The 288,358-nt window shown below is 41.9% G+C and overlaps 1 protein-coding gene across 1 annotated transcript; it reads left to right on the top strand.

The window, feature by feature from the left end:
• Positions 1-70,179: 70,179 nt before the first annotated feature.
• Positions 70,180-264,241, top strand: LOC126272977 (odorant receptor 43a-like). Its single transcript, XM_049976317.1, has 7 exons — positions 70,180-70,512; positions 93,858-94,034; positions 119,951-120,324; positions 122,913-123,009; positions 131,841-131,945; positions 243,864-244,022; positions 263,926-264,241. Exons 1-7 carry the CDS (start codon positions 70,180-70,182, stop codon positions 264,016-264,018), a joined length of 1,338 nt encoding a protein of 445 aa, XP_049832274.1. The 3' UTR covers positions 264,019-264,241.
• The last annotated feature ends 24,117 nt before the right edge of the window (positions 264,242-288,358 follow it).

Genomic DNA, 288,358 nt, shown 5'->3' with positions numbered 1-288,358 from the left:
TGCACACTCCAGTTTGACGAACAGTTAACAGTAAGAGTAAATGTGTTGAGTTCTATTTACTTGTCCGGCGAACGTTATGTGAAACTGCCTGTCAGGATGTAGGTCTCATGTCATGTTTCTCACCACTAATCATTATCCTCCCCCCCCCCCACCCATGAACCATGGGCGTTGCCGTTGGTGGGGAGGCTTGCGTGCGTCAGCGATACATATAGCCATACCGTAGATGCAACCACAACGGAGAGGTATCTGTTGTGAGGCCAGATAAACGTGTGGTTTCTGAAGAGGGGCAGCAGCTTTTTCAGTAGTTGTAGGGGCAACAGTCTCGATGATTGACTGATCTGGCCTTGTAACACCAACCAAAACGGCCTTGTTGTTGTGGCATGCAGCTTTACTGTATGGTTAAATGATGATGGAGTCCTCTTGGGTAAAATATTCCGGAGGTAAAATAGTCCCCCATTAGGATCTCCGGGCGGGGACAACTCAAGAGGACGTCGTTATCAGGGGAAAGAAAACTGGTGATCTACGGATCGGAGCGAGGGATGTCATATCCCTTAATCGGGCAGGTAGGTTAGTAGATTTAAAAAGAGAAATTTATAGGTAAAGGTTAGATATAGTGGGAGTTAGGGACGTTCGGTGGCAGGAGGAACGAGACTTTTGGTCAGGTGAATACAGGGTTATAAATACAAAATAAAATTGGGGTACTGCAGGAGTATGTGTAATAATGAATTAAAAAATAGTAGTTCGGGTAAGCTACTACAAACAGCATAGTGAACGCATTATTGTGGCCACGATAGACACGAAGCCCATGCCTAATACAGTAGTACAAGTTTATATGCCAACTAGCTCTGCAGATTATGAAGAAATAGATGAAATGTATGGTGAGATAAAAGAAATTATTCAGGTAGTGTAGGGAGACGAAAATTTAATAGTCATGTGTGACTGGAATTTAAGAGTAGGAAAAGGAAGAGAAGGAAACATAGTAGCTGAATATGGATTGGGGGTAAGGAATCAAAGAGGAAGCCGCCTGGTAGAATGTAGCACACAGCACAACTTAATCATAGCTAACACTTGGTTCAAGCATCATAAAAGATACATCGAAGAATCCTGGAAATACTAGAAGCTATCAGATAGATTATATATTGGTAAGACAGATATTTAGGAACCAGGTTTTAAATTGTAAGACACTTCCAGTGGCAGATGTGGACTCTGACCACAATCTATTGAGTATGAACTGTAGATTAAAACTGAAGAAACAGCAAAAAGGTGGGAATTTAAGGAGATGGGACCTGGACAAACTGACTAAACCAGAGGTTGTACAGAGTTTCAGGGAAAGTATAAGGGAACAATTTCGAGGAATGGGGGAAAGAAATACAGCAGTATTAGAATGGGTAGCTCAGAGGGATGAAGTTGTGAGGACAGCAGTGGATGTAGTTGTTGTTGTTGTGGTCTTCAGTCCTGAGACTGGTTTGAGGCAGCTCTCCATGCTACTCTGTCTTGTGCAAGCTTCTTCGTCTCCCAGTACCTACTGTCACCTACAACCTTTTGAATCTGCTTAGTGTAGTCATCTCCTGATCTCCCTGTACGATTTTTACCCTCCACGCTGCCCTCTAATACTAAATTGGTGATCCCTTGATGCCTCAGAACATGTCGTACCAACAGATCCCTTCTTCTGGTCAAGTTGTGCTGCAAACTTCTCTTCTCCCCAATCCTATTCAATACTTCCTCATTAGTTATGTGATCTACCCATCTAATCTTCAGCATTCTTCTGTAGCAACACATTTGGAAAGCTTCTATTCTCTTCTTGTCCAAACTAGCTATCGTCCATGTTTCACTTCCATACATGTCTATACTCCATACAAATACTTTCAGAAATGACTTCCTGACACTTAAATCTATACTCGATGTCAACACATTTATCTTCTTCAGAAACGCTTTCCTAGCCCTTGCCAGTCTACATTTTATATCCTCTCTACTTCGATCATCATCAGTTGTGTTGCTCCACAAATGGCAAAACTCCTTTACTACTTTAAGTGTCTCATTTCCTAATCTAATTACCTCAGCATCACCCGACTTTATTCGACTACATTCCATTATCAGCAGAGGATCACGTAGGTAAAAAGACGAGGGATAGTATGAATCATTGGATAACAATATTGAATTTAATTGATGAAATGAGAAAATATAAAAACGCAGCAAAATGGAGCAAGCAAAAAGGAATACAACCGTCTTAAAAATGAGATTGACAGGAAGTGCAAAACGGCTAAGCAGGGATGGCTAGAGGGGAAATGTAAGGCTGTAGAGGTTTATCTCATCAGCGGTAACATAGATACTGCCTACAGGAAAGTTAAAGAGACCTTTGGCGGAAAGAGAGCCACTTGTATGAATATCAAGAGCCCTGATGGAGACCCAGTTCTAAGCAAAGAAGGGAAAGCAGAAAGATAGAAGGAGTATACAGAGGGTCTATACAAGGGCGATGTACTTGAGGACAATATTATGGATATGGAAGAGGATGTAGATGAAGATGAAGATGAGATGTGAGATATGATAATGCTTGAAGAGTTTGACAGAGCACTGAAAAGACCTCAGTTGAAACAAAGCCCCGGGAGTAGAAAACTTTCCATTGGAACAACTGATGGCCTTGGGAGAGGCAGTCATGACAAAACTCTATCATCTGGTGAGCAAGATGTATGAGCCAGCCGAAATACCCTGAGGCTTCAAGAAGAATATAATAATCCGAATCCCAAAGAAAACAGGTGTTGACAGATATGATCATTACCGAACTATCAGTATATTAAGTCACAGCTGAAAAATACTAACGCGTATTCTTTACAGACGAAAGGAAAAACTGGTAGAAGCCGACCTCGGAGATGATCAATTTGGATTCCGTAGAAATGTTGAACACGTGAGGCAATACTGACCCTCCGACTTACCTTAGATAATGGATTAAAGAAAATAATAACTATGAGGTTAGCCGATGACATTGTAATTCTGTCAGAGACAGCAAAGGACTTGGAAGAGTAGTTGAATGGAATGGACAGTGTCTTGAAAGGTGGATATAAGATGAACATAAACAAAAGCAAAACGAGGATAATGGAATGTTGTCGAATTAAGTCCGGTTATGCTGAGGTAATTAGATTAGGAAATGAGACACTTAAATTAGTAAAGAAAGTAAGTAGCTGATGATGGTCGAAGTAGAGAGGATATACAATGTAGGCTGGCAATGGTAAGGAAAGCATTTCTGATGAAGAGAAATTTGTTAACAGCGAGTATAGATTTAAGTGTCAGGAAGTCTTTTTTGAAAGTATTTGTATGGAGTGTAGCCATGTATGGAAGTGAAACATGGACGATAAATAGTGTAGACAAGAAGAGAATAGAAGCTTTCTAAATGTGGTGCAACAGAACAATGCTGAAAATTAGATGGATAGATCACGTAACTAATGTGGAAGTATTGAATGGGATTGAGGAGAAGAGGAGTTTGTGGCAGAACTTGACAAGAAGAAGGGATCGGTTGGTAGGACTTGTTCTGAGGCATCAAGTGATCACAAATTTAGCATTGGAGGGCATCGAGGAGGGTAAAAATCGTAGAGGGAGACCAAGAGATGAATACACTAAGCAGATTCAGAAGGATGTAGGTTGCAGTAGGTACTGGGAGATGAAGAAGTTTGCACAGGATAGAGTAGCTTGGAGAGCTCCAGCAAATCTGTCTCGGGACTGAAGACTATAACAACAACAACAACAATCATTATCGGCCAACTCTGTGTCCATTTATTAATGGGTGGGGGACTGGGGGGGGAGGGATTGGGGCAGGAATGGTGTCTAAAAAGTGTAAGATATGTGTTCAAAATGGTTCAAATGCCTCTGAGCACTATGGGACTTAACATCTATGGTCACCACTTCCCTAGGACTTAGAACTACGTACACCTAACTAACTTAAGGACAGCACACAACACCCAGCCATCACGAGGCAGAGAAAATCCCTGACCCCGCCGGGAATCGAACCCGGGAACCCGGGCGTGGGAAGCGGGAACGCTACCACACGACCACGAGAGGAGAGCGATATGTGTTCTACCAAACTCTAACTTATATGTAGCGTAGAATCCAGTATTGTGTACTTCATATTAATGCAATTGTTTACACTCTTTTCATTTTAAGAATAAATAATTTATGGTGTCCACTGTGTGAGTCATTCTCGTTGCAACGAGATATGACTAACTGGTTTGATCTGCTAAACTGAATGAAGTAATGCCACAAAACGATATTCCTTTTCACGGCATTACCTAGATATAGATTATCAATGGTAGGGGGACCTTAATCTTTTGTAGGCGTGAGAAGTCCATATCTGAGACAACATTAGGCATCCACACATAAACTTGCCATATGTTACATGAAGGGGGTTTGCATGAAGACCCAGCGGATTGTTCACAAATTCGGAGCTTTTCTAGGTACTTGAGGACTTACACTTTCAGCAAAATTGTTTTTGACTGAGAGTCCGGTCTAGAGGTAGCGTCTTTGATTCATAATCGTAAACGTCTTCGGCCCCAGGTTCGATCCCCGCCACTGCCTAATTTTTGATAAATAATCAGCATTGGCGGCCGAAGACTTCAGGCATAAGAAGTCATCCTCATTCTGCCAACGGCCTTGTCAAAGAGGGCGGAGGAGAGGATAGAATTTCAGGGCACTCTCTTGTACTAGGGGTGGGAAATTGCCCCTGAAGGCGGAAGAATCAGCAACGATTAACGACATGAGGATGCAGAAAGCAACGGAAACCACTCCATTAAAGACACGTAAAGTGTATCCACAGGACATGTGGCCCGTAGTTGAAGAAGTGTCATGATGATCTCTCCATTGGCAAAAGATTCCGGAATAGTCCCCCATTCGGATCTCCTTGAGGGGACTGCCAAGGAGGAGGTTAATGTGAGAAAAACATTGAATAATCAACGAGAGGATAACGTTCTACGAGTCGGGGCGTGGAATGTCAGAAGCTTGAACGTGGTAGAGAAACTAGAAAATCTGAAAAGGGAAATGCAAAGGCTCAATCTAGATATAGTAGGGGTCAGTGAAGTAAAGTGAAAGGAAGACAAGGATTTCTGGTCAGATGAGTATCGAGTAATATCAACAGCAGCAGAAAATGGTATAACAGGTGTAGGATTCGTTATGAATAGGAAGGTAGGGCAGAGGGTGTGTTACTGTGAACAGTTCAGTGACCGGGTTGTTCTAATCAGAATCGACAGCCGTCCAACACCGACAACGATAGATCAGGTATACATGCCGACGTCGCAAGCTGAAGATGAACAGATAGAGAAAGTGTATGATGATATAGAAAGGGTAATGCAGTATCTAAAGGGGGACGAAAATCTAATAGTCATGGGCGACTGGAATGCAGTTTTAGGGGAAGGAGTAGAAGAAAAGGTTACAGGAGAATATAGGCTTGGGACAAGGAATGAAAGAGGAGAAAGACTAATTGAATTCTGTAACAAGTTTCAGCTAGTTATAGCGAATATCCTGTTCAAGAATCACAAGAGGAGGAGGTATACTTGGAAAAGGCCAGGAGATACGGGAAGATTTCAATTAGATCACACCATGGTGTGATGGCTTGATTAAAGCAGTTAGTGTTTTATAAAATGACACAGTAAAATTAATCATGTATGTTCTGTTGCGTGCTAGTCTTAGTTTTCCTCTCAAAACTTTTTTAGTGTCTTCTAACCACACATTCTTTATTTTTAGCTTTGTATTTTTATCGTCGTTTGGTTTGCGTACTAGGTTATCGTTTCATTACCACAGAATTGTCAGGATGACAAAGTTGAGATGCTGTAATGAGTCGGTGTCAAATAGGCAGCATCAACCACAGTTGTAATCAGAGTAATGAGTGGTACTTTCGTCATTATTTTGATTACTGGTATATAAGTGAAGAAAGTTGGAACCTTTCTCAAAAGTGACATGGAGTATAGTGGGTAACGCAACAGAATAAATGAAGTAACAGCGCCATAACAGCTCGAAAACGAGATGTTTATAATGTAATTTCGAAGATGCAGACAGCCCCAGGAAACGAACTTCAATATACTATACCGGTTAGGATAATTCAATGTGAAGCCACTCAGATTTTATGATATTTTACGAGTTCCAAACTAGAACGGAATTATATATTTACAGCTGTGTAATTTGGTAGTTTAGATTTTGAATCTCTACATGGTAATCAAATTTATTAGGTCTGTTCTTCCGTTTTTGTCAATGTCTATAATAAAGTTTTTTTTCTATGTGTCGACAGTCATTTCTTTGTCTACATAGCGCATTTTTAGTATGCGTAGGGACTGCGGTTGCTGTATGCAGATGCAAGCTGATTGGTGACACTTTGCTCCCTGATATAGGCTGTGCTGCGTTCTGTGACACAGCTTGAGGCCACTGTGGATATGCATCACTGCTCGCACTGAATTTGACCCTTCACCTGTGTCTGAGTGGGGGGTCGCATCACGTACTGTGAGGCTGCAGAAGGCGACCCAGGTGGACGTAACGTAAGGCTTCCCCAATAAGTTTGACAAACAAATTCCAGTTGCTATCTGTGGCTGACAGTGTCCGCCAACCAGATGCAGTCACTTAACCTGTTCCAGAGAAAACATCTCAGCCTACAGGATCCAGGTCATCACAGAGGGCTCAATTATTGATAACTCGGTGCTAAAACGTTAGGCACGGTGTAGGTCCCCTAAGGGATATGGTTGCCATGGAGGGGAAGAACACCAATGTGCACTCTCTGAAGTATATAGCTCCTGTGAGTTAATATGGGTACAAGTCATTCGTGGCAACCACACTAAAATAACGGGATCCTTTGACCGACCATCCAACTGAGATGACACAACCACAGAAAGATTCCTAGATAACTTAAGTCTAATTTCAAACACGTATCCGATACACATAAGCATAGTTTGTGGTGACTTTATTTTAGCCTCGACATGTTGGCGAAAATAAATGTTATGATCAGGGTGTGCACATAAAACACCATCCGAAATTGTGCTAAGCACATTCTCTAAAAATTATTTCGCACAACTACATGATGAGCCTACTCGAATAGTAAATTGTTGTGAAAACACACTTGCTCTCTAAACTAATAACCAACAACAAAACGGAAGGGATTTGTGAGCACAAGGTTGAGCACAACTGAGAAACCAGAATGACTATGGATGGATTTAGAATGGTATGCAACGGAATACGTTTTCAGCGTACCGAGCTTGTGTGCAGTGAGACACAGAAGGTGATTCAGTTATTGGAGGTGCATCCAGAGAACCCTGACCGCACAAGAGATGAAGGATGGCATGCTCAAATGGTACAAATGGCTCTAAGCACTATGGGACTTAACATCTGAGATTATCAGTCCACTAGAACATACAACTACTTAAACCTAGCTAACCTAAGGATATCACACACATCTATGGCCGAGCCAGGATTCGAACCTGCGACCGTAGCGGTGGCCCGGTTCCAGTCTGAAGCGCCTAGAACCGCTCTGCCACACCGGTCGGTGAAGGAGGGCATGTCTGACTTGGAAACACAGACGAGAAAACTGCAGACAGACCTGCAAGAAAAATCAGAAGCATTCGTCTGATAATGGCAGAATATGATATTTCTAAAATGCTAATCGTTGTCATGACTTGTACGCGATTTTGGCGGATGAGAGTAAAGTGGGCAGAGAGCGGCAGTCAGCTGTTCGCCATCTCGAGAGAATTACATGATATCTGTGTTGTGGTTGGCAGGAGAGCCAACACCGTGTTACTAGAGGAGGCCGAAAGCCACGAGATTTAGCGCACGCAGGCTGGCACGATGTCTGGAACAGGACAAGGAAATTAGAATTTAGAAACAACGGAGGTAGCTGTTGTAATACTTAACATTAATCCATTTATATTGAACGTCATTCTTGACGGTACATATTTCACAATATCAATAGTAACTGATAATGGCGCCTTGCTAGGTCGTAGCAAATGACGTAGCTGAAGGCTCCGCTAAACTATATTCTCGGCAAATGAGAACGTATTTAGTCAGTGAAACATCGCTAGCAAAGTCGGTTGTACAACTGGGGCGAGTGCTAGGACGTCTTTCTAGACCTGCCGTGTGGCGGCGCTCGGTCTGCAATCACTGATAGTGGCGACACGCGGGTCCGACGTATACTACCGGACCGCGGCCGATTTAAAGGCTACCACCTAGCAAGTGTGGTGTCTGGCGGTGACACCACATTCCTCCCCCGTAAATCGGCGTACGGTTGTGGCATAAGGCTTCCGCCCGTCTTGGGGAGGACCCCAAGTTGACGTATGCGACGAGGTGTGGAGCCTAACAACAGGCGAGGCTGTGCCACCCGCACTCTGCCATTCGGACCGCGGGGAGCTAGGAATCACCTGAAAACCTGCTCCAGGGTGCACGCAAACATGCGGTGTATGCGCCCGTAGAGAGACAGGAGGGGCCGAAGGGTCGACCTCCATCGGGTCGGGGCATCCGACGGGGGAAGACGACATATTGTACGGAGCGGGCAAGAGTTCCATGTTGGAGGACAACTGGTCACGGGAAGCGATCGGCGGCGCGTGACCCAGGGAGGCGCCCGGCGGTTGCAGCGACGCGTGCACTGTGGGCGTCGCAGGCGGGTGAAGAGGGGGTGGCGGCGGCGGTGACTGCGGCGCGTCGCCATGGGGCAAAATGTAAGGCAGCGTCGGTAACACCTGGGGCTGAGGCGAGCCAGTAGATGGGTCCCCGGGGCGCTGACCGGACGGCAGCGTCGCTGAAAGCAGACGGCGAGCGACAGATCCTGTGCGACGACAGAGGCGCAGCTGATTGAGATGCCGACGCACCTCACCAGATGCCCCCAAAACCAGATACATAGTGCTGCTGAGGCAGAGAAGAATGCGCCCTTCGAGCCAACGCCTTGAACCTCGATAGGTGTGATAGTAGACAACGTCGCCTGGAGCAAAAGCAGGTGTCTGCCGCTGCACAAGATCCTGATGCGGTGGATGTAGCAAAGACATCAAGGTTCGATGATGACGACCGTGGAGCAACTCAGCCGGCGAGCGGCTATCTCGGGGCTGAGAGCGATACGAGGACAAAAAGAGCAATAACGCGTCCTCCCGAGAATGCGACTCTTTCAACTTCAACATCTGTGACTTGAAAGTCCTGACCAATCGTTGAGCGGCACCGTTCGACTGTGGCGAAACGGCGCGGACGTCAGATGCTGAATATCCTTGGCCTTGCAGAATGACTGAAATTCTGCGGACATGAATTGTGGGCCATTATCGGAAACAATTGCCTGTCGAAGACTTTCAATGCAAAACATAGCGGATAACGCTTGGATGGTGGCATATGACATCGTGGAAGACATCCGGACGACAAAAGTAAAATTACTGAATGAATCTACCACAACCAACCATCGAGCAATCTAGAATGGGCCAGCAAAATCGATGTGTAAGCGTTGCCAAGGGGAAGTGGCTTTTGGCCATGCAAAGAATTTCCGCGGTGGTGCTGATTGTTGTTCGGCACACACCATGCAAGAAGATCACATATTCGTAGCCGCGTCATCGATTCCGAACCAAGTACAGTGCTGACGAGCAAGTTGCTTCGTTCTCACTTTACCCCAATGTCCTTGGTGGAGAAGCTGTAGGACAGCGGATTGTAACGAACGTGGTACCACGACCCTGGACTGATCATTATCAGAACGCAACAGCAAAACACCACGTCGTACAAAAAGTCTCTCCTTGTGAGCAAAACATCGGCGAACCAACAGGTACCCGATCCGTGACTTTGACAAAGGCCATTGCGTAGCAACAAAACGCAGAACGGGAGCAAGGACAGCTGTGGCTGTAGCTACACGACGAAAATCAATCGGAAACGATTCGACCACGTCATAGGGGTCTGCATCAAGGAACATGCAAGCAAGTTCGGAGGAATCGAATGCCCTATCCTCAGCAACAGGCAAGCGGGACAACGCATCGGTATTTCCGTGATTAGCAGTGGACCGATACAAGATATCGTAGCGGTACTGCGAGAGGAAAATAGATCAGCGAGTGAATTTCTGCGCTGTACGTGGAGGTACAGGCTTGGTCGGATGAAAAAGCGACGTCAAAGGTTTGTGGTCTGATATTACGGTAAAGTGACGACCATACAAGAAATCATGAAACTTTGTAACATCAATTACGAGAGCCAATGCTTCTTTCTCGATCAATGAATAATTTCTTTGAGCAGACGAGAGCAATTTGGACGCAAAGCCAGTAGGGCGACCGTGAGATCCATCTTTGTGCGCAAGCACAGATCCGATCCCGAAACCCGATGCATCCACCATCAACAAGAGGGACTTCTGGGGATCGAATGGCGTAAGGCAAGTATTGGAGAGCAACGCCGATTTCAACCGGCGAAAGGCGCGTTCGCATTCCGTCGTCCAGACGAACGGAACACCCTTACGGTGTAAGCGATGAAGCGGAGCTGAAATGGAAGAGGCATGTGGCACATAGCGATGGTAATAATTTATTTTTCCCAGCACACTCTGTAGCTGCTTCAAATTCTGCGGCGACGGCAGGTCTTCTATGGAACGAAGGTGCGTGGCACTGGGATGTATGCCTTGGGCATTGAGTACATGTCCCAAGTATGGCAAGTCCCGAGCAAAAAACACACATTTGTCCTTCCGCAAGCGAAGACCCTTTTCTCACAAGACCGGAAATAATGTTCGGAGATTGGCCAAATGTTCTTCTTCCGTCGTTCCGGAGATCACAATATCGTCCAGATAATTTGCTGCAGTAGGGACCGACGCACAAACAGTTTCTAGATATTGCTGAAACAATGCAGGGGCGGATGCACACCCGAATGGCAGTCGTTTGACTTGATACAACCCAAGATGCGTGTTAACCACCAAAACGCGCTGGGATCCTTCGTCCACAGGTATTTACAAGTACGAATCTGCTAGGTCCAACTTCGAAAAATATTTACCCGCGCACGGTTTTTCAAAAAGATCTTCCGGGCGAGGTAAAGGTAAAGTTGCAATCACTAGTTGTGGATACACTGTTGCCTTGAAGTCCACACAAAGTCTCAACTTTCCGGAAGGTTTTGGCAAAATTACTAAGGGTAATGCCCAGAGAGAAGCCTGCACACGTTCAATTACACCTTGTGATTCCAAATTGTGTAATGTTTTTGCGACCTCATCACGCAATGCGTGGGGAACATTGCGCGCTCTGAAAAATTTCAGGTGCGCGTTTACTTTCAATTTTAATTGTGCTTCATAGTTCTTAGCGCAACCGTAGCCCGGTGCAAAAATGTCTGCAAATTCTTCACATAGACGAGAAACACTGTCTGAAGGCAGCGTCTGGTTCACTGATAGGACCTGATTTACTATAGTCAAGTTAAATAACTGAAATAAATCGAAACCAAACAAGTTCACTGCAGAAGAAGAACTAAGAACGTAAAATGACACAAGTTTTGTTTGTCCTCTGTATGTTGCAAGAAGGCTGCTGTGTCCTAACACAGGGATCTCTTGACCTGAATATCTAGTTAAGATTTGCGATACGCATCGGAGGTGTGCCCAGCACTTTGTAAGTGTCTTGGTTGATCAGTGAAACTGCAGCTCTTGTATCGAGCTGGAATTCTATCACTTTTCCGTCAATGTCCAAGTCCACAAAAAGTTTACTCTCCTGCTGACGACAAGAGCGACTGTCCCGTGCAACGTGAACTGACACTGGTACATAATCACTTACGACTTGACGGGAGTTCCTGCGATGTCGACGCACACTATTTTTGGGACGAACACAGTCACTGTTAGAGAGAGTGGCACTGGACGGAGTGGAATGAAGTACGAGAATTTCCATGGGCGAAGTTTCGCGAGCCGGAGTGTCCTTGGTTCGATTCTGATTCCAGCGCGAAGCAAAGGGCGTTGAACTGTTTAGAGCTTCCGATCTGAGCTTTTTCTGTCAAAACACTCTGAACATGTCCCTTTTTATTACAATAAAAGCAAATAGTTTGGCGTGACGGGAAATTCTCACGCGAATGTTTCGTAGCACACCGCAGGCATGATTTCATCACTTCATTTGCTTGCCGGCGCTGTACACGTGACTGAGAGCCTGGCGGCAGCGGCGCGGCCGGGCGCGAGGGCTGTTTACTGCTCCGTGCAGCCCGCCCGGTGGGCCGGTTAACCTGACACACTTCTGGGGAAGTTTCAAATGATTCCTGAGCAGAGTCAAGTGTGTCCTGCCGATCCAATATGTCCATCACTTGTTGAAGGGAGGGATTTACTAGTTCCAAAATATGTTCCCTTATACGAACATCAGAAACGTTCTGTGCAATTGCATCACGTACCATAGTATCTGAATAAGGGAGTCCACATTGACACTCAAAAGCACAATCACTAGTAAGGCCTTGCAGGGTTGCAACCCACTCCCGATTAGTCCGACCTGCCGTACGTTTTGTACGAAAGAAGGTATACCGTTTGGCAACTATATTGACTGATTCTTTGAAATATGCATCTAATGCAGACAAAATTTCTTAGTAGGACAGAGTTGCTACGTCGCGTCGGGGAAATAATTTGACTATCACACGGTACATTTGTACGCCGACCGAAGACAACAAAAATGGCTGCCCCTCGTTACCTTGAATTCTGTAGGCGGCGAGATGGAATCCAAATCGGCGTGACCACTCCGTCCAGCTTTCCAGTGTAGCATCAAAAGGTTGAAAAGTGGGTGCAACAGCGTGTTGTGGCTGCGTTAGCGGTGAAGCGGCTGCTGCCGCATCGTTTTGCATCGCACGTTGACCCTGGACGAGCTCTCCAAGGGTATCCTGTAAGGCCTGCGTCTGCTGATTCTGTAAGCGATAAAATTCGGACAGTAAAACTGGAGATTATGACGAAGCCATTACACAAGGAAATCGGGGCAATATCGATAAGAATGCGGTTTTTCCTCGTCGCCAATGTTGTGGTTGGCAGGAGAGCCAACACCGTATTACTACAGGAGGCCGAAAGGCACGCTATTTATCTCACGCAGGCTGGCGTGAGGTCTGGGACAGGACAAGGAAATTAGAATTTATAAGCAAAGGACGTAGCTGGAGGAATACTTAACTTTAATCCGTTAATGATGAAGGTCGCTCTTGACGGTACATATTTCACAATATCAATAGTAACTGATAATGGCGTCTTGCTAGGTCGTAGCAAATGACGTAGTTGAAGGCTATGCTAAACTATGTTCTCGGCAAATGAGAACGTATTTAGTCAATGAACCATCGCTAGCAAAGTCGGTGGTACAACTGGGGCGAGTGCTAGGAAGTCTCTCTAGACCTGCCGTGTGGCGGCGCTCGGTCTGAGATCAATGACAGTGGCGACACGCGGGTCCGACGTATACTAACGAACCGCGGCCGATTTAAAGGCTACCACCTAGCAAGTGCGGTGCCTGGCGGTGACACCACAATCTGTTCAAAAAACATGAACACATCTGCACAGAAGGTTCAGAAAACCAAACTACGCAGCGCTACATTAATAAATGTACTGAAATCTGTAGGCAAATCATTACTGCAATTTACATGCCAAGTGCCTAGGCTAGAATCACACATCTTAGTGGGACCTAACTTAGTCGCAGGGTTATTACAGAATGGACTTGTTGAACTGAAGAATGCAATAATGGACATGTTAAGTGGACAGGTGACGATAGGGTGAAGAGTGATATCAGTATTCTATATCAGCAGATTGATACGGAAGGATAGATTCCCTCGTGCTGTTTCAATTTGGAGATAGAGAACACTGTTAAAGACTCACTTGACCAACATCCTAGATTTAACGGGCAACAATATACGAGAGACGGAGGCAAGGTGGCTATTTTAGAAATTCAATGTCATATAGAAATGAAATTATCCGGGCTTACAGAGATCACCGAGACAGAGAAGGCTGAAATGGAGATGGTGCTTCGGCGCAACTCTGGCTCTATTAACGACTTCCAGTGCCTGTTTAACGTAAAACCCTATAAACCTTTGCGAGTAACTGCACATACAATTCCACTAGCTTACAGAGAGAAGGCTTTTCTGGAGCTACACAAGACGAAGGATGATGGTGTAATAAAGCTAGCTAAATCTGCCTACAATGCTCCACTCGGAGTAGTAGACAAAAAGAACGGCAGTAGCCAGTTAGTCCTTGACTCTAAAAAAAAATAATGCAATAATTGTTGAGGAAACGGATCTACCAGAAAAGATTGAGGAACTTTTACAAAAATATCTTGCCCAGTCTATCTTCTCCTCCACTGACATCAGACCAAGTTTCTGACAAACGGAAACGGACACGGAGTCTCATAAGTAAATTTCCTTTATTGCTTTCGGCAGGCGATTTAAATTTAAAAAGGCCACTATTCGGCTTTAAAATCTCCCTATTGGCTTCCTTCGAGGTTTAGGTACAGTACTGGACGACAAACTGAAAGAATGAGCAACATATTATTTGAATAAAACGGGAACAGGTAGGAAACAAAAGGCTCTCCTGAAAGCCCACCAGTTATCGTATAAGCGGAAAAAGATTCCTCTTAATTTATTCTCTGCATTTCACGGAGCTCTGAGAATGCATCGCATTCCTCTTCGAAAGAGGTCATGCTTGAGGGGATAAAATCTCGTAAATCACTTGGGAGTCCAACATCTGAGGCTTCTCAGGGCATTCATAGAACAATCCAAGATGTCAGACGATGCATGTAGAAACAGTAAGTAGAGAGAAAGAAATGTTAGTAATGTAGGACAGATTAGTAAATTTGTCAATTTGGAGTGTCATAATAATTCACTGCAATGGAGATGTTGGAGGCACGCCGAACTTTTAAGACACCGTACCATTACATCAGGGGACCTTCCAATCGGGACAAAATGAGGAAGGCTATGTTTCTTTTAAAATGGACGGTCATCAGTAAACTGTAATGTGTCAAACTTTTGAGCGATGCATGTTACTTAGGGAGATGTAATGAAACACCGTAAGTCGAAGGCAAATAAACTTAACAGAACCATCGACACGAGAACAAGTTCCTCGGAAGTTCCATTGTACAGGGAGCTTACGCATTTGGAAGTCATCATACGAGGTTTCAAGGATAATGTAACCGAAGTCTGCAGGAAAAGAATGGGGAAGATTTGTCGTCAGTGCCACATTTAAGTGGTACCCTGGAGCAAAAATTGGGCAAGGGCGAGTAGTATTCACTCAGTGAGTGTTCTGTACAAACTTAATTTCGTATATTTATAGTTCATCCGTCTCGGGAATCTCAGCAATTTCTGTCTGTTATCGACATCGATACTGTTAAGATGTTGGTTCCGGGAATTCCAAGATGGTATCAAAATTTCTACAGTACTTCCACAAACAAACCACGACATAAAAAATGAAGCTAGTAGGGGACTTGTGTATAAAGAGAAAATTTAATAAAACTGTTTCTGTTTACATATTGAAATATGACAAAAACTTACATTTTATGTTTGCATGTACTAGTGCTCGTTAATTTTGCTTACAGCAGATGATGAATGCATTGTATATTCAAGTAGCAAAAAGATATTTTTATGTGATAAAACTACAATTTAACAGGTTTCCGAATTTTCACTTTAATTGTACTGCTGCATCTTGTTGAATTTCATGATACTAATGAAGTACCCGATAGGTTTTGATGAGTGAGCTTGCGGATATAAAAAATGTGACGTATGTGACTGAAAGTTTTGATTGCCTTGACTTGGAAGCTAAATTTTTTTACATCGCTAAGGGATTATATTTAAAATGACATAAATTTCACCTAAACGGTTCCGGAGAGAAATCGGTTTTAACAGGCGAAGAGAAAGTCATAAGGATAAAAAATTACAAATGGTATTTTTCGTGTGATACGAATACAAAACAACATTTTTTGGATTTTTTTTTTCACTTGTAATGTGAATATCTGCTCCTTGTCAAATTTCGTGACGGGCACTACGCTACAGATATGAAGACAGTAACTGTTCTCGAAAGAACAGAATACTGTTGATGACCGTGCAGCTTTTCCCTGGAATAAATGATGACTAACTGAAACCCTAAGCTGCCGATAGGAGTTGTTGATATACCTCGATGTGCACAGCTGAAAAGGTGTGCCGCGACCGGAACTCGACCCCAGGATCTCCTGCTTACATAGCAGACGCTCTATTCATCTGAGCCACCGAGGACACAGATGAACAGCGCGACTATAGGGACTTATCTCTTGCACGCTTCCCGTGAGACTCACATTCCCAACTGTCCACAATTCTACATATGTAATACACCTTATAGACATTAGCCCATTCACTCATTACTCGCGCACGCTTTGGCGATTCCCATAAAAGTTTGGGCAACATGTGCGCGTCGCACAGACGAAGGTCAATGGCTGGGTAGCCTTTAAGCAGGAGATCCCGGGTTTGAGTCCCGGTCGGGGCACACATTTTCAGCTGTCCGCATCGAGGAATATCAACAACACCAGTCGGAAGCTGAGGGTTTCAGTTAGTCAACATTTATTCCACGGAAAAAGCTGCACGGTCATCAACAGTATTCTGTTCTTTCGAGAACAGTTACTGCATTCACATATATAGTTAAACGCTACCCATCCATTGACCTTCGTCTGTGCGAACGCGCACAGGTTGCCCAAATTCTTGCGGGAATCACCAAAGCGTGCGCGAGTAATGAGTGAATTGGCAAATTTCTATAAGGTACATTACATGTGTAGAATTGTGGACAGTTGGGGAAGTGAGCGTGCAAGGGATAAGTCCCTGCAGTCGCGCTATTCATCTGTGTCCTCGGTGGCTCAGATGGGTATAGTGTATGCCATGTAAGCAGGCGATCCCGCGTTCGAGTCCCGGTTGGGGGACACATTTTCAGCTGTCCACATCCAGGTATATCAACAACACCTGTCGGCAGCTGAGGGCTGCAGTTAGTCATCATTTACTACGCTTTAGGTATTGATGAGTGAGTTTTCGACTGTCAAAACTTATTTTATTAACGTCCGTATCTTGTTACTGCGTTTATTTTGAAAATTTGTACACCACCAAGGGACCATCAACTTTAATGTGTGACATAAATTTGAGCTCGACACGTCTATCTGTTTCTGACAAAAAGAGTTCTTAACTGTTCGGCAGATAGACAGGTAGATACAAAGACGGACAAACCGACAACAAAGTAATCCTCTAAGGATTCCGTTTTTACAAACTGAGGTTGTAAATCATAAACAAAACAAAAAAAACTACTGCACAAAACTTCCACTGCTGTAAGACATAAGTCACGTAAGAAATAGAGTAAGCGCCAAGAAGGAAATTGGGAGTGACCATGAAACGAGGAATGGGAAAGAAGGAAGAATAAATGAAACCAAATGATGAAGCACTAACCACATAAGGTACGTAGCACTTTCAGTTTGATTTCCTGAGATATATTAGGTCACCATCTAATCTGTAGAACACGGTGTATGGGAAACGTTATAACCTTGAACTCTATATTCTCTCTTGTTCGCAGACGGTGAAGCTATCCGTAGTGCAACATTGAATGTCGAGAGGCCGCGTCAAATATTGGGGAAAAGGCCTCAACAGTTTCGTAATTAACATTAATAGTGGGCTTACGGTTATGCTGGGTAACAAATACATTAACTGCATGAAATGATACAATGTGCTGACTATCAGAGCACATATTCACCTCTCATGCCCATCTAACGTAAGCTCACCATCCTTCAATCACTATGAAACGCAGTTAGGATATGACTATTTTGAGTTAAATGTAAAGCCAAAATAAAACTCATTTGCGCTAAACATAAAGCCAAACTCAAAAACAAATGGCAAATCAATTATATAAGCAGTATAGTGTTAAAAAATCTTGGCAGGTGATGTCAGATACCGACGTGGAGAGTTCTATGTTAAGCCAACACTGACCTGCGTATCCTGGAGGAGACCGCTGCAATTCAGATGAAATGGGGTGGAGACAGAAGCTGTTAGACAGAGTTCCGTGATTCTACCGTCTTCGACCTAGGTCTTGCAGCCAAATACAGTGGCTTACGACGAAGATAATTTTGTACTTGGGAAGTGATCCTCCACACCTCAAAATGCATTTTACCATTTTTATCACTATGAAAAGTAGAGCCACTTGGAAACAAATTTCGTACCAAAACTTAAAAAGAAGACTCAGAAGAATGCAAGCAAGAAGTTTCAAGACATAAGAAAATAATAAATTTGCGAAAGAAGTCCCAAGACGTAAGAAACAAAGTGCGAAAAAAAATTGAAGACGTTAGAAAATATGAAATAATTGAAAAGCGCAATCCGTATATCTCCTTCTACCACAATATCATGGGGTCTGATCAGCATGTCATCCAAGTGTGAACACTGATTTACATCGTGGCTTTGATGAGAATCTGCAGCGTACTTGTGACAGTGTAATAGCTGTGACATCAGCTCAGCAAGTACCATACCACGGTCTGTGAGAGTCAAAAGGTGCTTAAAATTAGTGCGTTAGCTCCTCTTAGAGTTGAGCGAATGTTTCCACGACAGTTTGGTGGTAGTACGAGTGGTTGTCAAATTCCATACCCTGCCAAACCAAACCTTATTCCGAAATCTTTGTACCTTTGCGAGTGAATGTGAATGTGGAGAGTGACGAAAATAGTTTTTCTATTACCCACATCATCAATAACAAACAATCGTCGTCTGCACATGCTAACTATGCTGTGTATTTATTTCCAATGTTTGTTCAGTTTTTTATTGTGCCTAAATGATCTATTATTTAATACTCATGTGTATTTTGTCCAACTTTATCTGTTAAAGCTGGTAAGTCATGCCCTAATCTATCAGATCAGATATTTGGAAATAATTGGAGTCCAACTGAACAATTTGTAAGATGTAATTTACAGGTAAATGCAGACCACCAGTAGCCTGTAACAGATTAATTGTTATCTGAACACGATCATAGTTTATGTTGTCTACATTGACGTTGTCACATGGTGGGCACGCTTGACTTTTTATAAATATCTCGTTGAATGGCTACAATCCAATGTTTTTCGTACTTTAGTATTTAACGGTGATGTCGTATGAATATTTGGAAATGAATGTGTTAGGTCTCCTGGACTTTACTACTTCCACTCACCCAGGTAATCGACTTCTCCCGTGCAGCCCACATTCCACTTGAGCCGTCTGGTGTTCAGAATCAGTATTTCGCGACCTAGGACACATCTGTATACCAGGTTTGTAATTGTGGTGAAATTGTGAGCCATGGTTGTCCATATTTTAACTGGTCATATTCAAAACAAGAGTGAGCGATTAGACCCTCCAATAAATGGAGGACACACTCCTGTTTACGCCAGACTGGATAGCTCTGGATTGAATGCCCTGGGCGGGCTTCTTCTAAATGCCGTCGTCTGCTGCCATCAGCATAGGCCATTGTTGCAGCCATCCATTTCGCCACCATCCGAGACGTCTTCGTCTTGTCGTCAGGACCGCTGAGTCCACTGGCCAAAATTGTCGCGGGGACTGGCCGTGCGGTTTGAGGCGCCATGTCTCGAAGGTTCGAGTCGTATCTTGGGTATGTGTGTGTGTGTTTGTGTGTTGTTCTTAGCATAAGTTAGTTTTATTAGTGTGTAAGTCTAGCGACCGATTTTCTCATCAGTTTGGTCCCTTAGGAATTCACACACATTTGAACATTTTTGAAAACATCACTGGCGACCGGTCGATTTCCATCGTGCGTTGCCGCCAAACGCCACTTAGAACCAGGGCGTTGCTGCCAAATTGGACTACCAGCCTTGAGTCCTGCGGTGTGTGGCGACGCCACTGTACGACCGCCAGCAGCACAGTCCATCCTAGAGCCTTGCAAGAGTCTGGCCTATCCACGTGGCCTGCATGCGCCTCCAGTGTGTAAGTGAAAGGGCATATATGCTTCGTAAATGTTGGCGGAAGTTGCCAAAGATTATCGATGCCAATTACACCCCTGTGAGCGGAAGTATTGTACACCCCTTACCACTAGACTTGATCGAAATACAGCGTATGACGAATATGGAATAAAAATATCAATTATTGTCAGTTACTCTCGAATAAAAAGAATTATTCGAGCATTATTCACCTACACAAATAAAAACTCCAATTTATCGTCTGTGAATAAAAGTGTTAATAATAATAAATAACTTAGAAATCGAGGGCCATTTATTGCTTCAATTTTTTGTCATTTATTAGGGGAATGTGCTTCTCGTTTCTTTTAAATTAGCTATCTGAACAACTCTTTTTTTTTTTTTCAAATAACTCATCGGAAATTTCGCTTGATATTGGGAGATTTGCTGTTGACACTAAAGCAAACACATGTAATTCACTTTTGAATCCTTCTTTAACCGTGATAACAAAGAGTGAGAAGTCATGAACTCGGCAGTAGTTTTTGGCAATTAGTTTGTTATAATTCCACTCTAAGTTCGGTTGTCGACTGACATTCCATATAAAACCTTTCTACGCCACAATATCATTCGAAACACGTGACCAGATTTCTTTTACATTTCTTTGTCTACTGTATCTCTGTAGGTTGTTGTATGCGTCCCTTGGACATGGAAGGCCATAAAGCTGAATTACAGTTTTTGTTTTAAAATAGTTGGTAGGAGATTTTTGTAATAATCGCAGTTAGAGTAGAAAGGCGAAAACCAACTTCTAATCCTCTCTTGATCTTTCACTATACAAAACATACAAGTGTGCTGCATTATTTAGAACTCTTCTTCTGTACTCAAATCCAGTGTCTCTTGGGAAATTTTAGAATCTCAAAGCTCTACGTACCTGCATACATGCATGTCAAATCGAGATACTATTCCATATTCTAATGGCAAGCTTACTCAGAGTTAACATTACAAGAGTTTCGTGTAATTTGAGTTTCCAACAGCATTCCATAATAGTTTCAGTTGTTAAGTATGATTGAGTTCTTGTTAGTTTCAATAATTTTGTAGGTACAAACATGAGTGAATTGGGAATTATAATAAATAGACACCCATATCCGACAGTGTCAGCGGTCTGACAAAGGTGTTAAAATTTAAGAATTTTTGTCGGGTGCATTCCCATCTTTGGCTTCTTTTGTAAAGTTCTTGTGCACGCTACCAGTGGAAGGGAGAGAAGTAATGGCAGTTGCAGCGACAGCTGAATGGAGCAAGTCCGTAGTGTTACTGGGCTGTAACGCACTCGGCAGCCCATCTGCGACCGGTGGCTGCTGCAGCCAATGAAGCAACGACGGTGTATGGCAGCGCGCGCGATAGGTAGCTACGATTTCCTGGCTGCGGCAGACATCAGAACACGTCGCAGTTCACAGCAGCAGAGTGGTTATTCACAGCCAGTTGTGAGCATGTTGTTTCGTAGAGAACATATGTAACCGTCTTCACCGTCTGTGCACTTGGATCTGCGGCGGAGCGGTGTTAAAATATCCGCTAGCACTGAGTGTAGCAAGCTGCAAGTTAATGTACACCTACCTCAGTACTGCATTCGTTCACAATCGGTTGCTCTACATTCGTAGGTACTATGTAGACGATGTTAAAAGCAACGTTGAAGGAAACTATCGTCCATTCTTATGATTGCATTGTCTGCGGAACTCAGGTAACAAAATAAACCTGTAAATCTCAAGTAATAACGGGCAAAAGTGGATACTTCCTTCCTTCATTGAAAATGTCCGCTTCTCGATGCTAATGTTTTTATTGTCTTTTAGTTAAGGTGTCAAGAAGCCCACATTTACGTCGATAGCACATCTACTACTACCTCAAGCAACTTATATCACTCGCAAGGCAGTCAGAAATGTACTAAGTCCAATCCGAAATATTACGAGATTAACACAGTCAATACTGTGCTACGAAATGAGTTTCACACTCGGTACTTTTCAGTGGATTCTTCAAAGAAAGATGCTCTTCAAAAAATGTTTTATAAGTGCATACTGAATATGCCACTCAGAGTTCTTCACAAAGGTAGATAGTTTTACACCCGGTTTTCTCTACAACAAACACTCCAAAATCTCCCAAACTTCACAAAACCGTCCGTAAATGCATCTGCTTGCACGGCGATATAAACCGAACGCGGAATAACAGTCACTTCTTCATTTGACCAATAACTTTATTGGACACGTCTAAGATGAGCCTCTCGTCATGCAGCTAGTCGATGACTCTCTGAATGCCGTTGCTGTCAGGGCATATAACTCATTCCAATACGCGGAAAGACTTAACTCCGATTGGTTGATCAAAACTAACTGCCAATCAGATCAATCTTTCAAGATCACATTCCCGCTTAAACTGTTTTACTCCAATCAACATTCGCAGATTCATTTACGTCATTTCATACTGGAAATGTTAATAATATGTTCCACCAAACCAAAAGATACGAAAACTAAGAAAAAACTATATACTTGAGTGCTGATTATCCTGTTATTACCTTTCTGGTTGTGTTATTACAAAAGCAAACACTCGTACACATACGTCATCCGCCAGTTAGGGGGATTTACAGTTTTCATGATACCCTAGTGGCGTAACACTTGCTAGTTACCTAAGGTGCAATACAATATAGAATTGAAATTTGACGTATGTCCCACGTACACAAAATATAAACTTTTAAACTGTTATTTTCATTACGAAAGAAACATTAGAGAAAGCTTAGAACTGAAAATATTTACAATATAAATCAGCACAATCAGAGTGATATTACTGTTTTCAAATAGCAAAAGAAATATAAACCGTTATTGTTGGTATCTGAGTTTACTTTCTTAAGTGTCGGTTAAGTACTTTTCTAATGGGTTTTTTATATCTCCGAAACTATTATAGGTAGCGGTATCAGCTTTTGACCCAAAGTTCGTCTGAATAACAAAAGGTCATGTACCAAATTTGGAAACTGATAATATTTAACATAGTTATTTAGTTTCGTAGGTGAGGTGAATAAGTGAATTTAGTACGCGCCACAGTGAGCATTTTCAGGGCCCGCTTTAGCGACAAGTGGTGCTATGACGCATTCGGCAGGCCCCAAGTCGGCCGCCGCCGAATGCTACTATACTCTAGGTTTCCAAAGCAGCTTGGCATAAGGTAACTAAACTTACAGCAGGAAATCTGCAGTCGCGTAATATCTGTGACGATACACATCGTTAAATAAAATCCACTATGACTTTTGACAGCTTGTAGGACCTGGGGGAATTTTCAGTTCCGTAGGAACCTACAATACGACTTCAGATGCATAACCATCTCTTTCTGGCATACAATTTTGTAAAACACTGCATGCTTCTATTATTGCAACTGCAAAAGAACCCAGTGGACAATGAAATGTAGTATATTTTTTTGCCAAAATCCTAACGTTCATTCTATAAACCGTCTATTCCAAGACAATCGATAGTTAAAGATTTTTCATTGTTTTTTAAACCCTTTCTCCACAAGCATGCATTAAATTTTAGGAGTAACCCAATGACTCTCCTCCGGAAATGACGCCCAGAATCAATAGTCCTTTATATGATATGAGACTTTTCTCTGATATTAGTAAATCATTATTAAACGAGTGCTTCATGCAAAATTGATTGTTAGAAATAGATGAGTCATTATATTTTCTATATGCGCCAACGTCTACTTAAAAACAGCAGTGTATAAAGCAAGTGAAAGGATAAAATATAATTTTGATAGTGATAGTACAGTGAGCCTGAATAATGTGGCTTTGCATTAGTTATGAGAAATAAGGCATAGGATATTCGACGTCCATCAGGCTTGGCTGATCAGTCACGAGTGTCCTAGAGCTGGCTGCTCATCGATGTGGATGCTCCTAACAGGCTGTCTAGTGTGTTATGGCTGTAAATGTTAAAGCTTTCCCTGCCCATAAATATTTTTATGTTTCGTTTGTTATACTGTGAACCAAGTAAAGCCTTGTTCAGTTCTACGGCTGTGGTCTGTTATGCATACTTGTGTGCTCTTGACCTCCTCAATTGTCCGAAGGGACTTACACAGCCCGTTAGAAGGGTATATAGATTTGAACAGTCACTCCAAAAAATGGTGCAACTTCACTTGGCGTTATTGTCATTGCTATACTTGAAAGAAAATAGATAGCACCGGAAATTTTAGAACCAATCCGCGATGGAACCCTTAACTTTTAGTTTTGTACTCTGGAATTTAAGCCAAGGAGCCACATCGGCAAATTTCAGTGAAGCCCATTTATAAGTTATTTATCATACAGCAACTGTAGTGAGTAATGGAACAAATACTAATTCTGTATCACTAGTAAACGAAAAATACGGAGTCATTATGTTATTCGTTATTTGAGTTACTCGTTATTATAGTAATTCGTTACTTGAGTTACTCCTTAAGTTTCTCGCTATCTGAATTACTCGCTATTTGAGTTACCCTTCACTTGAGTTACTCGTTACTTGAGTTACTCGTTACTTGACTTATTCTTTACTTGAGTTAATCGTTACGTGAGTAATTCGTTATTTACCTTATCCATTATTTATGTTATTCGTTATTTACGTTACAAATAGTTTAATGAGAAATAAATTTGTTTGAATGATCTAATTATTCCAATAATAATCCAGATAGAATGTTGTTCGAGTAACACCCACCTCATCTCACCACTACGCCTTACGCTTCCTTTCTCTTTTCGTCCATATCAGTGACTGTAACAAGTCCTATTAGTTCATTTGTTCGATTTACTGACGAATGTCGATAGTACTAATGGAATGAAATTATTTTGTTAACTAGAAACACAGTTGAAATTGGAAGTAACAGTCTGTTGTCATAATCTCAACATTGTTTTGTTCAAAATATGTCTCAATTCCAGTGCAATTTTAAACGTTGGCCGACGCTGAACCTTTTTGCATCAGTTATTCTTTCAAGCAAATATAAAGTTCGACAGTTTAAACAATGACCTTCAATAACATTCAATATTTGATTATCAATTTAATTTTCGTAATTATGTAGTCATACTAGGTGAATCTCAGTTATACAGCACACACTTTTACCATAGAAAATTTGGTAAATTGACAGTTGAAATGAAATTATAATTCTAAATTTAATCGTTCGGTTGTCGCTACCATTAGCACGGCTACGATGTGACGAAGCTGTGTCGCCCATTATACAGTGAGTGAGCGCCGCGTGAGTGAACTGCCAGCGCGTGCTTCTGCGTGAACGAATATAGCGATTGAACGCTACTCACGTGGATTCGCCACGCGGATGCATTGTCTAATTAACCTCAGTCTTTACTCGTACCTCTATCGGGGCCTTCGAGTAGCAGTCGTCGAAATCACCGCCCAAGGCACGCGTGTTAGCGTGTGTGTATATATACACTCCTGGAAATGGAAAAAAGAACACATTGACACCGGTATGTCAGACCCGCCATACTTGCTCCGGACACTGCGAGAGGGCTGTACAAGCAATGATCACACGCACGGCACAGCGGACACACCAGGAACAGCGGTGTTGGCCGTCGAACGGCGCTAGCTGCGCAGCATTTGTGCACCGCCGCCGTCAGTGTCCGCCAGTTTGCCGTGGCATACGGAGCTCCATCGCAGTCTTTAACACTGGTAGCATGCCGCGACAGCGTGGACGTGAACCGTATGTGCAGTTGACGGACTTTGAGCGAGGGCGTATAGTGGGCATGCGGGAGGCCGGGTGGACGTATCGCTGAATTGCTCAACACGTGGGGCGTGAGGTCTCCACAGTACATCGATGTAGTCGCCAGTGGTCGGCGGAAGGTGCACGTGCCCGTCGACCTGGGACCGGACCGCAGCGACGCACGGATGCACGCCAAGACCGTAGGATCCTACGCAGTGCCGTAGGGGACCGCACCGCCACTTCCCAGCAAATTAGGGACACTGTTGCTTCTGGGGTATCGCCGAGGACCATTCGCAACCGTCTCCATGAAGCTGGGCTACGGTCCCGCACACCGTTAGGCCGTCTTCCGCTCACGCCCCAACATCGTGCAGCCCGCCTCCAGTGGTGTCGCGACAGGCGTGAATGGAGAGAAGAATGGAGACGTGTCGTCTTCAGCGATGAGAGTCGCTTCTGCCTTGGTGCCAATGATGGTCGTATGCGTGTTTGGCGCCGTGCAGGTGAGCGCCACAATCAGGACTGCATACGACTGAGGCACACAGGGCCAACACCCGGCATCATGGTGTGGGGAGCGATCTCCTACACTGGCCGTACACCTCTGGTGATCGTCGAGGGGACACTGAATAGTGCACGGTACATCCAAACCGTCAACGAATCCATCGTTCTACCATTCCTAGACCGGCAAGGGAACTTGCTGTTCCAACAGGACAATGCACGTCCGCATGTATCCCGTGCCACCCAACGTGCTCTAGAAGGTGTAAGTCAACTACCCTGGCCAGCAAGATCTCCGGATCTGTCCCCCATTGAGCATGTTTGGGACTGGATGAAGCGTCGTCTCACGCAGTCTGCACGTCCAGCACGAACGCTGGTCCAACTGAGGCGCCAGGTGGAAATGGCATGGCAATCTGTTCCACAGGACTACATGCATCATCTCTACGATCGTCTCCATGGGAGAATAGCAGCCTGTATTGCTGCGAAAGGTGGATATACACTCTACTTGTGCCGACATTGTGCATGCTCTGTTGCCTGTGTCTATGTGTCTGTGGTTCTGTCAGTGTGATCATGTGATGTATCTGACCCCAGGAATGTGTCAATAAAGTTTCCCCTTCCTGGGACAATGAATTCACGGTGTTCTTATTTCAATTTCCAGGAGTGTATATAGGTATGTAACTCTATTTAATCACATTTTCTACAGTTATAGCTGTCTTTTTATACCTGTGATTTACAGTCAGGTAGAATTTTATAAAAGACATCCTATATACACCAGTGACTGTAACACTTTCTTTATTTCACGACTGCAATTTCGGCCTTAGGCCATTTTCAAGTGCAGATATTTCCAGGAGTGTATGTGTGTGTGTGTGTGTGTGTGTGTGTGTGTGTGTGTGTGTGTGTGTGTGTGTGTGTATCCTTGTTGGTTGCGAAGGGGCGTAGCTCAACGGCCACACTAAAATTAGGCGAAAATAATCTGATCATACATAAAAAATTAGATTAAAAGCGTAAACAGAAGTCTGAGACAAAATCGCTCCTAGTCTCAACCATGATCACAAGAAAGTTGATGCTAGCTCAAAGCCGGCCGGAAGGACCGAGCGGTTCTAGGCGCTACAGCCTTGAACAGCACGACCGCTATGGCCGCAGGTTCGAATCCACCCTCGGGCATGGATGTGTGTGATGTCCTTAGGGTAGTTAGTTTTGAGTAGTTCTAAGTTCTAGGGGACTGATGACTTCAAATGTTAAGTCCCGCAGTGCTTAGAGCCATTTGAACTATTTGAACTACCTCACATCCTGAATGGTAACTTTAAAATCGTAACGTGTGCTAAGACTTTCAATGAATACACAAGTAAGACAAGAGGAAAAGTAAAATAGATTCTCAGTAGTATGAGGCTGGCTGATCACTTACAAAAAATATGAATGAACCAGTCACACTGATGACACTTTGAAAACGTCGCCCTAAAATTTTTTGGTACACGCCAGACATTTCTCAAAACCTGAAAATACACACCACTTCCGTGTCATTTTCAGTAAAATACAGGGCAAATCTGGCGGTAAATGAGCTTCTTCCCTATTGTCACAATACGAAATACAGTCTACTAAAATGAGACGGACTGTGATCTGTAAGCCGCAAGCACCACACAATGGAAGGTCCTCTCGCAGGATCAAGAAGCCATGCTACAGGTGACTGTATCGTGTGCGAATAACAGTGAGAAGGATCTCATCCGGTCTGCAGGGCTGCAAGCAGGTACGTCATAGCCGAGTTTATTGTCCATCGTTTCCTGACACTCTTCTTAGAATCTACCTATGACTGTTTCTCAGCAACTAAGTTATAGCATGAAGTGGGATGGCACACTGAAAGAAATGAGAGTCGCGATGCCCCTCCTGGGCTGCTACATCTGCTATTTGGTTCCCCTTACCTTTCATGTGTCTTGGTACCCAGGTGAGAGAGACATCCTTCTCTAGTCTCTGTAATTGGAGAAGAGTGTTCTGGCTATGCAGGAATACTTTATGTGCTGGTTGAAAGTGTTGAAGATATGGAAGGGCTCTAGGGGGCCGGGCAGACGAGAGATTGAGCTCGTTTAACATATCTCATCTGCTACAGCGTTCTCAAGTCGCCGCCAACGACACTGAAGCCTTGAGGTAACTGGATACTGAATTTCCAATCAGGAAAACAGCAGAGCAGCCAGCGCAGTTCCCCAGTTGAGACCTGTCAGTGTATACAGCTACCTAGTTTTGGTGCTCATTTAAATACTCGAAAAAAATATCAATAACACATGCAGGAGTGCAAACTCTTTTGTACAGCACTAAATCTTAAATTTCCCTTGGTCTCTGCACTAACCGGAGTGGTTACTGTAGATGTTAAATCGTAGGTTATCTGCCTGTACTTGCGCCACACCAATACTGACCCCAGTTTACGGTTACGCGGATCCCTACATCCTTGTTAGTCATGTACGACTGGAGAAAAGGCGTTCCATAGCTGTACGAGTAAGAGTACGCTGAGAGTGACAGTCTGTAAGGGTGACAGTGCTTGCGTTTAGCCCACAGGAAGCTGGCCCTGAGAAAGACGCTGATACTTGTTACTGCCGACGGCGAAGAGCAGCACCTCAAGCAAAACTTTTATAGCTAGATCTTGTTGTGGGTGCTTTCCAGGTCTGTGGCCAGAGCATTCAAAGACTTCTTTGACAACTGTATTGTTTTGCTGGGGGATAATTTTCAGTTGTTGTTGCCCATGGTATGAAATGTTTCTTCAAGTTATTTCGATACCGATGTAATGTGACCTCCTTGACTATCCGTGTTGGGTCTAATGTTTCCTCATTTTCATACTTTTTGGCATTGCACTCGATTCTGTGTACCTTCTTCCTCTTTTTCTCTACCTTACATGACTACGCATTTCGGAATCAGTGGCAAGTTGTTTGAGAACACACCGACAGACATGTAAGCAGTGAATATTAAAGTAACGTATAGTTACAGCTATGGTGATTTTGTTCACAGGGTTTGCAAGAATTAAGGGCCGCTCTTAGTAAGACTTTCGACGTCTTTGATGTATCGCACGTGTTAGCTACGTAAAACACGCGATACAACACCAGGCATTGGCGAAACAGGAAAACACTGTAGGCTGAGAAATGTTTTGAACTGTGTGAGGAAATTATGTCAAAAACTAGGTGTTTTATGGTTTTGGCGCTGTTTCTTCGTGCACCACAGATGGAAATAGGCGCCCACCCTACGGGCATATTTTCATTTACAGCCGTACTGTTTGTTCGTGCACCACGAATGGGAGTTGGCGTCCACCATAGAGGCATATTCTGAATTACAGACGTGAGAAATGTAAGGATTTCTATACCCCTTTCAGACTCACTTAACAGCGTCGTGTACCAACGCCACAACCGTCAATGTAGAATGAAAGCTTTCACGACCGGGTGACATGGCTGTTGATATACTTTCCGGGATGTGAGGTCGTGGTCCAATAACTTTTTCTGCTCCTTACGTTTCGTCCAGGACTGCGCTGGACTTCCTTAGAGACGCTGCTCCGCTGAGTCTTGCAAACTGACTGTTTGCGTATTTACGCTTCTTTAGGTAGTACCAGTATAAAATTTCCCAAAGGTACATGGAATTTTATACACACCACATGTCGACAGAGGAGGGCGTTTATCCTTCACAGATCGTAGTACATGACTTATTTTCTTTGTTGGTTTAAAGACCGGTGTTATGTCATGTTTTCGTAAAATCTTACCGATCCGATCGGAAAGATTTTACGAAAACATGACAAATCTTTGTCGACTTGGAAAAATAAAAAAATCTGCTGTAGCGGAACATGCTCTTCAACCAGGAAACCACCAAGTGAAGTTATCGGATACCGAAGTTTTATCTACAACGTTAAATTACTATCCACGCCTATACAGAAAAGCTATTCAAATGTATAAACATCACGATAATTTTAATAGGAAAGAAGAGGCTATGAAACTCAGCGATATATGGACAGTGGCTGTACATAATTGCTAACAATTTTTATCTTGACAAGGTGGTAATAGATAGTCAACCCTATCTTTGCTATGGATTATCACTGCTCATCACGTGTCACCAGAACCACGCCCCCCTTTCTCACAATATATAAGTCGCTCTGACACCCGACCAGTCAGTCGGCAAGACTCAGCGGAGCAGCGTCTCTGAGGAAGTCCAGCGCAGTCCTGGACGAAACGTAAGGAGCAGAAAAAGTTCTTGGACCACGACCTCACATCCCGAAAAGTATATCAACAACCAACCGTCAATGTGCCAAAAAGTGACCTTAATGGCGAGAAACTTTTTTGGAAGAGAATTTTCGTTCCGGGGATAAACCAGTAGCAATACGAGTGCCTATGCACTGCAAGAAGTGTCTTATACTTGAGCCAACACGTACAAATAATTTACTTTTAAGTTGCCTTTGAAGGAGTATTCTATGAGTGTGATCTGTGACCTTGTGGCTATAACGATCAATATATTTATTTAACTGTGTGGCTACTACAGCTGCTATGAACATGGATATTAGAGTTTACTCTATTGCAAGTTCTTTTTATGTAGTGTGACAACCTTCTGATTATAAATGTCTTATGCCAGTCACATACAGTAACCACTATCGTGCTTCATTAAACTATGTTCTATTAATGAAGTTAGAAATGTATATATTGCTATTGTGTGCTTTTGGCTGGATTATTTTAAGTCACCTTGTATAGTGGTTATCAGCAATTTTCTAATATCGCTATAGTGTCTTAATTTAAGTTTTTTTTCTTTTTTTTTCTTTTCTGTCCTCAATGAGCCTTGCGCGGCTCATGTTCATACTCTTTCTTGCTTGACAGCATGTCTCTACATAACTGTCGCCTCGTTTCTTATTCGATTTACTGGCGTCACTAAGTTGATGGATTGCCTGCCCGTGAGTAGCAGCAGCTCCGCGAATTGATAAGAGTACTGTCGTATTATCTTTGAAGCGACCGCTAGTATTTCCGGCTCATATTGTGTCGGGAGTTTAGTCGGGGTGGAGCTCCATTGAGGTCTGGACAGCCAGTTCTCGCCCGACCGCTGGCGACACACATGCACTGTCCGACGGAAGGAGACTTGAGCGGCGACGACCGTTGGTAGGTCGGTCGGTCGGTCGGTCAGGCGACGTGTATTTGGTCGCCGACCACTTCGGGTTCTCTGTGTGTGTCAACTTTTCATTCGTCCTTGTTCCACAGTGATTGCTTTTACGATTGTACGAGTTCTTGTGGTAGTGTTTTCGTGGAGCTGTGTCTAGGTTGTGTAATTTAGACTGAGCAGTTAAGTTGATGCTGTCTGCGTACTCGAGTAGGCAGTCTGTCGGTTGGGACAGAGCAGCGAGGAAGTCCCCGTGGCGACGGCATTAGCGTAGTTTTCCGCAGTGTGTTTTTCCTCGCATTGTTGATGCTGTCCGTACCGCGTGTACTTCGACAGCCTTTGGTGTTGTTCATATTTTTGAGTTGTTATTGTGTGTTGACTGTATTTTGACGCCAATTTTAAAGACGTAGTGCTGCTGGTATCTTCATCCTCGCTGATTTTTCCGTTGAGTGCTGTTGGTGGGGCGGAAGGGAATTGATTAGGTTGTTGGTCGGTCCTTTAGTCGTCCCTTTGCCGGGTTGCCATCCCATGATTTAGTTCTAGGTGACTGATAACCTCAGAAGTTAAGTCGATAGTGCTCAGAGCCATTTAAATCTTTTTTTTTTTTTTTTTTTTTTTGAGCCAATGGTCGGGAATGTTTATTTATTGTAGGCGGTCATATGCAGCATACACAGTGGCAAACAGCGTACCTCACAGAAATTATTAAACACGACAACTGACAGTCTTAGTGCCTGTATTGGAATGGCGTATGCATTTCTCCCGAACTGTAGCAAAGATCCCGGAGTCTGTTGTATACTGGAACAAGCATCGTGTGACAAACCGTGTATACCTCTGACCACCAGAGAGACATGCTGCTCACATTGTATCTCATTGCACGTATGTACATGAAGACCTCATGAATCGCACAGGTGCATTAACTGTGCAGCACGCACCATGGGGAGTTGTGTTATTGCGTACAGTGCATGAAGCACAGGCCAAGATGGAAATTTACTAGTCACTAGAGTCGGCAGACATGCATTCAATGTATGCTGCAGAAGGATGTTCCGGGCTTTCAAGTAGAAAATGATGATGAGTGGCCCCTAACTACATACCCTCAGGCTCAGCGATGAAATATTAAGTTTTCAGAATGAAATTTTCACCCAGCAGCGGAGTGTGCGCTCATATGAAACTTCCTGACAGATTAAAACTCTGTGCCGGACCGAGACTCGAACTCGGGACATTAACCTTTTGCGGCAAGTGCTCTTCGTTTTTGGCTGGTTTAATTGTATAAAGATTTTGATATGTATTTGCCGCATTAAAAGCCAAATACTACTGAGTCTACAGTATACAATATGAATATACACATGACTCGAATGGTCGAAGGTTCCTATCACTCGGCAATCGGTAATTTTGAATGTTACATATGAATGAAAGATTGCAATTAAATAAAATCTGCAGGTACTGTTTTAACGGCATTGAATGATTAGTACGATAGCAGAAATACCTTTACGAATGCCCTTTATTAATGTGAAGGATTTATTGGTGTCGGTGGTCCAGAAATTAAGTAAAATATAAGTTGAATAACAGGGAAACAATAGTTTCCTACTTCACGTAATTAGTTACGAACAACAACATATCTCGCGAGATATTCGCTTCTAAACACATACAACGTCCTCACTTCAGAAGCCACGGAAATCTCGTAAGTTCACAAGTCGGCACTACGAAATATTTCTACCTCGCTCGACCACGCCCAAACTGCTCCACTCACCAAGTCTTTCTTCGGCTGCCCGTCGCTGCTTCCCGTCCAGCACTCTCCTCTCTAGCACTTCCATCCAGTCTCCCCATTAACGAGCGCTGAGCGCTGGGATGGGCTAGAGCGCTCCGGCCATGTCTTCAAGCAAACGCAAACTCACAAACATATTGAAACACATACGAAATACTGGATTTACAATTAAATAACTTGAAATTAAATAAATATTCCTAGGGGAGGACCATAAGCACTCTCTAACACATATTATTGAATACATACACAAATCATATAACATATATCAAAGGAATAGAATCAAAAGGTAGGCCAGTAGCCTAATGTCTCTGTGCTTTCTAAAATGCAGTAAATATTTAACCAATTTCTTCATGAATAGTATATACTGGATATAAACAAAAACTTAGACGAAAAAATATATTTTTAAGCATGCTGCTACCGTTTTCTTCGTGTAACTGTGGAGTACTTGTGGCCAGACGTGATCAATAGTAATCGGCCACTTTGACCTCCAATAACACATGTAATATTGAAGTTACAGGCCTGTGATTCATACCAATTTAGTGTTACACTAATAGCTTTCTAAAGACACGTCGATTGACAGAATCGGATGAACCATTTAGATTTTGGAAACTCGTTGCTGGGTGTTACTTGTATAATTTACCGTCTGATACTAAAATTTAAACTAAGAAAGATATGGAAAACTGATTACACCATCAGAATTGTCGTGCAAATATTGTAATGTACATGTTCCTTTTTAAGATATCACGATTTCTCTGGCTATTATTAATTTCTACATGAGCTGTGAGATGTCTGTCATTATTGTTTCACAAAGTCCACCATCTTTGGTACTCCCGGCATGTCTCCTTCATCGACAGAAAGCGCAGTCCTCGACATGGCGTCAACATGGAATTCCCAGCCAATCGGTCAGCCTGGACCACACGCTGGGGCTACCCCTCTTGCTCCGGCTGGTGCAGGCCGCTGACGAGCCGCGGCCTGCCGAGCTGCCCCTGCGCGGTCACGCCAACTCCGAACTTAGAATATTTTCAGGGCGCCTCAGCTCGTCCGTTACCTCACAATGCATCGCCTGTAAAAGAGGAGGAACGTACGGAAAACGCTTTCCCAACTGACGTTATTCTAATTAGAGGAAGTTGATTTTCGTTGATACCAATTTACGAGAGACTGGGTCGTTCACATCACAGAGAGACGGCCAAGCTTCACTCCAAAGACATGCCCCAACATGGGACTTTGAGGAGAAGGTGTCTGATCGTGTGACCGACCACACAGGAGTAATCACCTGTCAGCTTGCGGTGAAACGCACACTATGAAGGATACAGTATGGTGGGTATTGGAACTGCTACTACAGCCCAATTAAAAAACCTGTACAGGCACTGGGGCCAATTGATTTTTAGCTCCGCGTTCACTTCAGTCAATAGATTGTCCACCGCAGTGGTGTAGTGTCGAAACGTCATAGAGTTTGTATTGTTTAGGGATGAGGCCTCAACCTCTCGAAATGGTTTTTCCAATAGCCTCAACAGCCATGTTTACATTGGGAACAGTTCCCACGCCATCCACATGCATGGCCACCAACAATGATACCCTAGAAACTTATGGGCGGGCATTGTCCAAAATTACATAATGCGAACTTATTTGCTGCCTCCTCGTTTGACTGGTCCAAGTACCTAGTGCTCCTGAAAGATGTGCTTGTCGCAGTTCTTGAAGACTGCACCTCTTGTTGTGCGTGAAAGGATGTGATTGCAACAGAAAGGTTTAACAGCACATATTGAAGTTAAAGTCCGCGACCACCTGAACAACTGGTAAATTCATCGTCGGATTGGAAGGGGAGGTCCCGTCCCATGGACAGTGCTATCATCACATCACATTCGTTTGGAATTGTTAAGAGGCTGGTGTATGACACAACTGTAGAAACGGATTGTTCAAAATGGCTCCAAGCACTATAGGACTTGATATCTGATGTCATCAGTCCCTTAGACTTAGAACTACTTAAACCTAACTAACCGAAGGACACACACATCCATGCCCGATGCAGGATGAGAACCTGCGACCGTAGCGGTCGCGTGGTTCTAGACTGAAGCGCCTAGAACCGCTCGGCCAGAACGACCGGCAAACGGATGGTGACCCGCTCGCTATGGTCCAAGCTCAATGTCTTCTGGTGCAACAGACAACAAGGATCCTTGGCACAGTGCTGCAGAACGTGACTGCCATGCATGCACTGAGACTGATGGACTCTCTTTCATTAATTATTAAGAGTTACGTTGCTGTAATGCGGTGTAAACTGTGGTGTCCATAATATAATAAACTGGCATTTCCGATCATTGATTCCTTATCTCAATGTAATCGGTTGTGGACTCACTATCACCTGTATCAGTTTGACCAAAAATGCTTGAGACATTCTGTAGATACCATTCAGATCGTTTATTTTGGTTTGTGCGAGGGTATGAGGCAATTACAGCGTGAAGCGTACTGTACCATCTCTAAACTTCAACAAAATCACGTACCGAGCTAGTGAGCGTCTCTCCTGCAGAGTTTTTCAATTGGAGTTTATCTGTCATCTCCGTAACGCTTTCACAATTACTAAATGATCCTGTAACGAAGCGCGCTGCTCTCCATTGGATCTTCTCTATCTCTTGTATCAACCCTATCTGGCACGGATATCACACTGGTGAGCAATATTCAAGCAGTGGGCGAACAAATGTACTGTAACCTACTTCCTTTGTTTTCGGATTGCATTTCCGTAGGGTTCTTCCAATAAATCTCACTCTCGCATCTGCTTTACCGACGATCAACTTTATATGGTCATTCCATTTTAACTCACTCCTAATGCCAACTCCCAGGTAAATTATGGAATCAGCTGCTGACCTGCTACATTGTAGCTAAATGATGAAGGAAATTTCTTTCTATGTATTCGCAGCACATTACACTCGTCTACAATTGCCATTGCATGCACCAATTCGTTGTAGATCCTGCTGCATTTCAGTACAGTTTTCCATTGTTACAACCTCTCGATATATTACAGCATCTAGTATGACAAAAAATTAGGTTAAATATATTTCAATTCTTTCAATTTAAATCTGTGTTTCATACTAGAATGTCCTTTTCTCAGTCTGGCACAGTTTTGCCAAAGGAGACACGAAAGCAGTCAGTTTAGGCTTTGTATTTGTTCATTCTGAATTAGTTATACCAGTATTTCTTCTTGAGTACTTCTTGCCGTCCAGTACTTTGTTTGACTTTCACTAAATCCACAAAATTAAAATATTAAGCGTTAAATCTTATTCTCAGTACACAATAACTATATTACATTATAATATTTTCCACCAAGGCGTCCTCTCATATTCGTTGTTCTAGAGTTTCGGACGTTGCCCTCCTTAGCCTACAGACCTGCCTTATCAGCAGTCACAGATCTTGAACTCCGAAATAACCAGCCCAGACACTGTAAAAGCCAGAGAATAATATTGTATTTTTTAAATCTTTGTGATTAACTTAAAAGAAGCATTGATAAAACTCCGTTATCGCTTAGTTTGTAACTTCCTCCTTGAATTTCTTCACCCATGTATCATGTGTCTGTTCAGAAGGAGGAATGGTTGTATAATCCGAAATCTGTGTGAACAACCTCAGCTCTCAGTCGTAAATTCTACATTCAGTACACAGCCCACCTAACGCTGCCTCTGTTGTCACTTTTGTCTGCCACTCCCTAGGTGTTCAAAAGGTGTGTGCAATCTTATGGGACTTAACTGCTAAGGTTATCAGTCCCTAAGCTTACACACTACTTAACCTAAACTATCCTAAGGACAAACACAGACACACATGGCCGAAGGAGGACTCGAACCTCCGCCGGGTCCAGCCGCACAGTCCATGACTGTAGCGCCTAAGACCACTCGGCTAATCCCGCGCGGCTTACTCCCTAAGTGCCCGCCTCCTTTCTGAGTGGTTAGCGCTTCTGAATGCCATGCAGTTTACCCGCGTTCCATTCCCGGCCGGATCAGAGATTGTCTTCGCTCGGGGACCGGGCGTTGTGTTGTCTCCGTCCTCGTTTCATCGTCATTGACATACGCCTGACAGGATTGATGGGGCGTCAGCTAAAAAGCCTTGCAATACGGCAGGTGAACTTCCCCAGATGGGAATTCCCGTCCGTCAGTGCCATGTGGTCATTCGTTCACAGTCTCCGTCTCTTTCTATTGTTTCCCTGTCAACCTGAAACGACACTGTTCCTGTTAACATTTTTTTTAAGTTCTGGTGATCCACCCAGCTGCCCAATGTGCTTGGGATACGGGATATTCCGTCTGCAGGATCCTTTGTAACCCATATTCGCTATAGTAGCCGGATATTTTCTTGGACATTGTTATCTTCATTCATACTGAAAATAATTTTCTTTCGTGCCGCCTACATACAACTCGAGGTGTCCTGTACATCTCAAAAGGTTTTGGCGAAATTGATGGCCACAGTAAAGATTGTAAGATCTCAGTGAGGTGCACATAAGTGGTGCTGATTTATCAGGCAAATGTACTAAATTTGCCGAAAAAATAAGATCTCTCATTGTCTGGAGCTTAACTGTTGGAAGTTAGAAGCTTGGAAAGCATGAGATAAAGACGGACTGAAGTAAGACCAAACGAAATCGCTATGGCTCGGGTTGAGGTGGCTGTGAAGATAATAGTAGCTCTGAGGTTTCGGTTCCACATTGATCTCTGCTGACAGAAAACACAGATAAAAATGTACTAAACGAACAAATGGGTCGGAAGTTGACTTTATGAATCGAAAGAGAGACAGAGAGCATTGTGAAAGAGTAGCGAGACCCACAAACTTAATGTGAGAACTAGTGTGAGAAATGCACACTCTTTTAATGTGTAAATCAATTAACACAGTTCAACTCTTCTTTTATTGTGGTGCTCGGTTCTGTAAGGTAAGAAGAAATATATGCAAGTTTCCATTACTTTCACAAGACATTGTATGACTATAAGAAATGGGAACGAATTAGGTTACCATGACCCCAGCCCACTATCTATCAGTTGGAAGCGTGTGTGTGAGGTTAATTTTTAAAGAAAGTGTGAAAGTGAAGAAAAAAAGAGCAGCATGACCATTGTGACTGAAACGTTATCATAACCTGCAGGATAATGAGGAAGAGAAAGTGGAAGATATTGCTACGTGATGGTTAGGTAGGGTGGTATTTCTTTCCAACGCGACTGCAGCGCACACAATGAAATATTTAACGGGCAATCTCTCTGAAACTCCTAGGATTATTTCTTACCTTTTTAACTACGCACAAGACGCTGATTTGAATATCTCATTAACTCGACTCAAAACATACATTTAACACCATAACTCGAATTTCCCAACACTTGGAACATAGGAAGTAAACTGTTTACACTTCCTTGTGTTGTACATACCAGCAGTTAGTTCCTTCAGTCATCTTGAATTTTTCTCATCATTACTTGGTAGTGGAAGAAAGGAAGGTCGGCAGCGGTACTGGAAGTGACATTGTAAGAGTTGTAAGAGAAAGTCCTCCCAAAAAACCGCTATTCCTTCTAGAGATGACAGTTTACTTCCATGCCCCAATAACCACGCATGAACCATCTCACATACTGGCATTTTCTCAAGTGCTAACGGTGCAACGTCAGATACGTGTTGTTTGGTTACGAAAAGATATAGGAATCACTTGTATGCAACGGAAGGCAGCGTTCCGATGTGTAGCGTACGGACACGCCAAGATCACTACCTTTGTAAAGCATAGCTTCACAAGTACGCCGATTTTAGCTCTCATCAGTCTTAGATGACCATACTCATAATCATCAGATTGGTAAAGAGAAAATAATTGTGAATAATGTAAAGCTTTGGACACGTCCGTCTCATTCACCAGCGTACCATAAACAGCTTCTAAACTCTGAAATTCTACCAAGGAGACAGATATTAAGATACGCCTATATAGTGTTGAGATAGAAGTATGCAGATTTGTACAATATCTTCCGAATTAAACTCATCAGTTTACGCAGCAGCTGCAGTGGAATTTAGTTACTTTGCGCTGAACCGTGATTTCTCGGGAAGATGCTCTGGGATCTATTTCCTCTTTGTCATAAAGGGACGGCTGAGGGCCGCATCGGTGCGTTGGGCATCTAGATACTATCAATGATAAGTTAATAGATGAACACCAAATTTGTTGTACAGACGTCTTTCGATGGGTTCGCAGAGACACTGGAATCAGTGATCACAATGAAATCTTAACTTAAATGGGCACTAAGTAACAATGGGCTGTAAAAGTGTGAAGAAAAATCTCCATATACATTAAAATTAATACAGAGGAGATAATCTAATTTTATAGGCTGCAGATAGAATCATTAGATTGCGACAGTGCCCAACGGTTACTACAGACTGTAGGTGCTCTTCATAGTAGCATCCGATATGAGCAAACAAGTTGCATCTTCATCTGTGGTTGCTCGAACTTATGTACTTGAGCTATGCATGACTCAGTTTAAAAAGAATAGCACGATGTAGTCATAGAGCCGAGCCGCGCACGTCTGCTTTCTTACCCCCTCCACCCCTCCCCCCCCCCCCCCCCCCCCAGGTATATCGCTGCATATAATAAACTCTAGCTGAGGTATTGCAGTAAAATAGTACATGCATTGGCTAGACTGCAGGTTAATAAATTACACAGAAACACAAAACAAAAGTTAAATGAATACTTTAATAACAACGGTCCTATTGTAACGTTTGGAAATGATGTGGACGACAGAGAATTATATTTAGTAATGTTTATTCAAGAACCGACATCTTAAATACAAGAAAATTGGTCCACGATGTTTAGCTAATATGTAGACAGAAAATGCTCTGATCAAATGTAGTAAAGATACGATGAGAGCGTTACAAGAACGGTAGCATATAACTTCAGACTTAATAGATATCAAGTATACACAAAAGCTAAGTCCATTTCGTAATCACAATACACGAAGTATTCGCCACCTAAAAATAATTCAGTGTTCAAAATGACGATTCTCAAATAAACACAGGTGATACAAGGAACAGGAACTCATACTCTGTATGTTCCCAGTTTTGTAAATGCAGAATAAATATTCAGTCCTACACTGGAGCACATTCAGACCTCTCGAAGTGTAAAGTTCCTTCAGAATTGAGTACGCTAGTTGCTGTTCACCGCCCACAATCAATCACCTACAAAACAGAATACCAGTCTTACCATACGCAGATCTGCCTCCTTCCAGCACACGACAAACAAAAGTGTAGGAAACTACTAACTAAAATTCGTAATAGAGGAGGGGAAAGAAACATTTCGTCGTAGTGTTGATAAATATAACAGCTCCCCCTTGTGCTCGTTGTTAGCTAAGTTCCTGTACACTTTTTGTATTGGCAGTAGAGGGGATACCTGCAACTCTTAAAGCCTTCTAAAAATTTAAGAAACGGTCTGTAAGACTTCTTACAAAAGCTAAAAATTTAATATTTATGAAAATCCACATATTTGTGTTTCTTTTTATCACACGAAAAGGCCGCTGTCCAGTCACTAGAACGTGGAGCACCTGTGTTTCCCCTTTGTCCGCTTTGATGGTCCGGGACAGCATATTCCATGCTATGTCCCTTACCCCTCAAAATCTACGGCACACAAGCGGATGTTCTACTAAGTCCTCAGAACTAGATTATTCGCAAAGGCTCTCTGGTATTAATGTTACTGCATAGAGCTTCCTATCCGTAGCTATAGTACCATTGGCAACTTTATACCACGCTGGTTTAAGAACTTATAGGAGAAACTCCGTCCTACAGCCTGTCAGCCATGTTGTAGCGGTCGTATTCCCATTTATTTGTAGATAAAGTACTGTGTGGAGCCTGGGAGAAGGCTTTGTGTGAAGCAAGTTGTTATCTAACAGATAACTGCTGTAAAGCCAATATTCCGAAAAAAATCAATTTACACGGATAGGTTAAACGGCGCTCGTTGAAATTGAGGCTGGTGTGTTGTAACAAGGACCATAGTGGGATCATTGGACACCTTTTCTAGTACGAGTTGGTTCTGTGCATTATACACTTGGCACATGCTTGTGGAAATCAATCACTCCTGTATCGTACTTGGATGGGGGAAGCTTAAACGTTTGCAGCGTGTCCTGAAGATTTATTTCATCAGAGCATTTAGTGCGTTGGATAGTGGAAAGCCCTTTCGAGTTCCTTAGCTACAGGAAAAACCTGTGCTAAGTACCACGCTTTCGCTAAAATTTGAGTAATGACCATCGTAGGCCTCTATTTCAACTTAAGATTCCTTTTTGCTTCAGCGAGAGTTGACGATCGAATAGATTGCGGTGCAGAGTGCCTGTTGGAAGCTTCATTCATTAGCACTGCGAGTATTTTGTGCTGGTCTTTGATGTTATACCAGTCATGCAGTAAGTCCCTCTTGTTGCTAATCAGAGGCAGCGCACAGATTTTCCTGGATTAACTGATGACCTGATGCTTTCTCATATTCTAAGGGCAGAAAGCTCGGGAACTTCATGGACAACTGGATGCTATTTTTAAATGAACTGGTAAGGAAGACAGGACTGCACGCTATCTAAGGGTCACTTTGATTTAGCCATCAACATTCTGTTGCGATAAATCAACGAAGACTGTCAACACATAAAAATCGGATCGAACTTATTAATTTGCGTACCATAAGAGGACGACTTAGAGCCAGCCGGTGTGGCGGAGCGGTTCTAGGCGCTTCATTCCGGAACCGCGCTGCTGCTACGGTCGCAGGTTGGAATCCTGCTACGGGCATGGATGTGTGTCATGTCCTTAGGTTAGTTATGTTTAAGTAGTTCTAAGTCTATGGGACTGATCACCTCAGATGTTAAGTCCCTTACTGCTCAGATTTATCTGAACCATTTGAACGACCTAGAAATTATTCTAGAAAAACCGGGAGAAGGGGAAGTCCTCTAGTCCATTATAATGATGGAGCGGAGGACATCTATGTCTGATAGACCAATACCTAGGTCGGCGTCATAGCCTATGCTAGTCAATGTGTTCAAACCGACTGTTGTGTGTTGACAGTCTTTGTAGATTTCTCGCAGTGGCAAGTTGAGGGCTACATCAAAATGGCCCATAGCAAGCACGCTCTTATATTCCATCTAGGAACGGCGCACGTTTGAGTGGGGCAAAAGACACTGTTAAGCGCAGGTTTTAAGCTGTTTACGATCAGTATTTACTAAAGTTATCGGCTGCTAGGTAGCAGTGCTGGCAGTGCTTGGTATCGCTCTCGTTTTTGGAATTAGGACGATAAGACCTTCTAAATGGTCTCCTTCGATAGCTATGTCACAATGGATCTCGTTTTATAAGGCAACCAAACTTCCTTTAAAATAACAAAGAGATTAAAAGTAAAACTGCACAGGAATAACGTCATTACCGGGTGCTTTTCCCTTGGTGTTAGCTTTTACCACATTTTGGATGTCATCTACTGTAAAACGGTCGTTTAAAAGCATTTTACCGAAAGCATTCTACCACTCCTTGTTGCAACATACGAAATTTCTTGAAGGAGAGACAAAGAGGCGTTATTATATATTGGTCTGAACTGAAACAGCTTTGAGAAAAGTCCGTAAATATCAGTTTTAATTTCGCTAATGTTGGTGTTTTTAACGTCAACGTTGCTAATTCTCTTTTTTTATCAGTTCTGTCATTCCGTTGTCGTTCCGTTTTCACACTTATGCCGAAAGAGGTTCGTCTATCGTATTATCCATAGCCTGCTACCTACTATACAGTGTGGCGCACGAAATGTGTTACGAACTGTTTCTTTCACAATTTACGACGAACATAAGATATCCCGCTGGGATCTCTACAGCAGTACCAACAGAGCTTGGAAAAACAAATGGGTTGCGAAATGACGTGTAATTCGCAATACTGCCACTAGGAGGCTAGCAAGCAGCAATGTCTGACAATGGAAGACTGACGACACAGCAACGATCGGCAATTGCGTAACCTCTTCTTGAAACAAAAAGCCTTATGACTCAGAGGCGTTTTCGAAAACAGTTTAACACACGATTGGTCCCTTGCAAGAAGACCGTCCACAGGTTGTACGATGAATTTGTACATGAAGGAACAGTATTGGAAGCGAAGCGACCTCGAGCTAAGCCTGTTTGTCCACCAGAGAATATTGAAGCAGTACGAGTTGCTGTGCAGAGAAGTCCCGGGAAATCGTGTAGAAAGGCAACAGCGCAACTGGGAATATCCAGACGCTCCGTTCAACGCATTCTTAAAAGTGACCTCCATATGTACCCATACAAGATGACAGATACACAGAAGCTCACTGAAGAACACAAGCAGCAGAGACTACTGTTTGCTCAGTGGGCGGACGATAGGGAAGGAACTCTAAACAACGTTTGGTTTTCAGACGAGGCGCATTTTCATTTAGACGGCGTGGTTAACAAATAAAATGTACGCTTTTGGGCCACTGAAAACCCACAAGTGCTTCATGAACGACAACATTATGCTCCGAGGATTACAGCGTAGGCAGCAATTTCAAGTCACGGTCTTATTGGAACCTTTTTCTTTGAAGAAACTTATTACATCGAGCGTTATTTGAGCATCCTTCGAAACAGCTTCATTCCACAGCTTCATGCTGCTGCCTTGCCGTTCAACACGCAGTGGTCCATGCAAGATGGAACAAGGCCACATACTGCAAACAATGTGTTGGAGGTTTTACACGAGCATTTCGACATGCGGATCATTTCACCAAGGTTTCCAGGTAGCTTCACTGATGGACAAAATTGGCCCTCCAATAGTCCAGACCTCAATCCAAGTGAATTTCTTCTTTGGGGGTACCTAAAGGAATTTTTTTTCCGAAACGTCCACTTGATTTAATGGAGATCAGAAGACTTATTCTTCAAGCTTGCAGTGAAATTATGGAAGACATGTGCCGTAGGGTAATCCCTAACTCCAGTGTTCGTTTGAAGGAAGTTAGGAAACGAAATGGTGGAAATATTGAGCATGTGCTGAGTTAGAACAAATCTCCATGGACGGATCTTATTGTAGTATATGTTCCTTTCAGATTGTATTGACAGTAAAGTATATATTCAAAAACAAAATTGTAACAATCTTTTGGTTGTGGCCGAGCGGTTCTAGGCACTACAGTCTGGAACCGCGCGACCGTAACGGTCGCAAGATCGAATCCTGCCTCGGGCATGGGTATGTGTGATGTCCTTCGGTTGGTTAGGTTTAAGTAGTTCGAAGTTCTAATGCACTGATGACCTTAAAAGTTATGTCCCATAGTGGTCAGAGCCATTTGAACCATTTGAAGCAGCCGGGAATCGAACCCGGACCCTTAGGACTGACATTTGTCACACTGAATGTAAAAGTATGTCCGAAGTAGGGAACAGAAAATCGCCGAAATCGGTCATCTATATGAATATATGATTTTACCAACTTTGGCCGGTCGAAATTTATTAATTATTCTTAAAATTTTAAGTTTTTATTTTCTTTCGAAGTAGGAGGAAGTTCAATATGATAAGTGACTCAGTAACACAATGTCTTTTAAGCATTCGTGATGTAAAGATATTGTCATCTTTTTCCTCGAGGCACTTCAGAGACTGTGGTTTATTTAAAGATTCCGGGCAGCCAGTTTGGCTTAGTGTCGTCAACATTCAGTCTCGGTGTTTGCCTGTAAGTGATAAAGAAGTGCTTTTTGCTATTTTAGATAGATTTGTTCTACGAGGGAATCGCCTTCTAAAATGCTTGTGTTCGGCTTTCCAATAGTATATTTGCTCTCCGGGTTGACATAGTATTTTATAATTACGTAAATAACCACTCTGATCTGAGAACAGCGCCCGAATTACTTCTGCATTGAGAAATTGATCTGTTCATTACATATGCACTCCGACCACTGTTTTAAAAATAATTGAAACCTCTGGTATTTGAAATGAAATTGTTCGACATGTCTTCGAGTCGATGTGTGTCTATCAAAACCTGGAGCTCAAAATGTTTGTTCGCTCTCGACTCTTCATCTTTGGGCCGTAGTACGCGACTGAAATCACCTCCAAGTACTTATTTACGACTTCCCCTATATAAGAGCAGACATACATCTTCACAGAAGAAGTTGTTTCACAGACCTTTAATGTCCATGCCTGGAGGGGGGGGGGGGGGGGTAGATATTTACTACGATAATATCCTGTAAAACACAAGCCATCCCATATCCAACTGGCAAGATGTCTACATGTCTACGTCCTTTACATCTCATTTCTGGGTCGCTGTTTACTATGAGATTGTAGGTAAAATTTTTAGCGACAACTTCAGCTGTCATTTACTCGGAAAGTACATCACAATCACAATCTCCTAAGAAACTGGAAGGAAAAAAATATGCTGCAGGTAGTTACTTTATTAACTCTGATGTTTCAATGCGCAACTGGTGGCGTTGATGCGTAAATGTAAGGTGTGTCTGTCCGCATTCTCTTGCGACAGTTTCACTGCTGTCGCAAATGATCTGTTCCACTTCACGTAGACCTTGTCTCCGACAGTCCGCTGTAGTTAGAGAAAACAGGATTCTCAACGATCGTTAGAAACAATGGAGTATGCTTTCTAGATTAGTTCGTACAATCTGACACCGATAAGTACCCAGCCAGCCAGCTGGCTATAACTCATCGAAGTACCGTTCTGTACTCGCCCAGTTTTCTAGCCTTTGCCTCATTAGGGCATTCGACTGGAAGATTATAAATGACCAAACTCCTGACTCCGAATCCTGCTGGCAATATCGTTACATCAGTAGCAGACCACTAAAAGTGTTTCGTTTTCCTGTTGTCGTCAATTTTGTTATTCACTGTCTTCCTAGGGTAAGATTTCTATCGGTAATCCGGCTCCGTCGGTGGGCCTAATTAATTTCTCTGTGGGAAGAGACAACAGGCGCATACGTATACACGGATATTCGGGAAACGCGTGCACTCAAAGATGCACCGTTCTAATAATAGGATGTTCCACGAAGACACAAAGCAGCAATGAAAAATAGTAGCATTAGTAGTGAGTTCTTGTAATTGGCTAATATTAATGATTGGAATGTCGTAGTGATATGGCAATAATGATTAACGTCTTGCACCCATCGTTGGAAAGTACGAGCAATTCACAATATTAAGTGGCGTGCGGAGAACTGAAATTGAGCGTTGTTAAGCGGGGCAGTGCGATTTGCCTTAAATGAGCCAACTCTAATTTGGTCTAACCTTTGGCCTAAATAGGTCACTACGAACAAAACTAAATAATGGACTTCATTGTATGTTTTTCTCCTGGTTTGTGTCTCGATAATCATCCAAATACTTTTCTTCCAGCTTTTCCCTTCTAAGACAGTGTAGTTCTAATGGTCTAAATCTAGATAATCAGTCAATTTTTTTTTCTCCTTTTACCTTCCGAGAAGACATGTCTACTTTCAACTCTCTCGGTTTCGAATACCTGACATTCGGTTTCAAAAAAAAAAAAACCTAGTAAAAATGTAAAATGTATTGACACTTATTTGCAAGTGATATACTGAAACCAAATATCTACAATACATTAAGAGGATTTACCAATACATTTTATTTTTGTGGCACATCGATAGCTATCTTCCAACTTTCTGTGTTTGGCAGTTACAAAAAGGCACAGTTATTAATGTATTCCTATTGAATACAACTCCACCAGATTCTAGGATCTTAACTTCATTAAATATCGTCTCATAACTTTCGTAAGGTGCGCTATTCATTTTATCCCCGTATTTGCTAGCTGAAGTAAGCACAACAAACTAGACAGTAAAGCAGGTATATTTGGATATCGGAATTTCAGTATTTAATCTGTCATTGTTAGAAGACCATGCAACTCAACAATTGTAAACCGAAGAGGGGAAAAACTTGTTATAAAGATAAAATTAGGAACATTTTTCACAGACAACGTCTGCTATATTAGAAGTACGAAACAAAAACTAACCCGCAGGTATACAGGTGTTATTTGTAAGGTTGTCGGCTACCAGGAGTACAATAAGTGAAGTCTTCACTAACAATAGCAGTAAAATACTATCAGAGGCGTTTCCCAATACCACATAACATTTTATTTACTTTTTAATTATCAGTTCCTTGTGGAGTCGAGATTGTGAATATCAGGTCAGTAGGAGACACACTAAAATCTGTCCTCCAATGTTCTTTTACAAAGTAAAATAATAAAAATAATATAGGTCTTCTGCCAACTGTTGCAACTGCAATAAAACACTGACTTAGGCCATGACATTTTATTTCAAATTATAGATATTTCTCACTGTAAGAGTATTGTTTTTCTTACAAAATTTGTCAAGATTGTAAACAGTTCTCATGTTTTAAATTACTAATATTACACACTTTTAAGTAACATTAGTTCCATAAGCGAGTTTGTTTTCGGTATTCCCACTACATGAGAAAGTCATAACACCCAAAATCCGAGCAGAGGTTACCTGCATAACGTTAGTCAGAATTCGGGTACAGATTTCCCGGTACTGTCTTGAAAGCGTGAATTGTGAGTAATCGGTTGACTGACACCTAACCGCAGGTCCTACGGACTTGTATGATGCACAGGCAGAGTCAGCTGGGATACTGAGTGGCTTTCTATGGAAATCAATGATCATCTTCACTTCTGTTTTGGCGGACATATCTATGCTAATAACAGTATATGACTGGGTGAAAGATCCATTATATGGGTGCTATTAGATACCACAATTGGACTAATTAGAAAACTGTTGAAGAATGACGGTATCCTTGAAAGGATTTGGCTAGAATGGTAAACTTGGCTACACTCCTCAAGATCATCGTTCTAAACGACCTATTCCTACTGGAAAATTCAGGACCACACAAGTAAGTTACTGTGTGCATCCAATTGCAGACAAACGTGTAGTATAGGTTCCTCAGATACCTCATATATGAAATAGTAGGAAAATGAAAAAGACAGCAAAATGAAAAGCGTACAAATTCCATAAATATGAAGTGGCAAGAAACTCAAAATAGCCCAGTTGACCTATGAATAAAATGGCAGAAAATTAAAAAGTCCGAGGTGATTCACCCAGTTGAACTGCCGCCCCCCCCCCCCATTTCCCCCCCCCCCCCCCAACTGTATATATGAAATCAAAGATGCCGAACCTGAGGGAAGCCTCTACGTCATCACAATCACAGTGACCTATGCATATGTGCAAAACCCACTGACGTGCGAATTTAAGGCAACTTGAACTGGAAATAAGAGCACAGCCACATGACGTTATAGTCCAAGGTGGCTAACCTGAGGATAGGGTACAGTACTGAAACCATCTACATTAATCATGAGCATTTTTTCTACATTGCTTGAATGCAAGGTGGGACCTCAGTATACTAGCACAAGATGCCAGGTTACTGGTAGAGAATCCAAGATGTCCACTCGGACCTCTCTGGCATCACAGTAATTTTTCACAAATGATGGTAGCCCAGTTTTCCTAAGTTTAAACTATTTTCCCCATTCCTCTGGTGTCACATTTCACTAACACAGCATGCTTGTTTAAAATATTTCAAGCATCGCACGTACCAATGATGAGAGCCCAGTTACGTAATTTTAGAGCTACATGCTGTTTAAACATTTGTGGTAGGAAAGGATAGGAACAACAGCATCTTCACTTAAAGAAGTATCAATACAGGAGGGTCTCTTCACTGCCACCGCATTTACCACCCTCGAGGCACGCTTCATGCCATGCATGCACTAAGTTAAGCAGTGTTGCCAGCGCCTTCAGCTACTGCTAGGAGCCACATAACAGCAACGAGACTCTTCCACCTGCTCCAGCCCTGTAGCTACTGCCATGAACATTGGCGGTCAACTTTAGGCTCATTCTGCGCTCCAGACATGACGTCATCCTCCGACAGACAATGAGCGTTCAGCGGTTTTCTCAGCTCTCTGCTAAGAATGATTTGGCAGGTGCGAGTATTAACAGTGACTGTGTCAGTCTTTTGGTGAATTTGAAATCATTTTGTTGCGATTGTTCACAGCTGACGGTGGTGGTAATCGACAATTTTTTTCACGAACAAGAGAGAGACATAATTTACAGGATAACTCTTCTTCAAGGGCGAAGCATAAAATGGTTGACCTGCCACAGATGGTACCAGATCTCAGGAACGCGCTGCAGAAGGGAGTGACGTCAGAGTGACAACTGTTCACCGGACTGACAGTGAAGGTAAATTATCTGTCAACGCCAGTTTTCAGATCACCAGGGAAACATCACAGTCGTGAGAAGTCTTTCACGAATTATGCCATTTTTGACGAAGTTGTCAGGTGAACTGTGCTCAATATGTTTCGACAGGGTAATTGTCTGTTGTGAAAAGAATTACGTTCACAACACGTGAAACTATAAATTTTAAAAGTAGTGTTGCCTCGATGCGAAAAACACTGTAAAACATTGGGTTCAAGTATGTAAATGCTAATGGTGGAAGAAAAGTTTTAATGCAACGCTTCCAGGGCACCGACCTCAAGAAGTAGTCTTGAAATAAGCAAATCTAGTAACTTAAATATTTTTCACTTGGACGAAAAATAGGGAAAACAGAATTACACGAGCAAATCGTTCTGGGAACTCAGCGGTGGTTCGAATGACATTCAAGTACCAGTGCTATATGCCAGTTCTGCTTCCGGAATAAATCCGAAAAGCAGATTAGCATTGCAGAAAAAATAGCAATTCAGGGGATTACTATTCTAAGATGCAGAGACATTTACATTACGGTTTAGCAGACAATTTCTCCCTTACTTGCCTGCAAACTCAGTCTTTCATATAGACAAGGCGAGTTGTCGTTAACATGGCACCCACAACAAGTACAAAAAAAGCCGATATCATGCTGTGGCTTACAAGTAAAAAGGTACGGCACACTGCCAATCATAAACGCTCTGAATTGTTAAATCTTGTACGCTTTAAAAGCCTCGTGTAAAAGTTTATGAGATCGATTGTATTACGCAGGAACATTGACCCACACTTCGTCACCCTATCATTGTCAGTACAGTCCGATAGAGGTCAAATAGGCACAAGTGAACAGTTATGTCGCACAACAGAACACGACTTTTAAAGTGTGTGGTACAGAGAAGCCTTTGTTCGAAGCACTTGATAGCATAACTTTTTCAGCATGGTTTTTATGTCATCGCCACGCAGAACGGCTATATGAGCACATGGAGCGATAAATTTTAATTGATAATGTGCTTCATCCCACCGACGGCGGAACTGAAAAGCAGCTACAATCGCTGAGTAGTAGAAAGGCGGCAGGACCAGATGCGATACCTATAGGTCTCTATAAAGATAATGTCAAAGAACGTGCTCTCCATCTGCCAGTAATTTATCGTAGATCGCTTGAGCAATTAACGAAACCTAATGACTGAAAAAAGCGCAGGTCAGATCCACCCACTTTTAGACTTATATCGTCATCACTGTAAGACCAGATGAATCAGACATCGATGTGGACTGCTGTGATGTAGATGACGACGATCGCAGGTGCGGTGAAAATGAAGGGTGAGACGCACATACAATATTCATGTTGTCGTTTCTTCTTTATGCAACTTCTTTTCCGCAATCGAAGGTTTACCAGCAGTGCTGAGATACATTCCCTCCTTTGTGACTGTCATAAAAACTTATTTAGAGCAGACACTCTTTGCTTTATTTTGAAACATCTTCAGTGGACGGTATTTTGGCTTCTACATTCCGGAGCCACTAGATTACCTGTCGTAGTTTTGTGGATAGTGGCGGTGGTAAGATCATATTCAAAGATTGTCTCGACTTATCTGTGTTTAGTTCGTAACGGCTATTTGTGCATGACAGACACATTCAAAGATATTAATTTTTTATCACACTGCACTTGCAGGACATACATTATATTTTAACTTTTATGGGTCTACAACACACCTTGCGCACTTTGGCAACTTTGTTTTGGTCGAAGCGCTTTAAAATAAAGTGAAATGCGTCTGGACTAGCTCAGGGTGTCGAAATATGTCTTTTATTACAGACGTAATAGTTTCCAGTATTACATGTAATAATGGTTTGGTATTTTAATTATTCCCTTCAGAAGGTTATATAATATGTAATTTGTGGTCCACTGTGTCCATATTGGCAACAGTTACGCGCTCCACATGAGCAGCGCAGCATCCGCCAACCACGGAACCTTATGAGACAGTGCACAACAATCTAGATGACAATGGAACATGTAAACCAATTGGGTAGCCCTCTGTGGTGTTATCAGAGTGTAAGAGTCACTCATGTTTTGTTGTTTTTTGACGTTTCAGGAAAATATGTTTCTGGAAACACTAGTTGTACCATTGGACCCAAGCATTCGTACTTCCCTGAATGTAGTACCTCAGCAAGAAGCACAAAACGAACCTGACTGGGCCTGTCCATAACGCATATCTTATTCCTTTCGATTCCATCACGTCACGATGGCAGTCGTGTGGTTGTGGTGGCGGCTTAATATCCTTCCCTGCAAGCTGTCCCCAAAAGACAATCTCCTGGAACGCCTGGTGTCTACATCTTTATTCTCGTACTTCATCTTGTATTGCTGTAAAAGCCTCATGTAAAAGTTTATGAGATCGATCCTATGGCACAGGAACATTGACATACAGATTGCCACTCTATCATTGCCTGGTATAATGAATCTAATACTCTTAAAAATCATGAAAACTCGACAGGTATTCATTGAAGATAAGGAAATGTATGGTTAAAAATCTGTGTGAAAAGTTTGTAAGCAAAACAACGAACTGTGTATACAATTCCACAACAGTTTGCAACCAGCAGCGCTGTAACCACTATCTGTGTTCCAGGTTGCGAGGGTGTGCGCGGTCTGCCACTGTTCACGGATTAAACTATAGTATCGTGTCTGAGCAGTACTGTAGTGAGCCACTATAGCACTCCCGGTGCATGACATCACGTCCAACCTCCATCCATCTCACACAGCCGATCACTGGCTGCCTACTGTCTGTTTCACGTCCCTGTATCACGATGGCCGCAACCTAGGTGCAAAGGCCACCTGTGCTGCTATGCAGTGCAGGCACTAGTAACACACGCGCCATCTGCGTGTATCACATAGCGCAGTGCTCACGCGCATCAGTCGACGACATCCCCATCCGCAGTATGTGTGACTCTGCTAGATATTTTCGGTTTCCCTATACTGTTAGCTGCTGGTCTGTTTCCCACATCATGAAAAAGCACTGAGAAGAAGTACTATTTATAGAAAACACAGGGGTTCATATAACAGAGAAAAGGCTAAAGACAGTGTATGTCACATGTTTTCAGGTCCAAAGATCATTTAGTGTGTAACAAAATCTAGACGAAGCATAAACTCATTGAAGTGCGCAGTGCTACCCAAGAGAAACTATGATTTCTGATGTTGGTCATTAGGAAAGAAAGAAATTACTGAGACAGGTGTTAAGGCGTGTTACTGAATCTGATGAATAACTTTCAACTGCAAAAGTCTTTTCTGAAAAAGAATCTACTGGCGATTTCATTAAACATAACAACGTGAATGGAACAAATGGGTTAAACAGAATAACCGTATATGATGGGTTCTTAACCAACAAGTTTCACTAATAATGCAATACAGTTCAGTGTTAGGAACTTGAGAGAACTCTCGGTATAATGAATCTAATATTCTTAAAAACGTGAAAACTCCATAGGTATTCATTGAAGATAAGGAAATTTATGGTCAACCATCGTGTGTGACAGAAGTTTGTTAGGAAGACTACGAACTGTGAATGTAAAGCCACAAGAGTTTGAAGTACAAGAACATTTTTAAACCAACGTTAGGGGCTGAGCCGGCAGCTGCATTATCTATATTCAGAATAAGATAATTAACATCTACTAGAATGACCACAATGAAATAGCTGAACGTTTTAAACTGCTCACAGAGCCAACTGCAGCCATCAGCATGGTTCATCTGAATAAAATTATTCCATTAATATTGCAGCTTTATTGTTATTGAAAACTTATGGATACTTGTTAGAGAGGTGCATAACCCAACACACAAGACCTTCACATGTAGGTGCGCTGTAATTCAAGATTTGAGTGACATACAGATGTGGATCTTCTAGATACGAGACAACGTTAAAGAAACAACGAACATTAAAAATATATTTTAATGATCTTTCCTACATACTGAAAATTTGCCTCTGGTAATAAAGATGGAGAAGGACGCTGAAAATCTGAACTTCAATTGATATAGATGCGAATCAATTACATAGCAAACCAATCTTCAAACGGACCATTGTAGAGAGTTTTATAACATCTACTTTAGGAGGGTAATGGAGCAGAATATCATATATGAACACTCCAATTTCTCCCACATGAGGGCAGTTGTCATTGACCGCTTGAACCGAATGATAAAAGAATGAACAATGATGAACTGTAATAACAATGAATGGACAGGTATTCTCCAGCAAATCACTGACCAGTATAACCAAACCATGCAACAAAACAGAAGAAATGAAAACAACTGATATTTGTTTAATGAACTTTTAAATAGTATTTGAGCCGGCCCTTGTGGCCGAGCGGTTCTTGGCCCTACAGTCTGGAGCCGCGCGACCGCTACGGTCGCAGGTTCGAATCCTGCCTCGGGCATGGCTGTGTGTGATGTCTCTAGGTTACGTAGGTTTAAGTAGTTGTAAGTTCTAGGGGACTAAAAAAAGTAATATTTGAAGTTGTACATGTGATGTCGTATTAAAACGGAAGATCCACAGAAACCAGGACTTGATAATGGGTGATTTAGTACTTATATCCAATTACAAGACTAGTCTCCAACACACAATCAAAAACCCTAGTACTTACATCTTAAGTATAGCAGTGTTCACAAGGTAGCTAGTAGTTTTTATACAGAACAGTACCGAATATCATTGAATTGGACACCTTTTAATTAGAGCATATTGTAAGGAAATGTGGGAATAAGGCACTTGTCAGTAGATTGACTTCCCGTCATCACATAACAGTTCCGTGAATGGCAATGATTTTATAAATATGAAAGCATACAAGACACAAACAACAAAGTAGCTTAACATGCTTGATCTGGAGTACTCAGCAAGAGTAGTGTGGTATCCTCTACCAGTTATCTTTTGGCTTCACATCTGAAAATGCAACTGTTGCTGACCTGGATTCATGTTTGCAAATGACTCGCATGTTGTGACGAGGGAAACAGTCTGTTAGACGACGCCAGCAGTCAACACAATGTTGCATACACGGGAAATAAAGATCTACTAGACAATAATGCTACAGTTCGAACTTTGGTCGACAGAGCTAAGGAAATATGGCCAAGAATTAGTATGATTATTGACAAGGTTTTCACAGCAGTTGTACTTGATGAAACGACACCTGCAACTTATTAGCTTTGGGGTTCAATTTCAGCCAACTTCAAAAATACATTCACTTGTGATTTGCAGCACCTAAATGGCTCTAAAACTGATTAAAACTGTTTAAAATGCCCAGAGACCTACCACTACCTAGTGGATCTTATAGATATGAGATAATATTCAAGCCAGAAGAAAAGTTACAAATACATTTTAATAGCCACTGATACGCATTCAATATTTTCCTGTGCCTTACAAAGAAGGGAAAGGATGCTGGAAAGCTGATTCATCAGTTGATATAGATACAAATCAGTCATGTACCAGACAATCTTCAAACAGACCACTCCAAAAAGCATTGCAATATTAACTTCAGGAGGGTGATGGAACAGTGTCATAAACGAATTCTCATCATGCTCCCAGATTGAGGCAGCTATCTTAGGCCGTTTCAACTAAACGATAAAAGCAGGAATAAAGATGCGTTTTAATTGTTGGATTCATGCATAGGGTCTGGTAATCCATTGACCAGTATTACCAAAACCATACACCAACCAAAAAAAAGTAGCAGATATGAAATCAATTTAGTTTTGTGATAATAAAATCTTAAATAATACATAATGTATTAACACGAGAGGTTCATACAAACATGAATTTTATATACGTGATTTAGTATGTATTTCCAAATAGAAGACCAGTCTTCAACAAGCAGTAAACAAATATTACAACTTATATCACACAGAATAGCAGTGGCAGTGAAACAGCTTTTAGTTTTCATACTGAAGAACTGGATATTTTTTTCACAGAACATGTTGTAAGGCAGTGGGGGAAAAGGTTATTGTTGCTGGCTTGGCTTTCCACCATCGCACAAGATTTTGGTGGATACCAACGTTTAACATATCTGAAATCACGTGAAACTCAAACAGCATTGTAGCTTTACAGGCATAATAGGAAGAACATCAGCAAAACTAATATGGTATCCTAGACAAGTTGTCAGTTCAACTTCACATCCACAAGTATGACTGTTAAGACAAGGACACCAGCTTGAGAAACGACTCGTGTGTAGTGATGACGGAAACCATCTATTAGGTGAGGCCAGCAGATAACACAATGTCGCATATACAGCAAATAAGGATCTCGTAGGAAATGACGCGGTAAATTGAATTTTGGTTGATAACAGTAAGGAAATGTGGGCCAGAATTGATATAATTACTAGCCAGTGTGTTGCAGCAGTTGTCATTGATAAAAAAAATCGTGCAATACTTAAACTGGTTGTGAGGTTAAATTTCAGCCAAGATATGATTGCAGCCCTCACACATTAAAGATAAAGGAGGAGAAGAAGGCCACATCAGAGCATTAAAATCATTCATTCAGTTATGCTTTGCATGAGCTAAAAGTGCCTCAAAATGATAGCAGATTAAAATGCCTAGAATGCTACCACTGACTACAATATTGAGTGTGGCACTTCCACATAACACCAGATGTATATGCACAGAAGGAAATTGATTCTTTACAGCCCATAGGATTCTAGCTAAAGTCACAAACGTGAGGTTGGATATATAAACTGCTTCTCTCTCAAATGCTACGCCTCCTGTTTACAGTTCCCCACCAGTGGCACTTTCGCCTCCAATGTTGTGATTTTGTGCACTCAGAAAGTTTCAATTTGCTTGTACGTGTTGAGGTGCCACAAACGATTTATGCTCGAGCTGAGTGACACAGTTGTGCAGCAGTCTTCCTGTGCAGTAGTTGATGGCTGTTGCGCTCGAAAATTATGGTGGCCGACAAAAGCAGTAACTCAAAGTAAAAAGATTTGCAACCTGCTGCAAAAACTATTCACGTACCCTTTCCACATAGAATAAGCAAAGACAAAAACAAGTCGGAAACCTTGAATTTAAATCCAGTGTAAGTTTTTGCGTGTATTAAAAACCAAATCTTTTATTGAACTTTCCTGTTAGACAGGAATAGTTAGATGATGAAAAGAGATCAAATTTGGAGATAAACTTTATAATTGAAGAAATGTCGTTCTGTCGGTGATGTTAGGAAGCAAGCGGTTGTAGAAACTTCGAAGAATCCAGAAAAATAATTTTCTATTTTTGATTACTGAATGCTGTAAAAATTGGTTCAAATAGCACTGAACACTATGGTACTTAACTTCTGAGGTCATCAGTCCCCTAAAACTTAGAAGTACTTAAACCTAACTAACCTATGGACACCACACACATCCATGCCCGAGGGGGTTCCAGTCTGTAGCGCCTAGAACCGCTCGGTCAATCCGGCTGGCTGAATGCAGTATATAATGTTATTATTACAATGTTTTGTAATCACACCAGTGTCAGTAGGCTGTTTAGGTTTCTTTATTGGTAACGCCGCCGCCACGTAGCGCTCTGTATAAAAATGCAGTATATAATGTTATTATTACAATGTTTTGTAATCACACCAGTGTCAGTAGGCTGTTTAGGTTTCTTTATTGGTAACGCCGCCGCCACGTAGCGCTCTGTATAAAAATCACTGGCTGTGCCGTGTGCAGTCTGTGGCTGGTTTGCATTGTTGTCTGCCATTGTAGTGTTGGGCAGCGGCAGCTGGATGCTAACAGCGCGTAGCGTTGAGCAGTTGGAGGTGAGCCGCCAGCAGTGGTGGACGTGGGGAGAGAGATGGCGGAGTTTTGAAAATTGTAATAATTGGTGTCATGAACTGATACATATATTATGACTATTAAGGTAAATACATTGTTTCTTCTCTATTAAAATCTTTCGTTTGCTAACTGTGCCTCAGTAGTTAGTGACTTCCGTAGTTTGAATCTTTTAGTTAGCTGGCGGTAGTGGCGCTCGCTGTATTGCAGTAGTTCGAGTAACGAAGATTTTTGTGAGGTAAGTGATTTGTGTAACGTATAGGTTAATGTTAGTCAGGGCCATTCTTCCGTAGTGATTTTAGGAAGTCAGATTGCGTTGCGCTAAAAATATTGTGTGTCAGTTTAAGCACATTCGTGTATAATTGTTCAAAGAGGACGTTTCACATAGACCAGTCTTGTATAATTTTTCTAAGGGGACGTTTCACCAGAAATTTATAAGAGAGGAAAAACATTCACAGGCAGCGAATACACAAAAAGTGCATAGAATGATGTATTTTGAGATTTTATGAGCAAAGCTTATATTTTAAAAAAAATTTAAGACATACTATTGTCTGTTAAAGCACTGGCTCATAGAACAATCAATATAACCAAAACCTCATTTTTAATGCTCTATTGCAACTCTTGCCCTGAAGATGGGCATTAAGGACTAGACTTGAAGAGGGTTTAACTAATACTCTGAGGCAGGACAGTTCAGAATGAAAGAAGAGGAAGTGTGACAATAGGAAGAGTAACTGCAATATTATTGTCAATAATTTTAGTGGCTGGTGTTCGTTAAAGACCTAGTGTACAGAACACAATGCCGTCTGAGGTTTTCAATTGATCCCTTGACCAGTTGTGTGTGACCTGTCTAACATTGTCTCCTACAGAGTTATTTCATTATCTGTGTGTTGAGGATATTGTATCTGTTCTTTTTAATTTATTGTACCATATTTTCATTAGGTCTGTTATTTCCCCACGGGTTTCTTCTTAGACCTTCTACATTCCTTCTTAGACCTTCCTATTGATCCAGCACTTGCACAATTGCGTTTACATCTGATTTGGATATTCCTATTAATTTTTCTCGTACCATCGGAGGTAACAACTTCCGCTAATGATTTATATTTTATTTCAGGGTATCATCTAAATACAAGTTCGTTTCGACATAAGTGTGGAAGAACTCTTTGCAAATTCTGAAACCACTATTACTAAAGTTTGTACCTTCAAATTGATTTCTTCGAACGCAATTCTGAGCGCTGCTGGACCAGTACTGGTTCACGAAAGCATGCATAAACCCCTCATATGTTTTCTTTGCGATCCAGTTTTCATACCCTAGGATAGCGCTTTGCCTTCCAACCTACCTATAACACAGCCTATTTTCTTTTTGTCATCCCAATGTTCCAGAAAGACACCCTCAAATTGCCGCTTAAAAAGCTACAGAACGTATCTGTCCTTTTGACAAAAATATGGGGAATTGGCACCCACGCAGATACTGGTCATTTTAAGCTACCTGTTGCTTACTTCTATGTTTAGACTTTTCCTGTTCGACCAACAGTCTCCCTATTATTTCTGCCTCTACCTGAATAGCACATTCAGATACCTTTTTGAAGTCGGTTTCTTGTACCTACTCCCGAATGGTCGAATCATGTCTCATTTAAGGTTGCACAACATTGCCTCCTATGATTTTTTCAATAATAGTACTTGCTAACGCATAATCGTCACATGCACATGTAGCCTGGCTGCTACTGAGCATTCCCGATCACATAAATGTGTGTAATACATGGTCTAAACACGTGAAGGGAATGCACCTATGCATTACAAGGGAGCTTGCCACTTGACACAAGTTTTAGAACTGCCAGCACAGTGCCATTATGAGTGCCACACTTCTTCTGCATATCATGCACCAAGATACTTTACAGTAGTTGGACCATGTGGTACATCTCACATCATGATAAAAAGTGGGTCACTTGTGCTGACATCATAGGAATCCCACTGTATGCTATTTACTTGAGTGATGGTGTACATATGTGTAGTACATATAGTAAAAATATACAGAATAGCGTGATCCACATATCATTGCATGTGTATAGAGGTACAGGTGTGTGTGTGTGTGTGTGTGTGTGTGTGTGTGTGTGTGTGCGCGCGCGCGCGCATGTGTGGTGTCTGTTTGTGTGAAGGATCATATTATTTTTGCAAGGTAGAGGGCAAGCCATGTGTGTTACTGCATAGTGTGTATGCACAATAAGTTGTAATTTGGCCACTCACATATGTGTTACCACCTCCAATGTTATATGTCAATGTGTAATAATCTCTCTCAGGCAGCAGGTGGCAACATAAGGAGTGCTGGATAAGTAAAACATACCAGGGGCTGCAGAAAACTTTGCAGAAGTTGTCATAATGTGGAAATGGAATGATTTGTCTAATGTCAAAAAGGACATAGTCACTGGTTTTCAGGCGAAGGTTGGAAGTATTTCTGAAACGTCTAAGTCTATAAGCTATACATGTACCATGCATGACAAAATGTCACAATCGAAAACCGGCGCTGAATCAACTGTGTACTAACGTGGCCCATTGACGGCAGAGGTGAAAGACGGCTGCAGAGATGTGTGTGGGCGAACAGAGGTGCCACTGTTGAGTAAGTTACCGCTCAGAATACCAGGATGAGCTTACTATACTGACATGGCCACCAAACTTTCTGGATTTAAACCCAGTCAAGAGTCTGTATGGCCACCACGATCGGTCTATTCGCGCCACGAATCCTGAACAGAGAACTGTAGCGCAACTGGTCATGACAGTCGAATCGGCAGGGCTCCACATCCCCGTCGGTAACTTCCAGAATCCAAATGACTCTCTTCCTTCGTGTCTTACAGCAGAAATTCATTGCAAGTAGTGATGATTCAGGCATTTGAAAGGCTGTCACATTAATGAGACTGAGCAGAGTATATTATTTACACAATATATGTGTGAATTACTTTAAATGTTACTCTTGCTTGCCATAGGAAACAAGATGATATCTGTTTGTTGGGTATATCTCAACGACGAACTGTAAGTATTTTACATCATGTGTTACTGGTACAATGTCAGTTGTTTGACAACGCAAAATGTAATTTAAGTATCTTATAAGCTTTAAAAAGTGTTTGCTTCAAGAATGAATCCCAAGGCCAGACAGTTGAGAAGACTTATTTATTCCCGACCCAGCGTGGTGGGGTGACTGTCGGCTGGTTGCCATGACCTGTCATGGACTACGTTATCGCTTTGGTGAATCTACAGCTTAGGTGGCTGTGTTTAGTGAAAACATGTTTCGATGTATGAGCCTGGGACGTCAGTGCTGACAAGAAGTTTGCAACATGGGATTCCTCTACGTAAAGATGCAATTGTTCCCATCCCATCCTCCCATAAATGTTTGAATAGTTTGCAGTTTTAAACAGAGGGAAATTTAGCTTTCACCATAAGTATTTGGACGGTCGAAAATTATATAAACATGCAAGCTATATAAGTGAACTGTGACACTGAGGTGTTGGGGAAATCGTCCATAATTAGGAGAAATAGACTACCACAGTTTTAAATATAGCACAAGTGGCCTGTGATATCAGGGAAAACCGAATAGCGATCTTGGCAGTAATACTTATAACGAGTTACCTGGCGACCATACAGCCTGTCTTCCTATCCTCAGGACACTATATCGTGGACGTGTAACCTAGCAACCAAGCTCATGTCACTGACACATACAGCCTCAAAACTATGTCCACATCCTCTGGTACGCCATCTTGGATTTCGACGTCGTAGGACTGCACCTGCCTATCCAGGTCCGCCATTTCAGGTTCTCACTCCATAGGGCTATGCCTGTACTCCCTGTTCCACAATCTTGGATCGGTATCAGGGTTTATGACGTCATTCGGCTGCACACTTATTCCCAGGTCGTCCATCTTGGGGTTTGGTGTTTTACAGGGTGTCCCAAAATAATGAAACTGAACATCTCTTTAATGAAAGGGGTTATAAAAACAATTTTAATTGTGTTAGGTGCCTCATGGTGCAGCTTAAGGTGGTATATGCTCAAACTGCTGTCGTTCGTCGCAATACACCGTCGACAACGACTTAGCCTGAGCGACATGCCAACTTTATTGTTTCCGAAGGAATCGCATCACAGGCTTGCTCAATTTGCTCTCTAAGATCATCCAGTGTGTGTGGCCTCGCAGAGTAAACTCTATTCTTGAGAGTACCCCACAGAAATAAGTCTAGAGGAGTTAAATCTAGAGACCGAGAGGAAGACTCCACACTCCCTCTTCATCCTCTCCATCTGGCAAGGAAATTCCCTCACATTCTTGTGAAAGTGAGGCGGCGCCGTATCCTGTTGAAATAAATAATCATAATTTACCAACACAACGCTAAAACCAGGAATTATCATTTCCAACATTTCCAAGTACGAGTCGCCGTGGTAGTGTTGTCAATAAAGTACGGCCGGATTAACGCTCTAGAAGCCAGACCACACCAGCCTGTTATTCCTGGCAGATTAATGTGCCTTTTCTGGCTTACGTATGGATTGTCCCAGGCCAAGTACACGCAGCTATGGCGGTTAATTGTTGCATCAAGTTTAAACGTCGCTTCATCAGACCAAAGAATTCGATCTTGGAAACGTTCCTTTTCTTCACATTTGTTAATGAACCACTCACTAAATTCGCTTCGCCTATCTGGATCATCATCGTTAAGAGCTTGGAGGAGTTTTGGAATGTAGGGCTTTAAGTTCTGAGATAGCAAACTTCTATGAACACTGCTTCTGCAGCTCCCAGTCTCAAGAGAATGTTGCATCACAGTTTTCTTCAGGCATCGTGTCTATGCATGGATTACAGCATCAACACTTCCATTTTCTCTTCAACTACTCTTTCGTCCGTTATATCCCTTCTGCATATCGTTCACCGTTCATTCGAATTCAAACGTATCTCTGTTTTTTTGTAATTTTTACTCTTGTCGGTAGTAGTGGTCCAAATTCAACTGTCCAACGTCGGCGTACCGCACTCACATTCTCTGTTTTCCAGTAACACTTTGGCACCCATTTCCTTTGATCAAACGATAACTCCATGTCTGCTATCAATCCTGAAACAAAAGAAAGAATTGTTATGTTTTTCACCGCCTTCTAAATTGTAAGGTGTCAGGCAAATCCAACACCTTCCATGAAAACCGTGACATAATAAGCAAATCTACTAGTATGTCACATAGCTCCGAATAAATCGTTACATTCAATTAACCAAAGTAATACAAGTAACGATTGAGCAAATGGAATGCCACAGACTAACACAAGAATACTTAAATGCATGTCGTACCTTCCCACCGTGAGGCAGATGCAGTTCCAAGGGGAGAAACGAGGACAGAAGCCGAGAGCAGAACCGTGTTAAGCTAGAAGGCCCTACGATAACGGACGGAGTGGATACCCACGTCGCTAGCCTACCGCTAAGTCTACCACCCGCACGTTTTAGCGTGAGGCTTTTACGCGTCTCTGTTACATCAAGGACCACCCCCCCTCCCAGCCCATGTTAAAAGCTAGAGCCTTCCAGAAAAACAGTATAGATCTTACGATAACACAAAAAGGGCCACTACCACCTGCCAGTTCTAGCGTGAGACTTTTTCGTGTCTCAGGTACGTCAAAGACCACCCCAGCCCATGTCAAAATATAGAGCCCTCCAGAAGAACGGTATAGATCCTACGATAAAGCTAAAATGACCACACCACCCACACATTTCAGCGTGAGACTTTTTAGCGTCTCTGTTACGTTGCAAACTTTATAAACATTGCCCCACCACAAAAAGTATAACGTTTCTCATTGGATAGACAGAATTTTTGTAGGCGGAGCTTAAGGTTAACATTGAGGCCCTGATTGGTCAGATTAAAACACAGCCTGATAGTTTTTTTTTAAACCAACTTAGGTGAATTGTAGTAAGGAGAAGTTAGGAGAGAGTTGGTTCCGAGACGGCGAGTTGGATGGCTGCTGCGCCGGCCGCTGCCGCCCTGACGCTGCCTAAACACTGACAAGGTAATGAACGCACGGGATGCCGCATTTTTGAGCGCATAAGACTTCACTCAGAACTGCAGAAGTCTCATCTGTTACACCCCTTTTTTTGCGTAAAACTAGTGTCGATCGTTAATTAAAACTCATGTTGTTCACATTTGCCACTTGAAGTAAAAATCTGAAACGCGATGATTTCTCTGTTCTAACTATTGAGAAGCCACATCAGCCACTGCAATTTACAACAAGTTAGATAAGTAATTAAAGATAATTGAGGGTCACTGTAGACCATTTTTATAGTTTTCTCTTTTGTGAAACTTAATTAAAACCTAGATTATAGATGTAATATGGCATAGGTCATCCTTCGATCCATTGTAGAACTTGGAAACCCATTCAGGGAATATGCGTTCACATTTTTGTTGAACGCAATGGTTTTTACCATCCTGTATTAAAACATTTCCTTTTATCAATAATGTAATTTATAAACGATGTTTTGTGAGTAGAATAAAATTTCCAATGGTAAACTTAACTGCTTTTTCGACGTTATTTTACCAGCTAACTAAAAATAGGAAAGCCATGAACCCTTACCACTAAATTTAGTTAGTATTAAGATTCTATTACAGGGAGTGCAGTTTAGCTGACGCTGAGATCATTAAGTATTTGGTTATATCATCGCTAGTCTCAGTGAACTCTTCTGAATTCTACATGTCATGTGTGGTCTGGCGTCTCCTTACCAGCAACAGATCCCAGGTTCAAACTAGTTAATTCCCTAAAAAACACGCTCAGAGCGTCGTTGCGCGAAAGTGGCAGGGAGACACAATATAGTACAAACAGACACCACCATGAATCTACATCTACATCTACATCTATATCCATACTCCGCAGGCCACCTGACGGTGTGTGGCGGAGGGTACCCTGAGTACCTCTATCGGTTCTCCCTTCTATTTCAGTCTCGTATTGTACGTGGAAAGAAGGATTGTCGGTATGCTTCTGTGTGGGCTCTAATCTCTCTGATTTTATCCTCATGGTCTCTTCGCGAGATATACGTAGGAGGGAGCAATATACTACTTGACTCTTCGGTGAAGGTATGTTCTCGAAACTTTAGCAAAAGCCCGTACCGAGCTACTGAGCGTCTCTCCTGCAGAGTCTTCCACTGGAGTTTATCTATCATCGCCGTAACGCTTTCGTAATTACTAAATGATCCTGTAACGAAGCGCGCTGCTCTCCGTTGGATCTTCTCTATCTCTTCTATCAACCCTACCTGGTGCGGATCCCACACTGCTGAGCAGTATTCAAGCATTGGGCGAACAAGCGTACTGTAACCTACTTCCTTTGTGGTCGGATTGCATTTCCTTAGGATTATTCCAATAAATCTCAGTCTGGCATCTGCTTTACCGACGATCAACTTTATATGATCATTCCATTTTAAATCACTCCTAATGAGTACTCCCAGATAATTTATGGAATTAACTGCTTCCAGTTGCTGACCTGCTATTTTGTAGCTAAATGATAAGGGACCTATCTTTCTATGTATTCGCATCACATTACACTTGTCTACATTGAGATTCAATTGCCATTCCGTGCACCATGCGTCAATTCGCTGCAGATCCTCCTGCATTTCAGTACAATTTTCCATTGTTGCAACCTCTCGATACACCACAGCATCATCTGCAAAAAGCCTCAGTGAACTTCCGATGTCATCCACCAGGTCATTTATGTATATTGTGAATAGCAACGGTCCTATGACACTCCCCTGCGGCACACCTGAAATCACTCTTACTTCGGAAGACTTCTCTCCATTGACAATGACATGCTGCGTTCTGTTATCTAGGAACTCCTCAATCCAATCACACAATTGATCTGATAGTCCGTATGCTATTACTTTGTTCATTAAACGACTGTGGGGAACTGTGTCAAACGCCTTGCGGAAGTCAAGAAACACGGCATCTACCTGTGAACCCGTGTCTAAGGCCCTCTGAGTCTCGTGGACGAATAGCGCGAGCTGGGTTTCACACGACCGTCTTTTTCGAAACCCATGCTGATTTCTGCAGAGTAGATTTCTAGTATCCAGAAAAGACATTATACTCGAACATAATACGTGTTCCAAAATTCTACAACTGATCGACGTTAGAGATATAGGTCTATAGTTCTGCACATATGTTCGACGTCCCTTCTTGAAAACGGGGATGACCGCTTCGCTCTTCTAGAGACCTACGGTACACCGCTGCAAGAAGGGGGGCAAGTTCCTTCGCGTACTCTGTGTAAAATCGAACTGGTATTCCATAAGGACCAGCGGCCTTTCCTCTTTTGAGCGATTTTAATGGTTTCTCTATCCCTCTGTCGTCTATTTCGATATCTACCATTTTGTTAACTGTGCGACAATCTAGAGAAGGAAGCACAGTGCAGTCTTCCTCTGTGAAACAGCTTTGGAAGAAGACATTTAGTAATTCGGCTTTTAGTCTGTCACCCTCTGTTTCAGTACCATTTTGGTCACAGAGTGTCTGGACATTTTGTTTTGACCCACCTACCGCTTTGACATAGGACCAAAATTTCTTAGGATTTTCTGCCAAGTCAGTACATAGAACTTTACTTTCGAATTCATTGAAAGCCTCTCGCATAGCCCTCCTCACACTGCATTTCGCTTCGCGTAATTTTTGTTTGTCTGCAAGGCTTTGGCTATGTTTATGTTTGCTGTGAAGTTCCCTTTGCTTCCGCAGCAGTTTTCTAACTCGGTTGTTGTACCAAGGTGGCTCTTTCCCATCTCTTACGATCTTGCTTGGCACATACTCATCTAACGCATATTGTACCATGGTTTTGAACTTGGTCCACTGATCGTCAACACTGTCTGTACTTGAGACAAAACTTTTGTGTTGAGCCACCAAGTACTCTGAAATCTGCTTTTTGTCACTTTTGATAAACAGAAAAATCTTCCTACCTTTCTTAATATTTCTATTTACGGCTGAAATCATCGATGCAGTAACCGCTTTATGATCGCTGATTCCCTGTTCTGCATTAACTGATTCAAATAGTTCGGGTCTGTTTGTCACCAGAAGGTCTAATATGTTATCGCCACGAGTCGGTTTTCTGTTTAACTGCTCAAGGTAGTTTTCAGATAAAGCACTTAAAAATATTTCACTGGATTCTTTGTCCCTGCCACCTGTTATGAACGTTTGAGTCTCCCAGTCTATATCCGGCAAATTAAAATCTCCACCCAGAACTATAACATGGTGGGGAAATCTACTCGAAATATTTTCCAAATTATTCTTCAGGTGCTGAGCCACAACAGCTGCTGAGCCCGGGGGCCTATAGAGACATCCAATTACCATGTCTGAGCCTTCTTTAACCGTGACCTTCACCCAAATCATTTCACAATTCGAATCTCCGTCAATTTCCTTCGATACTATTGCACTTCTTATCTATAAACACGGATCCCCCTTCACTGTCCAGCCTATCTCTGCGGTATACATTCCAATCCGAGTTTAGGATTTCATTACTGTTTACGTCTGGTTTCAGCCAACTTTCTGTTCCTAGTACTATATGGGCGTTGTGACCGTTTATTAATGAGAGCAGTTCTGGGACCTTTCTATAGACGCTCCTGCAGTTTACTATAAGCACATTAATATTGTTATTCCTTGTTGCATTTTGCCTACTCCTGCCTTGCCGCGTCTCAGGAGGCGTCTTGTCGGGCCTAGGGAGGGAATTCTCTAACCTAAAAAAAACCCATGTGCACTCCACACGTACTCCGCTACCCTCGTAGCCACTTCCGGCGTGTAGTGCACGCCTGACTTATTCAGGGGGACCCTACATTTCTCCACCCGATAGCGGAGGTCGAGAAATTTGCACCCCAGCTCTCCGCAGAATCGTCTGAGCCTCTGGTTTAAGCCTTCCACTCGGCTCCAAATCAGAGGACCGCGATCGGTTCTGGGAACGATACTACAAATAGTTAGCTCTGATTCCACCCCGCGAGCGAGGCTTTCCGCCTTCACCAACTCCGCCAACCGCCTGTACGAACTGAGGATGACCTCTGAACCCAGATGGCAGGAGTCATTGGTGCCGACATGAGCAACAATTTGCAGTCGGGTGCACCCAGTGCTCTCTATCGCCACATCTCGGATGAGACCACCCGGCAAGCAGACAGAGTGAACACTGTACTTCTTCCCCGACCTTTCCGCTATTTCCCTAAGGGGCTCCATCACCCGCCTAACGTTGGAGCTCCCAATAACTAATAAACCCCTCCCCCCATGTGCCTGCTCGTACCTTGCTGAAGGAGCAGCCACATGTCCACTCACAGGCAGAGCGGGCGATGCCACACGGCCAGCCTCCACATTGACCCTCCGCCTCGTGCGCCGCGAACGCCGCTGAACCCGCCACTTCCCTTGGGGAGAGGGTGGCCCAACCGCGCCCGGTACCCGCGAAGATGTCTCGACAGCAGGGACAGTGGGTGAAGCATGTAACACCTGGGGTGTACCTTGCGACGCACCAGACTCCCCACTGCCGCTACACTCCGAGGCAGCAGCCTGAAGACGACTGGCCGCGGCCATCAACACGCTCAGCTGTTCGCGAAGAGTGGCCAGCTCCTCCTGCGTCCGTACACAGCAGCCACACATCCTATCCATCCTAAGAAATCAATTTACTATAGAGTGTTAATAAACTTTTTAATAGATTGCTAATTCACTAAAGACTGTTGATTATTGACTAAACTGTGATTGCTAACCACTTCTTGTAGAAAACAAGGAAAGTAGCACTACCTGTCTCTGGACTGTATTCAAAACAAACACTAGCACTACTAGCACTATGGCTGACTAAAGGGACTCTCTGACTGTATTCTAAACAAACACGAGATCTATGGAACACTTAATAGCACTCGACTATTAAAGCTTCCTAAAAGCAAAAACACGCAGAAGAAGAAGTGACAAGTAAGAAAAATACAGTTAATACTTACTTTAAGGTAACTCGCTGCACAGCAGACGTGAAGCAGAAAATTACCAGACATAAAAATTGTATTTCTGTCTCATTCATTTAAACAGATAATCTGTTTCAAAGAGTATATACATTGTTTTGGGACAACCTGTATATTCCATCCTCTACCTTGGACTTCTTACTTAGCGCAATGTAACTAGTTCATCCATGTTAGAGTTTTGAATTTATGATTTCCCGCCATTATTTTTTCTTATGAGAGAAAAATCTTCTTGACCAAGATCGCAAAAAGAAAAAAAAGCTACATTGTGGATAACCTGTGTCGGTAAACTACACTACAGGCTATTAAAATTGCTACACCAAAAAGAAATGCAGATGATTAACGGGTATTCATTGGACAAATATATTATAATAGCACTGACATGGAATTACATATTCACTCAATTTGGGTGCATAGATCCTGAGAAATCAGTACCCAGAACAATCACCACTGGCCGTAATAACGGCCTTGATACGCCAGGGCAAGAAGTCAAACAGAGGTTGGATGGAGTGTACAGGTCCAGCTGCCCATACTGCTTCAACACAATACCACAGTTCATCAAGAGTAGTGACTGGCGTATTGTGAAGAGATAGTTGGCCACCATTGACCAGACGTTTTCAGTTAGTGAGAGATTTGGACAATGTGCTGGCCAGGGCAGCACAATTTCTGTGTTTAGAAAGGCCCGTACACGAGCTGCAACATGCGGTCGTGCATTATCCTGCTGAAATGTAGGGCTTCGCAGGGATCGAATGCAAGGTAGAGCCACGAGTCGTAACATATCTGAAATGTAACGTCCACTTTTCAAAGTGCAGTCAACGCTAACAAGAGGTGACAGAGATGTGTAACCAATGGCAAACCATAGCATCTCGCCATGTGATACGCGAGTATGGCGATGACGAATACACGTTTCCAATGTGTGTTCACCTCGTTGTCGCCAAACACGGAGGCGACCATCATGATGCTGTAAACAGAACATGGATTCATCCGAAAAAATTACGTTTTGTCATTGGAGTACTTCATCGCAGCCGCTCCTGTCTGTGATGCAGCGTCAAGGGTAACCGCATCCATGGTCTCCGAGCTGATAGTCCATGCTGCTCCACACGTCGTCGAACTGTTCGTGCAGATGGTTGTTGTCTTTCAAACGCCCCTATCTGTTGACTCAGGGATCGAGACGTGGCTGCACGATGCGTTACAGCCATTCTGGTAATATGCCTGTCATCTCGACTACTAGTGATACGAGGCCGTTGGGATCCAGCACGGCGTTCCGTATTACCCTCCTGAACCCACCGACTCCATATTCTGCTGACAGTCATTGAGCCGGCCGGAGTGGCCGAGCGGTTCTAGGCGCTACAGTCTGGAACCGCGCGACCGCTACGGTAGCAGGTTGGAATCCTGCCTCGGGCATGGATGTGATTGATGTCCTTAGGTTAGTTAGGTTTAAGTAATTCTAAGTTCTAGGGGACTGTTGACCAAAGTAGTTAAGTCCCGTAGCGCTCAAAGCCATTTGAACCATTTTGAACAGTCATTGGATCTCGACCAACGCGAGCAGCAACGTCGCGATACGATAAACCGCACTCGCAATAGGCTACAATCCGACATTTACCAAAGACGGAAACGTGATGGTGCGCATTTCGCCTCCTTACACGAGTCATCACAACAACGCCGGGCAACTGCTGTTTGTGTATGAGAAATCCGTTGGAAACTTCTCTCATGTTAGCACGTTGTAGGTGTTGCCACCGGCGCCATCCTTGTGTGAATGCTCTGAAAAGCTAATCATTTGCATATCACAGCATCTTCTTCCTGTCGGTTAAATTTCGCGTCTGTGGCACGTCATTTTTTGGTGTAGCAATTTTAATGGCAAGTAGTGTAATTTACATCATCAGATCCATTTTATGCATAAGTCAATTGGCTGAACCCTATGACATTTGCGACTGTGTTCAGAGGCACTCAGCTACCCTACTCACACACTTCTTTGACACCATAAAACCCCTTAAGGAATCTAAGAATCTTCGACTGATCTCCCAAATCCCACGATGCGTGTCTCATAGAGGTTGTCTGTGTTGTAACGGGAAGATGCAGAGTTCCATTTGGTTGAAATGATATCTTTAGGCTGGTTCGTCTCTGCCGACAATAAATGAAAGCATTTATTCACGTACCATATCTCATATTGAGGTGGGCATGAATTCTGCATGGAAGAAATTTTCGTCAGTTAACACTTGTTACGAAATAAAATCAGGATTTGGCTACTCTATGTAACGGTCTCTACTTCTGCTAGAATATGTCCCTCTTTTGCACAGAGAGTTTGGAATACCCCACAAGATATTCTGCATCTGATGGAATAAAGAAGAGTAGTATTACTTCCACAGTAATTAGCCCTTTCTTTTCCGTTACGCACAGCGGGAAATGAACCGGAAGTAGACGTTTAAAAACTAGACAGCCTACTTCTATACATCCTGAAATGGTGGGACTACCTACCACATCGATAAAATTGAGCTGATTAGGTTCATGCCCTGTGAAGTATTGGTTGGTAACCAGTATTTTCCTGTCATTCAGATGGCACTGCAGGAGAAGCGGTCTCTCGTGCAGTTCGGCCTGAACCGCCGGCTGCTGCGCTGCGTCGGCCTGTGGCCTGAGGAACGGGGCAGCCCGTGGCGGCCGTCCCGGTGGCCGAACGCGCTGCTGCAGCAGGGCAGCCTCGCCGCCATGGTTACCAGCGAGCTGGCGGCGCTGCGACAGTACTGGGGCGGCGAGCTCAGCCACACCACCATCAACGCCTGCATCATCCTGCTGGTGGCCGTCGCCCTCTGCAAGGCCTCCTCCCTGGTCTCGCTGCGCCGGCCCATCATACAGCTCATGCACACGCTTCAGGACACTTCCGTGCCTCAGGTACGGCACCAAAACAAAATATGAGGTTACATTTTATTTCCCGTTGGTAGAGTGCTACCTCTGAAGAAGTTGCAACAGTAAGTTATTTCAGCATGTCAGCAACAGACTGTTACTGGTATGGGTCTCAAAAATCAGTTTCAAAGTAATACAACACTAAGTTGCTCAAAATACAAGAGTGCTTTCGAAACTTCGCCACTTACATTACTGAATGGGTTCGGACATACAGCTACTGTTGCTAGTTGCCTTTCTAACGGCGTCCCGGGACAACAAAAATTGGGCTTTCAGTATTTCATATGTTTACAGACTGAATATATAAATTTCAGAATTGGTCATAATTTGCTCATTAAGAGGTGTAGCTACATTGCAAGTTTGTTTCAGTAACATCAGTATTATGGCCACAAACTGTGTTTACGTGGTGTTTTAAAAAAGCATTCCAATAAGAGGTAGTATTAGTCAAAGCTAGGAGGAAGTTCCTGTAGTTACATGTCTGGGAAACATTGGCTATTCAGACACTTATTTCTGTCGACTAATGTGCTCTAAACCTTCTCTGTTAACAGTTGTTTTTTGTTTCACTGATATAAACTCCAAGTAAATTCTTCGGGATATAATAGCAGCGTTTTAATCAGCGAACATAAAAAAGAGATACATTTATTCGTTCAAAGTAATAGTCATCAATCTATTTTGACAAATATTGTATATTCAAGAAACAAAAAGAAATTTAGATTGGTGTTACACTGACTCCATGTACTCACTGCAAAAGGCCACAAATATATGTTGATGTGTTCTAAATATGAAACTGAACGAAACATCATTAGATAAATTGGAGTAAGAGAGAAGAGGCCATTTATTTTAAAAAAAGTTTTGAAAGCAAGCGAAATACAATTTTCAAGCAAGGTTAGGGGAATATATTGTTCCCTTTGGTACAACAGCTGAGGCAACAAACCAGAACAACAGCTTCAAATACAAGCAAGAAATAATATTGTTCATTGTCGCGTTCTTTCGGATAACATCTATTCGACAAAATATATTCTGTTTAGGTTCAAAATGGTTCAGATGGTTCTGAGCACTATGGGACTTAACATCTGAGGTCATCAGTCCCCTAGAACCTAGAACTACTTAAACCTAACTAGCCTAAGGACATCACACACATCCTTGCCCGAGGCAGGATTCGAACCTGCGACCGTAGCGGTCGCGTGGTTCCAGACTGAACGGCGTAGAAACGCTCGGCCACACCGGCCTGCTCCTCGATTTTCACAAATTTTGCGTTCAAGAAACAAATAAACGATGCTCAGTGCAAAAACCCTGATTAAACTATAATGTACTGTAGATATGAAAAAGATCAAAGCAGCATTGCATGCAATTGACTGAAAGGGGTAAGGTCCCATCCCGCATACGCAAATGTCAAATATGTTTCACACACATTTAACACATTTCACACGTATATGCATAAACGCCAGTGTGTCTAGCGAATGCCACCATGCAGTTTCATTTCATGCAGTTCAATGTTTATGACATCGTATTTCCTGACTATTTTCTGCACAGTGATTTAAGTTTATAGGTGCATCCAGTGTCATAGGCGTCTACGGCATATTTTGTGAATGGAGGTAGTAGCAAAGAAGCAATAAATTAATACGTTAGACATGCTGCTGCAGTTTTTCACATATCAAAGTATTTGACGTCATATCTCCTGAATAATTTGTCAAACAATAATATATTTTTGTAGGTATATTCTACAAAATCTGTGGATACCGTCTGCGAAATGTGTTGTGAATACAGTTAGCAACGAATAAGTAATAAATTAGGACGCCTTGCATAATGCAACAATTTTTCACAAATCTCATTATTTGACGTCGTATCTCTTGAGTTGCGTATCGTACAAGTCTATACAGCAGCAAAAATTGATACTTCCTGCGAAATGGCAAATGGAGTTAGTAGCAAAGGAGTAATTCATTTAATCGTCTTGCATGATACGAAATTTTTTCTCCCATCACAGCGCTTATGATGTCATATCCCCTGATCTAAGTGTCGTAGAGTGATACGATTTTTCTTGTACAGTCAGTGCTGCACGAGAATACTCTTTGAAGAACTTGTCTCGTCTGCGATTAGTAATAAGGAACTAATAAATTAAAACACCACGCTTCATTCGGCACTTTTATTCTATGAAAAGCGGAAATGTAGTGAGAAATAAACCTTTCATAACTATGTGGTTGTCGTCAGCCGTTGAAAGTTTCTTCAAGATTGGTAGTTATGTGTAATGTTTAATGAAAGTTTGGAAATGTTTCCACTCTCAAATACTGTTTGATTGAAGGTATTCTTGAGTCGTTGTCTACACTGCTTTATCAACCACACCTTGACCCCTTTCATAGGTGGGTGATGCTTACTCTTCCTCCCAGCCCCACCCCACTACCCCTGTGATTCTTTCGAAATTGTATGTTATACTTCTATCAAGTTTGGATGGCATGAATCGAGTTGTTTGGAGGACCAAAAAAAAAAAAAGATCAAATGACTGAGCATTATGGGACTTAACATCTGAGGTCATCAGTCGTCAAGAACTTAGAACTACTTAAACCTAACTAACCTAAGGACATCACACACATCAAATCCCGAGGCAGGATTCGAACCTGCGACCGTAGCAGCAGCGCGGTTCCCGACTGAAGCGCCTAGAACAACTCTGCCACACCGGCCTGCTTTGGTGGACAAGTGAAATCATAAATGTATACATATATAGTAACATAAATTTTTATAACTTGTATGGATTACTATTGTCATGATCACGGGAGCATTTGCAGTAACCTAAAGCAGATAGAAAATGCGCAATACCAAGTTTAAAATTAAGTATTTTACTGTCTCGGGTTACTAAACGCTATCACTTATGTATTTCATTATTTCAATAACAAAAAGCATTAAGCATCTTTGAAAATTTTGTTCACTATCATACAACTAGAAATAAAAACACGAAATTTTACTTTTATTTTTTGAAATATTTGAAGAAGTATTTGTTAATTAACACTTCCACTTACGGTGTACTTAATTTCATGAGTACTTTTCATTCTCTTCCGTGCTGAACTACTGAGGAATTCGTGCAGAAATTAGAAATCGGAACGTGGACTTTAAATCCCACTCATATGAAGGAAATCGGAGAGGGCACTCCTTAAGTTTCCCTTGATAGATGTGAAAACGTCTTCGCACCAAAACCAAAATTGCAAATACTGGGGCAAGCGAACATGAAACAGAAACGCAACTATAACTTTCCAAGACAGTTGAATCGAACGAGATAGCTGCAATTATCTGCTGAGACTGTGCGAAACAACTCACTCCACTTCTAGCAGTAATTATCGTAGGTCGCTAGAGCAACGGAAAAATCAAGTGATGGTAAAAGCAGGTGACATCAAGCCCGTCTTCTGGAAGTGTGGATAGATACATGCACGTATTTAGAACCCTGTATCGCTGGTGGCAAAGTGCCGTAGACTTTCGGCCATCATTAGCGCTCATGTATTTTCCTTTGTTTTTGGAGAACGAAAATTCATTTTTGTAAAAGTCAGAGATCTGGCCAATATCACCTTGCATTTTTCGTCCATGAGTGCCGCAGGCAAAGCCGCTCCTGCCCTGTCCTCTGGGTATGAGACAGCGTGGGATTCAGTTCCGCACTGTGTTTAGTGAACAAAATACGAGGTAAGCGAGTACGAGACCAGAGGTTAGACTGGATGTAGGACTTCCTAGAAGAAAGAAACGCTCCTAGCGTAACAAAATCGACAGACGTAGAGATAATTTCGTAAGTTCAAATGGTTGAAATGGCTCTGAGTACTATGGGACTCAATTGCTGTAGTCATTCCCCTAGAACTTAGAACTACTTAAACCTAACTAACCTAAGGACATCCCACACATCCATGCCCGAGGCAGGATTCGAACCGGCGACCGAAGCAGTCGCACGGTTCCGGACTGCGCGCCTAGAACCGCGAGACCACCGCGGCCGGCATTTCGTAAGTATGCCAAAGAAATGTTACTCGGTATTTAATGTTTAAAACTTGTGATTGACCTAGTGAACAGTAGCAGCAGCTTGAGCCTTTTCGTGGATGACGATTTTGTCTTCAGAAAAGTTCCGGCACCAAAAGGGAAGCGAACGGCAGAAAGATCTGCAACGTGTCAAGGGTTGGGGAAAGGACTGGCAGTTGAGCCTAAATGTAATTAGCCCAACTGTTCGATTACCAGGATCATACCAATGGTAAAAAGTCAGTGGAGACTGCAAAAGACGTGAAAATACCTTCGGGTAACCATCTGGTGCGACCCAAAGTGGAATGGCCACATGAAACAGATAGCAGAAATTGTAGCTGGTAGAGTGAGGCTCATTGAGAGAGAACTGTAGCTCGTGCAGGAGAAATGTAGTTTACAAAATCTTTTTTGGGCACTTTATTAAGTATTGTTCACTGTTCTGTGGTCCTTACCAAGTAGGATTAATAGAAGTTACAAGAACGGCGCCATTCCTTACGGGATCCTATACGCGCGATGGCCTTAAGATTATGCTCAAAAAATTCCTGTGGAAGACGATACAAGATAGACATTTGGTAACCTTTAGTTGTTAACTGCTGAAATTTCTAGAATGAACGATCTAAGAAGACTCATGCTACGCCTTACTTCGTTCCACATACTTCTAGCGAAATGAGCACGATCAGGATAGGGAAGACGTTAGAGAATATAGAACTTTAATGACGCATTCTTCGTATGGGAAATTTTCTGATGAAACAGGAGAGAGTGGAAAGTCAGCTGCACCAGAATGACTGAATTCTACAAAAGTTCCAGAGTATAGACCCAGGTGCAGACCTTCTCCTAGTGGGGCTACGTCTTCCAAGATTAGCAAATATCACATATCACTCTATTTAACAAAAGTACTTGTTTAAAAAAGGAGACTGCTCAGCCAACTTGTGTGATAGACGAGTGTAGCAAACAGCAGACGTGAGATATTGTGCTGGACTTATCTCGTGCCCCCTTACATATTGCTCTTGTTTTATTTACACCTATGTCGTTACAAACTGCCCTATACTAAATTAGAAATTTTCCGTGCTAACGCTGCTGAAAACATGTTTTCATACCACTAAAGATATAACGAAGGAACGGGAAACCCAAACGAGGATACTCTGACTGAAATCCAAAGACAAATTTTCTTGAATATATATCCAGTTTCTTATCCGTTTCAAGGCTTGGCTTGGTAGCCTTCACTCACATTTACAAATTTGCTGTTAGTGGGAGATATTAAATGGAACTATACACTTGAGTCTTCTGAAATAAGGCTTCGTTGATATAGTGTATTGTATCACCCGGCTACGATTAGAACACGTGTCCATTACAGTAAAAATGAAACTAGATGTTCCACATGAAATTAAAGCCATTGACGAGCCACTTATGTCTGTTTTTCCAATATTATTTAGTTATGCGGTGGGAATACTTCCAATCGTTATAGACGAACAACGTCAAATAGTGTAAACTAGTTATCGAACATCTAAAAAATGTATAATTTGCTACTTTGGATCCTTTTTCGTTGCACCGAGAAACAATCAGTTGCACTGTGACGGCGATGGCAGCAGCGTATAGCCTTGATGGAGAACCAAAACGTTTGTGGACTCTTGCGTATGGTAGAACAGTGCTAACGTAAAATACCGCAGCATATGCTGAAGAGGTCACTTGATTAAAGAAACTCATTGTAATAATAAACTGCACAGTTCTGAATAATAGTACGGAACTCTAGTACTAGGATTCAGTATAGCTGTAAAACTATTCGTGTTCATCAGTAATGTGTTGTGTGAAGCGATGGGAGATTTGTTTGATTCGAAGTGGACTTTGTCGTATGTGCGATGGGCAGATGAATAAGATTCCTTGTATAGGAACAACCATTAGAGATAATATCCATATATGTTGGAGACAAGCATTTTTCGTTTAATAATGAGTGTGTGTTTCGACAACCCGTTCTGAAGGCAGGCACTGTAATTTTGCAAGCATGCTTTTAATGTGTATTTTGTTTTTGTTTCTGCACTATTTCCATTACAAAAGTGACTTAGTGGGCAGTGCCAGTTTTGCACAAGTAAGTTAGTTATGTGAAATGATCACCGACGTTTGCTGTATTTCTTTTCGCCAAAAAGTAAGATAGACCAGCGGCACAAATTTATATTCCCAGCCAAAATGTCACGATGATTCACGAGTCACTGCAAATGCGGCGTTAGACAGCAATCATAGCAATTTTTTCAATATATTCGTTAATGTGCAGTCTTCGCTGTCGATCAGAGTACGCCAAAGAACTTGCCCCCTTCCAAAACCCGTGTACCGTAAGTCTCTAGAGGCACGGAAGTTTCCAAATGATAGGAAAAGAGCACAGGTAGTCCCAGTCTTCAAGAGGTGTCGTCGTGCAGATGCGCAAAACTGTAGACCTATATCTCTGACGTCGATCTGTTGTAGAATTTGAGAACATGTTTTTTACTCGAGTATCATGTCGTTTCTGGGAATCCAGAATCTACTCTGTAGGAATCAATATGGATTCTGGAAACAGCGATCGTGTAAGACCCAACTCGCTTTATTTGTTCATGAGACCCAGAAAATATTAGATACAGGCTTCCAGGTAGATGCTATTTTCCTTGAATACCGAAAGGCGTTCGATACAGTTCCGCAGTGTCGCCTGATAAACAAAGTAAGAGCCCATGGAATATCAGACCAACTGTGTGGCTGGATTGAAGAGTTTTTAGCAATCAGAACACAGCATGTTGTTATCAATGGAGAAATGTCTACAGATTTTAAAGTAACCTCTGGCGTACCACAGGGGAGTGTTATGGGACCATTGATTTTCACAATATATACACTCCTGGAAATGGAAAAAAGAACACATTGACACCGGTGTGTCAGACCCACCATACTTGCTCCGGACAATGCAAGAGGGCTGTACAAGCAATGATCACACGCACGGCACAGCGGACACACCAGGAACCGCGGTGTTGGCCGTCGAATGGCGCTAGCTGCGCAGAATTTGTGCACCGCCGCCGTCAGTTTCAGCCAGTTTGCCGTGGCATACGGAGCTCCATCGCAATCTTTAACACTGGTAGCATGCCGCGACAGCGAGGACGTGAACCGTATGTGCAGTTGACGGACTTTGAGCGATGGCGTATAGTGGACATGCGGGAGGCCGGGTGGACGTACCGCCGAATTGCTCAACATGTGGGGCGTGAGGTTTCCACAGTACATCGATGTTGTCGCCAGTGGTCGGCGGAAGGTGCACATGCCCGTCGACCTGGGACCGGACCGCAGCGACGCACGGATGCACGCCAAGACCGTAGGATCCTACGCAGTGCCGTAGGGGACCGCACCGCCACTTCCCAGCAAATTAGGGACACTGTTGCTCCTGGGGTATCGGCGAGGACCATTCGCAACCGTCTCCATGAAGCTGGGCTACGGTCCCGCACACCGTAAGGCCGTCTTCCGCTCACGCCCCAACATCGTGCAGCCCGCCTCCAGTGGTGTCACGACAGGCGTGAATGGAGGGACGAATGGAGACGTGTCGTCTTCAGCGACGAGAGTCGCTTCTGCCTTGGTGCCAATGATGGTCGTATGCGTGTTTGGCGCCGTGCAGGTGAGCGCCACAATCAGGACTGCATACGACCGAGGCACACAGGGCCAACACCCGGCATCATGGTGTGGGGAGCGATCTCCTAACTGGCCGTACACCTCTGGTGATCGTCGAGGGGACACTGAATAGTGCATGGTACATCCAAACCGGCATCGAACCCATCGTTCTGCCATTCCTAGACCGGCAAGGAACTTGCTGTTCCAACAGGTCAATGCACGTCCGCATGTATCCCGTGCCACCCAACGTGCTCTAGAAGGTGTAAGTCAACTACCCTGGCCAGCAAGGTCTCCGGATCTGTCCCCCATTGAGCATGTTTGTGACTGGATGAAGCGTCGTCTCACGCGGTCAGCACGTCCAGCACGAACGCTGGTCCAACTGAGGCGCCAGGTGGAAATGGCATGTCAAGCCGTTCCACAGGACTAAATCCAGCATCTCTACGATCGTCTCCATGGGGGAATAGCAGCCTGCATTGCTGCGAAAGGTGGATATACACTGTACTAGTGCCGAAATTGTGCATGCTCTGTTGCCTGTGTCTATGTGCCTGTGGTTCTGTCAGTGTGATCATGTGATGTATCTGACCCCAGGAATATGTCAATAAAGTTTCCCCTTTCTGGGACAATGAATTCACGGTGTTCTTATTTCAATTTCCAGGAGTGTATATATAAATGACCTAGTACATAGTGTCGGAAGTTCCATGCGGCTTTTTGCGGATGAAGCTGTAGTATACAGAGAAGTTGCAGCATTAGAAAATTGTAGCGAAATGCAGGAAGATCTGCAGCGGATAGGCACTTGGTGCAGGGAGTGGCAACTGACCCTTAACATAGACAAATGTAATGTACTGCGAATACATAGAAAGATGGATCCTTTATTGCATTATTATATGATAGTGGAACAAACACTGGTAGCAGTTACTTCTGTAAAATATCTGAGAGTATACTTGGAGAACGATTTAAAGGGCAATGATGATATAAAATTAATTGTTGGTAAGGCGGGTACCAGGTTGAGATTCATTTGGAGAGTCCTTAGAAAATGTAGTCCATCAACAAAAGAGGTGGCTTACAAAACACTCGTTCTACCTATACTTGAGTATTGCTCATCAGTGTGGGATTCGTACCAGATCGGGTTGACGGAGGAGATAGAGAAGATCGAAAGAAGAGCGACGCGTTTCGTCACAGGTTATTTGGTAACCATGATAACGTTACGGAGATGTTTAGCAAACTCAAGTGGCAGACTCTGCAAGAGAGGCGCTCTGCATCGCAGTGTAGCTTGCTCGCCAGGTTTCGAGAGGGTGCGTTTCTTGATGAGGTATCGAATAAATTGCTTCCCCCCACTTATACCTCCCGAGGAGATCACGAATGTTAAATTAGAGAGATTAGAGCGCGCACGGAGGCTTTCAGACAGTCGTTCTTCCCGCTAACCATACGCGACTGGAACAGGAAAGGGAGGTAATGACAGTGGCACGTAAAATGCCCTCCGCCACACACCGTTGGGTGGCTTGCGGAGTATAAATGTAGATGTAGATGTAGATCACACCTCTGGAAATGGAAATGAGCGTAGGGTATTGTTGGCCGGGAGGTTCCATCCGGGGAAGTTTGGCTGCCGAGGGCAAGTCTTGTTTCAGTCGATGCCACATTGGGTGACTTGCGTGTCGTTGATGAGGATGGAGTGATAATGAGGACAACGCAACAGCCAGTCCACGAGCGGGAAAAATCCCCAACACGGCAAGGAATCGAACCAGGGACAGTTGCATGGGAGGAAATCACGTAACCACCCAGCTACGCAGGCGGACGACTTACTTGCATATCTTACGAAAAACACGGGTTTGCATGCACAGTGACTGGTGCTGCTAGCCACGGATTACGAGTTATATGAAACTGACTTCCGAGATTCTAGGCGCAGTTCTTTCAATCATCCGTTCAGACATCCATTCAATCAGATACCTTGTTCTATAAACCCCGTCTTGAAGTAGAGCATGTAGGTATGTGGAAAGACTGCAGCTGTAAATCAAAAGCCAGGATACTGCAGACTACTTCTGCAAAGTATTGTGATCAAGCAATGTACTTATTTAGTTTTGCTTTCTAATATTTTCCATTATATGCACCGAAGATAGCTATTGCTAAGGTGGTCACTGTAAAATATTCTATAGAATAATCAGTCCTGTGTGAAATTCAAGCGAAATTCTTCTTCAAACGGATGTCTACTTCAGCGTGCTCCTATCCATCATGTGAACACCAGTCACACTGTCATAGATATATTTGTAACAAATCTCCAGAGTAATTCTTATCTCTCTAATATGTGCACCTACATTTGCGTAAACGAAATAATTTTAATGACGCAATCTCTAGAACGGCCTACAAATGAGTCGCCAAAGACTACATACCGAGACTGGAAACGTTTCAGTTTATCTGGAACTGCAACTGAGACGGAAAAAAATAGTTAGGAGAACATCTCCTACTCCATTTTCTGACACAAACGAAAATATACATACGAGGTTTGTCCAGAAAGTAAGTTCCGATCGTTTGCGAAATGGAAACCACAGTGGAAACCAGAAATGTTCTATTTGCAACAGTTAGATACACCTTCCACCCACTGCTCTACATTGTCAGCTCTCCAACTTCGAGTTGTGTCGTAGTGTTGTATCAACTTTCCAAAATCCTCGTCTTATAATACAGCGGCCGGTGCTTTCGTTCAGTTATCTGCACTGGTGTGTGGAAAATTTTGTCTTCATAACCATCGGTTATTGAGAGCAGAGATGAAACTCAGGGGGAGCCAATTATGGACTATATTGTGGGTGATCAAACACTTCTCCTCGGAAACGCTGCAGTAAAGTCTTCATTGCCCCTGTAGTGTGCCGCCGAGTATTGGCATGAAGAAGGAACTGCTAGACAGCTGTGTTATGTGGGCTGCGTGATACAGGCGAAATCTCTAACCAGGTCCTCGCACTTGACGGTAGACGCTATTTCCTACCTATGTTTAAGTGCTCACTGTTCGCTCAAAACTGAAAAGAGCGACGCGACACGATCGTCGGGCATACCAGGGACACCGCCCATAACATCTGTGCAAAGCTTTACCAGATTTTCCCAGTGGTTCCCATTTCACAACCGATAGGAACTTACTTTCTGGACAACCCTTGTAGATTTCATAAAAAACCTACTCAAACTTACATTTGACTATTTATTTAAAGAAACTGCGACTCTTTTGACAATAAACAATCGACTAAAAAAAATTATCTATGTCAGCCAGTGCCATCCTAATCACCGGGAAGAAAAGAAGGAAACCTGCATCTCGACTAAATGAAGATCTAAATAAGCTCACGAATCTCAGAGACACTGCATATCGCACGTACAATTTACTCCCCGCACGTGAAAATCATAAGTACAAGGAGAAGAGGAACAGAGCTGATCAATCTGTGAGAAATGTTAGACTCAGGCATGTCTATACATTAATCGACTATAGAAATAGACCAGTTGTCCTGCGGGAAAACCTGCGTTGTCTTGGTATAGGTAGAGTAAAACCTTCAGCTGGTTCCATTGTCACAGCCACACAACTGAAACGATTCTTCAGATTACCTGCAATTACAGTTTAAGCACAAATAGAGAAGAGACTAGTAGTTTATTTAACTGGCCGAGAGGTTCTAGGCGCTACAGTCTAAAACCGCGCGACCGCTACGGTCGTTGGTTCGAATCCTGCCTCGGCCAGGGATGTGTGTGATGCCCTTAGGTTAGTTAGGTATATGTAGTTCTAAGTTCTAGGGGACTGATGACCGCAGCAGTTAAGTCCCATAGTGGTCAGAGCCCTTTAAACCATTTGAGATTATTTAATGCGGGTAAACAACTGTATCCACAAATAATTGCATCTTATGTGTGTGACTTATAACACCGTCAAAAAGCTGTCATATATATCAGATCAGCATCGAAATGATAAAGCGTATTACTAGCCCGCTACTGACCACTATAACAAACGTCTACAATTACTCCTTAATTAGAAGTGTTTTCCTGAGGCCTGGAAAAAAGAGCTAGGCTATTACCTAAATAGGACGCTGCCACAGCGCCCTCCGAATACCGGCCTATTTGCATTCTCCTTTCGCTGTCTAAGGCTTAGCATATATTCCAAGACCAGCTATCAAAATGCCTGGCAGCAAACAACCTAGTACACGAATACCAGTCATGATTCCGTAAACATCCCAGCACAACATCGGCCTCAATGAGGCTAACAGATGACTCGAAGCTTGCTACGGATGTATAAGAGGCAAGTATAACGTCCTTCACAGACTGCAGCAAAGCGTTTGACACTGCCGTCGTCTTCAACACTTGCTTGCCAAACTTAGCCGCCTAAATTTCTCGACAAGTGCAGCACAATGGTTTCTGTCATACCTCATGTATCGCCAGCAGTGCGTCATCTCCGGCACAATAAAGTCTCAATGGACCTAGGCGATATCAAGTGACACCCAGGGTTAGTTATTAGGACCTATACTCTTCTGTATGCTGATGGCAACCCGTTATACCTAAGTGTAAAACCACTAAACCTGAAGACAGTAATCGAGAACATCAGTGCCGAGCTGTGTGTATTATCAAAATGGGCGCATTACATAGGGTTAAAACAAAATGTATCCAAAACCTAAGCGCCACTGGCTGGTGATTCCAGGTTCATTATCCCGAAATATCTGGAACCTCTACCATCTTTAACCCTAAAATGGAAACACGTGCCCACTTCTCCCTCTGAGAAAACAGCCTGGGAATCATATTAGATGAATATTAAAATTGGACTGAGAACGAAACTGCAATGTTGAAGAAGCCGTTAGCTTCGCTCCACGTCCTACACAAGTGTAAAAAGCTCTTCCCTCTTGAAGTGAAAAATAGACTTGTACAAACACTAAACCTTCCACTTACTTACTACAACAATGGTATTGTGCAAGACCTTTCGCAGAGAATCTCACGGTGGCTGGAAATGGTTATGAATGCCTGTGTTCCTTCTGTCTGTAATTGTAAGATGTCAGGCAAATCCAACACCTTCCATAAAAACCCTGACATGATAAGCAAATCCAGTAGTATGTCACATAGATCCGAATGAATCGTGACATTAAATAAACCAAAGTAATACGAATAATGAGTGAGCAAATGGAACACCACAATAATGCTAAAAAGCATGTCATACCTTCCCACCGCGAGACAGACGCAGTTCCGAGGGGAGAAACGAGAACAGAAGCCAAGAGCAGAACCGTGTTAAGGTAGAAGGCCCTACGATAAGGGACAGACACCAACGTCGCCAACTAACTTCCATGACCACCCCCCAGCCCATGTTAAAAGTTAAAAGCTGGAGCACTCCAGATGAACAGTATAGATCTTACGATAACACTAAAAGGGCCACACCAGCTGCAAGTTTTAGACTGAGACTTTTTCACGTCTCTGTTACATTGTAAACCTTAAAAACATTGCCTCACCACGAAAAGCATAACGTTTCTCATTGGATAGACAGAATTTTTGTAGGTGGAGCTTAAGGTTAACATCGAGAGAGTGATTGGTCAGATGTCAACACAACCAGATTTTTTTTTTTAAACCAACTTCGGTAAATTGTAGTAACGAGAACTTAGGAGAAGAGTTGCTTTGGAGACGGCGAGCTGGATGGAGCTGCGCCGGCCGCCGCCCCCTGACGAACACCAACAAGGTAATGAACGCAGGCAATGCCACATTTTTCAGCGCATGAGGCTTCACACAGAACTGCAGAAGTCTCATCTGTTACACCCCCGTTTTACGTAATACTAGTGTCGATCGTCAATTAAAGCTCATTGTATTCACAGTTGCTACGTAAGTTAAAATCTGAAACGCGATGATTTTTCTGTTATATAATTATTGAGAAGCCACATTAGCCACTGTAATTTACGACAAGTTAGATATGTAATTAAAGATAATTGAGGGTCACTGTAGATCATCTTGATAGTATTCTCTTTTGAGAAACGTAATTTAAACTGAGATTATAGATGTCATGTGGCATAGGTCTTCCTTCGATCCATTGTAAAACTTGGAAACCCATTCAGGGAAAATTCGTTCACATTTTTGTTGAATGCAGTTGGTTTTTATCATCCTGTATTAAAACTTATCCTTTTATCAATAGTGCAATTTATAAACAATGTTTTGTGAATAGAATAAAATTTCCAATGGTAAACCTAAGTGCTTTTTCGACGTTATTTTACCTGCTAACTAAAAATAGGAATCCACTAACTTTAGTTAGCATTAAGATACTTTTACAGGGAGTGCAGTGGAGCTGACGCTGAAATTATTCAGTATTTGGTTATATCATCGCTAGTCTCTCTGAACTCCTCTGTACTCTACATGTCATGTTTGGTCTGGCGTCTCCTTACCCGCAACAGGTCCCAGGTTCCAACTAGTCAATTCCCTAAAAAAACCCTCTCAGAGATTCGTTGCGCGAAAGTGGCAGGGAGACACGACTTAGAAAAAACAGAAACCACGGAGAATGTTAGAGAATGGCGATCGAGCTACGATGGTAAAATACCATGATTGAAGATCGACCACATGCCTTACTAGGTCAGAAAAATAAGCTGTTGAAAATTATCGTAAAAAATTTTTTTTATGGCATAAACAGTTGAAAACAGTAGCTGCAGCTATTGATAGTAAGAAAGTATTCAATAGAAAGTGAGACACCCTAGCAGGGACGATAGCATAATTAAGTTATGAATTTTAAAATTGGTTAGAATTATGTTTTCTCCTCAATGCAAGCGCACAGGTGGCGGATACATCGTTGACAAGGTGGTTCTGACCCAACAGGTAAGTGAATGGATTGTTAGTCTTGGGTATAAGAAGTGTCAAGTCGTGTGAACAAAAAGTTTATGAAACGCGTGAGATCATATGAGCGCATGTTGACTCGAAGTAGGGCGCGTGAATTGCTTTTAAAACAGAAAATAAGGGATTCGGAAAGATTAGCAATGGCAGATCGAGACCTTGACCGAATTGAGGTAGAGACCCAGCATGAAAATGAACAGAGAATAAAGGACCGTACAACAGACGATGCAATATCGCGAGAAATAGGACATATAACGCACCATAATGAACGTCAAGGCATAGAAAACGTAATTCAGCATACGACAGAGAAGCAGGAAAGTAGAGACACAGCCGATGAGGATTCTAACATGCGTCTTGAATACGTAGAACCCATAGTACAAGTAATCAGAGCTCCATCACCACAGAGTACAAGGATTGCGAGCAGAAACGTGTCACAGCACAGTTCAATGCAATCGGTTGCGAACCAACACTTGGGCGAAAACACAGAGCGTAGGACGTCGGAAGGAAACGCAATAGGACCCACCAATCTGGCAGAATTATTACAACAAATTACGGACACCATGACAAGGCAAAATAAAGACATAAAGAACCAAATTCAAATTCAGATTGCAGAAACGTCCAGACAAATGCGTGAGATTAAAGAACAAAACAAAAAAATACAATTACACCTAAGTCGTATTGAAGACGAGGCAAAAGAATCTCGAGAACTGACAGGAATTGTAATAACAGGTCACAATCAATTGAGAATAGACATTGACGAGCTACAAGTAGACGTACAAACATTGCGTAATGACATACAGGACGAGATCAACACCTAGGGAGAAATCAAGAAACTAGAGAAACAGATAAACGTAATTACTAGACAAGCAGCAGGTACAGCGCGTGAAATTGTTGAAAACAGTGTGTTACACAAACGTTTCAGAAAACCAGCGCTGAAAAGATATGATAACCGCATAGTCAAAATAGAAGCCCAAACGAAGCGACAATTTCAGAAATTGCGAACAGAGTTGTTGCAAATCATTGAAGAGCGTAGAGAACAGGATCGAACAAGCAGAGTCTGCAACCACATCCGTATCTGTAGCAGCACCAGCAAAACAAGCAATTAACTAAGATATCATGCATTTGCGATTCCAATCACAGGCGGAAAGTAACATTTGCGAAATCAGAGAGTCTGCACCGCGAGTACTCGAAAGTTACAGTGGACAATATCCAATGGATCTACCACAACCGGAAAGAAATGATCAGAAACAAAATAAGAGAAGAATCGCGAATTTCATATGGAGCTCTGACGAAGTACGACAACGATCATTTCCTCACAGTCAGAAAATTTCAAAACTTTCGAGAAGGAAACTCATTATACCCATGAAATTTATTGATCAGTTCCGAGTAGGATTACCAGAACACAGGACCCTAGCACACAAATTAGAATTTATATGTGTACACATGCCAGGAACAGCCGCAGAAACCATGCATAATGTGGCAGCGACATGTCGATCGTACGAAGATTTCAGCGAAGCACAGAACAGAGTGAAGTACGAATTATTACACAACCCATATTTTGAAAATTCAGGAGAGAACAGTCCCGTGAAATTTTTCGAATTAATGGCAGAGAAAAATCAATGCATAGATGTACCATACAGTGACGGAGAGTTGATTAAATTATCCGCGATGAACTTACCATTGAAATATCAGCAATCATTAGTAGGTCGCGGAAGCAATGACGTCGAAGCATTTAAAGGTATTCTAAGGGAACTAGAGTTCATATTTTCGGAAGATGACGCAAGAAAAAGACGAAGCGCACATGAAAACGAAGGCAAAAAGCAGTGGAATCCACAAGATACAGTGCGAAGAAACAATAATTACGAACCACGTGATAACTTCGGACTAAGAAACGACACAAGAACCGGTTATGTATTTAGAAAAGAATATGGCAATAACTATAATACACCCAGGAATGGCCACAACTATTACAGAGGAAATAGCGACAACCGGAACGGGTACTGGAGAACCAATAGACCGACAAATTATCAACAAAGGAACCACTATCAACAAGCTGAACAAGAAAAGAGAATATGGATGGAAGGGGTGGAGGTACGACCACCAAACCCCGAAAAACGTTCGAATTGACAGCTAAGCGCCCATGCCAGAGGGAATGCCGCACCGACCCAGAACAATTGCAGCAACCTGAACAGAGAAGTAAATACCTTATCACGAGAAGAGAAGAAAGAAGAAACAAAACCGCAGGGACCAGATGAAAACGAAGACATGAAAATAACAATATTGTGTTGGGACGAAATTAATTGGGAGAATACTGACGAGGAAGATGAATTACCAGAGGCATGCACAACGAAAATAGGAGAAAAGACGAAGTAATGAGTATTGCAGAGCTATTTGAGATGCAAATCAGGGAAAGCGAATTGAATGAGGATAATGCGCAGTTGACTGAAGTTGAAAATCTAAGGGGCACACAACCAAACGTATATAATGAACGAAGCTATGAAGCGATCATTAGAGCACTTAGATGCGATTATGTGGAACTAGTGATGAAGAAGAAGAAGATAGACGAGGATGAGGAAAAAGTAGAGGATGTTGAGGAAAGCGTAAATGAAGGAAGAAATAGAGAAGAGGAAATAAAAGAGAGAGAAGTAGCAGTCGAAGCTTATCCTACAGAAAGTTCGAATTCACAAGGGATATTCCTGAAAAGACGCATGTATGATTCAGTGGAGGATTCGTTAATGCAAGAAGAAGAAGAACAGAACCAACGCTTTCAAATTCAACCAATTGCGAAGGCCATGGTAAAGCATATCCCAGCCAATATTGTAATTGATAGTGGAAGTGCACTGACAGCGATCTCAGAAAATTTATTCATGCAGTGTAAGACCAATGAGGAATTACCAGTTCTGAAAACACGTAAGATTAAAGTAAGAGGTCCTATTAGAAACAATTCTGCGGAAGTTATGAGACAAACAAGGTTAACTCTTTCGTGTCAAGATCAAAAGGTCGAAGCCAACTTTGTGATTATACCTAAACTAACTGTAGATTTGATTATAAGTGCAGATTTTTAAAATGAGAGACAAGCGATAATAGATATGGGGAAAGGTAGCGTAACATTCGGGCATGTCACACTTCACTTTGACCGAAAGCTAAAATTAGAAGAAATACCAGTTATAAACAGACAATTAAGAATGATGTGAGATAAAGAGGATGAAAAATTAGAATGGTATGCACAAAAGGTGGAATCGCCTCAACTGATGATAGAAGTCCATAAAGAAATCGACGAAAAATTGCAAGAAAGGCAAGGTATTTCGGAACATAGTAAGAGAATTGGAGGGTATTTTACGAGATAAAGCAGAGGCATTTTTACCTAAGGCTGGCTGTTTTAAACACTTTCAATGCACGGTTGAAGATTAATTTTATTACGGGTAAATAATCAGCACAATATTTCAAGATTATGTTGCAGAAAAGATCTCTGGAGAAAGAAGAATGAAGAGAGAGGAAAGGAGGGAAAAAAAAGTAGTTTCAATAAAAACAAAAACAATACCAATAGTACCATAGATTAAGGTGAAGGGATAAAGCGTAGGTAGTCTAACAGTATGAAATACTAAAATGCTATACACCATAACACTACACAAAAATAAAAAACGAATTTGAGTATTCTTGTAGAAGTTAAGTCTCAAAATATCTTAGAATTGTAACATGGAAAGGGCGCCAAAATTTGTAAAACTTTTTAAGAACGTGTAAAACAATGTAGGTACTAGACATATGTTAGATGATTATAAGTAAAACTTGTTGTAAGAACCATTGTAAAAACTCCAGCAAAGACCACATGCAACGACCCACAAGTTGCAGCATGAGAAGTATCAAGAAAGAAGAGGACATAATTAGCAAGACACGATTCCTACTAGGCAGAAGCGTCAAGGCCCTTGTAGGTGAGGTGGACAGTAAATCTGGCCGCTGAGTGGAACCCTGCCGGGACAGAACATGGACCCACACAGTGGTGGAACCCTACAGAGACACAACAGGACACTGAACGCCAGAAGGGTCTCAGAACGCCCTGACTAAGCGGAGCTAGCAAAAAACCACCCGACGAGAAGACCGTTTGGGCAAGCCACCACTGGCAAAAAAAAAAAAGTGTTAAAGTCACACTATTTGCTATTAAACAGTACGCTGATCCCCGAAACTGAAGAAAACTTCCACAAAGTCAAAAATGACACGCCCAAACAATTTATCAAACTGTTACTAAGAGGAAAACTTCAAAGCGACTAGTTATCAATTAATATTGCCATATCCTGCCCAGAGAAGAACCAAGAAGCAAGTAAGAAGCAAAGAAAAGGCAGGGAGAACAGAAGTTGAAGAGTCGCAAGATTGAGACCAAGAAAGAAGATGGGTGAAGAATAGACGACATACCTTCCCAAATCCCTATCTTCTTGATAACTAGTCGTCTGCGAAGTATTACAATGAAAAACGACCGCTTTCAGCGACACATAACTATGACTTTAACGCATACAAAGCCATTAAACCACGAGATTCTGCACTCTCAGCTCCATTCCATTATGGGACCTCCACAACAGCAACAAACTGTTACAAAGCCAACAAGGAATGACGAACAAAGCTGTACATCACATACTTGCCCACATCCATCTCGCTGAAGTCCATCAACTTAGTGCAATAACATTCGCCAACCTCATGTTTAAACAATCATACGATTGGGTGAATGTGTGAAATCAAATTATGTAATGTAGGAATTGTGCAAAAGAAATGTGTGAGAAACTAAACAAGTTAAGCACACCAGACAGTTAATAAACTACAAAATAACAGTCATCAACTATGGACTTAAGGAAAAAATACTGTCGATAAAAATAAGTCATTAGTTCTGAAATGGACAGTATATAAGGAACAAAAGTAAGGCATAATAAACACTAAAACTATATGCCACTCATTTTCTCCTCATAAAAATATAAGAATAATTATATTTTACTTATTTTCCCCTTATAAAAACAAAGAATAAAAAATTATCTTGTTGGGTGTTTTCCCTTTCTTTTAACATCTGTACCATTTGTTAGGATAATATCTCAATACTTGTGTATGTATATTTCTTTGTCAAAGCAATTCTTGGAAATAATTCTTATTTGTTAGTGTAACAATGTTCAAATGAGTGTCTAGAAAGAAAAACATTTTACCTGTACATGATATTTAGAAAATGTGTTAGGAAGAGATTTTACTTAATTACTACATTTCTAAAAAAAATTGTTTCTAAGTAAATCGTTGTGAAAGATTCCTCACTCTCGATAGCAAATTGCTTAAAAACCAAACATCCCACTTAAATAAACAAACAAAATAATTAAAATATAACAATTTTAATAGAATAAAAATATTCTTCTCTTGTCAATATAAACGTATTTTTGAGAATAATGTGGAGAATATAAAAATATAAATTAGTAATAGAAACTAGCATTGAACCAGAATAACGTGGCTGAACAGTAGGCAACAAAATTTAGATAAAGAAGTAATTTTTGACTGACTTAGACAACGATTCAATCATTGCATAACTTCAGTGCAAAAATTCAGTTCGATGGGTGGTGATATGTAAGGTATTAGGCAAATCCACCACCTTCCATAAAAACCATGACATGATAAGCAAATCCAGTAGTTTGAAATATAATTCAGAAAAAATCGTGAATACCGCAGACTAACACAAGAATGCCTAAATCCATGTCATACCTTCCCACCATGAGACAGACACAGTTCTGAGGGGAGAAACGAGAACAGAAGCCAAGAGCAGAACCGTGTTAATCTAAAAGGCCCTACGATAAGGGACAGACACCCACGTCGTCAGCTAACCTCCAAGACCACCCTCCAGCCCATGTTAGAATCTAGAGCCCTCCAGAAGAACAGTATAGATCTTATGATAACACACCAGCTGCAGGTTCTAGCGTGAGACTTTTTTGCTTCTCTGTTACGTTGCAACCATTAAAAACATTGCCCCACCACTAAAAGTAACCGACAGGACCACACCCAGCCTATGTTAAAAGATAGAGCCTTCCAGGAGAACAGTATAGATCTTACGACAACTCTAAAAGAGGCCACAACAGCTGCAAGTTTTAGCGTGAGACCTTTTCGTGCCTCTGTTACATTGAAAACCTTAAAAACATTGCGCCACGACGAAAAGTATAACGTTTCTGGTTGGATAGACAAAATTTTTGTAGGTAGAGCTTAGGGTTAACATTGAGACACTGATTGGTCAGATGAAAACACAGCCAGATAGTTATTTTTTTTACACCAACTTCGGTAATTGTAGTAAGGAGAAGTTAGGAGAAGAGTTGCTTTCGAGACGGTGAGCTCGATGGAGCTGCGCCAGCCACCGCCCCCAGACGAACATCAACAAGGGAATGAATGCACGCGATGCCACATTTTTCAGCGCATAAGGCTTCACTCAGAACTGTAGAAGTCTCATCTGTTACACCCCGTTTTGCGTAATATTAGTGTCGATCGTCAGTTGAAGCTCATGGTATTCACAGTTGCTACGTAAGTTAAAATCTGAAATGCGATGATTTTTCTGTTATATAATTATTGAGAAGCCACATTAGCCACTGTAATTTACGCCAAGTTAGATATGTAATTAAAGATAATTGAGGGTCACTGTAGATCATCTTGATAGTTTTCTCTTTTGTGAAACTTAATTTAAAACTCGATTATAAATGTGATATGGCATAGGTCTTTCTTCGATCCATTGTAGAACTTGGAAACCTATTCAGGGAATATTCGTTCACAGTTTTGTTGAATGCAGTTCGTTTTTATCATCCTATGTTAAAACTTTTCCTTTTATCAATAGTGCAATTTATAAACAATATTTTGTTAGTAGAATAAAATTTCCAGTGGTAAACCTAAGTCCTTTTTTGACGTTATTTTACCAACTAACTAAAAATAGGAAAGCCTTGAACCCCTTCCACAAAATTTAGTTAGCATTAAGATTCTTTTACAGGGAGTGCAGTGGAGCTGACGTTGAAATCAATAAGTATTTGGTTATATCATCACTAGTCTCACTGAACTCTTCTGAACTCTACATGTCATGTGTGATGTGGCGTGTCCTTACCAGTAACAGGTCCCAGGTTCCAACTAGTCAATTCCCTAAAAAACACGCTCAGAGACTCGTTGCGCGAAAGTGGCAGGGAGGCACGACTTAGAAAAAACAGAAACCACAGAGAATGTTAGAGAATGGCGACCGTGCCAGGATGGTAAAATACCATGATTGAAGGTCGACCACATGCCTTACTAGGTGAGAATAATTACCTGTTAAAAACTTTTTTAATAAAAAATTATTTCTGAATGACATAAACAGTTGAAAACAGTAGATGCAGCGATTGATAGTAAGAAAGTATTCAATAGATAGTGAGACACTCTAGCAGAGACACCTATAAATTCTTTTGATCTCTGTCAGGACCAATGTGCTACTATTGTGGGAATGAATGGAGCTGTACAAGGACTGCGATTGTTAGCCTTATTATTTCACAGTCAGTATCATATACTGATACTGCCATTTCAGACATTCAAATCATTTAATAATATTTGTCATAGCACACTTCTTATTTTTTCAGGGAACGACGGTGAAAAGTAAGTACTGTACATGTGAAACCCTGATCCGATGTAAGAGGTGGCCTGACGGCCCTAATCATATCAGTTTACGTAAGTAAATATATATAAATAAACATATATTTTAGACTACAACCACTGATAACGGGAAGATAATCCACAGTAACTTGTTTCAGGAGTCAAGGCCACATCATTCGTCTGTCAAAGTCAATGCTACATGTAACGCACTTCAAAAACTCTCAAGGTCAAAATATGAAAAAGACAATATCAGGTATTGTGCTCCGCTTATCCATGTGTACAGAAAATCGTTTCTTCCATAAGCCCGTAGACACCAGGCGCAGCAGCCCAGAGTGGCCGCGTGGTCTAGGGCGTCATGTCACGGAATGCGCGGCCCCTCCCGCCGGAGGTTCGAGTCCTCCCTCGGGAATGGGTGTGTGTGTGTGTGTGTGTGTGTTGTTCGTAGAATCAGTTAGTTTAAGTAGAGTGTAAGTCTAGGGACCGATGACCTCAGTAGTTTGGTGCCTTAGAAATTCACATACATTTGAACATTTGAACACCAGGCGCATCGCCTGTCTCTCTTCGCACCACTTCTTCGTAAACATGTGTGCAGAGCCGTACACACTGCACTGAACCGTCTGCAGTTCCACAAAATTCCATAGCTCCTACCGTAACAATGGTGTTCCATGCCAAATCGATCACTTCGTCTTAGTAACTCCAACCTTAAAAAAGATCTAAAAAGCCATTGAAGAAGGCAGTACCGTTTTCGTCAGTTTGTATACTAAATACATTATCGAAGCCTGGTGGATGCTGTTTCAAGTTCCTCAAGCAGGTCGAGTTCCTTTCCTTTCTTATCCACGTATGCCGCACCTAAATCCTCTTCTATGCCCTCATGGAGTGACTAGTATCATACACAGGGTGGTAATAATACACGTGCAACTACTGGCGGGTGACCAGTGTGTATGTAATTATTGTGTGGAAGCGAAATACCGTACATGTTCTTGTGCGTTAGTACGGAAACGATTTACACTGGTCCGCAGCTCGTGGTCGTGCGGTAGCGTTCTCGCTTCACACGCTCGGGTTCGATTCCCGGCGGGGTCAGGGATTTTCTCTGCCTCGTAATGACTGGGTGTTGTGTGATGTCCTTAGGTTAGTTATGTTTAAGCAGTTCTAAGTTCTAGGGGACATGACCACAGATGTTAAGTCCCATAGTGCTCAGAGCCATTTGAACCATTTTTTTTTAACGCTGAAAAAAATTAGGTCAATTTTGCCTACTAGGTGCTAAAAAGTCGCTGTGAATTGAAGAAAAATGCACAGAACTATTATCATATGACAAAAAAAGCTCGTTCTGTTGACAGAACGAATGGGAGGAGCGCATCTACTCCGGAGCTGCGAGGCACGCACGCCTTCTCACTCTGGTGCTCTGCGTCGACTACGCTATCGTGGCCTTCATCTGGGACTCTCTTCCGCTCCTCAACTTCATGCAGCAGTCACCGGAAAGTCGCTACAATAACAGCGACGCCATATTCTCACAGGCAAGGAAACGAATATTTAATACATCAGCAAAATCTACTTTTACAGGTTCCTTCTCCTATTTACTTTTCCAATGGATTTTCGTCGGGCTCATGAGGGTAATTTACGAATTGCACCAAATGCGCATGTAAAGTATGCATGCAGGTTGATATTATGTCTCCACAGTTACGTAACATCAGCCATATCACTTATTAACAGATGTATAAAGCCGGTGACAGCTCTCTATTAAATTATAGTAAACAGGATGACTTTTAGAATGAGATTTTCACTATGCAGCGGAGTGTGCGCTAATATGAAACTTCCAGCACATTAAAAGTGAGTGACGGAGCGAGCGTTGCTAAATCACTTGCCCGCGAAAGGCAAAACCCCCGATTTCAAGTCTCGCTCCGGCACACAGCTTTAATGTGCCAAGAAGTTTCAGGCTGACTTTTCTTTCTCCTTCTTTAGAAAGTACAAAGGGCTCTTTTTATTCTTTCTCAGTCCTAGGATTGGTTGACAGCTTTACTTCTCTCTTCGTGTCTTTCCGCACTATGTTTCGTTTCCGTGCAGGAGCTCTAGCTTACATACAATGAAGAGCCAAAGAAATTGGTACAGCTGCCCAATATCGTGGACGGTCCCCGCGGACAAGCAGAAGTACTGCAACACGACGTGGCATGGACTCGCACAATGTCTCAAGTAGTACTGGCTTTCCAAAAATCCGTAAGAGTACGAGGAGGTGGATATGTCTTCTAAACATGACGTTGCAAGGCATCCCAGAAATGATCAATAATGTTAATGTCTGGGGCGTTTGGTGGCCAGCGGAATGTTTAAACTCAGGAAATTGTTTCGGGAACCACTGTGTAGCAGTTCAGTAAGTATGGGGCGTCGCATTGTCTTGCTGGAATTGCCCATGTCCGTCGGGACGCACATTGGACATGAATGGATGCAGGTGATCACACAGGATGCTAACGTACGTGTCACCTGTCAGAGTCGTATCTAGACATATCAGGGGTTCCATATCACTCCAATTGTGAGGCCCCACGCCATTACAGGGCCTCCGCCAGCTTCAACAGTCACCAGCTGACAAGCATGGTCCATGGACTCATGAGGTTGTCCCCAGACCCGTACACGTCCGTCCACTCGATACAATTTGAAACGAGACTCGTCCGACTAGGCAGCATGTGTCCAGTCATCAACAGTCTAATGTTTGTGTCGACGGGTACAGGCGAGGCCGAAAGCTTTGTGTCATGCTGCCATCAAGGGTACACGAGTGGGCCTTCGACTTCGACAGCACATATCAATGGAAAAATGGACGTGAGGGCTTGGTGTCATTGGCCGGGAGGCTCCTTCCGGGCAGCCGCCTTGGTGCAGGTCTTGTTACAATCGACACCACATTGGGCAACCTGCGCGTTGGGTAGGGATGAAAATATGATGTAGACAAGTCCCTGAGCGGAGAAAATCCCCGACCCATACGGGAATCGAACCCGGGCCCGTTGATAGTCAATCCGTCACGCTGACCACTCAGCTATCGGGGCGGACAGTCCACATCGATGATGTTTCGTTAAATGGTTCGCACGCGAACACTTGTTGATGGCCAAGAACTGTGATCTGCCGCAAGTCGCGAAAGGGTTGCTCTTCTGTCACGTTAAACTATTCTCTTAAGTCGTCGTTGGTCCCGTTCTTGTAGGATCTTTTTCCTGCAGCAATAGTTTAAGAGATTTTGGTTTCAAAGGATTCCTGATATTCACGGTACACTCGTGAAACGATCGTACGGGAAAATCACAACTTCATCAATACCTCGTAGATGCTGTGTCCCATCGTTCGCGCGCCGACTATGACACAACATTAAAACTCACTTAAATCTTAATAACCTACTATAACCGACCTAACGACTGCGTCAGACAGTTGTTATCTTATATAGGCGTTATCGACTGCAGCACCGCATTCTGCCCGTTTACATATCTCTGTATTGGAATACACATGCCTATAAGAGTTTCATTGGCGCTTCGGTGTATGTTACAGCTTGATTCATGGTTTTCATTAAAGGTGTTCCTGCACTTATATTCCCACTATCGAACTCCGTAATGCTTCATAATTGATAAATATGTATAGGAATTTGATGTACGTCCATATCTCCTTCTCCTCTCTCCCTGTGTCCACTGTCCCTCTATGTCCACCTCTTCATCTTGCTCCGTCTCTCTTTGCATGTTTTCCTGCTCACCCTCTCTGTCGATCTCCTCCTTCCATCCTCTCTCTTCATCTCCGCCAGCCCATTCTCTATGTCCAGTTTCTCCCCCCCCCCCCCCCCTCTTTCCATCTACTACCCCTCGCTGACCTTGGGCCTTGTTTGCTTTTTTTGAAAATTCAGATTCTGTGGTAGTATTCTACTAATATGCCGATAAGGCATAAATACAGCTTTACTCTTTTCTCTGAAAAGCGTTTCGTGTAAACGATTGAAAGTATATAATGAGAAAGAATATGTATGGAACAAACAATTTGTTTAGTGATTTAAATGCTCTGCTATGTTAGTTCAAACTGGCTGCGAGAAATGAAACGAACCTGCACATTATCATAGCACAGTAACTTGTTTCCGCAGTACGTTTTAATAGAAAAATGGTATCCTGTTGTTATGAAAATATATTGGCTAAATCTGTATGAATTGTAATACAGCATCCTGCAAAAACTGAAGTAAATCGCTGAAGACCTTTTTAAGTTTTGTGGTAGCAACGTTTCCCTAGCATAAATTATTTATACATTTTTATTATATATTAAAAAATTATAGCTTATGTTTGTTGAAATGTAGGTACAGTGCAGTATCGTGTAAACAAAGGAGGTCAATCGTTCAAGTACGTTTCGTTATTTTTGATAACAAAGTTAAACAACGAGTTGTCTTTCTATAAAAGTATAGATGGTCATACGTCTCTCATGAGAATTTTAGGAGCCCCTTATGTCTCAATACATGTCAAAACCAGGAAACTCTTGCTTTTTCAGTGGTGTCCATAATATAGTCTGTCCCTAGTCTTTTAACGATTTCCTTATTTGCAGTCTTATCAGTCAATTTCCTTTTCAGGAACGCTCGTAAAGATATCCCAAAACAGTTCAGCCTTTCTCGTTCCTCTGTCTTCACAGTTAGAATCTCATAACTATACGACACCACGACAACTAGAAAATGTAAAATCATTCCACAAAACTTTGTGAGTCACACATACCTTAAGTTCCCCCGTCTGCTAACTGTATATTCACTTCAGGCGGGACATTCTTGTAGAAAATTACCAAGTATATATCATTCGATTATTCGTCATAGCCAATGCTAGTGTGGGGCGGCGAAGAAGTTGTCGAATGAGTTGTTTGAATGTTCATTTCACGTAACAGACTATTGCCGATGCAACATATGTGGGACGGCGAAGAAGTCGTTGTTTAATGTTGAATGAGAGTTGAACATTGCCACCTTAAATCACGCGAGCCTGGCAACTAATTTGGTGGCCAGTCAGAAAGCGAAGGGAAACTTACTGACCTTAGTTCCCAGTCTGCACGGCCACATTCCTGTACAGCCCAGCTAAACGAAAAATATCCATAGTTCTTCACGGGATTAGGGCTGCTTCAATAAAATTTAAAGTTCCAAACAAGATTTTATTATCTTAAAGGCTCACACAAATTACTCGAAACTTCTGAAAATGCTAAAGACATTAAATATTGTTAATTCAGCCAATCGTTTAATAGTTCAGAGGCGACTTCTACAGCAAGTTCCTCCCGAATAGTTCATTACTCTAACTAACGGTGCTCTATTAATAGTTCGCAATAATGTTAAAAAAAAATTAATGCTCGCCTTAAAAGTGGAGTTAGTCACCACTTGCCACGCGGAATTATACTTCACACGGACGGCACAATAACAGTTTGTTACCGAAGTCTAAACGATCCAGGACGGTGTACAGTCCTCACGATTTTCAATGTCCGTTTACATTGCTAAGTACGCGCATGTCACAGCCCGCTATGACGTCACCCGAGGCGAGGCGCGATCGGACGTTAAGCTCGCGTGGACTAGGCGTTGGTCTAATGCGGAGTGAGCTTGCTACTGCCTCTGCCGCTCTTTTTATATAGCTCCGGCGCGTACCGCCAAGAGAGCATCTGTTCTTTCCGTTCCTATGCAGATGCCTGCAGCCTCCAAATGGTCGCTATCTCAGGCACATAATCTTAAATATCACATTTAATAATAGCTTTACAAACTTCTCAATTTTTGTATACATACATCTGAGCAGTACAGAAGCACGTAGAAAATCTCAGCCCGCTAAAATTAAAACTTTAGTCTCTAGAATTTTTACAATGGAACTAACGGTAGATTGTTACCTCTGAACCATAGCTTTATCAAGACTTGTATCAGCTGTTAATTATGCTACAAGACTAAAACTTGGTGTAGCTTTGTTAATTGTCCTATCTGATCATTGGTCTTAAAGAATTTGTTTTATCATTAAAATTTAAAGTACTTAATCTATAATGCTTATGTACATTTTACTCACAAAAGTAGTTTTTACTAAATTACTAAAAAACTAGAAGAGGTAACTGATTGTGGTATTTCCATTATTATTATTAGGGTGAACTGAAGCATCCTACCAATTTTCAATATTGTAGCTCTATTATTTCGCGCCTCTGATTTTTCCGAAAAATGCGGATTCTGGAGTCAATTTTAGTTTTATGGTTTTGGAAACCAGCACCACTCATTAATGACTTCTTACTGCACCTTCTCACCAAATTTTGGCTTCCTAGCGTCATTATTTAGCGCCTCCTATTTTTCTTTCAAAACGTGAATTTTACGTAAACTACTAATTTTATAACATTAAGATTTGTTACCTGAAACATTATTACATAGAACTATACTTTAACAAAGTTTTACACACAAATCTTAATTTTTACTTTTATGTTAAATGTGGTGCAATACTATATGCAGGCGCGTTACGATGACGTGACGCTACTAGCAGTGAACTAGGGTAAGTCCCGTGCACTCGCTCGCCTCTGTATCTTATACATGATACAGCGCTTGCTTTGCTTCATCACCCCCTTTTTAATTTTCGTGAAAATCTATTTTTGAACAAAATTAAATTTCTAAAAGAACAAACAAGCGATGGATTACTTTAGTATACCTCTTTCAACTTAAGTTGCTTCTTCTTAGGAAATTCCTTATTACTACATACACAAAATAACCATACTCATATACACATAGAAAACCTAGTACAGAAGACATTCACAAATTATTTACATACATTTACATGGAAATATAAATTTTACAATGGTTACAAAATAGTTATTTTTTTTTCTTTAAAATCAGTCTCTTCCTGAAAAAGAAAATACACACGACTTTTATCACTGCAACGCACTCACATTTTTCTTTTACTATAATACTCGGCACTGTGGTGGGTGTCCTATTGTTACACTCATTTAATTTCACTGATTGACAAAATTGTGGGAGGAAATTGTATTCACTGTGGTTTGCGTCTCTACTTCCAATCTCCCTACCGCTTGTTGTCAGTCATTCATGCAGCCTGCATGTCCCTGAGAAACAGACAATACAGTCTAAGTTTCTGTTTTCAACTTATATCTAAGGTAGGACAAAGTACATTTTATAGTTTATATTCTGGCACTATTTTACTAATTGTGAAGTTGTCAGAAAGACATTTAGCACTAAGTCGTATCTGATACAATAGCTCCTACTCTCTTCTTTCATAAATAATCTTTTAGGTTCCTAAATAGTGAAAATTCTTTTAGCAAATTAATATATTAAGATCTTGCTTCAACTTAGAAAATTGAGTAACCTTTTAGTTTTAATGTACTCTGGCTTAATTATCGTATGGATTAGTTCATCAAAGAAGTCATTTGCTGACCAGCACTTTGCTTTATTGTATGAATTACTAAAGAAATTAGTTATTTTCAGTATACCGATTCCAAATTTCTGCATTTTCCAATATTTGTGTGTTTCTGTTGTCTGTTTAACTATTTATTTGCCTCAAGCAAGATTTAGCGTTTTTCACCATTTCACGAGACGTGAGGGAATTATTCTTTAATCCTACATCATTTACTTCAATTTACTTACTTCACTTCTTCACCTTATTCATTTTCTCCCTTTTCTTCCAGATTCAAAATACTTCATTTCTCCACTTCTTTCTCCCTTTTCCTTTTGTCAGCCTATTGACGTCCTGTTTCTATATATTTGGTGCGATCCTCACACCACTTCCACACATCTCCATTTATTTAATTCTAAAACGCCATTGCTTGCCTCTATGAGCATTACCTTCTTACGCTGTTTTCCTTCAGACAACCTTATTTCTAGCAACATACTACCTTCTGCATAATCTCATGGATTATTCATATTCATACCATACTTCGTATACTGCAAAGTGTCTCTCTTAGTTGTAGTTTCTAACCCTTTACAATTACATGAAATATTTTAATTTATTTATTTTAGCCATGTTTGCCTCTTATTGGTACTCAGACTTTTGTTTTGCCATACACTAGGTAGATCCTTACTAAGAATACTTAAAACCTAATAGCATATATACAACATGAAGACATATGTGATTCTTACCTGTTATGATAGACCAGAAGAAGGGAATGAAACTTGAAAAGGAAATATAGTTTCACCCAGCTGGGACTGCACGGTACGCCAAACCGTGTATCCGCCAAAGAGTGGCAGACTCCCTACAGTAATTAATTACTGTTAATTTTAAATTCCTTTAGATCCACAATATTTCTTAGACCTAGTTCTCTCTTACTCTTTGGATATTCCAAACGATAGGCATTTGCATGAGGTTTACTTACTATTCTAAATGGTCCATGATATACATGCATAAACTTTTTAGTTTCTGCAGAAATTTTCTTTGATTTTTCTTTTGTTTTGACCAGCACTAGCTCACCAATTTTAAAACTAGTGGGGGAAGCCCTTGCATCATGCCTCTTTTTCCTATCTAAAGCTCTTTTGCGTATATTTGCCCTGGCCTGTGCTTTCTTCTCATCCAATGTACTCTGACTTAGAACTGGAAAGTCAATCATACTCGGAATGATATTATGTGGTTCCTGATTGAACATCAGCTCACATGGAGCAAAACCTGTGGCATCGTGTTTCAGATTATTAATTATCTCTTCAAAATACTTAATATGATCAGCCCATGTTGAATGCTTCCTAGCACAGTAGGTTCTACATAGTCTATTCAGTTCTCGCATAACCCTTTCACTCATATTTCCTTGCGGAAAGTATGCTGAAATCCTTATATGCCGAGTTCCGCTCCTTTCAAGACACAACTTAAATTTTTCTGATACAAATTGAGGACCATTATCTGACAATAGGTTCTTTGGCTTGCCAATTTTCTCAAAATAATCTTTCTCCAATTTATCTACAAGTGTTTTGGCATTGGCTCTCTTAATCGGATACAGTTTAACATATTTACTAAACCCATCAATCACCACAAAAACATGCGTACATCCTCCTTTAGATGTCGGGAGAGGTCCAAAAAGATCAACTGCACATAACTCTAAGGGTTCACTTGGGTCTACGTGATGCATATCCCCTTGCACTATTTTATTTACTGCTCTTACCTTTAGACAAATAACACAGGATGCTAACCTTTCTGCAACTCTACGATGCATGTTATCAAAGATGACTTTCTCATTTAGTTTAGCAATGCACTTTTTTGTACCATAATGACCATACCTTAGATGTACATAATCTATTAGCAGATCTACGTGCTGTGAAGGAAAACACACTTTCCATTCTGCTAAAGTTACCTTCCTCCTACGGAACAAAATTCCTTTGTGTAGACAGTAATATTGTGCTACCTTTGGATAATTAGGGTCCCCTAAATAGCTTTTAACTAGCTTCAATTGATCATCCTCATTCTGTTCTCGTCTTAAATTCTTAAATACTTTCTTTAAGGCACTCTCCTCTCTGAGCTCATGTACTGTCAACATACTTACCTCATTCCTTTCTGCCAAAGGAAGTTCTGATTCATTCCATAATTCAGCACTTCTTGATAGCCCATCTGCTACCAAATTGCTCTTTCCCTGTATATAATTAATTTCAAGATCAAACTGCTGAAGGTACATGGCCCACCTTGTCTACCTTGGATGCCTTAGTTTACAAGTCTTCAAAAATGTAAGTGCTTTGTGATCACTATAGATAATTACCTTCTGTCCTAACAAATAGTGCTCAAACTTCTGCATACCAAATACTATGGCTAGTGCCTCTAATTCTGAGATAGCATAATTTCGCTCAGCAGATTGTAATGAACGACTTGCAAAAGCAATAGTTTTATGAACCTCCTGGTCGCCTTCTGTTTCTAGCTGAAACAATTCTACAGCAATCCCATAACCACTTGCATCCACTGACATGCAAAAGGGTCTTGTAAAATCGGGATGGTGCAAGAGCGGACTATTAATCAAACAATCTTTTAATCCCTCAAAAGCAGACTGGCATTCTGGAGTCCAAACCCATGGGGTATTCTTTTTTAGCAGGTTGAGTAAACATGGATCATTAAATAAATGATCTTTAACAAAACGTCGGTAGAATCCAAACAAACCGAACATTGACCTGAGTTGCTTTTTATTTCGGGGCGCTTCAAACTTTTCAATACATGATAATTTGGATGGATCAGGTAATATACCCTCTCTGCTAATTTCATGGCCCAGGAATTTTATTCTGTCCTTTACACATTCAGTCTTTTCTAACTTTAATTTCATACCTCCATTTTCAAGAGCTTCTAGTACCCTGTCCAACAGACTGATATGTTCTTCCCATGTGGGAGTTGCCAACAGAATATCGTCTACGTAAATGGTTACTTGATCTAATAATTCCTGTCCTAATACATGAGCCATAACTCTTACAAAGGCACACACTGAAATATTCAATCCGAACGGAACTACTTTATACTGGTAGCATACTCCTTCATACAAAAATGCTGTATACTTACGTGATTCCTTAGCCAGCGGCAAATTCCAGTAACCACATGGTATGTCCATGGAAGTAAAGTACTTAACCCCTCGGAACTTTTGAATTAACTCATCCATATTTTGAGGACGATCACTTTCTCTGATGACAATTTCATTTAACCAGCGTGCATCCAATACTAATCTAACACTTCCATCACGCTTAGGCACTACAACAAGAGGACTATTGTATTCACTAATTGCTTGCTCTATGACCCCCCATGCCAACATACGTTTAATTTCATTTCGCACTGCTTGTTTCCTTGCAACATGTATTGGATAAGGCTTCTTAAAAAATACCTTCCGAGGCTTGATATTCAAATGGCATTCATAACCTTTAACTTCACCAGGTGCGTTTGAGAATACATTACTATGCTTAGTTAACACACTCTTTAACTCTGATCTTTGTTCGTCAGCAATTTGCTTTGTTGATTGTACCTTTTCCTCTATTTCCTTTAGGATGTGTCTCTCTTCAACCTTAGCACTTTCCTCATTCTCACTGAAAACCAAATTTTCCTGCAAGTATCCTTTATTCTTTATTACTCTAATAGGCAGTTCCCAAGTTTCATTACTACCGCCTATATGACTTCCTATAAAAGACTCTCTTATCACTTTAGAGTCAGGTAAAGTTAAAATTAAGTTGTTCTGATCAAAATTGATCTTTCCCTGGTACTTTGATAAGAAATCAGTACCAATCAACATATCAACACTTAAGCCTAGCACAATCAAACAAGGATGATCTATTACTACGTCATTTATACCAATGGGTATCAAAGCTTCGTGTTGAACTGGTCTAGAGACTTTTCCAGTAGCACCTATAATCTTTAAGCCACTTACTTTCATAACTGTTAACTTCTCTTTATTGGGTATGGTGTCAAAAAATGTTTGTGATAAAGCACTTGCTTCACTGCCACTGTCAAGCAGACAACGCACAGTGACTCCTGATATGTTTACTTTGATAACAGGGTGAGTTATTTTACATTGAACAGGTTGCTCACACACCTCGTCTAATAAATCTCGTTCTATGTTCTTCCAGCTAAAGTAATTCTGATCAGTTGCAATTACATTTACATTTACATCCTGGGGCTCATCATGCTCTATAATCTTAGCTGCTTTCTCTAATCTGTCCACTAACTTTAAATCGAAGCATCTGACGACTTTTTCTACTTTTGTTGGCTGCACATCAGCCAAACTATCCTCTACCTCTGAGCAACTGCGTCCCTGCGCAATATTGCTGTTCATAAGAATGTCGTCACCTTCAACCATTTGTGGCACGTTTACACAGCTACTAGATTCTTTCACCTCGTTACTATTTCTACCCCCTTCATTCATCATTTCCTCCTCTCTAAAGTTTTGCAGTACTGATTCTACTTCTGCTACTTCTACTTCAGCTTTTAGATTGCCATTTTCATCGAAGATGTAAGCTTTTACTTCATCATTATTCCCATCAGACTCAAACCCATTATCTATTTCTTCCCCATTATCTACCTTGAGTTCCTGTTCTTCCTTGACCCATTTTTCTAGTGTATCCAAAATACTATCCACTATTTTGTGAGAGTGGCTTAACACATCACTGGTATTATCTGTATTTATTTCGTCATCCATGTTGTCTGTCTGTGTATGTTGGCTGATTGTCTGTGTTTCCGTTACTGGCTGTGTTACTGTTACCGCCTGGTGAGCACCAGTTTCCTCATAGACGGGATTTAGTTTCCCACACGCGGCCTGTTGTGTTCATCTGTGACACCACTAGATATAGTAGCATCATGACTCCCTTCTTGTCTTAATGGCATAGTATTTACTTCTCCACTTTCGTCATAGTAGTTGTTACGAAAGCGTGGTGAGTATCTACCCCCTCTTCCTCTGCCACGGCTTTGGTTTCGATAGTTTGTTTTGGTGTGCCTAACTTCCATATTTCTAACGTTCACGTTTCCATTATTTTGTACGTGATTGTTAGAAGATTTGTTATTCTGCTGCACCTGCTCCTCAGCAGCAGCTACTCTTTCCACTCTTTCCAGATATTCAATAAATTTGTCTATATTATCTCTAGGGGCGGAAATGATCCTCTTCTGCCAGTACCATGGCAGCTTACCTTCTAAACCCATAATGATCATATCTGGCTTCATCTTTTCTGTCAAATGTGACAGTCTTGAAACCCACTTCCTAGCGAAATCCTTTACTGATTCACGCCCTAGGAAAAACTTCTTACCACTCCAGAATTCCCTTAACACATCATTTTGTTTGTTATGTGACCAGTATTCGTTGAGAAATGCAGACTTAAATTCAGATAAAGTTTTACATTTGATCATTACATCCGCTGACCATCGCAAAGCATCACCTGACAAATGACTTCTTATAAATGAAATTTTTTCTCTTTCTGACCAAGTGTTGGGGAGAACATCCTCAAAGTCATTCCAAAATTCAAGAGGGTGAATGTACTTATCAGGATCAAAGCGCAAAAACTGTCGACACCCTATAAAAGCGGCGTCAACTGAAGTCACATGCTGTACAGTAGAATGACTAGAATTAACAGAGGTTACTCTATTTTCTAGGTTAGCAATGTTAGTATTTAATTCCTCTACTTGTGACTCTACTGCTTCTATCCTGGCAGAACATCTTTGTTCCACTGCACCACGAATTTCGGTACAGGTTTCTTTTACTTTCTCAATGTTTTTCTGACAAGTATCTACTTTAATTTGTACCTCTTTAACTTTGTCAGAGCTAAGTTTGGACTCGTTGCTCAATCTTTCGGACAACCTCACTTCCAAAAGTTCATCTGCCTCTTGATAATTTTTTTGAATTTGATCTATTTCACATTTGAAAGTACTATGCATTTTAGTTAACTGTTGCCCTACTTTTACTTGAATGTCATGATGAATAGCATCTATCTTATAATTCAAACTATTCCATTTTGATTGCAGTTCTTCTTTTAGTTCTTTATTACTATCCTCAATTTTAGCCTCAATTTTAGCCTCAATTTTATTTTCCAACCCTTTATTACTAACCTCAATTTTATTCTCCAACTCTTTATTACTATTTTCAATTTTAGCCTCAATTTTATTTTGGTTTGATTCGAGTTTGGCAAACAGTATTTGCATCCAATCCGGAGCTTCTACCTTGATACTTTGTATCTCTTGACTTGACTGAGCTGGAGATATATTGAGCTCAGTTTCACTACCTGACAAAGTTAGCAACTCTACTGGCTCCCTTTTGACTTCTATTTCACTTATTGATTGCATCCCTGCACTCTCATTTAAATTAAAGTCATAATTTACTGGTAACAAATTACGTTCTAGTTCAATATTTGAGGGATTAATGGAACCATCCTCATTAAACTCAATTCCTGATCCTGAGGATTCTTGGTCAGAGACCGGTTCCCTTCTGAAATGTACACTACTTTCCATATCTTTTAGTTTGTTAGCAGCAGTTAATAAATATTTTAAAAGTCTTTGACTTAACTTAAATGCTTGATTTCGACGAATGATGTCGTCGCGGTGTACCAGCAATCGTGATGCGACGCGTCGCGACGTATTGAAGGCAGCAGCAGCAGCTGTAGCGTCGAGTACCGCCACAGGAATCGCCTACTGCAATAGCTCCAGGGGGGGGGGGGGGGGGCAGCAAGGCACCGTTGACCGCTCGGCGCAGCCGGCAGCTGTCTCGCAGATCAGCGCAGCTCCGCGATGACGCACCGTCTTCCTTTAGTCTCAGCGCCGTCGGCAGCCGCGATCCAGCATCGTCGCCTTCCTCACCATCGTCACTAACCAACGTACAGCGGTAGACACTTATTGTTTATACACTACACCCGCCTTTACTGGTAACACTGTTCCCACACTAGTTCAATTCAGTGTCCTGTTATTGCCTACCGAGTTCGTTAATTTATACCAATCGCTTTCACACATCGAGCACTTTTATTTGCTTTTAATTCAGTTTTCCCGGCCGATAAGCACCATATGTGGGGCGGCGAAGAAGTTGTCGAATGAGTTGTTTGAATGTTCATTTCACGTAACAGACTATTGCCGATGCAACATATGTGGGACGGCGAAGAAGTCGTTGTTTAATGTTGAATGAGAGTTGAACATTGCCACCTTAAATCACGCGAGCCTGGCAACTAATTTGGTGGCCAGTCAGAAAGCAAAGGGAAACTTACTGACCTTAGTTCCCAGTCTGCACGGCCACATTCCTGTACAGCCCAGCTAAACGAAAAATATCCATAGTTCTTCACGGGATTAGGGCTGCTTCAATAAAATTTAAAGTTCCAAACAAGATTTTATTATCTTAAAGGCTCACACAAATTACTCGAAACTTCTGAAAATGCTAAAGACATTAAATATTGTTAATTCAGCCAATCGTTTAATAGTTCAGAGGCGACTTCTACAGCAAGTTCCTCCCGAATAGTTCATTACTCTAACTAACGGTGCTCTATTAATAGTTCGCAATAATGTTAAAAAAAAATTAATGCTCGCCTTAAAAGTGGAGTTAGTCACCACTTGCCACGCGGAATTATACTTCACACGGACGGCACAATAACAGTTTGTTACCGAAGTCTAAACGATCCAGGACGGTGTACAGTCCTCGCGATTTTCAATGTCCGTTTACATTGCTAAGTACGCGCATGTCACAGCCCGCTATGACGTCACCCGAGGCGAGGCGCGATCGGACGTTAAGCTCGCGTGGACTAGGCGTTGGTCTAATGCGGAGTGAGCTTGCTACTGCCTCTGCCGCTCTTTTTGTATAGCTCCGGCGCGTACCGCCAAGAGAGCATCTGTTCTTTCTGTTCCTATGCAGATGCCTGCAGCCTCCAAATGGTCGCTATCTCAGGCACATAATCTTAAATATCACATTTAATAATAGCTTTACAAACTTCTCAATTTTTGTATACATACATCTGAGCAGTACAGAAGCACGTAGAAAATCTCAGCCCGCTAAAATTAAAACTTTAGTCTCTAGAATTTTTACAATGGAACCAACGGTAGATTGTTACCTCTGAACCATAGCTTTATCAAGACTTGTATCAGCTGTTAATTATGCTACAAGACTAAAACTTGGTGTAGCTTTGTTAATTGTCCTATCTGATCATTGGTCTTAAAGAATTTGTTTTATCATTAAAATTTAAAGTACTTAATCTATAATGCTTATGTACATTTTACTCACAAAAGTAGTTTTTACTAAATTACTAAAAAACTAGAAGAGGTAACTGATTGTGGTATTTCCATTATTATTATTAGGGTGAACTGAAGCATCCTACCAATTTTCAATATTGTAGCTCTATTATTTCGCGCCTCTGATTTTTCCGAAAAACGCGGATTCTGGAGTCAATTTTAGTTTTATGGTTTTGGAAACCAGCACCACTCATTAATGACTTCTTACTGCACCTTCTCACCAAATTTTGGCTTCCTAGCGTCATTATTTAGCGCCTCCTATTTTTCTTTCAAAACGTGAATTTTACGTAAACTACTAATTTTATAACATTAAGATTTGTTACCTGAAACATTATTACATAGAACTATACTTTAACAAAGTTTTACACACAAATCTTAATTTTTACTTTTATGTTAAATGTGGTGCAATACTATATGCAGGCGCGTTACGATGACGTGACGCTACTAGCAGTGAACTAGGGTAAGTCCCGTGCACTCGCTCGCCTCTGTATCTTATACATGATACAGCGCTTGCTTTGCTTCACTAGTAATGTAATGTGTAAGAATTCGATTCATTTACCTATTATGTAGTTATAATTGAGAAACGAATAGATCTGTCGCATCCATGATTAGAAGTGTGTTGTGTGAAGTACATGTTTAAAATCAAGATGTTTATAATTACGAAGATACACATTCGTTTTCCGTTCTGTCTCCTGATTTCTATTTCTTCTCGGAATGTTTTATGCAGTACTAACTTTTTTCTTTCCTATTTATTTCCCACATACTGAACATCCGACTCGACGTAACAGTATTCATTGAATGCTCTCTCTCTTTCTCTCCCTACCACTGCAGAAGCAAGCTCGAATATCTTCGGGGTACAGACAAACAATTAGTTTTTTTAGTACCTATATTGTAGTTCACGTTAGCTCTTCGTTAAGCTTCAGGCAACTAAATCACAAACAAAGCCTCCTATGCAAGTTTACAGGTTTTCGTGGGTGTTCTCATAGAAGGAAACCTCTTCTAGGATCATAGGCCGCGGCATTTTCCTCTTCAGTTCGTTTTACTCGATCGGCCATTCGACCGGTACGCTGGGATCTTCATCAGGAACTTGTGGTGTTAATGGTCATCTGAACACTATCAAAAAGATCATCGCTTTCACTTATAAAAGGTAATTTTCTCGACCTTTTGCTGAATATGTGGGGTTATTAGATAACATTTCTCCAGATATCTTTCGTCGGACACCATCGTTGGGTATAAAAGATGATTTTTCCGCTCTCAAGCTGAACACGGGTTGTTGGATAAAATTCCTAACGCTGCTGTTGTGGAGCAATTGTCACTGGGTAAAAGCGAAATCGGCAATCCAAGGAAGGGGGAAATATTATCAAAACATTATTTTCTTATTGTCACGCCACGGAGGTGGGTTCCTAGATCTTTTTCTTTTAATTCCTTGTCAACGTCGCAGCAAAATATGTCTATTTAAAGAAGCAGATAAAAATGCACTTGAAATCTTCCTAAGAGACAGTCTCCATTCTTTCCAGTCTCATCAGATGTGGATTAAATTCAAAGTCATAGTAGCGAAAGCAATTGTGAGATGTATACCAAATGAATTAATCATAGATCCCTTATGGTGCACAAAACAGGTCAGAATAATATTGCAGAAGCTGATAAGAAAGCATGCCTGATTTAAGAGGAATCAAAAGACCTTAGATAGGTGACGTTTTACAGAAGCGAAAACAAATTAGCGCGAACTTCAGTGCGAGATGCTTTTAATAGTTTTCACTATGAAACTGTCTCGAACTTCGCAGGAAACACTAAGAGTTTCTGGTAAAATGTAAAGTACACCAGTGGCAATCAATACCTCAATACGCTCGTAGTTCGATAACTATTTCGATGTTATGGATGACAGTGCTACAACAACCATAGTTATTTAACACGGTCAAGCACAGCTGCCAACATGGGTAACTTAGAAGCAGATATCCTTAGTGTAACGAAGCAGCTTAAAACACTCAAGAAAGGCAAAGATTCCGTTCGAGATTGTATACCATTTAGGTCCCTATCGTAGTATGCTCAAACAATGTCTTCATACGTAGCAGTCATATACAACTGTTCGGTCTTAGAAAGATCGTTCACGAAAGATTGGAAATTTACACAAGTCACACCAATACCCACGAAAGGAAACAGGAATAATCCGCAGAATTTTAGAACCATATCACTAAAGTCGATTTGCTTAGGATTTTGAAACATATACTGTATTAGAACATTATGAATCACTTTGAAGAAGACGATTTATTGACAAACAGCCAACACAGATTCAGGAAATATCGTTCTTGTGCAATACATTAGTTCCCTTTTCGCAGGAAGTAATGAGTGCTATCCACAGGGGGCGTCAAATTGATACTATGTTTTTATACTTCCAGCAAGCTTTTGGCACCTTTTCTTATTAAAAGGAAAATAGTCTCAGCTCATTACTGTTATAAAGTCCTGTTGTAAAGGTCACAGTTCGTAATAATTGACGGAAAGTCATTGAATAAACAGAAATAATATTTGGTGTTCGCCACAGAAGTGTTAGACAATTCGTTTTTCCTGTTCTCCATAGGCGGCAACTGTGGCCGAGCAGTTCTAGGCACTTTAGTCCGGAACCGCGCTGCTGCTACGGTCGCAGGTTGGACTCCTGCCTCGGGCATGGTTGTGTGTGATGTCGTGGGGATAGTTAGGTTTAAGTAGTTCTCCGTCTAGGGGACTGATGACCTCAGATGTTAAGTCCCATAGACCTTAGAGCTTTTTGAACCTTTTCTCCGTAAACAGCATGGGATTCAATCTGAGAAGCACTCTTAGATTGTGAAGTTATCTTTTAAAGTTATCATGTCATCAAAACAAATTGCAAAATGATTTAAAGAATTATCTGCTTGGCGCGAAAAATGGAAACTGACGCAAAATAATAAAGAGTGTGAAGTCATCCACTTGAGCAGTAAAAGGAATTCGCTAAATTTCAGTTTCACGATAAAGCACATAAATCTAAAGTCTCTAAATTCATTTGAGTACCTAGGGATTACCGTTAGAATAACTTAAATTGAAGCGTAGGTAATGTTGTGGAAAAAGCAAAGTGTAGACTGCGATTTATTGGCATAACAGAAACGTAACAAGTCTGCTAAAGAGACTACTTACACAACGCTTGGTCTCCCTCTTCTGGAGTATTGCTGTGTGGTACAGGATCCGAAGTAGATGTGATAGACAGATGTCATCGAAAAAGTTCAACGAAAGACAGCTTCTTTTGCAGTTTCACGAAACAAGGGAGAGAGTGTAAAGGACATAATGCATGAATTGAGGTTTCAGTCATTTAAAGAAACGCGTTTTGTGCTGTGGCAGGATATTCTCATGAAATTGAAATCACCAACTTTCTCCTCACAGCGTGAAAATATATTGTTGGCGCCGGCCTACATAGGAAGAAATGGTTATCATAATAAAATAAGAGAAATCAGAGCTCGCACGGAAAGATTAAAGTGTTTGTTTTATCCCCTAGGGCAGTTCGTGAGCGGAACAGTAGAGAAGTAGCTTAAAATTTCTGCGTAGAACCCTCTGCCAGGCTCTTAATTGTGAATTGTTGAGTAATCTAGTAGACGTACACCTATATTCCACAACTGAATGCAGTGAGGAGTATGCTTTGAAGCAGAGAATTAGACAGTACCCTGGTAGAAGTTGTTCTGTACCTGCCGTGGCGCTAAGAGCCCTACAGAACATAGGGGAAACCGACATCTTTCTCCCTCCCACGTCAGAGTGATGTTAGAAGCACTAGTTGCGTGTGGACAGTAGAAACTGATGTTAAGAACCGAGACAAGGGTGATAGTAACAGTTTATGCCCAGCAGAGCCATGAAATAGGGCTTTATGTTCAAGTAAAACGAGGCATAGCAGGCTCCACTGCTAACGGGCCATGAATTATCTGTGCAGACATAAACGCACCCTCCGCGCTGTGGCATGTTATAACAACTGACCTAAGGGGACAAATTACAATTGTCATCATAAACGAATCAAACCTACGTATTAAGGAAAGAGTCACAGCCTCCCTCATATTACTGAAGGGAGTAGGCCACACAAGGAGCACAACAGTGGTCAATTACAGCGACTCGAGATCGACAGTGTGGTGTCACCGCCAGACCTAGCAAGGCGCCATTATCAGTTACGATTGATACTGTGAATCATGTAATGTCAATGAGCGACGTTCGTCATTAATGGATTAAAGTTAAGTATTCCACCAGCTACGTCCGTTTTTCTCAATTCTAATTCCCTTGTCGTGTTCCAGACCTCACGCCTGCCTGCGTGAGCTAAAACGCGTGCATTTCGGCCCCCTATAGTAACCCTGTGTTGGCTCTCCTGCCAACCACAACAGTTCGCAATTTTTACAATATTGTAAGGGCTTACTCAGGGTGCCCACAAAACCATACACACAAAGACTGCAGTTGACAGACACAGAAGAACAGACTGTGTAAGTAGGCTGTCTAGGATTTTATATTGGTAACGCCATGTAGCGCTCTGTATGAAAAGCATTGGATGTGATGTGTGCAGTCTGTGGCTGGTTGGCATTTTTGTAATATTCCCTATTGTAGTGTTGGGCAGTTGGTTGTTAACAGCGCGTAGCGTTGCGCAGTTGGGAGGGGAGCCGAAAGCAGTGGTGGATGTGAGGAGAGAAATGGCGGACTTTTGAGAGCGGATGATCTGGACGTGTGTCCATAAGAGACAGTAAATTTGTAAGATTGGATGTCATAAACTGATATATATATATATATATATATATATATATATATATATATATATATATATATATATATATATATATATATATATATATAACTATGCCTATCACAGTTAGTCCCTTCAGTAGTTTGAATCTTTTATTTAGCTGGCAGTAGTGGCGCTCGCTGTATTGCAGTACTTCGAGTAACGAATACTTTTGTGAGGTAAGTGATTCATGAAAGGTATAGGTTATTGTTAGTGAGCACGATTCATTTGTAGGGATTTTTGAAAGTCTGATAGCGTTGCGCTAAAAATATTGTGTGTCAGTTTAGTGTTGATCAGAATAAGTAAAGAGCGAAATGTCTGAGTACGTTGAAATAACTTAAGGGGTTTACCAGTACAGCAATTCATAAATTATTCGAAGGGGACGTTTCAACTGTATCTGATGAAGGCCGATTTGGCACGACTAAAGAGACCGATAGAGGACGTCCCGTTTCAGACCATACAAGGAAGCACTGACTGAAATCAGCCAGACCATAGAGCTAATTCAAAAAGCAGAGACTAATGCGGTAGCGATGTCCCACATAACATCAGACATGAGGTAACAAAATTAGGAAAACTAACAAGAGACTGCTACGGTCGCAGGTTCGAATCCTGCTCGGGCATCGATGTGTGTGATGTCCTTAGGTTAGTTAGGTTTAAGTAGTTCTAAGTTCTAGGGGACTGATGACCACAGCAATTGAGTCCCATAGTGCTCAGAGCCATTTGAACCATTTTTTTAACAAACAAGAGGGACCGAAAGCAATACCAAACGGCAAAAGTAGGACGAGACAGAGAGGCAAGAGTCAGACATAAACTATCTGATCAAAACTACCCGGACACATGGCTGAAAATGACATACAATTTCGTGGCGCCCTCCATCGGTGATTCTGGAATTCAATATGATGTTGATGACAGCTTCCACTCCCGCAGGCAAACGTTCAATAAGGTGGTGGAAGGTTTCTTGGGGAATGGCAGCCCATTCTTCACGGAGTGCTGCACTGAGGAGAGATATCGATGTCGTTCGGTGAGGCCTGGCACGTAGTCGGCGTTCCGTAGGATACAGGTCAGAACTTTGTGCAGGCCTGTCCATTACAGGGACGTTAATGTCGTGTAACCCCTCCGCCACAGGCAGTGCATTATGAACAGGTGCTCGATCATGATTAAAGATGCAACCGCCATCCCCGAATTCCTCTTCGTCAGTGGGAAGCAAGAACGTGCTTAAAACATCAGTGGAGTCCTGTGCTGTGATAGTGCCACGCAAAACAACATGGGGTGCAAGCCCTCTCCATGAAAAACACGACCACACCATAACACCACCGCCTTTGAATTTTACTGTTGGCACTACACATGCTGGCAGATGACGTTCACCGGGCATTCAGCATACCCACACCCTGACATTGGATCGCCACATTTGTAACGTGATTTGTCACTGCACACAACATTTTTACACTGTTCAATCGTCCAATGTTTACTCTCCTTACAGCAAGTGAGGCGTCATTTGGCATTTACTAGCGTGATGTATGGCTTATATGGCTTATGAGCAGCCGCCCGACCACGAAATCAAAGTTCCCTCACCTCCCACCTAACTGTCATAGTACTTGCAGTGGATCCACAAGCAGTTTGGAATTTCTGTGTGATGGTGTAGACATACGTTTGCCTATTACACATTAGGGCCATCTTTAGCTGTCGGCGGTCTCTGTCAATCAACAGACGATGTCGGTCTGTACGGTTTTGTGCTGTACGTGAGCCTTCACGTTTCCACTTCACTGTCGGATAGGAAACAGTGAAACTAGGCTTGTTCAGGAGTGTGGAAATCTCACGTATAGACGTATGACACAAGTGTCACCGAATCACCTGACCACGTTCAAAGTCCGTGAGTTCCGCGGAGCCCCCATTCTGCCCTCTCACCATGTATAATGACCACTGAGGTCGCTGATAACGAGTTCTGGAATACCTGGCATTAGGTCTCATCACAATGCACCTAATATGAAAAACGTATGTTTTTCGAGTGTTATGATACTTTTGATCACATAGTGTATATACAGAAAACTAAATTCAGATACAAAGTACTATTTCTAGTGCCTAGACGACAACACTGGGACAGCTGAATACAAAAGCTACTCTAAGGCGACACTGGTGGAGTACCGTATAGACTAACAGAAAAAGTGAAGACAGCACTAAGTTTCCCCGCATCGAGGCTATCACACGTTGTGATTCAATTATGGAGAAGCACAGCATAATATCAGCTGCACAAATTCCTCCCAGACGACACGCACGCAGTTAACCGTACATGAGCACAACTTAAAAGGGAAATGAAACAGAAATAAACGTCAAACACCGTCATTTTTTATTTCTTGCGAGAGGATGTCGCTCTTAGGATAGCAATGTTGCATGGGAGGAAAACCCAACGCCCTGATGACATCCTGACAGAAGTAGTATAAGAAATTGCCCCACAAATATAACGATTTCTTGCAGATGTGTTAAACGAGGTACTGCTGTTTGGTAAAATTCCTGCGGTGTGGAAAACTGATAACATGGAAACTGACAGGAAAGGACCCATCACACCAAATGTCATATAGAAAAATATACAGGGTGTTTCAAAAATGACCGGTATATTTGAAACGGCAACAAAAACTAAACGAGCAGCGATAGAAATACACCGTTTGTTGCAATATGCTTGGGACAACAGTACATTTTCAGGTGGATAAACTTTCGAAATTACAGTAGTTACAATTTTCAACAACAGATGGCGCTGCAAGAGATGTGAAAGATATAGAAGACAACGCAGTCTGTGGGTGCGCAATTCTGTACGTCGTCTTTCTGCTGTAAGCGTGTGCTGTTCACAACGTGCAAGTGTGCTGTGGAAAACATGGTTTATTTCTTAGAACAGAGGATTTTTCTGGTGTTGCAATTCCACCGCCTGGAACACAGTGTTGTTGCAACAGGACGAAGTTTTCAACGGAGGTTTAATGTAACCAAAGGACCGAAAAGAAATACAATAAAGGATCAGTTTGAAAAATTTCAATGGACTGGGAACATGACGGATGAACGTGCTGGAAAGATAGGGCGACCACGTACAGAAACCACAGAGGGCAACACGCAGCTAGTGCAGCAGGTGATCCTACAGCGGCCTCGGGTTTCCGTTCGCCGTGTTGCAGCTGCGGTCCAAATGACGCCAACGTCCACGTATCGTCTCATGCGCCAGAGTTTACACCTCTATGTATACAAAATTCGAACGCGGCAACCCCTCAGCGCCGCGACCATTGCTGCACGAGAGACATTCGCTAACGATATAGTGCAAATGATTCATGACGGCGATATGCATGTGGGCAGCATTTGGTTTACTGACGAAGCTTATTTTTACCTGGACGGCGTCGTCAATAAACAGAACTGGCGCATATGGGGAACCGAAAAGCCCCATGTTGCAGTCCCATCGTCCCTGCATCCTCAAAAAGTACTGGTCTGGGCCGCCATTTCTTCCAAAGGAATCATTGGCCCATTTTTCAGATCCGAAACGATTACGGCATCACGCTATCTGGACATTCTTCGTGAATTTGTGGCGGTACAAACTGCCTTAGACGACACTGCGAACACCTCGTGGTTTATACAAGATGGTGCCCGGCCACATCGCACGGCCGACGTCTTTCATTTCCTGAATAAATATTTAGATGATCGTGTGATTGCTTTAGGCTATCCGAAACATACAGGAGGCGGTGTGGATTGGCCTGCCTATTCGCCAGACATGAACCCCTGTGACTTCTTTCTGTGGGAACACTTGAAAGACCAGGTGTACCGCCAGAATCCAGAAACAATTGAACAGCTGGAGCAGTACATCTCATCTGCATGTGAAGCCATTCCGCCAGACACGTTGTCAAAGGTTTAGGGTGATTTCATTCAGAGACTACGCCATATTATTGCTACGCATGGTGGATGTGTGGAAAATATCGTACTATAGAGTTTCCCAGACAGCAGCGCCATCTGTTGTTGACAATTGTAACTACTGTAATTTCGAAAGTTTGTCTGCCTGATAATGTAATGTTCTCCCAAGCATATTGCAACAAACGGTGTATTTCTATCGCTGCTCGTTTAGTTTGTATTGCCGTTTCAAATATACCGGTCATTTTTGAAAGACCCTGTATGTACTGAATGTACTAGCTAATGTCCAAGAGGCTCTCCTGTGCAACTGTCTACAGGCCCCCAAGAGACACAGGGGCGTTGTTAAACATCAGTTTAGCTTTAGGTAAAACAAAAAAAAATGAAATAAAATGGTCAGTAGATGATGCAGTCATGCGTTTTCTTAACTTAGATCAAAACTGGGTACATAAATACTTTGTCGCAAACCTTATTAATATCGCATCTCAAGCTGACAATCAATGGTAGGCAGCGATTATCGCACGTCCAACTGAATTTGAGGCAACTTAGTCGTTCTTATGTCTCCTTCACTACTGCAAAGAGAGAATGGCACAGAGTCCCGCGGGGAATGTCAAAGTTGTAAAAAAAAAAAAAAAGGGATGCCCTCACGGCTTTATAAGTATGGTAATTTTGGGGGTTTTTGCTTTCTGACTCCTACTACAATTGATAGAGAGAATCGAACATAGCAATGGAATCGTTGCTTATACCGACAATTTGCTGGCGATAGCAGCGGGTGACTCGAGGGAACACCTAGAAAGTAATTGAAACAAAGTGATAAAACAGATGAACAGTTGATGTAAAACCAATGAATTGGACATAGCTGCCAACAAAAGAGTCTACATAACGAAAAAAAGGAAAAAAATTCCAAGGAACCCCATGATAATCGCAGACACTATTTTCATAACATACAATATAACAACATACAAGGCGCATACACTGAGATACGACTAATGTTACGTAACCATAAACAAATGGTTTCGAAAAGCGCCGAAAGACTATTAGACAAACAGCCATGGCTAATGATGAAGACTTTACATTATCACACCTCACACAACGCCTGAATCACTGAGTGAAATTTGAATCGATCGTATGCTTTCCGGCCAGCGCATGTTCTCACTGCCTGAATTTTGCTACTAATAGAGCAGCAGTCAAGGCAAGGAAGAAATCTACTCAGGCTCTCGAGGACTTTTATGACCACAACCGTGCTTAGTTTTGGGTATCTATCCGATAGACTGCTCCATCAGATATGGCGTCGCAAGGTATTCGCTTAGGATGGGAATATTGAGCACCATAACCACAACAGTGGAAGAAATGTTGTGACAAACGCCACTTACAGAGCTGGCCGTTGGCTACCTAGCAATAGGAATGGAGTAGCAGTGATAAAGGCCAGAGAGTTTATACCTCACCGACCCAAGCAGAAACATGGTCCACTTCCTGTCTGGACACTATCCTGAACCAACGCAATTACACCAGAAGATTGTAATTGTGGGGAGAAAAGTTCAACAGAACACGTCGTAATTCACTGCATGCTTCTCAGATTAGCCGGACAACTGGCAAACACATTCGATGGCTTGACAACACGATAAGGGACGAAAGAGCGTGGAAAGAAATGGTCCACAAAGGCACTGCACGCTCAATACATAAAAGAAAGCCAAAGTGTACCTGCCATGAGACGCAAGAGGCATACAAACAAATAACATAACTGCCACATGAGAGGAAGAAGGTTAAAGTCACCGAAGCTACAACACAGGCGATAATGACAACTCCGTTGACCAAATCACCTAGTACATAAGCAATGAAGGTTACTGTACCAAATTAGATAAAACCTGTGTAGCGGAAGTAGGCACATAGCTTAGTAACGACAAGAACCAACGGTGGGTGCATTGTTATTATATCATGCGACACGTGTGTGTGTGTCTGTGTGTGTGTGTCTCCGGCCCTCAGTGGATGATACACAGGACCGAGCGGGGACACCTCTGTGTGAATTAAGGAAAGCTTTTGGGAACTTGAGAAGGATCAACGCAAGTAAAATGTTACTAGAACCTCGTTATTTATTCACAATGTTCACGGGACGACCTTTTCTGTAGTAGCCTGAGCTGTTCGTAATTCAGCTGTGTGTTGGATTCTAGCTAACGGCCGTCGAGGTAGCTCAGCATTTGCTCGTCCCGGAGATGACCCAAGCGGCGCGCCGGGTCTCGACGATTGGGGAGGCTGCTTTTGGGGCGAAATGGCTCTCGCGCGGGCTGTGAGATGTACTTAGTCTCTTGCCAGATTCTATGATGACTCTTGATGACCCATCCGCGATGTACCTGGTACCGATAATCGTGTGTCCGGTTGATCTCCTCCCTACGGCTTACAGGTTTCAGCATCCGAATGCGCCTGAGTGTTGAAGAGAAATATGCATCCGAAGGGGCACTGTTGCTGGCTTCACTCTGTGAAGTGGTGTTGTCGGAAGACAGTAAGATTTTCCATCAGTGGGTGCTAGCCAGTGAACAACAATCGGTGAGGGCCATTATGTGGAGTACATCGGTTAATTCAGAGGCTGTGCTGGAGCATCTAGCACATATATTCACTACAGTATCCTAATCATGGAATCGAATGCTGTTACTTTGAATGCCATCGATGTCAACTTAAGACAGAGATGGAGAGCTGGCGTATTTAAATCGAGCTAGCATGAAGCCATGACGCAAAGTTCGGTTCGTGATCACCAAATGTGTCCACCTTATTCCACTACTTTCCCTCAATAAGATGTTAACTGTTCTGTTGGTACCTCGCTAAGTCCTCTAGTGAAACAGATACAGTTTCTTGCAATATGTCTCCCTAGGCAACGACTATCCTGCTACGTTACCTCTCGTTTTCCGTCCTCTGCTATATGCTTATTCCTTACTCGGCAGATAGTGTCGTCGACCTGATACACTCGGCACGTAAAAGCTCTCTTCCTGCCTCTGCCTCTGGAACGATGACAATTTGCCTGAGGCAATGTCAATGGTTTTTAACATTTTTGTTCTAATTACTATACCTTAATATTCTGTGATTATGTAACAATTACTAACTCTCTTACTTAAAGTCCAGCATTTCCTCAAGAAGTCACTAAGTATGTGATATATGCAGTGATTACAAAATGCTTTGCTTACTAGAATTTCGTCTGCCGCAGTACCCGATCATAGCACTGTACCCTTGGGAGGTGCAGACTGGCCCCGCCTACGCGTTCACGTACACGCTGCAAGTGATGTGCGGCGCCATCTTCACCATGACGCACCTGGCGTGCGACACGTTCCTGATGTCGCTCGTCATCTACATCTGCAGCCAGATAGACGTGCTACGCGCCACGCTGCAACAGCTGGGCCGGCGCGCCGACCGCGTGGGGGCGGCGGCGGCGGTAGCGGAGGCGCAGGCTGATGCGGAGCTGTCTGTGGGTCGCCTTGGAGGGGGCAGCGACCGCGGCAAGGCCCTCTGTGGCCAGGGCTCCGAGCAGGAGCTGTACCAAGAGCTCGTGGCCTGTATAAAGCACCACAAGAACATCATAGGGTAAGGCCTCTTTTATTGTTTCCCTTCCCATACAATACCTATTTCCAGTGCCTGTAAACACTGTGCTCTGGAGCTGTATATCCAGATTGTCAAAATAACTAAACTCCGTGTTTCAATGTTGGAAATTACTTATTTATTAATAAAGGTACCTCGGGCCTCCAGCCGCCTCAAGTGGTTCAATTTCAGTTTAAGATGTGTGTATCCCAATTAGTCTGCTGTTCTCTCTCTCTCTCTCTCTCTCTCTCTCTCTCTCACACACACACACACACACACACACACACACACACACACACCCTTCCCCCTCTCTCTCTTGCCCTCACACACACACAAACACACCCTTACACACACTGGCCACAGTTTCCATTAGCTCATTCACCTCCAAAAATAAAAATATCTTCAGATGTGTGTGAAACCTTATGGGACTTAACTGCTAAGGTCATCTGTCCCTAAGATTACAAACTACTAGACCAAAATTATCCTAAGGACAGACACACAGCCATGCCCTAGGGAGGACTCTAATCTCGCCTGGACCAGATTCACTTCCACATACCCTAAACTTTTACTACAATAACAGAGTAATTTATAGCTCATTTGGTTTTCCTTATAGTTGACAGTCGTACGAGTTCGCTTCTATTGCTCTATTCCACCTATCAGAACCCACAGACATCCGTTACTTGAATTTCAAGTTTTCATAAATTCTTTGACTTCACTGCTGCTTCTCGAGATTAAAGATTTTGTTCTGATAGATACACTCTTGTTAGTATAAATTATGCCTACTGTCGTGTTTACTGGTGTAGAATGACTGCACTGTCTCTATACCAGTTTTATAAGTGTACTTCAATATTTTGTGTTTATTCTTTTCTGTTTCGGTACTATTCACTGTACGATCTGAAGGCTATATTAGCAGTTTAGCTCAAGCAGTATTTTTACATATACGTGCTAACTTCCTACATTGAAATTTATTTTCTCTCAACACGTTTCCGTATGCAGTTCTACCATACTAAGTCATTAATTTTCCTAATAAATCTGTTAAGTAACGCAAACTATAGGAAATCCATTCGAAAAACCCTCCCATGACCATTAAATGTGAACGACCTCCCTTCCTAGATGAAACAGGAAGCTGAACTGACACTGTTTGCTGATAATACAAGCTAATCCAATAAAAGAAACTCCAACTGAAAATGGTACAAATAAGGTCTTTGGGTTTGCTCTAATGCACTAAACTCTGAAAAAACACGTTACGTCCAATTTTCTGCTACAAAATGTACAGGTCCTTCAATAAATATAACACACCAACAGAAGTCAGTAGACAGGGTAGAGCATACTAAGTTTTTGGCTGTACAGATAGATGAGCATCTTAATTGGAAAATTCATATTTTGGATCTTCTAAAACGACGAGGTTCAGTAACTTTTGCAATAAGAATAACTGCCTATTTTGAGGATATAGAAATTAGTAATCTAACATAGTTTATTGAGTATAAATAACCCGCCTCGTCTGCAAATGGAAACCGGATGTTGACGTAGGTTTCGGCGGGGATAAACACTCCCTCTTCGGAACGCACTAAAACCACAAACTACCTAAAGAGGCATGGTCCAACATTAATGCAGAACGTCCAAGCTAACATACTTGGCATACTTTCACTCTCTGATGTCATACGGAATAATATTTTGGGGTAACTAACATTTAGGCAAAAAGTATTCACTGTTCAAAAGAAAGTGGTTAGAATAATGTGAGGCGTTAATAGTCGCACATCTTGTAGGCATCTTTTCAAAAGATTGGGGACTCTTACAACAGCCTCACAGTACATTTACTCACCAATGAAATTTGTTCTGTAGAACATGGACCAGTTTAAAAACAACAGTGACATGCATGACTATAATACCAAAGAAAAGAAAGACTTCCACTAATCATTATTCAACCCATATCTGGCACAGAAAGGGGTAAAACATGCTGCTATAAAATTTTTTTTACGAATTACCAGATGAAAAAAGTGTCTGACAGACAGCAGTAATAGCTTCAAAAATAAAGTGAAGTCATATCTCCTTGACAACTTCTTCTATACCATGGATCAATTCTTGAATAGGAATAAATAAATCTATAAATATAGTATATGCATTTTGTGCCATTTAAGGGAATGGGGTAAATAATACAAATATTAATATTTAATTCTGTATTACTAAAAATTTAGTTTCATATGTGCATTTCTTGTGCATTTGGCACGTTCCACATCATAACGGCTATCGTTCCGTGCGATTGATCAATGGAACATCCAAGCAACTAACTAACTAATTAAGTAACTAACTAACTGTCTAATATTTGGTGTATCACACTAGTGTCTGTGGCAGACGCCTACCGGTCATTGCACGTAAACAGTAAAGGACTTCATAATAGAGAAATATTATTACACCATTTTACCAAATCTTCAAACACAGCTACTGCAAGAGCAGCAGAACCAAATCATGGATAAAGAAATATTAAACGTAAATTCACCCTTAAATAAGAAGACATTTAGTGCTAAGTTGTCATCAGAAATAGCGAAAGAAACAAATATTTTATGACTATGTGACATTACTGGTGTATTTTACAGGTACGTCGGCGTGCTGCATCAGGTGTTGAGTCCCGTGGCGCTGGCACAGTTCATGTGCAGCATGGTCATCATATGCCTATCAGGCTTTGGCATAGCGGTAAGTCTTCACGCTGTACGCATACCAGTCTACTCACAGAAGGAAAAAATCTTCAATAGGTGTACGTTTACTCAACTAACTAGTATCGGCCATAAAGTGGTATCCATTAACTAGTGCCCGTAATTGCGCCTGCGACGTATAGTCAACTTTTCATCTTTCCTCCACTAAAGAGTTGAAGCACAATCACCATCACATCCCCAACTTTGCCGGCTCATTTTTTATATCCAACCGTTGTCGTAGTGTGAGAAAGGATGCTAACAATCATAGATACGAACTCATTAGCAATTGAGATTGTTTTCAGCTGCTGATCTGACCGATGGCCTTGACATTTCCCTTTGACTCAGCTTTGAGAAAGTAGAAGAACGAACAAAGAACTGCTTAATGAAAACAGATTCATCACATCATTACAACGGTGTGATGTTCGTAATAACAAAGGTAGATAAAATTCATTGAGGTGTGTTTGTTAGATTACATTAGATGCACTATGATGGTGTGCATGTGTTTGTGTGTGTGTGTGTGTGTGTGTGCGTGCGTGTGTGTGTGTGAGAGAGAGAGAGAGAGAGAGAGAGAGAGAGAGATAGAGATAGATGTGACATATGACCAGTGGCAGATGGTAAACAAGTGTGAAGTGTCGGTTTAAGTAGGATTACTAACTTGTGGTCACGACTCAGTACGCGTTGTTCCCACTCGGTTCAGGTACGTATTATACACTGCCTGACAAATGCTTAGGAACAACTAGCACTTGCTGAGAAACAACTGACAATTGCTACAAAACGACCGACGATTCCTACGGAACAACCGATCAATTAGAGTTAAAGGAGCTATACTGAGCTGGACGGGTTCCTGCAGTGAAGCCTGCTCACGAATGTGAATGCTGTGTGTGGATTTGACAGTTGATGCAGTACAGTGTATTGCGAAGGTTTGTATGAAACCGATTAATGTGAAATTTAGTGTTACACGGCAAGGCATCATTTGAGTGCTTATGATCGTAGATATGCTGTTGAACGGCTCGAAGCCTGTCGAATTGTCACTACCGTGACCAAATAAATGGGTGTGTCCACAAATGTCTTCTCGGCGTTGAAGAAGGTCACTGAAGGTGGAAATGCTTTGCGAAAAAAAAGGTGGTCTCAGACTGACCACCACACTGCAAGAGGCTAAAAACCCACGTAGCCCTAGAGCGAGCAGTAGCCTCTACTGGACAGCTCAATGCAGACCTTGCAATTGCTACCGGGACACGTTTCTCTACCAGAACCAATTTACAGTGTTTAAATTAGGATGTTTTTTTTGCTCCAAAGCCTTTTAAATGCATCAACCATGCACCGTTGGTGTAGGGAGTATGATGGTTGGGATCAGAAACAGTGGTCCAGAGTGATTTTCTCTCACGAATCAAGTGATTCTGGCCACTCAATGCGGAGAGAGAGGGCGACAGAACGTTCCTGTATGTCATCGATATGCCTAGGCGCAATGATGTGGACAGGCATTATGCACAATGACCGAACACCACTGCATATCTTTGGGTGAGTTACCGTCTGAGAGGTATTGCTGGGAGAGTATTCTGAATCATATCCGTCCATTCAGGGGAGCAATAGGTTCCGACTCTCCGTTTACGGACGACAATACCAGCTACCACAGAAGTACTGAGGTGTCGGTCGCACTAAGAAGTAAAGATATTCAAGTTATGGAAAGGCCTGTCTTCTGCCCGGACCTAAATCCAACAGAGCATACCTGTGATGCTTTTCGCAGACGTGCCTCTCAGTCAGCACCTCCTCTCCGAACCATGCCAGAAATGAGAACCACCTTCAGAGGGGAGTCAGAAAATATCCCCCAAGGCCTCCACAACAGTCTGGTAGTTCGCATGAATAACAGATGCAAAGTTTGCATTAGTGCTCGAGGAGGGCATGTTCCTTACGAAAAAGTTCGTTTCGACCTTTATGTTGCAAGTCTGACCTGTGACAAACACAGACAATATTTGTTTGTTTTCCTCCATTCCCATGTTGTGCAATCTGTACAGTGTTTCGCTACAAATATACCACTCCAGCTCTGTTACGTATTTATTGTGTCCCATGTCGTCTGTCATTGCCTGTGATTATTCCTGTCCAGCAAAGCATCTGTTTCTTTGCAGCTGCCTAGGAGTGCATGTTACCCGTTTGCTCCAGTAATTTAAAAAATGGCTCTAAGCACTATGGGAATCAACATCTGAGGTCATCAGTTCCACCTATAACCGGTCGGCTACAGCGGCCGGCTACATTAATTTATATTCATATTTCATGAAGGTGTCGTGATATGCCTATAGCTTGTTTCATAGTGCCTTTGTCATCTTTATCGTCTTCATGCTTTAGGGCTTTTGACCTGTTCCACCTAAGAATTGTTCATGCCATCTCCTCAGTAGTCATTCAACGTCTCTCTTGCCGCTTCTGTTACGTTTCATTACAGCTTTAGTTATCCCATCATAATATATACGTTGGACATGGTGTTTTCAGTTGAGATGGTATTTTTCAATTATATTTGAAATATCTTTAAAATTTAGTTCTTGTCCAAAATTGGTATCTGTTTTATGGTCAGACCATGAGTGTCATGCTACAAAGTAGAGGGACTGCATCTCCGATGATTACATTCGTGGTACATGAGCAGATATTATGGTTGAACATTCTCAACAATACAGCAGCAAAGGCAACGCTATTACTTTGCAGAGATTAATTATTGTTTCTTTCTGTATGTTATGTTTTAATACACGATATATAGTTCCGAAAAACTGCCGGAATCTGGCCAGCTATAGCTCTGCATCATCTAATTTAATGAAACTACGTCCTAAATATACAAATTCCCTTACATGTACAGTAATTAATCCAACTATAAGAATTTTGGCGTTTGTGGTTTACAGTCCTTGAAATGACATAGCTTTGGTTTTACCTGCCCTCATTCTCATTCCATATTTAGCGACAGTTTTATTCTATTTATGTACTGAAATTTGAACTTATTCTTCAGATTCTCCTATTATAATCTGATGAACCGAGGACCTTGCCGCTGGTGGGGAGGCTTTCATGCCTCAGCGATAGAGATAGCCGCAGCTTCGACCACAACGGAGGGGTACCTGTTGAGATGCCAGACAAACGTGTGCTTCTTAAAGAGAGCAGCAGCCTTTTCATTAGTTCCAGGGCAACAGTCTGGACGATTGAATGATCAGGCCTTGTAACACTAATCAAAACGGCCTTGCTGTGCTGGTACTGCGAACGTCTGAAAGCAAGTGGAAACTACAGCCGTAATTTTTCCCAAGGGCATGGAGCGTTACTGAATGGGTAAATGATGATGGCGTCCCCTTGGGTAAAATATTCCGGAGGTAAAATAGTCCCCCATTCGGATCTCCGGGTGGGGGCTACTCAGGAGGACGTTGTTATCAGGAGAAAGAAAACTGGCGTTCTACGGATCGGAGCGTGGAAGTCGGATCCCTTAATCAGGCAGGTGGGTTAGAAAATTTAAAAAGAGAAATAGAAAGGTTAATGTTAGATATAGTGGGATATATTGAAGTTGGGTGGCAGGAGGAACAAGACTTCTGGTGAGGTGAATACAGGGTTACAAATACAAAATCAAATTGGGGTATTGCAGGAGTAGGAATTAAACATAAAAATTGAACAGAAAAATAGGAATGCGGATAAGCTACTACAAACAGCATAGTCAACGCATTATTGTGGCCAAGAGACAAATAAATGGTTCAAATGGCTCTGAGCACTATGGGACTCAACTGCTGTGGTCATTATTCCCCTAGGACTTAGAACTACTTAAACCTAACTAACCTAAGGACATCACACACATCCATGCCCGAGGCAGGATTCGAACCTGCGACCGTAGCAGTCGCACGGTTCCGGACTGCGTGCGTAGAACCGCGAGACCACCGCGGCCGGCGTCCAAGATACATACGAAGCCCAAGCCTACCTCAGTAGTACAAGTTTATATGCCAACTAACTACGCAGATGAAGAGATTGATGATGTGTATGATGAGATAAAAGAAATGATTAAGATAGTGAAGGGAGACGAAAATTTAATAGTCATGGCTGACTGGAATTCGTTAATAGGAAAAGGGATAGAAGGAAACGTAGTAGGTGAATATAGATTGGGGGGAAGAAATGAAAGAGGAAGCTGCCTGCTAGAATTTTGCACAGAGCATAACTTAATCATAGCTAACACTTGGTTCAAGAATGATGAAAGAGGGTTGTATACATGGACGAAGCCGGGAATTACTAGAGGGTATCATATAGATTATATATTGGTAAGAGATTCAGGAACTAAGTTTTAAGTTGTAAGACATTTCAAGGGGCAGATGTGGACTCGGACCACAAATTATTGGTTATCAGCTGTTGATTAAAACTGAAGAAACTGGAAAATGGTGGGAATTTGAGGAGATGTGAACAGGATGAACTGAAAGAACCAGAGGTTGTAGAGAGCTTCATTGAGAGCATTAGGGAACGATTGACAAGAATGGGGAAAGTAATACAGTAGAAGAAGAATGGGTAGCTTTGAGAGACTAAATAGTGAAGGTAGCAGAGAATCAAGTAGGTAAATAGACGAGAACTAATAGAAATCCTTGGTGGAACAGAAGACACATTGAATTTAACTGATGAAAGGGGAAAATATAAAAATTCAGTAAATAAAGCAGGCAAAAGGAATACAATCGTCTCACAATTGAGATCAACAGGAAGTGCAAAATGGCTAAGCAGGGATGGTTAGAGGACAAATGTAACGGTGTAGAGGCACATATCACTAGGGGTAAGATAGATACTGCCTACAGGAAAATTAAAGAGACCTTTCGAGAAAAGAGAACCACTTGTATGAATATCAAGAGCTCAGGTGGAAACCTGTTCTAAGCAAAGAAGGGAAAAGCAGAAAGTAGGAAGGAGTATATAGAGGGTCTATACAAGGGCGATGTTCTTGAGGACAATATTACTGAAATGGAAGAGAATGTAGATGAAGACGAAATAGGAGATATGATACTGCGTGAAAAGTTTGACACAGCACTGAAATACCTAAGTCGAAGAAAGCCACTGGGAGTAGACAACATTCCATTAGAACTATTGACAGCCTTGGGAGAGCCATGGTTAACAAAACTCTTCCATCTGGTGAGCAAGATGTATGAAAAAGGCGAAATACCCTCAGACTTCAAGAGGAATATAATAATTCCAATCCCAAAGAAAGCAGGTGTTCACAGGTGTGAAAATTACCGGACTATCAGTTTAATAAGCCACTGCTCCATAATACTAACACTAATTCTTTACAGACGAATGGAGAATCTGGTAGAAGCCGACCTTGGGAAGGATCAATTTGGATTCCGTAGAAATGTTGGAACACGTGAGGCAATATTGACCTTAAGACTTATTTTAGAGAATAGATTAAGGAAAGTAAGACCTACATTTCAAGCATTTGTAGACTTAGAGATAGCTTTTGACAATATTGACTGGAATCCTCTCTTCAAAATTTTGATGCTGGCAGGGTAATATACATGGAGTGAAAGGCTAATTACAATTTGCACAAAAATCAGATGGCAGTTATAAGATTTGAGGGGCATGAAAGGGAAGCATTGCTAGGGAAAGGAGTGAGACAGGGAAGTACCCTCTCCCCGATGTTATTCAATCTGTATATTGAGCAAGCAGTAAAGGAAACAAAGGAAAAATTCGGTGTAGGAATTAAAATCCATGAAGAACATATAAAAATTTGAGATTTGCCCATGACATCGTAATTGTTTTAGAGACAGCAAAGGACCTGAACGAGAAGTTGATGGAATGGACAGTGTCTTGAAAGGAGAATATAAGATTAACATCAACAAAAACAAACTGAGCATAATGAAATGCTGTCAAATTAGATCGGATGATGCTGTGGGAATTAGAATAGGAAATGAGACACTTAAAGTAGTAAAGAAGTTTTGCTATTTGGGGAGCAAAATAACTGATGATCGGCGAAGTAGAGAGGATAGAAAATGTAGACTGGCAATGGCAAGGAAGCATTTATGAAGAATAGAAATTTGTTAACATCGAGTGTAGATTTAAATGTCAGGAAGTCATTTCTGAAAGAATTTGTATGGAGTGTAGCCATGTATATAAGTGAAACATGGTTGATAAATAGTTAGGACAAGAACAGAACAGAAGCTTTAGAAATGTGGTGCTACAGCAGTATGCGTAGATCACATAACTAAAGAGGAGGTAGTGAATAGAATTGGAGAGAAGGGAAATTTGGGGCACAACTTGATTAGAAAAGGGATCGCTTGGTAGGGCATATTCTGAGGCATCAAGTGATCACCAGTTTAGTATTGGAGGGCAGCGTGGAGGGTAAAAATGGTAGAGGGGGACCAAGAGATGAATACACTAAACAGATTCATAAGGATGTAGGTTGCAGTAGGTTCTAGGAGATGAAGTACCTTGCACAGGATACAGTAGCATGGAGAGCTGCATGAAACCAGTATCTGGACTGAAGACCACAACAACACAATCTGATGATCAGTAAGTGGCTTCGTAACGATTTTAAAGTCATTAGTTTTTTATGTGTCTTTCAGGAAAATAAACCAAACACTATGATATCGTCAATATAAACATTTTAAAAATTCGAGGTGCTTTAAATAGTTTCAACAACGACACTCTGTCTCTAAATGTGGCAAAAAATGCAAAGAGATTCTGGCCGTATGTAAAGTATGCTAGTATCCAGACAGAATCAATGCTTTCTCTGTGTGACAGAAATGGACAGACTATCGATGACAGTCCTGTTAAAGTAGCGTTACTAAACCCAGCCTTCCGAAATCCCTTCACCAAAGAAGAACACAACGTTTGAGAATTCGAATCAAGAACAACTGACAAGATAAGTAACTTAGAAATAGACATTCTTGGAATGGTGAAACAAATTAAATCACTTAACAGAAGCAAGTATTCCGGTCCATAATGCATACCATTTCAGAGTATGCTGATGCAGTAGCTCCATACCTAACTATATACAACAGCTCGCTCGAAGAATCATCCATACCTAAGGACTGAAAACTTCCACATCTCACACCAACACTGAAGAAAGTCAGTGGGTGTATTCCACTAAATCAGAGGCCCACTTCATTAACGTCGATACGGAGCAAGAGCCTCGAACAAATATTGTGTTCGAACTGTATATTGACAAATACTCAACTAGGATCGAGGGAACATCGATCTTGTGAAAAACAACTAGCTCTTTACTCGTGCAAAGTATTGATTACTATCGGCAAAAGCTTCCCAATTGGATGCATATTTCTAGATTTCCAGAAGGCTTTTGACACCGTACTTCTTAAGCGGCTTGTACTCAGATTACGAGAATCGTGTCAGTTATGCGACTGGTTTCGTCATTTCCTGTCAGAGAGGTCACAATTCGCAGTAAATGACGGAAAGTCATCGAGTAAAAACAGAAGTCATATCTGGCGATCCGGAAAGTAATTTTATATACACTCTGTCTTTCCTCGTTTATATAAACTATTCAGGGGACAGTCTGAGCAGCCACTTACGTTGTTTGCAGAGGATACTATCGTTTATCGTCTACTAAAGTCATCAGGAGATCTAAACCTTGAAAAGAATTTAGATAAGATATCTGTTCGGTACGTAAATTGGGAATTGATCCTAATTAATTGAAAATATGAGTTCATCCACAAAAGTGAAAATAGAAATCCGTCAAATTTCGGTTACACGAAAAATAGGTTAAATCTAAAGACCGTAAATTCAACTAAATATCTTGGAATTACAATTACCAACCATTTAAATTCGGAAACTACATACAAAATGTTGCGGTGAAGGTGAACCAAAGATGGTAGCTTATCTGCAGATCACTTAGAAGATGCAACAGATCTACTACGATGGGCCGTCCTGTTTTGGAGTACCACTGCGCGGTGTGGGATCATAAACAGATAGGCTTAATGGGGTACACTGAGAAAATTCAAAGAAGAGCACCACCTTTCGTACTATCGAGAAATATTGGAGAGGCTGTCACGGGTATGATAAAGTATTTGGTGTGGATATCATCAAAATAAAGACATTTCTCGCTACGTCGGTATCTCCTCACGAAATTTCAGTCACCAACTTTCTCCTTCGGATGCAAAGATATTTTGTTGACGCCAACTTATATAGGGAAGAACGTCATCATAATATAATAAGAGGAATCTGAACTCGCATGGATAGATATAGGTGCTCCTTTCCTCTGCACGCTGTTAGAGAGTGGACTTACAGAATTATTGGTGGTTCGACGAATCCTCCGCCAGGTACGTAAATGTGATTTGCAAAGCAGCCATGTAGCTGTAGTTGTAGATGTAGAGGTAGGGTGGGGTACAATTGGCAGCCTTGTCTCGACTCCTTGATTAGTATCAGCAGATTCTGTCCCATTTCTTACAGTACGCAATCTTCTTTCGCTAGTTTTGTGCAGTGACTTTATTGCCATAATCAGATTGGGTGAAACTCCCTTTCCTGCCTTTATGTTCGGTAAGACCAAATAATTATTCATCTAACATCTCCTCAGTTGCGTTTCCCTTTCTTCTGTATATTAATCTTGCCAGAAATATAGATGCACGAGCTGTGAAGCTAATAGGGCAGTAGTTCCCCAATTCACCTGCCATTGGTACCTTTCGGATAGTGTGGGTTTCGTTGCTCCACAAGAGAGGAGTCGGCCGACCCGATGTCAGAGGCAGCCTGGCCAGAGTGTGAGCCGATTGGACAGGCACCGGAGGTAGCCAGGGTGGGGTAGCAGATGGAAACCAATATCGTTATAGTCAATTCCATTTGTATTTTAGCATACGTCGAATGTACTTGATTGCACATAGTAACTGGCTCATTCGCCGTATGTTACAGATTTCTAATGACTTTGGCGCCCTCTGTCGGTACTGTGTATACTTCACTGGAGCAGCCATTCAGCTCCTAATATTTTGCTGGTATGGGGAAGTACTGATCACAAAGGTAAGGTATTGTTCAGTATCAAATATTCGAAGATACACCTAATCTCTAAAGCTTTGACAAATGTTATTTCGAACAGTTTTAGTTAAACCCAGAGCTTTTGTCCGTCTCTGAGCTCCACAAGCTTTAACTTCGGAAGGTATAGTTCAGAATCAAATATTCGAAGGTATAAGTAATGTTTAAAGTTAAGACAAATGTTATGTCGAATAATTTTCGTGAAACCCATAGCTTTTGCCTTGTCTCTATCTGAGCTCCATAAAATTTAAACTAAATAACTTCCATACATAACTTGCAAAATTGCCTCGTTCCCTGAAATTTTTGGGAAAGCGTTAAAAAGGGAGAGGTGAAATCAATTATTTTTGATGCTTCATATAGTACACGTGTGCATTAATTAATTTCTTGAGATGACTAATTTATGAGGAACTCAACGGAGTTTATTCTGCAACTGAATTTAGCGAATCAGTCTAGTCTAAGATTATCATTCTGGTTCTAAGATATGCTATGTAATTTCCAACTCTTCTCTCACTGCTATAATGTCGTAGTTGTTATTTTTACAGAGGTCTATGTAGTGATGAACGATGTGTGTTTCTGCTGTGTACGTGGTCAGCAGTACCTTTGTAAAAATATTTATTTCCTTTTGTGGCCTAACCATTAGCATAAAACAGCTATGGATAAGGACGTAAGTCAGTATTTCAGCCATTCTTATCCATTGCTATTTTATGATAGTGGTCAGGCAGTACACAGAACACTGCAATGGAATATCGATCTGTGCACTTATTGATGGAGAACTGTATAAGATAATCGATACATGTATATGTGACAAATAGAGTATTTGATGCCAACGAACCTTCTTTTTACCTGGTTAATACTAAACCAGGAGATAATCGCATGTCTGAAACCAGTTATTCTGAACAAATACAGATTACAGCACTTGCGCGATGTCATTCTTCATATATTTTGAAGCTCTGTAGGATTATTTAAGTAGAATACCATATCTATCGGGGGGAAAAGGTGTTTGGTCACCAAAGATTAGATTAGATTAATTATTCCTTCCATAGACCCATAAAAGAGGGAGTCCTCCTGGGTGAGGAACATGTCAGATAAAGGCATTACAAAAATGTAAATACAAAAACTTGAGTTTCATTCATTTTAATGATTCTCTGTCAAACAGTAAAATTATGTACATGAATTAAATTTAAACTTCTAGTATTTTCAGTTATAATGCTTACATCTGCTTTCATTAAATCCATCATTCGCTTGTTTCTTGGCTATTACAACCAAGTATTGTCAAAAATTAAAGTAAATTATTCATTTCAGTTATCCTCAGTTAAGAATAATAAGATTGGGTACAATATTTATAATCATACTTCAACTATTTACAGACTTAAGACTTATATCTGCTTCCCATATATCTATCATTCGCATTGTAAGTAGTTACTAGACTGTTACAGCCAAATACTGTCAACAATTAAACTACAATAAATTTCCATTAGAATGGTCTACTGCACTTGTTGAGAAACTCATGGATGGAATAGAAGGAATTGGCCACCCAAAATTCCTTTAAATTATGTTTCAGTTGTGCCTTGTCTGAAACTAAACTCTTAATGGTTGCTGATAACTTATTGAAAATATGCGTTACTGAATACTGGACTCCTTTCTGGGTAGGAGTAAGTGATTTTAAATCTTTATATATATTGTTCTTATTCCTAGTATTGATATTGTGTACTAAGCAGTTAGTTGGAAAAAGAAATGTATTATTTACAACAAACTTCATTAAGAAGTAAATATACTGAGAGTCTGTGGTTAATATGCCCAATTCTTTGAATTGGTTTCGACATGATGTTGTTGGATTTACACTACTGATTACTCTTATTATACGCTTCTGTACTCTAACAATTTTTTTACTGTTTGTTGAGTTACCTCAAAAATATTATACCATATGACATAATGGAGTGAAAATAACTAAAATATGCCAGTTCTCTTATATTTACATTTCCTAAGTCAGACATCATTCGCATTGCAAACAGAGACTTGTTCAGGCGCTTTAGTATTTCGTTAGTATGTTGCTCCTAGCTGAATTTATTATCAAGGTGTAATCCCAAGAATTTTACACTCTCAACTTCTCCTATTTCCATGTCATCGTATTTTATACAAATACCAGAAGGAAATCTCTTCGAAGTTCTGAACTGCATATAGTGGGTGTTTTCAATGTTTAGTGACAGTGAGTTGGCTATGAACCACTTATTAATGTCAGTATAAATTTGATTAGCTGCCCTTTCTAAATTTATTTTTGATTTACTATTATTTGCAATGTTTGTACCATCTGAAAATTCGACAAACTTGGGATCTCGTAATTTAACAGATGACAGGTCATTAATATACACAAGTAACAGTAGTGGACCTAGTATGGAACCTTGGGGAACTCCACATATAGTTTCTTCCCAGTCAGATGATGTCTGATTGTCTACTGCTGAAATGTTATGTAATAGCACCCTTTGTTTTCTATTAGTAAGATATGACTGAAACCACTTTGCAGCACTACCAGTGACGCCATAATATTTTAATTTACTTAAAAGAATGCTGTGATTCAAACAGTCAAACGCCTTTGACAGGTCAGAGATCATGACAGTTGCCGCTAATTTGTTTTCCAATGAATTAAGGAAATTTTCGCTGTAAGTGTAAATAGCTTACTCACAGTCAGAACCCTTAAGAAACCTACATTTTGCCTCTGTCAGTATGTTATTTTCACTATGATGCTTAAGTAGACGCTTGAACATAACCTTTTCAAAGATTTTTGAAAAATCTGGCAAAAGTGAGATCGGTCTGTAATTTGACGGCATTTCATTGTCCTCTTTCTTGTGAAGAAATGTAACTTCAGCATATTTAAGCCAATCTGGGAATGTTCCTGTGACAAGTGATTCATTACACAAATAACTTAAAATATGACTAATCTCACACGAACACTCTTTTATTAACATTGTTTGTATGTTATCATAACCAATAGAATGCTTTGAGTTCATGGACTTTATGATGGATTCTACTTCTTTGGGTGAAGTCAATTCCATTTTACTGAGATTGCTTGTGTGCACTGTTCTCAGATAGTCCACTGCATTATTTTCTGAACCTGACAACCCCATACTATCTGTAACAGAGACAAAATAGTTGTTTAAATGGTTTGCAACACAGCATGCGTTTGTTACCAGGGTTTCATTTATTTTTAGAGCTATTTGTTCGTCCTCATTTCTGGTCCTACTTGTCTCTTACTGAACTATATCCCATATTGTTTTTATTATATTGCTGGATGTATTTATCTTTTTCTCATAATGCAGGTGTTAGGATTTCTGTATAACCTTCTTCAATATTTTGCTGTGATCAGTATGATCTCCTTACGCTCGTCAAGTGGTCTTGTCCGAGACTTCGAAGCTCTCGCAATAGCCACTGGCTGCAGATTGCTGCAATTCGTGGTTTATGTTAAGCTGTTATCTTGGCTTGCAAGGGACAAGGGATAAGCGGGCAGAGGAGGCGCGAATGCTCAGCTTGGCATTTGTGACATGATCTCCTAGCCCTCTCGTTAGGATATCCTTCGACTGTACGATGATTCCGGATGTATATTTAATACTTTCTGTGTAGAGTGGAGGTCTGATTTAACACACAAAGTGTGTATTATTGTCAGGAAGCGGAATACATGAGAACATGCGCGTAGGAATATATAATGGGTTGATGCATAAGTTCGTAGCGTTTTCCCTCGAGTTTAATAAACACAACAGATACACCTAACAGAGACATTACTCGTCAGTAATATGCTCTCCATAACAATTTACAAAAGATCGCCTGCGCTGGGGTAAGTTTTCGATACCTAGACAGGCGCTGGGGTAAGTTTTCGAGCCCTAGACAGGCGAAAAACACGTCGAATCAGATTCGGAGCGAATTTTTGTCTTGGAAAGGAGTTCCTTCAACGTTGTTCGACAGAGAGCGGAGAAGGTTAAATCCTGAGGGCACAAGATAATTGAATCGGGTGGGTGTGGAATGGTTTCCCAACCCAAGTCTTGTATAGCGTTTTTCGTTAGTTTCTCTTAATGTGTAAGGCGACGTTATTGTGGAGTAGCATCACTTCACGTAGTATTCATGGTCGTTGTTCTTGGGCGTTTGCAAGACGTTTCAGTTGTTGACAATAAATGTCAACAGTGATGATTACACTTCGGGGAGGCAATTCGTAGTATTCTGTTCCACCAGATGTGTAGCATTAACTTTTGTGGATGCGCGTTGGTCTTCATACAGGGTGTCTCTGTTTTGTTTGGGCTCACCCACGTCTTTCTTTTCGTTGTGTTAGTTAACTAGTAGCGATACAGCATAGAAAAGATCAGAATGATTTAAGATCCAGTTTATGCCGAGAAACCTAAGGTGCATATATGACCAAATATGACCATATATTTTTGTTATTTTGGCTTACAGCATGGGGTAACCTTACATCAGATTTTTGAACCTTCTCCATTGTTTGCAAATACCGCACCACAGTTAAGTACATTTGCCAGTTGATGAGTACAGTGGCATGGGTCATTGTGGATTAATGGGTTTAAACAGTATTTTAAAAACCCGAAATGTCTTCTTGGACGAGGAGTGTTACTAAACGATCTTCCTTAAAACGAAAAAACAATTGTCTTGGCGTGCTTTCTCCAGCAGCATTATTCCTACGGACGGTGCAAACATTGCTGGCTGTCTCCGCTGCTGTGACCCCTCTACAGCACTCAAACAGAAGAAAACATCGGAAATGTTCGGATTTCTCCGTTTGGCACTCCATTTTATTGCATCCACTGCTCCACTCACTATCTCCGAATGACAAAATGACCACATGAAAATGCAAACAGCAACAGTGATCAACAAATTAAAAAAAATTCTATAAATAACTAAGCCCATAGCAACCGGAATATCAATATGCGAAACATAAACGCTACAAACTTATGCACCAGCCTAATACCAGATGAGTCAGGTACATGAAAGTTTTGGTAATCGAAGTTGCTATAGAGGAGATGCACATCCGCCAGATAAGGATATAAACCCAATATTACTTCATCGTTGAAGTGCTGTAGACTTTTAAAATTAATTTCTCTCACTATCGATAACAACGAGCAAGTCATACTTGATTCAGAAAGTTTACTTAAGACAGCAATAACTAGTTACGAAGAATTAAGTTCTGAAGGGAGTGGGCAACAATGGATAGGCTCTCAGTTGAAGTAAATAGTTTAATGTCCAGGTAAGACAGAAATCAGTGACATGTCCAGATGAGAAATGAATATGTAAAACATTGCTGAAGGAATTTTTATCATGCCAAAGAGGTCGCAGATGATTTACATCAGCCATCCACCCTTAACCAATAGACATTTTCTAAACATAGCATCCTTATCAGATGAAGATACGTCCATCTGCCGAGGAAAGTATTTGATGTAACTGCAAAAATAGAAAGAAAGTATCAGGATCGAAATTATCAATTCAGGGCATGGATAGTACAAGAATATCATATCATTCATCACTTGTGTTAAGTCAAACGTGAGGAAACTTAGTATGTTATAAGCCCTTAGAAAGTTCTATTGTAAAATGATTAGCGACTTTTGTAATAATTAGAACATTCAGTGCTAAAAAGGTGAATTTAGAATAGCTCTAACGAAAATTCAAACTTATTGTACGCAATCTGATCATCATTTTTGTGAAGTAGAAGGAACTGCAACAACCCACCATGGCTGTGTAAAAATTTTGGGAAGATGTAGCAAAAAGCCAGTGCTGTAATGTTGGCGAACGAACTCAAGAGTACGAACAGTTACGTGAGAAGCGTTCAAAATTCTGTAAAAAAAGATTTTTACCTCTGAGACTGTGAAAATAAAAGACTCAAACCTGGAGCGTCCAAATAGTGGAAGAAAATAATGTGGACAGGTGAAGCGCCTCTCCTGGGCTAGTGATCGTATTGGTTGGACATTGACTTCTGGAAAACTGTGGCTTTGGTCAGATGAGTCCCGCTTTCGGTTCGTAAGAACTGATGGTAGAGTTCAAGCATTGATCTTAATGGAAATGAAGCGAACGATTCTGAAACGAAAGCTGTGTGGAAAATTAGATTCTGTCTTCCGAAATTACTTCATTTAAAGTTATTAAGCACAATCATACTTCAGTCAACGCAGAGGCGAGTAAATGACAGTTGTAGCAAGTAGGAAACGCGGAATTTAAAATCGGTTCACGTAGCTTTATCGGGAGTAGGCAACTGCTTTTCAGCAAGCCTGTAAGAAAAATGCAATTTATTTTAGCAGTTCCCTGGACCAAGGACTGTCGCATGTTAATGAAAAACACGTAATGGCTACAACAGGGTAAGAGAAGTTTTGCAGGACAAAGGTGCAGAACAGTAGACTTACGATACTGACGTTTATATCGGGCGGAAATTTGAACTTCGTTTTGTGCTTGGATCTGGTGAATGTTGTTAAGAGCAAGTAACTGTCGTGTGGAACCAACATAACGGGAATTCCAATCTCTTACGTTCATTCGTGAGATGAGCATTCAGAAATTCTGAAAAAGATAAGAGTAAACTGTGGGAAAAGACTGGTATATACAGTACTAGCAAACAATGCCTCGCAATTGCTAAATTCATGTGGGAGTTGTGATGTATGTCCTAAACGGCTTCATCCCCATTTTCTCCGGCCGTTTCCTCCTCTCTTTCTCCATCAGCTCCTTCTCCCCCCCCCCCCCCCCCCACTCATCTCTTCCTTCCTCTCTCTGCCTGTCCGCTTTTCACCACACTTTTTGTCAGATTCCTCCCCCACCCCCCCCACCCCCCCCACCCTCCCTGTTGTCTGTCCTCTTATGCCTCACTCTGACCTTGCGCCTGCAAACGAAACTTTGATTCCTACCTGAAGTCGCTTAAAATGAATGACTGCATCTGTTTGGAACACTGCTATACGGGACATGAAAGACACCTCTCCAGATGCTGAATCTGGTAGTAACTTCAATGACAGTATTTTGCATAGTTTTATTTTGTGTAAGGGTAGGATTACAAAGCTTCAGACGAATCAATTTTCCGTAGTAGTGTTCTGATTTCTGTGAAACCGACGTCTAGGAACAAATCAGAACAGCACATAGTGAAAGAAAATAGATGGGACAACCAATTTTTCTAATGCTTTACATGCAATCGTATCGCTGCTGAAAGTGGCTGCGAAAAATATATCAAAGCTGCGTATTTTCACAGCACAGCATTTTTCTGGCTCACAGTCGTTATCAGAAAACCTGTGCATTGTCGTTTAAAAAGTTCATAGCCTACGTTCGTCTAAATTTTATTAGAGTATTGAGTCAAGCTTTGACGCATTACATACGTCTATAAATGAATATATAAAAAAATGAATAGCTATATCCATACAAACGATTATTACAGTATCTTGTAAAAATTTTCAGAAACTCATTTAAGACCTCTTCGAAATTTTTGCTAACAGCATTTCTCCTTTATATATTTTATATGTACTTATATAACATGTTATTTTAAAATATGTTAAATATGTATGTCAAAATGTTTATTAGAGTATCGTGTGAGAATAGAAAGTGAAATGGTTAAGTACTTATAATGCTATTTGTTAAGAACGCTAAACGACGTTCCTTTGTATAGTAGTGTGAGTCAACAACTACAATAAGCGAGCACTGAGACTGAAGGCCAAGGTCGACATACTAGGACTGAAAAACGTACAGGACGGGAAAGCTATCTTTCACCCCTACCGTTCAATCTAAAATCAAGGAAGCAACGACTGAAGTAAAGGAAAAGTTGGAGTGTGTAAATAAAATGCAGTGTGGAAGTATACCAACGATAACATTCGCTCATAACATCGCTATCCTCAGTGAATGTCATGGATGTGGGATCCTGCCCACTAGTCTCTTATAGGGTGTCTGGGAAGATGTTTTCTCTGATAACTGGAAAACATACAAGCAGTTCAATTTAATTTAGTTTATTACAGTATTGAAATGACAGTATTTAACTTTCGCAAGCTATTGGCGACATGCAAATAATCAACGTCCTTTGGCAGATACAAATTCCATGCAAGCCAGTCACACAAGTTCATAAGCAACTCCTATCCGTACTGTCTCTGCAGCTCTTCTAGTGCTCTCTTCTAGTCCAGATCTACTAGTGGGCCGAGGCTAGTTTATTTAATTACTTTTCAATTCCCCGTTAAGGAAGGGCTGGCAGCAGTATAGCGCCGCTTTTCAGCCGAGACAGTAATTGCGTAACAGGGAGACATTTAAAACAACATAAAGGAGAAAATATGGCGAAACTGAGACATAAAAAGGGGTAATATAGTGGGAGGTAGCATACAAAAGGGGGTGATTGTAAAAATGGAGATACAAATCCAAAATAGTTGTGTACACAAGAACCCACACGCGATCAAAAGAACACAACGTGAAGTTTCGGAGGAGCATAAAAGTTGCAAGGGGCGGAGAAATGTCATGGACAGCAACACTATGTACAAGTCCAGCAGACGATTAAAATCACAGCAGTTCACTTCACGGTAAAACAGCACCAAACATAAGGTTGACATAGCACACATGACGAAGAACAAACTGGATCTGCCAGGGATACGTATACGAGGGAGAAGGGAAGAGAGGGGAAAAGGGTGGTGCTAGAGAAGGAGGAGGGGGGAGGAATAGTGTGGGTGCGCACAGAAGGGGCCTGGGGAGGGAAGGACGGGAGAGGGAAACAGCCGAGGAGTGGGTCACAGACTCAGCGGGTGGGGGGGGGGGGGGGGGGAAAGAGGAGAAACCGCTCTGGGGTATGGAGGCGAGAAAAAAAGATGCGTGGCACTTGGAGGAGGGGGTTGCGCTGACGCCAGGCTGCGCGTCGCTTTTCGCTTTTATTCTCACCGTGTAGATGCTGCTCTTGTCGTGGTTACGTCCTAGTCAGTGTGCTATTGGCTGATTTCGGCTGACAGCCCTTTCTGCTGTATCATTCTTGATCTTCGTAGCGGTACTTGTCGTTACGCTGAAACGATGGACATTAATTCGATTTGTTGACTGGAATGAACAGTCTATTGAGCAAAGAATATGAATTGAGAATAAGCCAAAGACGAAAATAACGAGAAGTAGCAGAAACAAGAATAGCGAGAACTTCAACATCCAAAGTAGACAAGGTTAAGGAATTCTCCTACTTTGGAAGTCAAATAAACTATGACAGACGAAGCAAAAAGGACCTAAAAACCAAACTATCACTGGAAATTTAGTTAGTTCTCGTCAAATGAAGTATGGCATATTCATTTCAAATATAAGCCTTAATTTGGGAACGAAATGTCTGGAAATTTTATGATGGTGATTCATGGACTGTGGAAAACCCCATTAGAAGACAATTGAAATGTGGTGATTCGGAATAACGATGAAAATTGCGTCGGCTAATAAGGTAAAGGTAGGGAGGTTCTCTACAGAAGCAGTGAAGCAGTGAACATACAGAATACACTAACATGAAGTAACAGATTGATGGGACATGTTTTAAGAAACCACAGCATAACTTCCACGTTACTAGAGGAAGCTGAGGAAGATAGAAACTGTAAAGGAAGTCAGAGAGTGGGGTCCGACAAATAAGTGAGGACATGGGGTGCAAGTGGTGCTTTCAGGTGAAAAGTTCGGAACAGGAAAGGAATTAAAGGCAGACCGTGTCAAACCAGTCACAAGGTGAGTAAAAAAAGATAGAAGGCGGTTTTAAGGTTAATGCCGACTTTACCGACTTCGAAATAACACTATGTGCATGTACACATACATAAAATAGAAAACTGTTGCATGCGAAATATTCAAATTGATTTGCGGCATGACTAAAAATTTCTTGTCTTAGCCTTCAACGTATCTCCAGGTACCTGTAAGTGTAGCAGCACCGCTACTCTTCAAGGTAATCATGAAAGAATGGTCTGGCAAATCACACGCATAACTTCCGAGAATGTGTGCAGACACCTCAGTTGTATAGAGGAAAGTGACTTCAGTGAAAATTTTGTTGTGTTTGGCAGAAGAGCCAACCGTGTTTTTCTAAAGGAGGCCGAAATGCACGCGTCTCAGCTCACGCAGGCTGGCGTGAGGTCTGGAACGTGACAAGGGAATTAGAATTGAGAAAAACGGACGTAGCTGGTTGAATACATAACTTTAATCCATTAATGGAGAACGTCGCTCTTTATGGTACATGATTCACAATATCAATAGTACGGATCCTGGCGCCTTGCTAGGTCGTAGCAAATAACGTAGCTGAAGGCTATACTAACTATCGCCTCAGCAAATGAGAGCGTAGACGTCAGTGAACCATCGCTAGCAAAGTCGGCTGTACAACTGGGGTGAGTGCTAGGAAGTCTCTCTAGACCTGCCGTGTGGCGGCGCTCGGTCTGCAGTCACTGATAGTGGCGACACGCGGGTCCGACGTATACTAACGGACCGCGGCCGATTTAAAGGCTACCACCTAGCGAGTGTGGTGTCTGGCGGTGACACCACAAATTTACTATGGCAAGTAATCAGACATCAGTAGTATCACCACCATGTGAAAATATTGGCAGCTAAATGTAATCATAAATTCCTTTTAAACATATACTAGACGTTCAGTCACTGGAATCAGTTCTTTCAGTGAAGTGTCTTGTAGTCAAAAATGCGTCAAATGGCTCTGAGCACTATGGGACTTAACATCTGAGGTCATCAGTCCCTTAGAACCTAGAACTACTTAAACCTAGCTAACCTAAGGACATCACACACATCCATGCCCGAGGCAGGATTCGAACCTGCGACCGTACCGGTCGCGCGGTTCCAGAATGAAGCGCTGTCTAGTAGTACCTGTCCGGAGTGATCTAGTGTGAAACAATTACACCTGAAATTATCTGAGAGAATGGTACAGGGCAGAGCGTTTTTTTATTGAAATAATTAGAAGAAAGCAACAAAAATGTCTATTACAAGAAAGTCGTTCGATGAATTTGTGATGTTCCACGATCGGGAGGAGTAAGCCCATTGAATTAGCATCAAAAGTAGGGATAGTCACTGAAATTGTACTTAGAACTGTAAACCGTAGATACTGTGAATTGCGGAGACATTTACTCTCCAAATTTCAATGGTCAACTTCCGAAACAAGTCAATAATAATAGAGATTGTTATGAGACACTCCACGCCATCAGGAAAACAATCGTCAAAAGGTAGTGGATTGCGCTAATGCACCCAACTGAAAAGTTGCCTTCCAGATTTCAGTATGTGACAACTCAGTGAAACACTAAATCTAAAAAAGGTGCCTTGAGATTAACAATACTAGGTCTCATACTAAGTTTATAAGTCTCTAATTTGTGATGAAGAATGGAAATTGCTTTGGTTTAAACCTACAGTGTGATATGACGTTAACGTTATAGAGGTGACTAACTTAAATTTAGCTGTCACCAAAGTTAATTACTTTTTGTAGATATAACTTCAGATGTCAATTTCTATCAATATATACCAGCAGCTGAGACACGTAATCGTTGGTCGTTCGTTATTGCAAGTGTTGCGCTCAAGGGAATTAATTTACTATAGAGAGTTTGGTCGTAGACTCCTACACTTACGTATATTATTTATGGAATGAAAATCAGTAACAGGAAACAAAAATATCGGCAACAGGAGAAAATGAAAGTGTTAAAATAATGCTGAATGGAGAACTATTAGAGCATGTAAAAACATCTAATCTGCACCAGAACAGACCTTTAAAAGGCGCAAAGGTTTATCCTCAGCCGACAGGCATCACTCGATTCAGATATGGAGGTGCATGTTGTCAGCACACCCCTCTCCTGCCCGTTGTCTGTTTTAGTGACTGCTGTTAGAACATGTGCAGGTGTTTAAATACCTCGTCAACAAGATAGAAACAAACTGGAGACCATCACAAAAAATAAAACGAGGATTACTGCAGCAAGAGAGATATTTTATGAGAAAAGAGGGATTGTCTTCATCAATATCGGCAAAGATTTGACAGAAAGATGGGTGAAATGTTTTTTATGGAGTGTTCCCATGTACGGTTCTAAAAAGAGGGCACTGAAGAAGACAGACAGAGCAAGACGAGATGCTTCTCAGATGTGGATATGGCGAAGGATCGAGAGAATTAGTTGAATGGCTACAGCGAAAAATGAACAGGCACTGAGAAGGGTGGGACGGCAGAGACAATTGCCGAATGCAATTTATAAAAAGTGAATGAAACAGTATTGGACATATATTATGAAAGAGGGAGGCGCTTACATAAAAGTTCTTAGACGGCTGTGTGAAAAGGAGAAGGAGGCGTGGAAGGAAGAGGTTTCAGACTAAGGATGATGTGGTGAATGGCAGCACATTGATCGAAATGGATGTAAGGCCAGCCAGTTATGCAAAACACCGTTTTCTCCAAGTTCCCAGACATGTTTCAGCACCTCTGTGGAATTATCAGTGGGTTTCTATTTAATTTATTTGTAATGTGAACATTTTTATTAAATGGATAGAAATTTACGATAATATTTAGTTGAAACAACAATTCGTTTCTTTTTGTTAATACCTTCACACTCGGTTTGCATGATTTTCAGGATCAACTGTGTGTTATTTATTGCAGGCAGCTTGTCATCTGCAGCCAAACGACGCTAAGATAAAAGCTAATTGATGATGACGGTTGTAACAAGTAAATTACTATTCACCTAATATTACCAAAGTCGGCTTCATATGAAGGACACCACATGATAAAACAGTAACTGGAAAATACAATCCAAGTTTCCTGGTTCAATTTGGTAAAGATATTTGTGAGAAGCGGGCTATTATGGAAATAAAAAATTACTTTTTTTGGGACAACGCATCTAGCTCTCAAATCTGTTTAGCAATAGGATAATTGAGATATTTTAAATACGAATTGTTGATTCTTCAGCACTATTCAGAGATCTGGCATGTTAAAACATCCACCCAATTCGTCACGCAAGGAAATATTAAGTTGGACAATAGAGTCCAATACAGCTGTAGTGGTTAATGGTTATCCATAATACCCATCTAGTATCATCTGACAGATGTAACGGATTCTCTGTGAATATGCTAAAAACTCATTAAACAGATTCCAACGCAAAAAACTATTGTTTTTTAGTAAAACAATCGACAATCGTTTTAGAGATCAAGTTGTTTCCTCTGTATACTTATAGTATGGATCTAAGGCTGACTGTCTACGGCTACATCAGATAAAAGCATATCTAAATCACAACAGAAGAATTCATTGTAAAGGTATATTAACGAATCACTAAAATCTCTGGTACTTGTTATGAATACCCCAATACGTGCTGTTTAGTTATTCTACAGATATAACAACCTCAACTTGTACTAAAAATCGCCATCTTAAATATCTTAATGACGCAGAAGGAAGCTGTGAATGATTGTGGTACCTACTTATTGCAAAGGGGATTATTTGTTACATTTACGTACTTACCGCATATTATATTTACAAGTGCTATCAGAGAATGTTACTCGAAAACAGTTGTATCCCTGGATCATCAATCATCTGCCTGGTTTGGTATTGCCACTACTGCTTCCTTTGCTGTACCAACCTTTTTAACTCAGAGTAGCATATACATACTTTAGGAGCCCGGGTGGTCCCGGTAGCCTGCGGCGTAGTGGATGGCTGTGCGGAGACCTCTCCAGTTGTCAGGATGCTGGGAAATGGCTGCGGAAGCGTCAGAGACGCCAAAGAAACATTATTAATTCATAACATCTTTATTCACGCCGAGTACAATGTGGCTTGGTGATATCAACGACTTTCCCCGAGTCCTTGCTGACTCGTAGCGATGACACCAGATTCGGGCCGCGCAGCGCCGCGTGCTGTGACATAGCGGAGGAATGCCCTTACTTCGGGCGCGCGTGGCTGGCGGCGCCCGGCTGAGCGGCGTCTCGGCTGCGGACAGCAAGCTGCTGCGCGTGGATGGCTCTGGGTTGGAGCCTGTCGGCACGAGAAGCATTCTCGTACTGCCGAGTGTACTCTATCCCACCCCATCTTCTTCCCTGCTCCTCCTGGTGGCTCGTCTGTGGTGGACGGGCGGAGAGGGCTGCAGTCCTCCAGCATCGTCAGCTCACCCGGTTGTGACGGCGGATGCAGATGTGGTCAGCATTGGCCGCGAGCGAGTCTGCCGCGATGTCTCCTAATCCTGGGTTGATGACTGACAGTGGCAGCAGAGAGGACCAGAGCTGGTACTGTTCCCTCACGTCTGCTGTTGGATGGGCTGCCCTTACTGCAACATCTCCTTAATAAGGATTAACATGTCGATCACCGAGCTGATCGCTACGCAGCGACCCAGTCCACATCTAACTGTAGGTCTAACTGCGAGTGCCAGTGCCTTGTTGCTATCCAAGCTGGCGTATTAAAAGGAAGCACGGGCGACGTCCTGACGTCATGCTCGTTTGTAATGACCACATTCGTTCCACTTACACTGCTGATTCATCTGTCGTACTCGCCCCTTAGGTGTTCTTGAGACAGAGTTACGTGTTGTTGCGACAAACTTACGCGAAGTTGTGAAATGCAGTACAGCTGTTGCTATACCTCTGTCTTGCACTCTGCGAAAGTCTCCGTCTAACAGAAACCCGCGTGCTAAGCAATTCTCTCCCACTTGTTGTGTGTAACCAGGCCATTGCTCCTGCGCGACGACACATTCCGATACATGTGCAATCCTCCTAGCTCTTGCCTAACCTACTGCCTCTCGCTCTTGGCATAGGCAACGAAACTCTGAAAATATTCCACGTGTCCAACTCTTTAGTGTTTCGCGCCACCACAATACAGCGCCATTAATTAACCATATTTCTTGGACATTTTTCCTGTCTCAGCCTTCCTCAGCTGTTTTTACTGCCTAAGTCCAGCTAGTACCAGGATAGTTATCCCCTGATGTATCAACATATGTACTATTACCCTGCCCTATCTTCTTGTCATCGTTTTCCATATATAACTATCTTCACTGATTGCTCAGATAAAGACCTCATTTCGTATCTGATCCAGTCACTTGACCTTCACCGTAATTTTTTTCCCACAGACGAAGATTCACTTCCATGCAACTCTGTCCTTCAGGTATAAATTCTCAGAAGTTTATTCCTCAAATTAAGGTCAATGTTAGGTAATAACAGACTTCTTTTGTCCAGGAATTCCCTCTTTCCCTTGTTAGTCTAGTTTTTATGTCTTCGTTGCTCCGTCCATCATGCGTTACTTTGGTCCTACAGTAGCACACAGCCTTCACTATTTGTATTTCGTGGTCCCCAATTATAATATTAAGTCTATACTAATCTCTATTCTGCTGTTTCTCATTACTTTCATCTTTCTTCTGTTTACTCATTATCTCTGTTGCAACTGTTCATTTCCTTCAGTATTTTTTTTAATTTTAATTTTTTTCTTTTTACTTTTTTTACTTTGACTAGGGCTAGCAATGTTATTAGTCAATTCGAGCGTGGAAAATATTTCAGCTTTAACTTTAATTCCACTGCTGATTTCTGCTTTACGTCATCGCTTCTCCTGTGTACAGATTGGACACTAAGGGGGACGTGCTGTTTTCCGCCTTACACTATTTTTAATACGACAACCTTTTTTATAGATATTCCGGTCTTATCGCTCCTTCTAGACTTTTGTTAGTACTTTGCATAACCAGTCTTCCCCTAGAGCTATACAGTTGTTTTTTGAGAATTTCGAATATCTCCCACCATGTTACACTTTTTATAGGTCGACAAGTCCAATGAAACTGTCTTTCTGTCTCTTAAGACCTCCTTCCATTATCAAGATAAACGTCAGAAATGCTTCTTTTTCTCCCCTCAGTTTTCTTTCCTTTCTTCTGCATATTATTGCTGTCAGCAACTGGGATACATGAGTTGGCAAGCTGATTGTACGATAACTGTAACTCCTACCTGCTCTTCCTATCCTGCTAACGGTAATGATGATATTATTCCGAAAGTGTAGTAGTATGTCTCCAGAATCATAGATTCTGCACACCAAGTTTTAAAAGTCTTCCTGCTGTAGTTTCTGTCACTTACCTCAATGCCTTTAGAAATATGGGAGAGAAGTTCTCTCTGCCTTCTGCGGAGTCATAACGTTACAGAAGTCTTATGAAAGGAACGTCGGTGAAAACTTTGTTTCATCTCTGTATGTCCATCTTTTCAGAGATGGTTGCGGAACTCGGCTGTTCGCTAAAGCATGTCGAATCAAACACCTTTCAGCCGTCTAATTTCCAAACAGTTATTTTATTTGGCTACCGCGTTCTGTTTTACTATGTCATCTTCAGGCTCCAGACCGACATGTAGGAAAATTCCAACCTCGGTTCCGGTCAAAATAGGGTCAGCATTGAGATAATGGTATCTGTTGATTTGTGCTTGCTATAGCGCTGTAACAAGCAGAAATCTATAGATTTAGACCGGAACCGAGATTGGAATTTTCCTACACTTCAGTCAGGGGCCTGAAGATTGGCGTAGTAAATCGTCGAAACTGGTAACCAAGTAAAATAACTGTTTGGAAATTGCATGGCTGAAAAGTGTTTGCAATACTTTCTTTTATATAGTCCATTGCGGCACAGGCAAATATGATACAATGTATTATGAAGCGTGAGATGTTTTTCAGTAGGTATTTGTTGTAAACTATTCATCAGCTAGCAAATAAGAACACTTCAGAAAATGATTTAAGGGAACATCACCTGAGAAGATTTATTGGTAGCAGCACGAAGTGTCTAGAAATTACGTTGTGCCATGACATAACCGGGGTAAATTCAGTACGATATTTCATCACAGAAGCGTAAATTAAACATGTTAGTCCACATTTGAGTAGATGTCTGAATTATGGAAATGAATGAGGACAGCGTGTCACAGCCGGCATGCATAATCCTGCGGGAACTGGCCCCCCTGTCGCTAACGCCCTCCTCTCTACGTCGTGGCGATGTCCATTTCCTGCCCCGCTGCACAGGGGATGCTGATGTGTGCTGAAACTGGCAGCGGCGGAGAGAAAGAGGGGTGGGGGTGAAGAGAGAGAGAGACAGAGAGAGAGAGAGAGAGAGAGAGAGAGATAGAGAGACAGAGAGGGAGGGAGGGGATGGAAGGTGGGAACTATATAAATGGAGGAAATGAAACCAAGACATCGAGACTTCAGTAGTGGATTCACATGAAACTGCAGCCACTCATGTAAGACAAAAACCAGCACTAGCTTCGGTAGCGACAAGCCAAGAAATATAGCTGTACGTTACTCGAGGAATCTATCACAGCACCACGCCGTAGCGATTCGGATGGTATTATTTTAAGAGCGTTTTCTAGAGTGATAATATACTATACGCTGCTCGTTTTATCTGCAGATGGTCTTTAGTTACGACATATCTATTTCTAGATTTGTTGGTAATTAACTACGGAAAATAACTTCGTTGGAAGTTCACTACCGCTATAGAGCATCATAGATGCTCTCTTTTGATCAACTGAATTGTTAGTCAATTACTTTACGTTATCACTTACGTAACAATTCGATCCCAATTTTTATGCTAAAATAACGGCGATGAATAAAAACATTGAAAGAAATGGTTCAAATGGCTCTGAGCACTATAGGATTTAACATCTGAAGTCATCAGTACCCTAGAACGTAGAACTACTTAAACCTAACCAACCTAAGGTCATCACACAATAACCATGCCCGAGGCAGAATTCGAACCTGCGACAATAGCTGTCACGCGGTTCCAGACTGAAGCGCCTAGAACCGTTCGGCCACGTAAGAGCATATGGACTATTAGACCAATTGTGTGATTGGATTGAAAAGTTCCTAGATAACAGAACGCAGCATGTCATTCTCAATGGGGAGAAGTCTTCCGAAGTAAGAGTGAGTTCAGGTGTGCCACAGGGGAATGTCGTAGGACCGTTACTTTTCACAATATACGTAAATGACCTTGTGGATGACATCGGAAGTTCACTGAGGCTTTTTGCGGATGATGCTGTGGTATATCGAGAGGTTGAAACAATGGAAAATTGTACTGAAATGCAGGAGGATCTGCACCGAATTGACGCATCGTGCAGGGAATGGCAATTGAATCTCGATGTAGACAAGTGTAATGTGCTACGAATACATAGAAAGAAAGATCCCTTACCATTTAGTTACAATATAGCATGTCAGCAACTGGAAGCAGTAAATTCCGAAATTATCTGGGAGTAGGCATTAGGAGTGATTTAAAATGGAATGATCATATTGTTGATCGTCGGTAAAGCAGATGCCAGACTGAGATTCATTGGAAGATTCCTAAGGAAATGCAATCCGAAAACAAAGGAAGTAGGTTACAGTACGCTTGTTCGCCCACTGCTTGAATACGGCTCAGCAGTGTGGGATCCGTACCAGATAGGGTTGATAGAAGAGATAGAGAAGATTCAACGGAGAGCTGCGCGTTTGGTTACAGGATCATTTAGTAATCGCGAAAGCGTTACGGAGATGATAGATAAACTCCAGTGGAAGACTCTGCAGGAGACACCTTCAGTAGCTCGGTACGGGCTTTTGTTGAAGTTTCGAGAACGTACCTTCACCGAGGAGTCGAGCAGTATATTGCTCGCTCCTACGTATATCTCGCGAGGAGACCATGAGGATAAAATCAGAGAGATTAGAGCCGAGACAGAGGCATACCGACAATCCTTCTTTCCACGAACAATACGAGACTGGAACAGAAGGAAGAAACCGATAGAGGTACTTAAGGTACCCTCCGCCACACACCATCAGGTGGATGGCGGAGTATGGATGTAGATGCAGATGTAGATGTAGAACGTAGGTCACTGGTCAATGTGCACTGAATACGTACCAAATGCGCGCGCGCGCGCGCGCGCGCGCGCGTACCTGTGTGTGTGTGTGTGTGTGTGTGTGTGTGTGTGTGTGTGTGTTTCTGTGTGTGTGTGTGTGTGGATTCCTAAGGGATCAAATTGCTGAGGTCCTCGGTCCGTAGACTTACACACTATTTAAACTAGGTTACGCTAAGAGCAACACACACACCATTGCACGAGGGAGGAATCGAACCTCCGGCGGGAGAGGCCGCGTAATTCGGTACTTGGAGCCTCAAACCGCGCGGCCACTCTTCGCGGCACCAAACGTCTGGATATCCAATAGCACTTCACACCATAAGGCCTTGAATTAACGCTGTATGCCTTGTGCGAATGCAGTCATTTTAATGCTGCTCCCCCTATCTGCGGTGAACCAAAATGCGGCCATCATTTTCTGACAAACAGAACCGAAAACGCCATCTCATGCCATTCCGTCCACAGTGACGTCATTGCATACACCACTGCCGTCCAGCACGATTCTGCACATTCGTCGAATGGAGGCGGACAAGTGGACGGCAAGCACGTAACCCACGCCGTAGTAAACGACGGCGGACTGTCGCTTCTGATTTTGTACGATGTGTGACACCGTTCCACTGTTGCACCACAGCCGAGAAGGAGTCGGATCTGCCCTGGGGTGCCATTCGGATGAGGTGTCGATGTTCACGGAGAGCGGTCTGTGTGGTACGACCCGAGCCATCTTGTCGTGTTTTATCTTCTTCTTTGAACTATTCTGCACACACCCGTTGCACTGCCGAAGCTCTTCGTCCCACACGAGCAGCAGTTTCTCTCATGAATGCATGACATTCTCTAATGCCAGAAATGACCTATGTTCCAATCCAACTGATTTGATGGTACGGCTCGCGCATGCATCTGTAAGGCATCTTGCACATCTGCTCAAGTCACACCGATCCGTTACCTTCGGTTGAACTGCAACAACGAGAGCCGTGGGGAAACGTTACCGGTACGTTGTGCTGCGCCACGATATCGATGATGTCCTTGAGCCCGCGGGCGAACATGGTTCAAATGTTAATCATTTCTGCAGAGCTTACTAACGTACATGTTCTGTGAATATGAACGTCGTATCTCTAGTCGTCCAAGATGTTCAATTTCTTTTCTAAGCTAGATTGTACATTCATATGTATCATTTACTTCAGAAGCAACAAAGTGTGCAGAAAAATGTAAAACACTCCCTCTTAAGCGACTGTATTATTTTCACATTAATTTCGGAAAAAGTGTTTACATATGAACTATATCCAACGAATTTGAGTGTGAGATGTATACACTCTTGTCATTTAAACACAGATCCAAAAAAGTTGTTCTTTTAAAGAACGACAATTAATATGTTTTTATTAAAAATGAAATTCCTCCAGCTGTACTTAAGATATTTTATTTACTTCGCTACTAGTTTCGACGTTGCGTCAACGCTATCTTCAGGCCAGTACGCTTTGATGAAATCAATTGAGTGTGACCTAGCCTAGAAGTTCGCGGTGAGACCAACTTGTATTGGTCTCACCGCGAACTTCTAGACTGAGCCACACACAACTGATTTCATCAAAGTGTACGGGCCTGGAGATGGCTCTGAGACAACCTCGAAACTAGTAGCGAAGTAATTAAAAAGTATTAAGTACAGCTGGAGGAATTTCATTTTTAATAAAAAAATTTACCATTTGTGCCCCGCGTTCATCCAGTTTAAATATGGATGTACGAAGACAATTAATATGTCTTAGAATTCCGCTGCGTGATGACTTATGAATAGCATGTTGTTGTGTTCTTCAGTCCTGAGACTGGTTTGATGCAGCTCTCCATGCTACTCTATCTTGTGCAAGCGTCTTCATCTCCCAAAACCTACTGCAACCTACATCCTTCTGAATCTGCTTAGTGTAGTCATCTCTTGTTCTCCCTCTACGATTTTTACCCTCCACGCTGCCCTCCAATACTAAATAGGTGATCCCTTGATGCCTCAGAACATGTCCTACCAACCGATCCCTTCTTCTGGTCAAGTTGTGCCACAAATTTCTCTTCTCCCCAATCCTATTCAATACTTCCTCATTAGTTACGTGATCTACCAATCTAATCTTCAGCATTCTTCTGTAGCACCACATTTCGAAACCTTCTATTCTCTTCTTGTCCAAACTAGTTATTGTCCATGTTTCACTTCCATACATGGCTACACTCCATACAAATACTTTCAGAAATGACTTCCTGACACTTAAATCTATACTCTATGTTAACAAACTTCTCTTCCTCAGAAACGCTTTCCTTGTCATTGCCAGTCTACATTTTATATTGTCTCTACTTCGACCATCATCAGTTATTTTGCTCCCCAAATAGCAAACCTCCTTTACTAGTTTATGTGTCTCATTTCCTAATCTAATTCCCTCAGCATCACCCGACTTAAATCGACTACATTCCATTATCCTCGTTTTGCTTTTGTTGATGTTCATCTTATATCCTCCTTTCAAGACACTATCCATTCCGTTCAACTGCTCTTCCAAGTCCTTTGCTGTCTCAGACAGAATTACGATGTCATCGGCGAACCTCAACATTTTTATTTCTTCTCCATGGATGTTAATACCTACTCCGAATGTTTCTTTTGTTTCCTTCACTGCTTTCTCATTATACAGATTGAATAACATCGGGGAGAGACTACAACCCTGTCTCACTACCTTCCCGACCACTGCTTCCCTTTCATGTCCCTCGACTCTTATAACTGTAGGCATATATGAAGAAAATGCGTCAGTTTGTATAAGTAATTTCTATACAAAATAGGTACAGGTTATTAACTCTTCCATGATGTATCATTTTGCTGTTGAGAAAGTAAATTTCATCTTTTCTGAGCGCTAAGGATCTTGACAGCAGATTGAAACGTCCCCTTAGAAAAATTATACAAGACTATGCTTAAACTGACACTCAATATTTTTAGCGCAACGCAATCTGACTTTCAAAAATCCCTACAAAAAAATGGCCCTGACTAACATTAACCTATACCTCTGACAAATCACTTACCTCACCAAAAATCTTCGTTACTCTAACTACTGTAACTGTAACTACTGTTACTCTAACTAGTGTCAGTGTCGCCCTAACCGCCGTCTGCTTCACGTCTGCTGTGCAGCGAGCAACCTTAATTTAAGTATTAACAGTATTTTTCTGACTTGTCACTTCTTCCGTGTGTTTTTGATTTTTGGAAGCTTTAATTGTCGAGTGCTATTAATAGTGTTCCGTAGATTTCGTGTTTGTTTTGAATACAGTCAGAGAGAGTCCCTTTAGTCAGCCATAGTGCTAGTAGTGCTAGTGTTTGTTTTCAATACAGTCCAGAGACAGTTAGCGCTATTTTCATTGTTTTCTACAAGAAGTGGTTATCAAGAAGTGGTGGGGTTTCGGGTTCCGCTGAATAGGTCAGGAGTTCACTACACTCAGCTGGCGGCTACACGGGTAGCGGAGGCTGTGTGGCGTGGACTGGGCGGTTTTTTAGGTTAGAAGGCCTCGGGAAAGTGCGGGATGGGCTGCAATGTCAAAGGGTGCTTGGCAATTACAGGACGTGCTTGGATCAAGGAACAGTCGGAATTATAGTTGTAAACTGTTGTAGTTGCGCTGGAAAAGTCCCTGAGCTTCAAGCGCTAATAGAAAGCACAGAAGCTGATATCGTTATAGGTACAGAAAGCTGGCTAAAGCCTGAAATAAGTTCTGCAGGAATTTTTACGAAGTCTCAGACGGTGTTCAGGAAAGATAGATTAGGCAGAATTGGTGGTGGAGTGTTGGTGTCTGTCAGTAGCGGTTTATCTTCTAGTGAAGTCGAAGTAGATACTCTGTGCGAATTGGTGTGGGTGGAGGTTATACTTAACAGCCGAATTAAGTTAATAATTGGCTCCTTCTACCGACCCCCAGACTCCGATGATACAGTTGCGGAACAGTTCAGGGAAAGTTTGAGTCTCGTAACAAATAAATACCCCACTCATATGGTTATAGTTGGTGGGGACTTCAACCTACCCTCGGTATGTTGGCAAAAATACTTGTTCAAAACCGGTGGTAGGCACAAAACGTCTTCCGAGATTGTCCTAAATGCATTCTCCGAAAATTATTTAGAGCAGTTAGTCCACGAACCCACGCGAATTGTAAATGGTTGCGAAAACACACTTGACCTCTTGGCCACAAACAATCCAGAGCTGATAGAGAGCATCATGACTGATACAGGGATTAGTGATCACAAGGTCATTGTAGCTAGGCTCAATACCATTTCTTCCAAATCCATCAGAAACAAACGCAAAATAATTTTATTTAAAAAAGCGGATAAAGTGCCACTAGAAGCCTTCCTAAAAGACAATTTCCATTCCTTCCGAACTGACTATGCGAATGTAGACGAGATGTGGCTCAAATTCAAAGATATAGTAGCAACAGCAATTGAGATATTCATACCTCATAAATTGGTAAGAGATGGAACGGATCCCCCGTGGTACACAAAAAAGGTCCGAACGCTGTTGCAGAGGCAACGGAAAAAGCATGCGAAGTTCAGAAGAACGCGAAATCCTGAAGATGGGCTAAAATTTACAGACGCGCGAAATTTGGCACGTACTTCGATGCGAGATGCCTTTAATAGGTTCCACAACGAAACATTGTCTCGAAATTTGGTAGAAAATCCGAAGAAATTCTGGTCGTATGTAAAGTACACAAGCGGCAAGACGCAGTCAATACCTTCGCTGCGCAGTGCCGATGGTACTGTTATCGACGACTGCGCCGCTAAAGCGGAGTTATTGAACGCAGTTTTCCGAAATTCCTTCACCAGGGAAGACGAATGGAATATTCCAGAATTTGAAACACGAACATCTGCTAGCATGAGTTTCTTAGAAGTAGATACCTTAGGGGTTGCGAAGCAACTCAAATCGCTTGATACGGGCAAGTCTTCAGGTCCAGATTGTATACCGATTAGGTTCCTTTCAGATTACGCTGATACTATAGCTCCCTACTTAGCACTCATATACAACCGCTCGCTCACCGATAGATCTGTACCTACAGATTGGAAAATTGCGCAGGTCGCACCAGTGTTCAAGAAGGGTAGTAGGAGTAATCCATTTAACTACAGACCTATATCATTGACGTCGGTTTGCAGTAGGGTTTTGGAGCATATACTGTATTCAAACATTATGAATCACCTCGAAGGGAACGATCTATTGACACGTAATCAGCATGGCTTCAGAAAACATCGCTCTTGTGCAACGCAGCTAGCTCTTTATTCGCACGAAGTAATGGCCGCTATCGACAGAGGATCTCAAGTTGATTCCGTATTTCTAGATTTCCGGAAAGCTTTTGACACCGTTCCTCACAAGCGACTTCTAATCAAGCTCCGGAGCTATGGGGTATCGTCTCAGTTGTGCGACTGGATTCGTGATTTCCTGTCAGGAAGGTCGCAGTTCGTAGTAATAGACGGCAAATCATCGAGTAAAACTGAAGTGATATCAGGTGTTCCCCAGGGAAGCGTCCTGGGACCTCTACTGTTCCTGATCTATATAAATGACCTGGGTGACAATCTGAGCAGTTCTCTTAGGTTGTTCGCAGATGATGCTGTAATTTACCCTCTAGTAAGGTCATCCGAAGACCAGTATCAGCTGCAAAGCGATTTAGAAATGATTGCTGTATGGTGTGTCAGGTGGCAGTTGACGCTAAATAACGAAAAGTGTGAGATGATCCACATGAGTTCCAAAAGAAATCCGTTGGAATTCGATTACTCGATAAATAGTACAATTCTCAAGGCTGTCAATTCAACTAAGTACCTGGGTGTTAAAATTACAAACAACTTCAGTTGGAAGGACCACATAGATAATATTGTCGGGAAGGCGAGCCAAAGGTTGCGTTTCATTGGGAGGACACTTAGAAGATGCAACAAGTCCAGTAAAGACACAGCTTACACTACACTCGTTCGTCCTCTGTTAGAATATTGCTGCGCGGTGTGGGATCCTTACCAGGTGGGATTGACGGAGGACATCGAGAGGGTGCAAAGAAGGGCAGCTCGTTTTGTATTATCGCGTTATAGGGGAGAGAGTGTGGCAGATATGATACACGAGTTGGGATGGAAGTCATTACAGCATAGCCGTTTTTCGTCGCGGCGAGACCTTTTTACGAAATTTCAGTCACCAACTTTCTCTTCCGAATGCGAAAATATTTTGTTGAGCCCAACCTACATAGGTAGGAATGATCATCAAAATAAAATAAGAGAAATCAGAGCTCGAACAGAAAGGTTTAGGTGTTCGTTTTTCCCGCTCGCTGTTCGAGAGTGGAATAGTAGAGAGATAGTATGATTGTGGTTCGATGAACCCTCTGCCAAGCACTTAAATGTGAATTGCAGAGTAGTCATGTAGATGTAGAATCACAGTTTAGTCAATAATCAACCGCCTTTAGTGAATTAGCAGTCTAGTTAAAAGTTGATTAACACTCTATAGTAAATTGATTTCTTAGGATGGAGAGGATGTGTGGCTGCTGTGTACGGACGCAGGAGGAGCTGGCCACTCTTCGCGAACAGCTGAGCGTGTTGATGGCCGCGGTCAGCCGTCTTCAGGCTGCTGCCTCGGAGTGTAGCGGCAGTGGGGAGTCTGGTGCGTCGCAAGGTACACCCCAGGTGTTACATGCTTCACCCACTGTCCCTGCTGTCGAGACATCTTCGCGGGTACCGGGCGCGGTTGGGCCACCCTCTCCCCAAGGGGAGTGGCGGGTTCAGCGGCGTTCGCGGCGCACGAGGCGGAGGGTCAATGTGGAGGCTGGCCGTGTGGCATCGCCCGCACTGCCTGTGAGTGGACATGTGGCTGCTCCTTCAGCAAGGTCCGAGCAGGCACACGGGGGGAGGGGTTTATTAGTTATTGGGAGCTCCAACGTTAGGTGGATGATGGAGCCCCTTAGGGAAATAGCGGAAAGGTCGGGGAAGAAGGCCAGTGTTCACTCTGTCTGCTTGCCGGGGGGTCTCATCCTAGATGTGGAGAAGGCCCTACCGGCGGCGATAGAGAGCACTGGGTGCACCCGACTGCAAATTGTTGCTCATGTCGGCACCAATGACTCCTGCCGTCTGGGTTCAGAGGTCATCCTCGGTTCGTACAGGCGGTTGGCGGAGTTGGTGAAGGCGGAAAGCATCGCTCGCGGGGTGGAATCAGAGCTAACTATTTGTAGTATCGTTACCAGAACCGATCGCGGTCCTCTGGTTTGGAGCCGAGTGGAAGGCTTAAACCAGAGGCTCAGACGATTCTGCGGAGAGCTGGGGCGCAAATTTCTCGACCTCCGCTATCGGGTGGAGAAATGTAGGGTCCCCCTGAATAGGTCAGGCGTGCACTACACGCCGGAAGCGGCTACGAGGGTAGCGGAGTACGTGTGGAGTGCACATGGGGTTTTTTTAGGTTAGAGAATTTCCTCCCTAGTCCCGACAAGACGCCTCCTGAGACGCGGCAACGCAGGAGTAGGCAAAATGCAACAAGGCATAACAATATTAATGTGCTAATAGTAAACTGCAGGAGCGTCTATAGAAAGGTCCCAAAACTGCTCTCATTAATAAACGGTCACAACGCCCATATAGTACTAGGAACAGAAAGTTGGCTGAAACCAGACGTAAACAGTAATGAAATCCTAAACTCTGTTTGGAATGTATACCGCAGAGATAGGCTGGACAGTGAAGGGGGAGGCGTTTTTATAGCGATAAGAAGTGCAATAGTATCGAAGGAAATTGACGGAGATTCGAATTGTGAAATGATTTGGGTGAAGGTCACGGTTAAAGCAGGCTCAGACATGGTAATTGGATGTCTCTATAGGCCCCCGGGCTCAGCAGCTGTTGTAGCTCAGCACCTGAAGAATTATTTGGAAAATATTTCGAGTAGATTTCCCCACCATGTTATAGTTCTGGGTGGAGATTTTAATTTGCCGGATATAGACTGGGAGACTCAAACGTTCATAACAGGTGGCAGGGACAAAGAATCCAGTGAAATATTTTTAAGTGCTTTATCTGAAAACTACCTTGAGCAGTTAAACAGAAAACCGACTCGTGGCGATAACATATTAGATCTTCTGGTGACAAACAGACCCGAACTATTTGAATCAGTTAATGCAGAACAGGGAATCAGCGATCATAAAGCGGTTACTGCATCGATGATTTCAGCAGTAAAGAGAAATATTAAAAAAGGTAGGAAGATTTTTCTGTTTAGCAAAAGTGACAAAAAGCAGATTACAGAGTACCTGACGGCTCAACACAAAAGTTTTGTCTCAAGTGCAGATAGTGTTGAGGATCAGTGGACAAAGTTCAAAACCATGGTACAATATGCGTTAGATGAGTATGTGCCAAGCAAGATCGTAAGAGATGGGAAAGAGCCACCGTGGTACAACAACCGAGTTAGAAAACTGCTGCGGAAGCAAAAGGAACTTCACAGCAAACATAAACATAGCCAAAGCCTTGCAGACAAACAAAAATTACGCGAAGCGAAATGTAGTGTGAGGTGGGCTTTGCGAGAGGCTTTCAATCAATTCGAAAGTAAAGTTCTATGTACTGACTTGGCAGAAAATCCTAAGAAATTTTGGTCCTATGTCAAAGCGGTAGGTGGATCAAAACAAAATGTCCAGACACTCTGTGACCAAAATGGTACTGAAACAGAGGATGACAGACTAAAGGCCGAAATACTAAATGTCTTCTTCCAAAGCTGTTTCACAGAGGAAGACTGCACTGTGCTTCCTTCTCTAGATTGTCGCACAGTTGACAAAATGGTAGATATCGAAGTAGACGACAGAGGGATAGAGAAACAATCAAAATCGCTCAAAAGAGGAAAGGTCGCTGGCCCTGATGGGATACCAGTTCGATTTTACACAGAGAACGCGAAGGAACTTGCCCCCCTTCTTGCAGCGGTGTACCGTAGGTCTCTAGAAGAGCGAAGCGTTCCAAAGGATTGGAGAAGGGGACAGGTCATCCCCGTTTTCAAGAAGGGACGTCGAACACATGTGCAGAACTATAGACCTATATCTTTAACGTCGATCAGTTGTAGAATTTTGGAACACGTATTATGTTCGAGAATAATGTCTTTTCTGGAGACTAGAAATCTACTCTGTAGGAATCAGCATGGGTTTCGAAAAAGACGGTCGTGTGAAACCCAGCTCGCGCTATTCGTCCACGAGACTCAGATGGCCTTAGACATGGGTTCACAGGTAGAAGCCGTGTTCCTTGACTTCCGCAAGGCTTTTGACAAAGTTCCCCACTGTCGTTTAATGAACAAAGTAAGAGCATACGGACTATCAGATCAATTGTGTGATTGGATTGAAGAGTTCCTAGATAACAGAACGCAGCATGTAATTCTCAAGGGAGAGAAGTCTTCCGAAGTAAGAGTGATTTCAGGTGTGCCGCAGGGGAGTGTCATAGGACCGTTGCTATTCACAATATACATAAATGACCTGGTGGATGACATCGGAAGTTCACTGAGGCTTTTTGCAGATGATGCTGTGGTGTATCGAAAGGTTGCAACAATGGAAAATTGTACTGAAATGCAGGAGGATCTGCAGCGAATTGACGCATGGTGCAGGGAATGGCAATTGAATGTCAATGTAGACAAGTGTAATGTGATGCGAATACATAGAAAGAAAGGTCCCTTATCATTTAGCTACAAAATAGCAGGTCAGCAACTGGAAGCAGTTAATTCCATAAATTATCTGGGAGTACGCATTAGGAGTGATTTAAAATGGAATGATCATATAAAGATGATCGTCGGTAAAGCAGATGCCAGACTGAGATTCATTGGAAGAATCCTAAGGAAATGCAATCCGACAACAAAGGAAGTAGGTTACAGTACGTTTGTTCGCCCAATGCTTGAATACTGCTCAGCAGTGTGGGATCCGCACCAGGTAGGTTTGATAGAAGAGATAGAGAAGATCCAACGGAGAGCAGCGCGCTTCGTTACAGGATCATTTAGTAATTGCGAAAGCGTTACGGAGATGATAGATAAACTCCAGTGGAAGACTCTGCAGGAGAGACGCTCAGTAGCTCGATACGGGCTTTTGTTAAAGTTTCGAGAACATACCTTCACCGAAGAGTCAAGCAGTATATTGCTCCCTCCTACGTATATCTCGCGAAGAGACCATGAGGATAAAATCAGAGAGATTAGAGCCCACACAGAAGCCTACCGACAATCCTTCTTTCCACGTACAATACGAGACTGGAATAGAAGGGAGAACCGATAGAGGTACTCAGGGTACCCTCCGCCACACACCGTCAGGTGGCTTGCGGAGTATGGATGTAGATGTAGATGTAGATGTACTGCAATACAGCAAGCGCCACTACTGCCAGCTAAATAAAAGATTCAAACTACGGAAGGCACTAACTACTGACAGGCATAGTTAGCGAATTAAATATTTTTATAGAGAACAAACAATGTATGTACCTTCATAGTCATAATATATAAATCAGTTCATGACGTCCATTCTTACAAATTTCAAAACTCCGCCATCTCTCTCCCCACATCCACCACTGCTGGCGGCTCACCTCCATCTGCGCAACGCTACGCGCTGTTAACAGCCAGCTGCCCAACACTACAATGGCGTGTATTACAACAATGCCAACCAGCCACTGACTGCACACAGCACAGCCAGTGATTTTTCATACAGAGCGCTATGTGGCGTTACCAATAAAAAAACCTAAACAGCCTACTTACAAGATATACGTTACAGTCCTAGCGACAGACGAGCACTGCCGCTTCAAATCTGGTTTTCACGTGTGTTGCTACCAAGACAAAGCGCCGCCTGGCCCCATGCAATGCTGAAGATATTTTGGTACACATTGCTTTTCCACCATAAACCATAACTTCAGGTTTTTTAATATGGGAGCACAAGAGCCCATGATATTTTAAAATTACAACAAGCAACTGATAAGCAAGATACAAATATTATTAGTAATAGTAACAGTGCATATTAGACTTCCACTTTTCCTAGGTCTTTGGTGGACAGACTGAGGGCAGCAGCAGCAATAGCATCGGAAGCACTAGTAGCTGGGGCACCAACTGTAGCTTACTACTATTAGAAGTTCCACATCTGCATCCACACACATACTCCGCAAGCCGCCATATTGTGCATTACCTTTACTGTTAAGGGTTATTTCCTTTGCTATACCACTTGCAGAGTGAGGGCAATAACGACTGCCTCTGTATGAAACATAATTTCTCTTTGAGTTCTTTATAAGAAATGTATTTTGTCGCCAGTAGAATGGTTCTGCAGTCAACTGCAGGTGCCAATTCTTTAAATTTTTCTCAACTGTCTGTACTGTAAACATCATCGGCTTACCTCCAGGCTTTTCCATTTCAGTCCACGTCGCATCTCTTTATTACTTGGGTGTTGGTCGAATACGTTACAAATATAGCACCTTACCTCTGATGAGGATCCGAAACACTCGAACTGTACTTCAGAATGAGTCACGTTAGTACTTTACATGTAGTCTCCTTTACAGATCAACCACACTTCCCCATTACTCTCCCAATAAACCGAAGTCGACCATTCGTCTTCCCTACTACTATTTCTGCACGATCCTTCCATTTCATATCGCTTTGCAACATTATAACTAGATATCTCATCGACGTGACTGTCTGAAGCAGGACATTACTGATCCTGTATTCGAGTATCATCGGTTTGCTTTTCCCACTCATCTGCATTAACAAAATTTTTCTGCTTTTAGAGCAAGTTGCCATTCATCGCACCAACTATAAATTTTCTCTAATTCATCTTGTATACTCCTAGTCACTGAACACTGACACCTTCCTCTAGAGTACAGCATCAATAGTAAGTAGACCGAGACTGGTCCTTACCCAGTCCGCCATGCTATTTATGCGTGCAGAGAGTAAGAACAGGCCTTCCGTACTTGCCTGAACACTTCTGTCGATACCATTGTGTCTGACGAACACGCACCATTGAGGACAATGTATTTCGTTTTACCTTTTAAGAAGTCTTAGAGACACTTACGTCTCTACGAATCTATTCCCTCGCATGCACCCTCTCTCTCTCACCCTCATGCTCACCTTGACAGCCTCTCTTACACAACCCTCACATCTTCATTAACAGCCTGCAATGGGCACCGCGCCAAATGATTCGTGTTGCCTTATCTGTCTTGTTCCGTACTTATACATGACAGACATTGTAAAAGCCAAGCACAAGCGTTCATCGACTCTCACCTTGTCTGAGATCCATATGGCAATATTGGCACTGTAATTCTACATATGTGTTCAATTCTCCTTTAAAATGAAGTATAATCTCTCACCTCCTGTTCCCAAGATCTAATGCATAATGTTCGATATGTGACATCACATGAGATAATTGTGTGAATTTTTTCAGAATTTTTCGAATTTGCAAAATGAATCCTTTTCGGATGCCTGTCAACTCACAATATGTTCTCATAAGCAACTTGTACATTAGAGTCTTTCACTATATTCTTTTTGATACCCTTTATATATATCAAACAATAGTGGTCGCTAATAGAATATCCTTTTCAACAGATCTTTTTGTGTACAAATTCACAGGTATCACTAGCAGCTGTTTCCTTGTTAAGAAAGAAACAGAATCCAATAAACAGTTTCTGAGTAGTTGGTGAGCAATAGGATTTCGATCACGATTAGTGATAGGTTCCAATGAGGCCATGGGCTCATGGATGATTGAGACGAAAGCCTCACAAAGCACTGAGCTCAAGTGTGGCCGAGGCACAGGTTCACTGAAGTGATGTATGCCAGCGTGGGTAACAGTAGTCAAGTGCCGCGATGAACTCGGGAGCCCAGCTTGCGTAGAATGGCAGCTGCTCACAGCGAGCGTGAAGACGAATCAGTGTGATGGGTTTCAGGTGCGCTCGGTTTTGAGTCCGGAGCGTGCAATGGCCACAGAGTGGTTGAGCAGCGACATATATATCTTCCAACGGATGAGTACACATGCTACGTTTCGATGGGACGGGATATCATGGAAGCAGAATGGTGCCCAAGACTGCAGCGCTGTTTTCAGCGTTATGCACACTGCATATGAAGGAGCTGGTGCAACTCAATGGAAGCGGAGAAAGGCTCTGCTGAAAACAGTCCAGTGAGTTGTGTTGATGTTTGCGATTTCCACGTGATTTCCCGGAACAGAATCCTACACCCGATATATTTTTCTGAGACTCAAAACAACACATACTTCAGTGCCTGATACCTTGAATAGCTTCCACAACGAAACTGCGTCCACAATATCTGATAGGCAATTGGAAGAGATTCTAGCCATATGTAAAGTACAACATCGGCTACCATCCTCATGATCTTCATCATAAACTAAAGATTATGCCTTCTCGATTTAGCCACTTCCATCTCTCCATTGTCATCCTCTTCAATTCTTCATACGATTTTATACCCATTTCTTCTTTGATGTTATTCAAATACGTTGCTCAGGGCATGCCTCTTGTTTTTTTCCCTAAAACTTTTCCTTCAAATACATTCTGTAGGAACTGGTTGTGTCTTATTATGTGACTTATAATTTTTTATTTTCTTCTCCTACATAATTTAGCAGTGTTGTGTTCTCATTCACTTCTCTTAAGACCTGTTCATTACATTTTCTATATATCCAGCTTTTTTCCATCATTCTTCTCCATTGCTTGCTGTCTCTTTTTCTCTGCCTTTCCCAGAGTCCGTTTTGGCAAACTTGCTCCTACTTTGTAGGTTTATATGATTGTCTGTTAGTAAATTCCTTTTATATTGTGAAGCTTGCTTTGTCAAGGCTATTCTTCTCTTTATATCTGTGATAGATTTATTTTCGTCAGTGATTGTACTCCCCAAATAACAGAAGTTCTCAACCTGCTCTACAACATCATCTTCTAGTTTAATATTAACTTTACCGTTTTCTTTCGTCTTCCCTTCAACCATAGTTTTTGTTTTCTTCATATTTATTTTTAGTTTAAATTCTGTTAGGATTTTGGCAATTTTTAGCAACATAAATTCCATTTCCTTTACTGGGTCAGCAAATACCACTATATCATCTGCGAAACGTATACAGTGTATTCGTTCTCCATTAATTTTAATTCCTTTAGTTCTTCTTTACAATTTCTCCATGGTTTTTTCAACAAATGCGTTGATAATGGGCATCCTTGTCTTACTCCTCACCCTATTTTTACTCTCTTCTTCACATCATTCACTTCTATCTCTGCTTCCTGCTTTTTATACACGTTCCAGATTAATCTTCTTTCCCTCCAATCAATATTTATTTGCGTCATTGTTCGGAATAACAATTTCCAAGTGACCATGTGAAATGCTTATTGTAAAATTTATAAAGGTCAAGTAGATTTTCTTATTCCTATCGGCAACACACAATTAATAACTACACTGCGGCATACCAGTGGTAATATTACCGATGATATCACCAATGAAGGGCAGTTATTACACACATGTGTTCGAAATTCCTACACCAAAGAACACGAAGTAAATATTCCACAGTTCGAACCTAAAGCAACTGCCACATGCGTAGATTAAAAGTAGAATCCTCAGTATATGGAAGCAGCTTATAGCATTTAATAAAGGCAGATATTCGGATCCAGATATCATAATAAAAAGGCTCCTTTCATAGTACGCTGATCCAGTATCCCCATACCTAGCAATCACGGGCAAGTGCTTGCTCGACGAGAGATCTGTAACAAAATACCGGGAAATTAGACAGGTCACTCCAGTACTCAAGAAATGAAATTGGAGTAATCCGCTAAATTACAGACACGTATCACTAACGTCGATTTGCAGTAGGATTTTAGAACTTATTCTGGGTTCGAACAGTACGGATTACCTCAAAGGTAACAGTCCAATGACCAACAATAAGCAGGATTCAGAAAATATCGTTCTTGTGAAACACAGCTATTATATTGTTCAACAGTATGTACGTGCAGGAATTAAATGTTGGCCGGCCGCGGTGGCCGTGCGGTTCTGGCGCTGCAGTCCGGAACCGCGGGACCGCTACGGTCGCAGGTTCAAATCCTGCCACGGGCATGGGTGTGTGTGATGTCCTAAAGTTAGTTAGGTTTAAGTAGTTCTAAGTACTAGGGGACTTATGACCTAAGATGTTGAGTCTCATAATGCTCAGAGCCATTTGAACCATTTTTTGAATTAAATGTTGTTAGACTGAGACGTTGCTTAGAGGAGCATGCCTGTCCACCACGTAACAGAGTTGTAACTCAATGTAAACATGGGAGGCCTCAAGTACAAATCAAGCTGGAAGCTCGTTTCATCAGACTGGGTGGGAGGGAAGCCAAGAACAACTGATGCAGCTCTTTCTCACAACAGAGCAGCGCAGACAGAATGCTCTGCTGTGACGACACTAAGTGTAATAACCGCATCTTGAGATCTCAGAAGAATGCATTTCGGGAAGAACACTTCGCATACAGGAACTTCCTGGAACCTTCAATTGAAGCACCAGAGTAATCGAGAATACTGACAGGCTCAGAAAACGAGAGTACATCCGGTCACCAGTGTGTATGTTTGTGTGTGTGTGTTGGGGGGGGGGGGGGGACGAAGGGGGGGGGGGGAGGAGTGCAATCGTGTCATCGTCTGTTACAATCATTCCGCCCTCCTGAAGCTCATTCTCAGAGTAAGGCCATTTCACCTGAATCTCGGATACCTATGGAAAACCGGCATTATTAACGAGCAAGATGTTCAGGTGTATTCAACAAGTGTCTACAAGTTGCCGCCGACTTGGATTCCATTGCCACAAGACCTCGGTACTCTTACCGTGGAGGAAACTTATGACCTGCGCAAGTCCTATTACTGCAGGTCACAACAGTGACCTAGTAAGGACGGGGACAGCCTGCTCCTCCTTGGATGGAGAATCGATCTGTCCATTTGCAAGGTATTCTTCTTTGCCGCTTATGACGCCCTCCGTTTTTCTGTTGAGTCTTACGCATTCACGCCATGTCGAAAACCGACTACAGGAGTAGGCAGGAACGAGCCTAAGTGATGGTTCACTCATCGAGAGAGTCGAGGCTACGACAGAAATCCACAGCCACTCTGGGCTGCGGAATCATATCGCTGCCGCGCCCTCCTACTGGTCGCAGCACTGAACACAAGCAACGTCAGGGCCTCCACTCAGCAAGTTTCTCACTCACCACTGACGTCACACCCCGCCCATTCAAGCAACGCATACTGAGGATTCTCACTGCTAGGCATCGCTGTAAGCAGGCGGAGTGATTTGTAGATTTCTCGCCAATAAATGAACGATGTTTCATTAGCGCCTCGGTGCTGGGCAGGATCAATCACTCCTACTCTTCGCTCGACCTGACCAGGGCTTAGGTCGTAACAGTTCGCTTCAGATAATGGTCAGAAACGTATTCTATATGTCTAGATTTTCAGAATACTTTAGACACCGTCCCACACAAGAGGCCTCTAACCAAACTGCGTTCGGGGAGCAGCTCATCAGCTGGGCGACTGGATTCGTGCTTTCCTGTCAGTAAGGTCACTAGTGATAATCAACGGAAAATCATCGAGTGAACGAAAAGTGATATCCAGAGATCCCCATGGAAATTTTATAGGCCTTCTGTTTTTAACACAGTCCGATATAAAAGGGCTACTGGTGGCTCTAATCAGATCACGTTAAGTAAATAAATAATCTACATAAATAATTTAGGAGACAATCTGAGCAACCTTCTTAGATTTTTTACAGATAAGGCCGTCATTTAACAACTGTTTAAGTCATTAAAAGATCAAAACCAGTTGTAGAATGAGACGATATCTATACTGTGATAAACGTATCAATTGTGTTTCAGTGAGGAACACAGTGAGATCATCAATGTGGGTGCGAGTACAAAAAGTATATCCATTTGATCATTTGATTTCGGTTGCACAATACATCACACCAAATCAAAGGCTGTCAATTCGGCTGCTGATTCCTAGGAATTACAATTATGAACAACTTAAACTGGAACTATCGCATACTGTTGTTGGGAAGGCAACGCACCACTACATTACGTTTAGAAGATGCACGAGGTCTCCTCGTTGTTCGTTCTCTGCTAGAGTTTTATTTTGCAGTATAGGTCTCGTGCACGATAGGACTGACGGAGGACATTGAAAAAGTTCAAGGAAGGGCACCTCGTTTTGTATCATTGCGAAATAGTCGCAGTTAAGATAAGCGAATTGGGATGTCAATCATTAAAACAAGTGTGGTTTTCTTTTCAGCGACATCTTTTCACAAAATTTAGATCACATACATTCTGCTCTGAATGTGAAAATATTTTACAGTTGCCAGTCTACATAGGGAGCAAGTAACATAACAAAAATTAAGAGGAATCCGAGCTCGTCAAGAAACACTTAAGTGTTCATTTTCCCACACGCCTTTAGAGAGTGGAACGGTGGAGAAAGAGCCTGACCATGTTTCGAGGAACCCTCTGCCTGGAACTTAATAGGGAACTGCAGAGTAGACATGTGGATGTAGATGTAGACGTCCTAGGTACACGTCTGTAAGAGTGGTGGCTGTGCCGCGAGGAAGCAGTGTGGCGTACGCAGTGGATTTTATCACCTTGTTATGTGCATTACTGCATTTCATTGTCTAAGCTTAGAAGAAATGTAATCTACGCACTAACTCATTAATGGTCTTTGAAATTGACATGTTCTGGATTCATTGGAGAATCACTTTCACTCAGAAATATCAAGTTCATTTTCATTCTCTCCCATACCAACATGTACGAAGATGCCATCATTTCGCAATAATGTTCCATCAATTTTATTTAATAAAGGCCTACGATATGTAAGAATTTTGTGGTCGGTAGGAGAGATAGCTCTGTCTACAAGCACTGAAACCCCCTAGAATTGTACCACAACTTTCAGATCTCATGCTGTGTAGCACATGTACGGGAAATAATTTGAAACAGCAACATATATAATCACCTTGTTCCTTCATATCTTACACAGCGAATTATTAAATTACCTCTTTAGACACTTTATTGTGAATTAACAGTCATCCATACTCTTTCTGTCAGTTCAAATTTTATGCAGGATACAGTGCCACCCTTTTTGTCTGGTGGTTTACATAAATTATGTTACCCCGGTAAATTCTATATTTTACTTTCATGATATTTATTCAACATCATTATCGGCTTTCTCCTCGTATGGTTGATATATACTCCTCTGCCTTCTGATTTCATAAATATTTTAGTTTATTTGGTTTCAATTTCATTCCCTTGGTCCACCTCCTCCTCCTCCTATTCCTTTCATATTCGCTATCATAAACCGTGTAGTCATAAACCGTGTAGCGGTTCAGAATCGAGCTTAAATTCATTTTCCCGTAATAATTCAGTTTCAGACTGCCTTTTTTCTTCAGCAATTCTAGTTTTCTCCGTAATGTTTCGTAGAGATTGCAACACCCAACTTTTAAGACTAGTCATTCGTCCTATGGAACTGAGAGAACGATTACAACTACATTGTTCGTTCAACATCTGATTGATTAAGGAAACGTCTCAGTCCATACCATTGCCCACGTGTATGAGATTAAGCTAAATACAAGTATAGCTAACAAAGTTAGAACAAAAACACTTGTTATTTAAATCATCTTTGCTTATGGCCCCGTACCTGTCTGCGCAGTTCGAGGAACACATTAAGTCGCACCTGGGTTGACACCAAACTGGAAAACATCCCTCAAATTATGATCGTCTTATCCGAAAATAGTAACCGCATTAAAACTGCCTTCAGTTAACTTTTTAGGAATTTTTCTTTTTGTTTGACGTACACTGACGAAAAAACATCGCAACACCAAAAAATAATATGGAGTAATGAAATTTCGGGAATACATTTGTCTAGGTAACATACGTAAGTGATTAATATTCAAGATCAAAGGTTATTTGTGAGCTCCAGATGGTCCATTTCAGATTTGAAATGCTGGTACATTAAAGACAGATACAAACACAAAAATTTTCAGTGTGACCATGCAGATGTCCATGCATTTTGTTATACAGGTATTTGATGTTAGTTTGTGCGATGGAGTTGCATGCCTGTGGCCTTTGTTCGGTCAATACAGGGATGGTTAAGGCTGATTATATGGAAGATACTGTAGGTGTCGTTGGATGGGTCCCATATCGGCTCGATTGGAGACAGATCTGGTGATCAAGAGGCCAACTCAACATGTCGACACAGTAGAACTGTTGGGTTACAACAATTATTTGTGGGCGAGCGTTACCCCGTCGGAAAACACCCCCTGGAATGCTCTCAGAACAGGTCGAATCACCAGAATGACATAGAAATATTTAGTCAGGTGGCGTGGAATAACCACAAGGCTACTCCCATTGCTATATGAAATCGTAGTGCAGACCACTACACCCGGCCTAGTTTCGCTGTGTCTAACACTCAGACAAGTTAGTAGCAAGCCCTCAACTGACCATCTCCTAACCAATACAAGGCTTTCACTGGCACCGAGGCAGAATCATCTTTCATCAGGAAACACATCTACACCCTTTCCTCCATGAAGATCTCGCTTGACACCACTGAAGTCGCAAATGGTGTCAGTAGAATGAATGTTACAGGGCGTCTGGCTCAGAGCTGTTAACTGAAGTAATTGATTTGTAGCAGTTCGTTGTGTGACTTTGGTACTAACCGCTGCTCAAATCGTTGCTGCAAATGCAGTATATGCCCCAGGTCACCATGGTCTTCCCTCTCGGTAGTGCCGTGTTGCCGTCCGGAGCCAAATCTTGTGATCAACGCTGCCAGAATTCATGTCTAGGGGCTGCATTTCTGAAAACCTTCCTGCAGTATTCCAGAAGAAACACCAGCTTCTTGTAACACTGTTGCACGATCACGTTCAAACTTAGCGAGGTAAGGAATCTTCTGTCTTGGAGCAACTAATATACAGCGTGATTTCTTGTAATGTGTACAAATTTTTTGAATTGATTTCTGAGAATATACGAAACAAAAAAGATGTAATGAACTTATGTCCATAAATGCATGGTTTCCCTGGTAGAGACAAATTATTTCACCATACTCTTTTACAGAGACTGCTGTCTAATTCGAGCCATACTATGCAACCATAGTTACGGTATGTATGGTTTCCTCCTAACTACACATTATGGTCGTTGTATAATTATCGATATATCACCCAGAGGTGTCTGTTATTGTCATTACATTATTTTTGGTAAATTTAGTGTAAAATTTTGGGCGTTATAGAACGATATATGAATGCTATAAGAATTTTTACAAAAACGGCAAGCGGTAAAAATAACATACATACTTAATATAAAAATGTAATGTACTTGTAGTAAAACCGAGCTGTAATTTTGCAGTTAATACAAGAAACTTTGTTCCGTAATTTGATAAGAAACTTTCTTGTAGTAATCTTCAATTGACATGGGTAGATAAATGGAAAACGAAATGAAATAAAATAAAAATGGTAATCGAATTTCGAACACAGGGAGTACAAGGGAATCAGTTGGGACGGTAGCCATTGTACCACCATTTCTAATTAACTTGCAGTGTGCTGAGAGGCCTCTACAATTTCGCCGAAAACATTGAACGTCGTTTCCTTTGAGCCGGTTTGCATCTACGGATAACACGAGAGACATGTGCGCTTATTTTTACTCACCTTCCACTGAGCGAAGTTTCTGGGAAATAGGGTTATGGCACAGGCTGTGTTCTCCTCTTAAGCACAGTGCAAAATTAACTACCTCCGCAGTGTCTGGGGTTACAAGCTGAAGTTAAATGGGTTATTGGCATGAAGAAGATGAAGCAGAAGAAGAAAAATACAGACAACGTAACGAACAGAATAATTGAAACAGTTCAAACTAGTCTACAGTGTTTGAAGCCTGCCAATAATCTCACATCAGTCAAGAAAATAGCTCTTAAAATTGCTTCATAAGTTGCTTCGAAGGAAAATTCGCTCGAAAAAGGCTGAATACTGCATCGCCAAAACAGGTGTAATATTGCTTCTCATTCCAATATTTGCTCCAGTGTATGCATTCGGAGGATTCGTGGGAGTACACGTATCATTAAAAAAGGAATCCTGTATAATTTTCAAAGAGATGGTAGACAAGAGATACCACTTCAGCTGCTACAGCTTCATTATATAGCAACGGGAATGAAATAAACTTAGTATCGGTTCACATTGCTCATAGGGGGACTAAGACGAAAGAAACTGAGTATGTCGGTTAGTTCGGTAAAGCATCCAAATACTGTGCTGGGCGATCCTACCTCTTACCATCTTTTGTGGTGTTCAGACTAAGAGAACAGTGTCAGGAAGATGATAGCGCATACTGACGACTGTAGCGGAACTAACAACTGGGGTTTTGGTGCTGGGTTGAGAGCCAAAAAAAAAATACTTACGCTCTACAAATCGAACCAAATACTCCCAGAAGCCGTGTGATCCCAGTTACTGTTGACAACTATATCCATCATTCAAGAGACTAGAGTTCTAAACAACAAAAGTAAAATATCAACAGCAACTTCACTAGTTCAATCTGTAATAACAACAGTTGAAGAACAACAACTAATCGGTTCATTGAATATATTTTAAAGCAAATAAAATACTGTCTCTCAGCTTGAATAAGTAGTTCAAAATTATCGGATTAATGTTTCGAATTAGCTTAGTTACATATTATCAGTCTCCTAACGCTCCTTAAAAGGTTGCTAAAATTCACCTGAACAGACAGCGTCATTAGCAACTACAGCATAAAATATCAGAACCACAAATCGGTTTCATACTTATTAACGACCAAGTGAGAAGGGTTCCAAAATGTGGACTAACTAGAATTAAGGTTGAACGTCCTGTGCAGTTTAGAGAAATCTACCTGCTGGCCAACAGCGAATAACAAACTGTTTCAATAAAATTTTAACCCATTGGCAAACAGGGATTCACATTTAGTTACATAGAAATTTGTATGTCCACAGCCTCGTGGTGAATTACGCAGTTTATCACAAATTCCAGTTCGCTGGTTAAAGTTGAAAAAATTACCTTCACATGTGATCAGCTACCGAACCAACATCGGGCGCTACAAGACACAAGAGCTCCCTAGTTATCCGGAGTTCTCCAGCGCACAGGAACTGGGGCAAATCGACAACGATCCAAAGCAACTTGTTGTAATCACGTCTAGCGATTCAGCATGTGGCACGGACTTCCTGAGACCCTCTTTCACTCCAGGGAAAGTCTACTGTCGAGTGACTGACCCGAGAAGGAAGACCGGTGAAGCATTCTCAGTCTTTGGGGCGTGCCATGAGGTTACATGGATTTTGTTCACAGCCCGTGCTCAAATCAGCAGCAGGAGTTTTGAATTCTGTGGGGCTCGTGACATGGTAGTTCCGTCTCAATCAGAAAGCCCCCTTTCCGCTAGGCCCTCTGGTCCGTTGGGGGGGGGGGGGGGGGGGGGGGGGAAGAAGGTGGAAGGATGGCCGGATGGCCAGGATTGAAACCTTTGAAATCTTCAGATTAGAATTATGCTAAACCTCAAGCAAGGTGACACAAAAAAGGAAATACCTGAGGTGACCAAAGTTATGGGATACTTCCTAATATTCCGACGTATTGCAGTAGCTCGACGTGCCATGGACTCAATAAGGCGTTGGAGACCCCTGCAGAAATATTGAGCCAGGCTGTCTCTATAGCCGTCCATGATTGATAACTGTTATCGATACATGATTTTCTGCACGAAGGGCCCTTCGATTATGTCTCATAAACGTTAAAGGGATTCATATCAGCTGATCTGGATGGCCCTATCATTCGTTCCAACTGTCCAGAGTGTTCTTCATACCATATAAGAGACACCAGCACTTTGTTGGTTGAGATCCGGTTAACGTTTGACAGACAGAGATCTCAGTAGCCGGTGAAACCTTGGTTGAAATTTATTAATTTTTTATTTAGGTAATGCCTTACAAAATTATGATTTACAAAGACAAGCATTAAGTCAATGCAGTGTAAAAATGAAAAATGCACCTGTGTGAAGTAATTGCATTTTCACTATCAGCGTTGTTGGGCACCTCGTACCGCAGTATATATTTCCACGATTCTTCCAACTGGGTCGGATTTGGGCAGCTAAATTTCACCGCACTGTCCTAGCTGACGCATTCGTCGTACGTCCCTCAAGGATTTCTGCGGTTATTTCATGTACTGTTGTTTGTCTGTCAGCTGTGATAACTCCCTGCACACTCTTGACACTGTGGATCTCGAAACATTGAATTCCCTAACCATTTACCAAATGGAATGGCTCATGCGTCTTACACCAACAAGTATTCCGCTTTCGAAGTCTGTTAATTCCAATAGTGCGGTCATAACTCAGTCGGAAACCTTTTCACATGAATTACCTGAGATAATGACATCTCCGTCAATGAATTGCCTCTTATGCAATGTGTATGTGGTACTACCACCTTATATATATGTACATATCGCTATCTCGTGACCTTTGTCACCTCATTGTTTATGAGTAATTCAAACGATAGCTGAGGCTCTTAATTCTTGTATCTACATGACAAAGCACATAAAATATCATGAAGTATAACGGAGGGTCTTCACTCGTTAACACAATTTAAGGGCTCGTTTCCCTTTGGTGGACGAAACAATCTCATGTTTCGTGTGCAGTCCGCCCTCTTGGATTAACAGGAAACAAATGCACACAAAATATGCCTCTGGTGTGGGGACAGTTGAATAAGGCAAGCGTCGTCAGGAAGCAGAGCATCTACGACAGTCACACATTTTTAGGAAGGAGTTTCCCCATGTCTTCATCCACCTCTATACTTATGGCGCCAGTATTTCTGACTCATACGCTGCCACCCGGCTTACGTGAGGTCGGCCACCAGCCATCATCGTGCCTGCACTCCGGCTTCTCATTGGTGAGCTTTAATTTTTTCGACCGCTCTTCCAACTCGTTCGTATGTTGCGAGCATCCACCTGTTGCGAAAGGAGGTCGTTGAGTGGCCACGAGTTTCACAGAGGCCTATTCCGATTGAAGCCAAATAACACAGCAGCGGAGGTCTGGTTGTGGGCCTTATGCACTGCTGTATTAAATTCACATCCTAACCAACGGAACGAAATATCCCAACGGTCATGGTCACCATGACGATAAGAAACCAGAGCCTCGCACAAACTGCGACTGACGCGCTGAGCAAAAGGGTGGATTAGGAAAGGATGGGCTATTAATTGATTGGCAAATCCCTGCCTCAGAACAGAATTTTAGAAAACCAGACGAAGTAAAATTTAGATCGTTGTATGTGGTTAGCATCCTTCAGGAACCGTAGGTACCGAATATCGTATCAAACCCTGAAAAACATGTAAATGTGTGCACACATGAATATACGTCGGTTGCTTTCACTCGAACCTGGTAACGCACGCACATAATCCCCATACATCCTCTCCATCGGTTGGGTGACTACCTCCGACACCAATAATACATGCCGAACCCACGACAATGGCTTGCCAATACCACAAACCTTACAACCTGCCACCATACGCCTAATTTCTTTATCCACGGCTTTCGAAACAAAATTTTCCCTGATCTTCATTCTGGTCTTCATAACCCCCAGATACCCTTAACATGCGTCTCAGGGCTGTCTTTGTGTCACTCCGTCGTAGGGTGACACAATCCTGTTCCCACGGCCACCCCAAACGGAACAACACACGAAGTTCCATTTTAAGATACACCGTTTAACCATTCTTTCCCACTTAATTCGCTGTTTCAGTTGTCATAACTCTGTATCGATGTCCTGTTGCTCGTCAACGTCCTTAAAACCTATGTTAATATAAGACACCCGATAATCAGGCGTACTTAATCCCTACCCTCCCGCAGCCGTATCCCCTTCTTCCTCAAACACTCTACTTAACCAATAGGCAACAACATTCTTTGTACCGCGGATGTCATCAACTCTGAGCTGAAATGCTGAATTTTGCACCTCGCAATACAACCCGTTCTCCTGGCCTACGAAAGAGAAACCTAAAGGGCCTAACTGTCCGTCACCAACAGGAATAGACCGTGTCTGAATTGAATCCTAAGCTTCTCGGTCGCAGGTATAAGGGCCAGGGCCTCGAGCTCGTAGACCGACTACTTGACTTCAGGAGCACAAAGCGCCTTTGTAGGGTACGTGATCGGCAGGCTCATCCGTCCGTCTCATTGTAGGGGAACAGGGGCGACTCCAGCCATCGAAACGTCGGTTTGCATAATAAACTCTTCCTTTAAATCAGCCACTGCCCTGCTGGAGCGCTTGCCAAGACATCCCAATAATGCGGGCCATTCCCTTATTTATTTTCGGAGACATACACCAATATAAGGCCAATGTCCGGCTTGGTCAATCCTAACCCCTAGTTTTTAAACCAAATATCCCAAAAAAACACAAAAAAAGACCTTCGACTGTGCAAACTTTTGAATGAGAATTTCACTCTGCAGCGGAGACTACGCTGATATGAAACATCCCGGCAGATTCACAGATTAAAACTGTGTGCCGGACCGAAACTCGAACTCGGGATCTTTACCTTTCTCGGGCAAGTGCTCTGCCAACTGAGCTACCCAAGCTCCTCACAGCTTTACCTCCAAACTTTACATAAACTCTCCTGTGAACTTAGTTTTCGAAGGCTTCACCGTTACAGCAACATCGTGATCATGCTCCAGTTTATTTCATATTATTTAGGCGTTCATCGAACTACTCGCTAAAACTTAAAGAGTTATCGAGACAGTGATAAATGCACCAGTATTTCAGCCAAGAAAGAACCCTGTCCAAAATTCTCGACAAAACATCCACTCCAGTTGTAAGTCCAAACGGAACTCTGTTATACCGATAGATGTAATAGGCCGTGGTGAACGCCGTGACAGGCTTCAATACTTCGGTCAGCGAAATCTGACAAAATTCTTGGTTATGATCAAGTGTGATGAGCAGCTTCGCCTTTCGGAACCTACAGAAACATGAATGGAGATCCGGCGAGGTTTTCAACTGTAGCATCACCTCCTTGTTTAACAGTCTATAGTCAACGACTGGACGCACACCGTCCTGTCGATTTCGCACCACAAAAATAGGAGGTAGGACTTGGATGACTCCTTCTCCCAAACTCTCGTCGATGGCGGCCTTCAGCGGCTGCGGGGGCAATCGGTATGGCAGCAGCCTAGCCAGAACGTCGTCAGCTACTTCTGTTTTGTACTCTTCACCTCTCACCTCCGCCAAACGATGCGACAAAGGACCACCGAACTCACTACAGAATTCCCCAAGACGCTGACCCTGCTCTTGTATTAAATGATCGATATTATACGGGTCCCTCTTTGCTCCACCTTCCATGACCATTCTCGTTCGATTATCAACATTCCTTCCCACTAGATGTCTGCAAAATTATTAGGTGTGACTCCCCTCACCAAAACTAGAATAAATTTCCCTTTCTTGCACTTGTGAACATTCCCGACGTGTCGAATGAAATCCTAATTCGCGGGAACTGACACGTTCCAGACTACTCGAACCCTGATCTTCCAGGTGGAGTTGCGAATACGGACCTTGAGGGGGATTTCCCAAAACAAGTGCATCTCCCAGGAATTTGGCACCCTGACGGACCCGCACATTACCACGAAAACTCAAGATGTTAGCGTGCCTCAAGACTCGCCAAGAATCAATCTTCAGTAAATGAAATCTATTAGTTTCCCGAACCCAAAAAGAGAACATACCAGCTCCTAGTTAAAGCTCCTACACACATACAGAACTCCGAATTTTGATGCTACCAAAATGCTCCTACAATCAGGAACACCACCGGCAACGCTTTTCCCCTTATAGTAGATACTGATCCGATTTCTTGGCTGGAAGCAACTGTTTGGCACCTGGCCTTTCTCCTGACACCTGTAGCATCTGACCTCGGACCGACGTGGTCTATCTGTCTCGCTCTTCACGTACGTCTGACGTCCTAGTCATGTCTTCATGGTGAGCCGCCTCCACCCCTCTGATTATCTTTTGTAATAGTCAAAAACGCGCTGGGCGCTCACGAAAGCTAATTAGAGAACTATCAGCTGGACGCATCACCTCTAATTTACTGGCCACGATCACCTGCTCTGGAAAACCTAAGCTGACACTGTTCACCGCTTTTTTAATTTGGATTTGAAAAGCTCACCGTTAACATTAAACTTCACGTCAATGATCGTTCTGAGTTGAATACTCTGATTTCCATCAGCTCACCATCGGATGTGGTCACTGCTTGGATTGTTGACCGTCTAGGCAAGCCGGGTGCTGATGACAATTTTCCCTTCTCCTTTATGGCGGAAGGCACAGGATGGGTGCTGGTGTAAATAATTGATCACCAGTCTTTGTACCGTTGCCCTGGCTTAAGTAGCAAAACTCTCTGCTGTATCTCAAGGTGCGTGGGCATGGAATACTGTTGATAGTGATCTGTCCGCCGGCTGGGAATATTAAGCTCGTCGATAGGTGCAAGCTATGTGCCAGCACTGTGTTTCACACGCCCCCATCAACTCCAACAACGGCGCTACACTACACTAAACAGACTCACTCCTACACGCAGTTTCACATGTCACCAAGATGAGGTGCGCGTGGGTGCGGAGGAAGGAAAAACCTTTCCAATTAGGCGAAAAACTGCCCTTCGGGTTCCCCCAGCCACTCATTCCGTACAACTCTACTTTATTAAGTTTCACATGGAATGTATTGGCAAAAACCCTCGGGTCTTGTCATGTACTCACAATTCTCACATGTGATGCAGCGGCCAAATATGGTACCTCGGGTAAGGAATGCAATAATGCATTGAAGCAAGTGAGGGCGAACAAACACATTACATATGGTGTAATTCAGAAGAAAATTACACGTACATATACGTTAAGAGACCGCAATCGAACGTGAAGCAACTGCTCAAAAATGAGAAAAATATGCATTTCTGAACTACCGTATCAACCTTAATAAGACTTACCCATTACAACAATTACCACGAATTAAACATATACTCGTACGCAGAGTCTGGAATAAAAGAAGCTCAAAATCGTTTTTGAACAAGTTTTTGGATAACTGCTGATTCAGATAAACAATTCAATATCGGGGACGTCGAGGAAGGTAACCGTGAGCAGAACTGTTTCAGAACTCATCAGAGGCCTGTTATCTGGGACGAAGTAGTGCCCCAGCGATCAAATATATACATTACCTCATGGGTTCTTCTTGAGCACAGAATATGAGGATCCATCTATGTGGTATTTTTAATAATATCTTGAACAAGAGGGCATATTCCCGTCGACAGGAAAACACGGCAAACCACCTAAACCCCAAATAAGGCTATAACTCACCTGAGCTGCGCACAGAGAGTGCTGGAAACAATGTTGGAATACGGATCTGAATGGTAATTTCAGCACCACAAACCTATTTCCAAAAACAAATTTTCGATATATGAGAAACTGAACTGAAGAGATGCTGCGGCTCGCGTTGGTGCTGTTTGTACGTTTCCGCCCTCTGTTGCAGGCCAGACGGTATCGTCTAATTTGCATGGTTGGGGTTGTTTGTCGTCTTCTGTAGGCTGGCGCCACTCCGTTTCGCTAGCGTTGCCTGTCTGCTAGTTGGAGCAGCGGCGGTTATCGATACGTAGTAAGTGTTGTCTAATCCGTGGGGCGACGTCGTTGTTTTTACGGGTCGTGTGAGTGAGCCACTCCGGTTGGGGACTCAGGAGGAGGAAATCCGTGCAGTGCAAGAACACGCTGGATCCGCTGGCGGTACGCATGGACTGCCGGATGGAAGGGCTGTGGTCACGAGGGTGTTCGACCTCGTCGTAAATCGGATCCAGCAAATCTTAAGATGAGTGCATTTCAATCCAAGTATGAAAACTGCCATACTGAAATTTCGCAATTCTCCAGTGACTTGGGTTCGTGTTGCTGCTCGTTGTGTCGCCGAGGCGAAGAGCAGATAGTGGAGTGCTTTCTACTGTGGTGGTAGTGGTTCACTCCTTGTTCTGGGCGCTCTAAACACAGTATTCCGGGGACGTAGTGCAAACCGCCGTTTCTGGCTTTGGGGTGTTGTTCCATCCTCTCATTTGGTTTACTGGACGTCAGGTAGCTTCAGCAAGATTATCATTAGCCATTTTTTAGACTGCCACTAGTCTGAGTTACCATCTTGTGAAGTGAGTGCAGTTCTTGGCTGCCTATCTCATCCCTCACGAAAGTGTTTGTGGCCGGACCTTCTCAGAGCTCGATTACTGGAGCACTGTCTGTGCCCCTTGCGTTACAAAGTTTACCGACATCTTATTTCACCCGTTTGGTGATTAGCTGCTTGTTTTTTTAATTAACATTTGTTATTGTGTTTTCTGTTTTAAAGAAGGTTTCTAAATTGTTTATATTATTGTCGTCCCTGGCGTGTGAGGTCTTCAGCTGGGATTGTAGTCACCTGCCGTAAAATTCTAATTTGCTATTTGCATTTACGTAGTAAGCCTTTAAAATCTTATTTACTGCCATTCCTGGCTTCTGATGCCTTCTGCTCTGTTTGTGCCTGCTTGACTTTAATATTTCAATAGCTGTAATTTGTAAGTTGCAGCGAGTTTTAAACAATTCTTAATTTATTGCCATTCCTGAGGTGTAAGGCCTTCTGCCCAGATCACAGTGACTTGTTTTTAAAACATTATCTGTTATGCCTGTATTTAATGGTGATTTACTAAAATATAGTTCATTGAAAACACTATTACTTGCACAATTGTTTATTCCTTCATTAATAACGAGCGGTATTTTATTTATTGTTGAGACTGGAATTACTAGTTTAAAATAAATTCTGTATGACTGTAAAAGACAACCAATAGTAACTGATTACGGACCCGTCCAAAATCTTAACGGAATCCTGCCTTTCCTTAACTACCAGGTCTCATCAACATAAATTAAATTACAGTTACCAGATAATTTTGTACTGCAACAGTTATGTAAATGCTGTTTTTACAAAGATAATTAACGTGGGTATTAAGGTCACCTTAACGACACTGGCAGTCCAAATACTGAGATAGAATATTCCGGAGAGCTTCGTGAGCAAATTTATCCACGTACTTAGCAATCGATCACTAAGAAGTAGAAGTAGCTATAACTGGAGGAGGACGATAAGTGCAGGTATATCCTAGGTATCACCCTTGGTTTTCAGAAAATTTACGATTGAGCTTTGATAGTTTGCCACAGAATATTATAGTTTCATAATATGCAGATGACCTGCATGTTTACTCCTGGTGCCCTGCAGAAGAAGGATCAGCCACTGTATAGACTACACCAGCATATGGCAAAGAATATTACCTAGCATGTTCCGGTTCTACTCTTCCCCAGACACAGTGTCGTTCCCACCGTGCAAACAACTAGTTAAGACGGTATTAAAACATCATGGACTTCATATCTACCACAAACGTCGGTCGAAGATACAATAGAAGCTGTCGTAAACTGCGAAAGCTGCATTAATACTAGCATACGGCATGCGTGATCTAGGGAACGGAATCAGACACTGGGCGCACACTATATCGTCCTTTGTTACGCCCGTATTCGGACTCTGCTTGTCTTTATTCAGGGGCCGCTCTGGACACCTCTGTAGCACTATTACACAACTGTCAGTATAAAACACGTGGAGTATGGCTGGGGAAAAAGCCGTCTACTCCGACTAAGACTCGTTTGTTTGAAGCAAATGAACCTCCGCTAAAATCATCGTTGCGAATACCTGAGAGTAAATTTTTTGTTCAGACCGTCAAAATTTCTACAATACCACGTATTAGAAGATGTTTTTAAGGGGTAGTACTATACTCCCAGATACTGGCTCATACAACGTCATTTTCAAATAAAAGCGTGGGTGCGGAACGATTGTTCTGCTTTGAAGCAAATTACTGTACCACCGTACAAAAAGCTGTATTTGACGTCTTGTTTGGCTGTGGTTATTACAGTAATCGCTTTTTGACTGAGTACTTCCCAACTGCAACAATACAAATCTCCTCTACTCCGACGCTCCGAAGATTTAAGAACGGTGTGTGGTTGGGCTTGCTGGGTTAGCAACTGTCACAGTGGAATGAACTTGGGCTACCTAAAGAACTCTCTTATATGGCGCCTGAATTTTTGGTTCTTCGAGCCCTCCAACGCTCCAAGAAGCACTTGGGCTCTCAGTTTGTAGTACTTTCTAATCCTAGATCAGTGCAGGAACTATTAATACTTCTGCACACCAGAAGATCCAACCATTCAATAGCGTATGGCATCCTGAATGTGATACTACACATCGCAAATAGCAATCTGGAAGCGTACAAGTACTCGGTCAAAGCACTCTGCGGCATACCTGGCAATGAAACAGTAGACAAGCTGGCCAAAGCAGCAGTCGATGGCGGAGAAAGGGGACGTGTGGAACTACCAGCTATTGATCATTTAAACGTGATGAAATCAACAACCACAGATAAGTGGAACACAGAACGATTATTCGAATGTGAAACCGATCCAGATTCCTACCTTCTGCCTCAAGAAAAATCGATGGTCTCGAAGACTCACACAAACACAGCTATGTACTTCACGGCGGTTAAAGGAAGCACCAACATCGAATTGGTCTGATCACATTCCCACAGTGCATCTGTGGTGAAGCAGCGGATGTAAATCACATCTCTTTTTGGCTGCACGAAGAGATACAAGACTATACGTCACTTCGTAGAGCTCCCGGTTGCTGTTTGTCGACATGTGTCAGCATACGAATCAGCTTGAAAGGTTTGAGAATAAGCAGCTTTTTTTGAAGAACTGTGATTCAGCGGCAATATTTTTGTTCATAGTGATGTGTAGTGTATAATTTGACCTTAAATGTACTGAACCTTGCGTGTGAGCTGGATGATAGCTGTACGAATCCAGCGCAGATAAAAAACAAAACCAAACAAGAAACAGCTATCTGAGATGCAAATATATTAGCATACAATGGAAGCAATAGCACTTCATGAAGACAAGGGAATTACTTTACATCGTATATAAACATGGTTTTAATCTATATTTTTAGAAAAGTGAAAAACTATTGTCCCTAAGCAGTCTTCCAACGAGAGCGCTTACTTATATTGGCCTAGAATATTATTCTTTATTTTTGAGTTATCATTCTTCTGACTAATTTTATGTGCCTCCCACGCCCGCCTTCCCCACGAATTCCTATCCTGTGTCCTGAGTTACTTGCTGGATGCAATCCAGTCTCCGTGTTCAGCTAGTTTTCACTCTCTTCAGCTCCTACGAGCACAATGGAAGTCACTCATCGATATCCTAACAGATATCCTATCACCCTGACCTTTCTTCTTGTTGGTATTTTCCGTATGTTTCTTCCTCGTCGTTTCCCCGGGGATCCTCTTTGTTCCGTACTTGATCAGTCCAACTAATTTTCAACATTCGCCAGTGGTACCAAATCTGAAATTCTTCGATTCTCCTCGTTAACGGTATTCTCACAGTCTATATTTCACTGTCATAGAAGTGCGCTCCAAACGTAGATTCTCAGAAATTTCTCCCTTAAATTAAGGACTACGTTTGATACTAGTAGACTTCTCGTGCGTAGGAATGCCCATTTTGATAGTGCTAGTCTCCTTCTTATGTCTTCCTTGATCGGTGCAACACGGATTATTTTGCTGTCTAAATAGGGGATTCTGTAAGTTCGTCTGCTTTCTGAATCCCAGTTCTGATGTAAAATATCTGATGTTCTCATACCTGCTACTTCTCATGGCTTTTGTCTTCCTTCGATTTATTCTGAATCCATAGTCTGTACTTCTAGACTTCTTTTCATTCAACAGGTATCATAATTCTTCTCCATTTTCACTGAAAATAGCAATCTCATTAGCAAATCTTGACACTGATATCTTTTCACGTTGAATTTCTATCACACTATTGAGCCTTCCTTTTATTCCCGTCATTGCTTCTTCGTCTTAATCCGAGTATTTCGTTCTTGGTCTTCCTTTCTCTCTTATTGTTTCCTCTTGGTTCTTATATGAATTGTATATTACTCGTCTTTCCCTATAGCTTACCCCTATTTTTCTCAGAATATCCAACATCTTGCACCATTTTACACTGACGAATGTTTTTATGAGGTCAACAGCTCATACGAAAGTGTCTTGATCCTTTTTTCAGTTTTAATTCCATTATCGAGCGCAACATAAGAGTTGCCTCTGTTGTGCCTATATTTTTCCTACAGCCAAACTAATCGTCATCCAACACATTACTCCAAAGAAAAGTAAACACTGTTTTTAAGAGATAGTTGAACCAAAGCACCTAAAAGACATTAAAGTGCAATTATTAACCGGCAGACAGATATTCAACGTGGTTCACACTGGATATCTTACGAGAGAAGGTCAATGTTCTACAGTAATTTGCCTGGTTTGGCTGTTTACCTCCTCCTCGGGAAACAGTGATGTATTTCAAAAGCTATAAGGAAATTCACCTTTTACACGTTTCATTCATCAAAAAGCGGAGATGTGGTACTTTTCTTTAAGGTTTGTGAACTCTTCTTAAATTATCAATTTCTTTAATACATACTCACAGTATCACAGTAGATATCATAGAACATGGTGTAACATTTAGCCTATCAGGTAAAACTCTTTTATAACTGTTGTCCTTAACACCACATCACATTTAACTGATCACCCGTAAGCAATTGCCTTGCCCAGCGTATTACCAACAATTCTTCACCGAATATTATGTCGAGAAACAACAACTTCTACTTTTGAAATCAGATACGTTATGAGGAATGTGTGGACAGAATTACTTTAAGACGTGGAACTTCAAAAACCCATGACATTGTTCCCAATTTGGTGAGAGAGGTTGTCATCAATATCAAGAATGGCCGCGAAGATAAGAGGAAAAAATCAATGTAAAACTACATATCCTGTGGAATAAAACACTCAATCGATAGAAAATGAGAAGTACATGCAAATGGTGATTTTGAGCGGAATAATAATAATATAGGATAAGTTTTACGTTTTGAAAGATGTGTGAGAGAAAATATGTAAACGTTCCCAACGTCAATGCCCTATACGTTGAATAAGACAAACAAGAGTGTGAAAGTGGAAAATGTTTTGTCTCTCATAATCGACACATGCTGAAGACCCTACGATGCAGAGTGCTACAAATACTAACATCCTAAGAGGAAGGAGAAGATGATGATAATCATGCTGATGAATGTGTTACATACAGAATGCGAGAGAAGAAATTCTCGTTGACGACTATATTATCCGCTTCGAATGTCAAAAGTATAAAACATTTCGTAAATCACTTTTCTATCATAAAGATTCCGCAACGATTTTGGTTTGAAATGAAAACACCTACTGCCGTGTGAGGGTCGTTTGCAGTAGCGAGCAGCTATCACGTGCTAATGTGCTCCTGGACTCTGTAAATATCGAATGCAAACTGGAAATCACACTAAAATTATGTCATTTCTCTTGGTGCTGAAATTACGCCATTTCTCTTCGAACGCATGCTGGTATGCAAATAAAACAGACAAAAACATATTTTATATTGCTGTATCCTCAATAACTAAGATCCAGTGTCGAGTGCAGGAATTATGGTCAGCTGCACTGCGCACAGCTCAGGAAGGAATGGACTTGTCTGTTTTCTTCTGCACATGCTCTACTGTGACGTCTTGCCTTCGGGCATCACGAATGCTAAGTTTCTCACAACATTAGATCAGTGTTTTCCTTTGAAGCTGCATACAGCGTAGTGTGCAAGCGGCAGTACGAGGACTCTTTAAAGTAGCTGTTGTTGTGACGGTACTGTGGGAGAATTACGGGAATGTAATTCGTAGTTCCCGTTTGGATTTCTACTAACCTAATTTCTTTTCTATTTTACTTTATTCCTTGCTGCTTTAAGCTACTACTTATGAAACTCAAAAATTATTGTTCAGTATATTTGCATAACATTAATGTATTTGATTTAGTTACTGTGCAGATACTACTCTAGTACCTCAAACGTCTGTCAGCTAGATGGTGTCAATGAGGAAATTTAGTATGAAAGTATTTTCCGTATATGATCTGATAGAGGTCCCTTTGAAGTGGATCTTTGGAGAAATATGTGGGATTTAAAGTTTTATACAGATGTAGGAGGGCTATTCAGAAGGAAAGGTGCGATCTATCGCGAAACGGAAACTACAATGAAACCTGGTTAAACATTGCATAGAGGTGTTGGGCAGTGTCCTTAGCATGACCGTCGATCGCGTCACGTCACTCTTTCTGGTTTTGAGCGCACAGTGAGCACATAAAGATGACAATAAAATAGTGTCTCCCGACAGATGTGAGTGCCTGTGAGATATTTCGCCCGATTTCATGCAGCATACCCAACATAACTGTCATGCATTTCTTTCTTCATGACCAACCTTGGCCGTACACTGCCGCGGATATGAGAACACACGTATAACGTTTTCGACGGGAAAAGTTCGAACACCAACTATAGAGCTGCACCAGTTAGATGAATCTTTGGATCAGGAAAGAAAACCAAGAAACATCATCCGCATGAAGACGAAGTATGAGAAAACACATCGAGTGGGAGACCTCCCACAAGTAGGTATGTGGATAGCTATTTGTGCCTGCTCACCAGCTATCCTATTTAGTGTTTAACATTGTTATGTGAACACGATTATTTCTATACAATAATCTCGGCCACATGGTGTATTTATTGTTGATTTCTCAAGCATTTCTGAATCTCGTCCCAACCTGACGTGAGTGTAGATGATACTGTATCAGTTAAATCAATCTACACTACTGGCCATTAAAATTGCTACACCAAGAAGACATGCAGATGATAAACGGGTCTTCATTGGACAAATATATTATACTAGTACTAACATGTGATTACATTTTCACGCACTTTGGGTGCATAGATGCTGAGAAATCAGTACCCAGAACAACCACCTCTGGCCCTAATAGCGGCCTTGATACGCTTGGGCATTGAGTGAAACAGAGCTTGGATGGCGTTTACAGGTACAGCTGCCCATGCAGCTTCAATATGACACCACAGTTCATCAAGAATAGTGACTGGTGTATATTGACGAGCCAGTTGCTCGGCGACTATTGACCAGACATTTTCAGTTGGTTAGAGATCTGGAGAATGTTCTGGCCAGGGCAGCAGTCGAACAATTTTGTATCCAAAAAGGCCCGTACAGGACCTGCAACATGCGGTTGTGCATTATCCAGCTGAAATGTAGGGTTTCACAGGGATCGAATGAAGGGGTCCTAACACATCCGAAATGTAACGCCCACTGTTCAAAGTGCCGTCAATGCGAACAAGAGGTGATCGAGACGTGTAAACAATGGCACCCTATATCATCACGCAGGGTGATACGCAAGTATGTCGATTACGAATACACGCTTCCAATGTGCGTTCACCGCGATGTCGCCAAACACGGATGCGACCATCATAATGATGTAAACAGAACCGGCATTCGTCCGAAAAAAATGAGGTGTTGCCATTCGTGTACCCAGGTTCGTCGTTGAGTACACCATCGCAGGCGCTCATGTCTGTAATGCACCGTCAAGGGTAACCGCAGCCATGGTCTCCGAGCTGATAGTCCATCCTGCTGCAAACGTCGTATAACTGTTCGTGCAGATGGTTGTTGTCTTGCATACGTCCCCATCTGTTGACTCAGGGATCGAGGCGTGGCTGCACGACTCGTGACAGCCATGGGGATAAGATGACTGTCATCCCGACTGATAGTGATACGAGGCCTTTGGGATCCAACATGGCTTCCCGTATTACCCTCCTGGATCCATCAATTACATATTCTGCTAACAGTCATTGGATCTCGAACAACACGACCAGCAATGTCGCGATACGATATACAGCAATCGCGATAGGTTACAATCCAACCTTTATCAAAGTCGGAAACGTGATGGTACGCCTTTCTCCTCCTTACACAAGGAATCACAACAATATTTCACCAGGCAACGCCGATTAACTGTTGTTTGTGTATGAGAAATCGGTTGGAAACTTTCCTCATTTTAGCATGTTGTAGGTGTCGCGACCGGCGCCAAGCTTGTGTGAATGCTCTGAAAAGCTAATCATTTCCATAACACTGCATCTTCTTCCTGTAGATTAAATTTCACGGCTGTAGCACTTCATCTCCGTGGTGCAGCAATTTTAATGGCCAGTAGTGTATATCGTCATCAGTGGTGCAATGATTAACTTTTGTTGGTTTAATTGGCACAGTTTGATTTATGACCAATGGAAATATGATAGTAATCCGAAAGCAATGATAGGGTTAGAAACAAATATACGACGTTAACGGAGTGGTTTCATTGAAACAGTTGTTTTCTCACAATTGTAAGCAAACGCTCTGCTTAAGGCAATAAAAGAACAGTACAGTTTGCAAAAATGTTAGAAGAACCACTGTCCATCAAAACCTCAATAAGACAGTAGAAAATTCAAGACTTACTGTCAAAATTCACAGGAATCATTTTAGTAGGGTACCTGTAAACATAATTCGTAGATTTTCCGAAATAAACGGGAGAAAAATGAGTACACTACTTGTAGACGTTGTGCGTTCTTGCTTTAAGAAACGGAACTTACGAGACGGAACTCTCAGTTTTACCGACAACCATTGTCTCCCAATGGCCAGTTTTCCAATTTTAAGGCAGTGCATTCCGCTAACGTGGCTCCTGGTTCGCAAAGTCGTTTACGGCTCTGACGAGAGAACTGATATTTTGCTACTCTCATTCTTCGCGTCTCCGGGAACTGTGAAGTTACTGTTTTTGTTTCTCGAATATCAGAAATATCGTATCAAATTTCTGTGGGAGCACTCTCTTTACCAACTTCGAAAGCTCCTCCAACGCAATGTAACAGAGGATCAAGGAAAAAATTTAATAAAACTCTGTAGCTTATTTCTAGATTTCTTCCAGTACGTTTCGGGGGAACCACTTCTCAGCTGCTTAGGAGCTATATTTCATCTCCTCCACAATTTCATCTCAACGTCTGCAGCAGTCACTAGAATTTTAGAATTGATTTGCGCGCTGCTGGACGGACTTTTCTTATTCAGTAGACCAGCCTACGTCCACCGACCAGATATGAGTAAAGTTTCTCGGGAGTAGGAAAATCACCGCAGCAGGTTTCTGCTGCCAGCAAGTGCCGGGGGGATCGATTTTTTGGGATGCAGTATTAATTTGTTACTACTCGATACTAACTCGACGAAGTTTATTCTCTGAATATATGTGTTTGGCGTTAGCGCGTTTGTGGAATCTTTATACAGCTCGTTTGGTTGTAAGCGAAAATTAATGAAGTCAACTGTTTTGGGAAGGAATTATGACCACATTCACACAGTTGTACTGAGTACGTTTCGGACAAGTACTCGTATTATTGCTGCAGATGAAAGGTTACAAAGCAAGCACTAAACGGCATTACGGGCGTTCCACCTACGTGGCAATTAACGCCAAAACAGACATGAGACACTCAAGGCGCACTCTAGTTAAGCCTCACAGTGGGAGCAGTTCAAAAGGCAGATGTATAATTGAATAGTCTAGAACCTGCACACGAACTTCCATTAATTTGTCACGGTGGCTAAATGCATCCTATGAGGTTAATAACATGTTGCAAGCTGTCGATCATTACACAGTGATTTGATGGACCTGTTCAAAGAGTGACTGTATTCCAGTGCGAAGCTACGTGCTTGTGTGTGTGTGTGTGTGTGTGTGTGTGTGTGTGTGTGTGCGTGCGTGGGTTTGCGCCAGAGTGCTTTTGTAGGCTTAGAGACCTCTACAGTGATATTATCCACTCGCTCACGTTGAAAACTCCTGACAATCCAGTGTAATAGTACGCAACGCGTGAAGAATTATGTGTTTGCGCAGAAATTGTTACCATGGGCTCTTGAGAGTCGCTGTTAGAAATACAGTTTAATCCACTCTTGTAACCACGTAGTTCAGTCATGTACTGCCTAGTCCTGTCTCTGACTTGTTTTCAGGCAGTGTTCGTGGTACATAATATCCAGCCGGTGCTTTAGGAGACGTAATGTGACAGACAATCGTAACTGCCGATGTTGTAACCGAATCGTCAATAAAACAGATCATGATGCATCACTTCATAGTGTGTCATGCTCATGGGCGACTTACTGCCTTGTTTCATTCTTATCCTTATTTTTATGTTTGTATAATCAATCCCAGTGATCGTGGTATCGTTGCAGCGTAGCTGGGATCCGAAATTTGGGGCAAAGATGCAGCAGCGTTTTCCCCTTTGTTGCCCTTAATAACTACAACCCTTAGATCAAAATGTTAGATTTAGAGCCCGAACACACCATACATATAGCCACGTCTGCACTGTACGTATCGAAATGAGATTATTTTATAGAAATAATCGTGTTCACGTAACAAAGTTGAACACTAAACAGCACAGCAGGTGAGCAGACAAAAAATAGCTATCGACGTCTCTACCTGTGGGAGGTATGTCACTTGAATTGCTTTGTCATACTTCGTCTACATAGGGATTATGTTTCCTGATTTCCTTTCCCGATCCAAAAGATTCATCTAACTGGACCAGCAGAAAGTGTCTGGCGTGTTGGAACTGCCAGCTATATCAGAACTCGAACCTGCAACCTTCCGTTTCATGGACTACGCTGCTACCTACTTAGATGTCCATCAATCTGTGAAGACTCCCTATCAGAGTTTCACTTGTACCAGTGCCTGTCTTCTCCTTTCTGCTCTTCCACAGAAGATCTTGTGAAAATCTCACTTAATTATCACACAATGAAGGAAGTTAATAAAGTGGAAGAGAGTACTGACAGAAATGAAACTGTAAGGAATGTCGAGTGTCTTGACTGGATATTGCGACGTTACCTTATGGTTATTTTGCTGAGTATTAGCTCCTGTAACCAGCTTCCTTATGAGCAAAGCAACTGCGACATAGCCGGCCGTAGTGGCCGTGCGGTTCTAGGCGCTACAGTCTGGAACCGAGCGACCGCTACGGTCGCAGGTTCGAATCCTACCTCGGGCATGTATGTGTGTGCCGTCGTTAGGCTAGTTAACATTAAGTAGTTCTAACTTCTAGGGGACTGATGACCTCAGCAATTAAGTCGCTTAGTGCTCAGTGCCATTTGAACCATTTGAACTGCTACATAACCTGATGTTGCTCGTACCGTAGATAATTGGGCTATATACGTCTCTGTTTTAAATTAATTGTTTGCGAATATCACAGGGCCAAACTACATACGTTTGCTCTCAAGCTCAGTAGCTACCTCACTGCAAATAATAATCTGTAGCAGTGATCCAACAGACAAATTGTCTAAGCATTGGTTATAACTATAAATTAACACAATACACAGAAACATTAAATAAAAGACAAATAAGACATAATAAAATTGGTCCTATTCTAACTTCAGTAGTTGATGAAGACAACATTAATTTTTTTTAAATAATATTTGTTCATGAAAGTAAATCTCAAATAAATGGGACGTTGTCCTACAACACCAGTTATAATACAAACGGGAAATGAAATTATTAAATACAGCGAAGTTGCATTGAGAGCGTTGTGTGGATGGTAGCAAAATCACAAGACTATACAGTCATCAAAGAAATGCAAAAAAACTATGTCAGTATGTCGTCACATTACATTAAATGTTTGCCAGCTGAAAATAATTCAGACTTCAATATTACAATTCGCACGATAATACCCAAGAGATAGCAAGTACTAACTCATATCCCGTCTGTTCACAATTCTGTTATGCAAGTGGATAGGTCAGGGTACCCACTGGAGCACACCCAGACCTCATATAGAGTCCATTTTGAACCTAGAGTACTTTAGCAGCCTTACACCACTCTAGCCTATCACCAAAATGACTAACTAACACACACTACCACAGGCAAGTTTGCCTTGTTACCAATCCAACGTTAAAGTCCCTCAGCCACTCCGTTGAGTAAATGACTTGTCTCCATAAGATTCCAATAGCGTTCGCCCCATTGTCTGCCTCTCCTCTGTCTGATGGCCATCTCCACGAAACATGCATTGTTCTTACATTCTATAGACATAAACTTGACCAAGCTTGACCACTTTCTGCACTAAACTAATCTATTACAACAATGTTTAAATGAAGCAATGTTATAAGCATTCAGTCACACTCAGATTATTCACAATAAATATAAATAACAATTTGTTCTTACATAAATAAACTAATATTGTTATGCACGTATGCTCTTATGAAATACAACAGATTTTCGTTAAATATTATTTAAACGATAAATTAAGCCTGCTTGGTAGAAGTGTCTTTTGCCACTCTTCAGTTGTGATGTCAGCTATCACATGCAATCAACACTTCCTAATTGCCATAGTTTTGCAGTGTCACCAGTATTTACATCTAAATGAAGATTATCTTCATCAGGGTTGAAAACTATTGTACAGTTCTGTGATCTGAGATATCATTTGTTAAAACTGCATTAAGCGTTTCGAAGTGGTTAATTTTAACATTCATACCGAAAATATTTTGTCATTGCAAAACAGTAACTTCTGTAGTTTTTAAGATATGGAAAAAATTATTGTTCAGGCGATTGTGGCTCAACTTTCTGAACTTTCGCTCTGGCTTGTCTCGCCGCAACGCAATCTCAGCGTGCCAGCTTTGCATACAATCATACAAAAAAAGTTTTCCTTACCTCCTGATAATTCTTGGCATTGAATAACTCTCCTACGTACAAGTAGTGTTACAATACCTCATTGTCTAGAGTTTTGTCTCGAAGAGTCACAGTTAACACCGGTTTGAGCCCAGAATTTTAATTCGCCGTGTTGTTTCCCCTTTGTCCACCTAGGAGTACACCATTTGTTACCACACCTTTTCAGTTGTGCTTTTCTCATGTGTTTCCTCCCTATAGTCTTCTAGCATTTCTGTTCCATATTGAAACGGCACCTAATGGTTAGGGCTGAGTGTAGGTGCTCGCAGCCCTTGCAGTCGTTACCAGTGATTACTCGTACTTTATGTACTGTGGCTACTCACGGATCTGTTTAAAAAGAATAGATCGATGTAGTCATAGGGTTGAGCCGCACTCGTCTGCTGTCATGCCCTGCAGCTAATTCGCTGGAAATATTAATCTTTACCTGTGATCCTCAATAAAATATTCTATGCCTTGGCTAGAATTGCGAGTTAATACGATACACAAGAATACAAAATAAAGCTCAAATGAATAATTTAATAACAAGGGTTAAACCCTTATACCTGTAACTGATGTAGATTACAGAGAATTGTGTTAAATAACGTTTATTAAAAAATGGAATATCTCAAATAAATTGGAAGTGCTCCTACGATATTCACTTAAAATGAACAAAAAAAGTCCTTATCAAATACAGTGAAGTTGCGGTGAGAGCATTACAACAAAGACAGCAAAATTCACAAAATAAATAAATCTCAAAGATATTCGAAAATTCAGTTCATTTACTAATCATAAAACACAGTCAAAACATTTCAGATTTCAATATGATGATTCGCGAAGTAACCCACGTGGTACAAAGAATAGTGACTCAAGCTCTGTCTAGCGTCAGTTCGCCGGCCGGAGTGGCCGAGCAGTTCTAGGCGCTACAGTCTAGAAAAGCGCGACGGCTACGTTCGCAGGTTCGAATCCTGCCTGAGGCATGGAAGTGTGTGATGTCCTCAGGTTAGTTAGCTTTAAGTAGTTCTAAGTTTTAGCGGACTGATGACATCAGAAGTTAAATCCCATACTGCTCAGAGCCATTTTTTTTCTAACCTCAGTTCCATAACGCAAGCGTAAAAATAATTATAGCCCTTTTATGGCGTTTATTACAGGTAAGGTGGCATTTGCTTTCTCTGTACACAGTTCACCCTGTCGCCATGGTTGTTTGTTTGTGTGTGAAATCTTATGGGACTTAACTGCTAAGGTCATCAGTCCGTGAGCTTACACACTACTTAACCTAAATTATCCTAAGGACAAACACACACACCCATGCCCGAGGGAGGACTCGAACCTCCGACGGGACCAGCCGCACAGTCCATAAGCGCTCGGCTAATCGCGCGCGGATGTCGCCATGTTTTTTAACATATTTTCTTTTAATGTCCAAATAATATGCTATTAACCTTCTCCTCATATCTCATTCCAGTTTTTTTAATAGCACATAGAATGGACATTCAAATTTCTTTTACTGTTGTAGGAACATTACCTGGAGTTTATAGACTCTCGTTTCGGAAACTCCGCCAGCCGCGATGGCCGTACGGTTCTAGGTGCTCCAGTCCGGAACCGCGGGACTGCTACGGTCGCAGTTTCGAATCCTGCCTCGGGCATGGATGTTTGTGATGTCCTTAGTTTAGTTAGGTTTAAGTAGTTCTAGGGAACTTGTAGCCTAAGATGTTAAGTCCCATTGTGCTCTGAGCCATTTGAACCATTCGGAAACTCCTAGTCTTTTCAAGAAGTGCTATAAAACTATAATCAGTTTCTGTCTTCTTATTGTTAAGATTCGAAAGGTAGACTTTTTTTATAAACGGCTGTACGATAATTACAGAGAAACAACCACGTAAGACTTTGATTTACCGATAAAAGTGTAATACAGCAACAGATATTTCCTAATAGACAATTACTGCTGTAGCTCCCTACTTAGCACTCATATACAACCGCTCGCTCACCGATAGATCTGTACCTACAGATTGGAAAATTGCGCAGGTCGCACCAGTGTTTAAGAAGAGTAGTAGGAGTAATCCCTCTAACTACAGACCTATATCATTGACGTCGGTTTGCAGTAGGGTTTTGGAGCATATACTGTATTCAAACATTATGAATCACCTCGAAGGAAACGATCTATTGATACGTAATCAGCATGGTTTCAGAAAACATAGCTCTTGTGCAACGCTATCGACAGGGGATCTCAAGTTGATTCCGTATTTCTAGATTTCCGGAAAACTTTTGACACCGTTCCTCACAAGCGACTTCTAATCAAGCTGCGGGCCTATGGGGTATCGTCTCAGTTGTGCGACTGGATTCGTGATTTCCTGTCGGGAAGGTCGCAGTTCGTAGTAATAGACGGCCAATCATCGAGTAAAACTGAAGTGATATCAAGTGTTCCCCAGGGAAGCGTCCAGGGACCTCTGCTGTTCCTGATCTATATAAATGACCAGAGTGACAATCTGAGTAGTTCTCTTAGGTTGTTCGCAGATGATGCTGTGATTTAGCGTCTACTAAGGTCATCCGAAGACCAGTATCAGTTGCAAAGCGATTTAGAAAAGATTGGTGTATGGTGTGGCAGGTGGCAGTTGACGCTAAATAACGAAAAGTGTGAGGTGATCCACATGAGTTCCAAAAGAAATCCGTTGGAATTCGATTACTCGGTAAATAGTACGATTCTCAAGGCTGTCAATTCAACTAAGTACCTGGGTGTTAAAATTACGAACAACTTCAGTTGGAAAGACCACATAGATAATATTGTGGGGAAGGCGAGCCAAAGTCCAGTAAAGAGACAGCTTACACTACACTCGTTCGTCCTTTGTTAGAAAATTGCTGCGCGGTGTGGGATCCTTACCAGGTGGGATTGACGGAAGACATCGAAAGGGTGCCAAAAAGGGCAGCTCGTTTTGTATTATCACGTAATAGGGGAGAGAGTGTGGCAGATATGATACGCGAATTGGGATGGAAGTCATTACAGCACAGACGATTTTCGTCGCGGCGAGATCTTTTTACGAAATTTCAGTCACCAACTTTCTCTTCCGAATGCGAAAACATTTTGTTGAGCCCAACGTGTTCGTTTTTCCCGCGCGAATGAGTTACCCCATTTTCCCAGATTATACCTCTCGGTCGTTCTGACATATTACTACCCGTGAGCTTGGGAGGTTGTAACGATTTGGTGACAGAAAGTGGTCGTATCGCTTTCCAACACAGAACATTATGTTGGAAAGTGCTCATCCACAACTGACTATGTTTTGTTGAGGGAGCTGCTTTTAATGATCTGTGTGTGAGGCAGTGGCACTTGACATAGACTCAGTAGCACCAGTTCAGCATAATGTGGTGTGGTGAATGTAAGTTTTACCCTCACTGTCAGAGTTAGCTGTGTGAGCTAGGGTACACGATTTTTAGTGTTAGTTTTGTGAAACCACAGGAAACCGTGGACTTATTTTTCCTTAAGGGCAATGGTGAACGTGATAATATGGTACCGGTTTGCTGTTTGTCTGGGCACGAGTTGCCCTTTACCAGTACTGTAAGAGCTGTTTGTTCTGCTCATCTGTCTAGTAGTTGTATTAAGTGTAGATGGGCGACGATTAGCTGGAAGAATTAATTTTTGATTGTATTTTTTCTGTAGGGTTAAATAGGAGTCGGTGTATTATGTTTAAAAGAAATATCAGATGAATGAAGGTGGAAGTATAGTTCGCAAATAGTGGTAACACATGCTACTACTAACTCAGCAAGTGCTAGCATTAACAGAGGAATTTGAGGGCATAAAACAGAGATATTTCCAACTTAATCGAGCGAGAGAGGCTCCTAAACAGAGTCACGACCGCTCACAATCCGTCATGGAGAAGTAAGTCTGGACTATGAGAGCCTTGTATTGCATATGACCTGGCAGTGGCCTCACAGATTTCTTTAAGGATGTTACGGACTCTATGGAAGTCCATGTGTGGTCAGTTAAACATGTACGTTTCTAATACGCGTTTGGCGAGGGACGCCAAAATATATTAGTAAAGAGAGATGGGAATGCGATTGTAGTGGAAGAAGCGGAACAGAGGGCTATGGGAAAATTTGGGCTTGATACTAAGACTGAGAGAGAAGAGAAGGTAACTGTGATGTGCAGTAAATTTCAGCTAGTAACAGCGAACACTTAGTCGAGAATCGTAAGAGGAGGAGATGTACTTGAAAAATGCCGGGAGATTCGGAATGCTTTCAGTTAGATTACACCATGGTCAGTCAGAGATTCCGAAACCAGATACTTTAAGGTAGGCGTACGCAGGAGCAGACATGGAACCGAGTCATAATTTAGTAAATTTTGAAATTTGTGGTAAGTCCTATAGGACCAAACTGCGGAGGTCATCGGTCTCAAGGCTTACACACCACTTAATCTAACTTAGACTAACGCTAAAGACAACACACACCCTTGCCCGAGGGGATATGGAATAGTCAGGTAGATTCAAACCGCAAAAAAATGATATACAGAAATATTGAAGAATGAAGAAGTATGTTAGAAGTTCTCTAAGGCTATAGATACTGCAATAATGAACCACATGGCACGCATTTCAGTTGAAGACGAATGGACATCTCTAAAAAGAGCAATCATAGAAGTTAGAAACGGAAACATATGTACAAGAGAGGTAACTTTGAAGTAACCATGGGAAACAGAAGCAAAACTTCAGTTAATAGATGACATACAATAGTCGTCAGGGAAATTCGGGACTGAAGACATACATGTCACCGATGAATGAAATAAACAGGAAGTGCAGCAAAGCTAAGGCGAAATGTCTCCATGGAAAACGTAAAGAAATCGGAAAAGAAATGATTTTCGGAAGGACTGACTCAGCGTATAGAAGAGTCAAAACAGCCATGGATGAAATTAATAGCAAGAGCGGTAAAGTGGACAGTGCAATGTAAATTCCACTGATAAATACGGAGGAGAGAGCAGATAGTTGAAAAGAGAAGGTTGAAGGCCATTATGAGAGGGATGACTTGTCTGATGACGCAGTAGATAAAAAACGGAGGCGATAGAGAAGAGATAAGGAGCCACCAATATTAGAATCATAACTTTTAAAAAAAGTTGTGGAAGATACACGATCGAATAAAGAAGAGGGGATTGATAATATTCCGTCGGAAGTTTTAAATTCAGTGGGAGAAGTGGCAAAATGATGACTATTCACGTTGAAGCGGTATTATGAAGCAGACGACTTATCCTCTGACGTTCTGAAAACATCATCCACACATTTCCTAAGATCACAAGTGTCGACAAATCGAGAATTATCGCACGATCAGGTTAACAGTTTATCCACCCCAGTAGCTGACGAACGGGACAGCAAATCGTAAATATAGGATGACCATCAGTATGGCTTTAGGAAAGGTGCAAGGTGTTAGAAATTCTGAGAAAAATAAAGGTAAGCTACAGGAAAAGACGGGTAATTTACAATATGTACAGGAACGAAGACGGAATAGAAAGACTGGGAAACCAAGAAAGAAGTGCTCGGATTAAAAAGGGTGAAAGGCAGGGATGCAATCCTTCCCCACTACTGTTCATTCTACAAATCGAAGAAGCAGTGACAGAAATAAAAGACAGGTTGAAGAGTAGGGTAGCTACCCTCAGTGAAAATGAAGAGGAATTGCGGAATCTATTGAATGAATGAATGAAATGGTACAGAATGTGAATAGAAAGTGTATCGAATCAAGTTTAAAGAAATGAGGAGTAGCAGACATGACAATACTGCGAAACGTAACATGAAAAATGGTGACTGCGAAGTAACTGAAATTATGGAATTCTGCTACCTAGGTAGCAAAATAACCCATAAAGGAAGTAGCAAGGATCACATACAAAACTGACTAAAACTGTCAAAAAGGGCATTCCTAGCCAAGAAGAGTCTGCTAATAGGAAACATAGGCCTTAATGTGAGCAGGAAATTTCTTAATCTGCGTTTGGAGAATAGCATTTTATCGCAGTGGAACTGAGGCTGTGGAAAATCCAGAAAAGAAGGGAATCGAGGCATTTGGGATAGCGTTACAGAGGAATGTTGAAAATTAGTTGACTGTTACGTTAAGAAATGAGAAAGTTTACAACAGAATCGGCAAGGAAAAGTATATTTTGGAGACATTGACAAAGAAAAGGGAAAGGGCGACAGCACATCCGTTAAGACATGGTGGAATTACTCACAGGGTACTAGAGGAAGCTGCAAAGGGTAAAAGCTGCAGAGAAACATAGACATTGGAACACATCCAAATAGTTGGGGACGTAGCACCCAAGTGCTAATTTGACATGAAAAGTTTGGCTCAAAAGGGGAATTCTTCGCTGGTCCTACAAAAATAAATAAAGTAACGAAATCATGGTTGCATTTAGGCTCGCACCTCCTCGTCCGAAGCACATCGACGACGACGAATGTATTTCTTCTGTGCTCCCAAAACCAAAAATACGGACATCACATGAAGAGAGTTCGGGACCGTATGTTAGAAGAATAGTGGCTTCGTAACGGGCCAATTTGAAGCAAAGGTTGTTTCGATTACGGAGCAGAAGTTTCGTTAGGGTGGCATTATACATCTTCCATATATTCTCGATCTCTCCCCAAGTGATTTTCATGTTTGCCGAGGCTTGAAGACAGACATTCGCATACATACCGTTCTTATTATTAACTGGAATCCTTCGTTTATTAGAATGACTTGAGCCCCCAATAGACAAGTTGAAGTAGGGGCGCCACAACTTGCCTGTTAGACAGGCTTGTACATTAGGCCAAATACGTGTGAGAAGATAAATCTGAGCGCCGTTGGTCGAAAACATATCATCCATTACCCAAGACGGACGCCTTGTGCTGTTTCTTGGACACCATTGGGTCTCATGAGCGACCCCAGCTGCTATGAACTGCAGGTACCCCCCACAGTTATTGCAAATTCAGCCCACAGTTACTGCAAATTCAGGGGCGTACTGAGGTTCCCAGTGGTACATTTCCTTCCTCCAACCCATTCCCACAGGATAACGTTTGTCTATATACATAATGGACTCTTGAAATGGCTACTTCCCTGATCCGTCCCTTTATGGTTAATGACACTGGACTCATTTTAAAAAATAACAGGGTTCAGTTTTCCATCCAGCCATATGTTTTCCACGGTTTCCTTAAATTGCTTAATACCCCAGTGATACTTTTGATACGGCCTATTTCTTCCCTCAGCCTTTTAAAACCCGATATTCTGCCGCATAGCTAACCACCTTTTATCTAGTGACTTGACACCCACAAAAATGTTCAGGATTTAGTCAATTAACGACATGTGCTACTCGATCAGCAGTCAACACGGGAAGCAAGCAAGGTTACAATATACTGTCTCGTCGACGACACGGTTATTAGGGACGGAGCACAAGCTTGGAATGGAGAAAGAAATCGGCCATCTCCTCGGTGCAGAAATTATGCCAATATACGCTTTAAGCGAAAAAGCTAAATCTGGATGGAACGAGGGGTATTCGAACCGCTGTCCTTCCGCCTGCTGCGAGACTTCGCTATTCTGCGGCGTTCTGTAGAGTTGTAAGTGCTAAGAGACAAGCAACTCTGCGTGAAATAATCAAAAATGCTTCTGAGCACTCATCAGCCCCTGGAACTTATAACTACTTAAACGTAACTAACGTAAATACATCACACACATGCATGCCAGAGGTAGGATTCGAACCTGCGACCGTAGCGGTCGCGCGATTAGTGACTGAAGCGCCTGGAACCGCTCGACTACGCGGACGACGTGAAATAATCGCTGAAGTCTCTGTGGGAGTATCCGTTACGACAGAGTGGCGAAATTTGGCGTTAATGGACTATGGCACCAGACGAACAACGCGAGTGCCTTTGCTAAAAACACGACATCGCCTGTAGCTCCTCTCCTACTGTCGTTACCATATCGGTTGGCTCCTTGACGACTGGAAGACCGTGGCCAAGGTACGTGAGTCCCGATTTCAGCTGGTAATTGCTGTTCGTAGGGTTAAGTGTGACGCAGAACGAAGTCATGAACCCAAGTTGTCGACAAGGCACAGTGCAAGCTGCCGGTGGCTCCATAATGGTGTGGGCTATATTTACGTGGAATGGACTGCGTCCCCTGGTGCACTGAACAGATGACTGATTGGAAATGGTTATGTTTGGTAACCTGGAGACCATTTGCACCCATTAATGGACTTCATGTTGCCAAACAACTACGGAATTTTTATGGATGACTTCTGGACAATTCTAGCGAATGATTTGGCCACCCAGATCGCCGACATAGTCCCATCCAACATATATGCGATATAATGGAGAGGTCGGTTTGCGGATGTCTGGCACGATATTATGACTTACCCCATAACTTTTGTCACCTGTCGGTACCATTCGATGCAGTTAGTATGGAGTGTTCTCTATTCCAGATTGCTGCTCCAGCCCGACCCAAAGTTGTTACACTGTAATTGCCTAAGTATTGTTTACGTTGTCTTTTGTCCTCTCTGTATGAGCAGAGGATTAATTTAGTAATAATAGTAACTGCACTTACATTTCTATGGATTACGCAGTATGAGACATGATCACATGCCGGCCGCGGTGGCCGAGCGGTTCTAGGCGCTTCAGTCCGGAGCCGCGCGACTGCTACGGTCGCAGGTTCGAATACTGCCTCGGGCATGGATGTGTGTGATGTCCTTAGGTTAGTTAGGTTTAGTTCTACGTTCTAGGGGACTGATGACCTCAGGTGTTAAGTCCCATAGTGCTCACAGCCATTTGAACCATTTGAACATGATCACAAAAGTTTACTCACTCTTGCGAATGCCACTTCTATTGGTTGCATTGTATTACAACAGCCTTGATTTAATTTTATGTTGCTTACTACGAATTGGTAACACATCTGGAGAAGACCATCTCTCTAATGTGCATCCATGGATCCATGATACTACTCTGTCAAAAATTTATAGCATCTCATAGCCGTGAGCTGTCAGCACTTTCGCTTACTACATCGTCTAACCCACATTGGCCGCACTTCTTACCCTCTGCCCCTTAGATAAGCGGCCAACTTTACTTAGCTCACCGCCGAAATAATAAACGTCAGTTAAAGTGAATCACATGGCAAAATATCTCTGCGCCTGTAGGAAGTTTTATGTCTTACTCAGCGCGCTAACTGTGTTCTCAAGGAGTTCTTAACGTCAGCTGACGTTTTAGGATTCGGCTGTTAGCTGCCAGGTTCATACGGGGGGGGGGGGGGGGGGGGGCTTTCGGTAAGTAACGCAACAAATGCATTCCTCAGAGCACGGTGGTTTTATTCTGGAATCCAACACGCAATATTATTTTCCAGTTTGTGGGTTACAAAACCCTATTTTTCCACATTACCTCCGCTTAATGTGGCAGCCTTATGCCATCTTACAAGGAAGGCCCGTTTGCCCACATGGCATCACACTTTTAGGCAAAGTCGGAGCTAACGTCTTGCTGCATCAGCAACTTCCACATCATTCAAGCGCTGCTTCCCACGGAATGGAGCCTTCATTGGGACAAAAAGATGTCGGAATGTGTGAAATCAGGCTTTATCATGGATGAGGAAGAACAGCTCCTTTTGAGTGCGGACATTTGTGTGTAGCTTTGCTTTGTCGAGGACAAGGAGAAGTTTATTTCCAATTTTGAGGTGAATAACACGCTGAACTCGTTTCTTCAGTTACCTAAGGGTAGCATAGTAAACTTCAGAGTTGATCGTTGCGCCACGAGGGGACATATATCAGCATAAACCTTTCAGTGTCGCCATGACATTCCTGGCTGAGGGTGTGGTGCCACTCGATGGACTACCGTTTTGTTCCCTGTTCGAAATGATGAACAGATGTTTTATTGTCTGTGACGATGTTCGACAACAAATTCAGGCGATCAGCCTCGCAACACGCAATCAATGCCGCACAGATGGTCTTGCGTTGCTATATATGGTCTATTGTTAGACGTCGAGGAACGCATGGGACACACACCTTAGAGTACCCCAACAGGCGGATGAAAAACCTCACAAAAGGGGTTTCACTATCTTTTCGTCTTCACCGAGGGTCAAAATCCTCCAGCCAAGGATTCAAAGACGACAACAAACAGCAATTGGCTGATCCTAAGATCGTAATCCTGAAAAAGTATGAAAATATTCCTGACATCTTTATCCTTTCCGGAAATACAAATATTCAAAGTTACTCTACTTATACATGTAAAATCCGGTGTGAGGCGAAATATAAATAAACCGCAACAAATTTCTCATATTTCTACGCTATATTTCCTAGGCATTTATCGAGAACAACCGCTCCCGTTTTCTAAAATCTTTACCTGTTATCAAGAAACACCCCAAAATTTTGTTTTATGGATACTAAAAATCAGCCGCGATTTACGAGACAGCTATGCATAGCTAATGGCTGCATTTTTTATCAAGATCCTGATCTCGAGCAACCATGGAACTTTTCTTCATATCTATGTGTTCCCATAGTAAAAAGGTTCTAATTGTACACATTAAATAAACACATTAAATCCGGTATGAAGCAGAAACGTAGTTTGTAAAGTGACGTATCAAGGAGAAATATACTGCGAAGCGTCTCCGTTATCTTCTGAGTACATCGTGTTGCGGTACTAAAGCATATAATTTTTTGTCCAAAATCCGGTCACAAGTGTAAAACTAGTTTTGAGTTATTTCAACATATAAAAACTATGAAATTTTAGTGACCAATATATTTTTTTCGTATCAGTTACGAGCCCTACTGTAGCAAGGAAAAGAAGGGGACTAGTGGAAAAATATTCACATCGGAGCAAAAAAAGCGGATATTTTCCTATTTATTTAGAAGCCTCTGATTGAAAAGTGGAAAACCAGCTACTTATTCTACATCTTCATACATACTCTGCAAGCCGCTGGATGGTACCCTGTACCATCACATTGTTCCAGTTGCCGACAGAGCGAAGGGAAAACGACTATCTACGTGTCTCCGTATGAGCCTACATTCTCGTATCATACCTTCGTGGTCATTACGGGAAATATATGTTTGTGGCAGTAGGGTCGTACTGCAGTCAGCTTCAAATTTCGTTCCTCTAAATTCTCCCTTCCTCAGTCACTTTAAAAATTCTCCCAAAAATTTTGTCATACGAACATATTCTAGCATTTTTATGCTGAGAGAGAAGAGGACAGTGACAGTGACAAAGAGGCGGGAAAGTAATAAATACTGGAATATGTAGTTATGTTATAAAAAGAGCGAAGGAGGCAATGGCAGTGGGAGGGAAAAAGAGGAACACAGTGACAGTGGAACATGGTCGACGGTGAAAGGAAACTAGTGGGAGAGTGAAGGAGATAGCGCCGGGGCAGGGGGAGTGGAAACAGGTGACAGTCAGTGATAATGAGAGACAAAAGCAGTGGGCAGGAAGAAGTGAAACATAAGCAGTAATTAACAGCAAGAGGAAAATAGTGACAATGAGAGGAAACTGTACTAGTAAGACAGAATGATGGGGACGGTGGCTCTGACACAGCAGACAACGACAGAGACACACAAAGAGGTAATGACAGTCAGTTGGGCTGAATGAGTGGGTGAGAAATGGTAACTACGTGTAAACTTCAGCATTCTTCTGTAGCACCACATTTCGAAAGCTTCTATTATCTTCTTGTCCAAACTATTTATCGTCCGTTTTCCACTCCCATACATGGCTACACTCCATACAGATACTTTCAGAAACGGCTTCCTGACACTTAAATCTATACTCGATGTTAACAAATTTCTCTTCTTCAGAAACGCTTTCCTTGCCCTTGCCAGGCTACATTTTATATCCTCTCTACTTCGACCATCATCAGTTATTTTCTCCCCAAATAGCAAAACTCCTTTACTACTTTATGTGTCTCATTTCCTAATCTACTTCTCTCAGCATCACAGGACTTAATGTGACTACATTCCATTATTCTTTTTTTGCTTTTGTTGATGTTTATCTTATATCCTCCTTTCAAGACACTGTCCATTCCGTTCAACTGCTCTTCCAAGTCCTTTGCTGTCTCTGACAGAATTACAATGTCATCGCGAATCTCGAAGTTTTTATATCTTCTCCTTGGAATTTATTACCTACTCCGAATTTTTCTTTTGTTTCCTTTACTGCTTGTTCAGTATACAGATTGAATAACATCGGGGAGAGTCTACAAACCTGTCTCATTTCCTTCCCAACCACTGCTTCCCTTTCATGCCCCTCGACTCTTATAACTGTCATCTGGTTTCTGTACAAATTGTAAATAGCCTTTCGCTCCCTGTATTTTATCGCTGCCACCTTTAGAATTTGAAAGAGAGTATTCCAGTCAACATTGTCGAAAGCTTTCTCTAAGTCTGAAAGTTTGAGGTGAATTAATATACTTACACTGGCTGTACCACATAAACTCAGCCGCATTTAAAATGTTGACTAAAATGTATTCCCTAAATGTCTTTAATGCAGTGCATGTTATTCCGAACTAAACGAAGCTACAATGAACGCCCCACTCGTTGCCGCGTATGGGTACCAGGTCTAATAAAAGAAAGACGTTGTAGCAATTCGGAGGTGGTCTGCAAGATTTGTTACTGGTATGTTCGAACAACACGCAAGTGCTACAGACATGTTTGGGGAAGTGAAATGGGAATACCTAGAGGGAAGATGACATTCCTGTTCAACAACACTATTGAGAAAATTTTGGGAGCCTGCTTTTGAAGCTGAGTGCAGAACAATTATACTGCCTTCAAAATAGATTGCGCGTAAGGACAACAAAAATATGATACGAGAAATTAGGGCTCATACAGAGGAAAATGGACTGTCGTTTTTCCATAGTATTCGTACGGGGTACCCTCCGCCATGCACCATACAGTGGATTGAAGAATATCGATGTAGATGTAGCTCGCATTGTTTCCTGCACTGGTCAGCACTGTCAGATATATCCAGAGAGCAATTAGTTTCTTCTAGTCACTATAACTTTTAGCTGCTTACTGCATTCACTCATGGCAGTAACAAGTGCGAAAATGCCAAGAGTACATTATTTTTACCTCCTACCGTATGTAACATACCACACCTTCGCTGGCTACAACATCTTACCGTGTAGGTTTTCGTCTTTATTTTAGTCGTCAAGAGTTCTATACAAATTATTAGGTGTTCACTCGTCTTCAGTTGTCTTGGAGTAAATAAAAACAGTGAGCGGATGATTTTTATGGTCTTCCTGCGAGTTGTGAAGTGGAGTAGACGCAAGGAGGGGCTTGTTCACTCTTTTGCAAGACATTTCATAAAATAAATGGTGAATCTCAAAAAAAGAAAAAAAACACGTTGCCAATGGCTACATAATTCTTAAACTGTCTAACTATTTTCTATTTATGTTCAAGACGGACTAAAGAACAGATCAAATCGAACAAAACACTAAACAGATTTCTTCTGCCATTCCCGATTGCAGAGAATCAGCAACAAAAATTGCATGAGATAGGATATGGTTTTTGTGTGATTGGCCTGAAAAATCTAAGGATTTTTATGAACTCGCACCCGGTCTGTACTTTATTGTTAGTCTCCCACGAAAGCAGAATATAACGCCGATTCGTGAAGCTGTAAATCCTCTGTGGCACCACATTAATCTGAAAATATGAGCCCGTTGTCGTGCACAGATTTAAGCTCACAGTAGACTTTACTGCTGCGAAAACTTTACTGCAGAACTGTGGAACAACGTCCTTACAACCGTGGAGTTAATATGGTTTGTAGCTGACAGGGTGTGCCGTTCTAGGAAATGTTATTTGCAGTATCACAGTGGCGCTTTCTGCATTTCCTGTACACAGCCATCGACCGACGTCATGCGCAGCGACTGTCGGGGTCGAGCGTGTAAAGTTCAGCACAGCCGACGTATTCCATCGTGTGGAGCGTTTCCGCCGGAGCAGCGGCACGGTGTGAACGTATCAGCCCTTTAGGCGCCTGCAGCTTTCTGCCAATGTAAATGTTACCATCAGAGCGAATGAACAGTAAGACTGAGAGGTTTCACACCTTAACATTATGGAATGGTGTGAGACTGAAAGTATTGTAAATATTTAAATATATACATGAAATCTGTCGTCTACAACGGTTTCTTAGCAAATGTAGTGGACACCAAAATAAGAAACGAGACAAGTATGTTCTGAGTATTGCCTCAAGCCACAAGGAACTTTCAGTGTTACAGGGACGAGGTCAGCCAAGACACTGCAACCATTTTGCTTCTTTCTTCATATATTTCTGTTTTGTAGGGAATAAGGGCACGGCCCCCGCGGTTTAGGGGACACTCCCACTTCGCACACCGGGCGAAAAATTTCCGCCTGTTCCCGTCTCTATCGTCGCCCTCCGAGAGCTCCAGTATTTGACAAACTGCCTATTGGCTTCTGTCTCGCGTTCTTCGGCCGACGTTCGTCTGATAATTTTACAGACGTTTCGCCAGCATGCGTGGCTGGCATTGTCAAAGCATCCCCCTCTAACGCCGGTCGTGAACTGGAGCCGAGCTCGCTGCCGCAGTAGTATATGTACCTGGCGCGCCAACGTCTGAGGGCTTCCCCGCAGTCATTTCCGGTTCTCCTCTTGCTACCTGCGACGGTCGTTCGCTGCAGTACAGGAAGCCAGTATCCATTTACCTTAAGGCTTTCCTCTTTCTTGTTAATGCTATTCGCATGTTTCTGTATTTCTACAGCTTCTCTGAACAAGCGCGTGTGAGAGTGGTTCTCTACAGCCAGAACTTTGGTGGCGGCGAATTTTATTACGTGGTCTGTCTCACTCAGTGCGTCCTCTGCCACGGCCGATTTCTTCACCTGACACAACCTGCAAGGTCGCTTGTGTTCTTTGATCCAGGTGTTGACTGATCGTCCAGTCATTCCGACATAAACTTTTCCGCATGTGCATGGTATGCGGTATATTCCCGACTTTGCAAGTTTGTCCCTTTTCTCCTTTGCCGATCTAAGACACACTTTGATCTTCCTTCTCGGTTTGAAAATCGTCTTTATGCCGTGTTTTCACAATATACGGCCGATTCTGTCCGTCACTATTGGAATGTATGGCAGTAAGGCCGTATCCGACATTTCTTTGACTGATTTCTTACTTTGCCGAGTGTTTGGCTCTGTTATACTTCTAATATAATTTGTGGAGTACCCTTTGCTCCTCAGAAAATGTGTTGCATTTCCCCTTTGAGGTGTTGCGGCTCACATATTCGTCTCGCTCGCGTTACGAGCTTATTAATGATGCCTCTTTTCTGGCTCTGGTGGTAGTTTGATAGTTTGTGCAGGTATCGGTCCGTATGTGTCGGTTTTCGAGACAAGTTGTGTCCCAGGTTTTCGCTATCCCTTGTGACAAGCACATCTAGAAATGGCAGTTATTTGTGCTTTTGCACTTCCATGGTTGACAATGCCAGCTACTCGTTCTGGCGAAACGTCAGTAAAATCATGAGACGAACGTCGGCCGAAGAACCCGAGACCAAAGCCAGTAGGTAGTTTGTCAACAAGTGGCCACGAAAGCCTTAATAATTTAGCTCCCTTATTTGTCCGCGGTGTCGTGTGAGTCGTTGTGAGCGTCACATCGTTGTTTATCTCCCGACGTCTCATGTTTGTGATTCCATATTGACGCGGCGTTGTCTTGTATAGTGATGTCATCCATGGCTCCCAGGAACATTCCACGCACAGATATCGGCAATTTATTTTTGACAAGTCGAAGCGTCCTGTGCAGCAGATTTCGTTAGAAATTCATGGTTGGCTTGTAAATACGATCAAGGTCACCTCAGAATACAGTCACACGTTTTACTTCGATTCTGAATCGTATGTGTTTTATGTGAAGTTTATAGACCCGCTTCGGGTTCAGAGGCTCCTCTTTAATTGATCGCCATGGCTGTAATAGTATGGTTATTCTGGCGAACGGGGAGGTAAAATATTGGAACGTCAAGTTGCTTAACCTTCCACCCGAGGCTGATGATAGTTTCTTCAAGACTATACTGATTATACAGCGGAAACGCTGGTCCGCTCAACATCGTTTACACGTTCATAGTAGAGTTCGATCCTTGTACATGGTTCTGATAGGAATACTCCCTCCCTTCTGCAAGAGTGTGGGTACAGGGTACCTACAGGCTGTTCCAAAAAGGTAGGGCCAAACGTACAGGAAACATTCCTCACACACAAATAAAGAAAAGATGTTATGTGGAAATGTGTCGGGAAACGCTTAATTTCCATGTTAGAGCTCATTTTAGAAGCGTCCACCTACGCTCAATGGAGCAAGTTATCATGATCTCATACGGAATACTCTACGTGTGCTGCTAGAACATGTGCCTTTAGAAGTGCGACACAATATGTGGATCATGCACGATGGAGCTCCTGCACATTTCAGTCGAAGTGTTCGTACGCTTCTCGACAGCAGATTCGGTGGCCGATGGATTGGTAGAGGCGGACCAATTCCATGGCTTCCACGCTCTCCTGACCTCAAACCTCTTGACATTCATTTAAGGGGGGATTTGAAAGCTATGGTCTACGCAACCCCGCTACCAAATGTAGAGACTCTTCGTGCTCGTATTGTGGACGGCTGTGATACAATACGCCATTCTCTAGGGCTGCATCAGCGTATCAGGGATTCCATGCGATGGAGGGTGGATGCATGTATCCTCGCTAACGGAGGACATTTTGAACATTTCCTGTAACAAAGTGTTTGAAGTCACGCTGGTACGTTCTGTTGCTGTGTGTTTCCATTCCCTGATTAATGTGACTTGAACTGAAGTAATAAAATGAGCTCTAACATGGAAAGTAAGCGTTTCTGGACATATGTCCACATAACATATTTTCTTTCTTTGTGTGTGAGGAATGTTTCCTGAAAGTTTGGCCGTAACTTTTTGTAACACCCTGTATAATGGATACAGAACAAGAAGGGACCTGTTTTGTATGTAATGAGAGTGAACATCTCCGTACAAATTTCCACCATTTTGTCACAGTCTTAACGTCCAATTCTGAACAACACAGAAGTATAACTTTAGCAAATCTGGTTCCCCGAGTTACAGCTCAGCGACTAACCAAGTTTTTGAGTGCTAATGCGAGCCAATGCGCGATGGCCCTAGCGCTTATCAGCCGCTAGCCTTGCGTAGTTACTTCGCCATTGTAGCATTGTCGCTGAAAACCACATTCACTTCATAACAAGCGTAGACGGACGTAAGATGGCGAGGAGTTAAACGAATCCTCTTCGCTGCGGCGCTTTACTGGAAAGATTCAGATCGAGGAGGCCTCTCACTCCATGAGTTTCAATCTGATGATAACATGCCAGTTGCTGTTCAAGATTCTAAAGCGTCCAGCACTCCCTCCGACCTGACCTACGAGCTCGAAACCGCTCCTTCGGAATCACATGAGGGCAGACATCTATCGGAGCAGAGCACTGTTTCCACGGACTTGCCAGACGTTCCTGAGGGTGTGATGTATAGCCACCCTTGTCCTGCGGCCCGGATGGTCAACGCATGCCACAAGCGGCTGCTGATGAGAACCAGATCGGCCCAAGTGTGCCAGCGAAACGTGTGGTTACGGTAAGAGACGTACCGTCGGTTCTCGTTTCCTTTGATTCTCAGGTGCCGCGATGCCCATCTGTGGAAGAGCGGGTTGTATCATCTGTACCTGATACCGAGTTTCTGCAGCTCCCTCCCCCCCCCCCCCCCCCCCCCCTCTTCCTTCCAGCACGTTGTTTCATGCGGCACTCGCCTACCCGCGCAGCCGCGACAAACAGAGTTTCCATCCTCAGCACGGGGCATTGCGAAGAAAGAAGAAACAGAAAGAGGGTGGAAGACAGAGATCCACAACCCTGCATTCAGATTCATCCATTGATTCTGCCATGGACTGTTAACGGTCATTTGCAAGTAATAAACTTCTTAGTTTTGTTAATACATAGATGCAGGCCTATGCCTTTCTTACCTTGGATGTGAACGGAATTAGTTCCGAGCTTAGACTTGCGGTGCTGTGACAGCCTTTTACGATTCAGGTGCAGATGTAATGTTTTTGTAAGAACTGTTAGTTGAAAATTTTTCTATTCTCGGCTCTTTTACTTTAATGTGGCTCTTGAACTATCTACTGGTAGTGCGTTATTTTACAGGGAGAGAATTCTGTTATGATGGTGACGAACGAATCGTCACCAATCTGAATGACTGGTGGCCAACGCTAAATAGAAACATATAAATCTATTCTTTGCATATACAGCAGGTTTTTCAGTGAAGTTGATAAGGAGCTAGCTGCATGGTCTGGGTCTAGAACTACTAAAATAATTCGAAGTCGGTGGTAAAAAATAATAAATTGTACTTAACTGGTGGTACAGGTGTCTTCATAGTCAGGACGAATTTAATTGAAAACAGAGTGGTATAGATACATCACTTAGGCTATACTTATACTAAGCGACTTGTTAGAGGTTGCTACCGATCAGTTGAAGGCAATACTACTTTCCTACTTGAGTGGCCGCACACACGCTAGATGCTTTCTGCAGCCGCGGAGAGGCGCTAGTCTCGACTCACCGGTCCAGCGATACTAGTACGGACCGTGATCGATAACTGCAAAACCTAAGAACTGTGGTATCGAACTTTTATACCACAAATAGCACCGAGTCATTCATAAGCTGTTGACAACGGCCGAAGAATGGGCTCCACATTTGTGCCTTTACTTTAGTTCTTCTTTATGCACTTTCTGGATTTGGTCGTTCCATAGATCGTACGCCTTTTTGTAAAGAGGGTATAGTTTATTTATTTCGTAAAACACCGCAGTACTTTCTGTTTGGTGGAGATTTTAATTATGTTTAGCGTCCTGTGGATCAGACCCCCAATTGTATTTTTATTACGTAACTAGACGATTTGATGTGGTCTTTGAAAATACGAGATGCGTGGATCTATCAATATCCGACTCTCGTCAAATATATGCATTTTACAGCTACTTTCAGCAACCGATTTTATCGTTGTTATCTTAATAATCAGCATTGGCGGCCGAGGACTTCCGGCATAGAAAGTCAGCCTCATTCTGCCAACGGCCTTGTCAAAGAGGGCGGAGGAGCGGATAGAGGTTCAGGGCACTCTCTTGTCCTAGGGGTGGGAAATTACCCCTAAAGGTGGAAGAATCAGCAATGATCAACGACATGAGGATGCAGAAGGCAATGGAAAGCACTGCATTAAAGATACGTAACGTGTATCCTCAGGACAAGTAGCCCGTAGTTGAAGAAGTGTCATGATGATCGCTCCATTGGCCAAAGATTCCGGAATAGTCCCCCATTCGGATCTCCGGGAGGGGACTGCCAAGGGGGAGGTTACCATGAGAAAAAGATTGAATAATCAACGAAAGGATAATGTTCTACGAGTCGGGGCGTGGAATGTCAGAAGCTTGAACGTGGTAGGGAAACTAGAAAATCTGGAAAGGGAAATGCAAAGGCTCAATCTAAATATAGTAGTGGTCAGTGAAGTGAAGTGGATGGAAGACAAGGACTTCTGGTCAGATGAGCATCGGGTAATATCAACAGCAGCAGAAAATGGTATAACAGGTGTAGGATTCGTTATGCATAGGAAGGTAGGGCAGAGGGTATGTTAGTGTGAACAGTTCAGTGACCGGGTGGTTCTAATCAGAATCGACAGCAGACCAACAGGTATACATGCCGACATCGCAAGCTGAAGATGAGCAGATAGAGAAAGTATATGAGGATATTGAAAGGCTAATGCAGTATGTAAAGGGAGACGAAAATCTAATATTCATGGGCCACTGGAATGCAGTTGTAGAGGAAGGAGTAGAAGAAAAGGTTACAGGAGAATATGGGCTTGGGACAAGGAATGAAAGAGGAGAAAGACTAATTGAGTTCTGTAACAAGTTTCAGCTAGTAATAGCGAATACCCTGTTCAAGAATCACAAGAGGAGGAGGTATACTTGGAAAAGGCCGGGAGATACGGAAAGATTTCAATTAGATTACATCAAGGTCAGACAGAGATTCCAAAATCAGATACTGGATTGTAAGGCGTACCCAGAAGCACATAGAGACTCAGATGACTATATACTAGTGACGAAGAGTAGGCTGAAGTTCAAGACATTAGTCAGGAAGAATCAATACGCTAAGAAGTGGGATACAGAAGTTCTAAGGAATGACGAGATTCGTTAGAAGTTCTCTAACGCTACAGATACAGCAATGATGAATAGCGCAGTAGGCAACACAGTTGAAGAGGAATGGACGTCTCTAAAAAGGGCCATCACAGATGTTGCGAAGCAAAACATAGGTACAAAGAAGGTAGCTGCATAGAAACCATGGTAACAGAAGAAATACTTCAATTGATTGATGAAAGGAGAAAGCACAAACATGTTCCGGGAAAATCAGGAATACAGAAACACAAGTCGCCGAGGAATGAAATAAATAGGATGAGCAGGGAAGCTAAGACGAAATAGCTGCAGGAAAAATGTGAAGACATCGAAAAAAATAAGATTGTTGGAAGGACAGACTCAGCATACAGGAAAGTCAAAACAACCTTTGGTGACATTAAAAACAACGGTGATAACATAAAGAGTGCAACGGGAGTTCCACTGTTAAATGCAGAGGAGAGAGCAGATAGGTGGAAAGAATACATCGAAAGCCTCTATGAGGGTGAATATTTGTCTGATGTGATAGAAGAAAAAACAGGAGTCGATTTAGAAGAGATAGGGGATCCAAGATTAGAATCAGAATTTAAAAGAGCTTTGGAGGACTGACGGTCAAATAAGGCAGAAGGGATAGATAAAATTCCATCAGAATTTCTAAAATTATTAGGGGAAGTGGCAACAAAACGACTATTCACGTTGGTGTGTAGAATATATGAGTCTGGCGACATACCATCTGACTTTCGGAAAAGCGTCATCCACACAATTCCGAAGACGGCAAGAGCTGACAAGTGCGAGAATTATCGCACAATCATCTGAACAGCTCATGCATCGAAGCTGCTTACAAGAATAATATACAGATATACAGAAGAATGGAAAAGAAAATTGAGAATGCGCTAGGTGACGATCAGTTTGGCTTTAGGAAAAGTAAAGGCACGAGAGAGGCAATTCTGACGTTACGGCTAACAATGGAAGGAAGTCTAAAGAAAAATCAACACACGTTCATTGGCTCTGTCGACCTGGAAAGAGCGTTCAACAATATAAAATGGTGCAGTCTGTCCGAGATTCTGAAAAAAGTTGTGGTAAGCTATAGGGAGAGACGGGTCATATACAATATGTACAACAACCAAGAGGGAATAATAAGAGTGGACGATCAAGAACGAAGTGCTCGTATTAAGAAGGGAGTAAGACAAGGCTGGAGCCTTTCGCCCCCACTCTTCAGTCTGTACATCGAGGAAGCAATGATGGAAGTAAAAGAAAAAATCAGGAGTGGAATTAAAATACAAGGTGAAAGGATATCAATGATACGATTCGCTGATGACATTGCTATCCTGAGTGAAAGTGGAGAAGATTTAATGATCTGCTGAACGGAATGAACAGTCTAATGAGTACACAGTATGGTTTGAGAGTAAATCGGAGAAAGACGAAGGTAATGAGAAGTAGTAGAAATGAGAACAGCGAGAAACTTAACATCAGGACTGATGGTCACGAGAAGTCAATGAAATTAAGGAATTCTGCTACCCAGGCAGTAAAATAACCAATGACGGACGGAGCAAGGAGGACATCAAAAGCAGACTCGCTATGGCAAAAAAGGCATTTCTGGCCAAGAGAAGTCTACTAATATCAAATACCGGCGTTAATTTGAGGAAGAAATTTCTGAGGATGTACGTCTGGAGTACAGCATTGTATGGTAGTGAAACATGGACTGTGGGAAAACCGGAACAGAAGAGAATGGAAGCATTTGAGATGTGGTGCTTTAGACGAATGTTGAAAATTAGGTGGACTGATAAGGTAAGGAATGAGGAGGTTCTACGCAGAATCGGAGAGGAAAGGAATATGCGGAAAACACTGAGAAGGAGAAGGAACAGGATGATAGGACATCTGCTAAGACATGAGGGAATGACTTCCATGGTGCTAGAGGGAGCTGTAGAGGGCAAAAACCGTAGAGTAAGACAGAGATTGGAATACGTCAAGCAAATAATAGAGGATGTAGGTTGCAAGTGCTACTGTGAGATGAAGAGGTTAGCACAGGAAAGGAATTCGTGGCTTGCCGCATCAAACCAGTCAGTAGACCGATGAAAAAAAAATTGAAAAAAAAAACCGTAAATCCGTTGGCGATAGATGCGATACCTGCTTGTTTCACTGATCGCTGTGTCGTATCTGTAATCTTCAATCATGTGCCGCAACCAGTAAAACTGAATCCCCTCCCCTGGATGATGGACATCTCCCTCTTAATGGATCCTCCCCTCGAGATTATAGTTTGAGAGGTTTGGGTAGTTTGCGTTCATAGGGTTCAAAATGGTTCAAATGGCTCTGAGCATTATGAGACTTAAAATCTGTGGTCATCAGTCCCCTACAACTTAGAATTACTTAAACCTGACTAACCTAAGGATATCACAGACATCCATGCCTGTGGCAGGATTCGAACCTGCTACCGTAGCAGTCGCGCGGTTCCGGGTTGAGCGCCTAGAACCGCGAGACCGCCGCGGCCGGCCGTTCATAGGGCCATTACCCTAGTGTTATGGTATGGTGGTCAGAGTATGCTAAACCTTTGCTCAGGAAGGCGTTATTGCGTTAAGGTGCTGAGAGGGCGAGGCATCTCCGTTGGATACAGGAAATTTATTGTTCCTTCCTGAGTCTACTTTATGACGGTACCCGACAAGCCCCCTTTATGGTTTATAGATGTCTGCCACGTTAAGGCGAAGCTTCACAGTTAACGAGCCAACAACTGGAAAGACTCAGGGTGCGATCAAAACCCCACTCCTTCCCACAGGACGAAGTGACCTCATATCGTCTTAGGGGCAACCGAGCACGTATCAAGGTCTTACTCACACCGCTGGTCACATACTGACATCCCAAAGTGAAATTTCCAGAGCGATATATAATTTCTTTACTAACATTATTGATATTCTTGCTACTGATACAATTGTCCCTGATGGCATTACTCCTTGAATGAGTCGTTACTCCCGCATTAAATAATGACTTCCTAACTGTTTTCACTTGTGAAGTTATATGTAGCCTTATTGCTGATTCACCATGGCAAAAATCGCTGGGATTCGACGGTATTTATAAAACATTTTAGGTACATTCTTGAACTCTTATACGTGATACCATTACCTCGCTGGTGAATGAGGTGATCCGGGGCTTTGATTACTGACCTTTCAAGGTTGATCAATTAGAACGATTAGAACGATTTATGGTTGGAATTCCGAAGACAACCGGACTTCCAGACACACATCAAGTCCGCCCGAACGCACTACTTAATTGCGATCACCAAGTTGCCGCTCTGGCGATTAATAGTCGTTGGTCGATATTGCGAGATAAAATTCTTGCTGCCCGCCAAAGCTGCGTGCAGGGGCGAACGATTCTGCCTTCCGTAGTCTGATGACGTAACGTTTCCTCTGCCTTGATTTTTGTTGATTTTAGTAAAGCATGTGACTGGGTCAGTAACGGTTTCTTGATGCTGGTGCTCAAGGCAAACGCTCTCAGTCATTTTGCGTGTGTCATCAATTTTTTACTCGTTTTCACGCATTTGTCGTACCGAATGGACAACTTACTACCCAGATCACTATCCGAAGGGGCTTACCTCAGGGGAACCCCCACTTCATGTAGCTTTATGTCTTGTGCTTTGAACCTCTGCGTCGCTGTATCGCTGATCAGTTATGTGGCTGGAAGATATTAGGAGAAACTTTCTCGATACGAGCGTACTCTGATGATGTTATTGTACTGCTGTGTCACACCGATGTTACAGCGAAGCTCCAAAGAAACTGTTATAGTCATGCGTATTCAAATAAAGAGACATGTACACATACAGAATACAGCGCTGCGGTCGGCAAGGCCTATAAACGCCTGGCGCAATTGTTACATCGGTTACTTCTGTTACAACGGCAGGCTATCAAGATTTATGTGTGTTTTAGCGTTGTGTTATTGTCGGCCCACGAGCGATGGGACACAGCATCCCCGAGGTAGCGATGAAGTGGGGATTTTCTCGTACGACCATTTCACGAGTGTACCGTGAATATCAGGAATCCGGTAAAACATCAAATTTCTGATATCGAGGCGGCCGGATAAGGATCCTCTAACAGTGGGGCCAACGACGATTGAAGAGAATCGTTCGACATGACAGAAGCTCCACCTTTCTGAAAACTACTGCAGATTTCAGTACTGAACCATCAATAAGTGTCAGCGTGCGAATCATTCAACGAAACATTATCGCTATGGGCCTTCGGAGCCGAAGGACTACTAGTATACCCATCATGACTGCACGGAACAAAGCTTTACACCTCGCCTGGGCCGTCAACACCGACAAAGGACAGTTGACGACTGGAAACATGTTTCCTGGTCAGACGAGTCTCGTTTCAAATCCTATGGAGCGGATGGGTGTGTACGTGTACGGAGACACCCTCATGAATCTATGGAGCCTGCATGTAAGCATGGGCTGTAGAAGTTGGTGGAGGCTTTGTAATGGTGTGGGGCGTGTGAAATTGGAGTGATTTGGGACCCCTGATACGTCTGGATACGGCCTGTCTGATCACATGCATCTGTTCATGTGTATTGTGCGTTCCGACGGACTTGGGCAATTCAAGCAGAACAATACGACAGCCCACACGTCCAGAATTCCTACAGAGTTGCTCCAGGAACACTCTCTGAATTTAAACGCTTCCGCTGACCACCAAACTTCCCAGACATGAACATTATTGAGCATATATGTGATGCATTGGAACGTGCTGTTCGGAAGAGATCTCCAACCCCTCGCCCTGCAGGGTTCAAGGTGTCAGTTCCCTGCAGCACTACTTCAGACATTTGCCGAGTCCATGTCACATCGTGTTGTGGCACTTCTGCGTGCTCGTGGGGGCTCTACACGATATTAGGCAGGTGTACCAGTTTCTTTGGCTCTTCACTGTATATCCTTGCACAAGAACGCACTGGATTCCTTTTGTTCACTCTCTAGTGCCTGCATTAATTAACGATAGTAAATCATTTTACCTCTGCAGGTTTTACATAACGTTATCACTCCATGGGCAACGGTGATTGCTCCCTACAACTCGTTGGGAATGAGCGTGGATCGCTTTCGGATGAAAATGGCTGCGCGCGATTGGCAGGAGGTGACAGTCGAATTCGAGAAAACGAACGCCGTTCCTTTAGGTTTCTTGACAATGTTCGAATCTTAAATTCCTACATTTTCAAGGAAGTGTACTATGCTGCACAAATATTCCATGATGGCACGCAAATTGACTAGAATATCCTGTCGTTCCTTTTGGAAATGACATATATTGCTACTTTGGTATGTAGTTGTCCCAAGGCCCCATCCACTTGGAGGATTCTAACTTCCCGATATCAAAGCGAAGGCTTCCGTATTGGTTATACGGCGTACTCGAGCAACTCATTCTATTACAACTCGCTTATTTAGGTGTCTTCGACCGGCCAGTATGACTCCGCCTGCCCTTCGCCGGATCAAATGTAAATTGCGGCACTTACATGAATTTTATATTGTATTATAATACGTTCTCTAGGAACTGACATTTTATTAGTGACAAGCCTTACGACCAAATCCTTGCATTCTCGTCGGGTTGTACAATCATCCCTCTCCCCAGATGAAATGGCCGCGCCGTTGGTATCCTGGAAAACAGTGTGGTTTCACGGTAGTCTTCCTATCCTCCCGGTGGAAGTCGCCTCATCGTTGTATAGGGCAATTCACAATCTGATCCCTATCGACGAACGCCTCCATCGCATAGGTCTTAGTCCCACTGGTATTGAGACACAAGTCATCAATCTGATTACAGAACCACACAGGTTTTTTCTTAATGGACTCGCCAACAAAAGGTTTTCAGTACACAATGAGCTGGAGGTGCTTTCTCGGTTGAACTTCTTCTGTGTCCAGACTTTTCCGTTTTCCCTCGAACCAAGACTAGCTCCATCGTATGGCTTCTCGGACACTACGCCCACATTGTAGTCGGGTGTAACAACGAACCCGAACCTCTTGTTTTATGTATAATAAATGGTGAATACTCATTGTAAGTGGCAGAGGCTTCCACGACATTGTGATTTATTTCCATACGTTGCAAAAAATTGTTCAAATGGCTCTCAGCACTATGCGACTTAACTTCTGAGGTCATCAGTCGCCTAGAACTTAGAACTAAGTAAACCTAACTGACCTAAGGACATCACACACATATATCCCCGGGGCAGGGTTCGAACCTGCGACCGTAGCGGTCGCTCTGCTTCAAAGTGTAGCGCCTAGAACCGCACGGCCACTGCGGCCGGCTTGCATACGTTGCACCTTGTATTTAACAATCAAGGAATTGTGTAACCTTTTTGTCCTGTTTCTGGTATTTCTCTCTTTGTCTTCTCTTGCTACAAAAAATTCTGCTTCCTTTTGAGTCTTATAAATGTGGTATTTACGTCTCACATGTTTTTATTTAAAAAAATTTAAAAATGTAGTAAAATAAAAAGCATGAAGTAAACATAACCACCCTACTACCATATCAATGTGAGGGAGCAGCACGGTGCCAAGGAGGGACAGGCATCACGACCAGGCCTCGGGTATAGACTCCTGTCCACCTTGTCTCCACTTGGCCCGAAGCTCACTCTGTCCGTTCATTTCCGAAATAAACGGGCAGCGTCTTTGGAAAAAGTGAGGCTAGTGGCTTTCTTTACTAATGAAAACGTCTTCGGACTTGGATTCGAACCCTGCCACAACTTAAACGAAAATCATCAGCAGTTGCGGCTGAAGACTTCCGGCATGTGAAGTCACCCTTCATCTACCCAACAGCCTTGTCATGACGATCTCTCCACTGGCTAAAGATCTCGGACTAGCCCGCCATTCCGGCCTCCTGAAAGGGACTGTCAGGCGGGAGGAGACCAGGAGAAGAGGGTTTAATAATCATCGAAAGGATAATGTTTAGTTAAAAAAGCTTTGAAAATAAACAAAATAAGTGCAAAAGAGGCAACAGAAAGAGAGACATTCAAGAGGAAAGTGTTAGAAATGAAGGGCTCCAAGGCAAGATGGAGAAGAAGACAGGGTCAAAATGGTCCGAGAAGAGAAGAAAGACCCATAGTGAAAAGATGAGAGAATACTGGAGGAAAAAGAAAGATCAAGGAAGAAGCATTGAAATTGGTGCGTGTAGATGAACTAAACGAGACGGAAAGAAAGGAGAAGAAGAACGTTTTAAGAGACGTGCGTAAAATGGAAGACGTTTTACGCGGAGGAAGTAAGAAAATCTGTAAAGGTAAATGCTAACGCTGTATCTAGATATAGAGAAATGCAAAGAAGACAATGATTTCTAGTTGGATGAGTACAGGATAATATCAACAGCAGCAGGAAATGGTATAACGGGAGTAGGATTCGTTATGAATAGAAAGGCAGGGCAGATCAGTAGTGGAGTTATTGTCATCAGATTCGACAGCAAACCAACACCGTCAGCGTTAATTCCGGTATTCGTGTCAGCGTCGCCAGCTGAAGATGAAGAGATAGGGAAAGTATGTGAGGGTATTGAACTGTTAAGTCAATACGTAAAGGGAGATGAAATCTCATAGTCATCGAGGACTAGAATGGGGTTATAGTGGAGTGAGTAGAAGAAAGAGTTGTAGAAGAACATGCGCTTGTTACTAGGAATAAAAGGCCGAGTGATACGGGACATTTCACTTAGATTACGTCAGCGCTCTATATTGTCACTGGGCCACTACATCAAAAGACGTAGAGTTTTCTTTCCAATTTCTGCGATTTTCCTTTTCAGATACGTCCATTCGTGTTCAACTGAACTACCCACTGAGCTATTCCTTAACGAAGTGTCTATGGCCTCCAAGAACTTCAAGAGTACCTCTTCATTCCTTAGTACTTCTGTATCCCATTTCTTCGGCCCTTGACTCTTCCTAAAAGTGTCTCTCTATTCCTGATTATGCCTTACAATGATCTGATTTCGGTATCCCTGTCTCACTATGATGTAGTCGCAAATCTTCCCGTTTCTCCAGTTCTTTTCCGAGTATACTTCTCCCTGTTGTGATACTTGAAGAGAAAATTCGCACTGATGGAGAGTAGCTTGAGTCGTAAGAGACTGTTTAGGAAGAGTCAAAGGGCAAAGAAGTGGGATACAGAAGTACTAAGGAATGAAGAGGTACGCTTGAAGTTCTCCGACACTATAGATACTCCGATATGCTCAGTAGGTAGTTCAGTTGAAGACGAATGGACATATCTCAAAAGGTAAATCACAGAATTTGGAAAGAAAACCGTAGGACTCTCGAAGTAGTGACTCAGTGACAATATAGAGAGCTGTCCAGAAACCCTGGCTCTGGTACGGAAAGTAAAAAACACCACTCCGGTGGCAGACAACAGACGGGGTCCGACGGTATGGGGTGGGTCGCAACTAGCTGCTCTGCGTACCCATTCGGAAATGGCGTCCACAACTGACGATTACACCCAGATGTCCCCCAGTCAAAAAGTCATAGACAATATAATATCTGAATCAGGAGCAGAACACAAGGCCAAGCATTTGTCGACGAGTAAATTCACGACTTTAAGACATAAATAATTCACTGAGCACACACAATAAGGAGTTACAACAACAAACTAGGGAACTCATCACAAAGGTGATTGAGCAAGCACACTATCAACCTGATACTTCCGTATACAGTAGCCCAAAAGAAAAGAGTCAAAGCATATCGAAGTGGCTAAAGCTAAGCAAACCACTACATAGTTAATCAAATCAACAGACAAACAAGACACAAAATCAGACAGGCAAACACTGTAGCAAAAGATAAACCCCAGAAAAAAGAACCTGCATATGAAATCAGTTCGAACAACACAAAGTGCAGTTATCATAGAGACTGCTACTGAAGATAACGACAGAAAAATTATGGAAAAAAGCGAAGGAACTGGGTACCATCATCCACTTATAGTCCACAGAGTCCCTGAGACAATCACTGACAACGAATTTCTAGAGGTCTGTCTATGAGAAGAGCCTAAGCAACGAAACGTCTGGAAAGAGTTCGAGCAAGACGTGAAAATTCACTTCAAAACAGGTCTCAAATGGCGTAGCTACTACCAACAGGTACTTGTGGTGACACCTCACCAAAAGCAAAAGGTCCACATTGACTTCGAGTCACTTAGTGTCAAAGAATTCGCCTTTGTGAGTCAATGTTACATGTAGAAACCAAGAGGCTATATGAGCCAAACGTGACCAAACCGGCAATAAAATGGCCGAATGCAGTGCCAGGGTACACGAAGCATGGATCCCACTTAGAAACAAGAGAAGATGATGTAATAAGCGAGAAGGAGGAGACTGCTAGACATACAGACAGTTATTAGATAGTCCTATGGACAATACTGATTATGGTAATTAACGAATACACAGTGAACAATAATAATGTACACGACACTGCTACAAGAAAGCACAAATCTCCCTCTAGCAGAAGCAGAAACTTCCGGCGTGCCATCTCATGGCACCGACAGCTGGACCTACTACCGGATAGCACGTACAATTACTGTCTTATACTCGCTCTTTTACATACAGTAACACTAGCGGAGGGCTACACAAATAGGAGGCCTTAAACGGATCGAACATAACAACATAGGAAAACTAATAAAGAAACAGATGTACTACTGGATAAACTTCAAAACCTCATCAATCCAAAGAACAGAGGAATTAGAGGACAAGTTAAAAAATTATGGAGAAAGATACCGGCGAAAACTACATAGCCTTGAGCATAGACACTCCAAACACTGGAACCAACGCAAGAGAACATACAAAATGCACAAGTATCCGAAAACAAAGGAAGTTGGTTACAGTACGCTTGTTCGCCCACTGCTTGAATACTGCGCAACAGTGTGGGATCCATAGCATATAGGGTTGATAGAAGAGATAGAGAAGATCCAACGGAGAGCAGTGCGCTTCGTTACAGGATCATTTAGTAATCGCGAAAGCGTTACGGAGATGATAGATAAACTCCAGTGGAAGACTCTGTGGGAGAGACGCTCAGTAGCTCGGTACGGGCTTTTGTTAAAAGTTTCGAGAACATAGCTCCACCGAAGAGTCAAGCAGTATATTGCTCCCTCCTACGTATATCTCGCGAAGAGACCATGAGCATAAAATCAGAGAGATTAGAGACTGGAATAGAGGGGAGAACCGATAGAGGTAATCAGTGTACCCTCCGCCACACACCGTCAGGTGGCTTGCGGAGTATGGATGTAGATGTAGATGTAGAACCTAACAAAACCAGAAACATCAAGTAAGAAGGGAAGTAAATACGATACAACCAACTACCAGCATTAAATATAGCCTGTGGCTTTCGTATCAGATGGACTACTGAATCTTGGCACAATGCCATCAAGTACTGTGACCAAACCACATGTTGCAGAATGCAACAACAACGGAAGTGGCGTGAAAGAGACAGAGGAAAAGGAGACAAAGACATAAAAACACCCACGCATGATACACTACTGACTCCAAACTCACAACTAGAGACTACGAGTTCACAAAATATAATACACAATTAAAACAAAGGCAGTGACGATGACAACGAATATGATGATAAATATACTTGTCTAATTGATGCGTGTAACACACATATAATCAAATCACAGCTACAGATGGAACCACAACAACAACAACAACAACCACCACCGACTCTCCGCCATTAGGACAATGTGCCACTACAAATTCCCGCAGTGCCACCAAGTAGCGAATCAATAAACCTCCACAAACATCACTTCTCGGTCTTACAGCAACAAACTGAAACAGAAGAAGCTCACTTCCAGTGTAACAGCTGGCAGTAAAACCAATAAAATGTCTTCTACAGACGCACTAAGTATTCTTAGAACTCAGCGTGTGATAAAAGAGGTGATTAATGCGCGTTACGTAGTGTAGGTAGTGTGACACCAAGATAAGCAGCACACGCCAGAAAACACCGACCTCAGCACACCTCCTGACGCCACACCTACGTCCCAGGATGCCGTCATGAGGTCCAACGCACCCACCACCAGTGGCGCCGTGCAAAAACAACCACCTCTTTTCCAAAGATGCTCTCACCTGGAATCAGACCGATGGCATTCAGTACCACAAAGGCAGCGCCCATGTCAGCCAATAATATCTTTAATTATAGTGACTGAACATAACATTAAGCTAATAAGGTTAGAAAGAATTGAAGTTTTACAAAAAGCTCAAAGAATGCTGCTTAAACAGCTGCAACCAAAGGGTGAATCTGTGTTTCCCAATGCGCAGGAAACAGAACCACCCTTAATATGTAAGGCATACCAACTGGTCCCTACCAGTTGTTAGACATAATGTTACAAGTATGTATACGAAGAGAAAAACATTGATAAGAGTTATGCCAGCCATGTCAAGGCACACGGACAAACGTACTTCGACTGTGCTCAGACTGGTAGCAAATGCTACGTACACGTTAAACACCATAGCATCACTAATGGACATTCCGCAGCTGAATGCAATGAGGAGCAAGCCAGTTGCTACACAACTCCCCAAAATAGTGCCAAGGAGATTTTTGGACAGTTGCTTCACTATACGGCCAATACAGTCGTCCTATAGCGCCCTATGCTAATTATATGAAGCTAATAGCCGAAAACACACAGGATAAGAAGGTGCTCTTGTCCTCGGACATACACACCAGGTCCAACCTATGGAATTTTAACATAACAGACGACAGAGAACACATAATAAACAACGTCATGCGGGAAACGCGACTGCACACTGTTAACGTAGAAGGGAGCATGACAATGCACAGTGGTCACGACGGATCGAAAAGTAATATAGACATCAAACTTATAATAACGCTGCCAGAGAACTGAGAACTGGAAACGACCACATTACTGTCACTTTCAGACTTAGAGTACAAAACAACACAATCAACACAGTGCACACGCGACACTTACTATTTCATAAAGCTGACCGGGAGAGGATAAGAGGAATCGTACAAGGCGGAGACCTTGAAACCGTCGACGGAAGGATTGACTTCAAGGCACACATGCTTACGATCTCACCACAAAGGCACAAAATAGATCCGTACCAAAAACACAAAACACAAAACGCACACAAATACCATGGATAAATAAACTGACTATAACAAGAAATATGAAAGCGAGGCGATTATCCCAGCGGTCAATAGCAGACAGAGATAGACAGAGAAGCATACAGAGTCTTAGGAGACTAGTCCTAAAACGATTTCTTCAAAACACGTCAACAACACTCGTACAGACAGGTGGCACCGCAAATACAGACAAATATGCGATGGGTACCCTACAAAATAACTACTGAAATAATAAACAACACACTTGTTCTGGGTACACTAAGACAAGATGACAGTGTGATGACAAAGTGATGGAGACGAACAGCACAATTCCTGCTGCACACGGTCGTCGTCAACACCGAAACACACAAGGAACCCTGCGAGAGTAGCCGGACGCTACATGCAACACTGCCGCAATCACATGTCTTTTTGCAATAATGATCACAGAGTTCAAAACCAAGAAAGCACGTGGACCAGACAGAATTCATTCAGAAGTATTAAAATAGATGATACCATAGATCACCCCATTCCCTTCTTTTTTTTCCATCAGTCTACTGACTGCTTTGATGCAGCCCGCCACGAATACCTTTCCTGTGCTAACCTCTTCATCTCAGAGTAGCACTTGCCACCTCCGTCTTCAATTATTTGCTTGACGTATTCCAATCTCTGTCTTACTCTACAGTTTTTGCCCTCTACAGCTCCCTCTAGTACCAAGGAAGGCATTCCCTCATGTCTTAGCAGATGTCCTATCATTCCGTCCCTTCTCCTTATCAGTGTTTTCCACATATTCCAAACCTCTCCGATTCTGCGTAGAACCTCCTCATTCCTTAACTTATCAGTCCACCTAATTTTCAACATTCGTCTGTAGCACCACATCTCAAATGCTTCCATTCTCTTCTGTTCCGGTTTTCCCACAGTCCATGTTTCACTACCATACAATGCTGTACTCCAGACGTACATTCTCAGAAATTTCTTCCTCAAATTAAGGCAGGTATTTGATATTAGTAGACTTCTCTTGGCCAGAAATGCCTTTTTTGCCATAGTGAGTCTGCTTTAGATGTCTCCCTTGCTCCGTCAGTCATTGGTTATTTTACTGCCTAGGTAGCACAATTCCTTAACTTCATTGACTTCGTGACCATCAATCCTGATGTTAAGTTTCTCGCAGTTCTCATTTCTACTACTTCTTATTACCTTCGTCTTTCTCCGATTTACTCTCAAACCATACTGTGTACTCATTTGACTGTTCATTCCGTTCAGCAGATCATTTAATTCTTCTTCACTTTCACTCAGGATAGCAATGTCATCAGCGAATCGTATCATTGATATCCTTTCACCTTGTATTTTAATTCCACTCCTGGACCTTTCTTTTATTTCCATCATTGCTTCCTCGATGTACAGATTGAAGATTAGGGGCGAAAGGCTACAGCCTTGTCTTACACCCTTCTTAATACGAGCACTTCGTTCTTGATCGTCCATTCTGATTATTCCCTCTTAATTGTGGTACATATTGTATATGACCCGTCTCTCCCTATTGCTTACCCCTACTTTTTTCAGAATCGTGAACAGCTTGCACCATTTTATATTGTCGAACGCATTTTCCAGGTCGACAGAGCCAATGAACGTGTGTTGATTTTTCTTTAGACTTCCTTCCATTGTTAGCCGTAACGTCAGAATTGCCTCTCTCGTGCCTTTACTTTTCCTAAAGCCAAACTGATCGTCACCTAGCGCATTCTCAATTTTCTTTTCCATTCTTCTGTATATCTGTATATTATTCTTGTAAGCAGCTTCGATGCATGAGCTGTTCAGATGATTGTGCGATAATTCTCGCACTTGTCAGCTCTTGCCGTCTTCGGAATTGTGTGGATGACGCTTTTCCGAAAGTCAGATGGTATGTCGCCAGACTCATATATTCTACACACCAACGTGAATAGTCGTTTTGTTGCCACTTCCCCTAATAATTTTAGAAATTCTGATGGAATTTTATCTATCCCTTCTGCCTTATTTGACCGTCAGTCCTCCAAAGCTCTTTTAAATTCTGATTCTAATCTTGGATCCCCTATCTCTTCTAAATCGACTCCTGTTTTTTCTTCTATCACATCAGACAAATATTCACCCTCATAGAGGCTTTCGATGTATTCTTTCCACCTATCTGCTCTCTCCTCTGCATTTAACAGTGGAACTCCCGTTGCACTCTTTATGTTATCACCGTTGTTTTTAATGTCACCAAAGGTTGTTTTGACTTTCCTGTATGCTGAGTCTGTCCTTCCGACAATCATATCTTTTTCGATGTCTTCACATTTTTCCTGCAGCCATTTCGTCTTAGCTTCCCTGCACTTCCTATTTATTTCATTCCTCTGTGACTTGTATTTCTGTATTCCTGATTTTCCCCTGAACATGTTTGTACTTCCTCCTTTCATCAAACAACTGAAGTATTTCTTCTGTTACCCATGGTTTCGTCGCAGCTACCTTCTTTGTACCTATGTTTTCCTTCCCAACTTCTGTGATGGCCCTTTTTAGAGATGTCCATTCCTCTTCAACTGTGTTGCCTACTGCGCTATTCCTTATTGCTGTATCTATAGCGTTAGAGGACTTCAAAAGTATCTCGTCATTCCTTAGAACTTCCGTATCCCACTTCTTTGCGTATTGATTCTTCCTGACTGGTGTCTTGAACTTCAGCCTACTCTTCCTCACTATTGTGATCTGAGTCTATATCTGCTCCTGGGTACGCCTTACAATCCAGTATCTGATTTTGGAATCTCTGTCTGACCATGTCTAGGCGCTCAGTTCGGAACCGTGGGACTGCTACGTTCGCAGGTTCGAGTCCTGCCTCGGGCATGGATGTGTGTGATGCCCCTAGGTTAGTTAGGTTTAAGTAGTTCTAAGTTCTAGGGGACTAATGACCACAGCAGTTGAGTCCCATAGTGCTAAGAGCCATTTGAACCATTTTTTGTCTGACCATGATGTAATGAAGTCTTACCGTATCTCCCGGCCTTTTCCAAGTATACCTCCTCCTATTGTGATTCTTGAACAGGGTATTCACTATTACAAGCTGAAACTTGTTACATAACTCAATTAGTCTTTCTCCTCTTTCATTCCTAGACCCAAGCCCATATTCTCCTGTAACCTTTTCTTCTACTCCTTTCCCTACAACTGAATTCCAGTCGCCTATGACTATTAGATTTTCGTCCCCCTTTACATACTGCATTAGCCTTTCAATATCCTCATACACTTTCTCTATCTATTCATCTTCAGCTTGCGACGTCGGCATGAATACCTGAACTATCGTTGGCGGTGTTTTTCTGCTGTCGATTCTGGTTAGAACAACCCGGTCACTGAACTGTTCACAGTAACACACCCTCTGCCCTACCTTAATATTTATAACGAATCCTACACCTGTTATACCATTTTCTGCTGCTGTTGATATTACCCGATACTCATTTGACCAGAAATCCTTGTTTTCCTTCCACTTCACTTCACTGACCCCTACTATATCTAGATTGAGTCTTTGGATTTACCTTTTCAGATTATCTAGTTTCCCTACTACGTTCAAGCTTCTGACATTCCACGCCCCGACTCGTAGAACATTACCCTTGTGTTGATTATTGAATCTTTTTCTCATGGTAACCTCCCCCTTGGCAGTGCCCTCCCGGAGATCCGAATGGGGGACTATTCCGGAATCTTTTGCCAATGGAGAGATCATCATGACACTTCTTCAACTACAGGCCACATGTCCTGTGGATACACGTTACGTGTCTTTAATGCAGTGGTTTCCATTGCCTTCTGCATCCTCATATCGTTGATCATTGCTGATTCTTCCGCCTTTAGGGGCAATTTCCCACCCCTAGGACAACATAGTGCCTTGAAACTCTATCCGCTCCTTCGCCCTGTTTGACAAGGCCGTTGGCAGAATTAGGCTGACTTCTTATGCCGGAAGTCTTCGGCCTCCAGTGCTGATTATTTATCAAAAATGTAAGCACTGGCGAAGATCGAACCCGGGACCGAAGACGTTTTTCTTATGAATCCTAAACGCTACCCCTAGCCAACGGGACACCATTCCTTACAACTGTTGTAAATGACGCTTTACGGCTGGATCGTGCGCCTACACTTTGGAAATCCTCCAAGGCACTCGTAATAAAGAAAACAGCTAACAGGGATCCTTCAGATCCCAAGTCATGTAGGCCTATGTGACTTATAAACGCATTTGCCGACGTACGGGAAAAGTTAATTTCTATGCGTTTTAACGTACACATAGCTCTCCATGGCTTAAGCGAAAACCAATTCTTTTTCAGAGAGGGAAAGTTGATGGATGATATCATCAAACAACTCTTACAATTTGCCATCAAGACGAGGACTAAGCATACAATTGCAATTATGAGTGCCATTGTGCGGGCCTTTGATAACCTCTGGTGGCCCGCTGTGTTCAAGAGACTCAGACAGCTGGATGTACCCCAAACACTATACAACATCCGGCAACACTACTCAAAGTGCAGAATGGGCGAACGGCAGTTGGACAGTGGAAATGTAATAAAACGAATTACGAAAGGCTGCTCCCAGGGGGTGATCTGTGGCCCCATCGTCTGAGATATCACTATTGAACCCCTCCTACAACTACTGGAGGGAACAATAACGACATATAGAGTTGTCGCATTATCGAACAATCTTTTGGTCGTAGTGTCTGCTACTAATAGGTCTCAGCGGAAAGAAAGAGGAAATGGAACACTCAAAACAATAACACTGTAGTGTCACAACAACAGAGAAACCCTAGCGTTAAAATAGGGACACAAATATTAAAGGAACAGTCACTACAAGCAGTCTTGCGGTACATGTAGGTGAAAAGTAAAATTTCCATGAACACTTGCACATTGTAACAAACAAAGCAGAATAAATACTACACAAATTGGCAAGACTAAATTCAGACCAATTTAAAGTCTCCTTGTCAGTTACACGGACTCACTACTGTGTTCTTTTCGAATCGGTACTTAGCTTCGCCGGCATCACATTGGTTCACGCGTTAAGCCATCAACAAACCGGACATTCGTCGGGCGAGGAGATAGAAGTGGTTTACATAGACTATCGGGAGCTCACGGCACCACCTAAGTGTGGTACTCGGAATCTACCCAACAGACGTTACGATAAGATATAGAGGGACTATATACTGGATTAAGGTGGGAAGGCACGACTAGGTTCAAAAGATCACTGGAGCACCAGTTGAGAGGAAGAGCCAATTAAACTATTGTAGTGAATATCTGGCTAGGTGAGTGGGACATAAGTGATAAGAGCTACAGGCTACACTGGTTGTTTTTCGATGTGAGGGAGTGTCTAAAACTCAAACATATCGATCCCAGTTCGCCTGTAGACGGCAAGTAAGAAACTTTCTGAAATATTGCTGCAGAACAACACATTGACTCGGCTGTCAACCGGAGAAGATTTTATCATCGAGATTCGCCGAGAAAGCCTGCATTCTCATGAGATGTGCGAGAATTACCTTCCACTCAGCTTAACAGCTCACGCATCCAAGTTGCAGGTAGAAGAATGGAAAAGAAAGTCGAGGATACATGATGATCAGTCTGGCCTTAGGACAGGTAAAGTAACTAGAGAGGTATTTCGGACGTTGCGGTTGATATTGAAAAAAAAAAAAAACTAAAGGGAAAGACAGGTAATATGCAATATGAAGGGTACAAAACTGGGACTTAGTCGTCTCCCTTGCTCCCCCCCCCCCCCCCCCCCCCCCCACACACACACACTGTTCACTTCAAACGTCGAAGAATCTATGGCAGAAAAATGTAGCATGCACTAAAGACAGTGCATACTGCAATTTAATCTTTATATTGGCGACACTGTGTACTTTAGCTAAAGTGAACTCTGCTGGCAGTAGGTTCTTGTATAAATACCTGACGCAATCTGAGTTTTATCAGCACGTACCATGTATTCTCATGTTTAACTTGACGATGATTTTTTATCAGTATAATTTAACGCTGCTACTCATGGCTATAAATATTTTATATTTTTATATTTCATGAATTATTAATACTGTATAAATTTAGTCTTAACTAATTGAACCTGGTCGCTTATACAATTTTTATTTTTACAATAGATCTGAAGATGGCGGGAAACGGAAACCGGTAATAAAGTGTAAGGAAATCTGTGAGATCAAGACGGACTTGTGAATATAAAAGTGCCAAAAATAAAATGATTGTTGACTCATTCACATACTTGATGTCTTCAACTGATACAACAGATAAGCATAAGAGAGAAAATTACGACGCAGATGAAAATATCTCACATTAACTAAAACAGCCAGGCAACGCTCAGGTACTTCAGTGATGCCACGTCAATAACAGTTTTGTTAAATGATGGCCGAATAGCATATTTTGCCAGGAAAGGGATTTGTTGGTGCATGTTCGGCAGAGACAGTAAAAGGTGAACACTATATTGCTTAAGATCAGGGGAATAATTGCCATGAAGAGTGATTTCCCACTGCCCTCTCACAGCTTGTTTCGCTAATTCTACAGAATAGTATAGGTCATCACCAGACAATAGCAACATTTGTTGCAGTCCTCTTGTTCGTTTTGTATAGATCTCAAAAGTCATCTCGCTTTGTGGCAACAAATGCCAGCTGCCATGTACAAAACTGGGGAGTAGTTTGTAGTACACAACACCTGTGTGCCTCAAGATACTTGACATTATATTCTGAGTACTTAGACAAACCTCATATTTCTGTTAGGGTTCAACAGTCAGATTGTTTTCCATAAATTGACTTAATGACATCACGTCTCATAGTAGTGACGGCGCTACAAAATGTCCGCTCGATGAGGCAGCTGACAACGTTCATGCCAAAATTCATACACGCTGTTTTTTTGGGTGCATTGTTATTCAAATCCCTGTTTATCCATCCTGATTCTTTTTTTTGTGATTTCTCTGTAGAGTTTTAGGCCAATACTGTCTGGTCTTGTTCAAAAAATGGCTCTGAGCACTATGGGACTGAACTTCTGAGGTCATAAGTTCCCTAGAACTTAGAACTACTTAAACCTAACTAACCTAAGGACATCACACACACCCATGCCCGAGGCAGGATTCGAACCTGCAACCGTAGCAGTCGCGCGGTTACAGACTGTAGCGCCTAGAACAGTTGGGCCATCCCGGCAGGCTCTGGTCTTGTGGATGCGTTCCAGTTAACTATGCTAAAGTTCTCACATTCGACTGTAACCTCAGGTAAAGATTTTTAACAGAACGTGGTGGTCTGATTTAACATGTGGTTCAATCGGATGTGTTACAGTTATGCCCCAGTATGCCACTGTATAATACTCAATTATTATATGAACAAAATACAGATTTTACTTCAATCATAAATCGATTGTCGACATGTTGTCGCCGGCCTTGATGAATGGCGATATCATACAATGATTAGGCATTTTATAAATTAGAAAACTCATATCCCTTTGTTCAAAGTACTTACGGGCATTCAGCCAGGTTGAATTTTCGACAACTGCCGATATTTCGGCGAATGCACACTCCGCCATTTTCAAGGCTTAACTGCCGTGAAAATGGCGGAGTGTGCATCCACCGAAATATCGGCAGTTGTCGAAAATTCAACCTGGCTGAATGCCCGTAAGTACTTTGAACATAGTTTACGCCAGGAGAAGCTCAGGTTACTCATATCCCTTTGGCTTGTGCACACTGTACTCACTAATAATAAAACTAATAACCACTGCACCTTGCAAGTTTTATTTTAGCTTTGGTACAACTAGCTTATCTTTGTCTCCCATTTAGATTACTACTTGAGTTACTACGTCAATTGCGAGTGTTCTATCTAGTAGAAACAACAGTCCGGACGAAATCCTCACTTTAGAGGCACCTACCAGTGACCTGACACTCGTAACTTTTGTCATTGCCCCAGCGCCAGACAAAATTGGCGTCTCGTCAAAAAATTGAGGGGTTGCATGACCTCTAGTGAGTTAAAACAGGCAGGGGCCCTCTAATACTAACGAATTATTGATTCTGGAAAGGGACTACTATGCGTGCTGGTGCATCATAATTCAGTCAACTGACTCTTATGTGGTGACTGGGAATGATAAAATATGCAGGCCGGGGTGGGCGTGCGGTTCTAGGCGCTACAGTCTGGAACCGCGTGACCGCTACGGTCGCAGGTTCGAATCCTGCCTCGGGCATGGATGTGTGTGATGTCCTTATGTTAGTTCGCTTTAAGTAGTTCTAAGTTTTAGGGAACTGATGACCTCAGAAGTTATTAGACACCAAATGGACATCTGAAGTAACAGTTGTTTAACGGTTCATGGAATTTCAGCACGCGATACCCCAAGTGACAGCACTGCACTATAGCAATAGTCTCTGAATACTGCGTATCTGTAGCAATGTTTTATTAGATTCTTTGCATGTTTTCATTGCGAAAATATTTGTAAGAACATCACGTTCTCAACAATTGCACAGCGAATGAATGCAACATGAATTCGTCACTTATCCTCGTACTTTTGTAGTCATACAATGAATAGCTAACTATTTTGTTAATGAATTTATTTAAATGTTTATTGCAAGTGCTATTAGAAAACTGTGCTTATTTAAAGGTGGTCAGTCTGTAATGTAAAAATATAAAAAATAGTGATACGTAAAAATGTACGGCAGTCTGCAAATGTAATCGTACTCTTAATGACTCAACAGTAGCAGTTGAAAACACTTTTCTAAAAATGACTCACAAGAATGTTCTTCATAGTGCAATATCTTTAAAGTTAGCCCGACACAGATCAGTAATTAATAAACTAGCTCAGGTCTCAGGGTAGTTACGTAATCGTCGATAGTTATTTGTCCTTTCCTTCTTTATCCAACGCCACAGATATTTTTCCAGGCTCGTGAGAGGTCTTGTGCTTATTGCACCAGGGAATATTTCACACGTCTGTTCGATGTAAACTACTGCAATACTGAACTTAATATCGTGGTATCGTCTCTATTCCCCAAAAAAAGATAACAAGAGTAGCGTCTATAAATCAAATCCTATAATGGAACAGGAATCCTGTGACCAGACCTTTCCTGCCTGGGATGTTATCTCGTTATGTAAAGAAAAGCTGTAAGTCAAAATTGTTAAATTGTTACCAGAGGCCGCCGGGCTCGTGGGATCTGCAAGAAAGTTAATTGTCCTAACCGACGGCACGTCTCGTAGATGAGCTAAAAGAAAAATGAAACTTCCTGGCAGATTAAAACTGTGTGCCCGACCGAGACTCGAACTCGAGACCTTTGCCTTTCGCGGGCAAGTGCTCTACCAACTGAGCTACCGAAGCACGACTCACGTCCGGTACTCACAGCTTTACTTCTGCCAGTATCCGTCTCCTACCTTCCAAACTTTACAGAAGCTCTTCTGCGAACCTTGCAGAACTAGCACTCCTGAAAGAAAGGATACTGCGGAGACATGGCTTAGCCACAGCCTGGGGGATGTTTCCAGAATGAGATTTTCCCTCTGCAGCGGAGTGTGCGCTGATGTAAAACTTCCTGGCAGATTAAAACTGTGTGCCCGACCGAGACTCGAACTCGGGACCTTTGCCATTCGCGGGCAAGTGCTCTACCAACTGAGCTACCGAAGCACGACTCACGTCCGGTTCTCACAGCTTTACTTCTGCCAGTATCCGTCTCCTACCTTCCAAACTTTACAGAAGCTCTTCTGCGAACCTTGCAGAACTAGCACTCCTGAAAGAAAGGATACTGCGGAGACATGGCTTAGCCACAGCCTTGGGGATGTTTCCAGAATGAGATTTTCACTCTGCAGCGGAGTGTGCGCTGATGTGAAACTTCCTGGCAGATTAAAACTGTGTGCCCGACCGAGACTCGAACTCCGGGACCTTTGCCTTTCGCGGGCAAGTGCTCTACCAACTGAGCTACTGTAGCACTACTCACGTCCGGTACTCACAGCTTTACTTCTGCCAGTATCCGTCTCCTACCTTCCAAACTTTACAGAAGCTCTTCTGCGAACCTTGCAGAACCAGCACTCCTGAAAGAAAGGAGACTGCGGAGACATGGCTTAGCCACAGCCTGGGGGATGTTTCCAGAATGAGATTTTCACTCTGCAGCGGAGTGTGCGCTGATGTGAAACTTCCTGGCAGATTCTGGAAACATCCCCCAGGCTGTGGCTAAGCCATGTCTCCGCGTAGAAGGGCAAGATTCCATGGAATAACATGTCCATTGCACTTCTATCTCTTCTTCCTTGGCGTATCTTACCGGTGCTGTCATTTAACATCAGTACATTTGCGGAAATAACTGGTTTATTTATTTACGAACCAACTACTACTTATATTTAAAGTAAATGATGTGAGTGTTCATGACATCTCTTTATTTAAATCTGTTTATAGCGTATAAGTTTACTGCACGAAATGTTCATATTGAGCAGAATGACGCCAGCAGAACCTAAGAAAGACGTATTTTTGAGGGGATAGCCTTCAGGTAATGGAAAGTCAGACAGTATCAGATAACTAAACAAGTGGAGACCGGGACTGTTAGAGTGAAGAGGTCAAGTGGGCGACTCTGGGCATTTTTTCGTTTATTTTGGAAGAAGTGAGACCTCCCTGTGGTAATATGCATGATTGGTTGGTTGGTTAATCTGGGACAGGGGACTGAACAGCGAGATCATCGTCCCATTGGATTACGGATGAGGAATCACCCTCGCGTTTGTCTGAAGCGATTTAGGGATATCATGGAAAACCGGACGCGGGATTGAACTATCGTCCTCCTGAATGCGAGTCCAGTGCGCTGACCACAGCGCCACGTCGCTCGGTAACATGCATGATTCAGACGTTTAGGTGACCCATTCTGGGTGGTGAACAGCCGCTATGGGACTTCAACTTTGGTTAGGTGTTGAAGGGGGCACTTGGTTGATTGTTCTGAAAGCGATAGACCTTCCTCTGATGTTGTGGGATATTTGTTCCTGTTCGAGATACTCTGGGTGGTTAACGGTCGCTACAATTCTGATGTGAATTCATGTTTTAATACACCCGAATGTGCTCCAGAGCAGGATTAACTTTTTCCTCTTGTATAACGAAACAGATAATGAACAACTTTTTCTATCACATATGTTGTAGTTGTTGTGGTCTTCAGCCCTGAGACTGGTTTGAAGCAGCTCTCCATGCTACTCTATCCTGTGCAAGCTTCTTCACCTCCCTGTACCTACTATAACCTACATCCCACTGAATCTGTTTTCATCTCTTGGTCTTCCTCTAAGGTTTTTACCGTCCACGCTGCCCTCCAGTACTAAATTGGTGATCCCTTGATACTTCAGAACATGTCCTACCACCCGATCCCTTCTTCTAATCAAGTTGTCATACAAACGTCACTTCTTCTAAATCCTATTCAATACCTCCTCATTAGTTATATGATCTATCCATCTAATCTTCAGCTTTCTTCTGTAGCACCACATTTCTAAAGCTTCTATTCTCTTCTTGCCCAAACTATTTATCGTCCACGTTCCACTTCCATACATGGCTACACTCCATCCAGATACTTTCAGATACGAATTCCTGACACTTAAATCTATACTCGATGTTAACAAATTTCTCTTCTTCAGAAACGCTTTCCTTGCCCTTGACAGGCTACATTTTATATCCTCTCTACTTTTATTAACATCAGTTATTTTTCTCCCCAAATAGCAAAACTCCTTTACTACTTTAACTGTCTCATTTCCTAATCTAATTCCCTCAACATCACCCGACTTAATGTGACTACATTCCATTATCCTGTTTTTGCTTTTGTTGATGTTTATCTTATATCCTACTTTCAAGACACTGTCCATTCCGTTCAACTGCTCTTCCAAGTCCTTTGCTGTCTCTGACAGAATTACAATATCGTCTCGAATCTAGAAGTTTTTATATCTTCTCCATGGATTTTATTACCTACTCCGAATTTTTCTTTCGTTTCCTTTACTGCTTGCTCAATATACAGATTGAATAACATCGGGGACAGGCTACAACCCTGTCTCACTCCCTTCCCAACCACTGCTTCCCTTTCATGTCGCTCGACTCGTATAACTGCAATCTGGTTTCTGTACAAACAGTAAATAGCGTTTCGCTCCCTGTATTTTACCCCTGCCACCTTCAGAATTTGAAAGACAGTATTCCAGTCAACATTGTCAAAAGTTTTCTACAAATGCTAGAAAGGTAGGTTTGCCTGTATCACATATGTTACTATCTAATCATCATGTTGAACTCTAAACTGTTTTGGGCTGGTAAATATATTGTGGATTGTGATTAAGGAACTGACATAGTTATCGTATATCTTTGATGAAACGCTATTTGCACAGCTTTATTGTATTTGGCAAGGGTAATTTTCGTCTGGATTTTAAATGAAAATCATGGGCTCACTTTCTGTTTGTTTATGATGTTCTTTCTTTAATAACCATTATTGAGAGTACTTCTCCATCGCTTACATCATATATAAGATACAGACATTCTGTTAGTCCCTGTGCTACCGATGATGATATCTTCTGAGAAAGGAGAAACCGTGGGCATATCCGTTTACTGATATTAACATGATTCTGTGTCTCCATGCCAGAAAATCCATGTTTTACTGTCGTTCTCATAGTTTTACAGATACCCAAGTAGTTTTGCTGTTGTTCCTAATCAACAAACGTCTTATTAAAATGTAAGCCGCCTACCCGCTCAAAGTTCACCTTGAAATTGAATACAGGTCTGAAACCCACTCACGGGCTTCCAGGCCAAATCATCTACATACATACATACACACTCCGCAATCCACCATACGGTGCGTGGCGGAGGGTACGTCATACCACAACTATCATCTTCTCTCCCTGTTCCACTCCCAAACAGAAAGAGCGAAAAATGACTGCCTATACGCCTCTGTACGAGCCCTAATCTCTCTTATCTTTACTTTGTGGTCTTTCCACGAAATGTAAGTTGGCGGCAGAAGAATTGTACTGCAGTCAGCCTCAAACGCTCGTTCTCTAAATTTCCTCAGTAGCGATTCACGAAAAGAACGTCTCCTTTCCCCTAGAGACTCCCACCTGAGTTCCTGAAGAATTTCCGTAACACTCGCGTGATGATCAAACCTACCAGTGAAAAATCTAGCAGCCCTCCTCTTAATTGCTTCAATGTCCTCCCTCAATCCGACCTGATAGAGATCCCAAACGCTCGAGCAGTACTCAAGAATAGGTCGTATTAGTGGTTTATAATCGGTCTCCCTTACAGATGAACCACATCTTCCCAATATTCTACCAATGAACCGATGAGGACTATCTGCCTTCCCCACAACTACCATTACACGCTTCTCCCACATCATATCGCTGTGCAATGTTACGCCCAAATATATAATCGACGTGACTGTGTCAAGCGCTACACTACTAATGGAGTATTCAAACATTACAGGATTCTTTTTCCTATTCATCTGCATTAATTTTCATTTATCTATATTTAGGGTTAGCTGCCACTCTTTACACCAGTTACAAATCCTGTCCAAGTCATCTTGTATCCTCCTACAGTCACTCAACGATGACACCTTCCCGTACACCACAGCATCATCAGCAAACAGCCGCACATTGCTATCCACCCTATCCGAAAGGTCATTTATGTAGATAGAAAACAACAGCGGACCTACCACACTTCTATAGGGCACTCCAGATGATACCCTCACCTTCTATGAACACTCACCATCGAGGGCAACGTACTGGGTTCCATTACTTAGGAAGTCTTCGAGCCTTTCACATACTTGGGAACCAATCCCATATGCTCGTACCTTAGTTAGCAGTCTGCAGTGGGGCACCGAGTCAAACGCTTTCCGGAAGTCAAGGAATATGGCATCCGTCTGATACGCTTCATCTATGGTTCGCAAGATATCATGTGAAAAAAAATCAAATGACGTGCGTGGTGTCCTAGTCTGTGGGATGGTATCCAACGATTACCTCTGCCGAGTTATTCTTCTAGACAGCTTCCCACACAAGCAAACCAGTTGATTCTTACCTGTGGTTAATACTACATCAGGTATTTGGGCTACACAGGGCTCTGTTGAAAAGGGATACCTTGATTTAGTCATAGGTCAATCCGCCCACGTCTGATTTCATGAGCCGTAGTTCATTCGCTGCAAATAATAATCTGTAACAATTATCTTGCAGTCAAGAATTCTCTGCATTGACTACAACTGCGAGTTAATAAAATAAAACGAAATACAAAATAAATGTTAAAAGAATAATTTAACAACAAGACGTTTGTTGATTAGGAACAACAGCAAAACTGCTTGGATATCTGTAAAACTATGAGAACGACAGTAAAACATGGATTTTCTGGCATGGAGACACAGAATCATGTTAATATCAGTAAACGGATATGCTCACGGTTTCTCCTTTCTCAGAAGATATCGTCATCGGTAGCACAGGGACTAACCGAATGTCTGTATCTTATATATGATGTAATCAAGGCGACAGAAACTTGCAACATTAGCAGGTATTGATTGTTTGCTTCCAGTCACCTAATTCACGGAATTCCATGTGATCCAAGCACTGTTTCATTCCAGTGTGTCAGAAATGCCTTACTAAAGTCTCCGAATTGCAGAATGTCAAGTGTTATTGAGAATTTAATAATCTGAATTTTGCTCCACAGGGAAGTAGGTGAGAATATGTCGGTCGAGAAGAGTTGAAACACGGTGGAAAAATTAGACTGCAGAGCAATTGAAAATCCGTTTACGAGGTCCACATTGTGTCACTTAAAAAGTACCCAGCACGAAGAACGTTTTATTATTGCCTGTGTAAATGTTGGTGACAATCCAAAGACACTTGTAGAGGTTGTGATTATAAGCCAGCACTTATAAATGATAATTCAGGTTTTTCAACTATCATGCAGGGAAGCTTGATTTAATTTCCCCTGTTCTTGTTGTCTTCAGTCGTGAGACTGGTTTGATGCAGCTCTCCATCCTATTCTATCCTGTGCAAGCTTCTTCATCTCCCAGTACTTACTGCAACTTACATCCTTCTGAATCTGCTTAGTGTATTCATCTCTTGGACTCCCTCTACGATTTTTACCCTCCACACTGCCCTCCAATACTAAATTTGTGATCCCTTGATGCCTCAGAACATGTCCTACCAACTGGTCCCTTCTTGTCAAATTGTGCCTCAAACTCCTCTTCTCCCCAATTCTGTTTAATACCTCCTCATTAGTTATGTGATCTACCCAGCATTTCGAATGCTTCTATTCTCTTCTTGTCCAAACTATTTATCGTCCATGTTTCACTTCCATACACGGCTACACTCCATACAAATACTTTCAGAAACGACTTCCTGACACTAAAATCTATACTCGATGTTAACAAATTTCTCTTCTTCAGAAACGCTTTCCTTGCCATTGCCAGTCTACATTTTGTATCCTCTCCACTTCGACCATCATCAGTTATTTTGCTCCCCAAATAGCAAAACTCCTTTACTACTTTAAGTGTCTCATTACCTAATCTAATACCCTCAGCATCACAGGACTTGATTCGACTACATTCCATTATCGTCGTTTTGCTTTTGTTGATGTTCATCTTATATCCTCCTTTCAAGACACTATCCATGCCGTTCAACTGCTCTTCCAAGACCTTTGTTGTCTCTGACAGATTTACAATGTCAACGGCGAACCTCAACATTTCCATTTCTTCTCCATGCACTTTAATACCTACTCCGAATATTTCTTTTGTTTTCTTTACTGCTTGCTCAATATACAGATTGAATATCATCGGGGAGAGACTACAACCCTGTCTCACTCCCTTCCCAAGCGCTGCTTCCCTTTCATGCCCCTAGGCTCTTATAACTGCCATCTGGTTTCTGTACAAATTGTAAATAGCGTTTCGCTCCCTGTATTTTACCCCTGCCACCTTTAGAATTTGAAAGAGAATATTCCAGTCAACACTGTCAAACACTTTCTCTAAGTCTGCAAATGCTAGAAATGTAGGTTTGCCTTTCCTTAATCTATTTTCTAAAATAAGCCGTAGCGTCAGTATTGCCTCACGTGTTCCAACATTTCTGTGGAATCCTAACTGATCTTCGCTGAGGCCGGCCTCTACCAGTTTTTCCTTTTGTCTGTAAAGGATTCGCGTTGGTATTTTGCAGCTGTGACTTATTAAAGTAATAGTTCGGTAATTTTCACATCTCTCAACACCTGCTTTCTTTGGGATTGGAATTATTATATTCTTGTGGAAGTCTGTGGGTATTTCGCCTGTCTCATACATCTTGCTCACCAGACTGTAGAGTTTTGTCAGGACTGGCTCTCCCAAGGCCATCACTCCCGGAACCTTCCTTCGACTCAGGTCTTTCAGTGCTCTGTCAAACTCTTCACTCAGTATCGTATCTCCCATTTCATCTACATCCTTTTCCATTTCCATAACTTGGTCTTTAAGTACATATCCCTTGTATAGACCCTCTATATACTCCTTCCACCTTTCTGCTTTCCCTTCTTTGCTTAGAACTGGGTTTCAATCAATGCTCTTGATATTCATACAAGTGGTTCTCCTTTCTGCAAAGGTCTCTTTAATTTTCCTGTAGGCTGTTACCGCTTGTGAAATAAGCCTCCACATCCTTACATCTGTCCTGTAGCCATTCCTGATTAGCCATTTTGCACATCGTGTCGATCTCATTTTTGAGACGTTTGTATTCCCTTTTGCCTGCTTTATTTATTGCGTTTTTATATTTTCTCCTTTCATCAATTGAATTCAATATTGCTTCTGTTACCCAAGGATTTCCACTAGCCCTCGTCTTTTTACCTACTTGATCCTCTGCTGCCTTCACTACTTCATCCCTTAGAGCTACCCATTCTTCTTCTACTGTATTTCTTTCCCCCATTTGTTTCAATTGTTCCCTTACGCTCTCCCTGAAACTCTGTACAACCTCTGGTTTTGTCAGTTTATCTAAGTCCCATCTCCTTAAATTCTCACCTTTTTGCACTTTCTTCCGTTTTAATCTACAGTTCATAACCAATAGAATGTGGTCAGAGTCTACATCTGCCCCTGGAAATGTCTTAAAATTTAAAACCTGGTTCCTAAATCTCTATCTTACCATTATATAATCTGTCTGAAACCTTCTAGAATCTCCACGATTCTTCCATGTATGCAACTTTCTTTTATTATTCTTGAGCCAAGTGTTAGCAATGATTAAGTTATGCTCTGTGCAAAATACTACCAGACGGCTTCCTCTTTCATTTCTCATCCCCAATCCATATTCACCCACTATGTTTCCTTCTCTCCCTTTTCCTACTGTCGAATTCCAGTCACCCATGACTATTAAATTTTCGTCTCCCTTCACTATCTGAATAATTTCTTTTATCTCATCATACATGTCATCAATTTCTTCATCATCTGGAGAGCTAGTTGGCATATAAACTTGTACTATTGCTGTAGTCATGGGCTTCGTGTCTATCTTGGCCACAATAATGCGTTCACTATGCTGTTGGTAGTAGCTTACCCGCACTCCTATTTTTTTATTCATTATTAAACCTACTCCTGCATTACCCCTATTTGATTTTGTATTTATAACCCTGTATTCACCTGACCAAAAGTCTTGTTCCTCCTGCCACCGAACTTCGCTACTTCCCACTATACCTAACCTAACCCTACCCATTTCCCTTTTTAAATTTTCTAACCTACCTGTCCGATTAAGGGATTTGACATTCCACGCACCGATCCGTAGAACGCCAGTTTTCTTTCTCCTGATAACGGCGTCCTCTTTAGTAGTCCCCGCCCGGAGATTCGAATTGGGGGACTATTTTACCTCCGGAATATTTTACCCAAGAGGACGCCATCGTCATTTAACCATACAGTAATGCTGCATGCCCTCGGGAAAAATTACCGCTGTAGTTTCCCCTTGCTTTCAACCGTTCGCAGTACCAGCACAGCAAGGCCGTTTTGGTTAGTGTTCCAAGGCCAGATCAGTCACTCATCCAGACTGTTGACCTTGCAACTACTGGAAGGGCTGCTGCCCCTCTTCAGGAACTACACGTTTGTCTGGACTCTCAACAGATACCCCTCCGTTGTGGTTGCACCTACGTTACGGCCATCTGTATCGCTGAGGCACGCAAGCCTCCTCACCAACGGCAAGGTTGATGGTTCAGGGGGGAAGGAAATTTCCCCTACACCCATAAATTTCCTTCCTTTCGGGTTGATTCAGCAGGTCCTCACAAAGTAAACACTGAGGCTTCAAATGACATGGTATAGCGACATGCGCATACACATGTGGAGGTACAATCGCGTACACGAGGTATAGGTGGGCAGGGCATCTGCGGAGCTGTCACTTGTACTCAGATGATTCATGTGAAAAGGTTTCCGACGGGAATATGGCTGCACGACGGGAATTAATAGTCTTTGAACGTAGAATGGTAGTTGGAGCAAGACGCATTTCGTAAATCGTTAGGAAATCGATATTCTGAGATCTACATTTTCAAGAGTGTGGCGAAAATACCAAGGCAATGTCTCGGTGTGTGGATTTATCAGTGGCTGACAGCCTAACGATCGAGAACAGCGGTGCTTGCGTAGAGTTGTCAGCGCTGTCAGATAAGCCACAATTCGTGAAATAACCACAGAAATCTATGTGAGACGTACAGCGAACGTATCTGTTAGGCCAGTGCCGCGATATCCGACGTTAATGGGTTATGACAGCTGACGATCGACGTGACTGCCTTTGATAAAAGCAGGACATCGCCTGCAGCACCTCACCTGGGCCCTTAACCGTACCGGTTTGACCCTAGACGACTGGGAAATGGTGACATGCTCAGACAAGTCCAGATTTCAGTTTGTAAGAGCAGATGGTAGGTTTCGAGTTTGTCACATATCCCCCAAAGCCATGGAACCAGATCGTCAACATGGCGCTCTGTAAGCCGTTTTTAGCTCCATAATGGCGTGGGCTGCGTTTGCATGGGATGGACTGGGTCCTCTGGTCCAACTGAACTGATTACTGGCTGGATATAGCTATGTTCACCTACGTGGAGACTATTTGCAGCCATTCATAAACTTCATGTTCCCAAACGACTTTAGAATTATTACTTGTAACAATGCGCCAAGTCACCAGGTCACAGTTTGCGACTGGTTTGAAGAAAATCCTCCACAATTCGAAGGAATGATTTTGCACCAAGATCACCCGACACGAATCCTATGGAACATTTATAAGGCATGGTCGAGAGGTCCGTTCGTGCACAAAACACTGCACCGGCAACACTTTCGCGATTATGGACGGCTGTAGGGGCAGCATGCCTGAATACTTGTGCAAGGAACTCCCAACAACTTTTTGAGATCGTGTCAAATCACTATGCCAGGCAAGAGGACTCCGACACGACATTAGGAGGTATCATATCTATTCAGCGTAGAGATGCCAATTGAGGAGCTTCTTGAACGAGAAGTATCGGCTACAAGACCAGGAAAGGCGGAAACAACCCTCTATTTAGAACGCGCACGAAGGCATGATGCAGGGGATGACTCGGCGGTCTGTCGGCATCATCCATGCCTCTCGACCTGACCAGGGAATTTAGTTTTATTTGCAAGAAATTCCTGGTAATTAATAACACTATGATACTCTTGCCGACAAAATAGGAATAACACCATCGTATCCGATAGTGTGGGAGTAGCGTTTCAGGCTTCTTAAGCATCCTCGTTAACACAATCGATGGTACCATGTTGTGGTGTTTCAGAGCGAGCGTGTCAGCGAGGCAGCCATGGGCTGCGGCTGGACGGAGGTCAGGGGCCGCCACTTCAAGAGCTCTGCCCTGATCCTCATGATTCGCGCCCAGCGGCCGCTTGCCCTCACGGGCAGCAAGTTCTACGTCATCTCGCTCAAGACGTTCGTGCAGGTAATATTTGTTTGTAGCGTTGCTTATAGGGCCAACTGCTAAATCTTAGTCCCCATCTGGTGGCGCCATGTTGCTATATTTTAGCACTTCTACTAGCCTTGATTATGGGATCAATTAGGCGAGAAATCTTCATTCACGTTTGCCATATCATGTTTCAGACAGTCGTTGACGATTACATCCCGTAGTGCGGGGATCTTTCCTCATTTCACTCGTCCTTCCAATAGTCGCACACATTTTCTGGGGATTGATATTGCGTGATATATAGGGTCAGCTAAGGTGTGATACGTGCCTAGGTGTTCATTAAATTAGGATCACGTCAGTGACCACCTGTGAACATGATTGTCATCGAAACTTCCTGGTAGATTAAAACTGTGTGCCGCACCGAGTCTCGAACGCGGGACCTCTGCCTTTTGCAGGCAAGTTCTCTACCAACTGAGCTACACAAGCACGACTCACGACGGCTCCCCACAATTTCACTTCCGCCAGTACCTCGTCTACCACCTTCCAAACCTCACAGGACTAGCACTACTGGAAGAAAGGATTCTGGATGACTGTCATACTCTTGGGTGTTTCCACAGTACACATCAGTCTAACTGCTGGTTAGACGTCCCGTTCGGCCATCGGTGCGCACGCTGTTCCATATCATTTGAAGAGTAGCAATGTTAGGAACCACCGGACTACGCTACCCTCACACAGTCAGCTCCCGATCACTTTCTTCGTTGTTTGACAAATAGAAAGTGTGTGACGGTATGTGCCGATGTGAGTGATGGCCGTTTGCGAGGAACCCATGACAAATGTCCATTATGCCCAATGTAAGTTCCTAATCTTACACTAGCACCAACAACCGTCAATGGGAAGGTGTAGAATTTGTCTCTGGTCCCTGTTGGTTAGAATGTTTTAGTGGACACTGCCACATATTACTTGGGTAAGAATAGTTACACCATTCCTTGTAGACACCTGGGACACTCCATGTTAATACGGCAACAAATTCCACAACTTCTTTGACGATGTCGTCATGGGGCACGTTCAAACACGACAGCTCCTTTCTAACTGACATACCTCCACGTCGACTCATCTTACTGCGTTGATTCCAGGCCACCAGTTAGCACACACTCACACATACACACATACACACACCATTACACTGTTATGATTTACGTCAGCGGTGTAGGGCTACACGAGTACCCAGTACCAGTTCTACACTATCTAAAACTCTCAGTATTAACCAGAGTGCTCCTTAAGTGGAACGTTCGTGAAATTGACCGAAAATGTCACATTTCGGTTTATTTTTTATTTATTAATTGTGCTCAGGACATAAAATTCCCAACGTTTAAGTGATGAAATCGCATCTGAAGTGATTGAAAAGTAATTAATGTTTGACATAACCTTCATGTCCTACCTACTTCCTGAACAAAAACTTCAATATATACAGGTTCAGTAAGATTACAAACTCTACATTTGCAAGGAGGGGCTTCAAAATTTTATTCTGGATGTTGACAAGCGCACTTACGAGCCTCTGGCCGTTCCTGAGCTTCCAAAAAAGTGTGTTCATGGCAAAACTTGGAATGTAGAAGAGACTCAAAATTCACTCATATGGAAACGATGACCCAAAATCACATATCCGTCTGCTACAGTTGTCAGAATTGCAACTTATGACGCAGTTCTTGTATTTAATGATGGAAGGTACGGAGGATCAAGGTATTAGAGAGGATAGAAAATTCTACTCGAGACATTTTTAGAAAAACAGAGCTACCGCGTCTCTCTGCACCAGAAATGTTAGTTGATGACCTGGCAAAAAAGGAAGGCAGGAAACTAGGAATAAAAAGATAAGTTTTGAAGTATATTTAGGCCTTCATAAGGAAAATCGTGAGATTGAACTTTCAACTGTATTCAGTTTTTTAAAGGTTATGTACATCTTCTCAAAATCTATGAAGGCTGAAATTATGAAACTTTGTACACGTATTTCCATACACCCCGTCAATGTAATCTCAAGAGTAAAATCTGAAATTTTGAGTGTAAGTTGAGATATGGGGGCAAAGGACTTGGAATTTTGTATGAATCTTAGATTAGACTTACAAAATTGTAATTCAAAATATTAAAATTCTCCTATTCTATATATTTAAGAAATCTCGTAAGAGGATCTTACTAAATGCAAAAAAATTCAATACAGAAAATTTTTATATTTATGTACATAGTTTCAGGGAAAACGGTACACAGATTATCTTTTGAAAATGAAAAAATATTAAATACACGTAATCGAATGTACTTAACAGCAAATGTGTTAATTTCATGCAAAACACGGTAAAAATGTCGTTTTTGTATCTTAATAATTGTGGATTTCTTAAAAATTTAAAATTTGGTGCAGCTTTTAAATTGTGCTTGTCTTCCATGAATGCCCCCTTTACGACGCTTACTGATATTTCGTCCAGAAAGATTACTTTAGGACTGATTTATTTATAAGTAAGAAAAAGGTCAAAATTCATTGCGGTATGTAGTTAGTTATTCCCATCATCCAGAACAGCAAAATTCCACCAAAGTTACTCTTGAAAAGATAAATTACATCTGAATATCTTTCAAATTACTCAGTTTATTGTACTCCTATTTTGTGTATAACTAATGTAACTAAGTGTCATTATCATCATCATTTTTCTGCTATATTAGCAGGTCCTTTGCCTCTCCCTTTTCTGCGATCCGTTGCTTCCTTCTTATGGCTGCTGTATGTTGTACCGTCCATCACGTCATCCCGTATCTTAAATATCTTCCTTCCTCGCTTCCTTTTCCCTTCTACATTACCTTCTAAAACTGCTTTAATCAGTCCGTCATTCTTTATTAATATATGCCAAAATCAATTTAATTTTCTTGTTTTTTATTACATCTAGTAATTGTCTTTTCTCTTCCACTCTTCTTAGCACCTCTTCCTTTTTTACTCTGTGCATGTGACTTATTCTTTACATCCTCCGCCATGTCGACATCTCAAAAGCCTCCAGCCCATCTCTGTCTTTCCCCCTCCAAGTCCATGTTTCAGCACCATACAGGAGAATACTCTGTATACATATCTTTTTTTCCGTATCGTCGATCTGTCTGCAATATACGGCGGGTATAATTCAAACGTCCACCGGTCAATAAAGAATGTAAATACTTCACCACAACTTCATTGTGGTTTGAAACTGTATAGGAATCTGTGAAAACGTATAGCTGCTTTATAGTTCCAATGTTTTGGCTGTCTAGAAAGTGGTGCAGAAATAATAGTTTCCGATGGCATTTTTGTGTCGGTAAATACAGTATAGGTATACGTATATGTATAGTCGTCTGACGTGGAATGAAATCCTAAAACATACAGCCACAGTTGCTTGGAATAAAACATTTCCGTTAGTGGCGTACTGAAAATGCTGTAGGGGATGCAAGGCTTAATGACAGCTGTTCCTGATGATTCCATTCACAAATATTACTCGAGGTAGTACTTCTATAAACACATGTACCTCATAATTTTCACGTGTAGGTCAGACTCAGTATATCTCGTCCTCCTCTGCATTTACGACAATGAGCCAATCTCAATGGATCTGACATGTTGCACTTGTAAACAATGTCCTTTGCAACAGATTTCTCTCCTACCACCATGTTAGCAAGCAGGAGAAAATACTCACTCAGTAAGCAGAAATACCCTGTGCGAACGGATAAGCCGGCATTTAATTTCAAGTCTCCTATCTTTATCTCTTAGATATGAATGGTCATTTACACAAGAACAACTTGAATGCCTTACCCAACAGTAGCCTGAACATGAATGAGTTTTCCGTATGAAGTGGTATCTAGCAAAATACCAAAAGAATAAGTGAGACACTCCTACGTAACGAAATTTGCAATGCTCATAACTTTAAATACCATCAAACGTCCTCAGAATACTTTTTATTTCCAAGTTGAAATTTTCATTTATTATTAATTTGAATGTGAAACCAGGTTTTTCTGTATTCGGAGGCTCGGAGAGTACGTGTTGCTGTCAGGGATAAGTTTATTTTGTTTATTAATACCAGCAGAACAAGTACTACGAAGCCCGAAGAGGCTGGTCCTAACGTGATAGGCCCTGAGCCGGTAGCTAACTAAATCCACACCACGCAAGTGTAAGAATTTGAAAAAAAAAAAGGAGGGAGGTTGGTTTCTTACTTAAATAGTTTAGAAAATCAACAATTAATGTGGAACAAGCTCACCTGTTATCTATTTAATTACACATTCTTCATAATTAGCAGTTGTTAGCACGTCACATTAATAGTGCTAATGCAGTTGGTTTAGATTCGTGAAATTGCTGATTCCCATCCTATCGTATGACTCGTGGTCTAGGGGTTACCTGCACGGTAGCTCAGCGTGTTCGGTCAGGGGGTGAACTGCCCTTTGTAATAAAAAACTGAATGAATGGATCAAAAACGAACTTCAATGGGCGTCAGGTGACGTCCGTCCGCCAGGAACAATTGAAACGAACAATAACGAACAAAATGAGATTACAAAAAAAGGGGGTAACGTATTTGAATCATAATCAAAACGTCTTCGGTCCCGGGTTCGATCCCCGCCACTGCATAAATTTTGATAAATAATCAGCATTGGCGGCCGAAGATCTCTGGCATAAAAAGTCAGCCTCATTCTGCCAACGGCCTTGTCAAAGAGGGCGGAGGAGCGGGTAGAGGTTCAGGGCACTCTCTTGCCCTAGGGGGGGGGGGAGGGGAAATTGCCCCTAAAGGCGGAAGAATCAGCAATGATCAACGACATAAGGATGCAGAAGGCAATGGAAACCACTGCATTGGAGACACGTAACGTGTATCCACAGCACATGTGGCCTGTAGTTGAAGAAGTGTCATGATGATCTCTCCATTGGCAAAAGATTCCGGAATAGTCCCCCATTTGGATCTCCGGGAGGGCACTGCCAAGGGGGAGGTTACCATGAGAAAAAGATTGAATAATCATCGAAAGGACAATGTTCTACGACGCGGGGCATGGAATGTCAGAAGCTTCAACGTGATAGGGAAACTACAAAATCTGAAAAGCGAAATGCAAAGAGTCAATCTAGATATAGTAGGGGTCAGTGAAGTGAATTGGAGGGAAGACAAGGATTTCTCGTCAGATGAGTATCGGGTAATATCAACAGCAGCAGAAAATGGTATAGCAGGTCTAGGATTCGTTATGAATAGGAAGGCAGGGCAGAGGGTCTGTTACTGTGAACAGTTCAGTGACCGGGTTCAGGTATACATGACGACGTCACAAGCTGAAGATGAACAGAAAGAGAAAGTGAATGAGGATATTGAAAGGGTAATGTAGTATGTAAAGGGGGGCGAAAATCTGATAGTCGTGGGCGACTGGAATGCAGTTGTAGGGGAAGGAGTAGAAGAAATGGTCACAGGAGAATATGAGCTTGGGACAAGGAATGAAAGAGGAGAAAGACTAATTGAGTTCTGTAACAAGTTTCAGCTAATAATAGCGAATACCCTTTTCAAGAATCACAAGAGGAGGAGGTATACTTGGAAAAGGCCGGGAGATACGGGAAGATTTCAATTAGATGACATCATGGTCAGACAGAGATTTCGAAATCAGATTCTGTATTGTAAGGCGTACCCAGGAGCAGATATAGACTCAGATCACAATATAGCAGTGATAAAGAGTAGGATGAAGTTCAAGACGTTAGTCAAGAAGAATCAATGCGCTAAGAAGTGGGATACGGAAGTTCTAAGGAATGACGAGATACGTTTGAAGTTCTCTAACGCTGTACATACAGCAATGATGAATAGCGCAGTAGGCAACACAGTTGAAGAGGAATGGACGTCTCTAAAAAGGGCCAACACAGACTTTGGGAAGGAAAACATAGGTACAAAGAAGGTAGCTGCGAAGATACCTTGGATAACAGAAGAAATACTTCAGTTGATTGATGAAAGGAGGAAGTAAAAACATGTTCCGGGAAAGTCAGGAATACAGAAATACAAGTCGCTGAGGAATGTAATAAATAGGAAGTGCAGGGAAGCTAAGACGAAATGGCTGCAGGAGAAATGTGAAGACATCGAAAAAGATATGATTTTCGGAAGGACAGACTCAGCATACAGGAAAGTCAAAGCAACCTTTGGTGACATTAAAAGCAACGGTGGTAACATTAAAAGTGCAACGGGAATTCCACTGTTAAATGCAGAGGAGAGAGCAGATAAGTGGAAAGAATACATTGAAAGCCTCTATGATGATGAAGATTTGTCTGATGTGATAGAAGAAGAAACAGGAGTCGATTTAGAAGAGATAGGGGATCTAGTATTAGAATCGGAATTTATAAGAGCTTTGGAGGACTTACGGTCAAGTATGACAGAAGGGACAGATAACATTCCATCAGATATTCTAAAATCATTAGGGGAAGTGGCAAAAAAACGACTATTCACGTTGGTGTGTAGACTCTATGAGTCTGGCGACATACCATCTGACTTTCGGAAAAGCATCATCCACACAATTCCGAAGACGGCAAGAGCTGACAAGTGCGAGAATTATCGCACAATCAGCTTAACAGCTCATGCATCGAAGCTGCTTATAGGAATAATATACAGAAGAATGGAAAAGAAAATTGAGAATGCGCTAGGTGACGACCAATTTGGGTTTACGAAAAGTAAAGGCACGAGAGAGGCAATTCTGACATTACGGCTAATAATGGAAGCAAGATTGAAGAAAAATCAAGACACGTTCATAGGATTTGTCGACCTGGAAAGTGCGTTCGACAATATAAAATGGTGCAAGCTGTTCAAGATTCTGAAAAAAGTAGGGGTAAGCTATAGGGAGAGACGGGTCATATACAATATGTACCACAATTAAGAGGGAATAATAAGAGTGGACAATCAAGAACGAAGTGCTCGTATTAAGAAGGGTGTAAGACAAGGCTGTAGCCTTTCGCCCCTACTCTTCAATATGTACATCGAGGAAGCAATGATGGAAATAAAAGAAAGGTCCAGGAGTGGAATTAAAATACAAGGTGAAAGGATATCAATGATACGATTCGCTGATGACATTGCTATCCTGAGTGAAAGTGAAGAAGAATTAAATGATCTGCTGAACGGAATGAACAGTCGAATGGGTACACAGTATGGTTTGAGAGTAAATCGGAGAAAGACGAAGGTAATGAGAAGTGGTAGAAATGAGAACAGCGAGAAACTTAACATCAGGATTGATGGTCATGAAGTCAATGAAGTTAAGGAATTCTGCTACCTAGGCAGTAAAATAACCAATGACCGACGGTGCAAGGAGGACATCAAAAGCAGACTCGCTATGGCAAAAAAGGCATTTCTGGCCAAAAGAAGTCTACTAATATCAAATACCGGCCTTAATTTGAGGAAGAAATTTCTGGGGATGTACGTCTGGAGTACAGCTTTGTATGGTAGTGAAACATGGACTGTGGGAAAACCGGAACAGAATAGAATCGAAGCATTTGAGATGTGGTGCTATAGACGAATGTTGAAAATTAGGTGGACTGATAAGGTAAGGAATGAGGAGGTTCTACGCAGAATCGGAGAGGTTTGGAATATGTGGAAAACTCTGATAAGGAGAAGGGACAGGATGATAGGACATCTGCTAAGACATGAGGGAATGACTTCCATGGCACTAGAGGGAGCTGTAGAGGGCAAAAACTGTAGAGGAAGAGATTGGAATAAGTCAAGCAAATAATTGAGGATGTAGGTTGCTAGTGCTACTCTGAGATGAAGAGGTGAGCACAGGAAAGGAATTCGTGGCGGGCCGCATCAAAGCAGTCAGTAGACTGATGACCAAAAGAAAAAAAAATCCGTAAAATTACATATATCTACTGCTATCACAGCTACATTCATAGTGTATCATCATCGCTTTCTTTTTCCTTAGTAAGTAGTTGAACGATTGCATGGTGGCAGAAGCAGAGATAGCGACATGTGCACTGTGCAATTTACATGATGGTTAAAGTAAGTGGACATGGCGGTATAGAACTGTACGTTGCCTTGAAGCCAGCGTCGCTATGTTAGATGCCCCAAATCATTAGCATACTGTTGTTTACAAAGAAATGGTTTTTTTGTTCGTGATTTCTGTAGTGTGCAAGCAACAGTTGTTTAATGTAGTAGATATTACCGTCATTACGCTAATAATGTATTGTCAGCAAGGCACTTTCAAAGGTTTTTCTGGTCTTGAATATTATTTTTATTCTTGTTTACACACTCCAAATAACAGAGAAGATAAGTAGATGATGCGAGAAGAATGCTTTCGTAATCCATTTAAATCTTCTTCTGCTGTGGTTTTGACGACAGCAGTTGAAGCTCTGACTCCAAAAAAGCGCTTGTTTGCTTACTGGTATTGATCCTTACTCGTCACCTTTTCAACTTTCAAATCGTTTGTACAGCTTGTTTATTCACGTTTGCAAAAACTTACCTACGTTATCTTTGTTAGCCCATAATCGTATGCAATAAGGAAAGAAGTAAGCGAGGCTTGCTATTATGACTTAAAGATGTCCACAAAGCGAAAGATTCTTGAAACCTCGAAGAAACAGAATTCTATGGAGGTATACATCCCATCAGAACTGAGTTATGCTTTTGTTAGACTGTCAGTGCGTCATTGCCATTGTTGTTTATAAATCTCGTCACTTTGAAATCATACCCATGAAGTGCCGTTCACTGTGTATCAAATACTAGCTGAAAACTATAAATTCAATTCTGAATTCCTGTTCCAGCAATTTGAAATTCAATAGATGTCAGGAATAATCAGTTCAAATGGTATGAATCAGCATTCAAATTAATACCTTCTACTTCAGTTAGTGCAAAAGACAGCATTCTGAATAAAGGACTGGTCTCAATAGCCTAGGCCCCGTAAAATAGATGTTCTGCTTGAATACGTTTTTAAGACTGGGAGCCTAATTATCTTATTCAGGGAGTTACACACATAATGTAATAAAAGATTTAATTAACAGTTTTTAGTTTAAAATGAAACAATTCTAGCTGTTCAACAGTAAACTATTTGTTTCATTACCTAGAATATTGGTTACAAGGACTTTCTCTGTCAGTCTTCAGAAATAACCACCTTAATTTTATTTTTGAATTTGATTTTGAGGTGTTGGATGTACATAAGCCTAGACCATACTTTGTGGTAAGACAATAATAATACTGGGGAGTCACACTGCCATACAATTATTATTTGTATTTACTCAGTTATCCACCATACAGGAGATCAAATTTGATACAACATACATCTTAGATAAAGTAATAAACATTAGAGTGCGTCATACGGAATATTACCTGTAAGTGAAGAATAATGGGAAATACGATCAAGGTGCACCAAAATTTAAAATTCGGTATACAATGCAATCTTTTGGACGAATAGAGCTTCAATTTTGCAAGATTTGGTTTTTGTAAAAACGACTAAGGTGCTCCAAAATCTGTGCCAAGGTTTGTGTATTTGAGATAAACGATCAAGGCTCATTGCATGCTGATGCAAACGATCAAGATACATTTTCTAATAAGAGCTTTTCTATTTTTCCTTTTATGTCTCGCTTTATCATCCTGTAGCTTGATGTTACTGGCGTTCCAACACTACTTGCGGGTTACTCACACAAAGTTAGGACTTTTACACGGCATAGCAAAAGTCGATATAAAATTGCGCCACTTTTTGCATTCAAAGTAGGCGGGGAAAAGAATTTTTCTCACTAAGTTGAACAGAAAGAGTCATCACAATTACCGAGAAAAACCCAAAGATATTACTTAAGTGAAATCAAAACATCAGAAATGTCGGAGATTGAAGATGAACATTCCTACCCTATGCAGAGTACAAGGGAAATAAAAGGTGTAGCGGCGTAATGTTGATTCTTGATTGAGATTATAGGCCACGAGTCACTTTAAGGATGACGAAAGTGCATGCGACGGAAGTATTTTCACAATCCATTTATAGAAAGGTATAGATTAATGAAGGAATTCAACCTCATGACTAGCTGTGAAACAAAAAAACTCACCTGTCAGAACTTATGAGTGTAAATCCTTTGACGCAAAGAAGACCAAGCAAAAATCCTGACGAAGTTGCATGTCGTGATTTCTCCTGTGTCTGCAAGGTATATATTGATAGAGACGAACGAATCATGATGTTCAGGTGTGTCAGCCAGCATTCTTGGCAGTGCAAGACATCATCAACAGACGTCTTATTACCATTAAAAAGGCATTGGCTATTAAAAGGAAAGTATATGTGGAGGCCAGAGGAAATCACAAATAAACATAAAGGAGAAATCTTATCTAAATTGCATCAGAATATACGGTCACCGAGAGGCTGCAAATTTACCAGAAGAACTTAATAATCGAACGTTACAGCTGTTGTACTGCATTGTTAAAACTGGGGACCTAGAAAGGATTGAGAGGCTTCGTCCCTGCCGTAGCCCTCTGTGGTCCACAACCCCAAAACAGGCTACAGCATTTCACTCACCCCACCGCTGCCCAACTCTGAACCCAGGGTTGTTGTGCTGTTCGGTTCCCAGTGCAACTCCCCTTCCTCTCCCACCGCGCCCCACCCCGTCTCACACCATGCGAGTGTAACCCCAAATGTTAGCATCGTAGAATAATTGTGGTGTACGCGTACTTGGAGATATTGTTAGCGCATCAGCCGCCGGCATAGTGTAACTCAGGAGGAATAAGGGGAACTAGCTTGCATTCGCCGATGCAGATGGAAAACCGCCTTAAAAATCATCCACAGACTGACCGGCAAACCGGACTTCGACATTAGCCCTCCGGACGGATTCTTGACGGGGACAGACGCCTACCCGCCCGGAAAGAAGTGCGTTAGACCTCACGGCTAACCGGGCGGACTTACAGTTGTCCCATTCAGAGGAAAATTCTCTAGGCCTCGTGTTACACGATCAGCACTAACTGATTTTTGTGACTAACTACTAGATAAATTTAGAGTACCCGAGAACTTAACGTGTTCAATGTACGAAAAATTTAGAGCCCACCATTCTAAACATGATCTACTGATAAACACTGATAAAGGGTCAATTCAGATATTAACTCAGAAAGAACCGAAACAACATGAACAAAATAAAAGTTAACTAATTGCGATGAAAGCAGATATGTTTTATGAGATTAAAAGTTTCGAACGTTAGAATTCGAGAAGATCCGTGATTAAGAAAGAAATCTGAGTGGTTTACAAGAGCAAACTTCCCCTTCCTAATATTTCAAGCAATGAAGCACATTACCGCACACAGCTGTCATTTTATTGATTTAATATTCATTTGCTTTCATGTAAGAAATCTGTATTTAATACATATATTTTCCGCTTACCTGGTGAAGTGTGCTCAGTGTTGTGTTACGCCATTTCTGATCGGAAATTTCACCTAATCTCTGCGGGACCTCAGAAGTCCGCTTCAAGTTTTTGACGTCATGACAACTCTCTTCGATATTTCTTCGAAGGCTCTTTACCACACCACTAACGCAACACCTACCCGGACCTACGCAATTCGTTAAATTTCTTCTATAGGGTATTATACGTGATTCTTTCAACCACTGCCTCATTCGTCCTGGTATAGAAACTTCTATGTAACCGAAGAGATACGTATCTCGTGCGTTCTAGGAACTCTCACTTATTTTTACTTTTAAGGACTCTTCCACGTCTCAGCAGTTGCACTGTTTACCCATTCGCCAGCTTTTACGATCATGGCAGTCTTCCTGTTCGGGTCTCTCTTCCTAATGTTTCCAATTATTCCAGATAGCACTGTTAATCTCTGCCGTCCACGTTTCCTCCTTTATACTTGGATTGTTTTTGGCATTCATTCTTCCTCCATTCTCCATACATGTCCATACCATTGAAGTGCTCTATTCTCAAATCTTTGCACGGCAGGTTGTTCTGCATTCATTATCTCCCTAATTTCCTTATTTCCTCTCTGCTCTGTTCTGGACGTCCTCACTGCCTTTCCTGTTCCGTCCATCTCCTCTGCCTGTATTGGGCTTCTCTGCCGTTCCCTCAGGGTCCATTCTTCGGCAGCGTGTTATTTGTTTCTTTTGACGTTGCTCGGCTCCACAGAACTCCATTTCGCATTTTAATTGCTTCTCTGGCCTGCTGGATCCTGCGTTCCACATCTGCTTCATAGCTTTCCGAGGAATGATTAATCGATCATATTTAATCTGGTTTACAGCTTTAATAGTTCCTTGCGGCAGTACTATATCCCTTCCCTCTCCTCCCACTATTAGATATTCGGTTTTACTCATAATTTTTCTAAACTTGCCTCGTTCAAGTGGTTCCATCAACTTCTTTATCATAAATTTGACATCCTTTCTACTTTGTGCTATCAGAGCCTGATCATTGACAAATAATAATACGCAGATGAGTACCATTCTGGAAAGGAGATCCCATACCTTCGCATGACTGACTCCACCGTTCCAATACACACTGCAAATATACTTTAAGCGGGGTCGGCGACATACTGCAGCCCTGTATAAGTCCTTTCGAAGTTTGGAACGTCTCACTAAACCTACCTAGTTTAACTGCTGCATTTTTTGGGTGACATATTTCTTGAGTTAGGGATATCCCTAGTGCTTATATACCTATGTACTTCATCACTTTCCGTAGTCCGTTGAAGGTTACGGAATCATATGCTTTTTCTAAAGCCACTAGTATTAGGTGTACTTCCTGACCGTCAGAACATAGCTTCTTATTTGTCTAAGGCTAAACATATGACACACAAAATATTTTAACTATAAAACCTGCCGGTATCTCTAGCATCTTTCCCTCGGTCTTGTTCTCCAAGCCGTTTCTCAGTAGAGAGCTAAGAACTTTGCTGAAAGAAACCATAGCACTAATTGCACTATAATTATTTCGGTGCTTCTTGTTTCTTTTTTGTATATAGCAGATATGTATGAGACGCCGTATTTCCTTTCCCTCCACAATCTGACTGAACAATTTACCATTTGAGGTTGCCCATACTCCCACTATTCCATCACAACTTCACCCAGTCCACTTGCCTTTCCAGTTCCTGCCCTTTTCAGTATCTCTTTATCTTCTCGTCTAATACAGATTGTATATTACCTAATGCACTGCTTTTGTTGTAGACTTCTATCACGTGACCTCGTCTTTATTCGATATGAAGTTCTTCAGAGGGCATTTTCTACTGTCCAATAGATAGGCTGTATTGTGGGTGTGAAGTTTCTAGCAATTTCTTCTTCCTTATCATCCTCAATGTCTCTGCCCTTCTCATTTAATCAAGTGAATGCTATTTCCCCACATACTCTTTTCCGTTCCTCTTCCTTGCACTTGGTATTTAATGTCATAGACCTCTTTTTTTATACAACGTGTACCTGTTCTAGTAAGTTTATAATGAATCTCTTCCTTGCATAGCAAAACAACAATATGGGAATTGTGAGTCCGCCTTTGTACCAAACGTACTTTTGTTTGTTTACTTATCTACTCCCCAAACCAGTTTCGGTGATAAAATATCGACATCATCAGTGACTATTTTAAATGTAAAACATGCAGAAAATAGCATACTTATACAACCACTGTAAAACATTATTTCATTTTTACAGTTCGCTTTTTAATTATAGTTTCCTGTGGATACTTTCATATTACCTTATTTATTGTTTTTATGAAACGTTTTTTAAGAATTGTCCTCGCTGTTTGCGACATGTTTTCTGTGCTTATTCTGTTGCAGATGTTTCTCAGCGTACATCATGCCATACGCAGCTGTGTGAGCGGCTGTTTCAAAATAAATACTAAAAGGTGGACTCACATATGTCAGCATTATACGCTTGGCGTTCCGCATTTTGTTTATGATCCAGAACATTACGCCACGGTTTTGTTCGTGTGTGTCTCGAGAGATATATCGCGTGTTGCGAGAAGGCTATGAAAACCGTAGCGCGAGTTCTGACGACTTCTGTTCCTTATTTATGTCTCTATGTGTGATAGGGACGTGGGTCTTTTGCGTGCGTGTGCTTTCTGTTCTGTGTCCTGGATCAGTTCTCTCAGAGTTGTAAAGAATGTGTTGTTACAAAGTGTTGTGTTTTCGTTTATTACGTTTTTCCCTTCCACTATTGCCATTCGTATGTAGTAATTTTCTTCTAGACTGTTTCTGATTTCAGAATGTGTACATCGCTACTCTAGTCCTATTCACTCCCCGAGCTTAACCATATACGATATAGCATCTTTTTTTCCTCAACAACCCCCAGAAACTCCTTGGTTATCTAGTCAGTTCTCACTCTCCGCTGATTCGTTAGCTGACTCCTTCAGGGAAATGTATAGCTTGTTAGCACTCCATTCCTCCACCACTGCATCCAACGTCAGATTTAATTTTTTCTGAGTCAGACTTTTCACACTTTTTCTTGTAGCAGATACATCCTGTTTTTTTTATCCTCTGTAGCTATACTTACAACATACTCTTCTTTCTCCTCCTCTTTCACCCTGGTCGTAATCGGGAAAGTGATTTTTAAAGTAACTACAGAATTATTGAAACCACACTGATCGAAGCCGCACTCTGTTCACGTTTTTACTCTTACTTCTTACTACGTATTAAGTAATTGATATTAGGTTCATTGACTGGCTGACCCAGGTATACTTACGTGTTCCTCTATTCTGGAATTGGCCACTGATGACAGTACAGTTCTGAACCATACAAAAGTTCATCGACGTTTTTTCTTCACTGTTTTTAGCATTCTCTCCCCACTGTCCTACAGAATCATCATTTAACCTTTTTCCAGTCCGTCCATTGTTAACAATTAAGGTCCGTCTAGATATTCGTCAACAACTTAAGTAAGTAACTGAAGAAATCCCACTTCTCCGCATCAGGCACATATCTAAATTAATTATAATTTAATTCCATGCATTTTTGTTGTTACAATGATTATCCCTTCAACAACTCTTTTTCAATTAACTATATTCCTTGTTTCCAATTACTCCTCATTTTGCTCTTTAAGTTTTTTGCTGACCAAAACAGAGCAGAGTCTCCAATGACCTGTCGCAGGGATGCTTCCTTTTTCGTTTCTGTTTTACCAGGATATCCATTTTCAGTGCTTACATTTCCTTAATTAGATTTTCAGTTTTTCCTCCTAACCTCTGTACGCTTCGTGCTACACAAATCACAGTCCTGTGTCTTAACCAGAGTCGAGGTCTTTTAATCCGTCATGATCCTTCCATTGTATTAGGGAAACTTAGCAAAACATGCTTTTACTGGGGTGGAATGTCAACCTCCCGCCGCACCCCCAATCAGGAGGACAGAGATTTTTCCCCTGGATCTACTTCTTCACTATGACTAAGTGTCTCCCATACGCCACGTCACCATGTTCACAGAGAAAAACACAGTATTGGACAAAGGAATAGATGGGAGGTTGTGAGGCACTCCTTGTCTGGATCCTCTGCAGGAGGCCTGTCCGACATGGGAGACGCTGCCAATAGCTTCCTGCCGCCGGTGTAAGCCTCGACGTCACTGTAACACGCAAACCCTTTCGCCCTCACGGACAGTGGTACTTCATCGCATTGTCACCTCGAGAGGGGCATTCTTTGAATTCAGGACGTTAAATTGTGCAAGCAGAAACTTATTCGAAGCTGAAGGTGTATTCTACATGCACTTGCACTTGCCCCTAAGACGGAAGGTCACAGACACTGTCACTGATGATTATCAGATCTGAAGCTATGTCTTGGGAAATAATTAACCTAATTAGAGTTTGGCCTGATAATATATCGTGACACGACACAACACAACAGCTCTACTGAACACAAAATTTACATGCATTCTTTGTCAACAATTCGTTGTGACTTAGGATTCCCCCATCAATTTACATAAGGCCAGCCTGAAATTCACTTTCGCTTAAGGATGTTCCTCTTGCAGAACTTCGGATTTTGTTTTCGCTTTCGAATAAGTTCGTCTCCTGCACTACTGTTACAGGCATTCATACTAATACTGCCTGAAAAAGAATCACTACTTTAGTATGAAGAACACTAGTTGAATGTCAGCCATACACATGCTATTATAGTTACGGTCTACGAACAGATTAGGTGCCATTTATAATGCTAAGTGCATGAAATGCAACACCTGTACTGATAATCACATGGGCACAATTTCATGGATCTGTGCTATCATGAAAATCATTGGCTGCATAAAATGTACTTAATTTGGGAATTTTGTAGCAGTTCTGATTATTCATGATTTTCGCTGCGTTGGATGAATACACATTTCCCAGTAGCTCGTCTAGTGCTGCAAAGTCGCCTTGTCCTGTTTTGGAATTAATGGCTCAAATTGATAATTCTGAAGATAGACGTCTGCCGTAGTGAAAAAGGCATTTTTATGCCTTACACTGCTGATGAATAGGGTGAAAGAATTTGGATTGTGGCCTTTCATCCTGAGAAATCCGTAGCTTGAGAGATGTCTTCGGTAATGATGTACTGAAAGTGCTATTCACTATTAAACAACGCCTGAAATTATTCCTAGTGCTACACAATTTTTAATTTCTAATATTAATCTTTAGAAACATTGATTGCACAGTAGTTGGCCATAATACTAGGGACAGTACTTAGATTTTTGTATGTTTTACTTTAACTGGATTCCTCTAATAAATGATTGGTTGTAGATCTCTTAGGGGTTTTTTATTTGTATCTGTATTGTATTGGGATCATAAAAACAACAAAAAATCTTGGTAAAAATATTTTTCCGTTTTCGCAGAAGAAATATTACCACTGACAAAAATCTAATAAAACCAATTTCAATATTTAGCGATGCCACCCTTTGCTGCAGTAAGAGTTTCTATGCGTTACAGCATGCTCTCTATACACGCCTTTACATTTTCTTGTAGTTCGGTCTTGTGATGCCATTTTCTGTTAAGACATTCATGCAACTGAAACTTGGTGGTGATCACTTCCTTCACTATTGCCCGTTTGGTGAGCTCCCACATGTTTTTCTATGGAGTTGATGTGTGGCGAATTGTCTTGCCAAAGCAAAACAGTAACATCTCTTCACCCAGAAATGCATGAACAGTTGTGGCTTTGTGAGAAGGTGTCGAACCATGCATATAAATGAAGTCGTCACGATCAGGAAACCATTCCTTGAACGGTGGCAGTAACCTAGTCTCTAGTTCTCGCTTTATTAATTGCCACTTCTACAATGTTTAGGCACTTCATTTGTCGGAGATGACAGACTACAGCACGACACTAACCTGGTGTTTAACCCTCTCCACAAGGCAATCTACTTCAACTTGTTCTTCAGGGCGTCTTCTGAGAAAAGAACATTGGTCGAAATAAATTTGAAATGCTGATTCACTGGGGAAGCACATCCGTGAAATTTTAGAATTAACAGCAGAAAATCGTTAACGATAAATTGCACTATTCAAGAAAGTCATACTTACTCTACCCCAGTTTGCAAAAGTCATATTTCGGTGTTGTCTCCCCCATTCCAGTCGTTTCATTTTCATATTGTCGGTGAGATTCTCTTTGACCAGACGCCTCCGAACTGTCCGCTTCGAAAATTTTATACCTTCGTCGTTCATCATCGTAGCCAAACTAACAACATTCATTTTATGATTTTCGAGGCAGATGTCCAAGGTTTTTCGATGGATACGAGAAGTAATGATGCTTTTCATGCTACAATTTCCTACAGGTTCTACATCGAGAGGTCAATTTTAATTTTTAATATTAATTCCGCTGACGACAGTGTTAGAAACCTCTGCAACAGTTGCTGAATTTTTGGGAATGTGTCGAATGCTGTAAGGACGCAACATTTTCGCGGAGAAAAGTTCGACTTCTTGCCCATACTAAAACAAAGCATATTTCAGGTTATTACGTTGTGCTATTAAGAAAAATCTCAATCCATAGGCAAAATCTAGAAGGATAGGTTCCCAGCCCTGCTATCGAGTTTTTGAAACTATCTGTACAGTGACGTAGGTTAAGATTCCAAGTATCACACACTGCAGCCAATCATCCTAGTGTCCCGTCGTCGTTTGAGAGTAACTGACGAAGAAAGGTTCGACATTTTGTGTGACAGTCAATAGTATTGAAGTAGTCGGATAGTATAGTTTGCTTGCGTGGTGTAATGTGTAGAAAAAGAGCTTCACATGCAAGTCCTTATAGCTCGTCAGATGCACTATATTTTTTTATTATTTTAAAATCTTTATCGGAATGATTTTAATCAGAATTTTTGTTCAGTTACTTATTCTAAGTGTAACTTTTTATTTCTGTTCAATTGTCACTTCATTTTAATCACCATATTAACATTTACATTTTCTTAATCTTTCCTTATACCAGTCTTTTTCCAGTCGGAATTCTTGTGAATAAGAATTTAATTGTATAAATCGGTTATAATATTCAATTATTTTGAAACTGAGATCTAACAGTTAAAAAAACCAAAGACGAAATGATTTCTTAATATTTGTGCAGTGAAAAAGTATTTTTGCTACCAGATACGCAATTTTTTTGCACGGTAATCGTCAGAGCAACATTTAAAACATAACCTAAATAACTATTGCTCTATGTACAAAATAAAGCAGATGAAAATTTAAGTGAAAGACGCGTTTATAATACAAACGAAACTCAAGCGAAATGATAAATACATAACATGAACGTAATAATTTGAACGGAAAACAGCGTGATAAAAAAAGACAAATTAAATCTAAATTAATACATAAAATTAATTACAAATACATGATCAAAAATTTCAAGTGGAGGCAGAATGATATTAAGAAAAAGAAGTGGATATTAAGGTTAAAACTGTGTGACAAAGGAATGGATTTACAAAATTACATTTAAACAAATTTATTGAATAAAAATAATGACCAGTCATTTTGATAAAGATTTGAAAACAGGAAAGGTTATTATAGCTGACAGGATTGTAACGCACAACCTCCTTCCTGGAAAACTGATATCTTACTCATAATACCAAGCAAGCAGACTATATACAATAACTTTTTCAACGCCATCGAGTATTACACTAAATTCCGAATTGGTTTTCATCAAATACTCGCAAACTAGGGTCCACCTGAGTTAATGGTTGCAGTGTGTGGTACCTGGGATCTTATCTTACGTCACCGGACAGATAGTTTCGAAAATTCGATAGCAGCACTGGGGATCTCTCCTTGTTGGTAAAAGTCCTGTAATGGAAAGCATTAATTTCTCTTTGGTTACTTTAGATACGAGAACTAGTGAGATTCAAGTAGGTAGTATTAAAAACAACGATACAGTGAGACGCACTTTTTAAAGAAAAATAAGCGAACGAGAAGAAGCATCACCCAACTGACAAATGTCGCATGTTCCTAGTGTTGCTGTTTGCCACAAGCAATAATCATCATACCAGCAGCAACCTCAAAATAAAATAACCCTTTGACAATCACTTAGTTTGATCACACTGTTGTCTTAAACTACATTTTACACAAATGTCAGCAGTATCCCTAATATAATGGCCACCTACTGTAACTCTCCGATGGGACTAATGGACGTTGTGATACGTGAATGAAGTTAAATTCTGCGCTGTCGAGTTTCGGTTTATTGGACGTTTTATGAGTGGATAGAGAGCGAGTGCTTCTGCTGGCAAAATGCAAGAATTAAAATACCGTGAATGAAATGCAGGAAGTGCTTCAAGGGCCAAAGCTGTCGAGTGAAGCGCTTAGATGCTACAACGCGACCTGAATTTATTACACCGGAATTCTCAGTTAATTGTACATTAGACTACGAGTATTGGCGCCACTGCCGCTCATGCTTTCCCCGCTGTCATTCCATCAGCAGCACTCGAATATAAATTGAAACTGGCGTATTTCTGTGAATTCCGTCTCATTCGTAGAAATTACTGTAATTCTGACATGTTGGTGTCCACGAAACGAAGGAATCTGAAGTGACATGCCATAGAACACTGTGCTGAATACTCCACAAGCTCACGTCCAATACGTTCAGTGTACACGATTCCTAGAAACGTTAATATCAAACGCATTTGACGATGTTGCAGCTGCTGAATGCGTCCTACTCGTTTTTCGCTGTACTCCGGCAACTGAACGAATCTGGACACCGTGAAGAAGAGGGCGCTCTGGCATCGCTTTGAAGAGCACCTCGATCCCTTTTTCCGCCGCGCCGCTGCAGCTACAGAAGGGGAGGTGCTTCACTGCTTCACTGATCACGGCCCCGCTCTAATTTCTGACATTTATGTAGGAGAAAACCAACGTGCAGTATACTTTCTGTCATGTGATTTTCTATCTGTGTGCTTTCTCCATTATTTCTCTTTCCTCCTTCCATATTCTTTTCCTCCCACCCAGTGTATTTTTTCCCCAAATCAGTGCTATTTTTGTTTTTAGTATTGGAGATGTCCACACAACGCTGTTCATACTGAATAACCGTTAATACAGTAGATAATATATGCGAAAATAAAAAATAAATAAAGTAAATTAACTCCCAATCTTTTACTTCTTTATTGACCTAAGGTTCATTACGAAAGCAGCTGGCGTTCTTCATTTAATTTTTGTATTTCGTTAACCGGTCCGGCAGCTCAAAATACACACACTACCACTGTATATTTTTGACACGTGTCCTCTAAATCAGGATTATATTCTCTGATTTTTCAACCTATAGATTTTTTGTTCGTTTATTCACCAATCGATGCATATCGTCTCATTTTAAGTACTAAAACATAACACTATATACTAAAACAGTTGGAGAATGGCATAATTATGCCTGAAAGCGTTTTTGAAAACTGAATTTGCTATTAATAATCCAAGTTTTAGGCACATTATTCCTAGAATGAGGTTAAATTGTGAAATCTAATAAATATTAATATTTACATTTTGGAATCGTTACACCCTTTATTTAACTCTTGACTGGCTGCATGTAGTAGTAGCCATATAAAAGGAATATAGCTTAAATTTTCAAAACCTATCATCTTCCATTTCTTATGCGTAATAAATGCTTTTAAATCATCAATATTTCAGAATATAAAAGCAATTCCTAATTATCTTTTATCACAAAGTTTACTGTTGCAGTCATTTCTGCTAACACCAGTTTAACTCTTATGTGCGTATTAACGTACAGGAAGTACAACGTCTGTTTGTATACTACCCTCATTTAGGCCATACATGAAATTCAGGAGGAGTTAAGACGAATATATTACACTCATCCTAAACCTATAAATTTGTATTACGTCTCATCACAATCACCATTAAAGTTAAATCGTTTCATCATTTCTCTTAAGAGTAGACGATTTCCCTCGTCATAAATTATGCCGTCTAAGACTGCGGCCAACCCGTCAGAAATTCTTTGGCTGAGCTGAAGCATTAAGAGCACGCGGCTGCTTCAGGCGGAAGAAGAAAGAGCAACCACTAGCAGCTGTGTCTGGACTGTTGAGGGGATGATCAAAAATTCTCTTTAGAACTGACGCCACAGTTCTTGAGATTTCAAGGCAGAATGCTGCCGAAAAATACCGTGCAAAAATACGAAATCCGTTGTCAAGAGTAGCTGGTTTTGAATGTGTCTTCAGTTATAATAATGTCTCACAACATGCTTCAGAACTGATTACTCTTACATGTCTCATCAAATCGACAATCAAAGTTTCTTTACCGTCCGAAAAGCATTAATCATAACCGTTCTGGCCGACACTGCTTGCATTTTAGTTATTTATTACCCGTTTTAATATGCGTTATGAACTCTAAGCGTTAAGAAGTCATTCCGTTAACTGCTGTATGGTCTCTGTTTTAGCACAATAAACCCACGTTCTTTCATCGGTCATAATTTTGTGCAACAGACCACCTCATTCCTAATTGCTATGAAAAACGGGCTGCTGAGGAGTTGCCATCCGATGATGTCTGGACGACTCAGAAAAAAATTTGGAATCTAAACATCACACAGTACTTACTACATTAACTGATTAATAACGGCCATATGCAAAACACTCTGAGGTATCTGAGGTAAAGTGTCAGATGATTTACATATAGTGACACAACTTTCGCGAAAATTTGTACCTCGCTTTTTATTGTAAAATTAATTTTTTATAACGTTTATCGTCTGTGAGGCTACAGTAATTATCGAATTAGAGGATGGGGGTTTTCGTTTTCGCAGACAAATAAATAGTACTACCGACAATCAGTCAATACTGAACGGGATGCAAAAATCAATGAACAAATAAGTTTTCTGCGCAGTAATAATTTGCTAATAAATGTCGACCAAATTCTTAAACAATAACAACAGTTTAAAGTTTTTGTAACTTTCAGCTACTTTAGTCTATGTAACATACTACTTGCGTATATAAATGATTGAATTATCTAACGGGAAATCACTTGTGTTGCACCTGTAAGTGGTGAGAACTCATTACTGGCATGGCTTTTCAAATTTGCGGATATTTGACTGGGAATTTTAGCAGTAATGTAATTCATGAAACCTTCACGTGTACTGAATAATATGATGGATATGACGTGTACTTCAGTGTATGTATAATTTCAGGACAGTTATTGGTGACAGAAATCCTGAAGTGGGGAGCGAATACTTAGTCCATTCAACAACTGGAAGACATTGTGTGCCTGAACTCATGCGGCTGTGGCACGAGGCTCATTACCTGGGACCTGTTCATCAGAAGCCCAATTTTGTACACACAGAAACTTTGTTTACTTATATGGTACTACAGGCGATCATACAGGTCACTTTGCAACTGGTGTCAAAGCAAGGATCAGGGGGTTGGACAACGTGGAATATGGAGTGCTGAAATGACCACTTCCAAGTACGAACCTTACTACATGAACAGTTGAAAGCCGAAATTAGAAACGATCCGAAGTATGTAGTGGGCAACCACTTCGATACACTCAAAGACACAACAAAGAAAGACGAATTGCCGTCACCTTCACTACATTAAATAATCAGATGATGAGGATGAAGAAGAAAAAACGTCCCGGAGAAGATGAATCACGGCGGACCTCACTCTAGCTGTAAGGCAGAGTCTCCAGAGGAGAAATCGTTATCTAATGAAAAGGATCTAGATTTTTGAGACGATCCCAGATGATTGGAAGACAACGGTAATCTACCCAAGTAAGGTGACAAAATGGACTGCTTCAACTGCAGAGTGATCGCCTGTCTGAAAGCGTTCTATAAGATTGTGTCCATTTCTACACTTGATGGAAAACAACCATTAGCAGAGGAAGCGACGTGATTATCAGGACGGTTTCAGAATGGTCATTCGAAGTTGTACACCATCTATGTACTACAACAACTCGCCGAGAAGCTGTGGTGATAACGCGTAAGATTTTGTGTGCTCTGCTGAAGTTTACGAAGTCAGAAGACTGAATTCACGAGGAGAAAGTAGTGACTTGCGTAACCGAATCTGGAGTAGCAAAGAAACTCGTTAGCCTAATCATAGTTCGCATGTACTAATACAAAAGTCAAGAAGAATTTCCAGAGCTAAGTCACTTAGTGTTCTAACATAATCACACGGCTAAAACCAGGAGATGATGTGTCACGGATATTATTTAACCAAGATCTCGAGCTCATAATGAAGGAGGCTTTCCATAAGAAATTAATATGGTGAGAAAACCGGGCATCTCGAATTTGCCAAAGACGTGGTCCTGTTGAGCAGATCTAAGAAAGAAGTAAAGGAGATGAGCGGAACCGTGGTGGCGCCAGCGAGCAAGATCGGTCTCCTTGTGAATGAGCCGAAGATCATGCATAACTCATGACTGTTCAAGAGGCCCAATACAGCTGCTGATAGTCGAAACCAGGTCCTATAGAAGGCAACAAAATTTTAAATATCTGACGGATATTTTTACAAAGGACCCTTCGCATCAGACTGAGTTCAGAGGGTGGATCCAAACTGCAAACCCACCATGCTTCAGTCTCATTCTGCTTTTTAAACACTGCAGTTTCTCAAAGAATTTCAGACAACAGTTGTACAAAGAACTGATCGAACCCGTACGGCTGTATAGTTAGGAAATTTTGACTGTCCAGAAAAAACGCTTCAATAATCTTCTTTTACTTCTAGTGGGGATTCTAGGAAAGTTATATGATCCACAACAAGACAATATTACTAGGAATGGGTGATCCCAAATAAATGTAAGGTGTATGAGATCTAAGACAATCCAGTTACTTTAGACCTGATGAGAAGTAAACGACCTGTATGAGCTGACAATGTCGCTCTCATGAATGAAAAACATGGCCTTTGATATTGTAAGTAGGCTGTTTAGGTTTTTATGTTGGTAACGCCACGTAGCGCTCTTTGTGAAAATCACTGACTGTGCTGTGTGAAGTATGTGGCTAGTTTGCATTGTTGTAAAATTCCCCATTGTAGTGTTGGGCACTTGGCTGTTAACAGCGCGTAGCGTTGCGCAGTTGGAGGTGAGCCGCCAGCAGTGGTGGGTGTGGGGAGAGAGGTGGTGGAGTTTTGAGAGCGGATGATCTGGACGTGTGTCCTTCAGAGACAGTAAATTTGTATGACTGGATGTCATGAACTATATATATATATATATATATATATATATATATATATATATATATATATTACGAACACTATTAAGGTAAATACATTGTTGGTTCTATATCAAAAGCTTTCATTTACTAACTATGCCTATCAGTAGTTAGTGCCTTCAGTAGTTTCAATCTTTTATTTCGCTGTCAGTAGTGGTGCTCGCCGTATTGCATTAGTTAGAGTAACGAAGATTTTTGTGAGGTAAGTGATATGCGAAAGTTATAGTTTAATGTTAGTCAGAGCCATTCTTTTGTAGGGATTATGGAAAATCAGATTGCGTTGCGCTACAAATATCGTGTGTCAGTTTAAGCACAGTAGTTCATTAATTTTTCTAAGTGGACGTTTCAATATTCATGGATTTTTACTCTCCGCAGTGGAACCGCATTAGTGGACCACAGAAAAGATGGAGAGACAGAATCCATGAGAAAGTTGCTACAAATAGCAATAGAAAGATTTCCTCAGCAGAAAGCAAGAAAATTAATCCGTTGGAACTTTTAGCAGCACGCAGTTCCGTTAAATGTGTTTCAGATCAATTTGATTGCATAAACACTTACATAGAACCCTTATCATTGTGGGATACAGTAGATGTCCTACGCTCAGTATATGGCTTCACATGCATCAGTCATCGATAGATTACGTAATTGACTGGGAAAGAGGTGAAAGCATGAAACTTCAACACCACTCAAAATGTATAGGGAGAATGGCAAATATCTGTAACACACCGATAGGACTGCTCAACTACGTATCGTACTCACAAGGAACCCATTGAGTGCAAGGTCGCAAAGGCCAATAATGTTTGAGGCATTCGATGCCCCTCAAAATGGTTCAAATGGCTCTGAGCACTGTGCGACTTAACTTCTGAGGTCATCAGTCGCCTAGAACTTAGAAGTAATTAAACCTAACCGACCTAAGGACATCACACACATCCATGCCAGAGGCAGGATTCGAACCTGTGACCGTAGCGGTCGCTCGGCTCCAGACTGTAGCGCCCAGAACCGCACGGCCACCCCGGCGGCGACGCCCCTCACATTGTCTGCCACACTACCATAATATTGGCTGCTAATGACAATAGGGAGCGGAACTAGTAGTATGCGATGGTGAGCAAAGCATGAGTCTACGGAGCGCATTTGAACTGTTTAGTCAACGAGATACAACAGTGCTACATTGCTTGTGGTGTTTATACGAAGTGGATCTACGGCAACGATAACCAAAGCAAACGTTGTGTTTACAACAACAGTTGACCTGACGGTTTACAGAAGTCTGTGGAATCGCACCTAGAATTTATCGACGAGATAAAAATAACCTTACCCCATCGTTCATTCAGGAATTTGTTTTCAACACCGACCAATGGAGATTTGAAAGGGAAATGCATGTGATAGGAACGCCGGAAATAAGCAGTAGCAAGAGAGTTGTATCAAGATCAACTAACATCAGTGCTTTAAAGCATTCGTATACAATTATGCCGAGTGTTAATGGGGGTGGTAAATTGGCTGGGAAGTTCTTCATTGTGCTGTGAGAAGTTGGAGGTATTCTACTCCCGACGATTCCTTCTTCTGTGCATTATCTTGCAATGGCGAAGAACTGAAAAGAGGCCGTCAGAGACCTACAACTACGTAATGGTCAAAATACCATACTTATATTCCACAAGATTTCGGGATTCTAGCCGGATCTCGTCGACTTCTTTCCACGATATTTCGGCTGACAACCTTACAGCCATCTGCAGGCGACTGTTTGACACTGGAGATTGCTAGTGCATGTCGCTCTGTTTATACGTAAAAGTGTCGCAAGACGCGCATGTGCAAGTTGCCGTTGCATGCGCGCCACCTGTCGATTCCAAGGCCCTCTACAATATTACTGCATCTATGGAGCGCAAGCGAATGCGTGATACAAGTAAAACATGCACTCCACCTGTTGGAAGACGTGTCCAAAACAATAAAATGCTAAATTTCAATATTAAAATTAAAATTACTTGTCGCTCTACATGTCAGAAGGCATAAAAAGTTTTCTTTTGGTTGATATTAAAGAAATCAATGGGTCCCAGGCCTTATTCAATTGAAAGCCGCCATCACGATTAATGAGATTTTCTGCCAAACGCATTTCCACGGCCTCCTTAAGAACTGAATCCCAGAAGGATCTCGACGGGGCCAAGATTTTCCTGTGGAAATACAATGTTCGGCTATGGCCGACTTACTGGGCTGTAAAAGGAGAGTGCGGCGCTCACGTTCAACGCAGCAGTCGTGTACTGTGCGTGTGGTCTGACCAATGTAGGCTTACCCACACTCACATGGTATCTTATAAATTCCAGCCTTCTATAATCCCAGATCATCCTTGGCTGAGCTCAGAAGAGCACGAGTCTTTGTAGGTGGCCGGAAGATTGCTTTCACACGATGTCTCTTTAAAATTCTGCCTACTTCCGATGAAATGTTACCGACATATGGGAGGAATGCTCAGGACTTAAGGACCTCCTTATCCTCTTGATCTTGGTAGTGGTCACGTTTTTTCATCCTTAAAGCAGTACTGACCTGATGTGCAGAATATCCATTATGTTAAAATACAGATTTCAAGTGCTCTAATTCGTCTGCAAGCCTGTCTTTATCAGACACGACATGTGCCCCATGCACCAACGTTCGAAGGTCGCCCCTATTTTGTGACGGGTGATGACAGCTTGACGGCTGCAGGTGCAGGTTCGTATGCGTGGGTTTTCGATGGAATGCCCCAATGACCCATCCACCTTGGGATTAACCATGACGTCCAGAAATGGTAGGCAACCATCTTTTCAACTTCCGTCGTAAACTGAATGTTTGTGTGGATGGAATTCAGATGTTGTAAATACCGTGACAGCTCTTCTTCACCGTGAGGCCACTCTAAAAAAGTATCGTCCACATACCGCCAGAACACTGTTGGTTTAAACATCGCAGAATCGAGTGCCCTCTCCTCAAAGTCTTCCATATAAAAGTTTGCTACCAGAGGGGACAGAGGACTACCCATGGCAACACCGTCAAGTTGCTCAAAATATTCGTTATGAAATAAGAAGTAAGTAGAGGAAAGGGCATGGTGAAAGAGCGCCGTTATATCGGCCGTAAAGTTATTGCCGATAAGTGACAACGAATCCAAAAGAGGGACCCTCGTGAAGAGTGAAACGTCATCGAAACTTACTAACAAGTCCGAATCCTTCAGCTGTAGTGTTCTCAGTCTGTTGATAAAGTCAGCAGAGTTGCGAATATGGTGCGTACATTTGTCAACAAAAGGTCTCAGCAGCGAAGCCAGATGACTAGATAAATCATATGTCGGAGCACCGACATTGCTCACTATGGGGCGTAAGGGCACATTATCGTTATGGATCTTTGGAAGACCATTTAACATCGGTGGAGCAGAACTGTGAGGTCGCAATCTTTTCACTACTTCTTGCGGCAGAGAAGAGGAGTTTAGCAACTCTGCTGTTTTCCTTTCTACTCTCCGAGTAGGGTCTTTATCAAGCTTCCTGTACTTTGTCTCACTCAGCAAACTATATATCTTCTGATCATACGTATCACGTGGCAACAGCACAGTGGCATTCCCCTTATTCGTCGGAAGGACCACCGTCTGAGAATCTTCCCGTAACTTGACAGCGCAGCCCTTTCCATTGAACAAATGTTGCTCTTCTGAGGCCGAGTTCTCGTAATGGCGCGACATGTTTCCCGCCTGATTTCTTCTGCTGCTTCACTGGATAGAGGCCTGACAACTTCTTCAACAGCACTAATAAAATCTGTTAAAGTTAAGGTCCTAGGTGTCGGTGCGAAGTTCAGACCTTTCCCAAGTACAGACAGTGTCACGTTGTCTAAATCCTTATCCGTGAAATTTACCACAGAGCGTCGAAAAACATCTTGTCGTGACGTTGCTGAGAGTCGGTCGAACTTCGATGATTATCTTAAAGAATACTCCTGACCGACCCAGTCTGATTTGGCTCATGTTACACCATCGACCCATTCCCAGGAGAGGGAAGGAAGATTAGATGCAATCTCCATATGCAAATAAAACAGCTCTTTCGAAACCATGTCCAGTTCCCGGCGGGTGAAACGTATCCTCTCCTTTACAAGGGCTAAACTTGCTTTACGTGTGATGAACTTCGCAGCGACGGTCTTGATAAAATGTGTCACTCTGGCAAACTTCGGAATAAGGCCATTATCCTGGCATTTCAGTAAGAAACATAAAGCACTTAACAATCTCACACGTTTGTTTCCTAACTTATCCAAATTCTGGATGTTAGATGCCATCTCCTCCCCAAAGAGGTGTTTGATGTGAGGCAAGAAAAGTTTTCTTTTGGTTGATATTAAAGAAATCAACGGGTGCCAGGCCTTAATCAATTGAAAACCTTCTGACATGTCGATCGACAAGTAATTTTAATTTTAATATTGAAATTTTGCATTTTATTGTTTTGGACACGTCTGCAAACAGGCGGCGTTCATGTTTTGCGCTCCATAGATGCAGTAATATTGTAGAGGGCCTTGGAATCGACAGGTGGCGCGCATGCAACGGCAACTTGCGCATGCGCGTCTTGCGGCACTTTTACGTATAAATAGAGCGACATGCAATCTCCAGTGCCAAACAGTCACCTGAAGATGGCTGTAAGGTTGTCAACCGAAATATCGTGGAAAGAAGTCGACGAGATCCAGCTGAATTCGCTAAATCTTGTGGTATATTCGATATGCCGGGAAAACTTCAAGAGTCACAACTTACTTATACTTGATTCTGTTCTGTGTATAGAAGTCATTCTCCCTTAAGGCCAACTGGCCCTCCTGAGAAGTATGTAACATTGCAATACATACCACCGGGAACCCGTGGAGCAATTCAGCCTCTGCATGGTTTTGTTTCTATACATATAATACATATTACTGCACTATCAGCAGCTACGCCTTAAAGGGTAGACAGTTTCTTGATATGCTTCAAGACAGAATGTTCGGCATTCGGTTGCATGCCATCACACACCACTAGTTACAACCAACCCGTTAAACCAGTATCACTATGAATGCATTAGTTAAGATTGGATGTCTAGCTGAACGTCCTGCGCGGTTTGTAACTGCCAATGCGTTCGCCTTACGTCTTGATGGTTCGAATCTTTGTGAGCACTTGGTGAGCCATTTTTCATTCGGTGTTCATGGTGCAAGTTAATGCTAGGTTTTGAACATTTCTTGAATGTCAGCGATGTCCATTTTGTAGAAATGTATCTCTACAGCTGACGGACACACATTTTCTTTCGCACTCCTGACTCACATGGTGAGTTATCTGGAGCTATTAATTTTCCTGTCGTAATTGTTGATACAACATTTTGAAATTTACTTTACTAAAGACTGATCGGGTGACTCCCACTCATGGGGTTCCTTCTGAGTACGTGAGGGCTGCCTACTCAGTCCTAGGCTAATATGTGTTACATTTGCTACCAACTTTAGTCTGTCCTCAAAATGTTTATTACAATCACCTAGAGGAATAAGGGGTCTGGTATGTACATTTTACCAATTACTAAGAAGTTGTGGCTGTCGTAATTTTTGTTGAACTTCAATTAACTTAAAAAGTTGAAAGATAAAAATTGTGTAATTAGTAACGACTAGACATGAATTTTTTTGTGTAAAGAACGTAATACACAGTATAAGACAGGAATCGTTTTACAAATTTTTGACGGTAGATCCCTCGTCCTCAAGAAGTATCAAAGGCTTTAATCACAGACGTATATAAACTCATCACCAAAGGACGGCTTTTTGCCAATTTTTAGCCTGTTAGAGGATATTTTCCTCTTGCCACTCTTCCTTCTCTGTTATCACTCCATAAACGTCTATGACATAATATTAGAAAGCAATCAGAGCTCTAGGCTTGTTCTTAGTCTTATGAGACAAAAGAAAATGCTTGTGTCTTCCACTTCCAATCTAGGTATTTTTGGAACATCTGGACCACGTTAACACACCATGAGAAAGGGCACTTGTTCACGTAGTGTACAGGCCAATGCTGTTCCTGGTACCACAGTTATTACCCACACCACACAGAAAACTGGCTTCGGCAGCGCATTGCACCCCACAATGTTGCGTGTCTTTCCGCCTGTTTTGCATGTAAGACCGGAAAAGACCCATCGTGTCACAGTGCCGATTGTAAGTGTTACGTGAAAGGGGTGTCCACCGTCTGAGGATCAAGAAGTATGATCTCCCAGAAGACACGGCGCTCAAATGGGAACCCTGTCAGGTGAATATTATACCAGACGGAAAATACTATTATGTTAACAAAATCTAACTTGCTTATACGCTGCCAAGTTAGGAGGAGCGTCTAACCATATATGAATGGTACTTAATGGAACTACCTGCTGGACTAACGGCAATTACTCTCCTGCAACTGACATCTGCTTACGCGTACATTGAAATAACTGGTAGGAATTAATGCCGCCGGCCGCCGTGGCCATGCGGTTCTAGGCGCTTCAGTCCGGAACCACGCGACTGCTACGGTCGCAGGTTCGAATCCTGCCTCGGGCATGAATGTGTGTGATGTCCTTAGATTAGTTAGGTTTAAGTAGTCCTAAGTTCTATGGGACTCATTATCTCAGATGTTAAGTCCCATAGTGCCCAGAGCCATATGAACCATTTTTTATAAAAAAAATTAAGAAAACGGTGTAACCCGAATAATCCAAGACAAGACCAGTTTTACCAATAAAACCACATCCCAAAATGAAATCGACGGGCAGCTCCTTAACCAAGGCCAAAAGGACAAGGGCCACGAGAATCTCAAACCGAGATACTTCCTCGGACCCAACCACGCAGAGGCAACACCTGCCCGTTGGTAACCCGACATCTCTGCACCGGAGAAGCGACCAGCCTGACTTTCGCAAGATGAGCAAATTCAGGCTCAACAATGAAAAGGAGCTACCAGAATCAAAAAGGGCAGGAGCAGGTTCGCCACCTACTCGAGAACAAATAGAAGGCAGAGGGCGTGATGAATGAGCAGCTACACGGGCATAATACGGTTTAAAGGTTCCATCGCGGATTCACTGCCCAGCCAGGCTTCATTAATTGACTCTGGGTGTCAGCGGCTGAATGTAAGTATGAACTAAATGCCCTGTTCGACCGCACCTGAAACAGCGCCGCAATTTCCATATATCAGATTCAGTCGATGTCGGTAATCCGGAGATCCCTCGGTGACGCCCATGGGCTGAACTTTAACTTCACGGTGTCTATCGTCCGAGAGCGGAAACGAAGATATCGCTATAATGGCGGCACGAAGTTCTTCCCAAGTGGAGGTACGACCACGAAAAACAAAATATGACTTATCCGCCACTCGCATTCCTCTCAGGACAACTGAAAGTAATTCCCGTTCTGACAAGTATACTAACAATGCCAACCAGGCCGTCTTAACCTTTTCGACGAAATGATACAACTCCTCCCTATCTTTCTTCATCTGGCAAGTATAGCGACTCTCGAGCTATTTTACGAAATCCCGTGGTCAATCTTTCGCTGATCACAAGCTCCCTCAACTACTGAAATGAAAATCCTTCTGCCATGGCCCTGGATACCAGGGTCCTCAATTCACCTCTAGTTAAAGGATACAATAGAGACAAAACTACCTGATGCGGAACACCAAACGCATCAGCGTGTTGCTCAAGGCGAAGCAACAACCATAGCAATCTTTCAATTTTTCTCGAGTCGGTCTATAGCAACTTATGTGATGTCTCGAAACAGATGCACCGCGGGATTAGGCAATTTAGCAAAGACCCCAGCTAGCCCCTCGGAGGACGTGAGGGCGTCATTCCCGGGCTCGCTAACGCACTGCCCGGAAGATAACAAGTCCCGCTCCGCCGTCTTCTTTGGATCAAGATCTAAATATGTGACCTTAAATTGCCATTTATTAACCAAGGACCTAAATTGAGAGTTTGATTCCTTATCATGATCCTCTAAATTTAATACCCTTTAATCAGATATCCGATGGGTCAAATGTATCAACTGTGCCCGCACCCTGTCTAACTGACTGCCACTATGTTCAGTGGCCTCTAAAAAGCCTATGTTGTCCTCAAGACTCCTAACGGCTTTAAACAAAACTTCATTGGCTGCCTTTGTCTCACCTACAACATCCGGCGTGACGTAAACCGGCTGAAGGACGTTAACACGCAAGCGGGATGCTAAGTCCGGAACACTACCCTCAAATGGCTGGCGTCTTATTGCCAGCTTATGAGGTGGTTCTTCCTCAATAGCCTGATCCCGGGGCACTGCCTGACCGCTATTACAGAGTTGATCACCCAAAAAGGAACAGAATACCTAAGGCAGAAATCGTACAACACAGAGTTTAACAAATCAAACCAACAGTAACTGAAATGGTGGTATTACAATCGTAACCACGTTCTGCTACCAGTTGAAGCCTTTAGTCTAGGGAAGGCAGGATTCGGTTACGATTGTGGACGGGGCCGTAATCAGTTAGTATTGGTTGCCTTTTACAGTTACACACAATTTATTTTAAACCAGTAATTCCAGACTGAATAATAAATAAAAATACCACACGTTATTAATGAAGCAATAAACAACTGTCTGAATAGAGTTTTCCGCGTGAGCTACAATTTAGCATATCACCATTAAATACAGATACGGCAGGTAATGTTTTAAAAGGAAGCCACTGTGATCTGGGCAGAAGGTCTTACAAACCAGGAATGGCAATTTGACATTAAGAATTGTTTAAAATTTACTGCAACTTACAAATTACAGATATTGAAATATTAAAGGCAAGTCGCCACAAGCACAGCAGAAGGAATCAGACGCCAGGATTGGCAGAAAATAAGGTTTTAAGAGCTTAGGTGCGGAAATACAAATACCAAATTAGATTTTTAAGGCAAGTGACCACAATCACGGCAGAAGGCCTTACACGAAAGGAACGGCAACAATATAAAAAAATTAGAAACCTGCTGTAAAACAGAGAATACAATAACAAAGGTTAATTAAAAAACAAGCAACTGATCGCAAAACGGGTGGAATAAGATGATGGTAAACTTTGTAACACAATCCTAAACATCCACTGAACACTACACTGCTAGATTTATTCCAGAAGGCGTCCAGAACTATTAACTAGACATATGTAACCTTTAATGTAGGTATTTGTAATAAATAATACAATAATAAAACACAAGAACCAGTACATAAGTTACCTGAAGTGTACTGAGGAAGATTATACCCACAGAATATGTCGGCTGAAGTAGAGTTACAGTGAACTACTGGTCATCAGACCTCATTTTAGAACACACATGTTTTACAAGAACCATGGGGCCACAGACGGTGCTCCAGGAATCGACCGCTCAGAAAGTCGGGCAACAAACACTTTTACGAGCGATGAGATAGGCTGCCAAGAATTGCATTTACTTCACAAGGTGGTATCTCAGACTAGTGGCATCTAACTGATGATAATCTTGCTGAAGCTACATGACGTCCGATAAACCAAATGCGAAGATGGAAAAATACGCCAAAGCCGGGACCAGCAGTCTGTACTATGTAAGGTGTCAGGCAAATCCTACACCTTCCATGAAAACTCTGACATAATAAGCAAATCTAGTAGTATGTCACATAGCTCCGAATAAATCGTGACATTAAATTAACCAAAGTAATACGAGTAAAGAGTGAGCAAATGGAATACCACAGACTAACACAAGAATGCCTAAATGCATGACGTACCTTCCCACCGTGAGGCAGACGCAGTTCCGAGGGGAGAAACGAGGACAGAAGCCGAGAGCAGAACCGTGTTAAGCTAGAAGGCCCTACGATAAGGGAAGGTCTGGACACCTACGGCGCCAGCTAACCAGTAGGGCCACACAACCCGCACCTTTTCGCGTCTCAGGTACGTCAAGGACCACCCCCCCAGCCCATGTTAAAAGATAGAGGCCTCCAGAAGAACGGTATAGATCTTAGGATAACGCTAAAAGGACCACACCAGCTGCAGGTTTTAGTGTCAGACTTTTCTCTGTTACGTTGCAAACTTTAAAAACATTGCCCCACCACGAAAGGTATAACGTTTCTCATTGGATAGACAGAATCTTTGTAGGCGGAGCTTAAGGTTAACATTGAGACCCTGATTGGTCAAATTAAAACACAGTCAGATAGCTTTTTTTTAAACCAACTTCGGTGAATTGTAGTAAGGAGAAGTTAGGAGAGTTGGTTCCGAGACGGCGAGCTGGATGGCTGCTGCGCCGGCCGCTGCCGCCCTGACGCTGCTTAAACACCGACAAGGTAATGAACGCACGCGATGCCGCATTTTTGAGCGCATAAGGCTTCACTCAGAACTGCAGAAGTCTTATCTGTTACACCCCTTTTTTGTGTAATACTAGTGTCTATCGTTAATTAAAACTCATGGTGTTCACATTTGCCACTTGAAGTAAAGATCTGAAACGCGATGATTTTTCTTTTATATAGTTATTGAGAAGCCACATCAGCCACTGTAATTTACGACAAGTTAGATAAGTAATTAAAGATAATTGAGGGTCACTGAGACCATGTTGATAGTTTTTTCTACTGTGAAACTTAAATTTAACCTAGATTATAGATGTGATATGGCATAGGTCATCCTTCGATCGATTGTAGAACTTGGAAACCCATTGAGGGAATACTCGTTCACATTTTTGTTGAACGCCGTTGGTTTTTACCATCCTGTATTAAAACATTTCCTTTTATCAATAGTGCAATTTATAAACGAAGTTTTGTGAGTAGAATAAAATTTCCAAATGGTAAACTTAACTGCTTTTTCGACGTTATTTTACCAGCTAACTAAAAATAGGAAAGCCTTGAAACCTTTCCACTAAATTTAGTGAGTAGAAGAATCACCAGCCGGCCTACAATTAAGAAAGCTGTCAAAACTACTCGCCTTTCCAGACAGCAGCGGAAATGTGAGGAAATGTACACTTCCGTTACATACACTAACGCCCAGGGCGGGTAACTGGGGCGTTAGCGGACACTAGGCAAGAAAAATAAGCGCTGGTTCAACTTCACAAACTGTAACAAGTTAAACGCAGTAAATGATAACAAGAAGTCTAGGAAAGCAAATCAGATCCCTAAGCACTCCACTCGCTGCTCTTCGTCTCGGCGACACTACGAGCAGCAACGAAAACCTAAGTCACTGCAGAATCGCGAGATATCACAGTGTTGGAGGTTTATCTACTTGGATTGAAATGCACAGCTTGCTGGGTCCGGATTACGGTAATGTCGTGCACCCTCATGACCACAGCCCTTCCATCCGGCTGTCCATATGTGCTGCCAGCGGTCCCGGCGTGTTCTCGCAGTGCGCAGACCTGGCTCCTCTTCGGTCCCCAAACGAACTGTCCACTCACACGACCCGGAAAAATAACGACGCTGTCTCAAAGATAAGGCCACAGTTACTACATATCGATAACCGCCGCTGATGCCACTAGCGGACAGGAAACGCTTGCTATAATATAATAAAATGATAATATAATAGGATAGGGATTGAATGATAATAAAATGTTGGAATATGTGGCTTTTTTTAAAATGGATGAATTAAAGAGATTAATTCTTTGGCATGAAGGACAAGCACAATAAGCTAGGCATTGCCTGTAACGGGAAAGGAATCATTTTAGTTTATATTTATATAAATAAATCGTCTTCATAGTATTTTATGCGTACCAATTATTAATATTATGTCCGATCGCGGTCTCCTTGACTGTGGCCGTGTTGTTGTATTCGGATCTTCGTAAATTTTCTGAAGTACACAGGTGGGCTTCCGTTCTTCTTATTGCATTACTACTTGAAATAATAATAACTCTCACAAATATTCTGTTTATAAAACACTACTATATTTCTGTTCGACGCACATAGAAAATACACACAATGGCGGTCTGCAATTACTCGCTAAAAAATGGCGGTTCTCACTCGTTCACTCACTGAGTGAAACCTTCATTCCAAAACCTCGTACCAGAACAAAAACTGCTCTATCTTTTAACATCTGAAAGTCAAAAATACCTGACGGTAGGCACAGGCTCTACGCTGGGCTACTACCAACTCATCTTTTCTCTTTGCTTTTAAAGAGGATGATAACATAAAAGTAAGAAATGCAAAAGGTATATCACAATTGCCCCCCTACAGTATACTGTCGGGAATAAGTCTCTTTATTTAGTGAGACAGTATACAGTAGCCTTATTTACCTTGGGGCTCATGTTGAGTCATTTGGTGCAAGTCAATGGAGTTTTAATACCCTTAAGCTACTACAAGTAAGTCTATGAAGTTCATTTCCTTGTTCATTACAAATTCATACATATAAATACATTCACATACACTTGTATCACATAACGACATTCACATATATTTATATTACACAATCGTACGTCCATGTCGTGCTAACGTCTTAGTCTGTGATTTTTCATTACACTTGTTAAGCTGTATGGACAGGGGAAAAATTTTACATTTCGTAAATTGTCCTCACCATGTTTTAAAAATTGTTTTTCTCACTGGCTTTTGGTTCATTAGCCGTTCTGAGAAGGTGTCTTTTCAGCACACGCTATCTCATTGTTCGCTGCGCCTATGGCTAGCAGCAGCTCATTGTTTACCGCGCCCGTCGCTGTGACGCGAGCGCCACATGAGCAGCAGCACTGCCCGCGCATACATCGTAATGTCGCTCAAGGCTCATGAAGTCGGTGTTGTATATGCCCTCCAGTCCGGAGACTGGATACGACGGATTCAGCTCCAACGCTCAACCGAAGAACACCAATACATCATCTCGCGCCAGGACGAGGTTTTCGCACAGCAAGGTGAGGTAAGGGCCGCACTGCAGAACTCGGCATTGTCTTCCGTAGTTCATTGTAGTTCAGCGGTCCTCACACCACAACTCGTGGTTATACGGATTTCCTCTCATTTTTCCGTCGCACACGCATTACACTCACTGTATTCACTTCGCCACATTGTAGCGTTTACTCTTACTACGGCTCAGCCGTTATTTTCACTATTATTAGGCCTTAACATTTTTGTATTACTTCACACGTGCGAGTGTTTTACTCGTTCGTCGCGTTGCACTTCACATACATACATAAATGGTTCCTTTTCAAGAATAAAATTTCACATAAAATTGACGATAGTACATACATTTTACATAGATAAAAACGTTGACACTAATAAAGTCGACATACAAATTTACAATTCATACTCATTTCATATATGGACTCCGTGACATGCACCCTCTTACACACTAATATGCAAATCAGAAGGAATCTTTAATTTATTCTGAATATTTGGGTTTCCTGTTCCTTTCTCGCAGGACCGACTTCCTGCGCGTTTTTACGTTCACAACTACACATAGAAAACAGTACATACATACATTTGATATAGACTTCGACATTGACAATAATATAGTTGGCAAATAAGTGTACAGTCCACATTCACACTTCGTATATGGACTTCATCTTAAACAGCATCTTACACACCAATAAGTAAATTAGAAGGAATCTTGCATTTGTTCAGAATGTTGGCACCTTTTTCGTTCTTGTCTTGCAGGACCGACTTGCGCATTTTTACGTTCACAGATACACACAGAAAGCAGTACATACATACATTTTACATAGACTTCGACATTGACAATAATATAGTTGACAACTAAATGTACAATTCACCTTCAGTTTTCATTTATGGATTCCATGTTTGGTATCGTTTTACAAACTAATAAGTAAATTAGAAGGAATCTTTCATTTGTTCTGAATATTTGCATTTTCTTATCTTGACTTGCAGGCCCGACCTCCTGCGCGTTTAATCCTTCACGAAAACACATAGAAAATACGTTCCAGCACTACTCACTACATGGAAAAAGAAGATTTGCTAAGGTCTGCTTCAGAGATCAACCTACTTCTAAGATTGCTACTTGTAGTGTGTCGTTAGTGTACTTATTCTATCCTTGGCATATGATAGACACCATACTACGTACAATATTTACAAGTGCTCGTTTGTGAGCGAGTGTGTAGGATGTTTTTTCCTTTGACAATCCTGACTTCATCACTGCTTGTTAATCGTCGTAATATTACACATTCATGTACACATATTTCAAGTCATATTTCTGCCTTATTGATGCGACGACATGTACGTGTTTACCCTTTGTAACGTGTGGCCGATACTTTTACTGTATTTTCGCCATGTGTAATTCCACTCATAATTCATTCCCGCGAAAGAAGAACGTGCTTATGTTAAAGTACTGTTTTCGCTTCTGCGTGTGTCAAGAACTCTGTGTAGAAAATATTGTTTCACTGCATTTTGTGCTCGTTCCTCATACGAATCGTATATCATATTTTCATCAATATTCACCTTATAGTTGCTCATGCTGTAACAGTTAGTCGCTAAAGAAATATTTTTCATACTAATTTGTTTTACTTTCTGACGCCTGTGTAGCAGATCACTGTATTGTAGTGTACTTTAAATGTAGCGTGTACCTTTGTTACTATGGACTCCACTGTTTCTTCTTTATTCTTCACTGCTTCTTCAAGATGGTCGTTTTCATAATTACTTACCGTACATACATCATCATACTTTGCTTTCCACACTCATACAACCATTCATTCTAATACTTAAAACTATATAATCTATTCTTTCTTACTTCGCCTTCGTGGCCCTTTCCTAGGTACCACTGCAAAATTAATCTTCATATTCATCGCCGTCTATCCATGTAAATATTCATTAAAAAATCTTCCACATAAATCGCCATTTATACTCATGTATTACCTACAGGGTTCTTACACTAGAACCACCGCCCTATTTATTTCTTCTCACAAATAAAAATAAACTCATATATCTCTAATACACTTTCATTCTCTTTCTAGATTCATTCATGCATGTTATGTCACCACAAACGTAGATTAACTAATCAATACCTCCAATCGAATCTAAAATTATTCACACTCTCTCTACTTCCAAGTATTATCCAGCAGTGAAATTAATTTTTTTCTGTATATTGCTTTTTTAAACATACAGTACTTACCTCAGTTATTTTGTTTTAGTTCGTATAATTACGTTGTGTGCGTATTGGTTGGTTTTCGTATTTACTTAGCTTATCTCCCGCAAGTTGTACGATTCATGTTGACAGTTTTACTCAGCTGCTTATGCTTTTCGTATAAGGTACCATGTAATTAATAGCAACTAACATAAGTGAGTTCTGTAATAGCAAATTTGTGGGTATGTATTCTCCCTATACGTCACGCTCGCTAATTCTAATGTTGTCTGTAAAGAAGTGTAGTCTTATAAGTGCACAATTGCTCCTCTCGCTAAATCTCGTACGATATGTTATTTTGTAGTTTACGTCTCCGTCACACGCACTTTTCTATGTGTATATTTCATTCTACGTTTCCCATCGTCGCTGACTTGCGTGCTGTATGTAAGCCGCTTAGTTCTCAATAAAGTTCAGTGCTAATCGTGTTCTTTTAAGTGTACATTTTGTTACTTTTCTTTTAAACTTTTATTAATACTCTTGTATATAGTCTGATAGGAATATCTGTGCATATTTTCTTCTCCTTTGAATACTCATACTTATTTCTAACTATGTACATTCAATAGCCTATGTTAAGTTCAAAATTTTAGCGTATTCTACGCTCCTTATACTTGAACCGATGCGGTCCTTTTCTTAAAACTACGTATGCTTAACTTAATGATATACTCTTAAAATTAGTGCTCTTACAGTATAGTCTCCATTTTGGGGATAAATGTCTGTGTTCGTTTTGTTTGTGTAACTGATTTACGTTAGAGTAATGAGCAGATAGGTACTTCATTTCGTGTCGCTTCTGTTTTGTCCAGTTGGCAGCGCAGCGTGAATGCCGATTCGCTTAAATTCTAGAATGGTTTCCGTCGCGATGCGCAGTGTGTCTTTGCGCATCTAGCTGAGGACACCGAACTCAACCGTGCTTTTTGCCTACTCGGCCCCTACGATCAGCTGTTAGCCGCTTCGTATGTAATTGTTATAAGTACCCTCCGCTTCAAGCGCGGCTGCGCGTCTCAGTACTCTTCATCGCTCGTGCCGCTAGCTCAAAGCTCGCGCGCTGTGAATTCCTTTCTTTTCCATCGCTCTTATTTAATTATTTTTATGTATTGTAACTACGTAATCTAATGATTTTCACTCGTCCACTATTGTGTACAATTGTTTTATTTCTTCCCATATATTTAGTGTTCTCTTAAGGAATATGAAAAAGTTTCTTTTGTTTCTATAGATATTTAAGTCTTAAGAAAACTCAATACCAAAATTACAAGGAAAATCTCTAACGGCTAGGTTGCATTCTCATCTCTGCATTTTAGATAGTAGAAGAAAATTGAACATTCCTTATTGACTAAACAGGACAGTAGAAGAGGGAGAGGGTAACGAAAATATAAATATTGTACCCCCTAGCTGGAGAGGAACCGAGCGCCAATCGGTTTATTCGTCATAGAGTGACAAACCTCCTACCTACTTGGGTTTTATTAACGCAACAAACAAGGAAAGAATTGGACTTGCACTTTCATTTAATAAATTTCCGCAAATCTTTATGTGGATACATGCCTTTTATTTTACCATTTTTTATATTTCCTATCAAGTAGCACCCAGGATGTGGCTTGTCAACAATGATATACGGTCCAACATAAAACAATTGCCATTTTTTGTTCAATGCCTTTAATTTCTATGATTTCGGATGAGTTCTTAATAGTACCTTCTGTACACTCTGGAATTCTATTACGTTTTTCAATATCTTGTCGTAAATGCCTTTCCTTATTTGAGCTTGCCCATCCAGTGTTATTAGCGCTTGCCGTACTTTGTCATCTAAGGCTATGTCTTTGTGCCCTAATGTAGGGCCGGCCGCGGTGGTCTCGCGGTTCTAGGCGCGCAGTCCGGAACCGTGCGACTGCTACGGTCGCAGGTTCGAATCCTGCCTTGGGCATGGATGTGTGTGATGTCCTTAGGTTAGTTAGGTTTAAGTAGTTCTAAGTTCTAGGGGACTAATGACCACAGCAATTGAGTCCCATAGTGCTCAGAGCCATTTGAACCATTTTGAACCCTAATGTAGGTATCGGTTTTGCCCATTCATCTAGTTCCACCTTTTCAAACATAAGTTCGGCCGGTGTGTACCCTGTTGATGTGTGTGGTAGGTGATTTACTACGTGCTGAAACGGACCCACGTATTCTATCCATTTCTTTTGGTTCTGCGGTATATATGTCCGGATAAACCTGTTAAATTCACGGAAGCACCGTTCGACAGGACTTGCTTCCGGGTGGAACTTGGATACTAAAATATGACGTACGTCTTGTGATTTTAAAAATGATTTCCATTGGTCACCTGTAAAATTTGAAGCATTATCAGTTAGAACCGCTTGCGGTTTCCCAATACGTGGTATGTAGTCTTCCAGAATCCGTCTTATAATTGGTCCTGACCTAACCGTTTTGACTGCGTGCAGCTGGAGATACTAAAAACGTCATACAAGGCTACGATGTATTTAACCCCGCCGCGGGCTTGGGTATAAGGTCCTGCGGCGTCAATAGATACAAGGTCCCTTGGTTGCTTTGGTATTATTGGGTGTAGTACTTTAAGACATGTCCTATTTTGATGTTTGACCTTCTGACACACCGCACATCGTCTGATTACTTGCTCTATACGCCGCCTCATATTAGGGAAATAACAATACGTTGCAATTTTTGCAGCACACTTTAGCACTCCATAATGTCCCCACGTGCGGTGCGTGTGTTGAATTAAGTTGTCCACATATTCCTGAGGTATGCACACACACCAGTTATCCATTCGCCGATCTCTTCTATGAAAGAGGACGCTATTATGTATAATGTAATACTGCTTTAACTGTTCGTGTGTTCCGGACTGCAAATATCTTCTTACCTTGCTCCATCTCGGGTCTCTTCCTGCAGACGTTGCATGTTTTTGCACATTTTGATATAATATGGTTTAAAAGTTCCATCATTTATTAAAAGTACTTTGAAATCAGATGTTTGTTCCTCTAAGTCGTGATAATCGGTGAGGCCTTGTGGTAATCGTGACAGTGCATCTGCCAAAACATTCTGTTCCCCTTTTATGTACACAACCTCAAAATCAAACTCCTGTAGGTACATGCACCACCTCGCTATTCTCTTATGTAACAACTTACATGTCAGAAGAAAGGACTAAGCTTGATGATCACAGTAAACTTTAGTATGTTTTCCCCAAAGGTAATATTGAAATTTACGAAAGGACCAAATAACTGCCAACAATTCCAGTTCGGTTACAGAATACGATCTTTCACATTCTGTAAGAGTTCTACTCGCCAAACTTATTACATTGATTTCTTCCTTACCATCTTTTGTTATTATTTGAAACAGACACGCGCCAAGCCCCTGATAACAAGCATCAGTGCTTAAACAAAAGTCGAACTCCATATCCGGGTGTTTAAGGATAGGTGCATTAATCAGTGCCTGCTTAATGCGTTGAAAATCACTTTGACACTCTTTAGTCCACAGCCAACTGTGATGTTTACGCAGTAGGTTTAACAGCAAGCTACTATTCAACAATTGTTGTGGCAGAAATATCCTGAAAAACGAGGGCATTCCTAGAAAACCTTTTAATTGTCTCTTATTATAGGGTGTTGGGAAATTTCGTATCGCATGTAATTTACCGGGGTCAGGTAAGATCCCTTCTGGTGAAATAATATGCCCTAAAAATTTTATTTTGTCCTTTCGGAATTCAGACTTTCTAAAGTTAACTGTGACATTGTATTCATCGAATTTTTGAAAAACCTTTTCCAGAATACTTACATGTTCATCCCATGTTTGAGTTGCAATTAATAAATCGTCAACGTAGATTGTAACCTGGCTAAGCAACTCCGGTCCAAGTACTTTGTCTAATGCTTCAATAAATACACCAGCGCTCACGTTTAATCCGAAAGGCAGTGCCCTAAATTGGTAACTCCTCCGGGCATTTATGAAAGCTTTTTTTACTTTCTACTCTCTTCATGCAACAAAATTTGCCAGTACGAAGCTTTCAAATCGAGGGATGTTAAATACTTAACGCCATGAAACTTTAATAACTGCTCTTCTAGATTCTCTGGCCTTGTTCTTATAGGAACGATGATTTTATTTATTTCTCTAGCGTCTAATACCAGCCGCACCGTTCCGTCAGTTTTAACAACTGCGAGAATCGGACTGCAGTAAGGCGAGTGCGATGTTTCAATCACCTTCCACCTAATCATACGCTCTATTTCTTGTCTTATTGCGTCTTTCTTTGCCCAAGGAATGCCATATGACGTTCTACAATAGGTTTGATGACGGCACACTTCCATTTTATATTCATATCCCCTAATAACACTGGGTTGTTTACGATAAATGTTATGATATTTGAAGAGTAATTTTGCCAGTTCACTTCGCTGTTCATTGTTAAGACAAGTGGATTTACTTATTTTACTATCTACTGTTTGCTCATCTAGGATCTCACCGCCAGGGTCATCAAATTCTTTCTCCCTTGCTATTAAGACTTGAGGGTAGCTAAGTTTAACATCAATATCGGGTATCTGCCTACCCTGATTCTTCGTTGTAGTTTTTATTAAGTCCACTGTCAGTCTGCGCTCTCCTACATGAAATTGACATTCCCCGCTGCCGATATCTATTTTTACCCCATACCTTCTGAACACCTCCATACCAAGTATACTGTTCACTATCAGTTTGTCTATCAACAAGAAAGTACTCTGCAAAGTTACGCCACATATGCTAATGGGTATGCTGGCCTGTAATTTTATAACCTTAGATTTACTTCCCATTGCCGTTACGATCTTATAGTTCTCCACGGGTAGCGTGGGTACACTTACTTCCCTCGCTATCTCTTTGAACAAGCTAGTAGACATGAGGCTTGTCGACGCGCCAGTATCCAAAACAACGGGTACATCTATGTTTCGCACTTTTACCTTTATTATTGCTTGAATAATTTCACTTACCTTGGGTGTTGTTCCTTTCTCCTCAGTAAACAGGTCTTCTTTAATTTCTG

This window comes from Schistocerca gregaria, chromosome 5 (assembly GCF_023897955.1).
Source record: "Schistocerca gregaria isolate iqSchGreg1 chromosome 5, iqSchGreg1.2, whole genome shotgun sequence".
In the NCBI taxonomy this organism is placed as follows: domain Eukaryota; kingdom Metazoa; phylum Arthropoda; class Insecta; order Orthoptera; family Acrididae; genus Schistocerca; species Schistocerca gregaria.
The sequence above is the reverse complement of the archived record's forward strand: the minus strand, read 5'-3'. Positions and strand labels throughout refer to the sequence as shown.

Bases quoted from the DNA above. Each gene is read 5' to 3' on its own strand.
- LOC126272977 (XM_049976317.1), top strand. From the start codon at position 70,180: ATGGCACTGCAGGAGAAGCGGTCTCTCGTGCAGTTCGGCCTGAACCGC. The intron at 70,513-93,857 runs GTACGGCACCAA...TTCTGTTGACAG, and splicing joins AGGACACTTCCGTGCCTCAG to AACGAATGGGAGGAGCGCAT. The intron at 120,325-122,912 runs GTAAGGCCTCTT...TGTATTTTACAG, and splicing joins CACCACAAGAACATCATAGG to GTACGTCGGCGTGCTGCATC.